The sequence below is a fragment of the Cnephaeus nilssonii genome (genome assembly GCF_951640355.1).
Source record: "Cnephaeus nilssonii genome assembly, chromosome: 7".
Classification (NCBI taxonomy): Eukaryota; Metazoa; Chordata; class Mammalia; order Chiroptera; family Vespertilionidae; genus Cnephaeus; species Cnephaeus nilssonii.
The window spans coordinates 93,544,016-93,791,295 of NC_137078.1; the positions used below are offsets into that span (position 1 = coordinate 93,544,016).

Below are 247,280 nucleotides of genomic sequence, written 5' to 3' on the forward strand. Positions count from 1 at the left end.
CTCGCTGACCGCCCCTCCAGCCCTGACGCTCCAGGGGCCAGAGTCCGGGCTCCCTGAAGGCTCCCAACTGCAGGAAGGAGCCGTTTCTTCCCCAGCCAGGAGTTCCCGCTGACGCGGTGGGAAGTCCTGCTCACAAAGATGAAAGCCCCTTTGCTGAGCGAAGCGGCTCTGCTGACCAAAGACAGGCTTCCTTTGGAGTCAGACCTCCAGGAACCGGGGGGAGGGGGGGGACCCGGGGGGGGGGGATGGGGGGGCGGCAGGTGGAAGCCAGGGAGGCGGAGGGAAGGCTGCAGCGTGCAGTTGGTCCCGGGTGTGCAGACGAGGGGTAGCCCACAAGCTTTGCCTGCATCAGGGGGGCCCAGGGCAGCTTGGCGTTCAGCTGACGGAGGCTGCTAAGGCACTAGAGATTATCCAGGTCAACGGTTTGTGGTACAGATGGGGATACTGAGGCCCAGAGAGGAGCAGAGACCTTAGCTCACACAACCAGATGGAGGCCGCTGGCATTCCACCTGGGCATTCGTCTCCCAGGAACCCAGCTTATTCCATGGGGAGTTGGAGGCCTCCCTATGGGCTCCCACTGAGAAGGGTCCCCGTAAACTTAGGGGTCTGCCAAGGCCTCGCATCGCCTGGTCCTCACATCTCCAGGGGGATCAAACCTGGGGCACTGGGGGCCCGCTGAGCTATTTCTGTGTCTTTTCTTCAAGGAGATTCAGCCGAACACAGTGCTGATCAGCGAGCATCATTTATTACGTCTCCGGCTCCTGGAGCTCCGGGCTCCGAGACAGATAATGCCCCTTATCTCGGGCTGGAGAGCAGGGGTGGGGAAGGCCGGGAGTGACAATCCCGCTGCCGAGATAAGGAATTGGAAGCACCTGTCTCCGCGCCGTGGCATTTGCATAGTGCGGCTCTGCCAGGCTCCATGGAGGCCCCGCAGTGCAGAGGACACAGGGGACACACGCCTCGGATGCCAGGCAGCCCAGGCCTTGACTCTGCCCCTGGCTCCCCCCGTGACCTTGAGCAAGCAGGGCAGCCCCTGCGGGCCTCCTTCTCCCCACCTGCTCAAGGCAGGGTCTGGACAAGGTGTTCAAAGTGTATTCCTTGGCACCGTGGGGTTCCCTGGAATGGCCTCTGGGAGGAAAGGAAGTGGAGCTCTGGCCCTGACCCCCAGCGGCCACCAGGCCAGACCCCCTTTTGTCTGCGTGAGGCGCTGAGAGTCATTTCAACAACGCGCCATTTCGACAGAGGGTGTACAGTTCTCCCGGAATCTGTTGAAAGCCTGGAAGAGATGAACCACGAAGACCATTCTGGGGGTCTAAGGGAGGCAGGACGGGAAGGGTGGGAGACGAGATTGAAGGCTATGTGATGGGGAGGGGGGTTAGGACTAAGAGGTATGCAGCCCCCATCCGGGAGAGCTTGTGCGACCCCAGAGCCCATCACCCAAAGGCCATGCCCCGTGCCTTCTCACCCACGCAGCTCCTTTAAGAGAACCCCCACAGGAAGTTATCCTGGATGCATCAGACAACAGCACTCAGCTTCTGTGTCCTGGAGCTCACAGGGCCACTGTCCCTTCCCGTCTTCCATGCCAGGCCCGGGCCCGCTCCCCAGAGGGCCCGGTCAGGTCTAGAATTTAAAGGTGGGGACCATGTCTCCTATTGCATCCCTGATGGAGTGGGATGCGTGTAAGCCAAGCTGCCCCCTCACTGGCTGTGTTACCTGGGGTAAGTGACTTCACCTCTCTGAGCCTCCTCAACAGTAAAAGGTGAATGGTAACACAGGGCGGATGTGAAGTGCAGTGAGAGAGCGGACAGAGAGAGCACCCGGTAGGTTCCTAGGCCTGCACCCGCAGCTCAGAGAGGAGGGTTGGGTGTGAGGGTGGGAGGAGACTTCATGCCCAGGTCACCATGAAAGGACCTGGCCTCCAAGGCTCCCCTGCGAATCCAGCCAGGACTAGAAGCCTTAAGAGGTGGCTCACATGCTGATTCAGCAAGCAGAGCTGAGGTCAAGAGCAGGAAGTCCAATGTTTAGCCACCACAGGAAGACACTGGCCCATGCACATCCCAGTGGGGGCTCAGCCCTTCCCAGGGGGTGGGGGTTCGTGGCAGCAGGGAGAGGGGAAGGGGGCCTGGTCTTGAACTTCTTTCTTGATTAGGCCTGAGGGCTCAATCCACCTCACCCCGCCCCCTCACCACCAACACCCCGCCCAGCCCCCCGCTGGCTGCAGGAGGAAGGGTTGGGAGCAGGGATTTTAGAATTGGACTGCCTGGGTTCAAAGCCCCAGCCTAACCATTCCCCACGGTGTGATTTTAGGTAAATGACTTGCCCTAGCTGAGCGTGTTTCCTCAACCATCAAAGTAGGCGTTAAGTCAAATAAATGAGCTAATACATGTAGATCAGTTACAATAGGGTCTGGCACAAAGTAAGTGCTCAATAAATATCAGCAGTTCTTTTTTATTTTTCGTTTCCACATGTTCTCTTTTATTTATTTACTAGAGGCCGGGTGCACGAAAATTTGTGCACTGGGGGGTGGGGGTCCCTCAGCCTGGCCTACCCCCTCTCACAGTCCAGGAGCCCTCAGGGTTATCCTCCTCTGTGGGAGGCAACCAGGCTGATGAGGGGAAGGTGCTGCCCCATCACCCCGCCGCTGCTGCCACTGTCGGCCCTCAGCCCTCAGCCCACTGGTGGGTGGGGGACGATCTGAGGCCAGGCCGGCTGGGGGAGGGGCTGTGGGAGGTGGAGGCACAGCACACGTTGCACCCCATTCAGCCTCTGCGGAGGCGTGGAGCCTGGACCGGGCCAGCGCTGCTGCCTCTGTGGCTGCCTCTGCGGAAGGGGGCACGGCGCCGCCTTCTCAGCCTCTGCAACAGGGGCCGCGGTGCTGGACCAGCGGTGCCGGACCCGGCCGCCCCTCCTGCACGGTGAGAGATGAGCGCCGGACCGGCCGGTCTCCCTAGGCCTCGCAGCAGCTGTGGCTTTGTCCGGATGGACGTCCAGAAGACGTCTGCCCTAATTAGCATATTTCCCTTTTATTAGTACAGATCTTTATTGTTGAAAGTGTTACCGGTGTCCCCTCCCCCCACCTCCTCCTCCCTGCTCCCAATATCAGCACTTATTTGGGGTTCTGAGCAAGGCTCCCCTCAGAGTCCTCCTTCCCACACCAGCCCCCACCCTCACCCTCACCCCTCAGCCCATCCAGGCAACTGTGTGGTCATGACTTCTGGCATAAGACAGAAGATGAAGGAGAACGCAGGAGGCTATAAAAGCAGGGTCCCCACCCCAGACCAGCTAAGGAATGCCCTGGCGAAGCACAGGGGTGTCAGGGAGGGCAAGAAGGCACTTGGACGGTGGTGGAACCTCCATAAAGTGTGGGGACCTCAGACAGAGAGGCAGGGGGACCCCCACGTGTCCTGCATCGACACAGAATAAGAGCAGGAGGACTGTCCGCCTGCAGGGTCCAGGCAGAGGGGGCCTGTGCTTGCTGTTCGCCAGGTGTCTGCTTCCAGCGGCAGAGTGCTCCCACACACAGAGCCGCGGGGCGGGGGAGCCTGTGGGGGCACAGGCAGTGACTAAACGGACCAAGAACGAACAGCCACACGAGACCAGCCATAAAGGCTGCCGCTGGTAGACTGAGATGCGTGCCAAAGACAAAGGCGGGTGAAAAATGGAGGTCACGGTGCTCCCAGGCGACCCTGCTGCAGGTAGCACAGCCGTGGACAACGTTCCGTGTCATCGTCGAAAGGGTCCCCAACTCCCAACATGTAAGAGGGATTCCGGGAAGTAACAGTGCTGGGAGGCCAAGGCTCCTGGCTGCTCCAAGCTCTTCGGGCAATCTAGGGGCGCTCTCCCCGCTCATACCCATCTCTACTCCAGCAGCCACGGATGAAGAGCCTCCACACGCCCCAGCGTTCTGGAACTGCCCAGCGTTGCCGATGTGATTGAAAAAAAATTAGTCTCCCAGTTCCCACTTGCATTCTCTGGTTAGTAGAACGAGGTGCTACGTTGAGCTTAGGGAAGGTCGGAAGAGTTGGGATTACAAGGACCTTGCTAAGCATGTGTGTGTGTGTGCGTGCACAGGATCTTTGATCTGAGACATCCAAATGGCTCTCCTCTCTGGAACACCTCCACCCCCATCAGAGAGCACCGTCCTGTCCTGTGGCTGCTCTGACCCTCAGTGGCCTCATCCAGGAAATGGGGAGAATAACATCTCTCCTGAAGGAGGGGAGTAGAGAATAGTTATTTGTAGTTTGCTTCCTTGGCATCCTCCTTTCATCTCTTCCTCCCTCCCTGCCCTAAGGTTCCTGGCCATGTGATTTGACCAGGGGAGGGCTTGCCTGGCTTAGACCAATCAGTGTCTTCCATTCTCCTGGCCACAGGGATTGGTTCAGGGATGGGCACATGGCCCAAGTCTGGCCAACCACAGGCCAAATTCTGGGACTCACTAGTAGACTGAGCTGTTGGGTGAAGTGGACCCTCCTTTACTCGTGGCCGTGAAGGAGAAGCTGCTAGTAGGAACCTGCAGGCAGGAGGGGCGGGCCTGCTGTGAATGGTGCCGCACTGAGGGAGGGGGGCCAAGCGGTGGAGAAAGGGAAAATGCATCTATCCATGCCAATCAGGGCCTGGAGCTGGATCAATCCTTGCCTGACGCAGGCCCGACCTCCTGTTCAGTTATGTAAACAGAATTCCCTTCATTACTTAAACTTGTTTGAGTTGGGTTTTCTGTCACTTGCAACCCTAACTGCAGCACTGAAGACCGTTATTATGGCAGGGACAGTGCCTGGTTTGGCACATAAAGGTCGCTCCGGAGGCCGCAGCCTTGTGCTCAGAGGCTCAGAACAGAACCACCTGCTGTGAATCACAGCCATCTCCCCTGGGCTCTGCTGCGGGACCCTGAGCGCTGTACCTCTCCGAGGAGGACAATATCTGCTTCCTCGAGGTTTCGCGAGAATTAAGATAAAATCCATGTAAAGCACTTTACAGTCCCCAGCCCATAACCAAGTGTCATTATTATTTATTAAGTGTGTTGTGTTACAGTTTTGTTATCACCTGTCTCCCCGGCTGCATAGCGAGCTCCTTGGGAGTAGGAGTTTGTGTTGCCTCATCTATCGTCTGTCGCAACCATCTGAATTACCACTCCGTCGCTGATTCCCTGTTGCATTTTGCCTCCTTGAACCTGGTTAGCAAGCTCCTGGGACACGTGGCTCACCCATCCACCCTCTGCAGAACACCGGCAAATCCCTCATCAAGGCATAAGCCGATCCATCATAAGAAGAGCCATGTCTAGCCCTATCTGGTTTGGCTCAGTGGATAGAGTGTCGGCCTGGGGACCAGGAGGTCCCAGGTTCAATTCCAGTCAAGGGCATATACCTTGGCTGCAGGCACATCCCCAGTGGGAGGTGTGCAGGAGGCAGGTGATCGATGTTTCTCTCTCATCGATGTTTCTAACTCTCTCTCCCTCTCCCTTCCTCTCTGTAAAAAGTCAGTAAAATATATATTTTTAAAAAGAACAGCCGTGTCTAAGAAACATAGCACCTACCAGGAAAGCCTCACCATTCTCCACTCTGGGCGAGTGAGGAAACTGAGGCCTGCCCCGCCGATGGGGAGGCTGAGGCCCCCGGGCCATGCTGGAGGTGTGGGGCCCACGTCGGATCTCAGATCTGACCCCGGGGCCCACGCTCCCTGCACAGGTCCAGAGTTGGCACTGGTGGTGGTGAGAGGCCCTCCTGAGCCTGGGACACACTCCAGGGGTAAAGGGATGGAGACGGGTCCCAGAGCTGACTGCGCTGCGCTTGGGAAGAGCAGATGGCCAAGAGGGTCAGTGGGGAGGGGGCTCAGGCAGATGGGAGACACTGAGGCGCAGAGCCGCCGGGTCAGGGTTCAGGGGCTCTGGGTCCTGGGGAGGTGAACAGGTAGGTGAGGAACTTGTGCCCACTGCCTCCCCTCAAGGCTGCTCATTCAGAGCCAGTGAGAGCCCCGACTCCCAGGCAGGCTGGGAGCACACAGAGAGGCAGCAGCTACGATCCTGAAAAGGCCTGGAAGGACATGGAAAGGACCTAAATGGGGGGCCGGGGAGGTTCCCGCCCCTCATACACCAGAAACAGGCATCACAACAGCTCTGGTGGCTGAGCAGAGCTGGATAAGGACACCGAGGCTCAGAGAGGACCACTGTATGGATAAGGACACCGAGGCTCAGAGAGGACCACTGTATGGATAAGGACACCGAGGCTCAGAGAGGACCACAGCATGCCCCGGCTGACAGGCGGCAGTTTCTCTGGACATTGGAGAAACTGAGGCGCAGGGAGGTGGAGCAGCTCGCCTGAGGCCCCGCCGCTGGGCTTTGAAAGCCCATTGGACCTGGAGCCTGTGCTGTTTCCAGCCCCAGGAGCAGTCCAGAGTCCCCAGTCAGAACCAGAGACCTGGACAGGCAGGTACCTTCTTCCTTCCCTCTCCCTCACAGGTGCCGCCCAGGCTGCTTGCACTAAAGCAGCCAGCGTCTGGTTCCCACCTCTGTCCCCAAGGCCTGAGACAGGAAATCCTGGCCCCTCTGCAAGGCTTCCGCAGGCCCGAGAGACTCGGGGCACCCGCTGTGTGGATAAGGACACCGAGGCTCAGAGAGGACCACTGTATGGATAAGGACACCGAGGCTCAGAGAGGACCACTGTATGGATAAGGACACCGAGGCTCAGAGAGGACCACTGTATGGATAAGGACACCAAGGCTCAGAGAGGACCACTGTATGGATAAGGACACCGAGGCTCAGAGAGGACCACTGTATGGATAAGGACACCGAGGCTCAGAGAGGACCACTGTATGGATAAGGACACCGAGGCTCAGAGAGGACCCCAGCATGCCCCGGCTGACTGGCGGCAGCGTAGATGTCAGAACCCGTCTGCCCCACCTCCCTGCTTCCTCCTGGGTGACTCCCAGAGTCTGACCCTCCACTGCAAAGAGGGGGGCAGGCACCTCCCCGCAGGGCCTGAGGGTCTGATGAGCTGAGCCAGGAAAGGCCCCGAGCAGCTGAGTTTCTCAAGATGTGGAAGCCGCGAGGGGTGAGGCCAGACACTCTCCTTCTCTGAGGCCGACAGAGGCAGAGGCGACAATTGACAAACATTTATGAGTTAAAGACTAAATCTTACTAGAGTGTTGGCTCAGAGAGGACAGGGAATTGATCTGTTTTGTTTGTGGTTTTATCCCCAATAACTAGAACCCAGGGCTTGGCATGTAGGTGAGCAATATGTGTACTAGTATGTGTGTGAGTGTGTGTGTATTGGATGAATGAATGAAGGAATGAATGAATGGTCAGGACTGACCACTATCAGTCCATTTGCCCAAACCAGAAACAAGGATGTCATCCATGAGGCTCCCTGGCCCCCAGCCATCACGCCTAAGGAGCAGCTCTCCCATCACTCCGCCCTGCTCCCCTGTAGACAGCCCCCAGCTCACGTGGAGCGCTGCCAGAGCCTCCTAGCTGGCTCCTTGCCTCCCCTCCCCTCCCATCTCAACAATCTCATTTACAGAAAGAAGAAAAGTTCATTAACCAAATTGAGGGCATTCTGCCGCAGGGCTGAGCCATTATCAGGCACAACAGAAAGTCTTATCTGTGTCACTTACAAAATTAACTACAGAAACTCAGGCGCTGCGGCCACAGCACACCGCCTCCCCAGGAAGGCCGGCTGGCCGAGCGGCCCCAGGGCAGGCAGATGGAGGAAGCGGCGGGCGCTGGTCACTCACAGCCCGGATCGCGGTGGAGCGGGACCCTGAGCAGTCAGGTCACGCTCTGACACTCCTCCCCTCCTCACCCCAGGGCACTCTGAACCTGAGTCCAGCCGCTCCTGCCTCATTAAGCAGCCAGCACAGGGCCCTGGGAAACATCTTAATTAGGTGGCCACACTGGCTTGCGTAAATTAATTTGATAAAGCTAATGAAGTTCAGCAGAGCAAAGCTGACCATGTTTTCGAGAGCAGCTGCCCCGAGGCCTGAGCTCTACAAATCAGGATCTGGTGAGGGGTGACGGGGCTTGTGGACAGTGCCTCTCAGACACACCGTCCCTCCCCTGCCCTCCCTGCCCCTCCATGCAGTTCACCCTCTGGAGGCCAAAGGACCCAGGGACCCATCTTGTTTCTAAAGGTCTCTGGAGCCCTGGCCAGTTTTTCTAAGTGGTTAGAGCATCAGCCCATGGACTGAAGGGTCGAGAGTTCGATTCCGGTCAAGGGCACATACGTACCTTGGTTGCAGGCCTAATCTCCGGCCCTGGTCAGGCACATGTGGGAGGCAACCAATCAATGTGTCTCTCTTACATAGATGTTCTCCCCATCCCCTCCACTCTCTCTAAAAATCAATGGGGGGGGGGGGGGGGAATATCCTCAGCTAAGGATTGATAAAGGTCTTTGGAGATTGGCTGGGTTTCTATCCTGGCCTTGCCATGTGCCATGGGAGTTAAGCCCTCTGATCTCTGAGAGCCTCAGTTTTCTCAGCTGTAAAATGGGTGTGGCAGTCCTGCCTCATGGCACTGATTAAATGAGATAATACATGTAAAGTATTGGACACATGCTGAAATATATAATGGGGCCTCAGTAAATAGCAGCTATTTTTATTACTAACATAAAATAATGGAAGTCACACACACACACACGCACACACACACTGACCTTGTGTGGCTTTTTGGAAAATGGATCTTTGAATAAACCATTAACTCCTGATTTCCATGAGCCCTCCCTCAGTCTGGGCCTTCTGCTCCCTTTGAGGCTCAGGGGGTTACAGAATGTGGTAAAGGTCACACCGCTGGTTCTTCCGACCCGAGAGCAAAGCCTTCCCACCACACCATTGCTGAGGAAGGGCAGCTGCCCAGGCGTGAGCCCGCAGATCAATGGGCTGCACCAGGGCCTGGACACCTTCCACCATTCTGTTTTTCTTCAGATCCTGATTTGCTTCCCAACCCCGTCAGTTGCACAGGAGACTTAAACAGCCCGAGTTCACACTGGCCGTAGGCGGTGGGTGGAAAGACTATTAAATCAGGAACCAGGAGACTTGGGGTTCAGGTTCAGCTCGGCCACACCCCCTTGTGGCACCTTAGCCAGGTCACGCCCTCACGGGGCCTCTTTCCCCATCTGCAAGGGGAAGAGAGGTTTCTGATTCAGAACACCTTTCAGCCCAATTCATTCCACCTGCTCTTGGGTTTGGGGGTGACTGACGTTCCTCACCAGGCATCCTGCAACCCGCACAGTGCCACCCCCACAGGGCCCAAGCACACCGGGGTCCCCTGCACTCTGTTACCGCCGAGAGCAGGAAGAAGGACCGAGGGCAGATGGCAGGGGTTCCAGTGGCATCCAGGGATGAAGGGTCCTGAAAACGGAAGTTCTCCTTGGGATGTAAAATCCCGAGCTGGGCACGTGACCATCAGCAAAGGAGAATAGCAATGACGGTGCGAAGCTTTCTCGTCCCTTGTTGTAAACACGGGAGATGCACTGGGTGTCTCATTAGCAAACAATTAGGTAATTGGTGTAATCGGGTACCCTTCCCTTTCTGACAGCCTCCGCTGTGCTGTCCCATTTCAAGCTTGAGCTGCCAGGAATATCGGCTGATAATTGTAATCCTGAAAATGAAAAATCAGATCAGAGTCATCGGAGGCTCCCACTTAATTGATTTAGGGCCGGAAAAAAAATTAATGGGATTCCCTTGCTTCTCCTTCTCTCCCCGACCCGGTCCCCTCCTCGCTCTGCCCAGAACTGAGCTGCCACATGGAGAGAGGAGAGAGGGTGGGTGGCCCCGCCACTGGGCCTCCGACCTGCTCCCACCCTGCAAATGACCAGGAGCCGCTCCCTCCTGTGAAGGCAGGGAAGGGGGTAAGGCATCCAGCAGGGCCTCAGACGGCGCGGGGACAGCTCTCCTCTCCCGGGAGAACCGAGCCTCTAGGACAGAAGAGCGCAGCTATTTCTAAGTAGGGTAAGACAAAGAAATGGAGTCAGTGTGATGTATGTTAACCAGCTTAAAGGGGACAAAACCAAGTATTTATTGGCTCATGAACCTGGGAAGTCCAGAGGGAGAGCTGGCCCAGAGACTCCAAGAACACAAAGGTGTCACCACATCACCTCTCCGTCCCTGCCGTAGCCCCTTCTCTGCCACTGCGGCTGGGAATGCTGCATCCTGAGCGGGTGTGGGGACAGGGTGGCAACGTGACCACAGGCAGCTTTCGGGTTTACCTGGTCCCAGTTTAGCAAACCCAGAAGAAACAGAGGTTCCCTCACCCAGCATCCATATAGAGAGCCCAGGTTCATTCATATAGAGAGCTCTGATTGGTTCATCTTGGGTCACATGCCCATCTCTGGGCTAATCACTTTTTTAAAATGTATTTTTTATTCATTTCAGAGAGGAAGGGAGAGGGAGAGAGAGATAGAAATATCAATGATGAGAGAAAATCATTGATCCACTGCCTCCTGCACGCCCCACACTAGGGATTGAGCCTGCAACCCAGGCCTGTGCCCTGACCAGGAATTGAACCATGACTTTCTGGTTCATAGGTCGATGTTCAACCACTGATTCACTTTTGCCAGGAGGTGGAACGTTATCCTGACCAGACCTGGGTCCCACACCCGCTCCTGCGACTAAAGGAACAAGGTATTATTACGATGGGCAACCCCACCGGGAAGCAGGCGAGGCGGCATCCCAGAGGCTGCTTTTACTACTGGGAGAGGAGGAGGCTTGGGGTTATAGGTCACAAACCGCCCCGAAGGAGCATCTTAAAACACAGCCTTTGTACGGTCTCTCATGATGCTGTGGGTTGACGGGGTTCCGTTGGGTGGTTCTTCTGCTGGATATGACGTCATCTGGATCTGGAGTCCTCTGGGGACTTGACCAGGCAGCAGCGTCCAAGACGATGCGTGCATGTGCGCCCAGGGCTGGGCTCTCTCCCAGGTCCTCCTTGTCACCATGCCTCTGTCCCTGCCCTCCCTCCATCAGGGTCGCTGGACTTCTCACATGCCAACACAGAGCTCCCACGAGCATGAAAGCAGAAGCTACCAGGCCCTGAACTGGCACAGTGTCACTTCCGACATACCTCATTGTCCAACTCGTTCAAGACCGGTTCTGATTCAAAAGCATGGAAGTGGACACCGCTTCCCAATACGGGGGAGGTGACTGAGAATCTTCACCCAGGGAGGACTGTGCCACCTGCTGTCCACTCATCTATGAGTGAACTCAAGAAGTCCTCACAGAGGCCCGCTCAGCGCCAGGCGTGTGCCGGGGGCTGGGGCTGAGGTTCCTTCCCTCAAGGAAGCCACCCCTCCAGCCCTCCCTGGGGTCGGCCTGCCACGGGGCAGGGTATCTGTTGTCATGGAGACCAGGCCATTCTGGAGGCATGGGTGCTGCTATGGTTCCTTCTTCGTGAGGTCGTCCAGCAAAACACAGGGAAAGGAGGAAGGGCCTTCTCTTTGGCTTTCTCCTCTCTCTAATCAGGGCCGAAAGGTCCGGAGCCAAATTGGCATGTGTTGAGTCCAGGGCCTCTAAAGACCAGTCGTGTGGCCTTGGATGGGTCACTTCAGCTCCTGTGCCTCAGTTTTCTCATCTCTAAAATGGAGTTAATAAGCTATCTCCTAAGACTCTGAAGTGAAATGGTTTATCATGTATAAAGAGCTTAGCTAGAACAGCGCCTGGGGACATTACTATGCACACCCCTCCCCCTGTCTATGCCTTTTCCGAAGTCTGTGATAGGCCATTGAGGACACCCCGCCCTGTGGTTTCACCTGTACCCAGTTCCCCAAGTTTCTCCCTCCCCCTCAGTCCTGAGCAGCACGAGGAGAGCTGGCCCCAGAGTCCTTCCCTGGTCTAACCATCCAGTGGAGACCACCAGCACCTCTGAGCTCCTTCATCCCTGCCTGTGGGGTTCAGGCCAGCGGAGAGGGGGTGAAATCAACACACTTATTTCATTTTACACAAATTAAATTTGGGCCTCTCAAACCTCACATCCAGCAAAACATGCAAATGGATGCAAATGAGTTTCCTGATTTATGCAAAACAGCATGAAAATGCACGTCCCTGGATTTGCCAAAGGAAAAGGCCTGGTCACCTAGTTCAGCAGAAATAACAGGGGGAAAGATCATGTCTGTCTGTCAGAGTTAGATTCAGGCTGACAAGAACTCAGACCTTCTGGAATGGAGCCGGCCTCCCCGGCCGCAGCGCCCCCTCTCCCCCCAGTCCCGGGAACCCAAGCCCTGGGTTTAGAGTCCAGCTTCACGGTGGATCTCCCTTCCCTCCAGGTGGGCCTGGAAAAGAATGGTCCCGAGGCCCCTCCCCCATGTAGCCCCGAGCAGGTCCCATATCTGTGAGACCCCCAGCCATTGTTCTCATCCCTACATGTTGGGCTTATGAAGCTTCTGTTTTCAAACCTGTTGCCCGTGAGGCCGGGGGCTCTGCTCCAGGAATGCAGAGGCAGTGTGTACTCATTGGCTGCCCTGGCTCCGCTGCCCCGCCCTGAGCTGGCACACAGCAACCAGCTAAGTAGACACTTACTGAACAGATGAATGCATGAAGGAATGAATGAGTGAATGCATGAAGGAATGAGTGAGAGAATGAATAACGAATGCATGGAAGAAGAGTGCATGAGTGAAGGAATGAATGATTAATGATTGAGTGAGTGAACAATGAATGAATGAATGAATGAATGAAACCTACTCCAGGATATGCTTGCTCAAACACTGTTTTCTGCAAATTTACACCATCTATTTCTGGATCCAACTAACAGCTCGCAATGAGATGTCTATTCTTCACGATGGTGTTTCCTGCACTTTGCCTTCATTTCCCAAAATCCTTGCTGAGTGACACCGGCGTGGGTGAGTCCTCAGCCAGCAGAACTGGTAGAGGTTCTGCACAAACCGCCGCGTTCGCACGCTGGGGGAGCCCAGCTATCCCTCTCTGAGAGGCGCCAGGGGCTTCGCGGCATGCCTGGGCGTTTAACGCTCTACCGAGGAGCATCCGGAGCGCAGACCCCGAGCAGGGCTCCTGCGCGAGATGATAATCAAGTTAATGAGGGCTCCCTACGGGCCAGGAACGGCTCTGACTATTTAACATAAATTAACTCATTTCATCCTCAAAATAGCCCAGGCAGTCAATGCTGTTAATATCCCCTAGTTCCAGAAGAGGAGACGGATGCTCACGGTTTGCAAACATTCTGTGGTTTGTTTGGGCACCTGTCCTCACACAGGGTCCTTGGGTGGCAGAGTGGAGGGGTCGGGTCCGGGAAATGGGCCAAGGAAGGGGGTGGCAGTGTTGAGACCCTGCCTAAGCCCTGGGTCTTCTGCGCTGTGTGACACTGAGCAAATGACTTCACCTCCCTGAGCCTCAATTTCCTCATCTGTAAAGTGGGGGTGATAATAGCACCTCCTCTGGGGATGGGTGTGTGACAGTTCATGCATGCATGGAAGAATGAGTACGTGAGTGAAGGAATGAATGATGAATGAGTGAACAATGAATGAATGAATGACATACTGCGGTCAGGGACATACTGCTCTAACCACATACAGTCTCCAGACCCAGCAAGACTTCAGCACGTTTGGACTAGAGGCTCAGGGACCTGTGGATCACCTACACGCTGGTGCCAAACCTCGAGCCACGTCTCCTGACTCAGGGCCCAGGCGCCCTCTCCACCACGAAGCCCGGCCCATCTGTCGGGCGGGCGGCTTCCAGAGCTCGCGGGGCGCACCCGTCGGAATCTGCTCCCTGCAGAGAAGGAGCCAGCTGTCTCATTGGGGACAGAGCCCATAACCAGCCGCTTCTCACCAGGAAAGGTTTGTGGCTTCTGTTGACATGAAAAGATGACAAGAAATAGCTCAGGTAATTATATTAATTTTCCTCAATTTACACATTCTTGCTATTTGCAGGTTCCAGGAAAGTGTAAATGAGGAGTTGGGAGTAGTTCGGCAGCGCTGGAAATAGGTCTGCATCATTTAAAAGTTTCTGTCGAGTGTCTCATTAGGAAGTCTCTTCGCGTTGAGGGTCCCATCTCCCCTGTTAGACGGGGAGCGCTCTGAGAGCAAAGGATTTATCCCCCACTTCACCCCGGGGGTCTCCCTCAGGCTAGGGTCTCCTCTCAGGCAGAAACTACATCCTCCCCATCAAACGGGCAGGTGAGCCTGAGAGTTAGGCTAGGTCTCCCCCATCAGAGTTAGGGTTCTGAGGGGCAGACCCATGTCTCCCCATCAGACTGGCAGCTTCCCCGTCCAACCAGGTGATAGGGGCTTGAGTCCTCCATCAGCCTGGGAGCTTCCTGAGAAGAGGGACCTCTCCCATCAGACTGGGAAAGTTCCCAGTGGGTGGCTCTGTCTCCCCCATCGGACCGGTTGGGTCAGTGCTGTTCGGCGGCTGAAGCTCACACTCCATCCCCATGTGACCACGCCCCTCATGGACACACATGTCCCCGAGAACGCAGGCCTCGGAGGCTCGGTCACCCCCACGGAACAACAGGCAGTGCCTGGGCTTCTATGTGTGTGCCCCGAGCTGTCACAGGGTCACACAAAACATGTTGGTGGCAGGAGGGCTGGTTCCCCTCTGCCAGGGCCAGAGGCCTGTGCCCAGGAGCCTGTCGTGGTTCGGGCTCCCGGGAGGGCCAGCTGGGGTCTCCTCCTAGGCTCAGGGTTTAAAAACAGACCAAGACAGCTCGGGCCAGAACACAATCCCAGCCCCCACCTTCAGCCCAGTCCCTTCCAGAACAAGAACTTCCCAGAACTGCAGACCCCCCCCCACCCTGTCCTCCTCCTCCTCCTGGGTTACTGCATCCTCTCAGCCTCCACATTCTGGTTAATTTCGAGAATTCACTGAGATGATGCTGATAGGCATAGCAGCAGGATGAGGGGTTGTAGTAGTCATAGTAACAGCAGACACCTAACACCTCCTGGGTGCTCACGGCCACCCCGCAAGGGAGGCGTCATGGACCATTTATTCAGCGGAGGCCATGGCAGCACAGATTATCACAGGTCTAAGGCCACACAGGAAATAGGTGATAGAGCCAAGATTCAATCCCAAATCTCCATCACTCCAAAGCCCACATTTGTGCACCACACCCCACTGCCTCCAGGAAGCCTGCCTTGGTTGCATCTCCTTGGCACCAGCATCCTGCTTGCTGGACTGGGGGGTCTCGCGAGGAGCACGGGGACAGTGTTGTCTCCCCAGTGACTTGAGCCTAGTGTCAGGCCAGCAAAGGTGTTCAACTGTCTAGTGGGATGATTTGCTCTTGGAGGGGGCGTCCCTTGGTGGCTAAACGTCTGGCTGTGTTGGCAGACAGACCTCGGTCTTGGCCCTGACGCTTCCCCGGGCATTTACTTACCCTCCCTGAGCCTCAGGTCCCTCGCCTGCAGAAGGAGGCAAGGGGAGGGGCCGAGTGGGTGACATGAGCTGGCACGCCCAAGTGCCATGGTTATTGTTACTCTGATCCGCATCTAAAGCGAGGGCCCCCTCCCGGGCGCAAGGCACAGCCGTGGCGCACGTCTCGGAGTCGTTTCCGACGCCCCCATCCTCCCTTGCTGTTGTCAGAGACTCGGAAATGAGTGTTGCCTGATCTGATAATTTCACTAAAGCAGCAAAGTCCTCGTTGTCTCGGTGATGGATGTCACGGGCCCATTAGATCCACAGATCCAGGATCTAACAGACCCACGGAGCTCTCAGACGCCAACTCCTGAGCAAAAGGGGAGACGTCTCAGCAAAAGCAGTCTGCCTCCGATAGCGCGCAGCAAGGCGGCTGTGATGACGTCGGGAATAATCACAAAGCCGCCGCTGGAGGACTGCTCCGGGCTCTTTCCGTGGGCTGGTCACCACTGGCCCACAGCCATCGTGCAAGGTGCCGGTCGTGGTCCCCGTTTTAGGGATGAGGAAACTGAGGCTGGGAGACACACGGCAGGTCTTCGGCGGGGCTGTCCTTGAACGCAGGCCTGCAGGATCCTAGGCTTCAGGCTTGCTCATCGTCCCAAGCGGCCTCTACTCACTAGTCACTCGGAGGGTCTAGGAAAAGTCTTGACCGGCATTTGACGAACGGGATAGAGGCACCCGTGGGAGCCCCACCCTGCAGGGCACTTGGTAACTGACCTGAGCACCGTGCCCTTTGTCCCACTCGTACTTAGATAGGACACTCCTCTCCCGTGAGAGGTGGGCAGGACAGTAGTGAGTCTCCCTTTCATACAAATTGGGAAACTGAGGCCTGAGAAGATGGGTTCAGCTGGAACGGAATGTCATTCATTGGTCAGTGCCCATGGCCATGGTTCCTGCATACACAGCTCCCCCAGCCCCTGCTTGCCTTCTGGCCATCGAGCCAACCATGACAGGCTACACACGCCGTCTTCCATAGGCCGCCCCTGCCAGAGGCCCTCCCCCTTTCTCGGCACACCCTCCCCGACCCCAAGCCTATACCTGCTGGCACCTCTGCCTGCCCTGCCCTCTAACCTTCCTAGGGGCAGGAATGCCACTGCCCTGCTCACCTCCAGAGCCCCAGCAGCCAACACGATGCCTGAATCTAGCAGAAGCTCGAGGGGTTTTTGAAAGATGTGGATGTGAGACTGGCTCCTCCAGGGAGTGCGGCCCCACCAGGTGGTTAGGACCCGGTGGAAACATCCTCTCTGCGCCGGCTCTTCTCGCTGGCTTCCCAGAGCTTCGAGCTTCTCGGAGGGTCCAGGTGAGAGGTGTGCCTCCCACCTCCACGGGGCCCTGCTTTCCTTCTCCCTTGTCCTGGGGCCGCTCTTGGTGAGTGTGGAAGAGAGAACAGACGGGCGGGTGGGTGGACAGACTCTCGGACAGATGACATTGATGGCTGGGTGGGAAGGTGGAGGAAACACTTCCCTTTTGGGCGGTGGGTTTGGGTTTTGTTTTTTTCCATGCAGGCAGCTCTAGGAATATAAGGATGGAGATCGAGCCAGAAGGAATTCAGGACCCCGGGCAGCCCCATCTGCCAATTCCCTCACAGCCCGGGCTCTGCTCCCACCACCAGCACTCACCCCATCTTTTGCCACCAGCACTCACCCCATCTTCCCTCAGACTCAGGGGCCTCAGCCCCATCCTTGCCTTGCTCTGTTGCCCATAGCAACAACCCAGACCCGACCTTCCATGTGGTGAAGCCCCAGGTTCCTTCCTTCCCAGGTTGGCAGAGCCAAGGCGTCCTGCCTCCGTACCCTCCAGAGCTGGGGCCCAGCCTTTTTATCAAATCACTAGAGGCCCGATGCACGAAATTTGTGCAAGGGCCTTGGCCCAGGCCCCCGCCCGCCGCCACTGTGGCCAGGGGCCTCTGCCGCCTCTGCCTCGGCTGCCTCTGCCTCGGCCCCCCGCCCACTGCGACTTTGTCCAGAAGGAAGGACGTCCAGAAGGACATCTGGTCTAATTAGCATATTGCCCTTTTATTATTATAGATATTCAGAAAAGAAGCTCCCAAGAGCCCCTTCTCGAGCAGAAGGGAACTTTCCAGGGTGGTGGAAAAGGATACTCGAGACCCATGCCTGTCCACCTCCTGTTGTCCGACAGCCGGCACTCAGCTGTGGGGCTCTGCAAGCTAATGGGATGAGAAACTGAATTTGTCATTTAAGTTAGTTGTAATTAATTTTAAAAATTAAGTAGCCATCGATGACCAATGGCGACCACAGGGAACGGCACAGTCCTGGGGCTGCTCTTGTGGCAGGTCTTCAGGGGCGGGGCCTCGGCCACTCCTGCCGAGGGCGGCGTCACTCCGGCTCCCGAACACTCCCCACCCAGAGGCAGCTGCTCTCCGTCTCTCCCCGTGTCCCATCTCAAAAAGAAAAACCCCTCAATCCAAGCACCGATGTTATTCTCGCCTTTTATTCCAGCATCTCCCAGAGCTCCAATATGTACAGACTTTATTTATACACAGATAATATACACCATATATACGTATTTATATATATTCACACACCAGCCCACACGCTCTCATACACGCACACACTCACGCCCTTCCAGGAGGGGCGCGTGGCCACCTCTGAGCCCCGCTCGGCCAGACAAGAGGCGCTGGGCTTGCCAGGCAGTTGTGAGGTTTTGTGTTTTGTTTTTTTTAAAAAGGCCATTTTCTCCAGAGGAGTCTTCCCTCTCCACAAACCCAAGCCCCTCCCCCAAACTCTAAATTTCATCTTGTTTTAAAAGGAAGAGGTTTTCCTCTGCTCAGCCAAGACAGTTACTAGAGATCGGGCCTGTCTACCTGGGTGGTTACTAGAAACCCAGCCTGTCCACATGGGTAGTAACTAGAGACCCAGCCTGTCCACCTGGGTAGTTACTAGAGATCGAGCCTGTCCACATGGTTAATAACTAGAGACCCAGCCTATCCACCTGGGTAGTTACTAGAGACCCAGCCTGTCCACCTGGGTAGTTACTGGAGACCCAGCCTGTCCACCTGGGTAGTTACTAGAGACCCAGCCTGTCCACCTGGGTAGTAACTAGAGACCCAGCCTGTCCACCTGGGTAGTAACTAGAGACCTAGCCTATGCACCTGGGTAGTTACTAGAGACCCAGCCTGTCCACCTGGGTAGTAACTAGAGACCCAGCCTGTCCACCTGCGTAGTTACTAGAGACCCAGACTGTCCACCTGGGTAGTAACTAGAGACCCAGCCTGTCCACCTGGGTAGTTACTGGAGACCCAGCCTGTCCACCTGGGTAGTTACTAGAGACCCAGCCTATCCACCTGGGTAGTTACTAGAGACCCAGCCTGTCCACCAGGGTAGTTACTGGAGACCCAGCCTGTCCACCTGGGTAGTAACTAGAGACCCAGCCTGTCCACCTGGGTAGTTACTAGAGACCCAGCCTGTGCACCTGGGTAGTTACTAGAGACCCAGCCTGTCCACCTGGGTAGTTACTAGAGACCCAGCCTGTCCACCTGGGTAGTTACTAGAGACCCAGGCCCATCGACTTGGAATAGTAACTAGAGACCCAGCCTGTGCACCTGGGTAGTTACTAGAGACCCAGGCCCCTCCACCTGGGGTAGTTACTAGAGACCCAGGCCCATCCACCTTGGGTAGTTACTAGAGACCCAGGCCCCTCCACCTGGGGTAGTTACTAGAGACCCAGGCCCCTCCACCTGGGGTAGTTACTAGAGACCCAGGCCCATCCACCTTGGGTAGTTACTAGAGACCCAGCCTGTCCACCTGGGTAGTTACTAGAGACCCAGCCTGTCCACCTGGGTAGTTACTAGAGACCCAGCCTGTCCACCTGGGGTAGTAAGTAGAGACCCAGCCTGTCCACCTGTGGTAGTAACTAGAGACCCATCCTGTCCACCTGGGTAGTTACCAGAGACCCAGCCTGTCCACCTGGGTAGTTACTAGAGACCCAGCCTGTCCACCTGGGTAATTACTAGAGACCCAGCCTGTCCACCTGGGTAGTTACTAGAGACCCAGGCCCATCCACACAGCCCTGTGCAGGTCCCTGGAAGGCGATTCCACCCACACTCCCGGGGGCCCTGGCCGGCCGAAGGTCCCACGCAGGCCGAGAGCGGGGCACGGCTGCAGCTCTGCTCCCTGGGTGGGGGCTATAGCGTCAACAGTGGCACCTGCCAAATGAGGAGGGTGCTGTCCGTCTCCCCGCAGGGGGCCGGCCTCCCGCCCACACCCGAGGCACTGCCGAAGTTCCGGTAGCCCTGCCCGCCAGAGATGATGGCCACGGAGCAGATCTCCTTGCGGTGGGCATCGCGGGCACACGGCCGACTGCGCACCCAGACATCAGGGTCGTCGGCCATCTCGTAGATGGAGCCGTCCTCCTCGCTGTGCTCCAGGGCGGAGCCATCGGTGGGCGCGGGTTCCCGCACGGAGAGCAGCGGGCCGGGGAGGTGGGCCGTGGAGCGCAGCCGGTACTGCAGGAGAATGCCCTTCTTGCGGGTCAGCTCCCGGCCCACGTGGCTAGAGGGTGCGGGCGCTGGCTCAGGAGCCTGCCCGTCCGGCTTGTCCTCCTCAGCCTTGGGGCCCTCGGCCTCCTCCTGGTCCGTCCGCAGGATGTCCAGGGCCAAGATGCTGGTAGCCACGGCCAGGAAGGTCACAGGCCCGCAGTGACCGTTGAGGGAGACCATGCCTTTCCCTGCAGACGTGGGGCAGAGAGAAGGGGCCAAGGGTCCAGAGCTTTAAGCAAGGCACCCACACGTCTCTGGGAGAACTTTCTGATTGTGGGGTTTGGGGGGTTGTAACTGCAATCTATATTGGAACCTTGTCAGGGGGCCATGGGTCTGGGGTAGGGCTCGCCCAAGCTCCAGGCTACTTTCTTGGGTGAAGCAGGACAAGAGTAATCTTAGAAAGCACCGGGGGACCCTCAGTGTGAAAGCGCCTGCAGCTCCCTGCCTGAGCCACCCGCACGGCTCAGGGCCTTTGCCCACGCCATTGCCTCCATCTACAGAGCCTTTCCCGCCCACCCGATTCTATAACATCCGTGGAAGCCCAGCTCGAGCTCCTCCACAGCACATCCTTCCGGAAATCACCACGAAGAGCTGATCATTCTGTCTCTGTGCCCAGAGTCTATGGGCCCCCACTTAGCACCTGCCACCCTGGACTACAGCCGCCCCACCAGACCATCACTCCTTGGGGGCAGGGTCTCTGCCCAGTACATCCCTGCAACCCCAGGACCCAGCCCAGGATGAATATGACCTATATGATGCAAGCAGGAAATCTCAGAATGTAGGGGTTTTCTTTAGCAGAGAGCTTGAGATCTGGTGGGGCTGGCCTCCCTTGGGGCTCCTCCCTCCCACTCACCCCTGCTCTCAGGGAGGAGGCAAAGAGCGGCCCAGGGCTCTGGGGTCCTCCCTGACCCACTTATCCTCCTGGGCCCTGCTGCCACACATCAGGGCAGACCTTCCTCTAATCTACGCACACACGTTTGTACAAAGCCCCCACCCCAAGGAGCCCTCAGTTATGTCTATCTCTGGAGCCTGGACGTTTTGAAGCTGCTGTGGGGAGGGAGCAGAATGGGCCCAGCAGAGCCTCGGCTGTCAGTCAGGTGTCTCAGCCAGTCTTCAATCCACCTGGCCGATATGCACTACTGTGCCCATTTGCCAGACTGGGAAACTGAGACTCAGAGAGAAAGTGGGAGGCTATGGGGCTGAGGTGATTTAATTGCATTGTACCACAGTGCTGCCTGAGATGACCGAGAAAACTGGAGAATAGACACCTCCGAACATCTGGGCATGATTCACCATGCCCCCAGGCCCCTCCATCTGCAGCTGACTCCTGGGCCCCGACAAGACTTTCCCAGAACCTCACCTGTGATCTTGGGGATGCCTTCCAGCCGAGGCACGGGCAACAGAACGATGACACCCTGGTCGGTGCCCACCCAGAGCAGACCCTGGCAGATCAGGAGGCTGGTCACGCACACGTGCTTCTGGCCTGCAGTGAGAGAGGTGAGCATGAGCAGAATGCTCCCTGGGGGCAGCAGTGGGTTCTGGGAGCCACCTCAAATTGAGGAAGTGGTACCCCCCGGGCTCCTCCGGTGAGACAAGCAAGAAGCTGGACGGGGTATGGTTAAGAGCTGGGGCTTGGGAGGCTGACCTGGCTGGGGCCTGGCCCCTGGACGGCAGATCCGAGTGCTCCCTCACCCAGCCTCAGTTTCCTCCCGTGTAACCTGGGGCTGCTGCAAGGATGCAACGAGGGAACGCCATAGAGCACGGTGCTGGCCCCTGTGAGCTTCCACATAGCGGGGCTGGGTGCTCTGGCACACGGGGCAGGCCCAGGGCCCACACCAGGGTCACCACCAGCCGCCTGGGAGTGAAGCCAGGGAGGCCTGGGAAGGTGCAGGTTTGAGGTGAAGAGGAGGTTGGTGCAGATGGGATGCATGGGAGGGGCCAGGGCGGATACAAGAAGCAAAGCAAACTGACAAACTGTTGCAGCCCTAACTCCCCAGCCCGGGCTGGACATGTTGCCCACGTGGGCCTTCCTCCCTGCAGTCCCTGGGCCCGACAGCGAAGAGGACAGCTCGGTGCCAGGAACGAGCATGTTTCCGATGTCGGCCCAGGTTAGCTCTTGTTGGCGATCCCCTGGGTGCTGGCTCTTCTTTTTAGCAAACACCGACGGCAAGGAGCGTCCCACTGCTCTGCACAGGGAGGAAGACAGTGTGGGCTGCACAGCCAGTGCCGAGAGCAGGGCAGGCAAGGACGACGTTTCCTAGCCTTGTCCTGAGGATGAAATGAGTCGAGGAATGTGAGTCACTTGAGCCAGCGCCGGCACGTGGTATGCACAGACGGTGCTGTCCGCCATTAGAGTGGCTGTTCCATTGCCAACAGTCGGGTCAGTGAGGATGGGCGTGAAGGAGAGGCCCAGAGCGGACGCCTGGCTGCCCAGAGGGCTGGCCCGCTTCTGGCCCAGATCCTTCGGCCCCGCTGAGAGGGGCTGATTCTCCCCGAAAGGAAATTCTAACCCCGGCCACGCATCTCGGCAATAACAATGCCACGTGATGTGTGAAATGATGCTGAGAGCGGTGGTCCTCAACCTGGGCCTGCAATTGGCACCACAGGAGGGCTCCCAGCTGGGGACCCACCCTCTAGAGGTGAGGCCCCAAACGGCGTTTCTAGCAAGGTCCTTGGTGGCACGGATGCTGCCAGTCCAGGGGCCGCATGTTGAGAAAACTGCTTTGGAGCGTCGGCTTTAGAGCACTCATGTTTGCTCTAGTCTGACGTAAGCCTTGCAGCCACTGAGAGGCATGCAAGGCACAGATGCTGTGCCCATTTCCCAGATGGGAATGCTAAGGCCCAGAGTTCTCCCAGCTGGTGAGTGCAGGGTGGGGAGCCACACTCAAGCCCCTGCCTATTACAGCCTGGTACTCCCAATGCCTCTCTGCTCTTGCGCAAATTGCCTCAGATCCGTACGAGGAGGGGTAGGGGCCTCCGCTGCAGAGCAAACCGTCTCGGAGGAGAATGATGGGGCTCCAGTCACCCCGGAAGAAGGGTTTCCATCACGGGCCCGCACAGCCTTGTCTAACCCAGCGTGCCCTATCGTCACCCATCCATTCACTCGGAACCCCGGGGCATTCCCAGCACCTGTTGTGCACAGGATTCCGCCCTCAGTGTGGGAGGCACAGCCGGAACCATACACAATGTTCTGCTCTTGAAGAGCAAACACTCTAGAACTTTCTGGCATGATGCTAACGTTCTCTACCAGAATGTCCAATTATATAGCCATTAACCACGTGACTATTGAGCACTTAAAATGTGGCTAGTGGGGCTGAGGGGTTGACTTTTTCATTCCATTTAATTTTAATAGTGGCTACTGTGTCCGTGCAGCCCTGGAAAGGGAGCATGGGAAGTGAAAACATAAACAAGGAACATAAACACTGGCAGAGGATTCCAATGGGGTGATGGAGCAGGGAGGGGGGTCCTGGGACTTCATGCCTCAGTCTGCTTCCAGGAAGGATGGGGAGGCAGGTGTGAGGATGCAAGATCAGAATGACAAGGAGAAGGCAGCCACGTCAAGACCTGAGCCAAAGCCTGGGAGACAGCACGTGCAAAGGCCCTGTGACAAGAACGAGCTTAGCAGGCCGGTGGAACAGACTGAAGCCAGTGCAGCTCGGAGCAGAAGGAGGTCAGGACGAGTTGGGGTAAGGACTGTGACTATTCGCTCTGAGTGTGATGAGAAGCTACCAGAAGGTCTACCAGGTGAGTGATTGACTTGATTTTAGAGGAGCGTTTGAGCAACGTGACGGAAGAAGGGGGCGTAAGATGATGACAGCGACGCAATGGTGGCAGGAAGAAAATGAGAAGCCAACAGGTTCGAGATCCGTTTTGAAGCAGAACAAAAGACCCGTTGACAGACCAGAGTGGGAGGAGAGAAAGGGGAGGAATCTAGGGCAACTCCGAGGGTTTGGTCTCGTGCAGCCGGGTACATGGCAGTGACACCGACGGAGATGGGGGAGGAGCGGGCTTGGGGTGGAAGTCCAAGTTCTCCGCCGGATGTGCTGCTTGAGATGCACGTTAGCCAGCCAAATGGAGCTGTCAGCAGGCAGGGAGATATATGAGTCTGGCGATACGATGCAAACTCAAAAAGTCATATTCATAGTATTGATTCGATGTGGAAATGCAAACCACACCGAAAAAAGCCAGTTCATCACTTGACGGCAGGCGCTATTTATTTCACACGCAGCATCTGCGTGTCCGTGGAGCCGGGACTCTGCCCCACACCTGCGTCAACTACTAGGACACCTCCGGTCCCGCTCCGGCCCTCGGGAAGTCCGAGCAACAGGCTCAGGCTACCAGCTCCCTCTCGTCACCAGCTGTCTTCCCTCCTGGCCCTGGCCAAGGCCTATAACTACCCTATTCTCCCTTCTCCTTACTTCCTGTTCGCTGTCCCAAATATAAGCTGCATGAGGGCAGAGGCCTATCCATGCTCAAGGTCCATTCCCAGTACCATGGCCCATGGCAGACACTCAAAAAGTATCCATGAGTAAATGGGTAGGTGAATGAATGAATGAATGAATGAATGAAAAATATAGGAAAGTGGAAAAGGAAACGGGTGCTGATGTCACTGACTAACTGTGTGAATTAACAAGTCACTTTCACTGATCAATGACTATTACAAAACTACCTTGCTCAATTTTATGATTATTAGAAATATACATGTACATACATATACAGCATATATAGAGATAATATATATACACGGTTGAGCACAGCTCTTAGCCCTAGTACACAATCAATAAAGGCAGGCTATTAGGAAAACAGCTATAATTATTAAAAGGACCTAGACTCTTCAGACCAGCTCCACCAGAGCCATAAACCCACAAAAACAATAAAGCCAAACGCGGAAACAGTGGCAAATTTTTCATCTCTAGCGCCTCACCTCCTTTTCCGGGGCCCCGGGATCCTGAAGACCAGAAGGAGACCATTTCCTGATGCCCCTGCATCCTCCCGCCCTCCCCCACCCCACCCCCCACCCCCGTTTCCATAGCCGAAACCCAGCGAGCGAAAGGAAGGCAGTGAGAAGCCAAAAGAGGTGCCGGAATTGAGAAATGACTTCATCATCAGACCTCATTCCGGGGCCCTTCCTCCTCCCCCTCCGCCTCGAGGGAAAGAGCAAGGCACCTCACAAACAGTCCGAGAGAAAAAAATTCTAATGGTGGATAAATATTTTATCACAGAGACTTAATGCAGCAGTGTGCAGCTCGCCCGAGCCATCTATCTGGAGATATGCAACTTTAAAAAGCTCGGGCTCTCGGAGAACATTTTATTAATGACCTGTCTAGTTAAGAGGAGGAGGGAATTTAGGCTCGAAAATGCATTAATACCAGTCGGGTGCCGAGGAGAAGACAGGGGTCGGGGGAAGGAAGCGTGATAAATATTTTACGTCCCCTTAAAGAAATCCACGCGTAAAGGAGGAACAAATTTATTACTAATTATGCAATTATTTCATTTGCTGGTGTGGGCAAAGAGAAAATACTTAAAAGCCTTTTCTAAATATTTCTAACAAAGAACGTACGAGTCCTGCTCTGTTGTTCCTTAGCTGAGGCACAAGGTGGGCGGATTTGAAGCCGCCCTCTGCCCCATGCTAGCTCCGGCCCAGCATCCCTCGGGTGTGGGGGCCCTCGGGTATGGGGGCTCTCGGTGTGGTGTAGGCACAGTCAGGCCTGGGGGAGAAGGCCAGGGCAGTAACCTTCGGGAAGCCCTGTATCCAGGAACCTCAGCCTCCATCCCGGACGTGCCCAGGGCCCAGCCCCAAAGAGGTCCGGCGAGCGTAGGGGTGGCTCTGTCTGCTCTGATGTAGCCGATGAGGTGGGAAGGGCATGGACTCGGAGGGTGGGGGTGAGCAAGGAGCCCCTTGGGAGATGCATGGCCCACAGTAGCCAGGGTGACCAGGGATGGGGATGGCCGAGGAGGCATGCTGGAGCCGATGACCGTGCACAGCACCATCGGGGACTGAGACTTACTCAAGCCAGAGGCTGCACCGTCTCAGGCCCACACCTCCCTGAGAGGCAGGGCCCAAGATCAGAGAGGTCCCCCACCGGCTCCCAGTCCCAGGGCTGCAAAGTGGCAGAGCCAGGATCCCAGCAGGGCCTGCCCGACTCCAGGTTCCGGGCCTTCCCTACACGGCATGGCCAAGCTCTGACTCAAATCTCGGCCCCTCACCGTACAGATGGGGAAACTGAGGCCCAGGAAGGGGGACGGCACAGTAAGGCTGTGAGAGAGCTGCGATTCGCGCCCTGGCTCCGGCCTCGTCAGCAGCGTGACCTTGGGCCAGTCGTTTAACCTCCCGGGCCTCGGTTTACCTGCCTCTGAAATAACCATCACCATGATGAACGCTCTCCCTTCTTTGAGGGGCAAGTGCAAAGAGCAGCCCAGCCAGGGGGCGTGGGCGCGTGTTTTGAACGTCCACCGTGAGTCAGGTGTGCCGTGGGAGCTGGAGTTTTTACTCCTGCAGCCGATCTGCCCACAAATCCACCTCCGGCCCCGGTAACCGTGACTCTTCCTCTCACTCTCCCCACTCCCACAGATGAGACTGACAAGATCAGAAAGGCCCAGAGATTGGGCGATTTCCTCCTTATCCCACTAACTTGAAATAATTTAGCTATCAGCATGAATGGGGGAATATTTTGTGATACAGAGACACATCTATCATAGCTAAATGGATTTACTTTGTAGAATGGCTAAATCCTATGAAATACAAAAAAAAAAAAAATAAAGCTGCAAAAGAAAAAGACCCATAATACGGGCCCCGCAAGCCCCTCCCGCACCCCAGGGAACATGTTAGGCGGCATTTCTTCTCCTGGTGTACCCACCACACCCCAGGCCTGGGCAAGGTGCCTTCCCACATCTGGTGGCATTTACCAGGAGCCCGGAACCACCTCCAGTCCCATAGAGGGACCAGAGGTTCCGGGAGGCAAAGAGACCCAACGTGATTGAGCCAGGACTCTGGGCTCCTCTAAAGTCATCCCTTCCCCCATTACACACAGTGGGACTCTGAAGTGCGTCTGACCTCTTGTGACCCCAGTCCTGCCTCTGGCAGGCGGCAAGACCACAGACCAGCCTCCTGACCTGCTGAACAAACCTCAGTTTCTGCATCTGTACAGCGGGGACAACCCCCACCTCGTGGAGTTAAGATGAAGTGAGACCCTGTAGGTAAAGCGCCCGGGACCTCGCTCACGGTAGGGCTCATGGCGGGGTGGTAGTTAATTACATACTATCGCTGTTTGTTGTTGATCTTGTTGTTAGGACAAGATCCCCTGTGGCCACAAGTCAAGGACAGTCTCAACTAGCTGGGCGGAAGCAGGGGCCAGGGTGATTTCCAGGTGCTCTATGTGGGGTCAGGAACCAGGCCTCTGGGGTAAGCAGGCTCCCGTGGCCCCAAAATGCTGACTAGCGTGCCTGCCCTCAGCCCAGCCTCACACAACAGGAGGTCAGTCTCCCGGCTCAGCTGCTTTTAGCGACGCCGTGGCCCATCTGCCGAGTCCTGGTAACAATTGGCGCCAGGCCCTCAGCCTGCCATGCCTGCTCTGTCCCTGGCCCCAGGGCCCTTCAGCTCCCCAGCTGCTAAGACCAGCTGAGCCTGCCGTGCTTGGGCAAGACGGAGCTTCTTCCTCCTCCCAGACCAACGCGGGTCAGTCGGCCTGTCTGGTGGGAGCTGGGCCAAGCAGGGAGGCAAGGCAGGCTGCTGCAGCTGGCTCTGTGGTCTGCTCTCAGGCCAGCTGTGGGCAGGAGTGGGCCCTGAGCAGGTGGCCATCCTGGCTCTCCAGCACAGCCTGTGGGGGTCTGGGCGGCAGCATGGGCAGCAGATGGTAAGGGAGCTGCTGCCTGGAGCCAATTCCACCAAAGCCTCAGACAGAAACGGGGCAGCGGTTAGGTGCGCTCCAACCTTAATCCTCCCCATCACCTCTCCCCAACAGCTCTGCAGGAGGAAGCACGGGCCCCCGGGGGTGCTGTCCAACCCCACCTCCCAGCCTGGCCAGGGAACTTAAAGGGACAGCTGCTTTTCTTAGAAAAACCTCTAAGAGAAGAGCCCCTTGCTCGGCCCTCACTCTCCCCCTCCACCTCACGCTGAAGGTGATTCGAGACAGAATTGGTTCTTTGTCCACCTGAGGAGTGGCAGGTGTAGACAGGCCTGCTTCCCACCCAGAGTGGCTTTTTAGCAGCTGCCTGGCTTGGGAAGAGTCCGCAGAGCTCGGAGCCTTACTTCCTGCGAGCCCGTGCCCTCTGTGCCGCAGGGTGAGGGGGCACGTGGTGACAGCGAGCAGGGCTTTCAAAGGACAGTCCTGGGCTTGAATTCTAAACCCACGACTTCCTCCCTCGGAGGCCCAGTTTCAAGGCTGACCCAAGGCTTCCGCAAGGTTAATGAGACGGGCTGGGCAGGATGCACCTCTGCCGGCTGCCAATGTCAGCGCCCTCCCTCCGCAGGCCCGGGACGAGGCCCCCGCAGCCTCACCTGGCAGGAGGAAGGTGGTCCTGGTGGCGATGTTGATCTCCTGCAGGTGCTCCAGCGTCTCCGTGTGGAAGAGGCGGATGGAGGAGCCGGAGGAGAAAGCCATCCAGACGCCGCTGCCTGCCTTCACCATGTGCGTCACGCTCACGGCCTCATCCTGGTGCGCCTCGAAGCTTTGCTGCGGACAGAGTCGGGGTGTTGGTGCTGGGCCAGCCAAACACCTGGGGGCCACGCTACTCTGGCCTCTGCCTGAACCAGCTGAGGCCGGAAGGAAACCCCAGAAGCCCAGCAGTGGCGTGTTGGTAATTGTTTAACAGGCAGAGGTACCCTGGTGTGTCCTGTCTGCCAATTCCCATGGTGTAAATACTTCCAACAGGGCCAATCTCAAGCTACCCACACGACATCACTAAACAAGGAGCAGGGAGAAATTCACACACACCAGGCTCTTAGGAGTTGACAGGACCCGGCTCCAGCATGCCACTGTGACAGGAGAGAAAGAACTAAAGGCAATGGAAGGAAGCAGCCGCTGACATATTGTCTAAAGTTACAAAGGCAACCAACACAACTACTGGGAAGAGAGGTGGGTGCTGTGAGCCAAATCCTCACCTTTTACAGCGGGGAGGCAACACAGAATGTCCAAAATTGATAAGCCAGGGACCAGCAGGGCAGACAAGTTACAGGTGAATCAAAAACAGAAACAGGTGACAAGTATTTCCTCCCAGGAAGGAGACTGGGGATGAACCATTCTATGCTATTTGATTTTTTTAATAGGTGTATGTATAATTTTGGTCTTTTAAAGAAAACCTCTTTTTTAAAGAGAGAGGACGGTCAGAATTCCCATCCACTGCAGGACAAAGTCCAAGTTCTTTAACTCGGCACTCTGCTCACCTCTGCTTCAGCTCTGCCCTGGCAGGCTCCCTCCACGCCAGGCCCACCCGAGCCTGTGTGGGAAGGACGCTCAGGAGGAACCACGCGGCCATGCCTCTGCCCTCACGGTGACCTATGTGCTGTGTGCATCACCCAGCGCCCTCCTAGCAACAGCCTTTCAGCACCTGAAGACTCCCCCTTGGATGATGCCCCTCTTCCATGAGGCACCCCCGACCGCCCTTGCACCGGACCACCTGCACGCGGTTCTCCACTGTCCAGCCCCGTGACACCTACGCCGCCCTGTGTCTGCTCAGCGCCGCCCACCCTGGACTGTGATCTCCAACAGCAGACACTGAACCTCAGGCCCGTCAGTACCCCCTGCTCAGCACAGGGACCAGCACACAGTAAAATCCAGTCACGGAGTGAACGGACGGACCCTTGAGCTTCATCTACAACATCCAGATGTTGCTCCAAGGCAGACAACTCCAGCACAGCAGACTGGAAACAACCTAAGTGCCCAGCCATTGGGGACAGTCAGGTAACTCCGACATGCCCACTCGGTGGACTGTTCCACATCCATTCAAAACCGTTTACAAAGACTGTGTAAGGAACATAGGAGAATGTGAATGGTAGAGCGGCACGTGCAAAAACAATGAGGGAGGAAGAAGTGCGGGGGAACCGGCTTGGCTCAGTGGATAGAGCGTCGGCCTGCGGACTGAAGGGTCCCAGGTTCGATTCCGGTCAAGGGCATGTACCTTGGTTGCGGGCACATCCCCAGTGGGAGGTGTGCAGGAGGCAGCTGATTGATGTTTCTCTCATCGATGTTTCTAGCTCTCTCTCCCTATCCCTTCCTCTCTGTAAAAAATCAATAAAATATATTTTAAAAAAAGAAGTGCAGGGTAGGAGAAACCTGACCCCGGAGGGCTAGTCCGGGGCAGTGCCTGGTGAGCTTCCTCCTTTCCACTTCCTCTGCAAAGAGCACAGAAACCTGAGACTGCAGGAAGATGTTGGACGGACCATTATTTGCTATCAGACCTGCTATTAGAGCTCCTTTCCTCAGTAACGTCACAGGCCTGGGCCTCAGTTTCCCATCTGTAAGTGGAAGTTGTCATGAGGATTACAGGGACCTGGGTGAGGGGGAGCTCGCTACAGGCCCAGTTCCTAATATGGCCTCATTCATTCATCAGATGTTCTTGAGCTCCTACTCTGTGCTTGACATGGGTCTAGGTGCTGGGAAGGTAACGATGAATGAGATGACCAAGGAGCTCTCAGGAAGTGTGTGTTCCCAGTGCAGAGACCAGTGAAACAAATAAACAGGTAAAGATGACTCCAAGTAATTAAAACCACTGCACAGGAAAAAAAGGTGGGGAGCCGTTAAGGTTGGGTGGCCAGGGAAGGTCTCTCTAGGAGGCATTTAATCAGAGACATTAAAAATGTGAAGGAATCAGCCCTGGGATAATAGGGTGAGGGCGGGGAGAGCATTCCAGGCAGAGGGCACAGGAGGTGCAAAGGCCCTGGGGCAGGAATGAGCTTGCCATGTTTGAGAAATAGGAAGGTGGCCAATGTGGGGAGCACAGTGCTAAGACAGAGGTGGGAGAGGTGGGCAGGGCCACCTTAAAATCCACAGTGAAGCCCTAACCGGTTTGGCTCAGTGGATAGAGCGTCGGCCTGCGGACTGAAGGGTCCCAGGTTCGATTCTGGTCAAGGGCATGTACCTTGGTTGCAGGCACATCCCCAGTAGGGAGTGTGCAGGAGGCAGCTGATCGATGTTTCTCTCTCATCGATGTTTCTAACTCTCTATCCCTCTCCCATCCTCTCTGTAAAAAATCAATAAAATATATATATTTTTTAAATCCACAGTGAAGAGGCTGATTGTAAGTGCTGGAGGGGGCTGAGCCGGTAAGTGGCATGACTGGGTTTACCTTGGAAAGGGGCTCAGTTCATCAGCTGTGTGTGGCAGGAGCCTGGAATTCCGGGCCTTATGTGAGCTTGGTGAACAGGAAGCGGCAGTAACACGACTCGGCTTGTTTTGCTGCAGAGTCACTCTAGCCAGAGCCTCAACCCAACTCCATCCCATCGCAAATCACCAAGAGGTTTCCCATGGAGACAAAGAAGCTGGTGGGGGCTCGGGGGTCCTCCACAGGGAACCAAGGCAATCAACTCAAAGCTCGTTCCTGATCTCATTCCTGATCCGAGTGCAGGGCCCAGAAGGGCAAGACTTTGAGACGGCCAACAAAATTGCTTTTTCTAAGCCAGTCCCTGATGGCTGAGCTCTGCGTCCCAGCTGGGGGAAATGGGGTGCTCTCAGGAGGCAGGGTTCTGCAGCTCACCCCTTACTGGGGGACCCTGAGAGCAGCAGCGGATAGCTCCCTCTCAGACAGGAAGTTCACCAAGGGCAGGGCGCATCTCCATCAAAGTGGGGGCTCCCCAGGAGCGGCGAGAGGGCAGGGAGCTATTTCCTCCCTTAGACCGGCAGCTCAGACTAGGGGCTCCCGGGGGGTGGGGGTTCTCTGTCCCTCTTTCCTCAGCTTCCCACCCCAGTGAAGGCCCAGGTGCTGGAGACTCAGCCAGGGAGCCTCTGGAATTTGGGGAGAGGCTGAACCCCTCACAGCCTCCACAAAGCCAAGTCCAGATCATGCAATGCCAGGGGAGTGCGGGTCGGGGGGGGGGGGTGAAATTTCCATTTCTCTGTCCTTTCACCCCAAACCTGCTGCCCATAGTCCTGGCAACCCTAGCTTCCAGTTCTCTTTTGCTTTCCTCTTTTTTAAAACCTTTCTATTGAATCTATTGGGGTGACATTGGTTAGTAAATTACACAGGTTTCAGGAGTACAATTCTATAATACGTCATCTGTACACTGCATTGTGTTCCCCACCCCAAGCCAAGTCTCCTCCCATCACCACTAATCCCCTTTACCCTCTTCCACCTCCTCCTACCCCCTCCCTCTGGTCCTCACCACACTGTTGTCTGTGGGTGAGGTGTTGGGTTTTGTTCTGTGTTGCTTAATCCCTTCACCTTTTCCTCCAGCCTGCACAGTTCTTGTTTCTTGAGAGGCAGCTCCTTCCAGGAAACCCTGGTGGAGGGGGTGTTATCCTCCAGAAGAGCCTGCCCCGGAGACAACTCTCCTGAAAGCCCACACGCAGGCCGAGCGCCTGCTCAGACAGGCACTCCCCGGGGCCTCGCTGGGAGAGGCCCAGCCAGGACCTCACCGATCAGACACTGAGGCCCAACCTGACTTCCCAGGGCGCCGCCCTCGATGAAGGGGCGGACGGGCGGATGGGGAGCAGGTGCTCCGCCCAGACTTTCCAAAGGCAGCTCGCACATGCTTGTACACAAAAACGCACGCACCATCAGGAAGGCGGATGCGTGCTCACACAGGTGCAGCGAGGCTCCTGCCCGGCTCCTGCAGAAACGTGAGCGTTCCTTGCCTCCGAAAAAGCCAGACGGTTGAGGGGCCTGGGACCACAGAAAGCTGCCCCCGAATCTGCAGCCGGCCGGCCCTGCTGGTTTCAGAACCGAATTAAAGGACAAGTCAGGGGTGGGAATCCAGACTCATTTCTCCAGAGGCCTCACAAGACTGTCTCCAGGCTCAAAGGGCTTTGCACGAGGCCTGCGCAACCCGCCAACCCAGTGGTAAGGTGGGTGGGAGCAGGGCAAAGGTGCATGTGGACCACAGCACAGCAGCCCCAGCCCTTCGCTCCTCGGTTTTCTCTGGGCTCCCCAGGACCCCTCCCTGTGCGGGGCACGCAGGGCAGGAGCAGTGGCACACCAGTATCATGTGCCCGAGGGGGGCTGAGGAAGCGGAGGGCAGCATCCCGTGGGCCTAGTTGGCAGTGAGGCCCAGCCCTCGATGCCCACTGGGCCGGGGCTGACAAGCCACACAGCTTATTTTGTTTTCGAAATGGGGTGCTCACTTGCCCGGAAAAGAGCTCAGAAATTGCAGGGGAGGCTGTCACCTCAACAAGGGCAGGGGTGCATCTCCATCAAAGTGGGGCCTCTCCTTTCCTCCCCACCAGGGCCAGGAGATGCACTGCCCAGCTGGCACGCCAACTCAGGTCATGGCTTCCCATTTCTCACCTCTAGATGCCTCCTCTAACCCCTAGCAGTATTGGGGGCCCAGGAGTGGGGGCTTTAAAACGACCCTACGAATTGGTAGCGGTAGCGGTAGTTGTCATTAAAGGGGAGGGGTTGCTGAGGAACAGTATATTCACAAATTCTCCAAGAATCACCTGCGGGTGACCTTACATTACAAAGGGAATCTGGTACCTTTAAGATGGGGAGACCTGGCGAACCCACCTGGACCCAGTGATCAAGAAGGGGGCCAGCCTGTATGTCCCGCCTCCTTGGGTGATGTGGCAGGAAGTCACATCTGGCCAAGCATCTGGCCACTCAAATCTCGTCACGAGGAAACAACTGGGCAATTCCAGATTATGGTACTTTTTAGAAGACACTGGCTTAGATCTCAAAAAAGTCCATATCATGGATACGCACACACACACACACACACACACGCACACACACACACACACAAACATGCGCGCGCGCACAGGGATTATTCCTGATCAAAGGGAGACTAAAGAGACATGACAACCGAATGCCACATGCGGCCCTCCTGGCTCCTGGTGGGGCTGGGAGGAGCTATGAAGGATACGCTGGTGAAAACGTGCCTATGGACAGCGCAGGCAGTCCTCGGGTTACATCGGACTCCAAGTACGTCGTTTCGTGGTTACGTCACCATCTTCCATTTATTTATTTAAAAAAAGTTCCGTCATTTTGATGTATGTACATATGTACTTTATGTTTTTTATTATTTATTTACCACAAGTAAAGGTGAGGAATTGTTACCTTTCTTTTAAATTTTTTTTTACTGTTTCACTTCATTACTGCTGTGTATGTGCTCCACGTGAGTGACGTAGGTGCTTATGTAGGTGGGTTCCGACTTATGGTGAAAATCGCGTTATGTCGCGCCGTAGGAGCGGATCTCCGATGTAACCCGAGGACCTACTGTACATCGATGTCAAGTTTCTGGGTATGTTAAATGCTGCTGAAGTCATAGGAGAGCCATGCTGAAGTATTTGCATGTGGTGGGTGATGATGCCTAAAACTCACTTTTAAATGGTTTACCCCAAAAAGGGGGGGGGGACTGTATATGCATAATTTGGGGGTGTAAGGAATTGTGACAAAATGTTAACTGGCTTACTAGGTGAAGAATACATGTGTGCTCATTGCACTATTCTTTCAACTTTCCAGTAGTCTTAATTTTTAAAAATAAAAAGTTGAGTGGCGAGAGGCAGTTATTTAAAAAAGATTAAAAGCTGGCCACTGGAGGGGAGGCCTGGGCCTGCCGCCGGCTCACAGGGCTCCCAGCTCATCCCTGGCCAGGGCGCGGGGTCCCCTCTCTCCGTCCATGGTGCTGGGAGGTGCTGTATGCACGCTGGCTGCAGTCAGGAGCCGGTCTGGGAGTCGGGAAGAAACCAGGTGTCCTGCACTCGCTCCCGGCGCCCTGTCCCCTTCGCCCTGTCCCTGCAGCCTCAGGGCAGCCCCCACAGGCACTGCACAGAGGGCTTCGGTGAGTGAAACGGCCCCAAAGAGTGCTGACACAGCCCGGCCTCCCGTCGTACAATATTTATGTGCCTCCAGGTGACGCTCTGTGCTTGGTTTCTAGAAATTCCCAGTGAGCAGCTCAGAATTCAAAGTCATTAGCACTAAGATGATGCCAAGGAGCCGGGAAGGAACGCTGGGGCTTTCGGGGGCCAGGAGCTGCTGGGGCAAAGGCCGGGGGCCGGCAGCTCTGCTTGCTGGGCTCCTACTATGCGCCAGGCTTTTCCCAGGCCGCTGTGTTCCATCCTCACAGAGACCCTTATGAGAGAAGAGGGACGTGCCCAGAAAGGGGACAGGATGAGCCGGGTGACCCGCAGGCAGGGGCGGAGCTGGGCATGGACCCAAGCTCAGTGATCTCCCCAGCCCCCTCAGGCCCAGCACCCTGGCGGGGTGTAGTGCGAAGGGGCTCTGGCCTCCCACTCCCGGCTCAGTCACCACCCCTGCTGGCCTAGGAGGCACCATCCTGGGCCCGGAGACCAGCCAGAAGCTCAGCAACTCTGCCTCCACCTAACACCCAGCACCACCAGTCCATCCTCCTCTAACGGGCGGGACACCGAAGCTTCCAGAACCAGCGGTGTGGAGTCACTCCGTCAGCCCGAGGTCACGCTCCAGCTGTGCACTGGGCAGACACCGTCCCTTTCTTTGTCTGCCTTGTTCTTACAAACTTCCCACAGCTGAGGGAACACACTGCGAGGCTGAGTGACGGTCACTGAGTCACAGGGCTTAGGAAACGGGGGCGGGGGGCCAGGCTTCCAGCGTAGGGTGAACGACTTGTCCAGTTTGCCCAGGGAGGTCCCCGTGGTAGCCCGAGGCATCCAGCTCCTCATCCTGGGCAAACCCGGCGGTTGGTCACCCTCCTGGGTCTCCAAAGCGCACACGCACACACACACACTTGCACGTGAGCCTCGGCCGAAGCCTAGACACTCTGCCGTCAGAACCCGACCCGGGCTAGGCCGAGTGGCCATGCGCTCGAAGCAGAGCTGCCCTTCCAGGTGCATTTCTTCTTCTTTTTAAATAGATTTTTATTGATTTCAGAGAGGAAAGGAGAGGGAGAGAGAGATAGAAACATCAACGATGAGAGAGAATCATTGATTGGCTGCCTCCTGCACGCCCCCTACTGAGGATCAAGTCCATAACCTGGCCATGGGCCCTTGATCAGAATCGAACCTGGTACCCTTCAGTCCACAGGCCGAAGCTCTATCCACTGAGCCAAACCAGCTAGGGCATTCCAGGCGCATTTCTGACTGCGGCACCCACCTCCACCTCTCACCAGCAGTCAGTTAACATCTCTGGGTCTCAGTGTACTCATCTGTAAAGTGGGGATGAGGCCATTCCTGACTAACAAGAGACTTCACCGGACACTGGGCTCTCCTAGCTCGGGGCCCCCACGGAAACCTAGAAGGGACAGAGGGACGGACATCCCCATCAGCTTCAGAACTGAGAGCCAGTCCAAAACTTTGGAACTGATGGTGCAAAGTTTGGTGTCTTTGGTGCGTTTTTCTCGAAAGATGGCCAACCGGCACCCAAAAGTTAAGCTTTCTTGCGCTAAGGCCGACTTGTCACAAAGCACATAAGAAGGTGGGCACAGGGTTTGGGGTGGACCCCCTGCCACCCCAACCACAGCCCAGGTTGAGGCACAGAGCGTGCACGGCTGGGAGGCTATCCCGCGGCAGCCGCACCAACATTTTGCTTTTAAAAACAAAACAAATTAAATCCTCCGGCGCATCTGGCTGTTCTGGAGGAAGCGGAAAATAAAAGAACGTGGACTCTTGATAGTCTGCTCATTAGTACCATTTCATTTCCTTTTGTTTTCTTCAATTATGCGAGCCGGCGCACGGTTCCTCTCCATGGACACCTGAGGGGAGACCTCTGCATGATCGTGTCCTGGCAGCCACTCCCGCCTTGCCCTGTACAAGCAAGTGGTGCCCGCCCCTGGCCCAGCCATCGCAGGGACCTTATGGAGGCCGAGCAGTAGAGACGGGACGTGCATCTCCAGCTGCTGTGCATGCCCGGGCTGCAGTCACGCAGCTCAGCTCAGCTCACGGTGTCCTGCGACCCCCACGAGGAGGTGGGACCCCTGAGCCTCTGATCGGGGGAGGAAGTGAGGCTCAGAGCTGAAAGAACTGTCGTGGACAGAGGGGGCGGAGCTCAGTGTGCCTGGCTCGCCCTCCAAACAACACTCACTGTGGCCTGAGATTATCTTTTCATCTGTTTCCTACTCAGGACAGGCAGTGAGGCCAGGGGCTCAGAGCCAGACCGTCAGGTTCAAGTCCAGCTCCACCACTTCCTGCCTCAGTTTCCTCAACTTACAAATGGGGGTGATAAGATAACTACTGCAAAGGGCTGCTGTAAGGATTACATGAGTTCCCAATTGCCAAGGGCTTGGAAAAGCCTGTGAGAGGAGTGAGTTTCAATAAGGGTTAACTCACTGGGGGTGGGGGTGGTCTCTGCCAAGCCGTGACCCCCACCACCACACCCACCCCAGAGGGGCAGGTCCATGAGGACAGAGGCCACTGCTGGAGCCCAGTTCCCGGTACAGGGACCGAAAGTGCTGGCAGTGCCTACCCCTGGGCCGGGGGCTGGAAGAGCCAGGCCCTGGAAGAGGCAGGGAGGAGGCAGCCTGGACAGCTCGGAAGCAGGGTTGGATATGATGGGAGCTTTGCTCTGGAAAGATCCCCAGCAGCCAGGCCTCAGAACTCAATTCCAGATGTCTGGCTATGGCTGCTCTGTGCTCTACTTGCTTCCCAGCTCCAAGAGCAGACCGAGTTGCATCTGTGGACCCTGCCTGGGCCCTTTGCCTCTGGTCATCAGAGAACTGTTTACAGTCTGTGCTCTACACATATCAAGCTTAGTCCGGGAGTAGGTGCTGTAATTATCCCATTTTACAGGTGGGGAAACTGAGGCAATCAGTGGTCAAGCCAGGGGCTGAAGCTAGCCAGCCCAGCTCCCGAGCCCACAATGACCACGATCCGAGCTGAGCTCGGACCAGGCAGCCGAGGAAGCCAGGAATGGGTCCCGCCAGGAGGGTCCCGCCAGGAATGGGTCCCTCCAGGCAGATCCTCCCCCAGCCCGGCTGCGGGGCCTGAGCTGGCAGCACCTAAGGGCTTGAGTGAGCACTAAGCACCGGAAGGCTAAACCTCTGCCTGTGTGGCCTCACTGGATGGTGACTACACCCACAGCCCGGCTCTGGCTCGCAATCTCAGCCTCCACGGTACGTATGAGGGCCCAGCACAGGCCCGGCACCCAGCGGGTCTGTCCCTGCCCTGTGTGTCCCCGCCCAGTTCCAGGGGGCTGGGCAGCTGCTCCCTTGGGGTCTGTCCTCTCCGACCCCTGCAGCAGCGCTCGGAGGGAGCGTGACCATGCAGAGGTGGGAGGACGTGGAGGAGCCACGTGGAGGATAGGACAGACAGACCCTGACAGCCAGGGGGCCAAGAAGGAAGAGGACTGACGCCTGCTGCCATCGTCTGCCCCGCACACACCTCCAGCCGCCGCCCCCCCCACCCCTACCCACCCCACCCCACCCCCGGCCATTCTCTGCACAATGTCCCCTCCTACCGGCCTCCCCCTGCTATCTCCCTTTTCTCCTCTGTGGCTTCACAGAACTTGTTCCTGAGCCAACAGCTTCAAACCATGTTTTTTTCCAACCACGAAATCCTTTCATCAACATAAATCTTCCGGGACTGGGGGCTGAGGGACCTAATATTGGATATAAGACCTGAGCTCTTCCGGACGAGGAGAGAAGGGGCCTGGGGCCTGCACTTAGCCATCCCCAGCCCCTCAGAGAGTGCCCTGAGACACCCAGGCCCAGGAGCAGAGTCGGCAACCACAGTCCTGAGCCCCCAGGACCCCCAAATCCAACCCCACACCCTGTCCTTCACAAGCACCCTGAAAGGAAGTTCTTCTGAACATCTAACCTCAATTCTTCATGCTGCTGGAAGCCACTCACCCTCCTGGAACTTGTTACTGTCGGAGCTTCCAGGGAAGTCTCCGCAACCTTTAGAAAAATCGATTTCACAAGTCTCACCTGCCAACTTGTAATTTGAAAAAAATTAAAAAATTAAAAAAAAGAACAAGATGACAGCAATAACAACGAGACACACACCAAAAAAGAAAGAAAATTAAGGCAGAACTGCTGAACTGGATGACTCCCTGGAGGGAGGTGACCCCGAGCCGCAGGCTCTGACGGCCCGAAGGCGGGGCCAGCACCAAGGACTTAGTGGATCTTTCCGCCCTCACGTCAATTTGCATACCATTACCCAAGAAGCCTTGCGCCTGGATTTCGCTTTTGCAAATTCCCACCCGTTTCGTGTCATAAATAAGATAGGAGACAGAAAACTAATACAGCCCAGTGATGCATTATTCATGCTGCACCTCACTGTTATGATAGATTTACAACAGCTAATACATGCAAACTAAGTTTGGGCACTAAACGTGAAAATTAAGGGTGGGGAAGGCGTGTACCTGGGGGTGGGCAGGGGGCAGGCGGAGGGCCATTAGTGCCCCGGAACCCAGAGGAGTTTCTCATCCGATGTGCTCAGTGACAGAGGCACCAGTGCCCGGGAGCCAATGGGAGGCATGAGTCCCGCCAGCCCGGGAACCTGGTTAAAATCAACTGCTCGGCCCACATCTCCCTTCCACACTCAGCGGACCTCCCCCTCCTACCCCCCACCCCGGCCCCAGACAGAGCCCATTTCCCTAAGGTAAAAGCCCTCTGTCCTTCACAGCCCCTCAGTGAGCACCTACTATGTGCTAGGCATGTCCTGCGGAGGGAGGGGGAGCCGGGGTACGTGGAGGAGGGGTGGTGGTCTGCACAGGCTTCTCCGAGGGTGGGGAACCAGGTCTTATGGGAGAGGGTTGCCCCCATTAACCCCACAACAACCCTGTGGGCGGGAGCCGGGCCTGGTCCCCAAACACGGGCACAACTTGCCTGTGTTCTGGCCCTTCCCAGGCAGGACCAGGAGCCCCGAGGAGGCTCTTGGGAAAGGGAGTGCCTCTCAAGGCTGGCAGGTCAGAGGAGAGACCTCTGGGTGACCCGGCTGTCCCACCCACAATGTCCCACCTGCCCCGAGCAGGCCCCACCCTCCTGGGCACAAGACCCTCTGACCAGCCCTTTACCAAATTCGTTCCGCCGTCTCCAGCTGTGGCTCTCTGTCCCGCTCCCGGGCAGGCACACTTCCTCCCAGGACACTTCTCCCACAGGCCGGCACCCTGAGCCTCCTCCCACCGATTATCCACCTTCCACCCAGAAAGAATGGTCATGGCGTCACGGCACACTCCCACCAGCCCCCCCCCCCCCCGCCCCCGGGCCTGCCCCACACAGGAGGGGCATCCCCACCTTCTCCCACCATCACAGGCTGAGAGGTGGGGGCGGGGCCCGGCCCTGGGACACAGCAAACCAGACAGGCCCGGCCCTGGGCTCTCCGTGTGCAGCCCGGCGAGGGCCGACGGACCCTGGTCAGGAGGTAATTTCAGACCATGGTCCATGCTCTGATGACAGTACAGGCAGGAACTGTGATGGGCAGAGGAGACTCGGATGGAGCCTTCGGGGCAGGTCCCACCCAGGAGGGGGCGGCTGAGCTGAGGCCAGCGTGAGGAGGAGGAGCTGCCCGAGGGAAGCTGTGGGAATGGGGTTCCAGGCAGGGGAATAGCAGACGCAAAGGCGTGGTGGTGGGAAGGAGCTTGATATGTTCAGAGACCAGCAAGGGGTCAGCGTGGCTGGGGAGCGGGGCCACCGACTACAGAGAAAGGCCTGCCTCTGGCCCACCTCCCCATCTGCAGCATGGGCCCCGCTGGTCTCTGCAGCGACGTGAGGCTCCAATCACATAGAACCCAGCCCCGTCCCCACCACCCATCCCTGCCGCCACTGCCACCTCCTCTGAGCAGGGGTGACGGAGACCCCAGCCTTGCCCGGTGCCCAGATCGCCCCCAGCCGCAGAGCACACCCCACACACCACAGGCCTCCTCTCCGCCTGTCCCCAGGAACTTTCTTTAAATTAAGATGCCACAATCATCCCACCGCTGGTTTTCCCCTCCAGCGATCGGTTACAATGAACTCCAGACAACTGGATTAGACTTTGAAGGTGGCCGCCGGTGGAGATAATGAACATGGAGGATGCGGTGTTGACACAGGCCCTGGCGAGCGGCATTACTATTTAACAGCCTCGCTGCTGCCTCCACTGGGATCCAGGAGCGGAACACGCGGCCAACGCAGAGACAGACGGCGGGCGCTGCTCCCCGGGAGACAGGCTCGGCAAGGTCAGGGGCAGCCAGCGGGGGCCTAAGGGAGCCGGGCGGCCCGTCTTGGAGGCCTCCCGGGGAGCCATCCACACCACCCGGGCCCACACACACCGGGTTGTCTCTGGCTTGGCCTTGGCTCCCGGTGCTCTCTCTGCCTAGAGCATCCTCCCGCCTCCTCTCTGCCTTCACCCCTCAGAGCCCAGCCTCCGCGGGGATCCTGCCCTCCAAGAACCTTCCCTGCTCCCGTCCCTCCTCTGGCTGCGTCTGGCATCCACCTCCCCTGGGTTCCCAATGGGCCTCCTGCTGGCTGACTCTGAGCTCCTGGGGAGCTGACACCGGGTGTTCCTCGTGTCCATCTGTCCGGCACCCTCCATGAGGCCCCGGAAGGCAGGACACCACCTGCCTGTCCTCCACGACCCTTCCCGGCGCACCTGCCATGTGAGCTATGGGGCCCCGAAGACGTGTTGGTGGAAAAAGCAGGTGTGTGAACAAATGAGAGTTCCCGAGAGGTCACGTCCGATGGGACAGAAACTGCAGGGGACAGTGCGGCCCAAAGGAGGCGGAGCCCGAGCCTCCCAGGGCGGCCGGCACCAAGGTTAAGAGCAGACTCAGGTGTGGGGGGCCTGCGCTCAGATCCCAACTCAGCCTCCCTCTAGCTGTGTGACCTTGGGCAAGCCACTTAACCTCTCTGTGCCTCTGTTTCCTCACCTGTAAAATGGGAGTAATAAGAGTACTAATCTCAGTGATTTGGTGATGAAATAAGTTAATTCATGCAAAGTACTGAAACCCATCAATGGTCCACATGAAGCACTCAGTACGTGTTGGTTGCTATTACCTCCTGGGGATGAGAGAAACCGGGAAGAACTCCTTAGAGTGAACATACTCCCTAGATGAACCCCTACGCTTTGGAATGTGGGCCAGAGCCACAGCCTTGGTCAACAATACACTCCTCCAGGCTTGGAGCCCCCAGCAGCATGAAGTATCTCTAATCCCCAGAGGGGGGGGGGGAGGGGGCGGGGGGTTGGCTGGTAAGCGGTGCCCTCCCTCTGAAGTGAGGCATTCGCTGCAAAGCTCACACAAGGGCCCTTTCCTTCCTGCAGGTGCTGAGCCCTCGGCACCTGTGCGAGACCACAGCAGCACCATCTCCAGCCCCCTCCTCCGAGCCTGGCTGGCCGTGCGAGGCACCAAGACGAGACGAGATGAACATGGAGGCCAACGTGGAGCAGCCATGCAGATGGGGAGGCCATTAGCAGCCCCAGACCAAGCTGTTTCCGAGCCCGGGCACGAGGGCGGGAGGCTCCCTCTCCATTGCAAGCAGCAGCAGAGCGCGGCTGTATTAAACATGCATGGCCATCACCTCGTTACTGTGCCTGAGGATCGTGTGTGCTGAAGGCGAGCTGCCCACACAAACTTTGCAATTTCCCTGGCTGCAGACCAGGTGCGTGCTCCCGCTGGCCCCGCCGGGAAGCCTCCCCCACCCAGCGCTTTCCGACACCCTCCGTGGTGTGCAAAGCAGGTGAAAGGCCATATTGATCCCTTTCTAAGAGTAGCTGACCCAGAGCTAATCTTAAATCGCCCCAGCCTCGAGCTGCAGCCTGGTGGCCGCCTGGCGACAGGGACGGCAGGGCCAGAGCTGAGGTGCAGGGCCCGGGCAGGACGGCACCGTGGCTGGTGAGGGGCAGAATCGGACGAGAGGTGGGCAGGGCCCGGCCCAGGCCCCTGTGCTTCCCTTGGTCCATCTGTCTCCGCGCCTAAGCAGCTGTCAGCAGGAGGAAGCGTTCCTGGCAGGGAAGGGAGAGGATGGCGGACCCGCAATGCAATAGGGACACACGCCCACCAGCACGAACTCTCAGGAAGCAGCGTGATTCTCCACAGAAGCCACGTAATGGGCGACGAGGATTTCAGTTAGGCAAACAAGCACAGTGATAACTAGTGTTCATCGGACACTTACTTTGTGTCAGGCTCTGGGTGAAACAGTCCTTCTCCACAAACATCCTCACTCACTCCTTAGGTAGCTCCACACCATCATCCCATTTTACAGATGAAGTGACTGAGGTTCAGGAAGGCTCGGTGCCTTGTCCAAGGGCAGAGCCAGGGTCCCATCTGAAGCAGTTGCTGGCAAACCACACCCCTCAATGGAGGGACGCCCAGCGGACCCGAGTGGGGCACAGCCAGGACAGGGATGGGGGCCTCCCACTTCCACCCCCTCCAAAAAGCCGTGTACCCCTGGGAGGGGCCAAGTGGCGCCCAGCTTTCCCCAGATCCTCAGGCCCTGCTGCCCATACCCCACCCCCCCAACAATCCACAGCCAAGTTCTCTGCTCCCTCAGGCCTGTGGCTTCCAGGTCCGCCGGACCCTCCCTTGGAAAATCCTTCCAGAAACACCTCTCAGCTCCCATTCTGCCTCCGGCCTCCCGATGGCCGTGCCCACACTGGCCGTCCCCTCGGCACAGCCGGGTCCCGGGCACCAGAGCGACAACAGGCACCTCCACTGGCAGCAAGAGCCACAACCCAGGATGCAGATCACGGCCCAGTGTCGTCGGGACCCTCCCCGTCACGGCAGCCATGGGGATGCGTGTGGGGGCAGAGGGCAGGGCCCAGCAGGGATTGTGGGTCCCCCTGCTTCCTGCCAAACTGATCCCTGAGACACAGATAGGAGCTGAGAGCCGTGCCCGCGAGAAGGTCAGAAGGGTCAGCAAGGGTGTGCCCAGCTGATGGCCCCGGGGGCAGGGGCCGCGAGCCATGAGGAAAGGCCAGTACCTGAGTCTGCAAGCTGGTGGCGTCCAGGACCGTGACCCGAGGCCCACAGCTGGCCCACACGGCGTCCTCCAGGCTCAGCAGCGTGCGGATGGGCCCGGGCCCCACTGTCAGGCACACGGGCGGGCTCTCCAGGTCCCAGGGCACATCGCCTGGGAGGAGAAGAAGACGCAGGTCAAGGCCCAGGGCTCCTCAGCCCGGGGGAGCCACAGCCTGCAGCGGGGGCCCGGCCTGCTCCACAAACCCTCTTTCCGTGGGGGATGGTGGCTGTTCCCATCTGCCTGCATTTATGGTCCACCAAATGGGGGCTGGACTCCCCCCTCCTCTTCCTCTCTTTCCCTCTCTCTCCTGGTCATTCGTCCCACACACACCTGCCTTCTCGCTGACCTGCTCGCCTACCATAAGGCGCTCTACCACCTTTGCCAAATCTCTGATGACCTTTCTCCTCCCGAGACGCCACGGCCCCAGGTGTGGAAGGAGGAAGTCCCGAGAAGAAATCAGTGCCCAGGCCGCCACCCCTGCAGACGGGACCAACCAAGGGAGCTGGCCTGGCCCTGAACAAGGCTCCCCCTGCCCACCCAGGGATGCGCGCTCACCCAGAACAGGCCAAGAAGTTTCCCTGGCCTGCAAGCCGTGCTGGCTAAGCTGGGTTTTTTCTTAAGTCACACAGACCCCCCAGTGGTTGTCCTGTCTTGTCAGGATGCAGGTGGGAAAGAGGGAGGAAGGGGGACACACCCCGGAAAGACAGACAGCAGTAGCTGGGCCTGGGAGGCAGGACGGAGCCTGCTGCTGGTGACAGGATGGGGCACAGCTGTCGGTAGAGCTGGAGGGGCCACCAGCGTACATGGTGAGAGCCACAGTCTGCAGTGCGGCAGCAAGAGCCCTTGAAGGACAGACCCCCCCCCCCCCCCCCAGGCTTTACACCCCTGGAAAGCAGGCTTGCCTCTCTCCCTTCTGTCCTACTTAAACCTGTCAGACTCCCAGTTCACCTGAGAGCTGGGGAATAGGGACCCCGCCCCCCCCCCCCCAACACACTACCAGGTCTTTCCAGCCCCTGCATATGAGCACATGGGAAGCAGGCAGGGCCAGAATCCTGGCTGTGGCCTCTGAACTTCTGCATGAACTGGGACAGGTGACTTCACCTCTCTGAGCCTCAGTTTCCTCATCTGCAAAATGGGCGTGATGACCATGCCTACACCTCGCCGATGCTGCAGGACTAAATAGAACGTGCAGAGCATTTAGCTCAGGGTTGGCACACAGCAAGGAGCGACGACAGCTGTTGCTCCATGCCGTTACATATCTGCACACCAGGCACTGTTTTCATGAATTGTTTCCCTAACTCCCAGCCTGCGCATTCTATTTTCATCCCCTGCTTCCACAACTGAGGAAGCGGAGACACGGAGTTTAAATAGCCAGCCCGGATCACACAGCTCGAGAGTACCGGGCGCTCATTAGCCCACACTGTTTGGTGTCATTTGCCACAACACAACAGTCTGTGGAAACAGGTGTTGACTCCATTTGACTAATGTGACAATGAGACCAGGCAGCTGAGAACTTGCCCGAAGCCACCCAAGGGGTGACAGGCCAAGCAGGATTGAAACTCAGCTGACTCTGACCTCCCCCTCTACCCCCCGCTGCCCTCTCAGGTTCCAAGGGCACTGGAGCACTGGGGCCGTACCTGGGGTCAAGGAGGAGCGAGTGACCACAGGCAGCCAGGCACACTGAGCCCCACCAGAACGCCAGAGCCACAAAATGCAAGGCTTTGAGCGCCCCCCAGTGGCCACAGGTAAGTAGTGCTTATAGCCAGAAGCTGGAGCGACCTCCTTCCCAGTAAGCAGTTGAGAATACTGGGACCACACCCCGAAAACTAGGAAATGGGGCTCTGCTCGGTGGGCACCAAACCCTTGCAACCTCTAGCCTGCAAGGGACAGCGTGGACGGGGCTGCCTGAGGTCGGAGCCAGGGCCTGCTACCCCTGAGGGTCACAGGGGCACTGACCATACCTCCACTTGCTGGGCGTCTGCAGGAACCTCTAAGATGTCCTGACTCGGGACAGAATGGTAAACTGTGACAGAGTTTAATACCTGTATTGTCATATCAAAAGGACCCTGGACGGGAGTCCCCACAGAGGGACCCTGAGCCAGAGGCCGCCCTTGCTGGGACTCAGCTCTCCCATCTGCACCCGAGGGACAGAACTCTGACCTTCCCAGCCCTCACGGCCACAGCTCTAAGATTTTAAATGCAATCGCTGTGAGCTCTGTGCAGGGCAAGCCCCTGGAGCCTGCAGTGGGGGGTAGGGGGTCCACTCTTACCTCCAGGCTTTAGGTGCACACATACATGTTACAGAACCCACATGCGCACTCATACACACATGCACACATCATCCCCTGCGTGACAGCCCATTCGTCTGGGCCCCTCACCAGCTCTCATGCTGCCAGGTGAAGGGGGGATGAAGGCCCTTCGGCTGGAGCCGAAGGCAGGACACTGAGTAAAAGTCACTGAGACTGAGGGGGGCCCAAGGGTAGCCCGCGCCTGGTCAGTACTGAGGGCGGTGACAACCATTTAGATGGAGGTAACAAGCACCAGGCTACCCTCCAGGCTCCAACCAGGGCACTTGTGTGGCTGATCCCACCTGGCCTTCACAGCCAGCCTGTGCGGTGGGGCAGTCTTCATCCCCATTTTACAGGTGAGGAAACTAAGGCCCCAAGAGGCCACGTAACAGGTCGTCTCACTGCTGGGTCTCAACCCCAGGCAGCCTAACTCCCCAGCCCAGCCCCTCGCCCCTCCTGCAGGAGGTGGCCCTGGCCCACATCCCCAGCATCTAACCAGGGACTTTCCCACACCTGCCCCCAGGCCTGGGCATGCTCCTGGGCCTGCTCAGTGCCTGGCACCTCAGAGCACTGAATACATATTTTCTGAGTGCGTGAATAAGTGAACAGATGAATGAATGACTTCCATGGCCACACTGCTCTGGACCTGTTTCCCATCTGTCAGCTGGAGGTTGAACTCTGAGGCCCCTCCGGCTCTGACAGTCCAGTCAGTGACCGGGTGGCCTTGGGTTCCTCAGTCCCTTCTCAGCTGCTGGCCCCACAGGTCCTCCAGGATTCAGCCAAATCCCAGGCTGATATTTCTGGTCCTGCCCTCTTGCAAGGAGACAAAGCGTGGGCCAGGAATGCCAGTTTTATCCAGTCGTAGTCTCAGCCAAACCCAGGCAGGACGGTAACCTCTCATCCTATACCAGCTCGAAGCTCAGGATAAGGGTGTGGATCATTCACAACCCTTGACCCTCCAGGCCACCAGGGGGCGCCAGCGGTGGGTTCTGCAGGCACAGGGCTCCAGCTCTGTGCTCAGGCTTGGGCTGGGATGGAGTAGAGGTGTCTGAGGGGTATCCAAGGCCTTGGTGAGTCTGGAGGAGGTCGCACAGCTCAGTCATGGATAAGATGGATGGTCCCAGTCCCAGCCACAGGCAGCCCAGGAAAGTGTAAGCTCTCTGCTTGTTCACGGAACTAATTCTGTCTCCCTCTATAAACCCTGCGAGGGCAGGGCCACATCTGCTTTGCTGGCCGCCGTGTCCATGGTGCATAGTAGGTGCTCAGTAAGTATCTGGTGCACAAATGTTTGCAAGGCGGAAAGGTACCTCAACCTTCTCCTCTAGGCCAGGACTCTGCTCCGAGAAGCCAGGGACCCCTGTGTCTGGGGAGGGCTCGAGGCCCGGACGGAGGACATTTGGGTTCAGGTCTCAGCTCACCCCTGAGACTCTGGGAAGTGAGGGGGTGGAGCTCAATGGTGCCTAATGGCCCTTCTGGCTCTGACCAACGACTAGTCCCAACCCCAGGCCGAGGCCAGTGGTTAGATCCAAAACCCCCTATGGGTTGAATTGTGTCCCCAAAAATTCATGGGAAGGTCTAACTCCCAGGACCTCAGCCTGTGACCTTATTTGGCGATGGGGCTGTTTGCAGATATAATCCGTTAAAATGCGGTCACCCTGGAGGAGGGTGGGCCCTGATCCAAGGTGGCGGGTGGTGTTACAAAAGAGCGAAACGTGGACACAGACACGCACTCAGGAGAGCATCGTGTGAAGAAGGGAGGCGAGCTGCCCGGCTGGGGTCGGGCCTGGGACAGCTCCTTCTTTGGCATCTTCCTAGGCAGCGCGGCCCTGACAACTCCCTGAGCCTGGACTTCCCAACTCCAGAGCCATGAGTCAGTGCGTTTACAGTGTTTAGACCCCTCCGTTTGTGGGGTATATGCGCAAACTCATACACCACCCCCTTCCCTCCTCCCAACCTGGGCGCCCAAACTGATGGGTCAGGAACCAGGAAGGGAAGAGCCAAAGGCAGCCCGAACTGGGACCAGGGGGCCAGGGCGGGACCAGCGTGGCTCACAGTATTCGGTGGGGCCGCAGGGCGGAGTCCCTCCAGAACCCCTAGTCTACTCCCCGAAGATCTGCGCCCATATTTGCATTCACAGGCACGCTCTGATGGTAAGAAGCATTTTTTCCCTCCCTCTTCCCCCTTTAATTAAAAACTATAAATGCCTTATCAAAAGCTAATTAAAAATACCAACACAGTGCCAAGTGGCAAAAAAAAAAAATAGCTCAGTACAAATATCCGTTTATAACCCTGCAACAGGCCGTGATGACGCAGCAATTAGAGGCTCACGGGAGGGAGCGGGAGGGAGGGCTGGGCGGCCAGGGGACCCATCAGCCTCTCGGGGGCACCGGGGGCAGCTACCCTCTCCCCACCCCCAACCCTCGGCTCTTGTCATCATCCAGGTAGGAGCTGAACAAGCCACAGGGGACCGGGGACCGCAGCACCGTGTGGCTGTGAACCAGCGTATCCCCACCCAGTCTCAGGACTGGGTCTGTGCAGAGGAGGCAATTCTCAAGGGCTGTAGAGACAATTAAGATAATGGCAAACATCAAGCACTTCGCCGTGTTTCTGGAACACAGCCGCTCACACAGTTAGGCCTGCCCGCCAACGTCATAATCGCTGCCGTCACAACGGCTCGATGGAATCACAGAGACTCAGATGCTGGCCTCCACTGGCATCCCTGTGCCAGGCCCTGTGCTTTGCCTTCCCTGGGTTGTTTGACCCACCAGTACCCATAAGTGGTGGGTTTTGCCATTATTGCCATTTTAGAGACGAGGAGACAGGCGTGAGGAGGAGGAGCGGCTCACCGATGGACGCAGGAAGCCAGGTCTGTGCGAGCCCAGAATCCCTGCTCTTAGCCACTAGAGTCTCCCTCCAATAGGCGGAGCTACCTGTGCAGTAGTGAGCACCCCGTTCCTGTGGGGACCCCGATGGGGATCAGGGATCTCCAATCCCCCCACCTCTGAGATGGCCTGGTTCGTTTCTGAGCTGCCACCTTGGCCTGCCTCCCACAACCATCTGGCACAGGGTCCGGTTCCCAGCCCCACTTCCTCACCGCTGGTCCGAGGGTAGGCGGCGAGGGTCCCGTCCTGCAGGCCGGCTAACAGGTGGAAGGGGCTGTGTCGCAGGCAGAGCACGGGCTGCAGGCCTGGGCTCCTGCAGGTCGCCAGGCACTGGGTGCCCGTGTCCACGCTGCTGTAGACCAGGATGCTGTGGGGAGAGGCCCGCGTGACTCACTCAGCCCCCCATATGCCCTCCAGGGCCCCCTCTGTGGGACCAGGCCTTCGTTCCACCAAAGGGGAGCTCAGACTTCCCACGGGTGGCCTTTTGAGGATGGTGTCCTCCCTGGCCTCTGTCTTGTGGAAGACTCGGGGGGAAGGGGGGCCCAGGGGCCTCCAGAAGCAGCACAATAAAGGTGCTGATCCCTGGCCGTTTTTGCTCAGTGGTTAGAACATCGGCCCTCAGACCGAAGGGTCCGGGTTTGATTCCCAGTCAAGGCCTGTACCTGGGTTGCAGGTCTGATCCTGGCCCAGGTGAGGGTGTGTGTAGGAGGCAACTGATCGATGTGTCTCCCTCACATCCATGTTTCTCTCTCTCCCTCCTCCCTCCCTTCCACTCTCTCTAAAAATCAATGGGAAGAAAGTATATTCATGTGAGGATTCACAAGGTGCCAACCTGAGTTTTCAGGGTCACCAGACCTGAGTGTGAATCCAGCCAAGCCACCTCTACCTGATGGACCCCAAAACAGCCTCCACGCACCGCCCAGTCCTGCCTGGCTGTTCCCAGTCCCTCCTCCCCGGGCCCCTCACCTGCCATCCTGGAGCCCCAGGCAGATGGTCGGATGCACGGCAGCGGAGGGGTCAGCAGCCGTGTGGCTCTCATCTTTGTCTCCATCTCCACTCTCCCCCTCCTCTGGCTCAGGAATGTACTCCATGCAGAGCACAGGGGCCGCCAGCGGGAAGGACTTGACCGTGCGGGGTGAGGGCCGGTTCAGGGAAAAGATCTCGACCTGGCCTCCTGCGCCCTCCTGACCACCCCCGACCTGGGGCAGAGACCCAAAGAAGCTGTCAGGAAGAACCATGAGAGCAGAGGCGGAGCTTAGCTCCTGCCCTCCGAGCCCTGTCCCACACTTCTACTTGCCACTAAGGAGTGAGAGGAGCGTCCCCCGCCTGCCCACATGCATCCTGCTGTCACTGAAGGCCACTTGTCCCCAGCCTCCAAGGCAGCAAGTTAGATTCGGGGCGCAAAGGAAACCAGCTAAGGAGCTAAGGTGGACTACATACCCAGTCAGCTTTCTCTCTCCTTGTCTTTAGGCTAAATTTCAACCAACAAAGAGTGAGCATACACTCTGCCCCTTTAAAATGTCCTATCTGCCTGTTCTCTGTTTTACTTTAGTTGTCTAGCACATGTATACCAGTATACTTGCTGAGTGGATGGAGGGATGGATGGATGGAAAGATGGATGAATGGGTGGATGGAAGGGTGGATGGATAATGGATGGATGGATACATCGATGCATGGATATATGGATGGATGTACGGATGTATGAATGGAGACATGGATGGATGGATGGATGGATGGATGGATGGATGGATGGATGGATGGATGGATACATGGATGCATGGATATATGGATGGATAGATGGATGGATGGATGGATGGATGGATGGATGGATGGATGGAGACATGGATGGATGAATGTATACATGGATGAATGGATGAATGGGTGGGTGGATGGATGGATAGATGGATAGATACATGGATGCATGGATATATGGATGGATGGATGGATGGATGGATGGATGGATGGATGGATGGGGGGGGTGGATGGATGGATGGACAGAAACACCATGTGCTAGAGAAGCAGTGAAGAACAAATTGCCCTCAGAGGAGTGTCTATGGGAGGCACAATCTGCACTGTAAGAAGCATGGGGAGGTCACCTATTTGAATCCAGGGAAGCTTTGCCAGGAGTCCCGAGAGCAGAAAACTGGGCTGGGGTCTGAGAGAGATGGGCAGTAAGCAGCCCTGCTGCCTGACCCCGGTGAAGACCTGCCACCCAGGCACACGGCACAGCTCCCGCTCATTTCCTGCACGGCCTGTGGCCTGTGCAAGAGTCATGCTCACTTATCTGTCCCCGGTTTTCTATTGTCCCTGGTATGGTGGCTGGCACCTGCCAACTCCAAGCACAGAGCCTGGGACGGGGTCCCAGGAAGACCTTGCTGGGCAAAGTGCACAAAATGGGCCAGCAGGCAGGTGGCTTTCCCCAGCACCCCCTCCCAGGTGCTCCTCTCCCTGTTCCTGTCCCAAGGCCAGAGCCCCTGGCTGCGGACAGGGGGTACTCACCCAGAGGTAGCCCTGTGGAAGGGAGGTGCTGACCGCCGAGAAGCCCAGCAGGGGAGAGCTGACAGGACTGTGGACCAGAGCCCCAAGCTGCGGAGACAGAGGTGACACGTGCAGGGTTAAGTGTTGAGGTGCCTGAGAGGCCAGCGTCTGGCTGTCGAACCTTCATGTGAACCACCTGCAGGGGTCAGGGGTCATTAAACCTGGAGATTCCCAAGTGAGAATCCCTGCAGATGGGCCAGGAGAGTGGGAGTTTCCAGGATCTCCAGGAAGTTCCGATGCACCCACATTTGACCATCACTCTCCTAGAACCTCTGGCTGGAAGGGGCCTGGATGATACTCTGGGACCCCCAAGGGTTTTTCAAACTGACCAGCTCCCATTTAAGGTTTGTTGAAAACCACTAACACCCACTCCACTTCCTTTACTTTACAGGTGGGGACAATGAGGTCTGCAGAGGACGCAGGATGGCCCTAGGCCACAGGGAAGGTGAGGGGCGGGGCCTGGCCTGTGCCCACCGCCCCCCTCCGCCTTCCTGCACGCCTCCAGAGAAACAGTGGAGGGACCCCCAGATCATCAGAACCACTCTGCAGGCGAGCCCGCAGGACACAGGGCTGGGTGGCTTGTGTGGGCTGCCGGCAGGGGCTGGGGGCTCTGTCTGTAACGGGCTGTCACCAAGAGCCACCAGCGACTTGTTCCTCCTGCAACTTCTTCCCTCAAATCCATGCCAGTGGGTCTCTGGGGCCTGTTTCCCGCGCTAGATCCTGCCAGTCTGGCCCTCTGGCCAGGACGGCAATGGCAGGAGGTGGCCTGGCCCTTTCAAGGGCTTGGCTTTGTCCCTCTGAGGAATGTGGCCACTGCTGGACCCTTTGCCGGGCAGGTGCTGCCCTCTGCTGGTGCTGAAGGCCCTGGCCAGCACCAGCCCTGCCGGAATATTCTAACAAAATACCTAATGGCCATAGGTGAGGGGACCAGAGGTCACCTCCCCCGGCCCCTCATTTAGGAGTCAGTAACCTTGAAGTTCGGGGAAGGGGAAGGGAGAGGGGGACATGACTGGCTCCAGGTCACACAGCATGTCACCAGGGCTGGATTTCAGTTTTGCTCCGATGCAGGGCCCCTCTGGGTTGAATTCTACCCAGAGACCAAGCCGGAGGCCTCGGCACGCCCACACTCCTGGCCCAGCCCCTCCTCCTGACTCCTGGGCTGCAGCCTCGCTGCCTTCCCTGGGGCACCTAGGGCGGGCCTCTGTGTGGCTTTGGCTATTTGGAATATTCTTCCCTGGGCCCTCACCGGGTTGCATCCTTCTTGCCATCCGGGTCACAGTTTAATGCCACCTCCTCCGAGAGGCCCTCTCGGTTGGCACCATCTCTGTATCTAGTATATCTGATTTATTTTCTTTAACACACACATCTCTTTTCTATTTCCTTTGTTTGCCAGGGTTTTTCCTCTCTCTCTCTCTCTCTCTCTCTCTCTCTCTCTCTCTCTCTCTCTCTCTCAATTGAACACTATATGCGGGTATGTTGCATGTTTTGATCACCACTATGATTCCCAGTGGCCAGGACAGGGCCTAGCACACAGTAGGTGCTCAACAATGATAGGTAGATTGGACAAATGAATGAATGGGTGGATGGATGAACTAATGAATAAACTGACATCTCAAGGCTGTGTTCTTTCTGCTTCTTAGCACCCCAATCTATAGTCCTAGCCACTTAGCTCTTGGGACTTGTTTTTCTGGGCCTGGGTCCCAAGCTTGCTCTCCCCTCCCCAGAGCTCCGATGGCCTCATCTCCCTGAGAGGATGATGGGTAGCAGGTGCTCCAGATAAAGGACAGATGATCAGAGGAGGTGAAGACCACAGGTGTTGGAATCAGATAGAACGAGGTTATCATTCCCGAACCCATCTGTACTGGCTGTGTCATTTTTAGAAAGTCATCTGTCTGAGCCCCAGGTGGGCCTTCCCTGTGAAACAGATCTAGAAGCATCTACTTACCGGGTTCTCATAAGTAGTAAAACAAGAGAGTGACGGTAGAGCAGTGGGGAGCACAGTAGGTGCTTGACAAGTGGAAGGCGTGATGGCTACGAAAGGTGTGTCATCGTCCCCTCAGGCCCCGCCCACATCAAAGCCGGCTCCTGCCTGGCTCCAGCCCACAAAGGGTCCAACCCACAAAGCCTGGCGCAGCCGCTCGGGCATATTCCGGCCTATCTGGGCTGGAGTCGGGCCATCGACGGATGAGATCACTGCTATTTGTTAGCTCAAAATAATGGAACTTTCCGTTCACTTGACCCACGGAGGGCATCTAGCCCCACGCTGTGGGTGGGACAGCTGACTCCCAGAGCAATAAAAAGGCTCCACCAACTCCATCGGGAAAAAGCCGAGGCGCTGGGTCTGGAGCCGGGCCTCTCCTGCTGTGGGCACAGCCTGGAAACGCTGGTGCTCCCAGGAGAAGGTGGGCTCAGCCAGAACTGCCACCTCACCTGCAGGCTGAGGCCCCGGGAGGAGAAGGCGGGGATGCAGCAGGCCAGCGTCGGGCACCAGAATGGGGCCTTGCTCTTCTTGTCCTCGTCCGGACATCGCCAGCCTGGCTGGTTCTCCTCTCCTGCAGCGAAAGGAAGGAGGGGGGTGAAGCAGGTCAGAGTGCGAGGACCAAGCAGGCTGTGAGCAGTCCTGGGAGCCCAGGGAGCCCCCGCAGGCCACAGAGGCCCGGCTTGCACGGCAGCCTAGACAGACCCCGCCACTCGCTCGCCCCCCTGACCTCGAGCCCCACTCCTGCCGATCTGAGATGAAATCTGGCCCCACTCTGTGGTCATGGCCCTGGGTCCCCAGCAAGGAGCCCAGACACCTAAGGTTTGAGTCCCCCACTTGACCCGCCTTTTGCTTAACCTTGTGCAAATCACCCCAACTCCCTGAGCCTCGATTTCTCCATCTATACAACAGGGACGATGAAAATGCCTTCATCCTGTGGCAGTTGTGAGCATCCAGTGGAATAACACAGGAAAAGGGGTTCAGGAAGTGCTAAGATGCTGGACTCAGTCCAGGCCCGGCTGCCTTGCCCTCAGCTTCTGAGAGGGGAGAGGGTCAAAGACCAGCACGCGGACAAGGAGATTTTCGATTGTGATGACGACGTAAGTTTGGCTGCTTTTACTCCTGACGGTGATGATGATGGTGCTGTGGAAGACTCTTACTCTGGCTTCCTTTGAAGCTACCCTGAAACTTCCAGGTCCCCCAGGCAAGCTGGGCATAGACGCCCCGGGGACCTGTTACAAGTACAGACACCCAGGCCCAAGCCCAGGCCCTCGACTCACATTTGGAGACCTCTGCGCTCAAGATCATCCACTGTATCAGTGGTTCCTTCACATGGGTCAGGGCTCCCTCACATGCTGCCGCCTCCAAGAAGTCCTCCATGACCACCCTGGCTACAGTGATGCCCTTTTCTCTGGGGGAAAGCCCCTGACTCTAAAGACCCTGTTAGACTTCTCGCATAGCCTTCACCACAATTTCAAATCTCTGTGTCTCCTTTCTTGTTGATAATCCGTCTCCATACATCTCTAGAATGTGCCAGATCCGGGTTATCTCATTCATCACTGTCTCCCTGGCACTCAGCACGCTGCCTGCACAATTAGTGCTCAGTAAACATGGGTTGAAAGAGTGAATGAAAGGAGTGAGCAAGTGAGTGGGTGAGCAAACCTCCATTTCTTCCAAAGAGTTCTCCCTGCTAAGGAGCCCATCCTTACACTCCACATGGCGACATTCCATATGACGACTGCCTTCCCAGGACCTGGACAGCAGGGGCACGGTACAGCTAGGGCACCCTACTGTGTGTCCATGCATCAGGCACACACTGAGTGCTATGCGCGTGTCCCCTGGCCTGGTTTTCACACGGACCGAGCACAGTCCGCTAATGATTTTCACTTCGTGCATGGTGAGATAGACACTCGGGGAGTATGCTGACCGGGCCACATGCATGCCTACGTGGCCGAGCCCAGATGGGGACCGTCTGACTCAAAGCCCAGGTTCTTTGCACTAAACCAGGCATTATTCTAGCACCTAGCCTCCTACCGACAGCCATGAGCATTACTGACCCTTGACGTGGTGACGCTGGACAATGAGGAGGAGGCTCAGCCCCAAAGCGCCAGAGGCGCTGGGACACCCTGAGTGAGAGGGGCCACCTAGCACAGTGACGTGGAGCTGAGGGGAGCCGAGAGCTCTGGAGTTGGGAGGGGGGCTCATCGCCCGAACTGGCGTGGCACAGCCTTCCCGCCCGGCCCAGAGCAAGCCCTAGAGAGGTGCCGTCGGGGAGGGGAAACGGGGCGTCAATGAAGGGACCACGTCTGGGTCACACAAGCAAAGTCCCAGGCCGTCGGTGCCGCATGGCGCCTACAGCGGGCAACTCCGCAGGACGTGCTTAGAGATCTGCTCAGAGGACCTCATCACAAAGAATAACAGCTAAGCGGGCAGGAGGGGCTTGGGGATGGATTTGTGATGTGGCACAGACTGTGGGGATGGGCTCACCGGCCCACACTAATCTCCAAACTCATCAAGTCGTGCGCATTAGACATGCACAGCCTGCTGTATGTCAATCATGCCCCATGAAGTGGCTTTTGAGAAAATGCCATTGCCCCAGAGGAAGGTGGCGCCTGAGCGTCAGTCACAGCGAGAGAACCGGGACACGGTGGCAGGTGCGGATGTTCTTGGAGACGGCAGAGACGCTTGCAAATGCCAGGCCTGATCAGCGCCCGCCCCACCCGCTCTCCCGCCCGGCGCACCCACTCCCCCAAGCAGCAGAGTCACCGGGCGGTGAGCTCACTCCCTACACGGGCCCTCTGCCCCACTGGGCCCCGGAGACAAAGTCCCATCAAGCCTGGTTCCTTCCACTGAGGAGGCGAGGCCACCAAGGAAAAGACAACTACGGCACGGGGAAGGGGGGCGGGGGGGGGAGCAGGCCTCAGCACAGCAGGACTGCATGCGCCACACTTCCCAGTTTACAAAGCGGTCCCCCACGCCCTCCTTTCATCCTCCTGGCCGCCAGGGGGTCAGTCTTTCCTTCCCCATTCTACCCCGAGCAACAGAGGCCGGTGAAGACACAGGCAGGGCCCAGAGCCCAGGAACTAAGCCGGGGGCCCTTCACACAGCACCAACCACGCGGGGTGTTCGCGGAGACACCCCCCTCCTCCGCCCCCGCTGCGAGGCAGCACCCACCTCATTGGCGGGAATGAGGACTGCGAGATCTGAGCGTGCCCCTGCTCTCAAGGAGCTTACAGTCACGCAGACCCTCCACCCTCCCCCATCAGACGGGAGCCCAGCAGCACCCCCAAACCCCACTCCTCGCAGGAGGCTTCCCAGAGCTCAGTCCGTGAACAGAACGCCCCAATCACGCCTCCCCCGAGCCCCGCTCCCCTCCCGCCGGCACAGCCCATCGAGTCCTGGCCGTTTGTTAGGATGTATATTTCTTAATGATCTGACCTTCTCCTTCCAGATGGTGCCGCCCGGCCTGCGCCTGGGAGCGTTAAAGGAGAATGGAGTTGCCGCTTCCCATCTGCCACTGCCATTGTCCCTGTCACAAACCCGGCGGCTGAGACCGAATTAGAAGCTGCTGCTGCTGCAAACAGAAGGCCCACCTGGGATAAGTGACATGAAGGACTGGCGCCGACGTCAAAGCTGTGGTTTCCAAGTGACGTTAAGTGGGGGCTTGTTAGCGCCCAGCTCTGCAGCACCCACGGAACCGAAGAGCGCCCGTGGGACGGCGGGAGCAGCTCAGGGCTGGGGGCCGTGCCCCTGCCGTGCCCCCACCTCCGAGCCCGCAGAACAGCGCCCCAGGCTGCGGGAGGCCGGCTCTCCTGGCCGATCCCGACTCGGCCTCACTCAGTGCCACGCGGAGCCGGACACTTAGCCCTCAGAGGCTGTTGCCTCATCTGGAAAATGGGAGAATCATTCCAACTGTCTGCAGCTGCTGTGAGCACTGGACAGAATGGCTCTAAGGCCTGGCACACCCCAGGCACTCCAGAAAGAGAGCCCGTTCTGGTCACTGTCCCTGAGGTTGAGAGTATTGTCTGTTACTACCCTTAAGGGCCCTGCCCACGGGGCTCCCCCACAGCACCACCGACTGCCTGGCAATCTCCTGCTCAGACCCAGCGCCATGCCTTCTGTCACTGCCCCGCGAACAGCCGACTGCCTTCCCTCCCTCCCTCCCTCTCACAGCTCCCGCCACAGACGTGGGGCTGGCAGGACGTCACCACGCGTCCTCTCCGAACACCCCTCCCCTGGGATCCAGGCGAGCGGCCATGGTCACCCAGCTGGGTAACACCCAAGTCATGCCCACGGCCACCTCGGCCCCCTCCTGGAGGGCAGACCCACTTCCAGTGAGGGCTCGGCCAGGTCCCGACCTCAGGTTGAGGGTTAAAGGACACGAGGGTCACAGCACTCCTGGCACACACCTGGGCCGTGCTCAGGCCTCCACAATGGACCCATCGCAAGGGGGAGCAGTGGTGTTACTGGGAGGGCAGAGGGCTGGAATACCAACCGCGTCAGAGGCAGCGAGGGAGGAGCCCCGGGCCGAGCCTGTGAGATAAGCCCCTGTGAGCTATGCCCCCGTAAGATATGCCCCTTGCAGTCAGGGTGAGAGGAAGATACGGGGGGAGAGGGGGGGAATTAAAGGAATAACATCCTTTGTGAATAAATTTTTTAAACATATTTTAATGGGCTCATGTTATTTTCCCCTCCCCACCAGGCACTGCAGATAAAAAAACAAACTGGCAAAATAAAACGCACAAATTATTCAGGCCCCGGGGGAACCCAGGCACTCAAATAAGATTTGAAATGACTCTCGTTCCAGTAAAACTTTTTGCTGCAGTGAAACTGCGCAGACCGGGCGGCTGAGCTGCTTCGCAGGCAGCGAGGCCTGCGCGGCTCCCGTCAGTCAGCTCCTCCCCGCCCACGCCAAGCCCCACTCAGCAAAGCAGCTGGGGTTCCAACAGAGTCACCTGCCTCTAGAGCAGGTGCACGAACAGGGCGTAGGCATCTGCCCAAGACGCAACTGCTGCACCGGCGGGGGCGTGGCCTGAGCGGGCGGCGGGGCCAGCTTAGCCTTTCCTTGGGCCTGAATTCCCACAGTCCTCTGCCAGGGCCAGGAACAGCCACTGCTTACAATCCTTCCTCCACCCTCCTGGTCACTAAGACACATCCAGCAGAGGCCTGTGCACATCAGCACCAGATCCTAGAAGGGACTGGGGAGCAGAAGCCTCTGATCCTGGCTCCCCCAAAGCCACAGCCTCCTCCCATACCCTCCGGACCTCCACGTGCCCTCTGCACAGCGCCAGAATGATTCGCTTAAATAGAACCCGGGCCAGGCCACTGTCCGGCTCTCAGTGCTACAACAAACAGCTCCCTGTCCAGTTCCATACACCTTGCCCTGGCTTTCTGAAAAACCTGCCCCCGCCTCCACCTGCCCAATCCCCCAGCTCTGGCTACCTCAGGACCTTTGCACATGCTATTTTCAAGCCTGGACCGTTTTTCCTGAAGCTTGGCTTCAGATGTCACCTCCTCAGATGCCCTCGGTGACAGCACTCCCAACCCCCAGGCTTGGTGCCAGCCAGGTCACCCAGCTCTGTACCCTCACAGCACAGCCCCTCCCTGATGGTTTGCTCCCCATGTAAAATCCGCCTGCCCCTCATAAATCGTGAGTTCCTTGAGGATAGGGATCTTTCTGTTTCTATCACTGCTCTTTTCCCCTCTGCCTAAAATTGCTGTAGAGACTCAACAGATCGTTGTTTAATTGACGAAAGCCATTGACGAAAGTCCTGGCCCCTTTCCGGAAATGTTGCAGAACCTATTGGAAATATATACTCATCTAGAAAAGATCACAGCAGAAACCAAGAAAGCAATCGCCGCGATTGGCTGGAATCAGCCAAAGAGACTTCCAGTACATCGCAAGGAATAATGGCTCTGATCGGCAAGGGCCGGGGCCATTGGTCAATTTACAAAAAACTCAAATAAAGTAATTATAACTTAATGAATGTGGTTTGGCGGTCAGAAACTCGCCACGTGGAGGAAGCGGGATGGACAGGAGCGGCTGCCCGGGCTGCCCCTCCTGCTGTGTGAGCTCGGGCAAGTCCCAGCACCGCCCGGGGCCTCCGGACCTCACCTGTGAAAAGGGACTCGAACAGCCCTGCCGTTTAGGGTCACTGCGGATGTGAAACGAAGGCAGTGAGGAAAGTGCTCACAGGAAGCGCTCTGTGAATACCGGTGCCCATTGTTAGCTGTATTTTAGCGGGGTGCACAGGAGAAAAGAATCCTAAAGAGGTCCTTGGTAGAAACTCCGTTTAGACTACCCTGCATCGTGTTTGCATAACAGCTTTGTTAAGATGTATTTCAGCTACCATAAAACCCACCCTTTGAAAGTGTACACTTCACTGGTTTCTAGTATATTAAGAGTTGGGCAACCATCACCCCAAAATTGAGAGTACCTTTATCACTCCCACGAAAACAACAACAACAAAAACCTTAGCAGTCCCTCTCCAATCCCCCTCCTCCCAGGTCCCTGGCAACCACTGATTTACCATGTCGATTGCCACTGTTTTATCGATGGGGAAACTGAGGCTTGGGGAGGGAGGGACTTGTTCAAGGTCACTGAGCAGCTTCACGACTCAGAACCCTTGATCCAGCTGCCCCATCTCCCCCCGCCCCCCAACTCAGGAGCCTCCTTCCCCCATGAGCCTGGACGCCCCCCACGCACACATACATACACACCCCAAACCTCCTCTCTCCCCCGCTGGCCCCTAAGGTGCTCTCTTTGGGGCTTTACTTACGGAGTCCAATCTTGGCCAGGTGCAACCTGTTGACCCAGGAGATCTTGCTCAGGGGGTTGGGGGTGATGAAGACCACCATGAAGCTGATGGGACGGCCGGACCTTCGGCGAGAAGGGCGAGGAGTGTGAGTGCTCCGAGCAAGGGCCTGGCTCCCCCTGGGGCCAGCGCCCAGCTCTTCCCTCAACCCCATGCCTGAGAGAAAAGTCTGCTCAGAGCAGCCAAGGGTGGCCAGGGAGGCCGGTGGCCTGCCCAGCAAAGCCTCGGCCCCCTGGGGGAGGGGTCCCTCCACCCACCATGGCCCCAGGAGCAAGGCACCTCCCCCAGAGGGCCAGGCCACACGGCAGCCCAGCCCCAGGTGCCTCGGCGTGGGCGCCTAGCAAAGCCAGAGGTGCCCGGCCCGCTGAAGGCTAAGAGGCGAGAGGCCCTGCCAGGGCTCCACCGGGTCAGCTTCCCGCGGACCTTTATCAGACACCTGCTCCGGGAGCCTCTGCCATGTTTCTTTCTGTATTTCTGGTGCCATATCCTCAGGGCAACAGGCCTTGGCAAAGGGCAGCTGCCTGGTAACTGTTTGCCAAATGGACACGTGAATGAATGAAGAGTGAATGAAGGGGGCCATGGCCAGGCCAGAGGCAGCGAAGGTCACTGTGGTCACCACACTGGCATCCCACCTTGGAGCATCAGGGGCCCCTCGGTGGTGGGCATGGCCACGGTGCATACACACCCCCCCCCATCACAGCAATACTAACAAGAGGAACAGCTCCAGTGCCCCCTCCGAGCGCCCCCTCCCAGTCCCCACTTCACCGCCGGCCCCTCCGCTCTCACTTGTCGGGTTTCCCGGGAAGCAGGAGCCGGAGGCGGCACTTGTTGGCCGAGTGGATCTCCTCCTCCTTCACCCGCATCAGCCTCTGCAGGGCCAGGCACCAGTCCTGAGCCACGGTCATGTTCAGGTTCTAGGGCGGAGGAGGCCAATGAAGTCCCCACACAGCCCACCAGCTCCCCAGAAGCCACACCAGATCCTCAGAACCCACCTGACACCCCTGTTTTGAGAGGGACACACCCTCCTAGCAGCTTCCTTCCCAGCCTAGGGCAACGCCAGGGGGGGGCTACAAGACTGACTGGCCGCCGTGCAGAAAACAACAACAAAAAAATACCAGGCAGCCAGGCCCCCCTCCACCTGAACCAGAGCTTCAACTTGAACCAGAGGCCACACACCAGACTTCTAGGTAAAGACCGGGGGCGTAGCCACTCCTGCTGGTTGGGGGAACTTGGAGCCACAGCCTCGTCAGGGGACTGGGCCAGGAGAAGAGCCCCCACTCTGCCTGCTGAGTCTGGGACTGCCCAGGGGGCGGAGCCGGAGCCCCGCAGGCCAGGCCGGCGCTGCGTACCTGGTAGGTGCCGTGCAGCGTGCTGATGAGGAGGGTGATCTGCTCCACCACGGCCAGGTCCTTCTGCAGGTCCTGCAGCTCCTGGAAGAGTCGCGGGGGACCGAAGTACACCTTACCTGGGCAGAGAGAGACCAAGTCAGCTCAGGAGGGGGAAGACGCCAATGGGAACCCAAGTGTCCACTCACTGCAGAAAAGAAGAGCTGTCGCCCTGGGGATGTGGCAGCAGAGAGACAGAAAGAAACATTACCAGGCTCTTGTCTACCGGGCAGCACAGGGCCAGCACAGGGCAAGTCCAGCACCTGTGAGGCAGGGCACACTCAATCTCTACAAAGGGTCACAGGCGTCAAAGGGTCAAAGGGACCTACTATGTGCCAGGTTCTATTCCAGGTGTGAGTGGGACAGGTGTGAACAAGACAGGGTCCCCACTTATGGAGTGTATGACCTGGGGGAAGGGGAAGACTGGGGACGCAGTAAGTTACAGCCACAGATGATGGGAGGTACTAAGGAGAATGCTATCAGAGCGATGAGACAGTGATGGGGGGGAGAGGGAAGGAGGCACAGATCTCTACTGATGACACAAATGGAGAGCCGGGGGCTTGGGAGATGGACAGCAAGAGATGGAGCAGGAGGGGCCCGCAGGACAGGATGGGGAAGACCTTCAATGCCATGCTAGGGAACTGGGGCTGTATTCTCTAGGCCGTGGCTTCTCGAGCTGAGACCCATGGAATCCCGCGAGGGGAGTTATTTTGGGTTGTCATTTAGATGATTATCTAAAAATCAGATGCACATCCTGAGTCACCTGGAGATGATGACTTCAAAGCCACATTCCGCTGCATGGAGTCCGGGCTCCCATGGGCCTTGGTACTGAGCAGGGCGAACTGAATGGTCACCATGGAGCAGGGAGAAGGTGGCCAGGGGAGGGAGTGATGGCTCATACCAAACCAAGGGCGGGATGGGCTCGGCAGGGACCCCGACAGGTACGCTGGCGGGAATGTGTGTCACCATAAGGCACCCTGTGTCGTGGGGGCAAAGAGCTCCAAAGAGCCTGCCCCGTAGGAGGCCACATCCATATTGTGAGCAATGTGGTGCCAGCAAAACAACATCCCCCATCCCATGGCATTAATGCTGTTCATTTGAATTTTATGGTTTTGTAGCTTCATTTTTATCCCATTTGTGATTTTTGTTTTGGTTTTATGGGTGTTCAAGGGGTCTGAGCATAAGGCGTCAATTATACCTAGTCTTATATTTGCACACATTTGAATAACAATATAATAAAAAATCATTCACGGCCAACTGGGGTTCAACGAGAATTTCTTTTTCCCCTTAAAGGGGGTCTGGCAGCATATGACTGTCATCTCAGGAACGAAGCACAGACAGACAGTGGTTGAAGGAGGTCCCAGAGTGAGGCGGGGGGTGGGGGGGGAGTAGAGCTGGGGCTGCAGGTGGCTCCCGAGCCCCTCCCAGGGGCTGCTGCACAGGCAGCCCTTCCGCCCCCCAGACCAGGGGGAAGAAACGCAGCATCCGGACGTGGGCGCAGCTGTCCGGCCAGCCCTCCAAGGGCGAGAGTAAATGATGCAATCACCCTGTTTCCAGAATCTGCAACAGCCCCATGAGGCAACCTCCAGGGTCAGGCGATGGACAGAGCCCAGAGCCTGAGCCGAGCCCGGCCGGTGAGGGGAGGGAGTGGAGCCAAGCGCCCTCTCAGCCGCGGAAGGTGCTTCCGGCTAAGTGCTCCTCTCTGCTGGCCCTGCGGTCAGCACCCTTCGTTCATTCAGCAAACAGCTGTTAACACCCCCTGGAACCAGCTCCGGGCAGGGCTACCGTCACACCAAGGGCAAACGGCCTTGAGAGCATGGGGAGGGTGGGGGGCGGGGGGCGGCACCTGGTCCAGGCCACAGGAATTTTAAAAGGCCCCCTGAGGAAGGACCAACTAAGCTCAGATGAGTAAAGGCAAGTAGACAAAACACGCCTGAGGGATGGTCAGGACAGGGGAAGGAGGACCCGGGCAGGGCCAGGAAGCCCTGACCTAGTTCCTGAGGGTGTAGGGGCAGGATTAGTGTCACCTGAGACCCTCCCTGACTGTCCAGAGGGGCAAACTGAGGCACAGGGAGGAGGTGACACCTGCCCGCATCACTCAGGGAGGCAGGCAATGCCCAGGCAAGGACTGGAAGTCAGCTTCCTGACTCCACGTCATTGCCTGTGCAGGCACGTGTGTGCACGCGTGTGTACGAGGGCACGTGGGGCTGGAGCGGGCAGGGCCGGGAGCACCTGTCCAGTGTGTGCAGGTGCGGCTGTGGGATGTCCGTGTGCTCACAGAGGTTGGGCTGTGGGTGTGGGTGTGTGAGGCTGTAAACCAGCAAGAGCTCTGGGCCCAGTGGCCCATGGGCCTGGGGGCCCCTGGATGGGCCCCGGAGCCTGAGCAGGTGCTCCCCGGGCGGCAGCGGGCGGTACTCACTCTGAGCCTGGCCCGAGGCAGAGGCCTTCTTGGCGCCGGCGTGCTGGATGAGCACGTTGTCCTTGTCGTAGGAGCCGCCCTCCTGGCCCACCTCCACCACCTGCACCTGGGGCAGTGCCGTGTTCCACTTCACCACGTACTTGGGCCCCAGGGGCACCAGGCTGCTGATCTCCAGCTGGCCCCTACGGGGACAGAGAGACGGAGGCCTAGAGAGCCAGCAGCACCCCAGCCCCGGGCCAGCCCAGATGCCCCTTCTCAGCACATCAGCTCAGCCAGGCACCTCACCGCCCAGCACAACACCTCAGGCCGAAACCAAGCCGGGCAGGGCAGGGAGCCGTCGCTGAGGCAAAAGCACCAGGCACCCAGTCCCCAGCCCCAGATCCAGAATCAGGTGCCCCCGAAGCCCCCAAGCCCCTACCTGTGGTTGGCAGGCCTGAGGAAAGAGACAAGAAGGAGGGAAAGATGGTTACTGTTACCGAGCGATTTCTACAGGGAATGAGACCGCTGAGGGCCGGCCAGGTGTGGGCAGGGGGACCACACGGAGGGCCTGCCGCCTGGGCCGGGCACTGGCCTCCGGTCACCTATTCCCACACAGCCCTGTGGGAAGCCTTCATTATTCTGGACGAGGACACTGATGCTCAGACAGGTCACAGGACTCACCCCAAATCACCCAGACTGATCCCCCCCCCCCAAAGTGGCCACTAGCATCCCCATCTCACTTTCACATCATGCTAGGTGGGCAGAGAGGGTGTTGGTCAGAATGGTACCTAAGACATCAATGGGACTTAAAAATTAGAGTGCGGGAGAGCGGGCGTGCGGGAGGCAGTCAGCCCAGCTGTAAGCTGGCTGCCGCTCTGCTCTGGGACACAGGCTCCCTTGCCCGAGTTCCCTACCCGTGGACTGGCACAAAGCAAGGGCTCAATAAATATCTGATGAGTTAATAGTGCCCAAGTCCCCAAACAACCCTGCTTGCTCCCCTTCTAGGCATGGAATCTGCAACCATGGACAACCCCCTACTCCGCACCATGACCCTGGCTAGGGTCACGGGCAGGTGCACAGCCGACCCTGGGTGTGACATCTAAGCCAGGCTCCGTGGGCATCCTGACCCCACGGGTGTTCCAGGCAGGGGCGGGAGAGTCAGGCTGGGATTCCACTACGGTGACTGCTTTCCCTCGGGGGTCTTGGCTATTGTGGCCACACTGTTGTGTCCGGGGTGTTTTTAAAGTGCATTCAACACTGGGAGCAGAGATTTTCTCCACAAGCGGAGAGGAGCCCGGCTGGGGAGGTCCAGCCGCAGTTCCTTTGGTAAAAGGTCATCATCCCTACCGCCTACAAGGCCAAGCAAGGGCTACAGGTGAGCGAACAGCTGCTGGGACAGCGAACAGCAGTAGAGGAGACACGTGTGCCCTGGGCAATGTGGGCCCAGAATGCGGGATCTTCACATTTTCAAGAAAAACAAATGTCTCCTCCATCTTTGGGTTGAATGGCTTATGTGAACGGAACAAAAGATTCCTGGAGGCCTAATGCAACCCATGGGCCACAAGTCTGCTGGCTCCGGTCTAGGTCTAAACAATCACCCTCACCCCGTCCAGGGCTCCAACCCCTCTGGGCACAGCCTGGCAGCCGGCTCTGGGCATTTCTACACCCTCTGATCCAGGAGCAGCGCCCCAGGCTCCTGCGGAAGAAGATGCTCTGGGCGGTGGGGGGACAGGCCCAGGCTCGTGTGAGAAACACTGAGGTCCAGCGGGAGGAAGAGCCATGGGAACTAGAGCAGCTGGACACAGGAAGGATCTCATGAATTTCAAAGTGGTCAGAACTCAGGAGGCTGTTCAGTGACCAGAACCAACCACACTGAGCAATGGACAGCCGTCTCCCAAAGGCCAGGGTCCCCTGTGACCTCTCCAGGTGCTTCCTGGCTCCGGGACCAGGAACAGAGCAGGCCAGGAGGGATGCGAGAGGAAGCCTTTGTATCAGAAACCTAAGCTGAGCTCCCCGGGACCCTGTCATAGAGGGGCCAGCGGAGGGACCCTGTCAAGGAGGGGATGGCCATGGGACCCCATTGCAGAGGGGCCAGCCGAGGAACCCTGTCATAGGGTGACCAGCCGAGGGACCCTGTCATAGGGTAGCCAGCCGAGGGACTCCGTCACAGAGGGGCCAAGGGACTCTGTCATAGGGTGGCCGGCCAAGGGACCCTGTCACAGAGGGGCCGAGGGACCCCATCACAGAGGGGCCGAGGGACCCTGTCATAGGGTGGCCAGCCGAGGGACCCCGTCACAGAGGGGCCGGCCAAGGGACCCTGTCACAGAGGGGCTGGCCGAGGGACCCCATCACAGAGGGGCCGGCCAAGGGACCCCGTCACAGAGGGGCCGGCCGAGGGACCCTGTCATAGGGTGACCAGCCAAGGGACCCTGTCATAGGGTAGCCAGCCGAGGGACCCCATCACAGAGGGGCCGGCCGAGGGACCCCATCACAGAGGGGCCGGCCGAGGGACTGGGACGGGACAGGAATAGGTCCCCAAGGGGGGCGATGGCCCGGCCGCTCACTTGAAGTTGATGTTGGCGCAGACCAGCATGTCGTTGAGCAGGAAGACCCTGCGCTCCTTGGACTTGATCAGCTGCCCGCGGTCACCGTACACGGTCTCCGTCAGCGTCTCACAGAGGAGCAGCTGCCTCTGGCCCGAGGTCAACAGCTGGTGGAGGGAGACAGAGCAAGGTCAACACCAACAAGCATGCAGGCGGTTACGCAGACATCACCGGGCCAAAGGCCCAGAACTCTCCGGCCAAAAGGACACCGAGGCTGGGAGAGGCAGAGAAGGCAGGGCCTCGCCCTCCACCTCCAGGTGACAGGAGGCGCTGGGGAGGGCCACAGGCTGGGTCCTCTGGCCACCCACCCTGCCCGGCAGCAGCCTCCCTCTCAGGTGAGCCAGCCATTGCAGCCGGTCCCTCTGGCAACCCCGCCCGCCCAGCACCACAGGGACCCCAGCTCCCGCTCCCCGAGCACCAGCTGGGAAGCCATCCGGGGCATCATTTCACCTGCCCACACCTCAGCTGTCAAGTGGGGCAACAAACTCCACCACTCAGGTCACCAAGGTAACACACAGCAGACGTGGCTACAAGATGGAAACGTGCCCCTCATTCAAGTTACTACGAATGACAAGACGGCGACAGCAGCGCATTAAAGCCAGCGCGGGCCCTTCTGCGCCCCGGCCCTGTGACAGTGCAGGGGGGACACCCCGAAGCTGACACTGCAACGTCGGCAGCTGCTCCCGCTGCTGCTGTCTGTGACCGAGCTCCCCGGGAAGAGGTGTGGCCTCACGCAGGGAGACCCCGGCCTGGAAGTCGGTCCGGTCCCTGCACCCTGACCTGTTGAACAGCCTCGGCCACTCTCACCCCTTGGAAGGGCTCCCAACGGGGCGGGGCAGGTCTGCTGGTCAACGAGGCGACCCTCTGAGGTGGCCAAGGACCTTCGAGCCCCAGGCCTCTCCGCAGCCTGGACACCCAGAACCCCCTCCAGCCCTGGGACCACCATCCCACCCGGGGCTCCCCTGGGAAAACATCTTTTTACTAATAGGAATATTTGGGGGTGGGAGGGGTTTAGCAAAATTCATTCCCCAAACCCATGACTCCAAGGGCAACAGTTATCCTCCCATCCTCCCCACCCTCACCAGGGAAAGGGCACAGCCCTCCCAAACCTCTCCTGGAAAGAATGCCTGTCGATCTCCAAAAAACCACGCGTCTCGTGTCAACAGAGAAGTGCAGACAGTACGAAACCCCACTGGGCGCCGGGCACGGTGCTCGGCACTAAGTATTCTGCTTCTCATTTCATTTGCTCAGCAGTCCTGGGGCCATGCCCATCCCCAGAGGAGGAAACGGAGATCCCAGAGGTGAGGAGACCTCCGAGACCCAGCTTGGATGGAGCCAGGCCACGGGCGCTGTCCCTCCAGCTCGTGGCTGGGCCATCAGAGTCAGGGGAGAACCCGCTGCTCCTAACACAAGAAAAAGATTCGAGGTCCCTCGGGTTCCCCCCCATTCCTGCTAAGGCCAACCACCTCCCACTACTTCTACCAGTAAGCTGACCCAGCTCAGGAGACAGGGCTGGGACCCTGAGGACAGCGGGCCCGTGGGAGACGGCCAAGTGTGCCGTGACCCAAAACCTGGAAGAGGAAAGTCCCCTGGGCCTCTGGCAACCACCCCCCTGCCCTTCGGCAGATTGAACAAGAAAAAGAAAACCCAGATATTGCACAACTGCCCCCCGGAGGGTCCCGAGCAGGCACATTATGAAATAGCCGGCACAGTTCCGTTTGGGGCCCACCCAGTTTCATTTCCACTTTCCCCTGGGTGATGGACCAGGGGAAAGCCACTGGCCTGGCTGAGATTGCCCAAGGGGGCCCTGGCAGGGGGAAGGCACGGGGGCAGCCGCCACCACACTCTTCACAGCATCCACACCTAGCAAGCACACCCCCTACATGACAGGCGGGGAAACAGACTCAGAGCCTGCAGTTCCTTGCCCAACACCAACAGGTTTTCCTGACCTCCAGCCAATGACCACCACTCCTTACTGCCCGGGTCCCCCTGGGGGACAGAGCAGAATAGAAGAGATGGCTCTTCCCAGAGTAACTGCTATGGCAAAGGGCTTCCTTTTCCCCATAATCTCTTCCCACGGCGGCTGCACAGGTGTGTGAGCAGAGGCAAGAAAAACCCTCCTGGTTACAGAAGAGGAGCTAAAGCAGAAGACAGAAGAAGATTCCCCAAAGTGCAAAGACCATTAAATACCAGCACGAGTGGCCACGGCTGGGCTGAATGAAGTCTTTTTCTCCAGAGACATTCCAAAATAGAAGGCTTGGGCGTTACTAGCTAAGGGTCTCCTGCCTAGAGGCAAGGAGTGGGCAGGGGATGACGCCCAGCCTTCATGCCCACCTTGACCAATCATGGATGGGGACGTCCCCCCAGGAGGAGGCTCTGTCTTCTACCCCATCTTTTTCCCCATCTCTTTCCTCCTGGAACAGGTGATGCAAACCCAGATGCCTATGGGGCCAGCAGGGAACCTCACTGGGAAGATGTGGGGAGGGGCTGAGTGGGAGGCCACGGCGCGGGTGACTGGTACCATGTAGGAAGTTCCTTGCCCAACACCTACAGGTTTCCCAGCTCTTCCGATCCTTCAGGAAAGCCCACAAGTCTGAATTTTATGGGATAGCTCTCCATTTTCAAATGTTGGCAACTAATTCCTTTTTAAAAAAATATATTTTATTGATTTTTTTACAGAGAGGAAGGGAGAGGGAGAGTTAGAAACATCGATGAGAGAGGAACATCGATCAGCTGCCTCCTGCACACCCCCTACTGGGTATGTGTCTGCAACCAAGGTACATGCCCTTGACCGGAACTGAACCTGGGACCCTTCAATCCGCAGGCCGACGCTCTATCCACTAAGCCAAACTGGTTAAGGCTCCATTTCTTTTTTTTTTAACTACTGTGTGGGCCCAAAAACATATGTGCAGCCTGAATTTGGCCTGAGGTGGGAGAGTCTCAAGATGTAGGACCCCTGCGGGTTGTCTCGTCCCAGCCTGGTTTCACAGGCTGTGGTAAAGATTTAAAAAAAAAAAAAAAAAAAGGCAATGTGGGTTAGAGAGCACTCTATACTGTAAGGCTGTGGTCCGCCTGGAAAGGGCTGTTTTTTCCTGACAACCCTTCCTGTACAAAACATTCCACCCATGTGGCTGAAATCTCACTGGCCTTAGTCACTGGCCTTAGTTCTGCTTTCGGCCCCACAGAGCCCGAAGGCTCCCAGTTTTCCCCAAAAAAAGATCTGAGCACCTCCGTATGACCCAGCACAAAGTCACTTCCCCAAAGAACGACCGACGTTCCCGCCAATGTGCCCTGGGGCGGGGTCGCCTCACCCTGACCATCTGGGCCGACTTCCGCCCTCCGGTAGGTGAAAGAAGGTGAAGCCCGGGGTGCAGATCTGGGTACGCAGGCAGCCGAGGTCACATGCCACTCGGACACAGAGGACTGACGTCTGCCAACAGGTGGCTCTCGGAGGTGACCTTTTTTGTACTGGCTTTGTACTTTTTATATGTTTTTATTGATTTCAGAGAGGGAGAGGGAGAGAGAGATAGAAACATCAATGATGAGAATCATCGATCAGCTACCTCCTGAATGGCCCCTCCTGGGGATGGAGCCCACAACCCGGGCATGTGCCCTGACCAGGAATCGAACCATGACCTCCTGACCCACACCAGTGGGGCTGGCTTTGTATTTTAAAAACAGGGTTCTCTACAGGCTTATTTGAAAGTTTTTCAAGATTTTTTTTAGGCGGGGGGGCACTAGAATATTCCTAAGTTGCAACCCCAAGACCTAGCATGGACTTTTCATCTTTCTTCTTCTTTAAAAAAATAACACTGATCATGACGATAGCCAACTTTGTATTAAGGACTCCGGGCCTGCTGTTTTGCCGACTCCCTCATTTGCTTCTGGGGGTCAGACACCTTTGAATTCTTTCGGTGGGAGCAAGTGAGGTTCAGAGAGGTTGTGTGATTCCCCTGAGGCCACACAGTGAACACCAGTAGCAAAATCAGGATTCAAACCCTGAACTCTGACTCCAGAGCCCACTTGCTCAAGCACAGCATTAGGTTATCATTTCCCATATCTTTATCGGCAATTACATGAATGAACAAAATGAGCTTTTATCCTAAAGTCACACAAACAGGAATGAATGTGGAGGGCCCAGTGAGACTAATCCTCTCTCTAGGTAAGGTCTGTGGGCACGGAGAGAAGCAAGGAAGCCCCTCCCTCAGAGAACACTGCCACCTGGTGGTGGCCACGCGGCAGGAGGCAGAGAGGTGATCGAGGCTGCAGAACAGGTGAGGGCATGCAAGCAGGTGGGGAGCCCCCCGACACTCACCTTGTTGAGGCTGCTGCGGTCGCTGACGCTCTTGGTCAGCTGCTGGATCTCGGCCACCTGGTCAGCGAGCCGCTTCTGCTCATTGAGCTTCTCGGCCAGCGTCTCCAGCTCCGTGAGGGCCAGCTGCAGTGAGAGTCTGTCCGGGTGGCCTCTGGGGGTATTCTTCAGCATGTCCTGCCAGGGCCGAGAGAGCCAGGGCTGAGGACCCCACCCTAGCAGACCCTCCCCTGGCTGGGGTCAAAGCCTCAGCCTCCACACCCCTACGGAGACCATGGAGACGGGGTCCGAAAGGCTCAGCTTGCCGCCAGGACAGGTGGGACTTGGCATAGAGCCGTGGTCGGCAAACTCGTTAGTCAACAGAGCCAAATAGCAACAGGACAACGATGGAAATTTCTTTTGAGAGCCACATTTTTTAAACTTAAACTTCTTCTAACGCCACTTCTTCAAAATAGACTCGCCCAGGCCGTGGTATTTTGTGGAAGAGCCACACTCAAGGGGCCAAAGAGCCGCATGTGGCTCGCGAGCCGCAGTTTGCCGACCACGGGCATAGAGCATGGTCTCAAGAAACAGCGAATGAATGAAAAAATAGTAAGCACGTGGACCCATCCCTGATGCACCGATGCTGACAGCCACTCCCGCAGCTGGCAGCTCTGAGGACAGAAAGGAGGACGCTGCCGGGCCCTCGGCTGGCAGCCTCCTTCCCAGCTGGGCCCAGGCTCACCCCTGACAGGGATGTCCCAAGGTCTCAGGCCCTGGGCATGGGGTGGGGCAGGAACACGAGGGGAGGGGGCCTATTGCTTCCTGTGAAGCCTGAAGTGGCCCAGGTCAGCTCATTCCCTGAGCATCTCCTCCCTGCCCAGAGCCCACAGGTCCTGGGTTCCCCATGCCTTCATTCCCTTCCAGAATCCTGGGCTCACCCACCACCAGCTCACCCACCACTCAGCATCCCACAGGGGGAGGTGGGAAATAGGCTCCACTCCAGGAGTGAAGTAGGAGGGGCCAGGCGGGAGGGGGCGGGGCCACACAGTCCACAGCAGATGCAGGGACTGCAGATGACGGATGAGAGCCCCCACCCACCAGGCGCGCCCGTGCGGGCAGGTGGCTGCAGAGTCCCGGGTGGTACCTGAAGCAGGAGGATGAACTGCGGGAACCTCTGGATGGGCTTCACCATCAGCCCGTAGAGCGTGACGCGGTCGGGGCTACACACCTGCCGCCGCTGTTGAAGACGAGGTGGAGTCATTCGCTGACCCTCTGCAGCGAGGCCCCCGCGCCCCCGGGTGCAGACGCCGCCCAGGATGGGCTCCTCTCCCCGGGCCCAGGACTCTGCTCAGCCTCGGGCCTGAGAGAAGAGCCAGGGGGTCTCTGGTCCCGCGGCCAGGGCTCCCGGCCACCACGGGGTCCCCACCCAGCCCCTCAGCCTGGAGAAACTAGAGCGGTCAGGTTAAGGTCTCTGGACTAACAGCATAACTGGGAAATTCAGCGATTTATTGCAGAGGTCGTATCTCTACAACAGCCGAGACAACCATTCCCTCCACTTAAACGAAAGCAGCCGGGCCTGGCCAGGATGAGGGGCGGGCGCGGGGGTCTTCCTGTCCTCTCTCTTGCATCTGTTCCCACCACTCCATCCACACACCTGTCACCTAGATCCTGGCCCTCGTCCCTGGTAACCCAGGCTGCTGCCACAGCCTCTCCACTGGCCTCCACGTCCCTCTGCCCCGGCCCAAACCTCCGCAGCAGCTCCCACTGCCTGAAACACACTGTCCCGCAGGTCCGGGGCCGCCCACTGAACGCAGCTGCCTCTGGGCCTCCTCTCCCGGGACTCCCCAGCAACAGTGCTCCCGGGATCCACCCAGACGCGCTCACCTGACCCCATCCTCCTGCCTCTGACCTTTGCCCCCACCCTGCACCTGTTACACCCCTCCTCCATCTCCACCTGTTATAATCCCAGCGTACCCCAGGCCCATGTCAGACGCCCTCCTGGACCAGGGCGTTGGGTTCCTCGGCTGAGGCCCGGCTCCGGGCTCACCTGCACCCTCCGCCGGGCGGCATGCTCCCTGCAGGCAGGGCCTCCGTCTGACTCGCCTGGCTGAGCACCCAAAGAAATCTGGGGGAGCCTGGCCACAGCTACATGAGCCTTTGGTCCTTTCACCTCTAATCTCCCACATGAACCCCAAGACACCCCTTTGAGAAATTCTCCTCGCCCTTTTACAAATAAGGAAGAGGTTGTGGTTCGATTCCTGGTCAGGGCACATGCCCAGATTGTGGGCTCCATCCCTAGTAAAGGGTATGTAGGGGGCACCCAATCAATGAGTCTCTCTCATCATTGATGTTTCTATCCTTCTCTCCCTCTCCCTTCCTCTCTGAAATAAATAAAAAATATATATTTTTTAATAAGAAAAGGGACATCCCAGCGACACCCTGAGCTATACCTGGAGACCCACCCTGTCCAGCCGGCCAGAGGTACAGGCCCCGGCACTGTGGGTCTCCCCACGGCAGACCCACCATCGTCTCACCCATCCCCAAGAGGTCACAGGCCTCCCCTTCTGCCTGGCAAAGCCAGGATCCCAAGAGGCTAACTGTCACTCATCATCCCCCTCCTGTTGGGGGGCAGGAGGAACCCCTGTCTTCCCATGGGACTGTGGGAGCCCCGAAGGAAAGAGGTGTCCCCCCCAAAGCGACATGCTACCTGAAGCTGGGCCCAAGTCCCCCCTCCTGAGAAGCCCTCCCGTCCCACCACCGCCAGCGCCCATTGAGGGGGCTGCAGCCCACGGCCAGCCCACCTTGAGGAACTCCAGGAAAGCGGGCTTGGTGAGACAGGCCTTCTTGATGATGGACATGGCGTTGGTGAAGTTGTTCACGTAGTCGCTGTACACGTCAAGCACCATGGACTTGGAGAACTGAAACAGGCACGGGAGGGGCACGGGAGGGTCACGCCCGCCCACCCTCACTGCCACCGCAGCTGCTCTGACGACACCTGAGCAGAGCCCCCACCTAGTCTGAAGTCGGGACACCTGTCACCCCAGGGAGGGAGGAGACCCCGAGGTCGCAGGGAGGAAGAGGCGGGACAAGGACAGCCTGATGCTCCTCCTGCCCTAGCACGACAGCCCCGCCCACAGGTGAAGGTGTGACGCCCCCAGAAAATAAAACCCCCCTGGCCCTTCACCCTCCGGGGTGCTGCTCCTGACTCCAAACTCCTGGGACACACTGACCAGGTGTTGGATCTGCTGAGCACTCAGGTTTTCAATCCTTTTTCTTTCAGCAGAACCCACCTATCTAAGATGGGTCAGAGTGGAGTTCCACTGACTTCACCCTCCTTAGCTCATGAGTCTCCCTGGGGCCCAGGGATTTCTAACACACCCCGCATTCCACAGAGGGGACCTGGGTCAGAGAGGGCCCTAGAGCTGCCGGACAGGGCAAAGCCGAGCGGAGACCAGGCCAGGTCTCCTGGAGTGTGATCCAGTGCTGAGGAGGCCCCGCCGCCCTGGGACATTCCCCGGGGGCCATGGCTGGTCTGTTTAAGCACCCCAAACAGTGTCACCCGGGAGTGCTCGGCAGGGGACTGTCAGACCCTGGTGGCTGCCCACAGTGGCCGGTCTCCTGGAGGCCCCCAGCACCACGCCTGCAGCCATCTCCAAGGCCACACTGGGCACTGGAAGGTGTCATGCCTACCCCCGCTTGGACCACAGGGCAGATTCAGGCCCTGCCACCCTGTGACCCACTGACTCGGACAAGGGGAGCAGCAGAGGCAGGAGGCTGGCCCCAATGACCACCAGGTCAGACAGGCTGTGGTTCTCCCTGGGTGGGTGGGCCAGGGAAAGAGTTTGGGGACACCTACCGAAGCCACGAAGAGGTCCCCGATCTTCTCAGTGGCGTCCCACTCGGCCACGCGGGAGGACAGGGCGATCTGGAACATGGAGTGGCAGTGCAGGATCTCCTTCACGCGGAAGAACACCACCTGGCACTTGCGGAGGCTCAGCGCCTTGGGCTCCATCTCCACCAGCGGGTTGCGGTAATCCTGCGGGGCAGGCGGGCGGGGGTGAGCTGGCCAAGGCCAACGAGAACTCAGCGGGCCAGGCGTGGGCCTTCCTGTGAGGGGAGCAGGTATCCCTCACTCCCCCCTCGCCTGTCTTCTAGAAGGATCTCCATGATGTAACCCTCCTGGCCCCTCTGTGCCCACCCACAGCCACCCCTCCCCCCATGACTTCTGTGTTAAGCTGGGTTGGGAGGAGCTCCCTGGTGTCAGGCCCCAAGGCCAGGCTGGCCCTGTTCAGCTCTCCCCGAGCCTGAGCCAGTCTGTCTGATGGACAGAGGTGATGATGTCCCGGGGAGCCCCCCTGACCCCCAGCTTTGTCAGACACACAGGAGTTTTCATCTCCGGGGACCGGGCTCCCCTGTGTGGCTCCCACCCCAACAACACCCTTCCCTGTTGGCCTCACTCCGAGAGCCCACAACATCCCAGCAGATTCACCATTTCAGGAATGCAAACAACAGACCAGGTGGATACACCTTGATCGAGTCACATGACCATCTAGCAATCCCTGGGCATCTGATGGCGAGAGAGGGTGCCTCCTACTCCCCAACGTGGGGGCTCCAGGACGATGGGAAGGCACGGCCCTGTCCCAGGGGCTCCCAGAGAGGCGGGCAAGGAAGACACGGTCCCTTTCAAGCACGAAAAGGACCCCGTGCCCTGGACTCTCCAGAACAGCCCTCATTCCACAGAACCCCAAGTTTGTTTCAGAAAACGCAGGCCTCCCGTGAACACCAAGGCATCAGGAATTCTTAATGTCTCCCATTTGGAGTCCCGCTGTCCCCATAAAAGTTCTGGCCTTTGGCGCCCTCCCCTTAAAACTGCCCACAGGCCCCAAACACTCCCTGCCAGGTGTCCCTGCGGGACCCCCGCCCCCTCTCCCAGGGGCCCCAGAGTCGTACCTGGAGGACCCGCTTCAAAGACTCCACGTAGCTGCCTTCGCTCTGCACGATGGAGCCCAGGATGTGCCTCCGGACCACCTGCTCAGGCCGAGAGCTCGGTCAGCGCCTGCACCCACCATGGCACAGAGCAGCACCTACTGTGCGCAGAACCCAGGTGACGGGAAAAGGAGCCCCAGTGCCTAGAGGAGCTGACAACTAAGGGACCCGTCCCTCCCTGGGACCAATGGGCCTGGAGGCCCAGCATTTCCTTCCAGGGCCCTGCCCACCCCAGAGAAACACCCATGCTCCCCAGTCTGCAGAATGGGGCAGGGGCCCTGGACGCCCCTCCCCCCCCCCAGGTGCCCCAGCTGCTCCCAGAGCAAAGTTCTCAACTGCAGTGACATTTAGGACCAGGTGACTATGTGGACCGTCCTGTGCACTGTAAGATGCTTAGCAGCATCCCTGGCCCTTACCCCTAGATTCCAGTAGCATCTCCCAGTTGTGACAAGCAGACCTTGCCCAATGGCCCCTGGGTCACAAAATCACCTTGGTCGAAAGCCACTGGCCTAGAGCAGTGGTCGGCAAACTGCGGCTCTGTTGACTAATGAGTTTGCTGACCACTGCCTTAGGGAAAAACACTTAAAAAACATTTTAATAATGTACTAATGTCTTTAACCTGAAGTCAAAACTTCTGGGTAAGGGTAATGCCTTATGCAGTGGTCGGCAAACTCATTAGTCAACAGAGCGGCAAACCGTGGCTCGCGAGCCACAGTTTGCCGACCACTGGCCTAGAGTAACTCGTCTTGCCTGACCCAGGAAATCACAGGCTCCTGGGCAGAGAGACCAGCCGACACCAGGAAGGGGAGCCCTGGGCTACGAGCTGAAGCCTGGGGTCTCGCCGGCTCCACCTGCTCGGACAGCGGCCCCCTGCATTGGGACAGGAGAGCGGGGTCACCATCCCAATGCGTTCAGGGGCCAGGATAACAGAAACGAAGGAAGCAGGCGGATGGCCTCCCAAGACGAGAGGTGCGGCCGCATCCCCCTGATTGTTAAGAGGCCGGACATCAGGGTTTTCTGCCCCCAAAAGAGGTGACAAATCCCTTCACTGAGCTTGGTGCCCCGTCCTCACAACCAGAGGGAAGCAGGTCTCTCACGCTGGCCTGTGGGTGAGAAAACCCAGATTGGGAGGGAACCGATGTGACAGCCCAGGTCCCCGAGCAAAGCCGCCCGGCTCGGCGCGACACTGGGAGAAGGAAGACACGAGGAGCCGGCGAGGAGAGGAAGCCCGTGTGACTCTGAGACCCCAGCCTGACGACAGGTGGACGGAGGGTGGGACGGGGCACCTCACTCAGTCCTCTCGGAGCCGGATGAGTTCAGTGTCTCAGCCCTTTTTAAATTTAGTCCCTTTCCTCCAACAGCACCTTCATTTGAAACAGGTAAGTCGGAGCCGCTCTGGTTGCCGTGGGCGTGGGAAGCAAGCCTCCAGATGGGTGGGGAGTCGGGGGACACACCGCCAGGGACCAGAGCGTGGGGCCCTCGGGGCCCAGTTTGGAAAGTCTGGGCAGCTGATTGGAAAGAGAACCCAAGAGGCCGCAGCTGGGGTTCAGCCAAGAGCCCCCGATCATCACTTCCCCTTCAAGATGCAGACCTTGTGGTCCCCAGGTAATAAGCTGGGACCCCAACTTTCCTTCCCCTGAAGACTCCCCCCCCACCCCCGCACCACCCCGCTCTTCCCACAGACCTGCTGAGGGCTCAGGCCGTCGGGCATGGGGCCCAGCTCCGGGGCTGGGGGCTTGATGTCCGTGACGCTGACCTCCAGGAGCCCCATGTCCTCGTCCTCCGAGTCACCTGGAAAGTCAGACAGGCTGGTGACACAGCAAGGCCAGGACAACACGCCCCGCTCAGGCTCCAGGAGCTGGGAACCACCCTGGCCCGGGGTCCCGGGGGCTGAGCGGCACCTGGGGCCACACAGGGTCAGAGCCCAGTGGCCGCATCCTCGGCCACACTCCCCTGCAATAGCCCGTCCCTAAATAACCGTGAGCGAGGGCAAAACACAGCAGCATCCACTCGCCAGAGTCCCTGTCCCGGCTCAGACCCGCCCGCTTCTGGCCTGGCGAGGCCCGGCCGCCTGGGAGCCCAGCACTTCGCACTAAAAATAGTTTTCTTCTGGACGCCCAAAAGGGAGAAGAAAGACCCCAAAGAATGAGCGGTTTGGCTTTGTGTTTTCATCTTCCAAAAAAATATGCAAAGACGCCAAAGGGGAAAAGTTCAGCTGGTGTCCGCAGGGCACCGTGGGCGTGCGTGGGCGTGGGTCTCAGACGGAGGGCAGGGGAGACAGGCTCAGGCAGAGAGAAGGGGAGGCTGGCGGAGGGCAAGTGTCTGGCCTTGGAGGTCTGGCCCCTACGAGAGAGATGTGGACACGGGAGACGGGACCCTGGCTGCTCAGGGCTCTGACACCCAATGGCAGCGGCCGTGGGCAGCAGGAAGTGGGCGCCGTGGGGAGGCTGGGAAGAAAGAAGTGACTCCCGGGGCCAAGGGAGCAGGGACACTCAGGTGGGCCCTTACCTGAGCAGGAGACAGAAGAGGAGGAGGAGGAGGGACAGCGAACCACAGCGTGGGGGTGGGGGTGGTGCAGGCCCTCCTTCCGGGCCCACATGGCACCCGGGCGATCGCTCCGCACCCACCCCAGCCTCCGGCCCTGCGGCTTCCTCTTCCCCCCTGCAGCACTGGGCAACATTCTTGGCCGGTGATTCGAGCTCTGCCACAGCTATTAATAACGCCTCTGGTGGGAGGGTCACTTTAGGAAAGGCTCCGGCCGGGTGGGGAGGGCCTGGGGAGAGCCCGCTGGCCGCCTGGCTGGCCTGGGGGTGGGGAGAGTGACCAGGAACTGCTCTCAGCCAGCGCGCCTGTGCACCCTGCTCTTTCTCCAGGCCGCTCCACTACGTGTGGGCCTGTCCCCTTCCAATCGGGGGCCAGGGCACCCTCATAGGTTTAGCGCTGCATCAGCCCATGCGCTGTTGGGATTAACTGTGCAGGGTCACATGGCCAGGAGGCAGCGGATCTGGGATCTGGACCCAGGACAGAGAGATTCGGTCCTGGCACCAAACACTCCACTTAGTGCATTCCCCCCCCCACACACACACACACACACACCCCACCCACACACATACACACTGACAATAACGCCTGACACACAGGAACTGGGGGCTGAGCCAGGCTCTTCCCATGCACTACCTTGGTCATCCTTACCACAGCCCCCGGAGACAGATGCCATCTTAGCCCATTGCCCGGATGAGCAAACTGAGACACAGAGAGGGTGAAATAAAAGAGGGCGCAGAGCCTCAGTTCTCCCTGGCCTACCCCCCTGACCTGGCCCCATCTCTCCCCCACCCTCACTCCAGCCAGAGGAAGGAGCCTCCTCCATCCCTTCCGTGCCTGTGTGTCCCCAGGCCAGTCGCTGAACCCCGCTGCGCCTGCTCCCTCCTCTCTGAACGGGAACGGGGCAGGCCTCTGTCGCTGTCTGGTGTTTATTAGGATTAAGTGAGGAGCTTAAAGCTCTTATGAGCGCCTGACAAGCAACGAATACTCGATACATGTGAACTATCACGAAAATCATTTCTGGGACATCTACGCCCCGCCTCCCGGCCTTTGCACAGGCTCCCTTCTGCGCCCAGAGCACCCGTTCCCTCCCCTACCCCCCTGCTGACTGACCTGGGTCTCCCTCTCCTGCTCTCAGCCCTTCCCGGACCCTTCAATCCCACATTCCATGCCCGTCTTCCCCACCTCGCGCCATGGCACCCCACCATGCCGCCATGCCGCCTGCCAGCTGTCTTGTCATTTCCTGTCTACAGGCCTGTCTCCCCGCTGCACCAGGAGCTCCTGGAGGGATGCTGTTCAATGCATCTTGGTGCCCCTGCACCCAGCAGGGGGCACGGCACTTAGTAGGTGTTCACTAAGTGCTGGCTGGTGTCGAGATAGGTGGCTGATAAAGGAAGGAATGAACAACAGAACTCAAAGGCGAGGCCAGGTGAGCTAGACAGCACGGGAGGCCGGAGGCCAAGGGCAAGGGCAAGGGCAGGGACGCTAAAGGGAGAGGCCCCACCTCCCCTGGAAGAGAAGGCCACGCCTCCAAGAGAAATAGGAAATAGGCTGGGGCAGCAGCCTGACACTTGGGGTTCAGTCCCCAAGACCCACCGCCAGAGAAGCCCAGACACCAGTGACCTCGCCCACCAGTCCTGCTGCCCCAGGGCTGGGCACCAGCCCTCCCCCAGGCCGGCCCAGGGCCTCACCGAGGACGTCTTTCCTGTGCAGGAAGGACACTTTGCGCAGGACGGCGATCCTCGTCTTCTCCAGCCCGTCCTTGGTCCCGCTCCTGGCGGCCTTCATGAACTGGGTCATCTGGGCAAAGGCAGAGACACTCATCAGAGAAGAGGAGGGAGGCCTGGGCCACCGGCCACCAAGGGCCACCAGCTCCTCCCAGGCCTCCAGGCCAGGACGACAAACATCAAGACCCCAGGGCCCGTTCCCTCCCAGGGAGGTGGCAGCAGAGGCTAAGAGGGACGGTGGGGCAGGGCGCCCCGAGACCGCGTGAGACCTCCTGGGACAGGATGAGAAGGAGGATCTCCCTAGGGGAACCCTCTTTATGGGCCAGGGGAGGTCCTAACTTGATTTTTCCCCTATGGGACAAACTGTACAGCACCTACTCCCATCAAATCGAGGGGAGGTGACGTGTGGGGGAAGGCTCGAGGCCTGGGGTCCTAGCCTGGCTCCAAGTCCCAACTCCACCACACCCAGCAACGTGACTCTGGACGCGTCTTAACCTCAGTGAGCCTCCGTCTCTCGCTGAGACTCACCAGGGCCGTGAGGACCAGGCGGACAGGTCTGGGGAAGCACGCTGGACAGAAAGGCAAGCTGCACGATATCGGGGTTACTTAAGGGGCCACCCAAAGGAGGTGAGTACACACCTCCATCCCATCTGCGGAACCCGAGGGAGGAACCCATCCCGCGCCCCCAAACAGCCAGGTTTCTTACTGAGCCACAGTCCAGGAAAGGGGAGAAGGCTGACGTTGCCACCGAGCAGGGCGCAGCTTCCCCTCGGCGGGGAGGGCCCGGGACAACAGCGTAGTAAGCTAAGCAGAACGCGGGCACAGGAGGAGGCGTGCCCAGGAGGGGAAGCGGGCACCCGGGGCGCTGGGGGAGCCCTGGCCTGCAAACAGAGCTGCTGTCCCCTAACTCATTCTTTCGTCCCCTCCGCACCCAGCCCAGCCCTGGCATCTTCCCCGACGCACAGCCAGCGCCACTGAGAGAAGCTTCCACAGGGACGGACACGCTTCCTCTCTGTGCTGCCAGCGCGGCAGCCACTAACCCCACGTAACTTTCGGACATTGGAAACGTGGACATTGGAAACGTGGCTGATGCCACTGAGGACCCAAACTCTATTTCATTCATTTGAATTTAAATAACCCCACGGCTAGCATCACGGACAGTCCCTGCCTAGGAGCACCCTCTCCTTCCTGAAGTCTCTGCTGCAGCTGGGAGCCCTCATGGGGCGAGGGGGACCTGGTCTCTGCTCTTCCGACCTCCTTCCTCCAAACACCCCGAGGCCCCAGCAGAAGGGGCGGGCGCTCCGTGGGGGTCTGGGAGAGGAAGGCTTGCTGTAAACCAGTGGGGGCTGAGGCTGGGGGCAGGGTGGCGCTTTTCAGGAACAAGGCCAGCTTTCTAGAAACAACCAGCAGAGGGTGGGGAAGGAACGTCCCGGCCCCTCCTCGCCTCCACGGGGACAATGCGAGGGTAGCAGTGCCTGGCCTTTTGGGCGGGAGGGTCATAAACGCCTGTGAGAACTAACAAGAGGGACAGATGTCGACCCCAAACTGCACGAAGACGCTCATCCTCTTCTGAGTGGGTCACACACCATCCCCCTCACCCCCCAGATGGGAAACCTCTGTCCTGGAGCCCAGTTCCCGGCCTGGCAGAGCGCCATCTGCAGGGCTGTCCTAGGAACTCCCCCGTGGTCTTTGGGGGAACCACCTGCAGCCTCCCTGTTGACATTTTCCTGGGCAGTAAAAGAGCAGGTGAGCACCCCAGAGGTGTCCCTGAGTCCGCCTGCCACCCCCACCCACCCTCACGGTGCAGAGGCCGCGCCAGGAAAAGCGCTGGTCTGGGCCTCTGGGCCTCCAGGTGCGCCCGGCTCCTCTCTGGCCTCGGCTTCCCGAGAAGTTCAACCTGCCCGACCCCAGGTGCCAGGCCTCTCGGGGCATCTGTAAAAGGGCCTGCACGCTGTAGGGCGCCTCTTCTCCTCTCGCTGGGGAAGCCTCGGGGTCTGATGGGGACAGGGCCACGGGCTGGAGAGTGCAGGCTTTAACCGCACGAAGCCAGGTGTGAAGCCCGGCTCTGCTGCTGACGCCGGTGTGACCCTCTCCGTCCTCACTCACGCTAAATGACAGCAGTGACACACCTGCCTGCAGGGGGCCCTGGGGACAGCACAGGCAGGCACAGTCACACTGCCACCATCCACTGAGCGCCCGGTTGTGCTGAGTGCAGCACCGAGCACCTAACACGCCTGAGCTCATCCTTACATCCGTCCCAGGGGCTGCTACTGCTAATGCCCCCATTTCTCAGGCAAGGACACCGAGGTCAGAGAGGTCAAGAGACCTGCCCAGGATCACACAGAGAGAAAGTGGTGGGACAGGGATTCAAACCCAGGCCTTCGGGCCTTCCAAGCCCATAGCACATGGTAGTTGCTCAATGAATGGAAGCTACTGCTGTCAGCAGCATCATGATCCAGCAGTCTGGGTCCCATCTGAGAAGCAGGTACCCTGAATCTCTCTGAACAGGACGGGGAGGATGTCTATGTAACCCAACCCCCTCCCCCACCACCACCATGGTTATTAAATACACAGACTGCAGGGCCTTGGTCCCAACCTGCAGACTCCGAGTCTTCCGAGGGCGGAGCTCAGAAATCTGCATGTTTCAAAGCTCCACGGGTGATTCCGAAGGCCCTAAGTTTGAAAACCCACCCAGGAAATCCTGTAGACCCGTAAGGCTTCGCTTGAGGGTGGGGAGAAAATGAGAGGTAAGAGCATGGAAAGAAACAGGCCTGCTATGGCGCCGACCAGCTCCTGCACAGGTGCGCCCCACGGCCAGTTCGGGTCTCGGGGGCAGCCCAGGGCTCGGCCCACCCTCTGCGGCCCAGGACGTGGGAGGGACAGACAAACAATACCTTACAATCGTACTTGTGCTTCAGCTCCTGCATGTCTCTCCCCCCAACTCTTAAAGCCAAGATGTCTCTCTTAGTCCTGGTGTATCTCTCCTTTAGCCTAGTCAGGTCTGGAGAAAGCTGGAGCCCCCAAGCGGCCAGGCAGAAGGAGAGCAGGTGAGAGGAGCAGGCAGGACAGGGAGGAGACAAAACAGGGACAACAGAGGAAAAAGGAGACTCAGGTAAGGTGGCGGATGGACAACTCGGAGCAGGCGGGATTTGGGGGCTGGGCTTGACCAGGGCCCAGGCAGCAGTCCAGCCAGCCTCCTGCCTGGACTGGTTCCAGCATCGCCCTACCCCCCAACATGTCAGGGAGCCAGGGCCGGTCTCTGCAGCAGGGAACCCCGCTGCTGGGGAGGAGAGGTGGCAGGGGAGTAGCCCAGGCACCTCTCAGGGAAGGGGAGCAATGCCGGGAGGACAAGGACTGTGTCTTTGTCATCTCCCTATCCCAGGGGGCTTGTGACATAAGAGGTTCTTGGCAACTTTGTGAGATGGATGGATGGCAGGTAGATGGATGGGCGGAACAGGTGGGCAAGGGGATACGTGGATGAGTAGGAAGATGCACAGAAAGATGGGTGAATGGATGGAGGGATGGTTGGACAGATGGATGCAAAACAGGCAGATGGGTAGATGGACAGGCTCATGGATGGATGGATGGATGGATGGATGGATGGATGAACGGATGGATGGAGAGATAAATGGATAGGTGAGCAAATGGATAAATTTAGTTAGGTGACTGTATAGCAGGGCAAATGGATGGAGGGATGAATAGACAGTAAGATGAATGGAAAAATAAAAGGATGAATGGACTGGTGGATGATACAGTGCTGTGCTGATAAACATCAACAACCAGTTCTCCAGGCAACAGAGCTCTGCTTTGTGGCATTCCCGTGGTGTAAATGCTCCCACCTAACCCATTTCAAACTACCAACCTGAGTCACTGAATGTAAACTTGGAAAGAGACGCACACGATTGGTTCTTGGGTTCTTGTGAGCAAGGCCAAGCTGGCTCTAGCACACCTCTGGAGGAAGGGGTGGATAAGTAGAGAGAGGAAGAGAGGGAGGGAGGAAGGGAGGGAGGGAGGGAGGGAGGGAGGGAAGGAGGGAGGGAGGGAGGGAGGACTGAATGTAAGGATGGATGGGTGACTGCTTACATACTGTCTGGGAAGATGGATGGATGGACAGATGATCAGATAGACATTCAAATGCATGATGTGTATAAGCAAGGGTGATATCTGGTCAAGTACACAGAAGACCGAGAGAGTGTCCTTTAGAGCAGCAGACACGCAGGGAGATCCGAGAGTCTGAGCTCCGGAGGCAGGCGAGCCTGCACTCAAATCACCAGCCCCGCTTACTCGCTGGAAGGTCTCCCCACCTGAGTTCCAGCTTCCCCACAGGCAAAGCAGCCATGGTAATAACCACTTCATAGAGTGGCTGAGGAGATTACATAGATGATACATTTACTATATCAAGAGCTTGGTGATTCCTCAAAAAGTGGAAGCGATCATCACACTCTCTTATTCGAATGAGGGCTCACCATCTGTTGAATAGCTGGATGGATAGATGGTGGGATGTACAGATGGATAGACGGATGGATGGATGAAGTATTTTCTGTCAAATGATATGTGTTGAGTGTGGCTCTACCCCTCACTGGCTGTGTGACCCTGACCACAACATCTAACCTCTCTGAGCTTCGGTCACTTAGGTTCTCTGATGAACAAAATGAGACTCTTAATGCCCATAATACCAACCACTCTAGGGTATTAGGAAAACTAAATGAAACTGCTTGGTAAGCTGTACCACGCCAGGCAAAGGTTCATGATGGTTATACAAAGAAGTAACTGGACAGGGATCCTTCTCTGCGTTACTCAGCCTCCCCAGAAACTGGGGAGCTTGGAGTATGTAATGCGTTCTGTTCCATCTGCAAATAAGATCGACACAATAAAACCATAAAGCCCACGTGGGCCTGATGCCCTGGGTCAGAAGACCCAGGATCGGAAGTCTCCTGCAGAACTGGCCAGATCCGAGCAGGGGAGCGAACAAGGCTGAAGTCAGAGCTGGCTTTTCTGCCCCGTCCCCTGACCCACTGGGTCACAGTGACCTTGATTACGAAGAGGTCACAATCAGAAAGTGAAAAAGTTCAAGCAGCCCACTCCACAACTGGAAAAAAATTAACACCTGCCACTGACCATGGGAGGCAGCCAGCAGGTACGATTAACGGAAGAGCACCCGGCTCCTGCTTACACCCGGGTCGGCTGCTTCCAAGGAGGTCCCTCTGCACACCCTGCGGTCACTTCCTTTGGCAAAAGTCCACCCGTCGAGAGCGGCCTCTCGAGACATGAGAAGGAGGAAGTCCACTCGCTCTCTGGCAGCAGGGCAGGGTGCCAGGCCCCTCTGGTCTCCAAGGACAGGACACAGCCCTTCCCCAGATCTCTGCTGCCCAGCGCCCCGCAGCCACACAACACGGCCAAGCAGCGGTGGCCCCGAAGCATCAGCCACTGCAGCGCCAGACACGGGAGCAGGTGCGTCGGAGAAGCTCCGGAGGGCAGAGCACCGCAGGCAGGGTCAGGGGGTCCCTGGCAGAGGTGGGTGCTGAAGGAAGGGCCCCTCGTCAATCCCCTGTCCTGGGAGCCTGCTGTTCAGGCAGCAGGAGGGCGTTGGCTCCACCTCCAGAGAAAAAGTCCCCGTGGTTAGAAATTCCAAGAACATTGTCTGCTAAGGAGAGCCCAAAGCCCCAGCCTCAGGGTATGAGGGACCTGAGGTCATGGCAGCAGCCAGAAACCCCGCCCCTGGGGCCAGACCCCGGCAGGGCCAGCCCAGCACTCTGAGTGCTCCCTGGCCCCTGGCATCCCCTGGGGGCAGAGCGCTGGTTAAAAGCCACTGCCACACCCAAACCCTGAGCCAGAGTCCCTGAGCAGGTGAGGCCCTGGCATCTGGGAATTCAACCAGCTACCACGTAATCCTGATGCCCATGCAGGTCTGAAGGCCACCACCAGAGAGCCCCAACTCAGCACCCCCATGCCTCCTGCCCTCTGAGAGGTGCCTACGGTGCCCTCCCAGGCCCCAGCAAGAAGGCAGGGCTGGGACATGGCTGTGGGATGAGGAGGGGCAGCCAGAGGCTGAGAACAAGGGCTGGCCTAGGCATCAAGGCCACTTGCTCCCACGACCAGGAGCCGGCTGAGATGTGCCCATCCCGCCCCCCTACAGAGAGGCTGCCCAGGGGACGTGGTGGCTTCATAACGGAAGCCCCCGCTCTCTCTCAAGTGGTGCACGCTGCCCCTTCTGAGGGCAGAAGCAGGAACGGCCTGTTCCTGGCTTTCGCCGGGCCACCCCTTTAGCCTAAGTCACCTTTCCATCTCCTCCAGCTGCTGCACCCCAGCTCCCAGCTCCTCTCTCCTGGGCGCCCCCTGACCAACCCCACCAGATCCCACCGTGTCAGGCAGGCACCATAGGTGCCAGGGCTCACGGTTACAGAATGGCATTTTGTCTTCTTTCTTGACAAATTATCCCATATTCGGTATCTCCTAGACCACAAAGGTTCCGGGAGCCTGGGTGGGTCTTCCTGTTCCCGTGTACCCCAGCCCACACCCTACGATGTGGCCTAAGCACACAGTAGGTGTCATAGATGCCTAACTGTTTTGCTAGCAGCATGTCAAGGCCACTTGCCATGGCCCAGCCCACGGAGGCCCAGCCACAAGACCAGGCGAGACCTGCTCGCTCCCAGGCTTCCTGAGGACTTGGGCCTTCTTGTCTGAGGGGATCCCCTCACTTAGAAAGAGGCAGGAGGCACTAGGGAAGACTTGGAGGCCCCCACAATCCCAGCCCAGGTCTGGGACCCCCTGCCTTGTCCCTGCCCCGCCTCCAGGCTGCACGTGCCTGCTGTGTGTGTCTTTTCCGAAGGAGCCTGAGAGGGACCCAGTCACCTCCGGTCCGTCAGTAAGAAGCTGCTCCCACTAAATCCCAAATCTCAGCAAGGCCTGAGTCTGCCTTCTGGGGGCGTCTATAGAATGAATGGGAGCAGTGGGACTGTCACAGGAGAGGAGGGGCCAGGCAAGCCCCCTCCTCTCGGCCTCCGGCTCGCTCCCTGAGATCAGCAGGATGCACCTGTTCCAGGCAGAATTCCAGAAGGAACCAATGCATGGATGGCGCTTTGAAAGGCCGCGGGAAGGAGCCTCCCAGGCAGCTCGGTCTCGGCCACAGCAGCCCCGCTGGCTCCCCGCCCCAGGCGGAGGACTGGGTGGGCCTGACTGGTCCGAGGACACAGACCCGCGCAGGGCAGGAAGAGCACGATGGTTCGCTCCAAGTGCGCACTCTGGTCAGCGGGTCGGGCTGCCTGGCGCACTGCGCTGGGGATTCTGAAGCCAGACCTGAGCCCAGGAGCATCATGATCAATGCCAGGATCTGCCACGGACGCGGGGCGGGAGAGCACCTGTGCCAGGGATGAGCCACGCCCACCCCCGGTTCAGGGCTCTCCACACCAAACAGCAAGGCCCGCAGGTCAGCTTCTGTTCCAGGGCACCTGGGCCACGCCCCCCCTCACACATTCCTGGGAATCACTGTTCAGCTATGAGTCTCGGGCCTGGCTCTCACCACCCGCATCGTCCCCTCCCCGAGGGGGTCCCAGTGCCCTGGCTGGGCTGAGAGTCGCCCCCGCCTGCTCACCTTGGGCTGGAAGGACACGCGGTGCCTGGCGGGCTCTGCCTCCGGCTTGGCCTCCTCCCCGGAGTCCTCGCTGTAGCTCTCAAACTCGCTGGAGCTCCAGCCTAGGTCCTCGGCCTCCCTGGGCGCCCCGTCCCGGCGCACATCCTCGTACAGCAGGCTCCTCTCTGCCCCTGCTGGCCCAGGGACAGGCTGGTGAGCAGAGCCCAAGGCCAAGCCCACCAGACCCCATTTCTGCGCCCAGGGGCATGGGTGGGGGGGGGTACGGGTACATGTCATTTGGCCCTGGAGCTCCGCCTTCACTTCCTTGTCCATACAACAGAGGTGAGGACAGCACAACAGCCACCCGGTCAAGTGAAGCGGACACGAGAAAGTGTAAAAAAGCGCAAGAAAAGTGTCCGGCACCCGACAGGCTCACTGATTTCCTGTCGTTGTCAGCATTACTTTTCTGGGGTCTGAGTGCTCATCCTGGGCCTCCGAGGCATTTTTTAGTAGAAAAGAGAAGACGGCCCTAACCGATTTGGCTCAGTGGACAAAGCGTCGGCCTGAGGACTGAAGGGTCCCGGGTTCGATTCCAGTCAAGGGCTCGTGCCTCAGTGGCAGGCTCCTCCCCAGCCCGGGCCCTGGTTGGGGCTCATGCAGGAGGCAACCAATTGATGTGTTTCTCTCACATCGATATTTCTCTCTGTCTTTCCCTCCCTCTTCCACTCTCCCTAAAATTCAATGGGAAAATATCCTCAGTTGAGGATTGAAAAAAGAAAGGAAAGCGAAGAGAAGATGGAGGACCAAGTTCTGACTCGGGCCCTCAGCTCTGGCCTCAGCATCCTGGAAGTAAACCGAGATGGTCCAGCATTCCATGAGCCAGGATCCTTCACGCCAAGCCTCTTTCCCACAACGGTCCAGCATGGTCCAGTAGGGGGCGCACCTGCACCAATGTCCAGGAGCGGTCCCTTTTCCTCCAGGCCCCACAGGAAATGCCTTGAACCGAAAACTTGGGGACAAAGACCCGAAAGTCCACTAGCCCAGAGAGACAGGTGCCACCAGGGCCTGGGCACTCTTGGGGTCTCTGTCAAGTGGGTGTGAGATGGGCTCACAGGCTGTCCTGGGACTGGAACACGGGTCCCCGCACAGCCCCAGCTCCGCCACTGGGAGGTCTTGGGCTTCACCTTCACCCCTCGGGGCTTCACTTCCGGGTCAGTTACCCGCAGAACTGAACTGCAAACCTCACAAAAGGGAGGCCAGGCTCCAAAAATGCCCGCAGATGAAAAGCCCGTTGTCAACACGGGGAAAATACGGCATTGGGAAGGAGTTTAATCTGCTCAGAAAGCACACGTGCTGGGAAGGAGGAGCTCAGGTCTTCGGAGGCCTCTCTGCAAAATGGGATGGTAATAAGCAGAAGGGGGAGTAAATAAAATATGTACCTAAAGCTCTAGCAAAGAGCAGCGGATCCTTCCCGGGGAGTGGGGGGGGGGGGGGGCGGACTGTAGGTGGGCTCGGTGTCATCGCACTGACCTTGAGCCCGCACCTGCACCCCTCGGGAAAGTGGGGGGCAGGGGTCTGGAAGGTTGGCAGCCAAAGAAAAAAACGGGCGCACTGAGGCTTAGCTGGAAACTTGGGCCCCAGGATCAGGCGGGAGCACGAGGGTATTTTTAAGCAAAAGATTAATAGTGACTAATGTTTTCAGGGAGTGGAGCAGCTGGTGACTAGGCGGTGACCTTTACGGTGACCTTTACCAGGCTGGGTTGATTGTCCTATTACTGCAGTGCGGGCCCCACCAATGCTTGGGGCTGCCCCTGAGGAAGGACCAGGGTGGCTGCCAGATGTCTCCCTCCCCACCTTCCAAGGGCCACCAGGTCCCCGCCCCGCCCACATCTATGTGTCAGTCTCGGTGGATTTTCCCAGCAGCCCTGCAGGTCAGCAGGTGGCAAGTCATCACCCCTCCGTTAGACAGATGACTTGCCCAAGGTCAGGCAGTGAACGGGAGGGGCTGCAGACTCCCGGGCCGGGCTCCATCCATTCGCCGCTTTGTATGGAAGCCCCACCATCCTGGGCTCATCTAAAAACGCTCCTCCAGGGGACACCGTGCCACCAGATTCCTGGGCCTGTGCCAAACCCTCAGCCTCAGGGGCCTCACAGCAGCTCTGGTCCTGGTCCCCGCCCTCCGCTTCCTGGGGCCTCAGGCTTCACTGGTGCTCAAGATCACAGCCCTTTCCACAGCATTCACCACCACCGCTCAGCGCTCCATGTCACTCTCTACTGGCATCCTCACCAAGCGCCCAGCTTTATTGCCCCAGCTTTACAGTTGCATCAACTGAGGCCCCGAGAGATGAAGCCGCAGTCCTCTGGTGTGACCCTCCCCAAAGTCCTGTGGGTCAGGATGACATTCTGATTTTATATGAAGAAACATATAAATAAAATACGTGTGGCCCAAAGGCACAGATCCCTGTGCCCTCATCAATGGCAGAGCCGAGACTGGAACCCAGGGCTGAGTGTCCACTAGCGTGCGTGGCCTGCACCTCGGCCGACAACCTCCTCTCCCAGGGCCCGCGGAGCCCACATGAGTCCACGCCGGCCTGTTACTAACACAGCAGCATCCCTGAGCAGCAGACCTGCCGAGGCGGCCACAGCCTTGTCTCCCTCAGGCCTCCCAAGCCCTGCAGGTGGGGGCCTGGGGGTGGGGGGTCCTCACTCTGCAGGCTCAGAGCTGGGATTCAAAGGCAGATTGTCTGACACATACTCTTAACCACCTCAGGGAAAACTAGGACAAGCCATTTTCCCCGTGCCCTCAGGACACGATAGTGCTTGGGGGGGGCGGGGGGCGGGGAGACTAGGAACTAAGTAGCTCATTGCTTGATGACATTCAGGTGGGAAAATAGCCCAAAGAGGTTCAACAAGGGCCTCAGGCCTCTCAGATCTCCTGGGTTGGGACCCACTGCCTCCCTACACAATGCACCCTGCCCCCACCCCTCCTGGATCCATTGAGCTACAAGCAGGGAGGGTAAGCACCTCCTGGGCTTGCAAAGGGATGCCTGTTGTCCCATTTGTCCCTGTGGCTGGAACAGGAGTCGGGAGGGTGGCTCTGGGGGCCCTCAGGTCTTGTCATGTCTGTGTCTCTCCCGTTGGACTGTGCCTAGCCCACGGATGGTGAGGACCACCCCTATCAGACTAGGAGCTCCTCTAAAGCAGGGGCTGTGTTTCCCCGACAGGGGGAGCCCCGAGAGCAGGCAGAATGGGGTAGCAGCAAAAGCAAGAGTCAGCCCAGCCAGAGAGGCTCAGTGGTTGAGAGTCGACCTATAACTTGGAGGTCACGGTTCGAATCCTGGTCAGGGCACATGCCCGGGTTGTGGGCTGGATCCCCAGTGGGGGATGTGCAGGAGGCAGCCAATCTATGATTCTCTCTCATCATTGATGTTTCTATCTCTCTCTCCCTCTCCCTTCTTCTCTGAAATCAATAAAAATATATTTTTAAAAAAGAAAAAAAAAAAGTAAAAGCAAGGGTCAGGCCCTGGCTGGGTAGCTCAGTTGGTTAGAGTGTCGTCCCAATATGCCAAGGTTGCGGGTTTGATTCCTGGTCAGGGCACATACAAGAATCAACCAATGAATGCATAAACAAGTGGAACAGCAAATCGATGTTTCCTTGTGTCTCTCCCTTTCTCTCTCTCTCCAAAAAGAAAAAAATAAATAAATAAATAAAAATTTAAAAAAGAAAAGGCAAGAGTCAGGCAGATGTCCATAAAATCTTGGCTGTGTGATCTGGGGCTGGTGGCTTAACCTCTCTGATGCAACTCAACTTGGAGCCATAGCCTGGCCCTTCTGACCTCGTGAGGTTGATTGAACAGTGAGAGTCATCTGGCATCAGACACTGCCCAAGTCCTCCTGGGGTAGGGGACAGAGCACTGGACTTGAAGTCAGAATGACCAAGGTTCAAATCCCAGCCCTGCCTCTGCAATTTCTTTGTAGGATGAGGACATAATATACCCAAATCAAAGTCTCAAAGCAGAGTCCCAGAGACAAACGTGAGAGTCGCTGGCCTCATGTGTTCAAGCAAAGATGGTGATAATAAATACCCCTCCCCCTGGGTGAGAAAGCTGGGCCCAGCTCCAGCAGGACTCACCCCACCCCCCACCTCCCCACCCCACCCCACCCTGCCCTCCAGGCCACCGAGGGCCTTACTGCAGAGCAGGGCACAGGCTCCCCAGCTTTCTCCGCTTCCCCATTCCCCATTCAGCTTAACAAGCTGTCACTCTCCCTGCAAGCCCCGACTATCACCCATTTCCCTGAGGGAGGAATCGAGGCTTGGAGAGGGGAAATAACTGGCCTGAGACCCTTCAGCCAGAGCGTCCCCAGCCACGAGGCCCTAACCCTGCCGCGCCCCAGCCTGGCCCCACCCTCAGCCATCTCCCACTCTCCCTGGATGACTCCAGTGTTTTTTAAAAGCAGGGAGGAGGGGCAATTGGCTGGGTGAGGAGGGAAGGAAATGAAAGAAGACAGACGGTCCCCAGTCCCCGCCCCTCCCACGCAGCCCCAGAGAAGCAAGGAAGCATGCAAGGGGCCCTACCGGGCTGGTGGGCATCCAGGTTCTCACACGGGACGTCGTCATAAATCACATCTTCATCCAGGGCGGGGAAGGTGAACCGGTCGACTGGGCGTGAAGGAAAGAGCAGGAGTCAGGCTGTGGCGGCCCAGGCAGAGGCGGCTGCCAGACTGACATCAGCTGTACCAGCTGGCAGCTCCCCCGCCAGCATCAGCGCCGGGCAGCCTGGGCCCTGGGGAGCCTGCCCGCCACTCTCAGAGGACACTGTTCTGCTCCTTCTCTCCATCCCCCCACCCCCACCTCTCCCAGACTCCACTGCCCCCCACAGACCTGCCCACCTGGCTGAGGGCACCTGCAGGGAGCAGACCCAGCACCCAGGGCACATTTTCAGTGGCCCAGGCCCCCAGCGCTACCCCAGAAGGAGCCACCTCTCACCCAGAGGCAGGGGTGGGCCAACCAGCCCCAGTGAGAAGTGGAAATAGGGGGAGGGGGATAGACTTGGAGAGTGGGATTAAGAAGAGTCCCCCAAAACCCAGCCAGCAGAGTCCTGATGGGTGAAGATTTCAGCAAATGAGCACAAATGAGACAGAGCTTAATCCCCAAACACGTCACTGGGAGGTCTATGAGCAGGGCAGGGCGTGCCCCCTGCCATGACAGTAGCCCAATAGATGCAAAATGTAATGAGGTCTTTCCCCAAAACTGTGCCCACTCTCTGCCCTCCTTAGGGGCACAGGGCCCTGCAGAGCAAGGGTTTTGAAAGCCAGTCGCCACGCCTGATGGGAGCCTGTCCTCGCCCCACTCCGGGAAGGCCTGGGACCTCTGAGGTCTCGCCATCCTAACTGCGATGCCTCCAGCTGCCCCGGGGCCCCAGAGCCTGTCAGAGCCTCGTCCTGACCTCCTTGCCTTCCCCCCACAGACTCTGCCTCCCGGTGGCTTCAGACCTGGCCTTCTCTGTCCAGGTCCCTAGCTCCGGCCTCCACCTCCCTCTCCACAGCCTCCTCACGGGACTCCAGCCCACCCCACCGTCTCCTGTCTCCTAGCTACACCCCCACCCCACAGGGTGGACTGAAATGCAAATGGGGCTGCATCACCAGCCTCTCCTGGCTCCTTGTTGCCTTCGAAAAAGTATGGCCCCTGAGGCCCAGGAGGAACCCTCCGATGTGGCACTCCATCCATCACCCCGAGGCTTACTGCTCCCTCGGGCTCCTGCACAAGCCGCCTGGACACTCTTTCCCTGACCCCACTCCCTGGCTCTCTGCCTCGGGGACACAGGGGTTGTCCCACTCTGCCACCTGCCCTCTTCGTGGGAGCCGCCTGCCTGTGTGTCTGGCTCTGCTCCCAGAGGAACCTCGTCTTGGTCACGGGGACACCCACCAACTGCTTCGGAAGTACGTGAGGAGCCAATGAGCGGCTGAATGTGTGGTCCGCTCCTGGACCATGGCTCTCGGGGCAAACGGAGGCAACTGTCCAGCGTGGACAGTGTCCAGTCCACCCCAGAACTGCCACCCAGCCCACGGCAGCCCAGCCAGGGAGGACGACCCCTCAGCTCACACAGCCCCCCCCCCAACCCCCCATCGCTCTCTGGGCTTAGAGGAGGGGACTCAGGTTATCCTGGCACCGCCCCCCGGGGGCTAAGACCTGACTTGGGGGGTGGGAGACTTACTTCGACGGGAACTCTTCCGCTTCCAGCTGGAGCGTCGGACCCCGGACAAAGCTGTGTCCGCGGCATCTCCATTGCTCACCACAGCCGGCACCCTGCGGGCCGAGACACAGTGCCAGTGAGCTACAGGGCAGGGGACAGAGCTGACGCCGGAGAGACAGAGAAAGGGGCTCTGGGAGCTCCAGCAGCCCCTCACCGGACAGCAGGGCACGCGAGGGGCAGGGCGGGCTGACAGGAGCCTCTGGCCGCCACAGCCATCAGTCTGGAGGCTTTGGAGGGCCGGGACAAGCCCCTTCCTCGTCTTTAGAAGGCAGCCTGCTGCTTTAAGAGCATGAAGATCACAGTGCTCCCCAGGCTGGGCGCCCGTCTTCCCTCCAGCGCAGGCTCAGGGGGACCCTCCTTCTCCCCAATGTTCTCCCACCTGGAGCTGGAGGCCAGACCTGGGGACCACCTCCTGGGAGAAAGGAGGACTTGCAATGGCTCACATACCAGGCCTGAGAGACAGAGCTGAGGACGGGCTGGACTCAGACACCCGCTTCCGGGGAGCAGGCACGCCAAGGAGAAGGGTGGGGAAGCGGCAGAGCCCACCCGAACCAAGTGAGCGCGTGACCGTCCCCGGGCCGTCACTCGGACATCGTGCACCCCTGACATGACGTGGCACACACGAGAAGGGCACCTGCCTCTGCAGTCTTCTTACCCAACTCCATAACCCCAGTCCCATCGGGAGAAAAATGCCAGGCGGACCCAGACCGGGGGACCTGCTACAGGATGCCTGCCCGTCACTCCTCAACGCTGCCAGGATCATAAAAACCAAGAGAAGACTGAGAAACTGTCACAGACCAGCGCAGGCCGGTGACAACTACACGCAACCTGGGACCTTGGATGGGACCCTGGAACAAAGAAAGGACACGGGCGGAAAAACGGGCAGAATTCGGATCAAGTCTGGAGTTGAGTGAATGGTTCCGTAGTTTGGACAAAGGTCCCGCAGTCACGTAGGACATTGGTTGGCAAACTGCGGCTCACGAGCCACATGCGGCTCTTTGGCCCCTTGAGTGTGGCTCTTGCACAAAATACCACGGCCTGGGCGAGTCTATTTTAAAGAAGTGGCGTTAGAAGAAGTTTAAGTTTAAAAAATTTGGCTCTCAAAAGAAATTTCAATCGTTGTACTGTTGATATTTGGCTCTGTTGACTAATGAGTTTGCCGACCACTGGCGTAGGAAGTTAACGACGAGAAAACAGGGTGAGGGGGTGTGCAACGAACTCCATGCGCTACCATCACAACTTTTCTGTAAGTCCGGAACCTTCCAAGTGAAAGTTGTTTGTGTTTTGTTTTGTTTTGTTTTTTCTCCAAAGACCAAGTCCACATCTGCCATTCCAGAAGGGAGAGGCCACCAACTGCCCGAGACAGCAGCCACTGTTGCCAAGAATTGACTCGAACTTCTTGGTACCTGAGCCCTTAGCGCTCAGTCGAGGACAGGTGGGAGATGAAGGCCAGGACAGTACAAGGAGGAGGAGGGAGAGAATGAGCATCACCTCCTGGGCGGGGCCCTCTGCCTTCTCCCTCCCAGCTCTGCAGGCTGCAGGCCGAGGAACCTGCCCAAGATCATGCTGCCCGTGAGGGGCAGAGCCAGACCGGGGAGCCCGCTTTGCCGGGCCCCAAAGCTGGGCTCTTAAGACCGCGTCTCAGATAACAGAGCCCGGACAGCTGTGAGAATGGAAACGCTCTAGTCCGTGCTGTCCCGTGAGCCTCACGTGGCTACCGAGCACTCGGAATGTGGCTGGTGGCACTAATGTGACCAAGGGGCTTAGTTTTATTGTCAGCAGCTATGTGTGGCTAGTGGCCACTATATAGTCCTGGGGTAAGACTTTCCCCCAACAGGAAGTCAATGCCAAGAGGGGAAGGGGCTGGTCGGCACCAGTAAGGGGTGCTGGAATGAAAGGAGCCGCCTGAGCCCACATCCCTGCCAGCTGCTTCCCTGAGCCACCACCTGCTCAAACAAGAGACGTCTTGAAGGTGCTGGATCCAGCCGCTCCAAAATGCCCAGACAGAACCAATCCGAGTCAACGTGAGAGATTGGCAGGATCCGCTTGAAAGTTTGCATGGATACACTAACGGTGACAATTCGTGCCCATGACGATGCACCTGTGAGGAGCCACTCATTTCGCGAGAGGGCATATGAGGTCAATATTATCATCCTTGGGCTACAGATGGGGAAACTGAGGCCCATGGAGACTGAATGACTTACCCAGCGTCACTGGGTGCATCACAGGGACCTGGGGTCTAATGCCCAGGCTGCCTGCCTGCGGAGTCTGTGCTCATCCAACCAGACCTCTCAGAGGTGGGGAACTTGCACTTAAATATTCACTGACATCACAGATTCGCTGGGACCTAAAGCCCCGGGCCTTGCTAGACCATTTAGCCATCATTTTTTCTTTTAGACTAGTTCCAGTCTTTGTCTAAAAGAAGTCGTCATGGTTTTTGGTACTTTCACGCTAGACATTTTGCCACGAACATTTTCACCACGTAACTACGGGGCCGGAAGGCAATGTTGCCATAAAAAGGGGGTACGTTTGGTTTGTTGTCGTTTTGTGTCATCAGCTTGTTGTCAGTCTGGCTTCATTTCTCCGTCGACAAACTGGTGGAGAAAACAGTTAAACAGGGTGATCTGAAAATAGTCAGCATTTCTTCCAGATGACGCTGTACCAGGGAGCTGGTTGTTTATTTCGAAACACACTACACTGGGAGGAGGAAGAGAGGCCGAGGGCTCTCCGTGAGGGGGCAAGGTGAACCCACATGCTTTCCTTGGAAGGCAGGCAAGTGCCTGGGTACAACCCACAAAATAAAGTCAGTTATTTGCACAGGATTGCCATAGATCTAAACACATTTTAAATGCATTCAACTATTTTACATTTCATAGTAACCTTTTTTTTATTTTGTTGTTTTTTTGACAGAGAGAGAGGAGGGGTGAGGAGGAGAGAGAGAGAGAGAGAGAGAGAGAGAGAGAGAGAGAGAGAGAGAGAAATCGATGTCAGAGCAGAACATCAATCAGCTGCCTCCTGCACACTCCCTACTGGAGATCAAGCCCACAACCTGGACATGTGTCCTAATCGAACCAGCAACCTTTTGGTGCATGGGATGACACCCACCAACTGAACCACACCAGCCAGGGCACACAGTGGCCTTTCTAATTATGTTACTCATTTTTAATGTCGCTCTTATTTGTCATGATTTTATCTCTTTTATGGCAACATTGCCTTAAGCCAATTAGCTATGTGCTTATGGCAAAGATGCTACAACAAAAATACTGGACATGAATCATACCACCCAGCTCCTAGGCCGCAGTGCAGTTCAACCACAGAATAGCTGAGAAGGCCGGGGGTAAACCCTACAGGTGGCATCAAGAGAGAGCAGGGTTGGTAGGTATTTTGGGGTGAGATCAGGCAGCTTTAGAAGGGCTTGGGAAATACTTTATGACACCCCAAAAGCCAGGTGGGGCTGAAAACATGAGCCTCTTGGTTGCACATTATCAAAAACATGGTGAACTTAATTTTTAATTTTTTAAAATATGTTTTCATTGCTTTTTAGAGAGAGAAGAAGGAGAGGGATAGAGAGATAGAAACATCGATGAGAGAGAACATCATCCTTTGGCTGCCTCCTGCCACCCCCTATTGGGGTTCGAACCCACAACCCAGGCATGTGCCCTGACCAGGAATCAAACCATGACCTGTTGGTTCCTAGGTCGACACTCAACCACTGAGCCGCAACAGCCAGGCTTAATTTTTAATTTTAACTAAATTAATTTGAAATAGCCACATGTGGCTTGTGGCCACCATACAACACAATGCAGATCTAAGCCACCTGCTCTATTGAAGAAGTTAATCTGGGCTCATTTCCATTGAGCAGACAGCCCAGGTCCTGGCTTTCTGGGCTGAGGAGAGGGGGGTCACACAGCACAGAGAAGTCACCCTCGTGCCCACTCATTAAATGAGCTAACGCCGGGAAAGCACTGAGCGCCCCCACACACAGCACTGCCTCCGTGGCTGAGGCAAGCAGAGACTGGGAGCCCCACTGGAGGGAAGAGGCCGGTGCCTGGGGGTGGGCAGGTCTCCCTAGGCTTGTGGGAGGTCACCCCCGCCCCCCGCCCTGTACTTTGTTGGTATCTACTCTGGGCCAGGGGATGTCAAATGCTTGAGGACAAGTGCATGTCTTATTATGACCATTTCACAGATGGGGAAAGTGAGGTTTGGAATTGGCAAGTACCTCACTCCAAGTCACCTGGCCAGCAAGCGACAGAGCTGTGGTGTGCCCACAAGCCTTGCTCTGACACCAGCTCTGCGTACATCCCCTAGGCAGATGCGGGGGAAGGGGCCTCCCGCGCAAGGGAAGAGGAGGCATGGCAAGAAATGGGGCTGGGGCCTCCTCCCTCCCTGCCCTTCCTGCCAAGGCCACTGACCCACCCTGCACCCACCCCGGGGCAGCCTCTCCCAGCTGCTGCCCGGCTGGAAGTCCACTTCTTCCTGTAAGCAAACACTCCTGGGGACTCCCCAGAGAGTAAAAGGGCCATAAAAAGCAATAAGAGGCCAATTAGCTCACCCTTATCTGAGCTTCCTGCACCTCTGACGCCTCTCTGCCTGCCTAGAGAGCAAGGCCGGCTGGGATGACAGCAGCCGTGCAAGGCGGGCCCCTGCCGCCGGATATGAAGGAAAGGAGCAGGTCCGTGGGGAGGATCTGAGAAGGAGAAGCTCAGGGAGGGGAGAGGAAGCAGGAGACAGATAAAAGGACCTCTCCCAGGTGCAAATTCACGGACCAGACTTTGGTCGAGAACACCAGAAGGCCACCACGGAGCTCAGGGCACGTTCTGAGCCCGCCCCCTCTCTCTCCAGGAGCAGGCCTGGGACAAGAGGGGGGTGAGTGCCCTGTGACACCAGGGACCTACTCTGTCCTGGTGGCCCCATTCCATCAGCACAGTGGACACTCATGGTGATCGATGTCCTCCCGGCCTATTTTACAATAAGAAGCCCCACTGCTACCCAGCCAGCGAGGCTCAGTGGTTGAGCATCGACCTATGAACCAGGAGGTCACGGTTCAATTCCCCGTCAGGGCATATGCCTGGGTTTCGGGCTCGATCCCCAGTGTGGGGTGTGCAGGAGGCAGCCGATAGATGATTCTCTCTCATCACTGATGTTTTTCTGTTTCCCCCTCCCTCTCTGAAATCAATAAAGAAAAACAATTATTTTTTAAAGCCCCACTGCTGAGAATGGCCCCTGCTGCTGCAGGCACAGGCCCCAGGTTCTCCGAGAACCTCAATGACAACAGATTCCATAGGTCCCTCCCCAGAGCCTGCAGAATGCGGGGGTCAAGGAGAAGACCCCTAAACCAAACGGTCTGAGTATTCCTAGCTGGGCCCCCACACACAAGGCATCTCCGGGGCCTTTTCCACAACAAGGTAGGACTAATAGGAAAGGGGAAGAATTCCACCTTTGGTGAATAGAAAGGACCAGAATAGCCTTTGCCTTATAAGGCCTCGAGCAAAACTGAATCTGCAGCACCCGGAGGGCTGTGAAGGAGGAGGGCTGTGAAGGAGGTGACGGAGGGCGGGCGGGGACAGTGCCTCCCAGAGCATCGCCACCCCCTCTAGGCATTCCGCACATCCCTCAATCCAAGACGCAAAAAAGAAAGGCAAAAAACGTTTGAGCCCAGACTAATCCCGCTGCCGGATTTCTTTTCAGCTCTGGCCGCTTTCTAGTTCCTGTAACATGTCAAAGCCAGAGGGGCCTGAAAGATCACCTGCTGGGATGATTCAAAGCAGCTGCCCCTGCAGTTACCCGGGCCCCTACCCCGGCGATTCTGGGTCCAGAGGGGCCCAGGCATCGCTGGGTCCAATGTGCAGCCAGAGCTGAAATCAGGGGTTCACAGGCTTGAGGTTGGAGAGAACACTCCGGAGCAAACAGACCGGTATAAAACCACAGCTCTGCCACTGGGCTCCGCGCACAGGGACAGTCACTGGGTGTCCGGGAGCTGCTGGAAAACAGAGCGAATAGTCCATTCTGCTTCCTACTGTGAGGATTAAATGAGATCAGGCAGGGAAAGTGCCTCGCTGTGCCTCAGTTTCCATCGCTGTGAAATGGGGCAACAATACCTCCCTCTTAGGGTTCGTCTAAGGAGTAAATAAACCAGGCATGTAAAACACTTAGCACAGGGTCTGGCACACGTGAAATCCTCCTGCTGTGCCACTACCCATCCCCCCTCTGCCCCGCCCCTCCTCCAGGGACAGGGTCCCTGTATGCATTCCCCTCCTCACGCTGCGGCCAGCCACCTCTCACATACAGAAGGCTGCAGGACCCCAGGCTGTTTGTCCTGTGCCACCTCACACACAGTCACACACCCACTGACTCAATAAGCAGGAGTGGTGGGAGCCCCCAGGGGAAATCTTAAAAAAAAAACGGCCCCTCGTGCGATATTCACCAATGGGGAATGAGCACCAAGGCCCCCGGGGAACCATCGCAACCCAGGAGCCTGCTCCACAGCCTGAGAGGCTGGCCCGGACCCACCCCGGCCTTCTGCTCTGTGTGCACACACCGTCCCCCCGACACAGCGAGGGCCCCGGACTCGGCGGTCAGAACTTGGACAGGCCCTGCGCCCCCAGCAATAACTTATCAAGGACCACGTGGGGTTTTAAAGATGAACACAGGTTCTCCTGGGAAAATGCTCGGGCTCTGTAATTAGCCCACAAAGAGAGCCATGAACCAGCATGTGTCATAAAACCACAGTTCTATAAATAAATGTACGCACACTGTATGTGCGCAGGGCAGAGCCGCTGGACGGAAACACACAGCGTAGAATTAAAGCTCGCTTTTAGTCTACCATTTTCTGTACTTTCCAACTTTTCTACAATAAACATGTATAACCATTAGTCAGAAGAGAAAAAAAAAAAGATGCCTAACCAGTTTGGCTCAGTGGATAGAGCGTCAGCCTACGGACTGAAAGGTCCCGGGTTCGATTCCGGTCAGGGGCACGTAACTTGGTTGCGGGCACATCCCAGTAGGAGGTGTGCAGGAGGCAGCTGATCGATGTTTCTCTCTCATCGATGTTTCTAACTCTCTATCCCTCTCCCTTCCTCTCTGTAAAAAATCAATAAAATATATTTAAAAAAAAAAAAAGAAGAGAAAAAAAAAAACACATCTAAGGTAATGCACTGGCCAACGTGGGTCCCTTGTACCTTGGTCTGCCCAAGACAGACCTGCACCCTTTGGGCACAGGGATAAACAGCCGCTCTCCCAGCCAGTGTGGCTCAGTGGTTGAGCATCAACCCAGGAACCAAGCAGTCACTGGTTCGATTCCTGGTCAGGGCACATGCCCGGGTTGCAGGCTCGATCCCCAGTAGGGAGCATGCAGGAGGCAGTTGATGGATGATGTTTCTCTCTTTCATCAATGTTTCTATCTCTCTATCCCTCTCCCTTCCTCTCTCTCTAAAAATCAATAAAGGAGAAAAAAAAAATTTTTTTTTTTAAAAGAGCAGCTCACTGACTGAGCATCTGCTCTCACATCTCATCTCATCCTCCCAAAGGCTCCGTCAGGTGGGCCTACTGCTCCACCTTACAGAGGCAACAGCGGAGCAGATGAGGCAACAGAAGGTCCTGGGTCACGGAGCTGAGATATAGGGCGGGTGGGGTCCGAACCAGATCTCTGTGGGAGACACAGGGCCGAGGGCTGGAATACTGGTTCTGGGAGCCGCCCGGGCTCTGCCTCATCTCAGCCCCGGGACCTGAGGGTGATGACAGTCCTCTCTGCGCCCGTGTCCACATATGTAAAACGGGGGTTGTGGCAGGGCCTGTGAGAGGGTGAGGGAGATAAGGCAGATAACGCTCTTAGAACAGGGCCTGGCGAATAGTAAGTGCTGATCACATGCAGCCACACACCCGGGCACAGGAAGATAACCCAGCCCTGCACAGAATGGCGGCCCCGCCCCCAGGGCAGGGACTGTCTGCCGGGTCGTTGCAGTGGCTGCCCCATCGTAGTGCTCAGTAAAGATGTGCACCATAAGAGGATGGAGGTTGGAGGTCAAGGGCAGGGAGGACACCAGCCAGCCAGCCAGCCAGCCAGCCAGCAGAATACTGGACCAGGACAGCCCAGCACAGTCCTGGGTGGACAGGAGGTCTGCAGACGAAGAGCAAACAGAGACCCTGACCTCGGGCTTTGGGCCCAGTGCTACCACCTGCCAGCCAGCCCCCTGGACCTCTCTGAGTCTGCACAATGGGCCCCCTAATAATCTCCTCTTTCCAGGGCCATTGTGTTCGTCTCCTATTGCTGCTGTGACAAATCACCACAAGCTCAGTGACTTAAAGGACACGAATGTATTATCCTACAGTTGTGGAGGTCCAAAGTCCAAAATGGGTTTCACCAGATGAAAAGCAAGGCATTGCCCATGCTGTGCTCCCTCTGGGGGCTCCAGGGCAGAATCTGTCCCTTGTCCTTTTCCAGCCCCTGGAACCCTTGGCTTGTGGCCTCCTCCACCCTCTTCGAAGCCAAGAGCAAGGCATCTCTCAATCTCTCTCTGACTCTGACCTCTGGCCTCCCTCTTACAAGGGCCCTGGGGATTCCATTGGGTTAACCAGGATAATCCAGGAAAGCCTCCCCATCACAGATCCTTAATGTAATCCCATCTGGAAAGCCCGGACAAGTCCCTTTGCCATGTAAGATACCATTTTACAGGCTCCGGAGATTAGAACATGGACCTCTTTGAAGAGGGATAGAGGCCCACTACTCCTCCTACCACCGTCATGAGAATCAAAAGGAGATGTGTGTGGAGCGGCTACTGAACTTCGAAGTCCATGTAGATGCAAGTCACTAGCATTGCACTGTGTTGTGCCGGGCACCGGGGATAAAAGCTGAAGAAGGCGGAGTCCTGCTGCGACAGGGACCCCAGGCATGGGCCTCACGGGATTCCTGAAAGAGCCCTCTGCCGAGAACCAATTCCAGCATGTAATAATTACAAGAGTTTCACCAAAAGGGTGGTGAAGCTTGGGGACCTCAACAGGGTTGAGTCACATGTAGTTTACCTGTTGGAAACGGCTAAGGGGCACTTCCCCCAAACCTGAATAGGATTGTTAGCTGCCAGACAGCTCAGGGCATTTTATTGCCTCCTGTTGGCCAAACACCTGAACTGGCTAGTCTCCAAACTGATAATGTTTCTGTATATCCTTTGATACCATACCCTTTGAAGTGTAATATCTCCGCCTTGCCTTGGGACAAACTGAATAAAAGCAGGGTCCTTGGTCAAGGTGGGAGTCTTCTAGCTCCTTCAGCTGAAGCTCCTCCGACCCCCAATGCTTTCAAAGCTATCTTTCGTCCATGGACTCCTTCTTGAATCTACGCGCAGCCCCTTTCTCCAGAATGCTGAACCCTTTGTAAGGCTGGGGAAAAAGAACCCCAGCAGCCCTCAATGTCACAAATGGTGTGCCCTGTTCAGGGGAGAGACAGTGCGGCTTTTATACTGGATCCTCAAATGGTCCGTGACCAAAGGCCATCGCTCCGATGCGGAAACCCATTTAACCAGGGTGGGAAACAGAAAAACACCCAAATACAGCTTCTCCAACTTAGGGGCGAGGGGCCAGAGAGGGTCTTCGATGGAAAAGGGGGCCCCATAACCCGCCCAGGAGGGACTCCCCTGCCCACATGGGCCCTGCAGGACAGGACGCAAAAGGCTGTGAATACTTGGGATTTGGGGAAATGGCAAGTTTAAGGCCAAGCCCAGGGTTCCAAACAGCCCCAGTTGGGTCTGCAGCGACTGGGGAAACCTGAGTGACACCTCCATGACTGACCTCCCCAGGGAGAATTTCCTCTGGGGCTGGGGGCCACTCCAGCCTTGTCTCACTGCTCCCCCTGCTCCCCACCCACAGGCCAGGCTGCAGGCGGGCACTCCGGCCTGATTCCATTCTGTTCAAACGCTGCTTCCCTGAGCCTGGCCTCCTCTTGGCCTGACCCTGTCAGCACTTGACACGCCAGGGGAGGATGGTCTCCGGGGCCCGTCCAGGAATCCAGCTGCCCAGCTGCCTCGCTCGGGGTCCAGGTCCACGTGAGAGGTGCTGGCCAGGGGGCAGCACGGCCCATCTTGTCTGGATAGGTCCAGGAAGGGGCAGGGGGGTACCTCCAGGGGGCCACGGTGAGTCCCTACTGCTGGCCAAGCCACAGGCCTGACCCCACAGGAAACGCTGAGGGTGCAGGGGCCCCTCTGGGATGGCAGTCACTGGGCGGGAAAAGCAAAGCGGCCGGAGTCCGCAGGCAGTCACTGAGTGAGTGAGGGGTAAGAGGCACAGCCTGCCGCCAGGAAAGCACGGGAAGCCGGCGACCACGGGGCGCCCAGGGCCGCTCTTTCAGCCACGGCTCCCCCCGCGGCTCCTCCAGCGAGAGCTCGGGCTGGTGTGAGCGCACTGGCTGGACAGTCCATCAGGAAAGGCCAACCCTGCCGGCTCCAAGGGATGGCTGCAGGTCGGGAAGATGGAGCTCCAGCCCTGCCAGCCACCAGCCCTCCCAGATCGTGGGGAAACTACCTCAACTCTCCAAGCCTTGGCTCCTGATCGACAAAAGGGAAGGGATCCGGGGTCCCTGTCTCCAGGGCTGCGGCGCCCAGGGGGTGACATAAATGCAGGAAGCACTCAGTAAGGGGCAGCCGACACCCTCAGCATCAGCAGGATCGGGGACCTGGCTGTGTGGCCTTGGGCCACTCAACGGCTCCGAGCCCCATCCCTGCTGGCCTCTGACCCCGTGCGCTGCCAGAGTCAGAACCCAGGTTCAGCGATTCCGTGTCCACGCTGCTCATGACCTGTTCGTTTTCATGGATGGAGACACTGAAAGTCACCTTTCGGACCCCACTCGCCCATCCTTCTATCCCTCTGTACCCACCATTCATTCGGCAGGAATGTCCTCGGCCCGCGGCTGTGCCTGGCACCATGCCACGCCATGAGGACGAGGACACAGCAGCCAGCTGTCCCCGTGGGGCTGGCCTGCAGGTGGGGGACACTTCCTCACCCCTCTACCATCATGAGACCTCAGTGCGGGCGAGAGGGGCGGGGCTGCTCTTACTCTGCTCCCCCCTTTCAGAGAAGGGGCCTCCCCCAGAATCTCTCCCTGGCAGTACTGAGCCCACTCTGCTTGGCTCCCCAGCTGGGGCCCCCGGAACATCCGACTGCTCAGAAACGACTCTCCCAAGAGCTAGAGAGCATCTGTTCACAGGCAAAGTTCTTACTCCAATAAACACACAATCGGGTCATTCATAGGGAGCCAGCCGCACCCCCCACCAGAAGCCAAAGTCTGAGGCTCTGGGCTCGGACCTGGAGTCCCCAGCGCATTCCTGGAGGGTAGTGTGGTGGCAAACACCGGGCCTCCGGTCCGAGAGGCCCCGGTTCTAGTCGCTGCTCTGAATGAGCACATACTATCTCTCTGTAACGTTGGCCACCTCGATTCCCTGAGCCTCAGTTTCCCCACCTGTGATGCAGGCAATGACAGTGTCCACTTTCTAGAGATGGGAGGAGTACATGGGCCTGGGTGTTTAGCTCAGTGCCTGGCACACAGTAAACAGGATCATTATTATCACTGTTATTATTTGCTATTTCTACTACTACTACTACTACTACTACCACCACCTGGTAATAGATGTGTCCTGTTAAGGGAAGAAAAAGTGCGACCAGCCCTGACCGGTTTGGCTCAATGGATAGAGCATCGGCTTATGGACTGAAGGATTATGGTCTCCGGGCCCGTCCAGGTTCGATTCCGGTCAAGGGCATGTACCTGGGTTACAGGCACATCCCCAGTGGGGGGTGTGCAGGAGGCAGCTGATTGATGTGTCTCTCTCATCGATGTTTCTAACTCTCTATCCCTCTCTCTTCCTCTCTGTAAAAAATCAATAATATATATATATATATATATATATATATATATATATATATATTTTTTTTTTTTTTTTTTTTAATGAAAAAGAAAAAGTGCAGCCAGTTAGCTGAGCACTTGGAAGGTTGCTTTAATTTAACACAGCAGCAAGACAGACGGAATCCCAGCCACCCTCACTCCTGGGGTTGTTGAGCAGGGTAGCCCAACCCTAAACCTCATCCCACTGACCTCGGCATAACACACACCCAGCAATGCCAGCAGCTCTGTTTACCCCATAGACGCCTCATTCCTCCTCTGGGCAAGCCAGCCAAGCAGGCAAAGGGACCAGGAAGTCCACGGGCCTCCAAGCCAGGGACAGACCCAACAGCCCTGGGCCTGGATTTCCAATCAGCCTCTACTGTCCTGCAACTGTCCGTCTGGCAGGTGTGTTCCCTCCCCTGTGCGGACTCCTAGAGGGGGGGTAGCTGAGGGAGGAGAGCCCGATCAAACCCAGGTCTGTCCGATTCCCAGGGGGCAGAGCCCAACCAGCTCCCTCTAAAACCAAATCTACTCCAGGACCCAGAATAACAACAGCAAATATGTTTGGAGCAGCCAATAAAAGCCGGCCAGACTAAGCGCCGGATAAATATTAACTTACGTTAGCCTCGCAGAGCCCTGCAAGAAAGTAGATTTGTTATCACCATTTTATTGATTAAGAAAGTGAGGCTCGGCACAGGAAGCCATTTGCCCGGTGACGCACGGCTAGTGACCAGACCAAGACTTGAAGCCAGCTCTGTGGCCCAGAGCCTGAGCTCCCAGGCCCCCACTTTACCCACCACGCTCCTGCCACCAGCTGGGAAGCGGGGAGAAGGATGGACCCTGTGTCCCTCCCTCGGGGGCCTGGTAGGAAGGAGGTCACTTTGAGGCTGCAGCTCTGTCTGGACCTGGGCCGTTACTCTGTACCGCCAGGAGCTTCTCTGGAGGCCACCTGGGCAGCCAGGCAAAGCCCAAGGCCATTTCCAAACCTGGGGCAGGGGCCACGGAGGAAATGCAGTAACAAGAGGTGAAACGTCCTCCACGCGAAGGTTTGTTTTGTCAAAGCAGTGTTTGCTTAGTGACTACCTTCAGGGAAGTATTTTTTTTAAAATCAAGATTTTTTTTGTCCTTTCTCTTGGGTAACACGGAGGAGGAACTGGGTCTGGATGGATTCACCTCCCAGAGGACTCCAAGTGGAAAATCACCGCGCAGGGAAGGAGCTGGAACAGAAGGAAAGGAAGGCCTGGAAGGGAGGAAATGAAGCTGGGAGAAGGGTGGAGAGCACTGAACAAGGAGTCAGGAGGCCGCCAGCATCTTGGGCAAGCACCCCGCCCCCTAGCCCAGCCTCCCCATTTGTAAAGTTAAGAGGCTGGATGGAGGCCTCTCGCGACGCCTACTGTGATCAGTGCTCGCAGGGTCTCATGTCCCATGAAGGTCAGTCCCAGAAGGACACCCAAGCTGATCTTTATTCGTGCCTGTTGTGGGTGAGACTCCAGCCCTGGCACTGCAGCCCAGCCCAGGAGTCCAAGGCCCTGAGCACACCTTCTCTGCCCCTCCAGCCCCCTGGCGCTGGGAACATCCAAACTGGACAGGAGGCGGGAACAGAAGCAAACACGCCATGTGTATTCCGTGCTTCCCACAATCGGTCTCACTTCGCCCTCAGGATGCTTTCAAGTGGGTACTGTTATTTCCACCTTATTCATGGGGAAACTGGGGCTCAGCGAGGTTCACCGGCAGCCCAAAGCCACCCAGCTAGTGAGGTCTGAACCTCCAGAGCCCTGGTGCCTCCTGGAGGTGGTGTGCGAGGGGGCGGGTTGCTCCAGGGCAAGGGGTGGGCTGCGGAGTGGCAGGTGGTCTGGGCCTCGCTCTCAGAAACGCCTGGCGCACCCCGAGCTGTCCTGACCAGTGGGCTGGTGAAAACAACGCACTAGGCAGCAGCTCTGAGAACCACCGGGTCAGCCCAGTGTGGCACCCAGCACCGGCCAGACACACGATCAGGTCTCCAGGGCACACGAAGAGAAGCCAGGCCGGGAGGGGCGGGGCTGCTGTGCTCCTGACCCCAAGGTCGGGGAGGGGCGTCTCTGGGAGGGTGGCCTGAGAGAACCAAGATTCTCACTGCTCACAGCCCTGCCTCTGCCCAGGAGCTTCCTCCATAAGGACCCTCCTCCCACCTTCCCCTCTCCCACCAGTGAAGTCCCGCTCACTTGCTCAGCCAAGACCCCCTCCCGGCCTGGGCACCCTCCTCTGTCCCACTGCGAAGTGTCTGCCTCCCCCACCGGAATGAGTTTCCAGGCAGCTTCGCTCCCAGCCCACCTGGGGCTGTCAGCCTGAGGTCACAGCCACCCCAGGACGCCCCAGTGGATGAAATGCTGATTCATTTCAGGTCCCTAATCAGGGAGGAGAAGCCAGCTCCCACTTGAGGCCTTAATTACCCAGGGCCCGCCCACGCCCCCTCTGACAAATGAGCACATACAAGAACTTGTGTTGACAGAGATTTGAATCCAGGACTGTCTTTTGCTCTAGGGGCCCAGGGACACAGCTGCATCTCTGAGACCTCCAGCGAGGCCACACCTGCCTGGGAACGAGTCATCCCCCCACTCCCAGCTGGAAGACAAAGGGAGTCTCCCCCATCCCTCCCCGCACCAGGGTGGCTGCCCCTGGCCAAAACCCAGGAACTCTTCCCTTAGAAGGGGACTCCCTAAACACCATGGCCCCAGCAGTAAGCAGCAGTGAGTCAAGCTCTGAGAGGCTGGGAGAGGCCTCAGTTTCCACAGCCCCCCCACCCCCAAATGCGCTGTGTAACTCAGAGCTGACTTGCCCAAGACCCCAGAGGGAAGGGTAGGAAAAGGAACCGCCGTGACCAGGCGCCTGCTGCGATGCGGGGCCTCCTGCGGAACAAGATGCTCTTCTAAGAGGGAAGCAGTGCCCATTTTACAGATGAGAAAACCAAAGGCCAGAGGACTGTGACTTACACAAGGGCTCGCAGCCAGTGCTGGGGCCTGAGTCAGACCCAGGCAGTCACCCCCAAATCCAGGCTTTTCACCATTTGGCTGCGCTGCCCCAGGCAGGCCCACAGCTAGAGACAGAGTCCCTGACAACAGTCACAGGAAGAAGACCAGGATTGGCAAAACAAAGAGCGATGGCAAAGACAACGGCCTGAATACCAGACAGTCGGCTCATTCTCAGCCACGACCCAAGGGGGAGAGGACTTGCTATTTCCATTTCGCATGTGAACAGACTTACACTTGGAGAATTCACGTGACTCCTTCAGGCCACACAGCTAGCTAGCGAGGGGCAGAACCAGGGCTTGGAGTAACAAGAGTTTTAGGGACTGACCTCTTCCCTGGGGCTCAGGGATCTGGAACTGCGTTTCTCCTCAGCAAAGACCTGCCCTGAGCCATTCTGGCTGCAGCCCCACCCTTCCCCACACCACCTGCCCAGTCTCCCTCTTTTTCCAGTCACACACACACACACACACACACACACACACACACACAAAAGGAAGGAGGCTCACTTACTGTGTCTGGGGTGGTGAGGCCGCTGGGTCTGGGTCTGCGGAGAAGAGCAGAAGGAGAGCCCCGTCAGGCCGGGGCCGGCCTGGTGGACACCCCGTGGTGCGGGAGCCAGGGCCTGGCCAGCCTGGGCGCCTGCAGTGCCCGCCTCCTTCTCCCAGTCTCTTCAGTCATCAAGCTCCCCTACCTGTCCTGCCTGCACCACCCCCACCTCCACCCCATGGCCCACATCCCAACTCCAACCAGAACCAGAGGCCCAGCCTACTCTGGGCCTGTCCCCCCACCCCCAGCTCCTCAAGGAGTCCCTTGTCCCCAAGGCTGCAGGAAGTTCCTGCTAGTCCAGTCCCCCGTCTCTCCCAGATGACAAAATCAAGAGCCAGCAGCTGCCATTTAACACCAGCCTTATCAGGGCCCTCCCGCCCCCAGGCCACCCGCTCTCTGGGAGGAGCAGCCTCTGGCTGGTGTGATTCCCTGGGAGAAGCTGCGGGGAGCGGAGCGGGGTGGCTTCAGAGACGGAGCTGGGCCAGCCACTTCCATTTACTAAGTGCCAAAGCGCACCAGATGCTGCAGGAATGCTAGGAATCCTCGTTCCCAGGGGAGGCCACGGAATGCAGCTTCTTCCCAGTGCCTTCTCCCTTCCTGCTTCCTGGGGACAGCAGAGGGACCAGAGGCATGACTGGGAGCCTGGAGCTCCACCCCAGCCCAGAGGCCCGGGGATGGGAGGACCCAAGGCTCCCAGAGCACCTTACCCGTGACAGGGGCCGAGTCCAAATGGATCAGTGGGGCGTCCGTGTCCTCTGGAGCAACGCCTGGCGCTCCCAGGCCAGCACTGGTGTCCTCGTCATCGTCACTGTCGTCAAACTCAAAGGGCTCTCCGGGGTCGTCCTCCGCCTCTGGGGAGGGGCCTAGGCCTCCTCCAGGAACCAGCTGATCTCCTGGAAGGGGGGAGGAGTTACGAGCTGGGCGGCAGGGTCTCAGGGTTTGGCCCAGGGAGAGGTGGCTGGAAATGGGTGAGCAGCTGCGCAGGTCGGAGGGAGGGAAGGAGCGCAGTTCCCAGAGACTAGAGCAAACCCACGCCGGGGCCAGACGGCCCTCCTGTGCCCCTGAGGTGGCCTGTGGTTGGGTTGGGCTCTAAGCAGATGGGAGAGGATGGAGGGGCAGAGAGCAAGCCTCCACGGTGAGCATGTGCGCATCTGTACTTGAAGGCATGTTAGTCATCATCTTGTTTCCTGTTCTCCTATTTTGTAAGTAAGGGGGCTGTTTATTTGTTTGTTTGTTTGTTTGTGTATTAACAGGCTCTGGCCAGTTTCATTAAAGGAAATTTTTGCACAATTTGCTTCTCACCGGTCTGTCTGTTCTGGCATGCCTGTAGTGATATTGGACCCCCCTGGGTCAGGGATAGCCCGTGTGCATGCTCTCGTATTTTCCACACGCTGAGCCCAATTCGGTGTCATTGCACTGCAGTGATGGACAGCGGTCGTGGGCGGCCAGGCTAGTGCTCTATCTCAGGCTTGCTCAAGGCGGGGCCGGTGCCGGCGAGGATGAGCAGGTTCGCTTTGCCTCGTCTGCTCAGCCTGGGACTCTGCTTGAGCCCCAGCGCCGACTTCCACTTTTCATAGCAGGTTGGAGCCTACACTTGATCGGCCAGTGACGCCTTTGTCTTCTTTCCTGCCTTGGCACAGTGCCTGGTATTTGTGTTACATCACAGCACCTGTTGTTGTAACCACTGCCCCGCCCACCTGAGATCCTTGAGGACAGGACGGTCTGGTCCACGGGTGCTCACAGCTGGAGGATGAGTGAACGGGCAGGGAGGTGGATGGAGCAGAGATGGGTGGATGGACCAGCAGACGGTTAGATGGACAGATCCGATTCCAGCAGTCTCTCTGACCAGAAAAATCCAACCCCTCCCCACAGCGCCCTGGGGCCTCCAGAGCAGAACACGTTAGGTGTGAATGTGTAAAATTCCAGAGCTCACCCTCCCTCCCCAACTTCCTCTGCGGGATGATGACCAGATGGAGGCCACTGAGCTGAGGACCCCGCCCCTCCTGGAGCTTTGGGGAACCCATGGCCCACAGCGGCAGGTGGACTCCTCTGGGCACGAGCTGCTTTGCAGATGTGGAGAAAAAACTCGGCTGAGAGCCTTAAATGTGCCCCACGGAGCCCCCTGCTGCAATCTCACAATCACCCCATCCCATGCCATGAAGCCACGGGATTTCCAGAGCAAAAGTGCCTGCAGCCACACAGCTAATAAGTGGGGAGCCGTGTCTGAACCAGATCTGGCTTCGCTCATGTCCCTCACTCTTCCCACTAAGCCCCGCTGCCTCCTGGAAGCTGCGTGCGCCCTGGGACCCCTGGCCCGGGTGATGCGCTAACAAAGGAAATGCGGGGCCCACGTGGGGAGCGGGTCACGGTTTTCAAGTGACAGGTCTCCACCCACTGGTGGGTCACAAACGCAGTCAGGAGCTTCCCAGGCAGCGCTCTGTTCTGAGTATGGACTGCTTGTTTGAGGTACTTTTAAATTTTGTAATAGTCATAACATCACCTTTAGTATTGCTTTTGATATTGTTTGTTACACTTCTGTTCAGTTAATGTGACATGTAAAAGTGTTTCAGTTTCAGGTAATGTGTGTATGCACCCCATTTCATGTGTGTGCATGCATGTGTATGTGTGCCTTTGTGCGTGTGTGTGCGTGTGTGTGTGTGTGTGTGTGTGTGTGTGTGTGTATAACCTTCCACTGCTCTCCACGCTCAGTCCACTGCAGCCACACTGGCCTGCTGCACCAGGAATGAGCCACACGTGCTGCTGCTCGGGACCTTTGTCCTCCAGCCCAGGGTCCAGATGCTCTTCCCCAGGTGTCTTCCCCTTCTCACCTCCGTCCGGTCTTCACTATACACACCTCCCAGCGAGGCTGCCCTGACCAGAGCTGCCCGCGGAAACACGGGGGCTCCCTCCCTCGTGGGGCCTCATTTTTCTCTGTGGCCCTGTGAGCACGTGACACGCTCCAAGTTGCATTCATTTTCCTGTCCATCTCCTCTGTGAGAGCAGGCATTCTTGCCTGTTTCACCCATTGTTGAATCCCCAGCATCTGGCCCAGTGCCAAGCACATGGTAGGCACATGGTAAGTATTTGTTGAATTCACACACGCACACATATACTCCTGTTGTCTTATCTATGGTTGTGGTTTTGAAAGTTTAAAAGATATTGAAACAAATGACTAACAATCCCTGCCCACCACTTCTGGGCAACGGGATGCAGACCCATCCTGACCGAGAGGGCTGCAGCGCCCAGGGTGCCTGCCCACTGGAGTCTGCTGGGCGGGCAATGGCGGGGAGGGACCCCCTTTACGCCCGGCACCCGACTGGTATCACTGTAGTGAATCCAGTCTCCATCCATCTGGGTCAGACTCCGGCTCTCCCACACACTGGCTGTGTGAGCGTCAAGTTAGTCTACCCGCCCAGCTGCAGTCTCCTGCTCTGAGGATAATAATAGTAACCACCTTATCATGTTGTTGGGAGGATGGATGAATGAACTAACACATATAAAGCACCTGGTGCCAGGTACGTGCTCACTGAACGTCAGTCATTCTTATGATGATGATTCTATTCATTATCACTGTTATTGCATCGTCATCATCATTACTATTGTTGTTGTTATTATTATTATTATTATTATTATTATTATTACTATTGCCCTGAGTCACAGCCCAGTCCTTGACCCTGGGTGAGATGGGCAGGCCTTCCCCACTCACAGGCCAGGCCCAGACCATGTCCAGGGACTCAGGCCATTTCTGCACCTTCTCCTTTTGAGAGTACAAATGGCCTCAGTTAGCCATCAATCCACACAGTCATTCCCACGTTCAGTGAACTGTTCCCGGCAGCCCCTGGGCCATGACCTGTGCACGCCAGCCCAGAAGATGGGACCTCTCAATGCCAAGGCGCTCACTGCGGGGAGAGGCAGGCAGAGGAGACAAGAGAGAAACATAAAACCCAGAGACTGAGCTGGCGCGGAAAGAGAGGAGAGGGACCCATGCCAGCCGGGGCCTCGGGCACAAGGCTGCCCCGCGTAGAGCACTGAAGGATGAGCAAAGGTCCGACAGGATCGGGTGGGCAGAGGCGTTCCAGGCTGAGCCCAGAGCAGGTGCAGAGAACATCGAGGGGCCCAGTGGAGCTGAACACGTGAGCAAGAAGGAAGAGCCGTAAGACGACAAGAGGTGCTTCGGGAATCTGGATTTTATTTGTAAGACAACAGGAAGCTCTCCAAGAGTCAGAAAATGGCCAAGAGCCTGGCTCAACCAGAAGACAGTCACCAGCAACATCAGACAGACCTGGGACAATGAACACCCATCCAATAGTTCTTGAATAGAACTGAAGAGATTTAATCATAAAATGATTTTGTTCTCACGCTCCATGCTGGGCCCCTTGGTAGGTAAGAGAAAGGAGCGAGGTGACCATGGCAGCAGGGGCGGGGGTGGGCGCATCCTGGGACCCAAAGTCACGGCCATGAATCAGGAGATGCCCTTGTCCCCAGTGCTGCTCCCGGGCTCCTGGGTCCCAGGCAATCAGACCTCACTCCCTTATCAGAAGGAAAAATCAGGAGGCCCATCCCTGGATAATTGACAGCTCAATGAAGCCCTTCCCACCCATCTGGACAGGTGGCATGGCCAGAGCTGGCCACACACACACACCTTTGATGCTCCTGGACACGCCCGTCCTCGGGAGAGCCAACCCCACTGAGGCCAGGAGGCCAGGCCCAGAAAGCCACTCCTGCTGTGGAGAAGGCAGGTCCACCTGCTGAGCCCCGCCCTCCAGAGAAGAACGCGGCTCAGTGCAGGGCACACGCAGCGCACGCAGCATCCCGCCAACGCCCCACAGTGGTAACACCTTCCATTCATTGAGCGATCGATTACCACCCGCCAAAGCCTTACCTATATGTAAGCCTCACCATAAGGGAGGGTGTCATTGTTATCCCCAGGTCAGTGGGTGATGAAAGGGAGCCACAGAGATACCCAGCCACCGAGGGGCAGTGGCAGGGTCAGGCTGAGAAAGAGCCCTCCTCGTTACCACTCCGCTGTCCGCCTCCCCTAGTGGGGGCAAGAGGACAGGACCCTGGGCCTAGTGGGCGAGCCGGCCTGGGCCCGGCCCCTCCCAGGCGGGGCCTGAATTCCACCTGCGGTGGCTGAGGCCACACTGCCTGGGTTGCCAGATAACATACAGGATGTCGAACTGAATTTCAGATGAACAACAAATAATTGTCTCTTTTGTTGGGAGGTGGGTTTTTCTGCTTTTGTTTTTGGAGCAAGTCTGAAAGCCCTACCACTGGATGGCCCGACCTTGGCACCTTCACAGATGGAGAGAGACAGCCCAGCCCCTCCCCTCCACCCTCGGTCCCCACCCTCAATTCATAAGCTTCACCCGCTGGCACACTTCAATCCCAGACGGGCTCTGCCCATCTCTCCAGGGGGGACCTTAGGGACACAGGGAAAGAATCAACCCTTGTCGGGAGCCCACTCTGAGGAGGGAATTATTCTCTCCCTGTTGCCAGACAAGGAAACCGTGGCAGAGAGGGGAAGTCACCTGCCCGAGCGCACACAGCTAAATGCCAGCGAAGCCAGATTCACACCCCACCCCAGGGTCAGCCTGCTCCCAAGCTGGTGGCCCTCTGCTAGCCCCCCAGCCCGGCTCAGAGGGAGCCCAGGGTACGGTACCTGTGGCAGCCTGTGGAGGAGGACTGGAGGAAGCCATCAGACAAAGTCCAGCTCAGACCAGCACCGTCCCAGCCGCTCGCCTGTGAAAAGAAGGCCAGAAGTCTAATTAGATGACGTTCAAGGCCAAAGCTTCAGCCACAGAGAGGGGTCACTGGCTCAGGACCTGTGCACTCCAGTCGCCAGCTCTCACCCTCCTTCCCCAGCAGCCCGGGAGCCCAGGACAGCCCAGGAGGGCCCAGCCCCCACCCATCATAAATCATTAACCCGGAAAAAACAGCAGCTGCAGGACCATAATTACCCTGTCTTCCCAGAAAGCCCCTGCCGCCACTGGCCTTCGCTCTGACCAATGCCCGGGACCCTCAGGAGCCTGGTGGGTCCAGCTACAATACCCTCCTGTGCCTTCCGACTTGCAGGTGAAGCTCCAGCCCCAGAGACCAGGCTCACGCTCAGCCCCCATGTTCCAGGGGTTTATCACACCTGAACTCTCAGGGAGGTGGCCGGACACTTCCCCCTCCTGGCTGTCCAATAACCACAGGCTCCCGAGCCCAGCCGCTCTCACCAGCCCCTGCCTAGAGCCCCGCTGAAGGCCATTCGCTCTCTGCCCCTCCCTGTCCTGCCCAGTGGGGTTGGCCGGCCATGGCACGTGGGTATAAAGAAAGGAAAGGGGTGCAGAGAGGCAGATGGTGCAAGACAGGGGCAGAATCCCACATGCTCGGAGCGGGAGGCAGAGTGCCTGCTGGCCTCGCAGTGGGGGCTCCCGCTACCCAGAAGCCAGTGCCTCTAGTGGCTCCCTGGGCCCTGGAGCAAACCTGCCAGATGTCCCTGCCCTGCAGTGAGGGAAAGAGTTCTCCCGCTACCACCTGGGCGGGTCCCACCACTCCGCAGCCGACACCTTGGATGCGTTACTTAACCCCCATCTCTGGGCTTCAGTTTACTCACCTGCAGAGTGGAGATTACAGAGTAGCCACCTCACAGGGTGACTGAGGAAGTTAGAAGTAAAAACGTGTAAAGCTCTGGGAAGGTCCTTGGGACCCACGGGCCTGTGCTGTCAGAAGCACGCAGGCACGGGCGGTGATGACCGCAGCTCTGCCTTGGGAGACGGGGGCTGGCAGGCGAGCCGAGCCTCAGTGTCCTCATCTGTAAATGGGACCACCTGCCCCCCGGGACTCCCAGCAGCATACTGAGGTCAATCGCAAAGCCCCAGGCAAACTCCGTCAAAGCCAAGATGCCTGTCCTTAAAGCTGTCACCACCAAAATGGGCGACAGCCAATGGGACTCTGTGCCTGGACTCCATACCCCAAGAGGGTAAGGGACCCTAGGTGGGCTCACAGAGGGACCCCGAGACCTCAGGGCTTCAAGCTGTGGGGATCTGGGACAGCGGCCCGGGGCAGCAGAATCCACCTGCAGGCTGGGCTCTGCCTCTTCCCCTCAGCGACCTTGACCTCTCCGAGGCCCCTCATGGCCCGGAGCTTTGTCTCTTTAAAGTGGAGACCGCACCTGCTCAGACCATCCCAGGGGCTGCTACATGCAAGGAGCCAGGTCATGGGTGGCAGAGACAAGGCCACAGGGGTTACAAAGATGAGATTTATTGCAGAGCTGAGTTCCAACCCCAGTCTGCACTTGCCGGCAGTACAGTGAGCACCTTTCTCACTGGTCCCTGCCACGCAGAGTTCCCACGGGGATGGGATGAGGGCTGTGTGGGTGTGCAAGGTATTCCACACAGAGTCAGCTCTCCGTGCACACTGGCCACTGTTATCATTACGATGGTAACAAGGTCATGCGTGGGTGATAGGGGAGAGTTCTTCTCTTGGGGGTTCATCTCTTTAAAGATGACTGTCATACTGGCTGGGCAGGCAGACCCCCAAAAGGTGCCCTTTCCTGCTACACGACGCAGAAGGGCCACATTCAGACAGGGTGAGATGCTGGGAGCCAGGCGGAAGCCCCAGATCGGGCTCCAGGGTGTGTCTCAGCCAATCATGCTCACTACCGGGACCACCCTCTTCCTCTTCCTCATCACTTTCAGAATAAAGTCGAAGCCCTAGATGACACACACCCCTCCCCATTGACTGCCCCCACTGGCCTCAACAGCTCCCACCTACTCTCCCCCAACTGGCCTCAACAGCTCCCACCCCGACCCCCGCCTTACAGGGAACTCTGCTCCAGCCCTCATGAAGAGCTGTCAGGCCTGCGACCATGCCAACTTGTCTCCCATCTCTGGGCCTTTTGCTCAGGCTATTTGCTCCCTCCAGGTAGAATTCTCTTTCACAATCAGCAAGCAAACTCCTACTCAACCTTCACAACCCAGACCCAGTTCTTCCTCTGTGAGTCCTCCCCAGATCCATCTCAGGCAGTGGCTCTCAAGCCTGGTGGTGGAGCTTTTTAAAAAACTAGATGTGACCCAGGCCTAAGATTCAGTAGCTCAGGGATGCGGCCAGGGAGGGGCTATTATCAAAGAGCTCAGGTGATCCTGGGTCACATACAGCCCCTATTATAACTGCCTCCCTCACTAGACTGTGACCTCTTTTTTCATCTCAGTGTCTGGAGCCCTGGCCCACGTGCGAGACAACAGCTGCTGAGCTGCACTGAACTGAGGCCAGAGGCCACGAACCGAAGAGCCTGGAAACCTCGCCCTGCTTGGGACCTACTCTGTGGAGCCGTGAGGCTGGGGCGTCCCTGGGCCTGGAGAAGCTGCAGGTGTGGGACTTCCTGCCCAATGGAAAGAGGATCACAGGTCCAGGTGAGAACTTCAGCCACCGCCCTCCCCCCACCCCACAGTGTCCTCTGCTCCGTCCAGGAAGACAAGAGGAAGAGGCAGGGTGCCAGCTGGACAGTGGGAAGAGGGACCCACAACAAGTGTCTACAGGGGGGCAGGACACCCATTCTCTGCCCTCGCAGGCTCAGCACAAGTGGCCATCGGCCACAAAGTCGGGGGCAGGTGGCTCCCGGGGCTCTGGAGAGATGAGGCGCCTGATCCAAGAAAACACCAGAGGAACTAGGGCAAGAGGAGCATGACCAGAACTCAGCACCCATGAAGAGAGGCGTGAAGGGCTCAGGCTGGGGCCGAGGACCCAACTTCAGACAATCTGCAGCTCTCCAGGGCGAGACCTCGGGAAGTTCTTGTTTTTGTTTTATGGATTTCAGAGAGGAAGGAAGAGGGAGAGATAGAAACATCAATTGCTGGAAACCAAGGTCAACAGTAATTAATATAAATGCGAGAAGTCCACCAGAAGGCTGACCTGGGCTCCTTAGATATTCACAGGGTGAATTTGCATTTTATTACCTACTGCTGACTCAATGGCCTAAAGCAGTGGTCAGCAAACTCATTAGTCAACAGAGCCAAATATCAACAGTACAACAATTGAAATTTCCTTTGAGAGCCAAAATTTTTTAACTTAAACTTCTTCTAACGCCACTTCTTCAAAATAGACTCACCCAGGCCGTGGTATTTTGTGGAAGAGCCACACTCAAGGGGCCAAAGAGCCGCATGTGGCTCACGAGCCACGGTTTGCCGACCACTGGCCTAAAGCAAACACCCCCCTAACCTGATAGTCTTATTGTTTACTAAACATTACCATTGATATGTCTGTTTGCATTCCTAAAAGGCAATTGTGTATTCTAGTAAATAAAAGCAGCTGGGAAAGAGACTCAGTGGAACTTAACTACTACAGTTAAGCTTTTCCCTGGCTTCCCCCGATCATTTCAAAATTAATTTTTCTTGTCTTGTGTGTCAATTTGCGCGTCAGCTCTTTCTCCAAGCCTTTGAACCCGAAAGCCATGCTGGCTTTTCACAATCAATGATGAGAGAGAATCACTGATTGGCTGCCTTCTACACACCCCCTACTGGGGACTGAGCTTGCAACCTGTGCATGTGCCCTTAACCCGAATTGAACCCAGGACTCTTCAGTCCACAGGCCAATGCTCTATCCACTGAGAAAAACCCTCTGTGTGTCCTGTCCCCATTGGTCAGAGGCAATTGTAAATGAAATGACGTCTAATAAAGCTGGTAGCTTCTTAATAAATGTTAGTTCCCTTCCCAGAGTCCCTGCCGTCCTTGAGGACACTCAGCGTTGTCCCATTCTGCAGACGGCTCAACTGAGTCCAGGCCGACCGCGGACCAGAATACGTACCCTGCCCTTCCTTACCCTCATCACCCCCGAGATCACAAAATGATCGTCTGTGAAATGATAGTGGCTGCCATCTGAGCACTGCCATGCACCAGGCCTCATGCCGAACATTTCTGTTTCTGTCTAACTTCATTCCCACAGCAGATGAGGAAAAGGAAGCTGAGAAGCTGAAGGGTGTTCTCAAGGCCATGCAGCCCCTGAGAGGGGTGTCACTGGGCTGTGGGCGGGGACTGCCGGGCAGGCCGGCCCCTTGGACAAAAGCGCTGGGGGAGTACATGGGTAAGGGGGTGAGCATCTTCCAGGCCCCCTCCCCATGGCAGGGGCCTCCGAATGCCAGAGGGACAAGAAGGCCAGCTCCTGCCCTCGCCCTCTAGGCGCCAGGCCACTCAACGGGCTTCCCGCGGTGGGAAGGGGGAGGGAGGCTCTGGGAGGAGCGCCCTGCGGGCTGTGGGCAGGGGTGAGGCTTGGTCAATGGCTGAAGCCTCAGACAATGGAGGCTCTGTTCCCGCCAGAGGAGAAGCCCCAACCCCACCCTCCTTCCTCCATTGACTTTCTTGGCTAGGCGAGCCCCTGGTCAGTGATCCCCGGGCAAGACAGGAGGGGGCGGCCCCAGGAGGAGGCCTCTGGGCAGAAGAGCCCACCCACACCCCACCCCACGCCCCTGCAGAGGGCATCTCTAAGGGCTGTTGCCTGGGAAGCCAGAACCAGCCAGAAGCTTCAAGACCCTGTGGTGGGGGACCAAGGGGGCTGCCACGAGACTGGTCCCAGCCCTTCCTCCTCCTCACAGTCCCAGGCACCTTAACCCCTTTGTCCCCAGCTAACCAGCCCAGACAGGAGGCCCCAGGCTGAAGGGCCAGGTGAAAAGTCTCCTAATATGGCTGAACTATCCTGACCTCATGCCCAGAGGGTCCCAGGTGATAGGGCCCCACCGCACACACACTCGGAGGCCAGAAGGGGACAGCATGGACTCTGCGCTACCCCTTCACCTTTCTGAGCCTCAGTTTCCCCATCAGAAGCCACCTCGCAGGCAACCCAGTGCCACGTGGCCCTAGGACACTCATCCTAGCAGTAGAGCATTTCCACGCGGGAACCAAACCCGAGAGGTGGGTTTCACTCCCTCCTTTCCCAACCGGGAAGCTGCGGCTCAGTGAGGCGGGACCAGGACACGAAGGTGCGTCTGACTCCACGCAATTCGACGGAGCAGGTGCTGGGGCAGGATGGACACTCCGGGCTGCAGAAATGGCCCAGACAAAGGCAGAGAGGCTCGAGGGAGCTGGGTTCCCAGCAAGGGCACCTTGTAGTTGGGTGCTCTCCCCACTGCTCTGCCAGCCGCCACCAACAGCCCCCACGATGCCCAACGCAGTGGACATGGCCCAGGCCCCTCAGCCTCCCCACCACTTGGCTGCGCCCTTCTCCATATGCTCCCTCCACTCTCCTTCCTGCCCAGCCCCGCTCTGCTCCCTTTCCTCCACCGCGTCCTCAGGACATCCAAACACTGGCCGCTCCCAGGCCCGCTCCCTCTCCGCCTGCGCCTCCCTGGGCGACCTCCCCTACCCCCGCCCCCATGGTTTTTAAGACCGTCTCCACGATGATGACTCAACTGAGTTTCCCTCGGACTCCAGACCTCTGCCTGGAAACAAGCCTGCTCAGCATGTCTGCCATGGTCGATGGGCATCTTGAACTTACCATCCATCCAAATTCCTGACCATCACCCGTTCCTTCGTCCTCCCAGCTCACCTGATGGCAGCTCCAGCGTGCCAGGCACTCAGACGAAGAGCCTCAGACTCACCCTGGCCTCCCTCTTCCTCTCACACCTCCATCCTACCCTGAGCATACCTGTTGGCTCTCCCTTCCAAACATGTCCCGAATCTGACCACTTCTCACCACCCCTCCCCCCTCCCCCACTTCCACCTGGTCCAAACTGGCATCCTCTCCTATGGGGACCATTAAAATTACCCCTTGATTGGTCTCTGGCTCCCACTTCGTTTTCAACACAGCAGCCAAGTTACTCCTCTGCTCAAACCCTCAAATGCTTTCCCACCTCATTCAGGGTGGAAGCCAGAGCCCTCACCTTGGCCTACACGGCCCTACATGGTGCACCCCCACACCCCACTACCTTCCTGACTTCAGATCCTACCTCTCCCCACCTCGCAGTTCCTCAAACACCCCACACAGGCTCCAGCCTCAGGGCCTTTGCACATGCTGCTCCCTCTGCCTGGTCCTACACATGGATGCTCCCTCATCTCCTCTGGGCTCCGATCAAAGGTCACCCTATCAGAGGCTTCCCCAGCACCCTCTTTAAAACAGCACACACAGCCCTAACTGGTTTGGCTCAGTGGATAGAGCGTCAGCCTGCGGACTGAAGGGTCCCAGGTTCGATTCCGGTTGAGGACACATCCCCAGTAGGGGGTGTGCAGGAGGCAGCTGATCGATGTTTCTCTCTCATCGATGTTTCTAACTCTCTGTCCCTCTCCCTTCCTCTCTGTAAAAAAATCAATAAAATATATTTTAAAAATAAAACAGCACACACACCTCCCCATCACACCCCTTCCCCTGACCCGGCTCCCCTGTCTTCATAGTATTTAATACCTCTGGGCACCTGCGCATTTTAGTTGTTTATAACAGCCTTCTTGTACGAGAATATGGACTCGACAGAGGCCAGGGCATCATTATTTCTGTTCGTTGCTCTATCCACAGCCCTGGATCAGTGCCTGGCAAACAGCAGGCCTCAGCACACACCTGCTAAGTGGATGAAGGAATCCCTTGGTCTGGGTCAGTCCTGCCACCTCCCTCAGGGGAGGGGATAAGGCAGCCAGGCCCGTTGGGCACCCCCGTCTGGGCCTGGGCCTCCTCCTGTCTGAAATCAGCCTGTGGCCAGGACGGCTCCTCCCAGGAGAGCTTAGTAAACAGACTCACTGCCAAGCTGTGCAAGGGGCGGTGCCCCAAAACCAGTATGGGAAGAGGTCTGAGCCAAAGGCGGGGCGCGATCAGAAGAAGAGGGGAGGGAGGGGCAGGGCGCGGGGAAGGACTTGGACCATAAGGAACTGGCTCCCAAAAAGACCTCATTCTTGCTCTGCTGAGTCAGAAGCATGCGGCCGGGAGAGGGAGCAGGACCCCAGAGCTCCAACGGCCGCCACCCGCTGCCGCAGACAGGTGAGGGCCCTGCCATACGCCCTGCTGCCCAGGGAGGAAGCACAGGGCCCCGGCTGGTGGGCTACGGAGAGGCGTTGGCCTCCTTTCATAGGTAGCCCACTGGGTGCAGTCTGGCCGGGGTCCCTTTCTTCAGAACCACCCTCTGCCTCTCTCAAGGAGGGGGCCACTTTGTCCCACAAGACAGCTCTGGGCAGGACGCAGCAGCCTTTGCAAAACTCAGAGCTAAAGATAACTCGGCCCACCCGACCACGGCCCTGCAAGCTGGCCAGGCAGCATCTGAGGTCTCGGGAAAGGCAAGCTCAGCTCGGAGCCCCAGGGGACCACAGGCCTCGGCCACAAGGCCCAGGGCAGCTCTGGCTGAACTCTCCAAGCAGCTAGCTCTCATATTCAAACCCCTCCCCAAGGAATCTGGTGTGTGAATCAGCTGCTCTGTCCTCCACACCTGGAGGGAGGCACAGAAATGGGTGTCTTCCCACCAGCCCCCAAGCAGGTGGACCATCCCACAAGAGGGCAGGGTCAACCCCATTAAGAGGAGGAAACTGAGGCTCAGAGAGGGAGAGAGATGATCCAAAGTCAAGTTCATCACAGGCAGATCCCTGATGAGATGGATGTCTGTCCCCCTCTTTCCCCTGTAGGGGAGCCTCTCCCTCCGCAATGAATCCAGGCCACTCCCCCCTGGCTATTAACATCACACCTCTGAGAAGACGCCGCCTGGGGCTGTGGGTCAGGAGTTGGAGCTTGGGCTGCAGGTGCTGGGGGCAGAGAGAGGAGGAGTGGTTGCAACCATGAAGGGATGTGTCCTGAATCCGGCTGTCCTGGGGTGGAGTCACACCCAGGACCAGGACCCCCACGGGGAACCAGTCCCAAACACAGGTCCTCTTTCATAATCAACTTTAACAAGAACCTCACTGGTGCTCACCAACCCTGGAACGGGACACATGAGGAACCGATAGCTCAGATGCTGCCCACTTGCTGGCGCTAGAAAAGAATTCCTGAACTCCCTCGTCTTCCTTGTGTCCGCGGCACTGAACCCGTGCTGGGTGCCGTGAGCTGGGAGCCCACCCCTGCCTACATCCCACCGCAGAAATGCGGCCACTGTTCAGTGGAAAATGGGGGGCCCACTACACTCAGGGTGGCTCCTGCTCTGCAGCAACCTCCAGGCCTGCCAGGGGGGTGTGGGGGGAGGGGGTACCTGGGTACCCTTTTTGCCGCCATCACGCCCTGGGGATGGTTTTTAGGAAAGTGAGCCCTGTGATCAAACCAGGTTGGGTCCCGGCTCCCCACTTCCTGTGACACTAAGATGTTACTTTGCTGTTCTGTTCCCTGGCTCCCCCTCGGTACAAGAACCGTAAGAATCCCCACCTCATAGGGTTGTTATGCGGGTTAGATGAGATGATTCCCAAAAAGTGCCTCCCTGAGAGCCTAGAACACAGCAGGTGCTCGGTAAGTGTTTGCTGAATGAGCGAGTGAATGAGCGGCCACCTCCTTCTAACTGAACAGCTGCCCTGGCCCACAAGGAGGCCGCTGTCCCAGGTGGTGCTGAGTGATCCTAGAGCCCGCCCCATCCCCGCCCTCCAAGGGGAGCAAGCCTGGAGAACGCAGCCTCTCGTGCAGCATCTGACCGCTTTGCCATCCCTCCGAGGGCAGGGGACCCACCGCTGTGCTCTGGGGCAGCCACCAGCTTGACCTGGTCCAGAGGCTAACACTCAGCTGTGTAAGTTCCCCACAGCCTCCACCCGCCTCCCACCCCTTTGAAAGTCAAGATTCCAGGGGAGGGGGAGGACCCAGAAAGAAAAGGTGAGTTCCTTTAACTGGTGCGAAACATAGCGACCTCGGTGCGTGGGGCCAGGGAGACCGTCCGAGCCCCCGAATCCGTTTAGTCAAGCAGAGGGGGGCCTCGGAGCTGGCTGCAGACGTACCCCTTTATGGAAAGCACGCTGGCTGGACAGCCAGCCCAGGAGAGTTGCAAAAACCACAGGCGTCTATTTCCTTGTGGAGTCCCAATATGTTTAGCTAAATTCAGGGACAAATCCCCTCCAGGCAGCAAGGTTACAGTGACCAACCACACACACGTGCGCGCTCTCTCTCTCTCTCTCTCTCTCTCTCTCTCTCTCACACACACACACACACACACAAACACACACACGCACGCACGCACGCATGCCCAGGGCTGTCACTCAACATCAGGAGCATCTGAGGGACCTGCAGAGACAGTGCAGGCCTAGGTGGGCGGGACTCAGTTCTCTTCCCTGTTTGCGGCCGCCGGCACACCTACCAGGTGCCCAGGGCTCAGTGCTGGACACCTGCGCTCCCTGCCAAGACTCAGCCTGTGCCAGGCTCATGCAAGGTCTGTCCTGTGCCCAGGCTTGGTCAGAAGATGGGGCACCATCTCCTTCCACATTGGGGTGCAAACCAGGACGCAAGTACCGGTGCTCACTTCTCCCAGACACGGACCATCTGTGTTAACACTGAGGTCTCCAGGCCCCACACCCTCATTCTGGGGACCTTTAAGCTCCCCAGCATTCAAGGGGAGGGCAGAAAAGCCAATCTTCATCTCTCTGGATCCTCCTGCCACCCAGCCCCACCCCTCAACCAGTCCACACACATTCACTGAGCGCTTCGGTATGCAAGGTCTAGGGATTTGCTCATAAGCAAGACAGCCTCGGTTTCCGCCCTCCTGGGTTCCACAGTCCCACAGGGAGGCAGATGCTAAACAATTACACAAACTCAACTTCGCTACAAACCAGATACCCACTACGAGGGGAGGGAGAAGGCCAGGGCTCCTCTGACATTGAGACGGACAGCCGAACACTGACTCAACTCTCCCAGGACCGGTGCTGGTCCTCTGGACTCCGCGCGGTCATCTGCATCGTAACCACACAAGGCGAGGGACACAAAGACCTGATGACCATCCAGTGAGTTCTGCCAGGAGCCCTGCCTCTGTGGGGCCTGGGCCAAGGCACACACTGCCCAGCCTCCAGGGCCCTCCCACCTCCCGATGGACGTTTGCATTTCATGCCAAACAAGGCCATGTACGCGCCCAGGGACTATGGTGAGGGCTCTGTCTCCCTCTTTTGCTTTTTTTGGCAGGAGGCAGGATTCGACTTCAAAATTTCCATCCCACTTGACTTGGGCAGAGTCTTGCTGATCCATCCACGGCCCTGGCTCTCCATCGGGGCCAATCTGGTCCCCCGCACCCCGGACACATTTGGCAATGTCGGGAGACATGTTGGCTGTCACGACTAGAAAGGCAGGGAATGCTAGTGGCACCCAGGGGGTAGAGGCCAAGGATGCTGCCCAACACCCTACGGTGCACAGGACGGCCCCACCACAGAGAATGACCCGGCTGAGTGTCCACGGTTCGAGGTGCAGAACCCTTACTCCGAGGGCAGCTGGCCAGGTCCTCTGAGATCCAGTGCAGATACCGGCTCGTTAACGAGGGTAGTGTTACCGTTATTAGTCACAGGGACACAAAGACCAAAGTCATGGTCATGACCACTGGTTTCCACAGCAGAGAAACACCAGGCTACGGGTCTCTAAAAAGACTGCATTACACCACGGTCTCTGAGGTTTGTGGGCCTCCGACCCACTTCTCTGTGCCTCTCCACCACCCGGCCCAGCATATGGAATCCTGACGGTGGGGAGAAGGGAGGGAAGGAGAAAGAGAGGGGGTGGGGAAGAGGGCAAACTGAGGCCTTTCAAGGCAGGGACCACGTGTTAAGCCTCGCCTGTCCCCAGCACCCAGCGCCATTCCTGGCACCAAGAGGCCGGTTTTTAATTCTGTGAGCTCTCTGAGGCCAGGTCCCTCTCTGTCCCCAAGCTGAGCCTAGCTTACGGCTCAATCCTCCACGCTCACTCATCGGTCCCTACCCCTCTGACCTCATAGTTCAGCAGGGGAAGGAGAACTGAGCAGGGAGCAGGGAGCAACAATAAACAGCAGGCAGTGCTTCTGTGGGGGGGGGGGGGCTGTGGGGGCTGCAAGCACTCCTGGGAGGGGCCCTGAACCTAGATGGGGGCAGGGCTATCCATCAGGTAATAGTTCTGGAAACAGCCCAGCCTGTGTGGCTCCATGGTTGAGCATCAACCTAGGAACCAGGAGGTCATGGTTCAATTCCTGGTCAGGGCACAGGGCCAGGTTGCAGGCTCCATCCACAGTAGGGGGCATGCCGGAGGCAGCCAATCAAGGATTCTCTCTCATCGTTGATGTTTCTCTCTCCCTCTCCCTTTCTCTCTGAGATCAATAAAAATATATATTTTTAATTGTCCCGGAAACAATGGACACAGCATGAATAGTTCCAGTGAGAACACGTGAGCAGGATAGAGACAAGGAGAAGGTAGACGGGGACTGCCGGGGGAGTCCGGGCCGCATGCTGCCCTGCTCCCCTCTCCCCAGACACCTGGCCCAGGTGCTCCTTCCCCGGGACAAACAGTGCTGTGGCTGGAAGCCAGAGCCCAGGCACTGGGCACACAGAAAGGCCCAGCTCCTTGGGTTGCCTAAGGCCACCAGGGAGTGAGTGCCAAAGACAGCCTCAATTTACTAATTGCCTTTAAGTGCCCGAAGCTATTCTAGGCCCTGTAATCTTATCATAGGCCCTGTAATCTTATCATTCTTTTAATCTTCGCAACAACCCTGTGAGAGAGGAGCTCTTGTCATCCCCATTTTACAGATGAGGAAACAAACAACAGAGGTTAAGGAAGTGGCTCAAGGTCACAGTGTCAATAGAGGGGGAGCTGGGATTTGAACCCAGGCCCTGAGGCTGCAGGGCTAAACCCCAAGAGGATTGGGGTTTTCAATCTTCAGCCACCAGCCAGCCACCAGTCCGCGGGGCTCCTGTGGTGTCCGGGAAATGCTCGGGTGAGCAGATGGGCCCACAAGGACCCCACTCGTGGCGAGCTGGAGGGTCAGGGCCCCAGTGGGGAGGCACCTCAGGGAGAGAACAATGGGGAAAGGACTAGCAAAGTACTCACTGGGCCCCGTGGGCCCCAGGCAGAGTTCTGGGTGCCCTGCCCCCAACAGAGCCTCGCCAAGCAGCCCCTGTGTCGGGGCCCAGCCCTGGGCTCCAGCAGCAGCCAAATGTTAAGTCTCACTGGGCATTCTGGTCTGGCAGGAACATGACCCTGTGAACCGGGATTCACCCGGGCCCTCCAGCCACCACCGTAGCGCAGGCACCTGGGCAGGGACAGCCGACCTGAGCGGGCATGGCTGCGTGCCAGCCACGGGCTGAGCCAGGGCCCTCCCCGTGCTGTGTCTGAGGATACCATGACGTCACACCAAAACCGGAAGGGCCCCCTTTACTGCTAGCAGCATCAAATCCCCTCCTAACCTGGCCCCTTAAAAGGGTGCCCCTGACCTGAGCAGGAACTAATGGCTCGAGTCTCACCTGTGATTCACAGCACTGACCCCGCTGCTGTACCTTCCCACAACCAGTCACTCTCCAAAGGAGGGATCTTAGCGAGGCGGAAACCCAACCTGTCAGCCAGAGCAAGAATTCCCTCTTAATCTTAGCAGATGGGTGGGTCAGAGCTTGAGCAAACACGTGATTTCACCTCTCTAAGCCTCAGCTTACTCATCTGCAGACTGGGCGCAATGACACTCCTGAAACCCAATTAAGTAATACACTCATTCATTTACTCAGCCCATAGTGATTAATTAAGCGCTCCCATGAGCCAAATACCGTTCCAGGTGTTTGGGATACATCAGCCAACAATGGGAAAAGGCTCCCTGCCCCAGCGACTTACTGAGCCTTACCCTGTGCCTGTCACAGTGAGTATTGTCATCCATGCCCCGCCTCACCCCGAGCCTGAGTCACTGTCCCACGTCAGGCTCTCGTATGAATTCCTCCTTTGGCAAAAGAGTCATAGGAAGGGTCTACCCCTGTCCTCGGTGCATCTTCTGGAGCCATGGTCGGCAAACTGCGGCTCGCGAGCCACATGCGGCCCTTTGGCCCCTTGAGTGTGGCTCTTCCACAAAATACCACGGCCTGGGCGAGTCTACTTTGAAGAAGTGGCGTTAGAAGAAGTTTAAGTTTAAAAAATTGGGCTCTCCAAAGAAATTTCAATCGTTGTACTGTTGATATTTGGCTCTGTTGACTAATGAGTTTGCCGACCACTATTCTGGAGCTTCTCAGGACCAGGCCCGCCTCCTGCACAGGACACCCATCCGCCATCCCTCCTTCACGGTGTCAATTGCACCCCCACGAGGGCCCATTCCAAGCTGCCATGGTCCCTCTCATGAGCTCAACCAACACCCCTTGGGTGTCCCCCACGTGCCCAGGGTGGACGACCCTAGGCCAGTGGTCGGCAAACTCATTAGTCAACAGAGTGGCAAACTGCCCTAGGCCATCACTGGGGTTGCACTTCCTCTTTGCCAAGGTCAGGGCACCCAGGGGGACGTGGCAGCCTCCACTCGCAACCAGGGCCCTGACTCACATCGCGATGCCCACGGAAATTCAACACCGTCCCCACGGACCCTCCAGAAGTAGCCCCTGCTCTTTCCTGCTAACAAGTGACATCAAAGCGACAGTAACTCGCAAGAAACCCCAGAGACTGCTCTCACCGGCTGGGAACAACACGAACGCTCACCATCATTTCTGAGTTTCCGTTAAAACCAGGAGCCGTGTGTGCTGTTCCACGGGTTAGTTCACAAGCTCCTCGACACTTCAAGGTGGAGATCCAGGTCCCCACTTGAGTCCCCACTCAATCTCGAGGCTCCCAGAGGACAGTGGCTGAGTCTACCCAAAATGTCTAGCACTGCCCTAGCCGGTTTGGCTCAGTGGATAGAGCGTCGACCTGTGGACCAAAGGGTCGCAGGTTCGATTCCGGTCAAGGGCATGTACCTTGGTTGCAGCCTCCTCCCCAGCCCGGGCCCTGGTCGGGGCTCATGCAGGAAGCAACCAATCAATGTGTTTCTCTCACATCAATGTTTCTCTCTGTCTTTCTCTCTCTCTTCCACTCTCCCTAAAAATCAATGGGAAAATATCCTCGGGTGAGGATTAACAACAACAACAATGTCTAGCACCTAACCTGGCATCTAACAGGTCTTCAATAAATGCTGGTTGGGTTTACTTGGGTAAGAAAACTGAGGCTCAGAGAAGTAAAGTGACTTGCCCAAGGCCACACAGCTAGAGTGGGCCGGCCCAGCTGTGGACCAGGTCTGTGCAACTCCAAGTGCTTGTGCTCAGCCTCTCTCTGACCTCCCCATGCTTGAGCGCCTGCAGTCCAGCAGCTGGCTAACAGGGCTCTCCCAGGACAGGCTTCTGGGCAAAAGGCACCGCCCCTCCGGGGCCTGAGAAAGGAGAGGTGAGCTCCACATGAGGCCTTTTAAGGAAAAGTAAATAAAGAAAAACAGAAAGTGTGTTGGTGGAGGAAAGACCAGCCTGTGTATCACGTGCCCCAGAATGTTGGGTTCACCGCTGGCCCCATGCAGGCCACAGCGGCCCGGAGCCTGACCGCCCCAGGGCCCTACCCCAGGCAGCTGGAGGTGCAAGGTCCGGTTGGCCTCGGGCTGGGGGTCAGCCTGGCTCTGCCACCAATGCTACCAGCATTGGGCAAGTCACTTCCGCCCCCAGAGTGCTCATGTCCCCTGCTATGACAATAGCGGGGAGGGCAAGACCAAGCGAAAGCCAGCATCTCCCTCTCTCTCCAGCCAAACTTAGCCCACATCTCATTTACACACACACACACACACACACACACACACACACACACACACACACACCTGCCCCTCCATGTGGAGTTGGCTCCCCCCTGTCCCATCTCCAGCTGCCAGCAGAGTCACCCCTTCTACCCTGGGCTGCCAGCATCACCGGGAAGCAGCTTTCACTCACCTTGCAGACCTTCTGGTCCAGCCTTTGAAGACTGTCGTCTGTGGGCCTGGGAAGGAAGTCAACGTACTGAGCGCCTACTATATCCGGGGAGCTCTGAGTGCCGTGTCACTTCACCCCGCACTGACCCTGTGAAGTACGGGTTTAACTCCTCTTTCCAAGGGAGCCGCCCAGGCTGAGCCAGACAAAGGCGCCTGCCCACAGCGAATGCGACGCGGGATTCAAACCCAGACCCTGAAGTGCCCAAACCTGTGTTCCCATTCCTGCTCGTGTGTCAGCTCCCAGAGGACAGAAACCGTGACTGGGCCCGCGGTATCTCCACGATGCCTCATGCGTGGTCTGCAAGCGCGGGCTTGCCTGGGTGGCCCGCTGGTTACTCCCAAACCCCAGCCCAGGCCCCGGGAGAGCCTCACACATCACAAGCAGGGCCTGCTCCCCATCTCCGGCCTCACTGCTCTCAGGTGTCCTGAGCCCAGTCCTGCCTGCCAGGGACCCCAAACCAGCCTGCACCCACTTTGCAAGAGGAATTTGAAACCAAGGCTCAGAGCCAGAAAGCAAACCTCAGCACTTGTGACACATGGTACATCCTGGTGTGGCCCTCACAGCAGCGAGGAGGCTGCTGGGAGTTAGCTGTGCAGACCTGAGCAGGCCTCCTGCCCTCTATGCGCCTCAGACTCCTCCTCCACTAAAAAGCAGACAGCAGCCCCTGACCACGGGACAGCGAAGGTGATTAAATGCCGCCCATCACCCGGCCTGAGGCAGGCACCCTTTCTTCCCTGGAGGGCACCCGCTTACCCTGGGCATCAGCTGGGCAGGGGGCTCAGAACCTGCAGTCCCCAGGCAGCCAGCCCAAACAGGTTTACATCCAGAGCTTGGTTTGTAGAGTTAATATTTACCTGCTTGTGACCCAAATCTTCTGGGGCATCAGGCATGCCTGAGCCATGCAGCCAAGACTTCCAACCCAGCAGGGACATGAGGTGGGAGGCGGTGCTGAATCCGGGACAAGTGTCAGAAACCCTGGTCCCCGAGGGCACCCAGACGGGGAGAGATCCGTCCCTTCCGCAAGTCCCTGCAGACTGTCACCCTCCACCCCACAGCACTTGCTCTGAAGACCCGGGCCCCACTCATCTGATGACCCATTTCCATAGGATCCCGGAAACCAGTGAGAACATGGGAGGGGGAGGGCTGAGGTCCCACAGACGTAGAGCTGAGCCCCAGCGTCTGTGGGTGGTGGAGGTGGCTGCCACGCCACGCTCATCAAATGGAGATTTCACTCGGGCTGTTTAGACCCGAGTTCCCTGATTTCAACAATAAGCCCCACGCAGGGGAACCACCTGACTCAGTGCCCCTCCCAGCAACTGTCTGGGGCGTCGGTCCCCATTTCACAGGTGAGAAGCCTCAGCTTCGAGCCTGAGACAGCCTGCCAAGGTCTCCACATAGTCAGAGGTACAGGGGGATTCACACCAGGCCCCTGGCTCCCAGGCTAATGTATAAACAGCCTGCCTCCAGCCCTCCACTTTCCTGCTACTGTTTATCGGATGTTTACCGGGTACCAGGCAGGGCTCTACGTGCTTACGCGTGACGACGGTCTTTATCAGTCCAAGAACGGGATGAGGAAGAGGCTGTTATCCAACAAGCTGAGAAACCGAACTGAAACACAGGGAGGTCGAGACACTTGCCCCAGGACACACAGCAGACAAGAGGCAGAGTGAGAATCAAAACCAGGCAGCCTGACTCCAGAGGCCACCACTGCATATACCCCACCCTCCAAATGACTCTGCCTCCTCACCTCCCCCAACACACACACATTCACACACACTCACACTCACACGCACACACAGGGCAGAAGAGACCTACCCCTGGGAAGGTTTCGTGAACACAATGGCTCTTACCCGCACAAGGAAAGAGCTGAAGGCCCAGGAGGCTGTGAAAGGTGAGAGCTGGGTAGGCCCCCTCGTCCGCCCTCCCTGTTCTCCCTGCTGAGCAGAGGGAGTCTGGATAATGGGCGTCCTGCCTGCAACTGTCCAGGGCCCACAGAGCCAGAAGCTCCTCGGTGTGGCCCACAGGCTGTTCTTTTTGACGGATCATCCCCAACTCCCTATTCACCAATGATGAATGTTTGCTGAGCACATGCTATGGATCAGGCCTCATGGGGAGACAAACATCCTCTCTAATAAAAGCCTAATATCAACCAAACAGAGGAACCACCAGTGGAATGACCAGTCGCTATGACGTGCACTGACCACCAGGGGACAGACGCTCAATGCAGGAGCTGCCCCCCGGCCCGCAGGCCCCAGGCCAGCCAAGGCAGGTGCCAGCAGGGCATCCTCCCCCGACCCCATCGCCCTGCCTGTCGCCTCCAGCAGAGGGAGGCAACTGCCCGCGGTGGGGTAATCGGGAGGCGGGGCTGGCCGGCAAGCAGGTGGCGCCAGGCCGGCCAAGGCGGGTGCCAGAGGGGGCCCTCCCGATCGCCCACCAGTTGCCCCACAGATTGGCTGGCCCTGATCACCTGCCAGGCCTAGGGACCCTACCTGTGCACAAATTTCATGCACCAGGCCTCTAGTGGAAAATAAAACACAGAGCCTGAGCTCTGGGAGCAGAAGAGGGGGCCCATCTGCCCCAGTCACATGATCTGCCTTCCTTGGCCTGGAAACCGTGTCCCACCTCGTCTGCTTGGGACACTCACACCTACATTTTGGACCTTAGCATAAGATGACCTCAGGGAAGTCTTCTGCGATGCCCACAGCTAGCCACTCGCCCCTCAGAGCACCTAACACTCTGGACTGGGATCATTTGCTTTGTTCTCTGACTCCCCCACTAGGCTGTGAGCTCCTTGAGGACAGGGACAATGCCTTTCATTCTGTCTCTCCAGTACCCGGTACAGTCCTCAGGACATGGTAGAGATTCAAGAGATGATGGATGGCTGGGTGGGTGGGTGGATAGATGGATGGATGGATGGATGGATGGATGGATGGATGGATGGATAGGTGGGTGGGTGGATAGATGGGTGGATGGGTGGATGGGTGGGTAGGTATGTGGGTGGGTGGGTGGGTGGATGGATGGATGGATGGATGGATGGATGGATGGATAGGTATGTGGATGGATGGATGGATGGATGGATGGATGGATGGATAGGTGGGTGGGTAGATAGGAGGATGAGGGGGTGGGTGGGTGGATAGGAGGATGAGGGGGTGGGTGGGTGGGTGGGTGGATGGATGGATGGATGGATGGATGGATGGATGGATGGATGGATAGGTGGGTAGGTGAATAGATGGGTAGATGGGTGGATGGGTGGATGGGTGGGTAGGTAAGTGGGTGGATGGATGGATGGATGGATAGGTGGGTGGGTGGATAGATGGGTGGATAGGAGGATGAGGGGTGGGTGGGTGGGAGGATGGGTGAACACATAAATGACTAAATGAATGAACCAATAATAGGATCCCATAAATAATACCAGAGGCCAGTGGGCTCCAGGCTCTACTTCAGTCTGGAATTTACTGGAGCTCAGCTACCAGGGAATCCCAGCTTTGCCCCAGATATTTAGTCTGACCCAACTCTTTTCTAGATACATTTCCCCAACTTGGCCGAGTATCCCCATGTGATCACTGTCTGTCTCCTTCGCAGGCTGTAGCGTGGATGACATACTACCCAGGACTGTGTCTGGCCTGACAATTATGTCCTCAATGCCTTCCCCTGGGCTGGGGCCACTGCAGGCCTCAATGAATACTTGTTGAATAAATGACAAATGAACAAAAGACCTCGGGAGCTTTTTAAACATGGAGATTTCTAGGTCCCGGTCGAGATCTGCTGGCTCAGAATCTCTCAGGGTGAAACTCAAGAATGCGTATTTTGTTCAAAAGCTTTCTGGCAATTCCAGTGATTGGCCAGGATTGGGAAACTAGCTTGTGGGGAAGAGGAGTCCCAGCTACTGAAGGCTGTGGCCACAGATGAAGGCATCACAGGACAGGGCCGTATGGAGCGGTCACCAACTCGGGCAGGTCACCACTCTCCTCATTCTTTTAGGTTAAAAGAGTCTAACAGCATTCTTTGGAGTGTGGTCCTTGAACTATTTCCTTCAGAACTACCTGAGTGAGAGGAAGCCTTGTTTAAAAAATATTTTTTTATTGATTTCAGAGAGGAAAAGAGAGGGAGAGAGGGAGAGAAACATCATTGACGAGAAAGAATCATTGATCGGCTGCATCCTGCACGCACAACCCCTCCCCCTCCCCCCTGAAGATCCAGCCTGCAACCCGAGCCTGTAGCCCTGACTGGGAATCAAACCATAACCTCCTGATTCATAGGTCGAGGCTCAACCACTGAGTCATGCCGGCTGGGCAGAGGAAGTCTTTTTTTAAAATCTAGATTCTAAGGTCCCACCCCAACCTATAAACTTAGAGTCTCTTTGGAGGAGGCCCCCAGAATCTGCACCCTTAACAGGCTGTCCGGGCCATCCTGGCACCCGGGGGGATGGGAGTGACTGGCTCATGGGTTCCCCGGGGTACTAAGACCACCTGATGTGTCCGGCACCTTCATGCACACCTCACCTTCTGAGAGAGAAAAGTTCCTGTTGGGGCAGCTTGGATGACTCCCAGAAACCCAGCACACTAGGTGAGAGGCCACAAAGCAGCAAATGTGCCCAGTCCTCAGCACCTGAGCCTTGAAGCAACCAGCGAGTCATGAAGCCCAGCCTCTCATCTCACAGATGAGGAAACCGAGGCCCAGGGAGGGCTGTGTCCTGCCCAAGGTCATAAAAGAGTGAGTGCCAGAGCCAAGCTCGAAGCCAGGTGGCCATGCCCCAGGCTCAACCCCGGTCCCACACTGCCCTGGCCTGAGTGGGAGGCTCTCCCCTACCTCCCACTCTCCGCACCTGCTCCCAGGTGAGTCAGGACGTCTCGGCCAGGCTTGCTGCCCCAGGAAGTCAGAGTGGCTCTGATCGTGGAGATTAACAATACCAGGCATGTTCAAGGCACTGTCAAGTCCTGCAAGTTCAGAATCTGCTTAAATCATGATGCAGATGAAAAGAGCTGGAGACTCAGAGGAGTCATGTCCCCAAAGCCATCGACCAGGAAGTGGGGACGGCGGGACACGAGTCTGTGCTGGAGACTGGCGCGCTTAGTATTCAGTGAGATGATCCCTTTCATTTATTTTTATTTTTTTAAAGATACTTGTGTGTCTTTTTAATTTATATTTTTTATTGATTTCAGAGAGGGAGAGGGAGAGAAAAACATCAATGATGACAGAGAATCATTGATTGGCTGCCTCCTGCACATCCCACACTGGGGATGGAGCCCACAACCCAGGCATGATTCCTAACCGGGAATTGAACCGTGACCTCCTGGCTCAGAGGTTGACATTCAACCGCTGAGCCACGCCGGCCGGGCCCTTTCATTTATTTTCATCGTTGTTGTTCTTGTTCTGATGGGAGGGAGCGAGGGCACGCAGCAGCAGGGCCTGGGCGGGAAGTCATGCCCACGAAAGTGGCCAAGAGGTGAAGCTGAGGACCCGGCTTCCCAGGTCTTCTGCGCCTGGTTCTGCTGCCATTGGCTGTGTGACCTGCGGCCAGTCACCGCCCGCCTCCAGACAAAGCTGTCCCCGTGCATAAAGTTAGGACTTTGGCCTCGATGATCCCGGAAGGCCCTTCCAGCTCTAAATGAGTCTCTGACTTCATGGCCGTGTCTGTCCTCAGCTTCTATTTCTCTCCCCACCAGCCACCACCTCTCCCTGGTCCCGAGTCCCCTTTCCTGTAAGCAGCTCAGGCCCGTACTGCTTGGCCAGGCTGCAGGCTGGGCTGAGCTCTGCCCAGTGATGGACTAAGCACTGCCTCTGCTCTCCCTGTCACTGTCCCTTTGCCTTCCTCACGGAACCCAGGTGCCTGCTTCCCAATGTAGTGCCCGAGGCCCCGGGGGCGGGGGGGGGGGGGGTGAAAAGAGCAGGGGCCAGGGGGCAGGGGGCTGGAATTCTCGTCCTGAGTCTGCCCCACGTGGCTGTGAGACGATCAGCAAAGGGCTTTAGGCCCCTTGGAGCACTGAGGCTCATGATAAAACTTAAGGGGTTGGACTAAACCCGTTGTCCCAAAGCAGGGTGGGCTGACTGCTGGAACCCCACAAGATCCTATCAGGTAGTTTGCCAAGGAAGGGCTCAGCTGAACAAAGGGTTTCAAGGCAAGTCTCCCGCCTCAGATGGGCCAGGGTTCCAGTTCCGCCATTTTACTAGCTGTGTGACTTTGGGCAAATTATCACCCTCTCTGTTCCTCAGCTGCCACGTCTGTTAAATAAAGATATTAACCATCCATCGCTCACAGATTGCCACAAAGAATGGAATGAAGATAATAATCCATGGTGCCTGGCACACTCTGAGCCCTCAGTAAACACGGGTTATCTTTTCAATCCTTCGGGATCACATTTCATCTCATCCATACTTCGCAGATGAGATAACCAAGACCGCAGAGAGGCAGGTCAGCTGCCCAAAGTGAAGGGGCTCTTACGGAGCAGGTCTCCGGGAACTGCTCCCCATCTCCCCTGGCCCCCCAAAATGAGGCCTCTGCCTGGCATGTGTACAATACAGCTGCCGTCCGCAGCGAAGACCGCGCCATCACTGGCCTCACATGACCCACGTCCAGGATCAAATCCTAGCCCCGCCCCCGGAAGTTTTCCAATCACTTACTGGGGAGGAAGCCAAGGCCCAGCAAAATGCTTCAACAGCCCATGGGGCCCCGGCTCCGGGGAGGGCCAACTCCCACTTTCCAGCAGCAGCCCAGCTCCTCCCGCCCAGAGGCACTGCCCAGTCTCTGAGAACGCAGAAGGGCGACAGTTAAAACCACAGGAGGACCCGCGGATGGTGGGACGGTGACGTTCACCTGAGCCTCCACTGAGTCTCTCCCTGGGGCTACTCTCCACCTGCTTCCGCCCTTGAGACTTTGGTTGTTTCATTCAAGGGACCAGTCCCAGCCTGGATGCCCTGTTATGCTGTGTGTCCTCAGGCAAGTTGCTTAACCTCTCTGAGTCTCAGGAATCTGTTTAGAAAAGAGAAATGAGCAGATTTTTGAAGTGCTAAGGAAGCAGCAGGGTTTGCAGGTTGATCTAAAGGTCTCCCTGATGTCTCCTGACCCTTCCAACCCGGTCTCGCCCGAGGACAAAAGGTTCTGATCTTGTCCCTCCATATCTGGAAACACTTGACCGGCTTCCTATGGTCCTCAAGATAAAGTGAGAGCTCCGAGTGAGACGTTCAGAGCCCTTCAACGGCATCCCCCCCGGCTCCGTCCCCAGCCTTAGCACCCAGGTCCAGTGCCTCCCTCTCCCTGAACTGACTGCCTCTTGGCTGCCTTGCTCAGACTCTCCCCTAGAAAGCTTCTCGTTTCTAAGCCTGGGTTACGCACTCTCCATCTTTGCACCGGGTACCGTCTGCCTCCCCCAGCAGAAAGAGGGCACACACATTTACTCATAGCTGGCTCCTAGCTGGTACCGGCTCCCTAAGAAATCCGTGCCAGATAAATGTGTGATGGGAAGAGAGGAATGCAAGGACAGACAAACAAAAACAAATCAGCTGCTCCCTGAGCATCGGTCTCCTCCTCTGGCAACAGGAATGCTGTGGGAGCAGTCGCTGGACCACCTGGGTGGGGCCCTCACCCCCTTTGGCAGCTGGCCGTGCTGGCTGGGTGGCCTCGCCCCGCTCTGGAAGGTGAGGACAGCAACGGCACCTAAACTTTTACGAGGACGCAATGAGCTAGTCCTCCCGGAGTGCTCAGGCCAGCGCCCGGCGCACGAAGGTGACTTCCCTGCACTTCACGCCTGAGAAGTGGGAGGTGGAGGTGACACAGGGCCCAGAGCCGCCCAGCCTGGCCCAGCTGAAGTGGCATCTGCTGCAGGGACCGAGTTCTCCCGACACCAAGCTCCCAACGGGCTCAGGTGCTCGTCGCATCCGCCAGCACTGGCCCCACACCCAGCAGCCCGGTGCCCTACTGCGCCATCTCGGACACACCACTGACCTCTCTGATCCCATTCCCTCCTCCCTAAAGAGGAGGGCTAAGGAGCGCCTGCTCCCATCATTTTGGGGACCCAGCAACCTCTGTTCGTTCTCATAGACTGCAAACGACCTCTCCCGGGGCGGGCCGTCTTGGTTGGGCTGTACCCCCCCCCTCCTTGGTCAAGGTGTCACTGAGAACCATGAGGCTACCAAATGGGACTGTCTCCCACCTCCACCCATGTACACTCCAAACCTACCCCATTCTCCCATTTCCAAAGAGGCACTCCTACCCCCATAACCCCCACCGGGCATCATCACACTGGTACCTCCGCCTCGCTCGTTCACCTGCAGACCCGGCTCCTGTAGCTGCCCCATGGGTCTTGACCATGAGCACAAACCCTTCTCCTGGGTCCCCCAGCCCCCCTCCCCCCACTTCACCTCCAACCGAGACACCTTTTCTCAACCCCTCTTCACTATCCAGCATCTCAGAAGCTGTCCCCACACGCTGTCTCCCCCTTCTCGCCTCCCATCCCCTCATCCTTTCCCACTTCGGAGCCCCATCAGTCCTCCAAAAGTGCTCTTACAGAAAGGCCCAAGCTGCCTCCATGTGGCCTGAATCAGGGGTCCTTTCCCGTCTCATCTTCCTTGGACTCTCGCCGGCCTGCAGCCCTGCTAACCACTAGCTCTTTTCTGAAGCAGAACCGCGTGTGGGCTTCCCAGGGGTCCCACTCTCCTTCCCCATCCCAACGCCACCCCCTGGCCTCCTCCTCCCAACGCCACCCCCTGGCCTCCTCCTCCCAACGCCCCCCTCTGGCCTCCTCCTCCCAACGCCACCCCCTGGCCTCCTCCTCCCAACGCCACCCCCTGGCCTCCTCCTCCCAATGCCACCCCCTGGCCTCCTCCTCCCAACGCCACCCCCTGGCCTCCTCCTCCCAACGACCCCCACTGGCCTCCTCCTCCCAACGCCACCCCCTGGCCTCCTCCTCCCAACAACCCCCACTGGCCTCCTCCTCTCAACGCCACCCCCTGGCCTCCTCCTCCCAACGCCAGCCCCTGGCCTCCTCCTCCCAACGCCACCCCCTGGCCTCCTCCTCCTTCACCTGACCTCTGGGTGGTCCCACCCGCTCCATCTACGTGCTAACAACGCCCAAGTTAGAACCTCAGCCCAGAGGCCCCCAGTCATTCCCACCACATAAGTCCTGTTTGCTTCACAGGACGTAGTACACGATACTGTGAACGAAAAGGGACGGCACAGCAGAGCCGACAAGCTCAGGGGGCCACAGGGCAGGCCTGGCAAGCGCAGTGGCCGAAAGTAACCACACAGGATGGGCTGATCGTAAATTCCTACCTGGGCAGGTCAGAGCGGGAAGTCATATGCCAGGCCTACAGCTTCCTCGGCAAAGGTCAACCTTGACCTGAAGTGAACGTGGCCCAACGTTCTTACGCATCTAGGATAACACGCATTTAAAATGTCAAAGTCATTTCCCCTCCCAGACCCCTGGGAGGCCCACGTGGGCACCAGAGCACAAGACCACCGAGCTCCTCCTGCTAGCTCGCTGCTGCACGCTGTCCGGGAGCTGTTGATGGTAAACGGATGCTGTCCCGCACCCACCAATGGAAAAGAAGTGTGTGTTTCTCCATTTTGCTTTTCATCCAATCCCAGAGATTTCCCCCCCCTCGCTTCCTCCCACCTCCCTCACCCCCCACCCATGGGTTCCACGTGACCTTCCCCACGCTCTCTCCTTTGATTCCAAATGCACAGAAAGAACTACCAAACTGCCACTCCCCTGAGCATTTCCTCAACCTGAGGAGATCCTACTCCTCAAAATTTTGGCTCAAATAAACTCTCACGCAACTTTCCTATAGGTTGGACAGCCTTTCATCAATGACATGCAGTTACTTTGTCATCTGAGCGATTTCTTTGGTTGTTGTCTCCTCTGCCATCACGTAAGAGCCTCAGGGCAAGGCTACTGAAGGTCGACCAGCTGACCGACCTCACACCAGCGGCAATGCTGCTCGCCCACGGGCCAGGCGCTGTCCGGAGCAGCCTGCTTGTACTTGCTCCTCAAATCCACACAACACAGGGCACAGCGACTAGTATTATCCCGGTTTACAGATGAGGAAACTGAGATACAGCGGGGCCGAGTGAGTTGCCAAAGGTCCAACACAGAACGAGGCCCAGCAAAGAGCAGGGCACCCATCCACCCGCCAAGCCCAACACAGGCCTGGCCCTTTGCAAACCCTAAACAGACACTTGCCAAATGAGCAAATCAATCACCAAAAACCAATGAATGAGATGCGCCACGATGCTGAGAGAGGAGGTCTTTGAGTGGTGGAACGCAGGGCAATTTTCATTTCCTTCTGTCTGTATTTCCCAAGTTTTCTTCAATGGTCGTGTAACGCATACATAACTTCAAGTACGATAACGCTTTATTTTTCAAAGAAATTCAAAGGTCCTGGGCAAAGTCTTGGTCCAGGAATATTTTTCTTCAATTTTCAGAGACTGTTATTCCTCTACTTAATTTAAACCATTGTGTTTCTAGTGAAATTGAATAATAAGCCCGCATTTTTAGAGCTCTCTCCAGGTCTGCCCACTTCAAACAATGAAGAGAGGGAAGTAATGAGAGCGGTCAGCCTCGAGCCCTGATGGCGGGAGGCAGGGAGCATACCAAGCAGGCAGCCTGGAAGCGGCTTTCTGTAGAGGCCAAGAGGCCAGGCTCTCAGAGAGGAGGAGGGGCCAGGCCCAGAATGCCGCCCGCCTGGGGCCCTATGCACCCCTGATGTGGGCAGGGGCCACCTCAAAATGCCTGCCCTGCCCTGGTCCAAGAGGGTCCCTGCAAAGAAGGTGGGGGCGGGGGGGTGGGGGGGTGCCTGGCCCAAGACCACCCTCAAGACAGACAGGTGAGTGGGAAGATGAACCCCTGAAGCCCTGGGCAGGAGGCTCAGCACCAGGCTCTAACCAAGAGGGAGACACAACCTGTGCTTCTGGCCACGTGGTCACCTGTCCTCCCGTTTCCCACCGCATGTGGCCACTGCTGCCAGGGGACGCCGAAGGCCCAGCCAGGCCAGGTCCTGGAAAGGGTGGGTGGCACTGGCCTAGGACGCAGGGCTGGGAGCTGGGCTCTGGGGCAGACAGAACGAGGTGGACCCGTGCCGCCTCCACCCCTCACAGGTGCGTGACCTGGACAAGCAAGATGACTGACCTGGGCCTCCGCCTCCTCGGGGGCAAAATGGAGATGACAAGCCCACGTCCCTGGTGGCTGATGACTGAGCAGCTCCCTCGAGCCCCGTGCCTGCCAACGTGCCTGCCACTCCCTAAATAAGACCTATTAGTTCAGCAATCTCCATAAATACGCGCCATTATTATTAGCGCTTTCCGGACTGCAGGCCTGGGGGCCCATTTGGGCACTGGGGTTCTATTCTAGGCCTTGACCCTAAACCACAGGGCAATGAACCCAGCTAAGTGGGTGAAAAAACACACCTCAGTTTCAGACAAAGAATGGCAGAGTGTGCTGAGATTATAGACCAGGGGGGCCTCTTCTCGCCCCCATTCCTCAAAGGGAAACGGAGAATAGAGTAAGGAGGGGAATCGGATTCTAGGAAGATCTCGCTACCTAGTTTGAATCCCGCCGCTGACAAACACTGTGACCTTGGGAAAGTCACTCAAGCTCTAAGACTCTGTTTCCTCATCTATAAGATGGGACAACAGTACCCACCTGCAGGCTCGGTAAGGGAATTAAAGGAACTGATGCATCAAAAGTGTCTGGCACGTATAGACATAAAGTGAACATGAGTTGTCTTTAAAGAAATAAGCTCTCAAACTTCATTATTAAGTGAAGGGCAGAAGTAACCAAAAACACTGGGTAACCTCAATTCCAGTTACTTTTATCTTTGGCTTTTCTGGTATTATTGGGGGTTGGGACGCGGGGGGGGGGGGGGGGAAGGGGGCAGGCAGCAGACCCACCTTCCCAATTCTCTTTTGTTTGGCCTGATATTAAAATGGAAATATTTTTTGAGAATCCACCAGCCACAGTGCCGGGGCTGGAACATTAGGCAGCTTGGGGAATAACCGATGTGCAGGGGAGGGGCTGACCCACACAACACGATGCCCCTAGCAGGCGAGGTGTGGCAGGACCCCTGGGCTGGTACCCAGATGATGCTGTACCCTCTGACTTGAGGAAGGTTCAGCCCTTGCTCTGACACCCGAGCCGGACTGAACTCCCAACAGCCCTTGCCTCTGAGCCTTCGCACGTGCTGTTCCTTTGATCCAGAACCTTTCCCTCTCCCCACCCCGTTCATCCTGCTCTCCCACCTCCACTGAATGTCACTGCACACATGTCCATCTCCCAACCAGAGCTCACACACGGGACAAGAGCTAACGCTCTTGTAAAGAGATGTCCGCTCAACAGTCCGGCTCCACTCTCTTGTGCTGTCCCTGAATCCAGAGGGAGAGGCCATGCCCGCTGTTGCCTAAGCCTCCCCCAGCCAGCTCCAGCCACCTGGGTCCTGGACATCACACCTCCACCAGCCCTGAGCTGGTTGGCTTGGTCACAGTGTCCTCAGACACCACCACCGCTTTGCCTCCCGGATGCCTGGGTCCCCTGAGTGTGGTTATTCAATCAATGGCAAAGCAGGCTCTCAATTAACAGAATCCTATCCTCAACCCATTTCCCCTCTTCTTGGCGCATGGCAATATAATAACAACTCAGTTCCCACAGGGAGAGGTCATTCGAGGGCCACTTACAACCCCAACCACCACAGCAGGCCCAGCCCAGCAGCTGCCCCTCTCGCTCTGCACTCTGAGGACCCTAAACCAGCCCTGGAGTGGTCAGCACCAGAATGCAAGCTCCAGGGAGGGGCTGTGCCTGGGCTGATCACTGCTGGCTCCCCGAGGTGAGCGGACAAATGTTTAACAACCAACGAGGGGGTGAGGGCTGATTTAAAGTGTTTGCCAATTTCTGTGGTGTAAATATTCTCACTACGGCCGATTTCACGCTACCAAGGTGACACCACCAAACACACAGCTGGGAAGAAATGTGCAGTAGCCACCAGCGTGCATATCATACAGTCATGTGTCATGTAACAACGGGGCTACATTCTGAAAAATGCATCAGTAGGCTATTTCATCCTTGTGCGAACATCAGAGTGCACTTACGGAAACCCAGATGGTATAACCAACTACACACCTAGGCCAGTGGTCGGCAAACTCATTAGTCAACGGAGCCAAATATCAACAGGACAACGATTGAAATTTCTTTTGAGAGCCAAATTTTTTAAACTTAAACTTCTAACGCCACTTCTTCAAAATAGACTCGCCCAGGCCGTGGTATTTTGTGGAAGAGCCACACTCAAGGGGCCAAAGAGCCGCATGTGGCTCACGAGCCACAGTTTGCTGACCACGGACCTAGGCTATATGGGATAGCCTATGGATCCTAGGCTACAAGCCTGTACACTCAGGCTACAAGCCTGAATACTGTAGGCCATATAGCAATGGTATTTGTGTATCTACACATAACTAAACACGAAAAGGTACAGTAAAAATACAGTGTACAAGATAAAACGGTGCACCTGTGCAGGGCACTGACCGTGACTGGAGCCTGCAGGACTGGAAGATACTTGGGGAGTCAGTGAGTGAGTGGGAAGGCATAGGGCACTATTGGACACGCTGCAGACTTTATCTCACTGTCCCCCAAGTCCTCCCCGGCTTCCTTCCGACAGGGTCAGAGAGAGAACACAGAGCTGTCAGCGCTGCCCCATGAACAGGGAAGTGGGCTGGGTGGAAATATCGAGGAGAAACAGGCTGGGTGGGACGCCGATCACCATAACAGTGACTGTCAGGAGGGAGTGGACGGTGGCCTGAGGGTCAGCAGGAATGAGAAGCCAGGAGGGAAGGGTAAGGAACATAGGACTGCCAGGGCCACGTGGTTTGGCTCTTGCCTGCTGGAGCAGTGGTCAGATCCAGGAACTGTGTGGTGGTTCAGGAAAAAGAGGGTGTTAACATGGAGAGAGTGTAGGACCCAGAACTCACTGTTTTGACTTTGGAAATTTGTTTTGGGTTCCACTGACCCTATCTGGCATAAAAGGCTCTCTCTGGTATTGAACTGGTGGAAGAAATAAAGCCATCTATGCTTTACACCATTACAACCTGACAATGTTTCCAGCGTCCAGGGACAGGCTGGCCCCACAGGGAAGGGAAAGCTTTTACTGGAGTGGTCGTGGCACTTCATATGGTTCAGGTGGCTCCCGTGGGCCTGCGTCCGTGGACAGGACCTTAGGTCCTCAACAGCGACCTACAGCCGGGTCCTCCGAAGCCCATCATCCGGGCCTGGGGGCTGCAGCGCCCTCTGAACATGCAGCGCTGGGGGACGGGCCCCTCTGGGAGGAAACAGGTCAGTGGCTGAGGGCCTGGGGTGCAATCTGTGTGCTCAGAACTGAGGTGCTGTGAGCGAGAGGGAGTCTACTGCCAAGCTCCAGACACTGCTCCCGTCAGAGAAAAAATCCCCCTGAACCACACAGCCTTCATTTCTTACCAGAAATTCAGTGATCCCGTGGGACCACCGTCATATATGCCAAAACATTATGTATATACACTGAGTGGCCAGATTATTATGATCTCTGAATGCATAATAATCTGGCTACTCAGTGTGTGTGTGTGTGTGTGTGTGTGTGTGTGTGTGTGTGTGTGTGTATTAGAGGCCCAATGCATGAATTCGTGCATGGGTGGGGTCCAGCCAGCCTGGCCAGGGGGAGGGGACATAGGCAGTTGGCCGGCCTGCCTGCTGGTCAAACTCGTGGTCGAGGGGACAATTTGCATATTAGCCTTTTATTATATAGGATATACACTGAGTAGCCAGATGATTATGCATTCAGAGATCATAATATCTGGCCACTTAGTGTATAATATAAATACAAACACATAAAAGACACAAATAACCACAAACACATAGGTAATAGTGAAGTGATTAGAAGTACTGTTGTTTTGAGTTATCCTTGCTTCTATTATAACTTTTAAAATATACTTTTATTGATTTCAGAGATAAGGGAGAGAGAGATAGAAACATCAATGATGAGAGAGAATCATTGATGGGATTCCTCCTGCACACACCTTTACTGGGGATCCAGCCTGCAACCTGGGCATGTGCCCTTGACTGGTAGGGAGCCCAGAACCCTTCAGTCCCAAGCCAATGCTCTATCCACTGAGCCAAACCAGCAGGGCTAGTCTAACCTTTTTAACTGTAAATGTATAGGCGTACAATTTTTTTATAAAGGCTTTGTCTAACAGCCAGCTCACAAAATTCCTCAAATATAGTGATCAGCTCTCATGCTTTGGTGCAAACTGGCCCCAGCACACCACTGCCCAGGGCCCAGCACAGCCTTGTAAGGACAGTCACTCCTGGGAGCTCTCTCGGCCCCAAAGGAAGGTGACTCTGATGGCCTCCAGCAAGACAGAGACCAAGGAACTCTCCAGGGACACATGGCCAGGCCGGGGCTGAGCTGGGGCCCAGGTGGCACAGTGGGGTGGACAGAGAACTTGGGCCCACTCTGCTGCTTATGAATCCGGTTCTCTCTCCTGGACTTCAAACTCCTTGAGGGCAAGGACAGTGGCCCATTCACCACTGTCCAGCCAGGTGATGCGAACACAAATGCAGTGAAGACAAGCCTTCACAAAACAGCAAGCACTGGGCGGTCGGGGAGACCCAGGCTTGAGTCCTCCACCGACTAACTATGACCTTAGGCTGTGGTTCATTTTTCTCATCTGTAAAATGGGTATGAACCCATCTTCCCTGCCCAATTATCAGGGCTGTTGCAGAAACAAAGAGATTTCGACCTGAAAGGGTGATATGAATCTAAGTTACTATTATCATATATACACATCACCCACTTTATCTTTTCTAAACTTACCTGATTAAGATTATATGCTTTCCACTCTGCTCCTTGCCCCATTTAAGAGATCACACAGGTGAAGCAGCTAGCCCAGCATCTGGCACTTTACCAGATACTACCAATATCTGCTAATTCATTTACTACTTACCTAGTTAACAGTAGGCTCTCCACCTACACGAACCTGGTACTGGTACCGAGGAGCCCACCAGCTACACCCCCTCCCCAGACTCCTCCCAAGATAAAACTTGAAAGAGCAGAATTTAGGAACTGTTAATTACTGGACATTCACTTAATCAGCAACTATTTATCGAGCACCTACTACGTGTCAGGCCCTGTTCCAGGACAGACATGGTCCCTGCTCTCGAAGGCTTACAGTCCTCTGAGGGTACAAAGCCACCCGCCCCTCAATGAGGCTGGAGCAGCATCGTGAACAAGGACCTGGGAGCCTGCCTGGCTGGCTGAGAGGAACAGATCCTGGGTGAGAAGTGAAGAGGCGAAGGATGGGACCAGCTTTCCATGGAGGGACCAGCAGGGGCGAAGGGTCTCTGGTGGAAGAGGAGGGGCAGGGACCTCAGGAAGGCGAGCATGAGGGAGCAGAGTGAGAATCAGACCCGGCACAACCTCAGGCCTCCCAAGGACGGGGAGGGTTCTGAGAGTCACCCTGGAGCCTGAGGGAGGGGTGGGACAGCCCCCACCCACAGTCTCAGGGAGCCTGGAGATTTCCAGACGGGGCCCTCCTTTCTAGTCTGTGTGTCGGAGGACTGGACACCGTGGGGTACAGCGCTGGACGGATAGACAGATGGATGCTGCAGCTGACGGCCATGCAGGCAGGGCTGCAGGGAAGGGCTGAGCACTTTAATGAGTGCGCACAACCTGTCCCCTCTCCCCAGCATCCGAGGAGGAGCAGATGGTGCTTGGGGCGGGCAGGGCGGGGCTTTCCCTGGATGAACCCCTCAGGACGGCCAAGGACTTTGAGGCAAGGTCTCAGCTCTAAAGTGGGGGGAAGCCGCCCACCCACTACCACCTCCCTGTTGTGGCCTGAGCCAGGGTCCTCCAGGCTAAAAGAGATTCCTGACCTCTGCCTGGGCCCCCCACCCTGGGACAGGGAGGAGGAAGTCTCCCACATTCTCCTACTCCAGGCCTGGGCTCCCCTCTCAGAGACCACCCCTGGCGGCCAGGGCGCTGACCTTCAATCTCAGCAAGGCCCACCCCGACACCCTTCCCTGCCTCAGGATGTCCAGGCCTCACCCAGTTCTGTGGCCATGGCCTTCCCGCTGACCCGGGCACCTCTCCTCCACGCCCTCCTCCATGCAGCCGCCCCTGCTCCATCCCTGGGCCAGCGTCCAGGCTAAGAGAGGCTAGCCCAGCACAGAGGCGCCAGGAGCATTCTCTGGCTTCATGCAACCCCAGAGACCCCCAAGGTCAGCAGGGGGAGGTGAAGCCCAGTGACAGCAGAACCTGAAGTGTCCGTCCATGGACGGAAAGTGAGGCACAGAGTCACACACACACACACACACACACACACACACACACACTCAAAAGCAGGTCAGAAGTCATGCAGAGGGATGGGACAGAGACTCCCGTGCGGAGTGGGGTGCACACTTACACTCGAAAGGTACCCATTCACACTCAACCGACCCAAGTAGTGACCCCCACACAGAGCAGACCCAGGCTCTGGGACACTCACCCAGAGATGCGTCCACACACAGGCTCCCGGGACACAGACAGAGATCGCGGGCTCCAGGACACACACACACACACACACACACACACACACACACGCCAGGGACTCGGGGAAGATGCCGGCGTGGACCTCACACCGGAGGCACGGAGATACACACACTCACAGACACCCCAGGACCCCTGGGGAGACACCAGACTCGCACTGGGAGAGTCAGGGACACACAAAGATCCCGCAGAAGCAAAGACGCGCAGGGGGCCGGGATGCCCGGCAACGGGGCCCTGGACTCTCCGCGACCCTGGCACAGGGGCGCCCCGGTCCTGGGGTCACCCGGGACCACACCCCCCTTCGTGGAGCCCCTCCCGGGCCGGGGGCGCCCGCGGCCCCCGCCCGGTCCCCGCCCGCGGGCCGCACTCACCCGCTCCGGCCGCGGCCGCGCCTTTGTTGTCCGCGCCGCTCACAAAGGCGCCGGCGGCCGGCTCCGCGCCTCTGCCCTCCGGCCGCCGCGGGCGCCCATGGCCGGGCCGGCCCAGCCCCGCGCCCCCGCCCGGCCCAACGCCGCCACCGAGCCGATGGCCCCGCCGGGAGCGCGCCGCCTCGGAGCGGCCTGGCCCAGCCACCGCGCTCGGCACCGCCCCGCCGCCCGGCCGCGGCCGCTGAAGTCACCGCTTAACCCCTGGTGGCCGCCGCCGCCGCGCCCCTGCCTGCGCGGGCGCCCCCGGAGGACAGGACGGGGAAGCGGGGAGCCCCCAACCCCCTGTGGCAGGACGGCTTCCGCCCTCCCGCTGGCCCTGCTCCGATCAACCTGACCCAGCCTCTCACAATGCAGTTGGGGAAACTGAGGCCTGCCCCAGGCCACACAGGGACCCCCTCACTCCTCCACTCCCAGGGTCCCCTCCCACTTCCCTGCTTCTCCCACCAGAAGCCCCCATACGCCATCCCATTCCCGGTAAGTCCCGCACACGCACACGGGGCTGCAGCTTCTCCTTCCTCACTCTCAGGAGTTTGCCAGGTGTTCCCAGGAGGGTATAAAGCCACCCTCACCACAATGAGAGATGCCTGGGCTGGCCCCGGGGGGAAACCCAGGCCTGTGACGCCCCGGCCAGTCTCTGCTGGCTGAGAGCCTTGCACCCTGGCCTCTGACAACAACCTCAGTGCCCATGACCCTAGCGGCTGCAGGCATGAAGGGTTTGCTAAGCTGAGTGAGAGAACATCTCACTGAACTGGCAACAGCCCTGCATGTGGCCCCATCTTCCTGATGCGGAAACCGAGGCTCAGCTGTAACTGGCCCAGACTCACCCAGCAAGGACGTGGTGGAAGGCAGATCCCAGCACCTCCTTCCTTCCAGCCTCTCAAGCTGCCAAAAACACTAGCTGCTCCCTCCCAGAATTCCAACGAGGGCCTGCGGATATGATGCAATTAATTAGACTTTATCAGGTCATTAATTAAGATTATCCCTGGAGTTATTAAACACTGCCCTGCTACCTCTCAATTTACAATGAAATTCACACTCGGGCTTATCAGCAATTACTCCTGGGTTGATAATAACGGAGTTCTATGGACTCCAGAGGGCACAGGTGCTTGCGGGCTGGAATCTTGGTCAGCCTGTGTTCGTCCATTCAGTGCAGCCAGCAAAAAACACTATTTTTTAAACTTCTCCCTACGTGTCAGGCACCAGCCTTAGGGGCCAGGCGTGAAACAAGGAACCAGACAGACCCCAGCCCTGCCCCCTCGGTTCCCAGAGGCCAGGAGGAGACACAGAAACAGGCCACTGCAGTGTGCTGAGACAAGCCACACTCGGGCCACCCTCTCTGAAGCCGTCTTATTCATGGGTTGGTTTGTTCATTGTCCAGTGCCACACTGGAACATAAGCCCCATAGAGCCTGTCATAAGACTTACTCACAGGCGCTGTGGGAAGCCCCAGGCCTACAGCAACCCTGGGCTCATAGTCATTGGCCAGTAAATATTAGTTGAGCACTTACTACGTCCCAGACCTCATTCTAGGCACGCAGGAGACATCAGTGAACAAAACAGGCTTGGTCCTTGCCCTGCTAGAGCGAGCTCCCATTCCAGGGGTGAATGAACGGTGGCCGTGACCGCAGAGAGGGACGTTTCTGGAATGCTAGCAAAGCAGCAAGAGCATCTCCAGATGTCCATCGGGTGACCCGGGGCTCGGGATTTAGATCATCTGAACCTGCATTCGCCGCAGCCTTGCAGGCCTTCTCCAAACCCCCTCCCTGGCCTTCTAGCTTTCCTCCTGGGACTCAGCCCTCCTGAGCCCTCCAGGCTGAACGCCCGCCCCTCTTTGGTTGCACTAGGCTCACCCTCCCTCCCAGAAACATCAGAAGCCCTAGCATGCCCGGGAGGCCTCCCATGGCCTTCGCTCCCTGACCACCTCTGCTCTGAGCTCCACAGCACTCTGAGCTTTGGTTGGTTGCTTTCGTTTTGTTAAGTTGGCTCCCGGGCGTGTACTGATTTGAAATCTCCCCAGTTTGAGGGCAGCTATGACCCAGGCTTGAGGGCAGGAGCCATCCCCCAGGCCCCCATCGTGCCCCAGAGCCCAGCCCAGGTTGGGATCATGAGAGGATCAAAATAGATTCCAGTGGACACCCTCAAACCCTTAGCAGAGATCCAGGGTTGCAACCCACCAGCTCAAAGAACAGTGGAGCCGCAGAAGCATTTTGCTTTTCCCATAGTGGTGTTGTTGTTGTTGTTAATTAGTTACCAACATTTAACAATTGGGAGAGTTCCCATAGAAAGCCAGATTGCTGGCTTCTCTTAACAAATCTGAAGATCTGGTGATGCCAGGCCCCCGTTCCCGCGTGGCCACCCTCTGCAGGCCCCAGGGAGCCTGGCTCCTTACCAGAGCTATGCCCTCCGCTTGCCTCTCTCCCTCCAGGCCTATATAACCCATCTGACTTGGAGGCCTCTCCTCTGAGAATGTGTGTTTTTACTTCACTTTCCACTCTACATTGTACTTTTAGGAGAAAGAAATACATACTTGAGAATAAATAAGCCTGCAGCCCCAACCTACCAGGGTGGCCCTTGCCCCAGGCCAGGCCAAATTCTCCCACATTCTTTTCTTTTCTTTAATCTTTTTTTTTTTTTTCCCAGAGAGGAAAGGAGAGGGAGAGAGAGATAGAAACATCAATGATGAGAGAGAATCATCTATCAGCTGCCTCCTGCACGCCCTACACTGGGGATCGAGCCTACAACCCCGGAATGTGCCCTGGCCAGGAATCAAACCGTGACCTCCTGGTTCATAGGTTGACACTCAACCACTAAGCTACACTGGCCATGGCCTCCTACATTCTTGATCCCCTCGCCATCGCCCTCTCCTGACACACACACACCCCTTCTCTCTCGCCTCCCCGGCTTCACATTTCATGCTCCATAGCACAAATGAATGTGCAAGGGGTTTGGCTGGGCCTTTGCCCATACTGTTCCCTCGGCCGCCATCCCCCAGGCACTGTGGCTAACTGCTCTTTGATGCTCTCAATGTAAATGATGCCTTCTCAAGGATCTCTTTTCTAGTGCCCCCGGATTCGACCCTGGGGCTCCCCCGTGTCCTGTGCTCCCCGCCTCAGTGTGCCCATCCTATCGTGTTGTGCGGTGCATTCGCCCCACGTCTTCCCCCAGCCTGTGCGTCCCGGGAGCTGGGACTCGGCTGTCGTTCTCACTGGAATCCCCAACACTGGGGACAGAGCCCAGTCGAGCATAGGCAGGAGACGAATATTTGCTAAATAGATGAGTTAATGGGTTTCAATAGCCACAAAAGGAACAAAAAGAATTTCTGGGAACATTTCCATGGCCCAGAACATTCCATTAAGCAGTAGGTCCCACGCCCTGAGCGTTCTGGGGAGGACGGGATTCCCTGTGCACGCGTAATCATGAATGACACCGCTGAGCGGGACGGGGGCTCTGCTCCCCCTTGGCCCCTCCGCCGACCTGAGAAAGAGGGAGGGAGTGCAGGTGGTACCTCCCACGGGCCAGAGAGGCCAAGTGACTTGCCCACAGTTGCCCAGCAAGCTGGTGGCAAAGTCAAGATGGAAACCCAGGCCCGGCTGGCGTGGCTCAGTGGTTGAGCATCCACCTATGAACCAGGAGGCCATGGGTTGATTCCCGGTCAGGGCTCCATCCCCAGCGTGGGGCGTGCAGGAGGCAGCCGGTCAATGGTTCTCTCTCGTTGATGTTTCTATCTCCTTCTCCCTTCCAAAAAGTAAAAAAGAAAAAGAAAAGAAAAAGATGGAAACCCAAGGCTCCTTCCTCTGCTTCCCAGCCTGGCCCCCTCCCACTGGCCTGGGTCCATAGAGGTCAAAAAGGAAGTGGCCCTGGCCGGTTTGGCTCAGTGGATAGAGCACCGGCCTGCGGACTCAAGGGTCCCAGGTTCGATTCCGGTCAAGGGCATGTACCTTGGTTGCGGGCACATCCCCAGTGGGGGGTGTGCAGGAGGCAGCTGATCGATGTTTCTCTCTCATCCATGTTTCTAGCTCTCTATTCCTCTCCTTTCCTCTCTGTAAAAAAATCAATAAAAAAAAAAAAAAGGAAGTGGATAGAACAGTGGACTTCCCAAGCCCAGATACCACCCTCACGCGGGCTACAAATGGAGAGCGTGCAGGAAACAGTCAGTCCTCAGTATTTACTGTATCATCAAGGCCACCCTGAGCAGGCTCTCCTCTGAGAGGGGCGGTATCACATTTTGATTATACAGAGTCTGTCTAACCAAGATGAAGCCCTCTTCCCTTGCACTCCTGGCCCTGGTAAGTAGGATGGGCACTTTGAAGGCGGCTGGGATGCCACTGAGCAACCCTCCAAGCCTCTCGGATTCCTCACAACCCAAGACCTGCATTTGCAGGAAGCAAGCCAACGTCAAGGCACAGGTCACAGCTGGAGGTGATTCCAGGGGCTCATGTGGGAGAGAAACATGATTTCTCTGAGCTACTATTTTATGGGCCTTGGTGTCGGGGAGAGGCCAGTCTGAGCATTCATTCTCTTGGGGATGTAGTGTCAGCATTTTCCAAGACAACCATGGGACGGGTGGACAGCACATGCCAGTGGGTTGGACATGGACACAGGACAGGGCTCTGGGCCTGACTGCACATGAGCTCTCTGTAGGAGCTTGAGAACAGCCCTCAACCTCTTTCATTTGGTCCCACTGCCTGTAAAGTGGGAACAATACTCTTTTGCTCTCTTCGAACTCACAAATTTTGAAGGATCAGTTCAGTATAGTTGAATAGAGATTTTTTCAACTTCTCACTGACAAAATTAAATAAATATGCTTTTTGATACTATATTATCATAAACAGTCATAATTATCCTATGTAATAAATAGGTAATATGCAAATTGACCATCATACCTGCACAAGATGGCTGCCTACGACTAGGCCAGCAGGGGGGTTAGTGAGGGATGACCAAACGACTGAACAAGCAGGCTGCATGGGGTGACCAGGCCAGCAGGGGATGGGGAGTTGGGGGTGACCAGGCCAGCATGGGGGCAGTTGGGGGCAACCAGGCTGGCAGGGGGGCAGTTAGGGGCAACCAGGCTGGCAGAGGGGGGCAGTAAGATGCGACCAAGCCAGCGGGGGGGGGGGGGCAGTTAGGGGCGACAAGGCCAGCAGGGGGGGCAGTTGGGGGCAATTAGGCTGGCGGGGAGGGGGTAGTTAGGGGCGATCAGGCCGGCACACAGAGGCAGTGAGGGGCGATCAGGCTAGCAGGGGCGGGCAGTTAGGGGCAACCAGGCAGGCAGGCAGGTGAGCGATTAGGAGCCAGCAGTCCAGGATTGTGAAAGGGATGTCCGACTGCTGGTTTAGGCCCGATCCCCAGTGTTATAATAATGTTATGGTCATAAGGAAACCCCTCTAATGTATGAAATAATTATTGTGTGAAATGTTTGCTGTGTGGAAACCCCAATACTCTATAACTTCCAAATTGATGAACACCCCACTATCTTGATGTAAAACCCCTGAGCCCTTAAAGTGTAAACGCCCTGCTCCTAGCATAAGGCACACCGTCTGGCCCACACTGATAAGGACCTAAGTTGTTTACTACTGGCTATATAAGCATCGGACCTTTCTTTAGTCGACGTCTCCTGCCTGATAGAGGAGGACTCCATGAGCCCCTGACTGACTGCTCTGCTGTGTGAGCCTGAACCAACTGCGGCTGCCTGTCTGTCTCTGTCTTCGTCGTCTGTCTTTCGGTGTGCATCGCCGGGTGGCCTTTGCCGGAGCCTAGGACCCACTAGGAATAGGTAAATAAACCCTGTGTGATTGCACACTCATTCTGTCTTGTGTGTCATGTGTTCTGGTTCGGCTCAGCTGTCTAGACATTGAAGCACCAGGGGATAGGCCGTTATTGCTGACTCCTGGTCACCTGCGTTTGTCCCACTAAGTCTAGACAGATAATTAATTAATTGAGGCATAATTGGACACCCAGGATCGGGCCTAACACGGCAGTCAGACATCCCCCAAGGGGTCCTGGATTGGAGAGGGTGCAGGCTGGGCTGAGGGGACCCCCACCACCACCACATGCACGAATTTCGTGCACTGGGCCTCTAGTTATTTATGAGAGGCAACCTAGTACAGTCATGGTCAAGAGTTCAAACTCTTGGGATTCTCACTGTTAGGAAGGGAGTTATTAATATGGAAAGGGAGGAGGACAGAATAAACCCTGTGGTGTTGAAAGTATGGTGTGAGTTCATAGCTCTGTCCACCAAGAGGACCTGGGAGCAGGAATATCCCGATAGCAATGAGCACACTTAGCAGCTAGATCACTGTTTCAAAATATCATTCTCCACTAACAGGAACCAGAGCTCCTTGGAGAAATGGCTGATTCCGGGGGAAACAGGTTGAGCCTGAAACACATTGTGCCAGAAATTAATAAATTGCTCAAGCCTGGCCAGCATAGCTCAATGGTTGAGCGTCAACCTATGAACCAGGAGGTCACGGTTCGATTCCCAGTCAGGGCATATGCCTGGGTTGCGGGCTCGATCCCCAGTCTGGGGCATGTGGGAGGCAGGCAATCAATGATTCTCTTTCATCATTGATGTTCCCCTCTCCCTTCCTCTCTGAAAACAATACAAATATATTTAAAATAATAATAATAATAATAAATTGCTCAAGAAGTGATGAGAACATAGCCAAAGGACACAGAGACCAGCTCAAAGAGGCTCTGAATAAGCCAAACTGTGGGCAACTTGAGCATCCAAATAAATAATAATTGTACAAATTTATATTCCATTGAATACAATAGAAAACCAAGAGTCCATACGATGGAAATAAATAAATGCATAAATGGAAAGTTGGGAATGGCTATTTACATAGCCTCAAAGCACTTACCCACAAAATGCTTTCAAATCATAAGGGGAAAAGAGCAGCTCTACAGTAGACACCTCCTCACCCAAGTGATCAAACCAGGTTGGACCAGTTGCGGGATATTTGACAGCACAAAGCTCCTCATGTGATGGGCTGAGAAACACAACCACCTCACTTCATGATACTCCTGCCAAAGACGCACAACTCACACAGTTGTGAGCAAACATCCAACACACCCAACCGGAGGGACATTCCTCTAATTGTCTTCTGAAATGCCAAGGTCACAGAAGTCAAGGAAAGACTGAGGAACTTTTCCAGATTGAAGGAAACTGAACTGACGCAACAGCTACATGCCACAGGTGGTTCTGAACGCCACCCTTTCCTATAGAGGGCTTTTATTGGGACAATGATTTCCTGGTGTTGACGGCGGCATCACGGTTGTGCAGGACCATGTCCTTGTGTGAAGGACATGCACACTAAAGTGTCCAGAGTTAAGAAACATCATCAGTGGTTTCCTCGCCTCAGAAGGAAAACGCCCTACTGGTAACTTTTCTGTGAGTTTGAAGCTATTTCTAAAGCCAGGTGCCTGTGCTGATCTAGAACAAGTTGTTTAATGCTCTGAGCCTCAGTTGATCACCTGTATAGCAGTAGTGGGTGAAAGTAACAATACCCACTTCATACGGGTTGTTTAGAGAATTAAATGAGATAATATTTGATAGTATTTGGAACAGTACTGGGTTCCTACACATATTTCAACATTTTGAAGAGCTATATAATTTTTCTTTTTCTTCACGCAGTTCCCATCCCCAGGGAAAGGGAAAGGGTATAGAATAAGGTGACACATTCCAGTGCCAAAGGGACCAGGTAGGGGGTAAAAATGGGAGAAGCAGGATGAATGTGTGTGACAACTGACACAGGTTTCAAGATTGGGGACACCACAGGGAGAGGGGACCCCCCCCACACCCGGAGACCTGGAAAGCTCAAGCCCCTAGAAAAGAGGCAGTCACCACCCAATCCTAATAAATGCGGCTCTATGCCCAGTGTCTCCAGAGCTTTCCTTTTCCCCCAAACCAGAAACCCATATTTCTAAGTGAAATCCCCCATTTTTTTTTAAGTCTTGCCTTTTTTTAAACTATCTTTTTATTGATTTCAGAGAGGGAGAGATAGAAACATCAATGATAAGAGAGAACTATAATCCATCGGCTGCCTCCTGCACGCCCCCTACTGGGAAATGAGCCTGCAACCCAGGCATGTGCCCTGACTGGGAATCGAACCATGACCTCCTGGTTCATAGGCCGACGCTCAACCACTGAGCCACACCAGCTGGCCCCCCGATTTTTAATATTGATAACTATTTCCAATTTTAAGTGGGCTAGTAATTTGCGAGCCAAACAGGCCCCAAGTGCCAGCACCAGGCAGAGTTCTGAAAGCTTGTCCCAAACATTTAGAAACGTGGGAACGCCCCTGTGGGTTGCCGGGAAAAGCCCCAAACCACAATTCACGGTTCTTCTGATGGAGCGTCCCACCAAGATGTGTACAACCCCATGGGCCACGGCAGCCCACTCCTCCCCAGCACAGCTGATTGGACAACAGGGTGAACATCTGACTGAAACTGAGCCAATCAGCTTGCTTCTTCCAGGAACTTGGGATTGCAGAGCTGAGAGGCTGAGTGGGTCAAATGCCCACGGACGCTGAGCCGGAAGGATCACGCAGAGCTGGGGCCAGCATCCATGCTGCCACAAACCACAGCCAAGTTCAAGCTGAGGTCCTGGGGGATCAGACATGCCAGAGGAAAGACAAAAGAACGAAAGAAAGCAGGAGTAGAGAGTAAAGTGGGAGAGAAAGACAGGGAGGCCGAGACCGTGTAGCCCTGGGAGGCATTCACAGCAGTGACGGCAAACTCTCCCAAAGACTCTCTCCACACGTGCTCTGTTTAACCTCTGTGCATCTGTTAACTCATTGAATCCTCACAGCACCCCCATACAGTAGGTTCATGTACTTCCATCAGGTTTTACAGGAGGAAACTGAGGCACAACGGCATCCTGGCCTAGCCTTGAGCGTCCATCAGCGTGTCCTGTTATGTCCTTACAGAGGGCCCCCACCCTTTACTTGTACTCACCTGCGTGGATTTTATTCCTGTGAGGAGAGAAGCGGGTAATTAACATTCAGGTAGTGCCCACTGCCCGTGGCTACCGCTCTGTGCAGGGTGGGGAGGGATTCTGGGACCAATTAAGGCATCCCCAAACATCCTGCTCCAGCCTTCCCGTATCTCCCCAAATGGAAAATACGAGAAAAGGGGAAGTCTCACAGCCTGGGGCACCAAAGGCAGCTGCAAACACAGACTCCACAAGCCCCGTAGGCCAGCCCAATCCACAGGAGGAAGCCAGCCTCCTCCTCGGAGTCTGCAGCCTCCATGGGACATGCAGGCAGAGAGGGTTTGCAGCTGTCTGAGCCGAGGGAGGCTGGGTTTCTCTGCTTGGGGCCTGGCCAAGGAGCCAGAAAGGACAAGGAGGCAAGGTCTCCGCTTCCTGGCATCAGGTTACTGCCCGTATCCAGGCTCGGGCTGCTAGGAGAAGCTCCGGGCATGAGCGTTGCTGGTCAGCTGACAGCAGACTTGTTCTGGCAGCTGCCATCAGGATGGAGAGAGTGTGGCACTGGCTGCTGAGGGTGGGGAGCAGGGAGGGAGCCTGGGGGGCCAGAGAAAGCCTCCAGCCCTGCCAAGCAGACCGGCTGGGGACTGGGGTCGAACAGAAGGCCTCCAGGAGGGAAGGCCCGGGCCCGGGCATGGGAGGTGCTGCGCTGCCAGCCTGGGACTGCAGTGGTCATAGCAGGAGGGCCTGGCTACGCCTGCAGCCTGGCACCAGCCCCAGAAACCTTCAGCGTCCCCCAGTTTCACCGCCCAGGGCTGGAAGGTTCCATCAGCTCCCTGATCTCTCAGATGAAAGACGCTTTCTAAGAGTCGTAAAACCGTCCCCACTCAAAACAATGGGCCCTTATCCCGCTGCGTCCTTCACATAAACTCCCATTAGCAATGCACCAGAAGCTGCAGGCAGGAGCTTTATAGACTGGATTTCTGGACCAGCCCCAGCGTTCATTAACATCCACTCCCTCACCCTCCATGGAGCCTGCAAAATCACTCCAGATTACAGAGTTCCACAGTGTGCTCGGCCTACAGGCAACCCCGCGAGGAAGCGGCCTTTGTCCCGGTTTATGAATAAAGAAGCAGACCCAGAGAGGTTAGGTGCTTGCCCAGGGTCACACAGCAGGAGAGTGGAGGAGGTGGGGTTGAAATCCAGAGTCCCAGCTCCTGCCCCCATACCACGTGGCCTCTGGTTATGATCACTCAGTCCTGCCGCACGGAATTCAGGAGGTTAAGGCCAGTGATTTTCTTGGGTTTTCTCCTGGAACTAAGCACCTTCTGAGACCTCAAAACCTTCACCAGATGGCCCTGTTGACCTACCCAAGGAGTCAGCAGAGGTAGAGTGGGGCGGGCCACACCGCATCTCACATTCACACTCCCAAGCCGGTTCACCCCCTTCCTCCTCTGAAGGCCACTGTTGACGACAGCCCCCCTTTACTGAGCATTTACAGCACGCTGGCCCGTGCTCTTCATGCATGAATGCATGTATTCGTGCAAGAATCTATAGAATGGCTGCTTTCAAGATCCCCTTTTGCATAGAGAGGTCGGTAGCCTACCTAAGGTCCCACAGCAAGTAAGCAACAGATTCCAGGTGTATCTGAGTCTACCTCACTGTGTCTCCCCAAACCTTCACAATGTGGGGTTCAGCAGGCACTCCATTCCCCCAGCACAGGGGCTTTTCCCCACCTCTGCCTCCCTTGGTACCCTGCCTCCCCTCAGCTTCTGGGAGCTTTCCAGATGGCCTGCACCAGCCCCCACAAAGGCAACCCATAGTCTTTGGATGGATGGATGGATGGATGGATGGATGGATGGATGGATGGATGGATGGATGGATATGTGGATGGATGGATGGATGGATGATGGATGGATATGTGGATGGATGGATGGATGGATGGATGGATGGATGGATGGATGGATATGTGAATGAACAGACAAATGGTTGGACAGATGGATTATACATAAATGGATGGATGAATGGATGAATGAATGGATGATGGATGGATGGATGGATAATGGAAGGATGATGGATGGATGGATGGATGGATGGATGGATGGATGGATGGATGGATGATGGATGGATAATGGATGATGACGGATGGATGATGGATGGATGGATGGATAATAGATGGATGATGGATGGATAAATACAATAGAAAAATAAGAGGAAAAGAACTAGAAAACAATACATACCTCCTATACTCCCAGCCACCCACCCCCTCAGTGAAGCAGGAGGAAGCTGGGAGCAGTGTCTCTGCTAATTGGGAAATCCCCTGGCCAAGATTCCAGGGAAAGCAGAGAAGAGTGTGCTGACTATTAGGGGAGGGGAAAAGAAGCGCCATGTGGGAGATGGCTTTGAGACAGCTGAAAGTAAGCAGAGGAGTCCCATCAAGCGTTCCCCCTTCCAGAAACTACCCCTCTGCAGTGAATTTCATCTGCTCCATCCCAAACCACATCTCTGAACTGGGGGCAGCCACAAAATGTGCCCAAGTAAATTCCCTGCCCTGTGCTGCCAGGACTGGGCCTAAGAACAGAGCTGTGCCAGGCCCTGGGGACCAGGCCCAGCCCATCCCCTGGGCACCATCTGCGAATTCTGGAGCACCCACCAGGAGCCATGAGCTTCAGGGGGCTTGTGCTCTAGTTAATTTAAAAGATCTCATGCTTGACCTTGACCAGATAGCTGAGTGGGTTAGAGCATCGTCCCAATACGCCAAGGTTACAGGTTCCATCCCCAGTCAGGGCACATGCAAGAATCAACAATGAATGCATAAGTAAGTGGAACAACAAATCCATGTTTCTCCCTCTCTCCTGACCTTTCCTTTTTCTCTCTAAAATCCATCAATAAATTAAAACAAATTTTTAATTTAAAAAAATAAAAGATCTCACGCTGACCCTCAAAGTCCCATACCTCGGGAATTCTGATCATCGGCTTGAGCCCGCCAGCCAGATCTGAGGTCAGATCAGTGTGAAGCAAGCTGTCCTCCTCCCCATTCACCCCTGCAGAGCCCTGGGCTCCGCAAGACACAGCGCCAAAGAAACCCAGCGGTCCCAGGAGAGCGGGCGTGGCAACATGGGGCCAGTTTCGCAGTGTTAAGAAAGAGGAAGAGGAAAGACTATAAAGCCCAGTATCCCTCCTACCACCTGGAGACCTCCGCTCCTCTGCAGGGATGTGGCATTGAGGTCCTGGACAGCGGGTGAGGCGTCCTGACATCCAAGGGCCTTACCTATTTGCCAGAAGCAAGAGATTGGGATGGCCCCGGGACCATTTTCTGAGCACTTACTATGCTCCAGGCCAGGTGCTCTGCCTAGGTTAATGCATAACCTTCATCACATCTCAGTGAGCTTGGTATTAATATCTTCCTTTCCAGTTACGTAACCAAGACCAAGTTAACTCCCCCCAAGTTCACACCGTCAGAAGGGTCAGAGCTGAGGTTTGACGCCAAGTCTGACCCCGAAGGCCATGCTTTCTCCACTGACAGCAAGGTGAAAAGGCCTCAGGAGGGCTCTCCCCCGCAGTTGGGCAAACACGGGCATCCTGGGTTTATCCCAAAATTGGCCAGGCAGAATGGGAGCAGTTTTTATGGAGACCAATCCAGCCTTCGCCAGTTCCCCTGTAGCAGAAGCAAACGCAGCCTCCCCCACATTCCTCAGCTTAGCGGGAAGGAGGGGGAGGTGGCGGGGAGCCCAGAGGGCAATTCAGAGACTTTCAGAGCTGGACAGGGCCTTAGCAATGACCCAAGCCACCCCTTCTCCTCTCACAGAGCGGGAAACTGAGGCCTGGAGAAGGCAAAGGATTTGCTCAGGGCCACACAGGGTGAGGGATGGAATGAGAGTCGAGGCAGCCTCCTGGCTCGAAGCCCAGGGTCTCCTCCTCCACCCCAGCCTGTCTCAGACAAGCCAGGACATTGGAGCCCCTTCTATCAGATCAAATGAACAGTTATCAGATGTAATTATGCCTTTGCTCAGCAGGAGAGCCAGGGCGAAGGGTGACCCGCTGCCTCCCTGCCTCTGCGGGGTGGGTTGGCTGGAGCAGGGGCAGGGCCCTGTGGCCAGGAGAGCGCCCCCTAGCTCCTGGCCCCTTGAAACAAGGACTGCCTTCTCCCCCAGACAAGGAAGGAGTGGGGAGGGCCAAGTGGGAAGAGGCCTGAGTGGGGAACTAGGGGCTCACTTGGTGGCAGCGCCCCACCTGCCTTGGACCTACCTGCTGAGCTGCTGGGAACTTGCTCCATGAGTCTGCCCTTGAATCCAAAGAGTGGGTGTCCCCAAACCCACTCACGGAGAGACCCCCATCCCAGGGAGCTGTCTTGTCACGGTGGGAGGGTACTCACTTCTGGGGTCACACAGACCGGGTTCAAGTCCCTGCCTCCCCACCTACCAGCCCTGGGACCTCGCCTCTCTGAGTCTCAGCTCCCCGCTCCAGAGCCAGCGGGTGCTCCCGCCTCCCAAGGCGGCTGTGGGGATTAAGTGCCAAGACTGTCCCAGGCACCGAGGGGACGGAGACGCTGCTTGGGGAGTTAACTCTCTTCATACTAAACTCGGGGTGTAAAGGCATTCCGGCCGTGACGATAATTCACAGCCCTCGGGGAGAACAGCCCCGTCCCCAGAAAGGGTAACTTGGGCCCTAGGAGGCTGAGTGGCCTACCCACACCTTAGAACGCAACCAGAGGCCCAGCCCCGCCCGGCCCGAGGCACTGCATGGGAAGAGCCTAAAACCCAGAGCCCACCACGCTGGGTCCTGGCCTGGGCTGCACCATGAACTCCGCATGTGGCTTCGGATGGTGACTTTGGTGATGTGAGCTTTCAACTTCCTTTTTTTTTTCTTTTTAATACATTTTTTATTGATTTCAGAGAGGAAGGGAGGGAGAGAGAGAGAGAGAGAGAGAGAGAGAGAGAGAGAGAGATCAATGATAAGAGAGAATCATTGATTGGCTGCCTCCTGTATGCCCCACACTGGGGATCGAGCCCGCAACCTGGGCCTGGGCCCTGACCGGTAATCGAACCGTGACCTCCTGGCTCATAGATCGACGCTCAGCCACTGAGCCGCGCCGGCTGGGCAGCTTTCAATGTTCGGACTGATTATTTCAGTGCCACCGACCAGCTGTGTGACCCTGGACACGTGATCTCACCTCTCTGAGCCTCAGCCTCCTCACCTGTGAAGTGGGGGTTGTCAGGAGGACTAGAGGAGCGATGGCATGCAGGATGCCTGGCTCAGAGCTTCATGGAGCGAGTGCCCAGTAAACGGCAATGGATGATGGTGGCAGTGCTACTAGGCGACATTGCCCTGTCGTTATTATTAGGAGAGGGAGAGGACAGGACACAATCGGGCCCCCGAAGGAGACACCAGGGACTCTTCCCACCTTCTAGGGGGCAGGGATGGGAATGGGGTCACCCCTGTGAAGACCCCAAAGTCTCACTAACTGAGGAGACCCAGCCAGGAGGACTGCTCAGAGGACCTCGGCTCTTGGGGGCAGAAGATGGGTGGGGCCCCCAGCTGTGCCTCAGGAGACCCTGCTGATTCGGGGGCCGAAAGCTGGGAAGGCACCCTCACCTCAGACACTTCATCCCAGAGGTGCCAGAACCCTCCAGAGCAGTGGTTCTCAACCTTTCTAATGCTGCGACCTTTTAATACAGTTCCTCATGTTGTGGTGACCCCCAACCATAAAATTATTTTGGTTGCTACTTCATAACTGTAATTTTTGCTACTGTTAATGAATCGTAATGTAAATATCTGTGTTTTCCGATGGTCTTAGGTGACCCTGCTAGCGGTTCTCAACCTGTGGGTCACTGCTCCACAGGAAAAGCCACCAAAAAGATGGGCCAGAGTGTGGGGCGCACTCTTAGGAACTGGGAGGGAAGGCCTGACTCCTGACTCTCTGCCATCTCTAAGCTGTGTGACCTCAAGCAGGTCGCCTCACCTCTCTGAGCCTCCTTCCCTTAATTACGAGGATCATTACTATGGAATCACAACTCCTGCCCTGCCGGCTCCCCAGCCGGCCAGGGTGAGACCCATCAGGACCACAGACACGCTCTGTCAACACTCAAGCACCTTGGGCTGAGGCACTGCCCTTGCTAATCACCAAGGGCCCCTTCCCAGCCCGGCCAGGCCAGGTGCGAGGTGTAGCGAAGCAGAGGCAACTCCGGGAGGTGAGGATGGGAGAAGAGCCTCAGGGCCAGCCCGTCCTGCTCCCTCGGCCGCGCCCACCCACCCCTCCTGCCGCCTTTGCCGGGTTGGAGCCCTGGAAACTCCTGAAGCCAGTGTTTGGGGTGGACATTCTGGGCTACTTGCTTTTCACCCTCCTCCTGTCACTCACCACAGGTCACCCTGCACGTCATCGATCACCCTGCACGTCCTGCACCTGCCACTGGGGGCGAGTCAGGCAGGCAGTGGTCTGCCACGGAGCTGAAGCAGGTGAGAGGGGAAAGCTTCAAAGGTGACATTTGTGCCCCCAGCACCCTGGGAGGCCAGCCAGAGGTTACACACAGTCATCTAAACGTCTCCCTTACACCCGGCCGCGTGGCTCAGTGGTTGAGCATCGACCTATGAACAGGAGATCACGGTTCGATGCCCGGGTTGTGGGCTTGATCCCCAGTGTGGGGCCTGCAGGAGGCAGACAGACAATCAATGAGTCGCTCTCATCATTGATGTTTCTCTCTCTCTCTCCCTCTCCCTTCCTCTCTGAAATCAACAAAAATATATTTAAAAAAATAGAAATAGAAATAGAAATTAAAAAAATAAATGTTCTCCTTTGCCACCTCGGCCTTGCCACGCCCAGCCAGACCCCTGCCCTGGTAAGCCTCCTTGTCTCCCGGCAGCAGTCACGGAGGGGGCTGAGGATGTGGTCAGAGTCCAGAACCAGACTCAAATCTCAGCCCTCCTTTTCGAGCTGTGAATTCCTGAGTAAGTTGCTTACCCTCCCTGTGCCTGTTTCCTCAGCTAGAAAGAATGCTCCTAACAATACCTCCCAGGGCGCCGGGAGAAGTACATGAGTTAACACGGGTCACCTGCTCCGTTAGCAAAGTTGCCTGGCACAAAGCAAGCGTCCGGCAAGCATGCTATTCCCCAGACATCGGCCGCACAGACGAGAGACACTGCCTCCAACAGCCATGAGTGAGCTCGCCATCCCCGCAGACACGCGAGACACCGCTGACCAGCCACGTGGGGGAGTCACAGGCAGGACTGCCTGGTGCAGGGGTCCTCAAACTTTTTAAACAGGGGGCCAGTTCACTGTCCCTCAGACCGTTGGAGGGCCGGACTATAGTTTAAAAAAAACTATGAACAAACTCCTATGCACACTGCACATACCTTATTTTGAAGTAAAAAAACAAAACGGCAAAAACACCCGCATGTGGCCCGCGGGCCGTAGTTTGAGGACGCCTGTCCTGGTGCCTTTAAAAGGGTTCCGAGTGTGAGCCCATAAAGTCGCACCAGTGGAAGTGTGGGCATTGCTTCCCTCCTTCCCAACATGGGAAGAGGGCTACCAGGGCGGTGGGGGCGGGAACAGAGGAGCAGGCTCGGAGGAGGCAGGAGCCCTGGGAGGGGAGGCCACAGCCCCCTCTGGCTCCTCCTCCCCCCACACCCGCCCCGCTCTGTCACCCATTCACAGTGTGACCTTGAGTTACCCCCCATACTCCGAGCCTCACTATTCCCAGCTGCACAATGATGCCGTTGAACTAGGTGTTCTTGAGCCCATATCAAGTGCAATCATCAAACTCTGTGACCCTAAGAAGGGGGTGGGGGAAGCTCTCACCACGCACACCCCTGAGAGGCTCCCTCTGCATCCTTCACCCCCACTTTGCTTTGACCTGCCCCACAGGTGGCCACAAGGGTCAGGGTCACATCTACTGAGGCTCCCAGCAGAGTTCCCTCTGACAAACCCCAGCACAAGGCGCCCCTAAGCCCCATCGCCGCCCGGGAAGGGGAAGGTTGTCCCTGTGCCCAGGGTGTCAACAACGGAGAGACCCTCCCACACACCCAGTGAGTGCCCGAGGGTCCTCCTCCAGCTCAGGGAGAAACAGGGATGTTTAAAAACCCGAAACCTGACCTGGAGTCTGTGTGGTCCAGTTCCAGCCCTCAGGGTCCCCACCGGCAGGGAAGATCCCAGCTGTCGCAGCCGCTGGCAAGGCAGGAAGGCGCCGCGCACTGGCTCTCCCTGTGGCGCTGTGTGTACAGGTGTGTGAGTCACTCACCTGCTCGACCAGCTGAGCTAGGAGGCGTGTGAATAAAGATGGGGACCTGCAAAGGGGGGTGCAGGCAGAAAGGCTGAGCACTGACAGCGGCCCGCCGGGCCTGGGCACAGGGGAGTGTTGGCCGTTCACCCATGTCCCGGGACCATGAGAGGGTGGAAAAGCACACCCTTCGACGGTGGAAAGTTCCGGGTTTGAATCCCTGCCCGTTCCAGCTGCACGGCCTCGTCTCTCCGAGCCTGTTTCCCTCGTGTTCCGCTGCAGTAGACCCAAGTTGACAAGGTTCTGGTGCGGGGAAAGGGCCTGGAGTCCCCGCTCCGCGGGATAGACACGAATCGTGGCTCTGAGTCTCCTATTCAGGAAGGCAGAGTGGCACACTCGGGACAGGCCTGTGTGCCTTCCTAGTGTCGGTGTTAGTGGCCCCCCGATGTTAGCCAAGCATCTGCTGTGCTGATTGAGCGCGCAGGTATGTCCATCAAGAGCACAGGAATCTCACTCAGGCAGCTGCGGCTCAGCTGGTTGGGCATCGCCCTGTGTGCCGAAAAGGTTGCCAGTTCTTTTCTGGGTCAGGGCACGTGCCCGTAGGGCGTGTGCAGGAGGCACCTGATGGATGTTTCTCTCTCACATTGATGTTTTTCTCTCTCTCTTCCTCTCCCTTCCTCTCTCTCTAAAAAAATCAATAAAACATAAAATAAAAATAAAAAAAGAACTGAACTTATTTTTAAAAACTAAGAGCACGAGTATCTGGACCTCAGGATCAAGTCATTTAACCTCAAACACTTACTCTGCCCTGACCGTGCGCCCCTGAGAACCCAGGATGGGGGTCTCAGTGGTAGATCCCCTGCCCTCAGACACCCACACACAGATGCCTGCATCTCCCACCAGGCCTGGCCTGGCCGGGGTCCCGCTCGCTTTCTGCTACAGGAAACCGACCAACGGGCCAAGGTCTTGGATCAGGGGCTGGCATGCTACGAACCTCGGGCCACATCCAACCCATCGCCTGTTTTTGTAAATAAAGTTTTATTAAAACACGACCACATCCATTTGCTTCGCAGAGACAAGGGCAGAATAGAGGAATGGCAGAGGCTGTAGGGTCTGCAAAGCCAAAAGTACTTGCTGCCCGGCCTTCCAGAGTAAGTTGGCTGGTCCCTGGCGATGACAATCTGATGCCGAGGGTGGCAGCGATGGTGACGGCCTCGGTCTCTGTTTCTCTCACATCTCTTACCCTCTTATGCATTGCTTCGTATAAGCCTCGCCTCCAGGTCTCCCCCTTTTTGCAGAGAGGGAAACTGAGGCTCTGAGAGAGAAGGAAGTTACCCGAGGTCACACGGAGAGTCGTAGCGGTGGACATTTTGAATTAAGGGCTGATGGAAACCCAAGCCTCTGGCTCCACGAGGTACCAAGGGCTCAGGGAGCCCCGGTGGGACTGACAGCTCCGCAGCACGGGGCCGTCACCACGCACCTGACGCCCATCCCCCCGGGGAGGCTCCTGGCGGGGTCCTGGCCCCCCTGGGAACAGGTGGAGGAGAAGGACGTGAGTTGGTGCCTGGAAAGCCCAGAAAGCTCCGTCACGCGACAGCTTCCTTGTCCTCCTGTGAGAGCCTGAAGGCTGAGCCACGAGGAAGGGAGGAGAAGCGGCCCCTCCACCTGCAGGGGTAGCAGCGGGGCGAGCTCTCCCTTTAAGAGGGCCTGGCCCATTGGGAGGGACACTTCCTGGTTCCGGTCCGGGAGCCATGAAAGGGGAGATGCTTCCACTCCCGCCTCCCGGCCTCCCGCTCGGCCCTTGACCTGGCCGGGGAGAGGCTGCCCCTCCTCCCAGGGCCCCGCCCCGGGGGGCCGCTGCGGCCTGGGCCTCCACCCCCAAAAGCAGCAGCACCAAGGGTCCCGGTGGGGGCGCAGGAGGAGCCAGAGGCAGCCCCCCTCTTCCCGAGGGGTGTAGAGGCCTCTGGCCCTGCCTCTCCTGCTCGCTGGGGGCCTTCTCTTGCCCCTTCTCTCCCCGCCCCGCCCTCAGGGCCAGGTGGCAGGGAGGGGCTGAGTGCTGGTTGAGAAGGAGCCAAGAGTCCAGAAAGAAATGAATAAACCCAGCTCCATTTCTTTCCCCCAGACCCGTGGTCGGCAAACTGCGGCTCGCGAGCCACATGCGGCTCTTTGGCCCCTTGGGTGTGGCTCTTCCACAAAATACCACGGCCTGGGCGAGTCTATTTTGAAGAAGTGGCGTTAGAAGAAGTTTCAGTTTAAAAAATGTGGCTCTCCAAAGAAATTTCAATCGTCGTACTGTTGATAGTTGGCTCTGTGGACTAATGAGTTTGCCGACCACTGGCCCAGACTGTTGGTCACTCTTGGGAGCACGTGGGCCTTGTCCTCCCCCTCCACTGCCCCCAAAGCCCCTTGTCCTTGCCTTTCCCCTCTCCCGAGCGCCAACAGCCCTTCTTTTGCTTCTGTAACTCGCTTCCTGAGCCTACGCAGCCCAACCCGCTCACTTCTACTGCCTCTGCGACTTTCGAACGCAACGTTCTCTTACCACTTACGGTAAGTTCTTGGCTCTGAGTTCTTTCTTTGCCGACCTCAAGAACTGAGGTCCAATGTTGCCACCAACACCACCAGAAACACACGCTACAGCACGGAAGAACTTTGAAAACGTGCTAAGTGACATAAGCCCGTCACAAAGGTCCATGGGATCCATTTCTAGGAGGTACCGAGAGGCAAATTCTAGAGGCGGAGGGTGGGACGGTTGTCACCAGGGCTTAGCGGGGAGCTGGAGGGGGAGTTCCTGTTTAATAGGGGCAGAGTTTCTGTCTGGGATGATAGAAAGATTCTGAAAATGGATAGTGGCGATGGCTGCACAACGTTGGGAATGTGCTTAATGCCGCGGAACGGTACACCCAAAGATGGTTTCAATAATAGATTTTATGTTACGTATATTTTACCACAATTTGAAAGAGAGACTGTGGGAATTGAGACCGGGTTTCCCAGTCCTTGCCCAGCTCCTGGCATCAGACCCTCAGGAGGCCAGTCAGCTCCGTGGGTGTCTGAGGCACCCCAAATCCCCAGACTATGTCCCCAGGACTCTGTATTTGCAATAAAAGGATCCCGAGGAGATATCAGGGGACTATCCTTTCTGGGAGGGAGGGCATGCCCCTCTGCCCAAGGTCAGCCCCTAGAAAGGCCCAGGGCCCCCGTACCCCCTGTTCTTCATTCTGATCCATGATAGCACCACCCTGCACATTTATTTTAATAAAACTGCCTCCATCAGACCCACGGCCCTCCTGGTGGGAAACCTCTTCCACCCTGCTTGCTGCCCTTTTTAACATGTGTTTTTATTGATTTCAGAGAGGAAGGGAGAGGGGGAGAGAGAGAGAAACATCAGTGATGAGAGAGAATCATTGACTGGCTGCCTCCTGCATACCCGCACTGGGAATTGAGCCCACAACCTGGGCATGTGCCCTGACCGGGAATTGAACCTGTGACCTCCTGATTCATAGGTCAATGCTCAAGAATGTTTCCACTGAGCTCATTCGAGGCTGTGCCCCTGGCTCTGCAGATGTTTCCAGAGCCATGTTCCTGGAAGAGCCTCCCTTGAAGAAAGAACAGCCTCTCACACAGAAAAGCACGTATTCGGTTGGAAGCAAATCGGGGAAGGCACCTAAGGGGGTCACGCCCTGTTACGCGGCCTCCTCATTGGCCGGAGAGAAGCTGCCGAGAGCCCAAGTTCCTGGAAGGGAAAGATTTGACTTTCTGTTTATCAACCAAGATTATACGACCATCCAGGAACTGGATGACGTGCTTTATGTAAATGATCTCACTGAACCTCCAGAACAGAGAGGCACATCTTAATACGCCCATTTGAAAGATGAGGAAACTGAGACCCAGAGAACTTAGGTAACTTGGAGAAAATCACACAACAAGAAAGTGGGAGGACTGGCATTTGAATTGAGGTCTTGTCTAAGTAAGAAACAGCCAATCCTATAAAAAAATTTTTATGAGTTTAGTGGAGTCAGATGACAATTGCCAGACAATTGCGGGAAGCAAAATCTCAAGGGATTGAGGAAATGCTCTGAGAAGGGCGGTTTTACAGTTTACTTTATACAAAACAATCAAAGGACCTGTGAGGAGGGTGGCATGAAATTCACTAGTGGTAGGTAGATAAGGGAGGTGGGAGACAGCAAAGCGGGGGAAACCCCTGGGATTGGAGAAAGAGTAAAATGGAGACATTACATGCTTCTTTTACATTGGTGGGTGCAGGGTAGTTAATAACGTTTACAGCACATGGAGATGGTATTTGCTAGCCTGATCGATGCCTAACTGCTCCCCTGCTGGCCTGATTGCCCCTAACAGACCTCCCCTGCAGGCCTGGTCCTCTGCAACTGCCCTCCCCTGTTGACCTCGTCGCCCCCAACTGCCCTCCCCTGCTGGCCTGGTTCCCTCAACTGTCCTCCCCTGCAGGCCTGGTTCCCCCCAACTGCCCTCCCCTGCAGGCCTGGTTGCCCCTAACTGCCCTACCCTGCAGGCCTGGTTCCCCGAAACTGCCCTCCCTGCAGGCCTGATCACCTCCATCTGCCCTCACTTTCAGGCCTGGTCCCTCCCAACTGCCCCCCCTGATGGCCTGATCACCCACAACTGCCCCCCACCCCTGTTGGCCATCTTGTGGTGGTCATCTTGTGTCCACATGGGGGTGGCCATCTTGTGTGTTGGAGTGATGGTCAATTTGCATATTACCTCTTTATTAGATAGGTAGCTGAGTGCTTGCTTGGATTTCATCTGTGCCCTCAACTGTGTAATAAACTCCAGGAAGGCAGGAGCCTTTCTGCCTGTGTCAGCAGCATTCTCAGTGCTTAACCCAGTGCCCAGCACATAGTAGGGGTTTAATTTTAGTGAGAAAATGTTAAATTTAAGAAAGCAAAAGTGAGTACCAGGGAAGCCCCATTGACATTAATGACGGCCAGGCTACTGGCAAATGATTCTCATCTGTCGTTTAAACAGACCCACTAAAATCTCTACCAGGCCAAGTCCATTCGTGAAAAATTGCATAGAAGAGATTAAACTTTCCCCTCATGGTTCAGGATTTCAGCTGCCCTGGTTACACCAACTGTCCTGAGTTGAGGGTGTTAACCTAAGAATAAAAGGCCAAAGTGAGTTGTAACTACACATTTACTTGAGATCCACAATAACAGCTATCAAGGGGAAGAGAAAAACAAATCGTGTCCTGATTAGGAAGGGAAGGCAGGCATATTTATGAGAAAAGGAAGGCAAATAATGACGTAAATGGGAGGAAAAAAAATTCTAAGGGTGCAGTTAAGCTAACACGGGGATGATGCTACTTCTAAAGTCTTTCATTTTCAGTCCCGTGCTCATAACAAGCGACTGTTTGGATACAATGCTGCTGGAGGCTCAGTCCAAGAGTTACCGTGCCCAGTTCTAACCCTCCTAAGGCCTCAGGAGTAACACGTGCAAGGCTGTTCCTCTGGGACGGCAGCTCCGACTCCATTGTGACGGGGCTCGGGTTCTGTTATTTTTACGAGGGGGAGGGGGAACGCGGGTCTAGGTGCCAGAGATGGGGAAACTGTACCTTACCGGATAGTGCCCCGTGGGAAAGAGAACCTGACTGGCACCTGCTGGTGGCCTGCTCCACCCTGCCACGGTGCCACCAAGATTCACCTCCACAGATTCATTCTAAGAAAACAAGGTGAAGTCAGTATAGCTAAGCTGACTGGCAAGGGAGTCTGCAGGGTCAAGCTGACAACACTGGCTCAGACCAAATGGGACGCAGCAAGAGGAATAGATTTCATTTACTCTAACAAGTCTGAGTTTAAACTTCTGAATTTTTCAGTTCTGCATCAATGCCTGAAGATATACATCTATATCTATATCTATATCTATACCTATATCTATATCTATATATCTACACTGAGTGGCCAGATTATTATGATCTCTGAACGCATAATAATCTGGCCACTCAGTGTATATCCTATATAATAAAAGGCTAATATGCAAATTGTCCCCTCAACCAGGAGTTCGACCAGCAGGCAGGCCGGCCAACCGCCCATGTCCCCTCCCCCTGGCCAGGCCGGCCGGACCCCACCATGCATGAATTCATGCACCGGGCCTCTAATATATACTGAGTGGCTAGATTATTATGCATTCAGAGATCATAATAATCTGGCCACTCAGTGTATATCTATATCTAATCTATACCTATTCCTATACCTATATCTATATCTATCTATATATCATCTTATCTATACTCATACCTATACTTCTATCTCTATGTCTATGTCTATACCCATACCCACATCTATACCTATACCTATATCTATATCTATACCTATATCTCTATCTCTATATCTATGTCTATGTCTATACCTATTCCTATACCTATATCTATATCTACTAGTATATCTATACCTATATCTCTATCTCTGTATCTATGTCTATACCTATCCTATACCTATACCTATACCTATATGTCTGTCTATACCTATACCTATACCTATACCTATACTTATATTTATATCTATTTCTATATCACCTATATCTATACCTATATCTCCTATAGATAACCCTCTGAAGAACTCAGAAAAGAATGTTCACGTGAAGAACTTAGAATAGAATGTTTATGTCCAGAGAAGCCACGAGTGTCACCCTCCCTTGCACAGTCCTAACCTGTGGACCCAAAGGGGTATTGGGCGCCCCCTGCTGGCCACCAGGAGCACGTCCTCCAGGATGAGGACAGGAACAATAGGGCCTGTTCCCAGTGATCCTCTCCGCATCAGGCACCGTGCTAAATACTTTACATGCGTTTCATTTCCTCGTGTCACTCCTCTGGGACGTAGACTGGTATCATGTCCATCTCACAGATCAAGAAATGGAGGGTCACAGAGGGCAAGCAGTTTGACCATGATCAGTTAACTCTAAGTGGCTGTATCGATAAATGATTTCTGCATATTAAGCAACCCCAAACGTAATGGCTTAAAACAATAAGCATCTAATATAGTTCATGGTCATCTGTCCTGGCTGGGACTTGGCTTACTCATCAGTCAGCTGGTCTAGGATGGCCTTGCTTGGGACCCTTTCCTCCACGTGGTTTCTCAGCCCCCGGCCCTTGAGCACAAACTCATGTCACATGACGGTTACAATGGTCCAGGAGAGAGACTGTGTAAGTGGGCAAGGCCTCTGGGACCCTGGCTTGGAGGTCACAAATCCTCACTTGCACCACATTCCATGGGTCAAAGCAAGGAGTGAAAAAAGACTCCACAGCCCAGCCTGTGTGGCTCAATAGTTGAGCGTCAACCCATGAACCAAGAGGTCACAGTTCGATTCCCAGTCAGGGCACATGCCTAGGTTGTGGGCTCGATCCCCAGGAGGAACCATTCAGGAGGTAGCTGATCGATGATTCTCTCTCATCATTGATGTTTCTATCCCTCTCTCCCTCTCCCTTCCTCAATCTGAAACCAATAAAAACTGTTTTTAAAAAAAGCTTTATATCAAACGCTATAAAAAAAAATAGACTCCGCAATGGGAGAAACAAAGTGTGGTGGCCATTTCTGTCACTTATACAGTGGTTGGGCCGGGACTTGAACACAGACCCATCACTCACTATTATGGCATCCGGTCTCCAGTCACAGCGTGAGTCACCAGTGCTCTCCGTGTTTGGTATTGAATGTGAGCCTCTTCCCTCTCCAGCTCAGGCCCTTAAACAGTATTCTACGGCTGTTACCCCACTGAGCAGTTCAGAGGCACAACTTATTTACATCTCCTCGCCTGGCAGCCCACGCATTTATTCCATTCCTGTTGTGTCTATCTTCCGCCAAGCTCAGGGCCATCGTGGGAATTAAAGTGACAGCACAAACAGCTGGGGCACACTCAAGACACTGCAGCAAGCAGGTTGGAGGGGGCACTGAAGCCAATGGCTTGGAGGGGCCCAGCTCCCAAGAGGCCAGTGATGGGCATAATCGGTCATTACCAGCTACAATGCTGTCCTCACTGAAATCAGGAGTCAGCCTCAGCTGCCGCTCAGAGGGACGGACAGCCCTGGGCGGGGATCTCCAGGAGGGGTCTGCATTGTGCATGGCGCCCCCTGGCGTGTACATTGAGCAAAGACTATCAGCTCTGCAGAGGTTTCAAGGGCGGGACTGTGCAGGTTCTCACACCCCTTCCTCCCCGCCAGAGGCAGCCTCAGAGCCTCCATTTTCTTACCCGTAAATTAGGATGACGACCTCTCCCCTTTGCTCTGAGGATTCAATGAAATCACATAGGTAAAGACCAGTGCCTAGTGGCTGTTCCGAGGAGCAGCACCCCTCCCTCCCCAGCAGCACCCCTCCCTCCCGAGGACAGCAGCTCCACTTCTCCACTCAGAAACCGGAGCCAGAACATCAAGCGACAGGAAGCTCAAGGTCAAGCCCATGGCTGATGTCAAGGAACTGGCCGGGAGAATATAATCTTGCATTATTGCACTGAAGATTACACAGAAACCCACTTGGTTTCCAGCATTAATAACAACAGTAAAGCAGCAACAACACACACCATGTATGCAACATGTTCAGTCCTCCCAGGATCACCCTGAGGAAATTGAGGTTCAGAGAGGTTCAGTCACTTGCCCAATGTCACACAGCTGGTAGAAAGTAGACTCGGGGTTCAAAGCCAGATCATCAGGCTCCAAACTGTGGGCTTCTCCCATGTCTAACTCCACTGGATGGAGGTGCTCTAGCAGCCTGCCCTGAGAGGGAGCGGGGAGACAGGTCATTTTGTCCCCGTTATGTAGATGAAGAAACTGGTGGCCCAAGCTCCAACCCTTGACCCCGGACCCTGAGTTTGGCTATAATGCTGACATGGCCACAAGCCCTGGTGAGGCCTGCTGCCTCTCCTCCCCCTCAGAGAGCAGGGCCTACTCTGGGGCCCAGGGCAGTCTTGGTTTCTGCGGGGGAGCCCGGGAACGCAGGGTGGAGCAGCCTTGACTCTGGACCCGTGGTCAGCCAGGTGGACATCGAAGCCGGGTCACTGTCATCATCCTCAGTAATAACAACAAAGGGAAATGACAACATAGCACAGCCCATGCGCCCGCCACAGTTCTCGGTGTTTTATATACACTGAGTGGCCAGATTATTATGATCCCTGAACGCATAATAATCTGGCCACTCAGTGTATATCCTATATAATAAAAGGCTAATATGCAAATTGTCCCCTCGACCCGGAGTTTGATCAGCAGGCAGGTTGGCCAATCGCCCATGTCCCCTCCCCCTGGCCAGGCTGGCTGGACCCCACCCATGCACGAATTCATGCACCAGGCTTCTAATATATATATATCACATACATATACTGAGTGGCCAGATTATTATGCGTTCAGAGATCATAATAATCTGGCCAGTCAGTGTATACTAACTCAATTTTCACAACAGCTGGTGGGGAGGTAACGTTATCTCCCCTTTACAGATGAGGAAACTGAGGCCTGGCGGGGGTGGGGGAGGTGAAATCTCCAGTCCCTGGTCACCCAGCCAGTGGTGGACGTGTTTCTCCGAGCCTGGCTGGCTGAGCACTTCACTTGAACATTTTATTACCTACTTACAAACTCCCCAGAGGCGTTATTATAGCCGATTTACAGAAGAGAACATTGAGGTTCCGATGGGCGAGTCACAAAGCCAAGATCGGGCAGTTAGGAACGTCTGGGCCCAAATCCTGAGCTCTGAACCACAGGTGACCTGGTGCCCACAGAACAAGGGAAGCCTCACCTTTGTCTGAGGCCTCCTGAGAACAGGAAGTTCTGAAAGAACCCAGTTGGGCAGAATTGTGGTGCTGAGGCGCCCTCTGCTGGCTGCAGTAAAAATAACACCAAAAGGACTGGGGCTGCTGAGATGCCTTGATGCACACACTGTCAGTCGCCTCACAGGAAATGGCCCATTCATGAGCTGGGTAAGCGCAGGGCTCAGAAGAAACACCTGATCAAGCCTAGGGAGTCCAGGAAGGCTTCCTAAAGGAGGCGATCTGCAGTGAGCAAAAGGTATTCTGGCCCTACCCGGTTTGGCTCAATGGATAGAGCATCGGCCTGCGGACTAAAGGGTCCCGGGTTCAATCCCGGTCAAGGGCATGTTCCTTGGTTGCGGGCACATCCCCAGTGGGGGGGGGGGGGGGGGGGGTTGCAGGAGACAGCTAATTGATGTCTCTCTCTCATCAATGTTTCTAACTCTCTATCCCTCTCCCTTCCTCTCTCTAAAATATCAATAAAATATATATATATTTTAAAAAATAGATATTCTGATTCAGGAGTTCAATTCACTGAGGTTAAAACAATTTAGATTGAGTTGGCCAGGGCAATTGGCATGGGCCACCCTGCCTGTGGTGAGACAAGCCAAGAATGTTGTCTGAGCTGGGCCTCAAAGAGTGAGAGGGCGCTCGTGGGGGCCGGGCAGGGTGAGAAGAACCACCTGTGCACAGGTGCATGCAGGCAGAAGAGGAAATCCCGGGTCAGGTGGAGGAGGGTGGAGGAAGGGCAGGGAGCCGGACTGATCAGGTAGGAACTGCAGCCACAGCTTCCAGTAGACAGCGAAGGTGGAGGAGAAAGCGTGCTGGGCTGAGGGCCAGGAGAGAGGGTGGCATCTTGTCACCTGGGAACGCGTTAGAGATGCAGATTATCTATCGAACAAGCCCCGGCGCAGGTGAGGCTAAAATCTGAGCATCACTGTCTAAGCAAGTCCTGAGGGTCCTGCTCTCGGATTCAGACTTCAAAACATCAGTTCCCGGCCGCACCTCTAATTCCCTTCAAAACCCAGGTGAGCTCCGGAGAGCTGGCTGGTCCGAGCACTGAGACGCCACGTGGCTTATTTCACGGTTCTGTGGGTTCCCGGGAACATGCTGACGACGTGCTGTGCAGTGTGTGGGGCTCAGAAGTTCGCCCCTACATCCTTTCAAGTTCAGGCAGCGCCTCCCTTCTCCAGGTGAGGAACTGAGATTCGGCAGGGTAAAGCGATTTGGCCCCGAGATCCCTTAATGAGAACTGAGCCCAGCAGCAGGTTCTGGGAACACAGGCCTCACCCTGCACCCCACTGCCTGGGCCCTCGCTCTTCCCTCTCCTGCCCCTGGTTTCCTTGCCCTTAAAATACCAGGGTGTCACAAATATCTGGAGCCCACTGCCAGTCGGTCAGATAATGTAACTCCCAGCCTGGGCCCTCCCCCCGCAGGGGACCGGTGGGAGTGGCTGTTTTGTCTGGGCCTCCCTGAAGGTGACCTCTGAGCAGAGGCCTGACCAAGACGAGGGCTCTAAAGAGCCGGGATACCTGGGGACAGCGCCTTCCAGGCACAGGGACAGCAGGGGCAGGGCTAGGAGCACAGGAGGTTAGCGCTCAAGGGGCAGCAAGGAGTCCTTGTGGCTGGAGCCACCTGCAGGGAAGGGAGGCAGAGGAGAGGGGAGTGCAGGGGGCATTGTGAAAGGCTTTGGGATGTGGCGGGAGTCCTGACTAGCTTGCCTGCTTCACTTCTCATGGTCTCAAAACTCACTCACACTCTGTACATTGTGGGAGACTGAGAGTAACGTAGGTAGTTCTTACCTTGAAATGTAAGTTGTGCTCGGCCGGGTGGCTCAGCGGTTGAGCATCAACCCAGGAACCAAAAGGTCGCCAGTTCAATTCCCATTCCTGGTCAGGGCACATGCCCAGGTTGCACGCTCGATCCCCATCAATGTGTCTATCTCTCTAGCCCTCTCCCTTTCTCTCTCTAAAAATCAATAAAAAACAACAAATAACATATATTTTAAAATAACAAAAATAAAAAAAACATACTTTTTTTTAATGTAAGTTGTGTCCTGGGAGTGAAATTGATTTAAAAGTTCCTCTGCATAGAGACTGACCGGGTGAGAGCAACTTCATTTAGGGCTTCACTTAACTAGAGAGGGATTTGCAGATCAGTACCATTGGATGGGGTGGGATGGGCTGGAATGGAATGGAATGGAATGGAACGGGACGGGACGGGACGGGACGGGACGGGAAGGGAAGGGAAGAGAAGGGAAGGGAAGGGAAGGGAAGGACCTGGCTCATTGAGATCTTCAAATCCAGGACTTTCCAGAACAAACAAAACGTTGGACCAGCAATCAGAACCCAAAGAAGAAAAGGGTTCAAATAGATCGGCCCTGGACAGCTGATTGTTCGGTGGGTCAGGCTCACTCTCTCAATATTAGTCAAGTTCACAGAGATCTAATTTGTGATTTTCTCCTTAGTGCTTGTTCAAAGCTACTTCCACTCTTTCTATGGTCCTTGCACCAGCCGCTCATCTGTGTGACTCCCCCACCCCCGCCCCATGCTGACCTTATTATACAGACTTCTTAGGGTTTGCAGAGGGGGGGTGGGTGTGTTTGCTGGCACTAAAAATAAAAGTACATGGAATTTAGTAGTCAAGACTCCTTTCTTTGAAAGCCATCGTATGTGTGCGCGTGTGCGTGTGTGTGTGTGTGTGTGTGTGTGTGTGTGTGTCCTCTCACCCAGACACCTTTAAGAGAACATCGAACTTTCTAAGAACCCTGGAGCTGGTTCAGCAGGAAACAAGAAGTCATTAAGTGTAAGTGACACCCCCCCCCCCCGGGCTTCCTTCTACCCCTCTGAGTCGTCCTTCTAGGCACAGGCCCACCCTGGCTCCCAGCGCTGCCTGCACAGCAGAGTGAGCGGACGGTAAGGTGCCCGCACACCCACCCCGGTGGACGATCTTTACACTTGGTTTTGTTTCTCCGGAGTTCCACATCAGAGGCCGCTAGGAGACGTGTGCCGCCATCCTGCCCAGCGTCCCCATTCGGAGTGAAAATGGAGAACTCGCTTTTATGGGGCAGGCCCTGGGCGCCTCCCGGCCCTGGGTGCCTCGGATCCTCGCCACCCAGAGAGGTTCAGGGACGAGGCTGACGTCACACAGCCATCGGGAGCTGGGCCAGCACCAAATCCCAATCTGGCCCTCCTTCCCCTTGCCTTCGCAGAATGGGGGATTCCATTAGCGAAGCCATCGCTTGCATGTCATCACCTCTCACTGTACGGAGGGAGGCTGGAGGTTCTCATAGCCCTCCCCCCCACACACACAGTTTATAACGCGAAGAGAGCAGTCTCTGAGGCCCCTCCAGATACGAAACACGTGGCGGTAAAGTGAGCCCCAGTGTAATGATCAAAGCCATGCATCTGGTTCTGGCCACTTGGCCCTGTAGGGGCCCCCCTCCCACCCCCCCTTTCCTGCTGCCACAGCTGAAAACAATCTTTCCAATAACTCAGTGGTTTTCAACTTCGGGGAGGGGGGCAGGGGTCGGGCAATTCTGCTCCCAGGGAACATCTGGCCATGTCTGCAGAGCATTTTGGTTGTCCTGCCTGGGAGGGGGCTGCTACTGGCATCTAGTGGGCGGAGGCCCGGATGGTCTGAGCCTCCGTCCTCCAGGCCCAGGCGGCCACGGCCGGCACACCTGGCCCCCACCGTGCCTGAAACCCCTGCATCGGCACAAGCCGGTGACTAAGGGCTGTTTGCAGATCCGCGGAAGACGGCAGGGTGGGGAGGAAAGTTCTTTGGCAAAGAGAACGGTCCTGAGGGGAAGGAAGGAACCTTATCCACAACAAAAGGCAAAAATCCCTGCCCTCTCTCCCAAGCCCGGGCCTTCGGGTGGGAGCCCGCCGGACACGTCCTCCTCAGCACTGGCTACAGGGGTGTCATCTCCAAGGCACGTTAACGTAAGAAACGTTCAAACCTGTAAAGAATTTCTGTGAGTTTATTGGAGCCAAACTGTGGGCAATTGCCAGGAAGCAGAATCTCAAAGTATTGATATAATGCTCCGGAGAATGGCGTGTGTGTGTGTGTGTGTGTGTGTGTGTGTGTGTGTGTGTGTGTTTTAATCAGAGAGGGAGAGGGAGAGAGAGATGGAAACATCAATGATGAGAGAATCATTGATCGGCGGCCTCCTGCATGCCCCCCATTGGGGACTGAGCCCACAACCTGGGCATGTGCCCTTGACCAGAATCGAACCTGGGACCTTTCAGTCCGCAGGCCAGTGCTCTATCCACTGAGCCAAAACGGCTAGGACTACACCTTGTTGTATACATGACCATCAAAGGAGGAGACATACGTGGGTTCCATGAACTCCACTGGTGACAGATTAGGGCGGTGGGTGCAGGGTTTGATTGTCAACAATTAACTCGATAGCCATGAGGGGCCTGTGGTCTCCGCAGAGCCCGGGGAAGGGAAAATTGCTGGGACGTTCCAAAGATATGTTATCGCGGATGCAACAAGACAATAGGCTCCGTTAAGGTGCAGACTGGCCTTTGTCAGGGAAGATGCCGGCCTAGGTATGACTACCCACCATACACTGCGTTTTGATTTAAAAGCTTTCACTTCAGACCGTCCTTTCTGGTTACTTTGGGTCTCGGCGTTTGAAAGGCCGCCACACAGGCCTTGCCTGAGCTAGTCAGGTTAGCATGGGGCCCCTTTGCACCCACAGGCATGAGGTGGGGCCATCCACCATCACCTCCCACATCTTCTCTGGGTCACTCACATGTCCCTGGTGCCCACGCAGCACAGCACCAGCTCCCACCCCATGGAGGTTACTCCTACTTCATGCTCACGGTCGCAGACACCCTCCTGCCATGTGGCTTCAGCTGTGGAAGACTGATGGACGGCCCTCGTTAAAGAACAAGAAGGCCATTCAAGGGGACGATTCCATACATGTGAGGACCGCTGTAGTGGGGTATGGCCGTGAGAGAGAGCTCAGGCTCCACCCTGAATATGATAGGAAAAAGTGGGAATTTATAGCCAAGGATCAGTGGTTGTAACATTATACGAGGAACTGTCAGGGATAAGGCAGGATTCTGGCTAATCCACCCTACCTACCAGGATTCCTGCTGAAGGCAGGCCAGGGTGACCAGACATCCCGGGTGGGGGTAGAGATGAGAGTGGGGATGGGGGTGGGGATAGGGAACCCATCAGATGTCCAGGGTGATCTGATATCGAGGTCTTATTTCTAACCTTGCCATCAGCTGGCTCCGTGACCTTGGACCAGTATCCGCTCTTCTCTGGACCTCATTCTGAAATGTGAAGCTGTGAGGGGCTTCCCGGTGCTATTACCAAGATCCTGGTCCTTTAAGAGCCGAGGTAGTTTCAAGGTTTTGAATAGTGTGTTTAACACCAAAGCAGATGACTGGCTTCTCCGGCCAGACCCCTCCCTGACTCCAGACTCTGAGAACCAACTGCCTGCTCACCGTCCCCACTGGGATATGTTAAACGAACAAACAAACAAAAAAAACACAGGCCAAAATGCTCCAGTCCAGCCTGACCTACCCTGCGCCCCTCACCACGCTCCTCCCTCTGCTCCCCCGACACCGGCCTCCTTGCCTGTGGGACCCTCCACACCCTAGTGTCGCTCAGGACAAGTGCCCCAAAATGTGCCACCCTGGCCTAGAAAGCAGATTCTCTCCTGCAGAAAACAATCAGGGTCCAGAAGGCTCCGGAAGGACCTCTGGCCTTCCCCTTTGGTTAGACCGAGAACTTGCTCCAGGAAAGGAGCTAGCATCATAGCCCACTACATTTTCATATGAACGAGGCAAGGTGTGATGGACAGGGAGGAACCTAGCAAGGTTTGACCCCAGTTCTCTCTTTGTTCCATTGTTTCACGATGGCCCATCGATATACATTTGTTTGCTAAACAATAACTCCTCCCCTCCCTGGGAACCCTTACTTCTCCCTCCTTAGGTCTGAACACCTACGCCCCTCATTGTACCTTGCTGTCTTTGGAATTTCCATGCTTCTGTGAACTCCCCATGAGCAGGTATTACAACTCGATTTTCTCCTGTTAATATGACCTATGTTATCTGAATTTTTCAGCCAGCCAGAAGAACTAGGAGTTGGAAAAGGGAAGTTCCCCATCCCTGACAGAAGGCAGGAGCCTGCCTCAGGGCCTTGGCACCTGCTTCTCCCTCTGCCCAGTGTCCCCCCCGCCCCCCCCCCCGGGTCCTCCTGTCTCCCAGCTAGCTCCCCAGCCAGATGCCTCCTTCCCAGGGAGACCTCCCAAGCCCACGCCGTGTGCTCATGGAAAGCTGCCAAGGTGGTATTCATTCTCGCTCCCCTCCCCCAGCAGGATCACAATTCACTTCTTTATCCTGCTTAAGGTCGGTCTCCCCTCTGCCCCCTCGGTAGCATGGAAGCCCGGGGAGGGCAGGATCTTTGTCCTGATTGGTCCTGGCGGTACCCAGTGCCAGGGGCAGTGTCTGATTCAGTCAGGAAATATTTGTGAAAGGAGCCCTTCCGAAGGCGGCTCTTTGGTAGAATGGAACCGAGGGCGGCATCGAAAGGAAAGCGAGGTCAGACGAGCACTCAGACAGTCAGCTACCTCTCACAGTGCTTCCTGTCCATGCTGCCCTTCCACTTTCCCCTCCCCCCTCCCCACCTCCCAGCTGCCCCCCAAAATGAAATCTATACATGGGGCCACCCCTATCCCACTTGTGCATGTGAGGTCTGTCTCCCTGATCTGGGCCTTGGGCAAAACAAACGTCATCAATAAATCAAGGGAGTCTTCCCCCCCCCACCCCCACTCCCATGAAGAAAGGTTCTTTACCCCTCACGCTGCTCCTCGGCTGTAAATCCCAGGTGTCCCAGGGTAGGGTATGAACGCACACACACGCCGCACTCCCTCTAGCACCCGTCTCCCCACAGCTGGGAAGGCCCTCTGCTGGGCTTTGTCTGCACCTCACACCAGCCTCTCATTACCTGCGCCCCAACCCAGGGCAACCACCTGTTCCCTCTCCTGCTCCGCCCTCAGTGGAGCCGCTCTGTGAGGGCCAAGCCTGGGTGTCCCTGGCTCTGGGCCCTGGACGGCCATTGCTCAGCCCTGGGCCGGGCTCTGAGCGGGCATCTGGTAGGTGCCCTCGCCCAGGTAGTGTAAGGGAAGGAAGGGGCTGGGGGCTTTCTGGAGCGACCGGAATGCTCAGCATCCTGAGGGAGTGGCCCGCACCATTGCACACGACAAAGTGCTGGTAAGTGAACTGCACGTGGAAATGGGTGTTTCCCTTTATGCAAATTACACCTCACTGAAAAGAGTCTGAACAAAGAGGAGGAAGAGGGAGTGGAAGAGCCTTTTAAAATGGGGACAGGAGAACAAAGGGGTTAGCCCGAGGGCCTGGGAGGTCGGAAAAAGCTGTTTCCAAAAAAGAGCTGGAACTTCTCTTAATGAGAGAGCAGACTTCAAATTCACCTGTGCGCCTGGTTCCCCCTCCCAACCTGAGCCGAGAGTGTCCCAAACCTGCAAATCCCCGTGAAGGAGTGAGAACACACAACGTCTCAGACTTTGCCACAGAGAACAGCTCAGCCCGGGGCAGGGGAGAGGGCCAGGCCCTGGTAGAATGTTCAGGTGTGTGCCCTTTGAACGGGAGAGGGGATGGTCTGTAGGCATAGAGGATGAATCCCAAAGCGCCCCGTCCCAGCCCCTGCCTGGGGTCAGAGGGGATCATTTCAAACCCCAGACCCCAAGTCTGCACATGGAGAAGTTGTTGGTTTTATCCCCGTACGGGGTGGCTGCGAAGAGGAGGGCTTTGGAACCAGGAGGCGGGTGGGGGGCAGGGTGAGCTAAAGGTGACCCCTGTGCTGAGGAGGCCTGGGTCAAGCCTAGCTCCCCACGGACCAGCTGGGCTGCTTTGAGAGACACTGTTTCTCATTTTCATCAGCTGTAAGATGGGGCCCGATGATGAAAATAGCACCCACCTGATAGAATTATCATGAGAATTCTATAAAATTATGTATATTCAGTAAGCCAAGTTTTACCAGCACCTAGTAAGTGCTCTATACCTGCTAGCTGCAATAATAATAATAATAATAATAATAATAATAATAATAATGTAACTGGATAAACAATGGGTCCATGCTGCGTGTCACTACTCGAGCCAAATAAGCAGAGTCAGGGTTGACTCGTATATGAGCGTTTATTCCAGAAGAGTGGCAGCACGGGAGAGCAGCGGGTCAGCCACAGAAATCTGCTCTGCAGCCCCCCATAAGCCAGCCGCTTATATGGCAAAAGCACGAAGGAAAAGTAGGCAAATGGCAGTTTACAGACATGCAGAAGGACTCGGGGTCTTCAAAGGGCTAGTGATGTGCAAGGGCTGGGGCTCCAGGGAGAGAGCCAGAGGGAGTGCCAGGTGGGCAGTTCACAGGTGAGCAGGCTGGAGTCTGCAAGGCCTGCAGGTGTGCCAAAGGGCTGGGGGCCTTCAAAGGGCTGGCGACTCTGGTTTCTGCACAAAGTTGTTCACCTTTGCATGATAACAGGCAGCTCCAACTGGGAGGAAGGGCTGCATCTCCAGGTGAGCTCCAGCCAGGGGAGCAAGTGCCTTCTTTAATCAGAATAAAACAGACACGGTTAACAGAGCATGACTAATATTTCTTTGTTATTGATTTTTTTACAGAGAGGAAGGGAGAGGGACAGAGAGTTAGAAACATCGATGAGAGAGAAACATCGATCAGCTGCCTCCTGCATACTCCCGACTGGGGATGTGCCCACAACCAAGGTACATGCCCTTGACCGGAATCGAACCCGGGACCCTTCAGTCCGCAGGCCGATGCTCTATCCACTGAGCCAAACCGGTCAGGGCTGACTAATATTTCTTATAATACTAGCTGGTTCCCCAAATTCTATTGCTGCCCCCTTTCAATAATCCTATCTAATAATAGAGTAACATGTAAATTACCATCACTCCACTACGCCCACGATTGGGCGGCGGGAGGCTGGGGGGCGGGACACGGGGTGGCCTATCCAGCCATTGAGAGGCATGGATCCGCTGCCACTGAGGGAGGCTACCCTGCTGTTGAGAGGCGCAGGGGGCCCTGTGCCTCTCAACGGCCAGATCCGTGCTGCTGAGGGGGCCTGCCGCAGACACCCAGCTGCGCCTCTCAACAGCAGGGTAGCCCCCCTCAGCAACCGCGGACCATCAAAAGTGGGGGAGCTGGGTGCCTGTCCGGCTCGGCGGAGGCTTCTGAAAGGCCTGGTGCACCAGCGCACAGGCACCCAGCTCCACCTCGAAAAGCGAAAGCGTGTAGGGGACCCTACACGTGCATGATTCAATCATGCACTGGGCCTCTAGTTAATAATAATAATAATAATAATAATAATAAATCATTACACATGCCCACTGTGTAAGCTGAAGCTATTCTCTGACCTTCCCTCTGCTGAAAATAATGCCAAATCCCAGGAAGGAATAAAATAATGTGTCTTAAGTACCCAACTGTCCCTAGAAAAAGCATAAGAAATGGCAGCTCTAATTATGATGATTTCTCAAAACAGCACACTTTGTTTGCTAACTTTCTTTCTGGCCCAAAAGGCCTGTGTTTAGCATACAATCCGCCTTGGGCAGGAACTCAATTGTTTTCCAAGGGCTCAGACCCAGTGCCAGGGGGGCAGGAGGTTTAGTAACTACTCCCCAATCTGTACCTAAAAGGTCACACACCAAAACAAAAACAGCCAAAAGGGCGCTGGTTGTGTTAAGGTTCTAAAACGTAAAGGAAGACCTTACCGTGGCGGAGGACAAGGGTGCGTGGTAAGGACAAAGCCTGGGAAAGCAGCATTCTGGAGAGGACTCTGTGGGTCCCTAGGCCTGGACATGGTTGTCATTGTTTGTCTGTCTGTTCAGCTAGGTCCAGTAAGAGTCTGGGTCCTGGCCACCCCGAGTTCATGGTTTTTTTAAAGTATTTTTTTATATATTTTATTGATTTTTTACAGAGAGGAAGGGAGAGGGATAGAGAGAGAAACATCAATCAGCTGCCTCCTGCACACCTCCCACTGGGGATATGCCAGCAACCAAGGTACATGCCCTTAACTGGAATCAAACTGGGACTCTTGAGTCCACAGGCCGATGCTCTATCCACCGAGCCAAACCGGCCAGGGCTAAAAGTATTTTTTAAATGTTTTATTTATTGATTTGAAAGAGAGAAACATCGATTTGCCATTCTACCCACTTATGCATTCATTGGTGGCTTCTTGTATGTACCCTGACCAGAGGTCAAACGGGCAACCTTGGCATATCCAGACGATGTTCTAACCAACTGAGCTACCCAGCCAGCGCCCCAAGTTCACGATTTTCATCAGCTTCAGCTCGCTGGAGTCTTGCCGTGAAACGTACAGCTCACCTTGAGGGCTCCCAGAAAGTGGGGTCACGCCCTGGACGGTCCTTCTTCCCCTTCCTTGTATCTTGCTACTTTTCCTTCCGTGGGCCTCCGTATTGTTCTCAGAGTTAAAAAAGACTTTCCAGAAACATCATCACACCCACTTAGGTGAGGTCCTTAGAGCCCCAAGTCCAGAGACAGAAAACAGAGTGCAGAGTGTGTGAGTCAGGGTACTCCAGAAAAACAGAACCCATCAGACATTGAGCTGTAGAGCAAGAGGCTCGTTGGGAGGGATTGGCCCTCACGGTGATGGAGGCTAAGTCCCTGAGCTGCCGTCTGCAAGCTGAGGGCCCAGGAAGGAGGATGGTACCGTTCCAGTCCAAACCCCAAGGCCTGAGAACCAGGAGTGCCCACGACCGATGAGCACGGGTGGGAGGAGATGACCTCCCAGCTCCGGCAGAGAGAGCCGGTCACCCTCCCTCCGCCCTTTTGTTCTATTCGGGCCTCAAGGGTTTGGATGTTGCCCACGCACATGGGTGAAGGCAGATCTCTCTACTCCGTCTATCGACTCAAATGCCAATCTCTTCCCGGAAACATGTTCACAAATACACTCAGAAGCAATGTTTTGCCAGGTAGCCAGGCAGCCTTTACTTAGCCCAGTCAAGTTGACACTTCAAACGAACCATCACAGAATCCCACCTCTGTCAGTTTCCTCGCGGGGAAGCAGGATGCTAACAACAATTCCTTCCTTGCCTGTCAGGGGTCCACGGAAAGCTGAATTTGGTCTCTCTCGGTGCCTCTCTTTCTCCTGAGATTCTTGGGCCATTGGTCACAACCTCCTTCCTGTCGTTTGTTGTCTTTTGGTTCCGAAGAGAGAAGTGCTAGGACCATTATCAAAACTCTGCTTTATCATCTTGGGCGCTTTCGCCTAGCGGAGGGATGCAGAAAAGCAAAAAGGTGAGCCACTTGACCTTCTGAGCCTCAGTTTCCCCTGCTATAAAATGGGCATGCTAACCTGTGTGACCCATGCCCTCACCAGGCAATTGTGAGGCCCAAGAGAGAAGACACAGGTGCTTGGCAAACCTTAAAGCATCATAATGGTGTGAGCAGAGACCTTCCCCAAGTGTTATTTTTAGCTGCCTTTTCTGGTCTAAAACAAGAGATTTTGACAAGCGGCCATCGGGCCTCATTGCAGTTGACAGGGGTGGCAGAGAATGGAGAGAGACATCCCTAATGGAGGACTCTGCGAGGTTACTGACATGAGATTAATCCTGGTACATCTACATGTGTTTGGGGGCGCGGAAGCTGTTCTCTGCAATTTCTTTCCCATGAATGGGGCGGGGCGGGGGTTGGTGTCTGAGAGACTAAAATTCTCTCCCATCATCAAAGAGCCAGGGTGAAGGCAATATTTAAATATGTGTGTTTTTCTAACTGACTTTTTAGAGAGAGAGAAATGGAAACATCAATTGGCTGTCTCCTGCACGCCCACCACCAGGATTGAGCCGGCAACCCAGGCATGTGCCCCAACTAGGAATCAAACTGGTGACCTTTTGGTGCATGGGTTGACGATCAACCACTGAGCCACCCCAGCCGGACGTGAAGGCAATATTCACATTGTGGCATTGTAAAGCACCCTTCCAAGTCCTAGCCGGTTCTTCCTCTTGATTCCACCCCCTCTTCCAAGTTGCTGCCTCCCTGCAGGACAGTGTCCCTGGCCAGGGATATTATAAGTCCATGCCCGACAGAGTTAGGACAGTCTTTTCAAACAGGGGTGTTGGGGCCACTGGATACCCACAGGCCAGAAAATAACCTTGACCGAAACCTCACCCCTCATATAAAAATTAACTCGGAATGGATCTCAGACTGAAAAAGGAAAACTCAGTTGGTTAGGGCATTGTCCCCTACACCAGTGGTCGGCAAACTCATTAGTCTACAGAGCCAAATATCAACAGGACAACGATTGAAATTTCTTTTGAGAGCCAAATTTTTTAAACTTAAACTATATAGGTAGGTACATTGTTATTAACTTAATTAGGGTACTCCTAAGCTGGCCTTTGCTAAAAAGTCAAGGGGCCAAAGAGCTGCATGTGGCTCAAGAGCCGCAGTTTGCCGACCACTGCCCTACACCAAGGTTGTGGATTTAATCCCTGGTCAGGGCATATACAAGAAGCAACCAATGAAGGCATAAATAAGTGGAACTACAAACTGATGTTTCTCTCTCTCTCTCTCTCTCTCTCTCTCTCTCTCTCTCTCTCTCTCCCCCTTCCTCCCTTCCTCTAAAATTAAAAAAATATATATATTTTTTTAAAGTAAAACTCTAAAACTTTTGGAAGAAAATAATAGAATGTCTTTGGAATCTAAGGCTAGGTCCTAGGAGGCCAAAGCAGAATCCATAAAAGGGAAAATAATAGATAAATTGGACTTCATCAAAATTAGAAGATTTTGCTCTACGAAAAGTCCACTAAGAGAATGAAAAGACAAGCTACAGATTGGGAGAAAATATTTGTAAACCACAGATCTTACAAAGGACTCCTATCGAAACTACATAAAGAACTCTCACAACTCAACAGTAAAAAAAAAAAAATCCAGTTAGAAAATGGGCCAAAGACATGACGAGACTTGACTGATGAGGAATGAGAGGAATTGCAGATGGCGAATAAGCACATGAAAAGACGTTCACATCACTGGGGCAACGCAGATCAAGACCCGAGGAGACTCGCTGCATCCCCGTTAGAACAGCTCCAAGCAAGGACAGGGACACACAGATGCGGGTGAGGATGTGGAGAAACTGACCTCACGCCCGCTGGCGGGGGTATCGAGTGGGACCGCCACTCGAGAGAACAGTTTGGTAGTTACTCTTAAGAAACTAAATATACACTTACCTTATGACGCAGCAATTACACACCTGGGCGTTTATCCAAGAGACACAAAAACATGTCCGCACAAAAACCTGTGCACAAATGTCCGTAGCGGCTCTATTTGTCCTAGCCACACACTGGAAAGGGCCAAAATGTCCTTGAACTGGGTGAATGGTCGAAGAAGCGATGGCACATCCTTACCAAGGAATACAATTCAGGAAAAAGGAACAAAGTGCTGGTCGACGCGCATGGATGTCAAGGACCTGGCCCGTGGTCAGCACCCAGCAGATGTTTGCTATTATTCTTTTTTTAATCTGCTTTGGTTGAAGTGGGGGCGGGGAGCTGAGGCCCAGCACCTCCAAGGAAACCTCTCACGAGATGACCCCTGATGAGATTCCACTCCTCTTTGTACCTTTGGTGAAGCTGAGGCCCCAGAAGCAGCGGGGGGGGGGGGGGGGGGGGGGGGGCGGGCATCCTGCCCAGGGTCATCCAGAGACTCACAGACCATGAGCTTAATCCTGGCTCCTCACCCTGGGTCTTTTTCACCTACTCACCTGTCACCCCCTCCCCATCCATGTGATCGGAGACATTCAGTGGTTCGCTCTGTCCTGAGTACTCCCAACAAGATTCCAACAATACGAGGGCAAGAGTCTTAATTAATGCAAGTTCTTCTTTCTCAGGGGCTCCTTCTGTGCCCCCTGAGGCTCTGGGTTCAAGTTCATGACTCCTCATAAGACTCCTACTGAGACAGGCCAGTAAGCCAGGACAAGTGGGATAGGGAAACGGAAACACATAGCTGGACACACTGACAGAGCCATTTACAGCAGATGCAGAAGGTCAGCCTTAGAAATAACATCGAGGCCTCAGTTGTATTTCAGCTCCAGGCCCAGAAAAGCAGCAAAACCAGGTGGCTGACACCAGGACCAGCTGCAATGACTAACGACCCCCTGCCCTGGCACTGACCAATCAGGGAGACCACAACCCTGGAGGAGCCCACCCAGAAAACTGATCAATATTCTGCTGAGACCCTCCCCTGAGAACTCCCCGAAGATTCCCGCCTGTAAGAAAGAGATAAAAACCTCAAGACAAAGGACCCAGCTCATGCCTCCCTCTGAGAGCAGCCCCCGCCATTCCCCTTCCCCTTCTTCTTCCCTCTCCCCTTCCCCCGCAGGCATGCACCTCCGAAACCCTAAAGGACCCCACGAGGCGTGCAACCAAGGGAGCAGTGGGCAGCGGCAGCTCGTCCCAGGCTAACCCCTGAACCTGTTCCCAAGGCCCCTTTTCTCTGACCTCCCAGAGAGCTAGGGCAGCCCGGCCTCGGCTCTCCTGTTGCTTCCTCTATGCTAAGGCCTTTCTTGTTTCACTGTCCCAGCTTTGATAAATGTTCCCTCTTCGTCACCTGGGTTCACATTGTGACATTTTTCCTGCACGAAGTCAAGAACCCACACACTGTTGGCGGCTCTAGGCCAACCTGCCAGGGCCAGGTCCCCCTTCCGGTAACACTGTGAGGTGAGCTCCATCATGCCCTGATTTTACACGTGAGATAACTGAGGTCCAGAGAAGTGCAGTAACTGGGCCAAGGTCCTGGTGCGAGTCCGGTCGGAGCTGTGGCTCTGGCCGGGTCTATGGTTCCATGGGCTGTCCTCCTAAGGTCTAGGATGATAGCCGCCCAATGGCATGTACTACATGCTAGGCGCCATTCTGAGCCTAGCTCACATAGGCCACAGAATGAGGCTCCATGGTAGGTTCTGTTGCCATTGCTACTTAGAGGTGGGAAGTGAGGCTCAGAGAAGCTGTGTAACTTGTCCAAGACCACACAGCAAGGGGCAGAGCTGGGACTTGAACCCAGGCGGGCCAGTTCCGGAGTCTGTGCGCTCCACCTCCCTCCCATACTGCCTTTCACTCCAGTCTACTCCTGTCAGCCTCCTCGGCAGGGCCCTGCCTGGGTTCCTGGAGCCACCGGTGCTTCCCGCTGCCCTGTGAGTCACCGGGAACCCTCTCCCGGTCAGACTGGTTGCCCAGAGGTCCCTCGCACCCTGTTAGTAATGATGGTGTGGGAGAAGGCTGTGTCCAGGCAAATTCCTTCCTTCCCCCCAGGCAAGGAAGGGGAACCAGCCCAAGACGCAGGCAATTCAATAAAATTTGGTAATAAACGCACTCTTTTGAAAACTGTGTGCATGATAATTATGATGGAAACTACCCAGAAGATGAAAGTAACGAGTGGCTACGTTATCTGGGTGGCTCCTGGCAGCGTGGGGAGGGCGGGGGGGTGGCGTCAGCACATGGTCCTCCTCCATTTGGCTCCACTCGGAGACACCTTCTCTGAGTCTTACTGTTCTCATTCCTCAAAGGGGGGGGGGGGGGGGGGCTGGATTCCAGGTAGAAAATGGTACTTTCCAGAGCAACCTAATGCTCACAGAAAGGACTAGATTTCTCACATACCCAGAGGACAGGATAGGCAGCGGTCAGGTTCCCACCGCACGGCCCAGCCTCCTCTGCGGCCAGCCTCCTGCTCCCGACGGCCCATCAGCACGCTGGTGTCTGATGACAGGTTGCAAACCTGGTCACATATTCAAAGCCAAGAAGGTTTCTTGGATCGGGTCCAGTCCTGCAGCGTGCACTTTTTTAAACAGGCTTGCTTTCTTATGCACTTACCTGACGCCTCAGTAGATTTTTCTAGATTGTCAGAGTACGTGGTCCATCATAGACCCAAGAACGTCGGGGCTGGCCGAGGTGACAGAGAGCAGCACACCCTGGTCTCTCCACCAAGGTTGTTTGAGAATCACCTTCCTCGTTTTTGCAAGATCTGCAAACACCTGATTGAGTATCTTACTTTAAATAAACTATTTTAAACTGAAATGAATCATTTTAAAAAGGAAATCTTTATCATTCTTTTATCATTATTATTTTGTTGTTGTTAATCCTCACCTGAGTATATTTTTCCAATGAACATTTTTAGGAGTGGAAGAGAGACAGAGAGAGAGAAAAACATCAATGTGAGAGAGACACACCGATTGGTACCCCCTACCCCCACCGCCCACACATGTCCTGACCAGAGCTGGGGATCAAGCCTGCAACCGAGGTACATGCCCTTGACTAGAATCGAACCCAGGACCTTTCAGTCTGTGGCCCGACACCCTATTCACTGAGCCAAACTGGCTAGGGCTATCATTCATTATTAAAAGCATGGATTTGATTGCTACTTATACAAACATACATGCACTTCTAACGTGCACTGAAATAAATATGTAGCCATTGAAAACTTTTTAAACGTTCATCTGTGTAGCAGCCAAACCTCCTTCCAGGTGCACGTCCATGGGGCAGGCCCATGAAGCATGACCTCCAAGCATGACATAGTGTATGGCTGGAGTGTGACTACAGAACACACCAGGGGACATGGCCACGGTGCCTGTCCACGGAGCACCCCCACAGTGCATGTCACGGAGCACATTCGTGCAGCATGTGTCTGATGCCACAGTGCACAGCCATGGTGCCTGTCTCCGGTGTGCATGCACTGAGCATGCCCAAGGGCACGTGCATAACATCCATTCACAAAGCACAGCCACAGGCCACGTCCAGGGCGGGTGTCCGAGGGGCACGTCCATGAAGCGCAGGCCCATCCCCGTCATTTTGCAGGGAGGGGGCCCGAGGTCCAGGAGGGTTGTCCACAGCCTAAGCCTAACCGCACGGAAGCCTGTTCAGAGAAGAGGCCCGGGTCTTGGAACTGAGGGGCCCCGTGGGGGCTCACATTGGCTTGGTTTGTTCGTTGTCCAAAGGGGGGGTCAGAGTTTTGCAAGACGTGATCTGTGGCCTGAAATGCAAGGGTTTCCTCTGATAACGTTAAACAGCTCACCCTCCTTCTTGTCCTGTCATTAACCTTCCAGACAAATGACCCACTTCGACAGCTGAGCCCACAGCCTTTTCCTCTTGTCCATTCAAGCTCTGATTCTTAACCCTGCGCAGAACCATCACCCGGCCTCCGGGCTCTGTTACATAATCAATGCTGGGCGGACAGCTGTAAGGCCTACAACTCGTTTGTCCTCCAGGCTCCTTCTCTAGTCTCAAAACCATAGAGCCACACTGCCGACGGCCAGAGAAAAATGGAATCGCGGCAGTATATGGCTTTTCTGTGCACGCTCGGAGGAGGGATTGTCTTTAAAAAATGACCAGAGAGCGATCGATTAGAGGCCAATTCTACAAACCGTGGTTCTGTCATAGGCCAGGGACACAACACGAATGCAAACACCCGTGCAGAATTGGAGGGACCGGTGGTTACACACTAACACGCAGACGTTGATGAAATCGATTTCGATGCTGATTTTCTGGGTCTGAAAAATTAGATTTCACTCCGAAGGCGTGCCTGTTTTCATGTCAAGTTTCTCCTGGACTCTCTAGTGTTCAAGTAGGAATAAAGAGACCAGCAGGGCTGGGAGGGGAGGGGAGGGGAGGGGGCGGGGCGGGGCTGTGACAGGGCTGCTAGTTTCTTAGGGTGCAGGTGGCCGGGGCTGCAAACAAGCCCCTCAAGCTCCCAGGAAGGGAAGCGGTGCATTAGCTCCAGGCACTGGGCAGAGTAGAGGCTCAGAAAATACTTGTTGAACTTTCTTAAATCTTTTTTTCTATTTATTTCCCAAGATTCCTTTTCCACCAACCTTCTACAATGTCCTTTGTCCTTCTTAGGTTGTCTTTTTTCACACACTCAGAAATAACCAACTTATTAGGATAAACTACTTCCTTTTAACTTCTCTCAAAAACACACTCATCCCTTTTTCTTCTGTAATAATATTCCTTCTAAATTTCAAAGGAGAAACCATAAAGAGTATTATTATTATTGCCCTACCCGGTTTGGCTCAGTGGACTGAGTGCCGGCTTGCGGACTAAAAGGTCCTGGGTTCAATTCTGGTAAAGGGTACATGCCTCGGTTGCAAGCTCAATCCCCAGTGTGGGGCATGCAGGAGGTAGCCAATTAATGATTCTTTCTCATCATTGATGTTTCTATCTCCCTCTCCCTCCCTCTCTCTGAAATCAATAAAATACATATATTTTTTTTAAAAGAGTGTTATTATTAATACAAAAGTTATCTTATATACCTTTAGCTTAGCAATTGTTAATAGTTGGGCTATATAAGCACAAGCCCAAAGAACGAGTACAGCTATTGTAATGACTAATATTATTAGCAGGCAGGTAAAGACAATCAAACAAGAACGTTCCTAAATCTTACTCTTCGTTAGCCAGCACGTGAGTCCTGGTGTCTGGCATCCTATACCTCCTCACCCTGGAACCAGGCTATGAAGAGCTTCCCCAGGGTGCAGACAATGACACTTTCCTTGAGAAAAGGGGCATGGCTTCAGAGTGGCACTTCTCACACTTGGCGATCTTGATAAAAATGCAGCTTCGGGGTTAGTCCATCTGGGCCAGCCTGAGATTCTGTTTCTAACAACCACCCAAATGATGTTGCTTGGACAACAAGAGTTTCCTGAACCGGCCGGTACTATCCTTCCTGGCTTTCCTACCAGGCAGCTGTGTGGCCTTGAGTGGTCTCAGGGCTTCTCTGGGCTTCAGTTCTTTATTGAAGGAATAGTCAATCCAGAAGTAACCCCAAGAGAAATTTAGCCCAAACGCGATTTTGCCATTTAACAGATAGGGAAACTAGAGAACAGAGACAGAAAGTATTGGGTTGAGGGCAAATGACTGGTTTTCCAGCTATGCCTTCAAAAGTAGTGCTGTCCGGCCCAGGTGGTATGGCTCAGTGGTTGAGCATCTGCCCATGAACCGGGAGATCATGGTTCAATTTCCGGTCAGGGCACACACCAGGGTTGAGGGCTTGATCCCTGGTAGGGGGCGGCCGATCGATAACTCTCTCTCACCATTGATGTTTCTATCTCTCCCTCTCCCTTTCTCTCTCTGAAATCAATAAAAACATTTTTTTAAAGTAGTGCTGTCTGATAGAAATAACCACAAAATTTGAAATATGTCCTTTCAAATTTTGTGGTAGCCACACTGAACAGAGTAAAAAGAAACAGCTGATATTCATTTTAATACTACATTCAACTCATAAGTCAAATATTATTTTGACATGTGATCCAGATAGTAAGTTATGCGTGAGATCATTCCCGTCCTTTTTTACTGTGCTAAGATTTTGAAATTCGGTGTCAGTACACTCCCAGTGAACATCTCGAGTGGCACTGGCCACATTTCCAGGGTGTCCAGAGCCACGCTGGACGGTGAAGATCGAAGTTGCCTCATCCTACCCAATTGTACCAACACAGACGCATGAGGACCAATTTCCCTTTGGTCAGTAGCATCATTCCCAGGAGAAGTGATCACTCTTTTACAGACTCTGGACCAGAAAATTCATCTTCCAACAGGAGGTGGAGCTTCCTTTGGCCAAGTTGAATAGCATTCCATTTCTGGGAGGGACCTTAAACGCAGCCTAATCTACCTAGATGCATGACTTTGAACACCAGAAAAAGCCAAGTAGCCTGCTGCGGGGTCCAGTGATGGCTGGCTGGCAGTTGGAACCCACATTTCCACAGTTCTGCATGGGACCTGCTTATGATACCGAGCCAGCCACCTCGGAGGTGCCCGAGAAGTCTCCCCCACCTTCTTCCCCTCCTCCTCGTCCGGTTTTGCACCAAACTGGTCTGTCCCCCGAGAAGTTGCTCCATTAAGCAGTTGCTCCCAGAGCACATTTGGGAGGAGGAAGTGTGACTTCCAGCTTGCCTGGGAGGTGCGCCTCCCCAGGTAACATTTGTTACGTAAGCGGCAGCGTGACAGGCCTAACTGATGAGTGTCTGCAGCACCCGTCTCAGCCGGGCAGGCCGCTGGGCTGTCCGGAGAACGGTGTTGTGGAACCGAGGCCTGGGGTAGGCACCCGACGAGTAGGGCCAGTTCTCGGGTGTTAGCCCCAAAGTGCTCTTCCACTGCTGCACAACCTCCAGAAAAACCAGTTTTTGGAGCACCACGCCTAGGATCATATGATGCAATCCGATATTGGCGTCTCATTGCATCAGCGTTTCTGACGCGTGTGTCTTTTGCTCTGGCGAAGAGGTTCCTAATGGGAAAGGAGAAAAAAAAAGAAAGAATGAAAGACTCGCTGGCTAAAAGCTTAAAGGTACTGTCAGTACTGTTCCTAATTGGCCACACAGGGTGTTTGGAGAATAAACACTCAACCAACTACTGTGGCCTGACAAGCAGCGGCGTGCCATTTCCTGAAGGGGCCTTCTTGGCATATTTAGGCGAAATTCCTCTCCGGTTGGTGCTATTTGTGTTTTATATCAAAGCATCAAGGTTTAATCTCCTACATCTCTTTTACTGCTATTAAGAAGAGGCTTTCAAAGGGTGCTTCGACTCCCAAAGGGTGCTTCGACTCCCTGTCTCGACCTTTCTGAACATCTCATTTCCAGAGTTCTTTTACGTAAGTGCTCTTGGCTCCCTGGACACAGACTTTCGACTCCCATCAAGTACAGTACCTTAGATTTGCACCTGGAGGTTTGTCTGTCTTTCTTTAGACATTATTTTGCCTCTCAGTCTTGCTTCTTGCTCTGATGATTGAGCAATGAATGAACTGCTAACATCCTAGAACTCGATGCATCCTCAGGATGTTGCCTGAAGAAGGAACTTCCTCGTACAGAATAGCCAAGGAAAAAAGGAAGCAGGTAAAAATCTTTGGTAGGAGACCATGTGATCCTGAGATCATAACACAGACCCCTCCCAGGAGGCACCAGGATCTTCTGGCAAAAAAAAAAAAAAAAAAAAATCAATCCTTACTGTGGCTCACTAGGCTCTCCATGAGTTAGCCCTGGCCTGCTTCTTCAGGTCTAGCCTCGTGGCTCTTCTCACTCAGCCCCAAAGGACGCTTTCCCTGCCAAGGGGCACGTCTCTCAAGATCCCTAGACTCTGTGTCTGTGTGTACGGCTCCCTCCAGCCGCCCTGGAATCATCTTCCCATCCCTGTTCAGCTGGTGGGTTGTGTGTGTGTGTGTGTGTGTGTGTGTGTGTGTGTGTGTGTGTGTTGTTGTTGTTGTTGTTTTTAAGGGAGAGAGAAGAAGGGAGAGGGAGAGAGAGAAAGAAACATCCATCAGTTGCCTCCCGTAAGGGCCCGAAGTGGGGTACAGGACGACGCTTCCATCAGCGGAGCCAGGCGGCCAGGGCTGGTGAGTCCTATCCATCCTGAAAGTCAGCTGAACTTCCCACCGGGATGCCGTCCCTGACCCAGCATAGGGTGAATTCCCTTGCCGCGATGGTCCAACGAAGGTGTCACTTTGCAGCGCTTGTGTGGGGGAGGAAAAGGCTGTCCTTAACCCTCCCAGTCTCCAGCTGGGACTGGAAATGACACTGGCAAAGACAGAGAAACAGGAGAAGAGGACACACGTCTATTTTAATGTAAGTGCTGTGTGAAATATAAGGAAATGGGGACCCAAAGAACAGCTTCTGTTTTTCTGCTGAAGAGTGGACAGCCGCGGACTACGGTAGGTTGAGGAGTAGGAGGCAAGTGTCTAGATGAGGGAAACTTATCAAGGCCTGTTGACTAGGACTTCCTGGTGGCCCTAGATCACAGATAAGGATGCTCCTTTCCTCCGGTACCCGCAGGGCACCGCTCCCCTGAGGACTTTATGGCTTATTTCAGAGAAGAAGATCGGAGGGTGGGGGCGAGGGTCAGAGTGACCTTCCTGCTCCCGCCATTTTCTCAAAACGCCTTCAGCTTAAAATATTCAATATGCCAGCCCGTGTGGCTCAGTGGTTGAGCGTGGACCTATGAACCAGGAGGTCACGATTGGATTCCCTGTCAGGGCACATGCCAGGGTTGAGGGCTTGATCCCCAGTAGAAGGTGTGCAGGAGGCAGCCAATCAATGATTCTCTCTCATCACTGATGTTTCTCTCTATCCCTTCCTCTCTGAAATCAATACAAATATATTTTAAAAAATATATTCAAGCCCTAACCGGTTTGGCTCAGTAGTTAGAGCGCCGGTCTGCGGACTGAAGGGTCCCAGGTTCAATTCCAGTCAAGGGCATGTACCTTGGTTGCAGGCACATCCCCAGTGGGGGGTGTGCGGGAGGCAGCTGATTGATGTTTCTAACTCTCTATCCCTCTCCCTTCCTCTCTGTAAAAATCAATAAAATGTATTTTTTAAAATATATATTTAATATGCTAAGGTGCCACATTTTGGGGTAGCAAGTCCTGAACCCAACCCTTAACACACCGTGTATTGACATAAGTGTTTCTGTTAGACCTTGCATTCCTGCAGGGCAGAAATCTTGTATCCCCAGCACCCAGTACTGTGCGTCTTGCATGTACCAGGTGCTCACTAAATATGTGTCAAAAGATGAAAAATTTCCATCAAAACCAGCTTTCAGTACATCCTTGGCCTCCAAGTTAACTACTAATTAATTAGCAAACCTTTATGTAACCCTACCATGTAACAGCATCCTACCGCATCCTGGGGACACATCCATAGGCGGGGGGGGGGGGGGGGCGGAAATACAGCTTCTTTCTGTACAGGGGGAAATTATTCAAATTGTATTCGTGCTTCATTCCAATCACTCAATTAGGGCACGTCCCTCGCTGGCGGAGGCGTGAGCAAAGTATTTTCCAGCGAGTGTCCTCAGGTGACCTGTCTAGACATGCCGGGGAGAAAGAGACGAACATTCTCCTAAACCCCCGCCGGAACCTCTGGCGCTCCGGACGCTCTGCGTAGCAGGCCCTGGGCGTGCTGCGCGGCCTGTGAGACGCGCGGGGCCGGGGAGGGAAGTCCGGCGGTGCGGCGCCCCGCGCAGGTTCGGGTGGGCCCAGCTGTCCCGCGAGTGCGGGCGCGGGCCGGGCCGGGCCGCCGCGGGGTCCGCCGGCCGGCAGGGGGCGCGCGCGCGCCGGGCCCCCGCGCCGCCCGCCCCGCCGTGCGCTCGCTGGCCACCCCGGGCCGCACAAGTGTTTCTGTTTTGTGTGTAGCGTTTGTTCTGGAAGCCTGTATTTACATTTTAAGTCTATCTGGTGAGTGGGCTGGAGCCCTCGTCTGGGCGGGGGTGGGGGAGGAGGAGGGGGGCGGGGGGAGAGCCCTCGGGTTCGTCTTTTAGTTGCTCCTCTTCCTTTTTCTCTCCGGGTTCTCATCACTCCAACCAGGTAGGGGCTGAAAATCAAAATCGACAAAGATCAGTTTGCGGGATCTGGGAAAGTTTTTTGTTTGTTTTTTTTTTTAGAGGAGAAAAGGAAAAAAAAAAACTGAAGAAGGGGGGTTGGGGGACTGAATGAATAAAAAGGGGAAGGAAGGCGGATCCACGTGGTTTAATCCGAGACAGACAGAGATCCCATTGTTCAAAATCAATAAAAAAAAAAAAAAAGGCAGACAGGGCCAAAGCGCAGGGACGCCCAGGGAAAGTAGCTGCGGAGCAGGGCACTTTGTAGCCGGGATCGGAGGCATCGGCTCAGTCACACCTTCGGGGAAGGACCGGGAGAGTTGGGCACCATTAAAGTTTTTATTTTTCGTGTCTGTGCGAGCAGGTGTTTGGGGTTGGGGGCCTGCTTTAGTCGCCCCCCTTCCCTCGTCGGGGGCAGACCACCCAGAGGGATTCGGAAAATTAGAGCCTGAGGTCGGAACCCCCAGGCTGGGGCGGAATTGGGGACTCGGGCGGGGGCGACGGCGGAGAGAATTGCCTTTAATTGCGCGGGCTTGGGGCGGGGGGCACGGAGACAAAAGCAGCAGGTGGGGTGGCCGGGGCGGGGGGAGCCCTTTCCCCACCGGAGGTGCCGAGAAGGCTCTTCCCAGTGCCCTGACGCCTCCTCTAATCGGAACGCAGGGGCCGGAGGCTTGTGCTCCTCTCCCTTTACTTTTTTGGGAACCAGGCTGCAATTGTGCTGCGATGTAGACAAGCCTAACTTGAGGATGGGTCGGGGTCTCCATTTTTTTTTTTTCTCTTTCTCTCGCCGGATGGCAGTCGGGGACCCTGGCTCCCGTGTGGGATTCCCCGGAGGAGGCGCGCCGGGCCCGGGAGGGGCGCGATTTCCTCCCGGCTCACCCCCTCTCCGCCCACCCCGCGGCCGCCACTTTGGGGAGGGCAGGGGAGGAAGTGGAGGCCGGTGGCTCCGCGGCGTTCCCCTCCCCCCGCGCAGTTTATAACCCGTCCATTGTGCGCCGCTGCCCGTGTCTCTCCAGCGCGACCATGCCCAGGAAGAAGGCGGCGGCGGCCTGGGAGGAGCCCAGCTCGGGCAACGGCACGGCCCGCGCCGGGCCCAGGAAGCGCGGCGGCCCGGCCGGCAGGAAGCGCGAGCGGCCCGAGCGCTGCAGCAGCAGCAGCGGCGGCGGCAGCAGCGGCGACGAGGATGGCCTGGAGCTCGACGGGGCACCTGGCGGGGGCAAGCGCGCGGCGCGGCCGGCGGCGACCAAGGCGGGCGGCGCGGCGGTGGTCATCACCGAGCCCGAGCACACCAAGGAGCGCGTCGTGAGTGCGGGGTCGGAGGGCGGGGGGGGGGGGGTGAGGCCCGCAGCGCGCCACGCGCGTTCCGGCCGGGGCGGCGGGGCCGGCGCAGGCCACGGGCTGAATCATCATCGTCGCCGCCGCCGCACAACAAAAGGGCGCGGGGTGGGTGCGGGCCAGAGGCGGGCGCGGTCGGTGGCCTCTCCAACCCCGCGCTGCCCGTCCGCGCGGCGGTTGGTCCTGGGGGCGCGCGCCCCGGGCCCCCCGGCGGGGGAGGGGCGTCTGCAGCCCGCGCCCGCCCGCCCGCGCGAGGGGGTCATGGCCCCGCCCCCGGCGCCGCTCGAGCCGACCGCCTCCGCCTCCCCTCCCCCTCCCGCCCCGGGAAGGGAGACTTTTGCAAGTTGTCTCGGACCGGAGTAGGGGATGCGCGCGCGGGGCCCGACGCCCTGTGCCCCCGGCTGCCCCCGGCCTCCTGCGGCCGCCGGTCAGCCCGGGCGCCGCGGAGAAGGGGTCTCCTGCGCGCCGCGGGGAGCGGCGGTTTGCGCCTCGGCTTTGAGGTTCCCGCCGCCTCGGCTCCGGCTCTCCGGGGGGGCGGGGCCTGGTGGCCGCCGCGCATGCCCCTTACGGCCCTGCACTGGCTCTCGCGCCGCCGGGGAGACGGGGGCGGCCGGCGCTGGGGCGGGTGCGAGGGCGCATGCTCCGGAGAGTCCTCCCCCTGGAGGTGGGAAGCCCCGGCTGAGAGGTATTGGGGCTTTGTTCATCGCTTGGGGTCCAGAGGCGCGGGTGCTAGTTGAGAGCTCTGTAGCGCTCCGCCCCTCCACTCTGCAAGAGGCATCTCCGTGCTCTGAGTGGGCTTGACTTTGCTCCTTCGAGTGGCCTTAACATCGTGTCACCGTGACCATCTCAGCTGAGGTGCCTGCAAAACCCTGCAGGGCCCGAGCTCTTAGCCTGGGTTCTGCGATCCTGGGAACCTACAAGTTTGGTGCGAGATGAATGTTTAGGAGAGGGTCAGAGCTCCCCAGATTCTCAGGCAATGCTGAGAGAGGAAGAACTTCCACGTAGGTCCTTGAATTTGACCTCTGGAGAGGGCCCATGCTCTCCCCCAAAGGGTGTGTAAGGGTTAACGGCACCAGAGTGCTTTCCTCCCAAGGAGCGCTGGCAATGCTGAAATGGTTAAAAATAATCCGCTTTATCGAGGAGAAAACTGGGGCACAGAGTGTCAGGGCCCAGCCCAGAATCACAGGCAGCTGGGTTTCCACACGGGCCCAGGTGTTTTCTGACATCATCCTCACGCCCCTGCACATCGTTCCTGTGAAAATGCTTGGTAACTGCCCTCGCCGTCTGGTCCCTAAAATGGCTTATCTGGGGTGGGACCGTGCCCGGGAAATGGCCACAGTCTTAAGAAACTGAACACGGCTGTTTTCCTCTGACCAGTCGCATCCTCTGTGTGAGGCCCCAGACATTCGCCCTCAGTCTCTGGATGGTAGGAGAGCTGAAGAGAGAGCAGGTGGGCTCTACCTCTGCTCTAGTCTCTCTCCTGTGAGTTGACAGTCAACCTATTAGAGCAGTGAGTTTTGTTGTGAGGAGGTAAGATTCTTACCCAACGCAGGGACTCGGCCCAGGAGCGAGCCAGGGGGAGAGAGTGGGAGGGCCTCCAGGCTCCCACCAGCTGCCTGTCTGGTGGCAGTGGCACTGGAGAGTCTGACTGGGAGACAGGGCTGTCCCTTGCTGTTGAAGGTGGTTTAACACTTCTATCTTTTGGGATCCTGAGAGAGACATCCTTATGTCCATGTCCATGTGTGTGCATCCCTTCTCCTGTCTTCTTCGAAAGCAAAGGGTCTCTTAAGCAGTTTCCTTTGCACTGGTCAGCACACCATCCTAGGCTCAGGAGACTGAGGGTCAACAAATGCTTTTTTATGCCTCCTGGAAAGTGCATACCCCAAGTTTTTAAAGTTTTTATTAGCATCCAGGAGGCCCGTGCTGCCCCATTGCCCTCCCACAGGTCTGGGTCGGCACTGCCCAATCCTGTGTGGACCTCCTGCCCAGTATCCCCAGTATCCCAGGTTCCTGGGCAGCAAAGGAAAAAAACGCGAGGTCTCTGCCTGTTAAGCAGTCCCAGGCCCACAAGTCCCCAGCTCGTCTCAGAAAGAGGCTTTTACTGAGAATTCTGCTAGCCTCGCCACCGTTCAGGGCCGCTCGAAGGAGGTTTGTGTGAGAGCAGCCGCCAGGAGTTTGTCTGAAATGGTGTTGCCTTCAGTTAACGCAAAGCTGCAGACTTTGGGCTTGTGAAAGAGGAACCCCAGGTACTTGTGTGGTTGAGGGGAGCTGCCTTAAGTGAAGGGTGTGCATTTTTATAAAATGTCCTTATTTCAGCCTCAGGAAATGGTCTCTCCTTGGGTTTATATGTCGCTGTGTCAGATGTGAGCTTGTTGTGATGGTCTGGAGTTGATGCAGCCTGAATTCCCTACGAACTTCATGATCCTGTAGACAAAGCAAGCAGCCTGGGCTCAACCTAGAAAACCTAGTCTTTACAGTGTTGGGTTGCTGAGGTTTTGTGGACCCTGAGAAATCTCCCCTCTGAAAGGGCCAAATAAATACAACTGGAAGCTGAGCTTAAAGTCCGAGTGGAAAGCCCTTAGGGAATTGGTTGTTGCTGGCATTTCTCTGTACGGTCTTCCCTCCACCGAGAGAGAGCGCAGCAGCCTTCTAAATGGATATATGTTAAAGGTTGACTCTCGCTCTCATAAACATGCTCCTTGCACTTGGGCAATAATTCAAAACTTGCTTTGGACCAGAAACCCCATTTTGTTGATTGAAGAAGCTCAGTGCATTTTCCCGCCGGGGTCGTTTATCTCTGCCCAGCTCACATGACCGGGTTGTCAGGAGGCAGCAAGGTGGAGTGAGATTCATTCATCCAGTTGAGAGTCTTCTCTCACCTTTAGGCACATGCAGTGTCGCAGACACTGAGTCCGTCCAAAAAAGAATGTCTTGCCCTTCAGTGAAGGTGGCTTCTACCTGGGAGGGTCCCCCAGCCCTGACAGCCAACCCTGGAGGGTCTCTGGACGGAGCCCCCAGGCATTCGGGGTCTCCCAGCTGGGTCATGCAGCTCTCTGACAAAGTGGGGACATGGGCTGTGATTTAAGGGGTGATAGGAATTCTCCTTATTTTAGTTTTTTATTTCAAAGAAGATAGAGGGGAGAATTAAATTATAGGGAAATAAAGGTAATAGTCTACAGCAAACAGTTGTATAGGTAATAGCTCTGAAAGAGACTACTCCGTCCATCTGTCGCGTGAGGAATTAAGGCCCGCGACAAAAACCCGAATAAGAAAACAGCCCACACCGCAGGCTCTGCAGCAGACTCCTTTCACCAAGGAGTTTTAGAAATACCACCTGTGTCAGAACGGGTGGATTTTTGTGTAAATGCTTAGCTGGCTTGATGGGACCAGTGTCCACAGCCTCTTGACCTCTGATGCAGGTGCTGGCATCTCCGGTCACAGAGGAGACCCTGCTCCTGCCCGGGGCGCCGGCAGCTCTTTCAGGCCGTGATGGAGCTGCTGGTCCTGCACATGGCACCCAGGGCCTCTGCCCGCCGGGGGAGGGAGAAATGGGGGGGCGGAGGGGACCTGCCAGGCCTGAGCTGCCCTCATTCCATAGCCCCTTTCCCACCAGCCATTCTCTGGCCTGGCAGCTCATCCCATGGCGCCTTAGTTCCTTCCGGTGTCTGCCGCCCTCCACGCCGACCTGAGGAATAGTGGAGAACAAGGCTGACATGGCCGAGGCCCAGGGCTGCTCCTTCCTCGGGGAACCTGACAGACCCCACTGGCTGCCATTCATCTGCGTAGACCTGTAGAATGTTCCAGCCGGGCCCGCCAGTTCAACAAAGAAGGGGAGAGATAACCAGGGGAAACTAGGCTCCCGTTCAAGTAATTTGAGTCTGGGTTCTGCAGGGATGGACTACCCTCCGATTAAGGCCGTTCTCTAAATTATTTAAGTGCAGCCACGTTGGTCTCCATCCCTGGCTGTCTGTTCCCCCTTCGCATGCTCGCTGCCAGGGGTGTCCTGTAGGTGGACCAGCTTCCAGCCAGGGAAACATGGCCAAGCGGGCGCGTGTGCCGGGACCTGCACCGTGGGGTCACACGGAGGTCCTAAGAGACCGTCACTGATGGTGAAGACACGTTCGTCTTTACAAATGACGCACCATGTTGCCAAAACGTCCCACCGGGGCAGTCACGGCATAGAGGTTAGAATGACCGGGTCCAGAGCGGATTGGCCCGTTCTTCTTGAAGCTCCCAAGAACAATTCTATAGACACAAGGAAACTGATCCTTCTGTACCGGGGAGGGGGGTGGGGGATGGGATGCAAGGTCACTGCTTCCTTTGCCTGGTGGGACCGAGTGGATAGTTCAGAAGTGAATCTTTGACAGCAGTCTACTTTAAAAAGTGAATTTGGGATTCAGAAGTACAGCAAAGTGCTGGAAATATAACGAGTGCCACCCAGAATCGGGCAGTGGCTTCAAAGGTGGCACCTCCTCCTAATGACTGTGCTTGGAGGGTGAGGACTGGCTCACAGCCTTCCCGCCTACGGCCCGGCCCTGGGTGGCCCCTTGTTCCGCTCCACTGATCCCGCTAATGGGCCAGCAGCGAGGGGCAGCGAGGATGAGCCCCGCCAGGGCACCGGGGCGGGACCCGCCAGCCCCACCAGGTGGAGAAGCTGCGCACATCGCCTTCCCCAGGAGATGCTCCCGGCACAGCGGGCAGCGCGGAGGAAGGATGGGGAATCAGTGGCCAAATTACCGCGCAGAGATGACGCGGGCTCCCAAGGCTGAAGTCCATGTGCGGAATGTCATCCTTGTGAGAAAACGTAGACTTTGCCCCAAGGACAGCTGGTTCAGATTCCCTTGGTGACACGGGCCTCTTGCAGAGTGGAAGGCAGGGATGTCATTTGTTTTGCAAAAAACATTTTAAAGAGAAATCAAAGGATGAAAATGGGCCCATGCACAGCTGGGGCCGCGTTGGGATTAGCTCACTGAAGGGGGCCCACAAGGTGGTGCCGCCTTGGGCCTCGATCGCCGGGCGAAAGTGTTGATATTGTATTAGTTTTGTTTCCTGCTGCTGCTGGACGGACTAAGAAAGCTGGAAGCAGCATTGCAAGCTAATTCTTTTTTCCTCTGTGTCTCTGCAGAAAATTGAAGGGTCTAAGTGCAAAGGGCAGCTTTTGATTTTTGGGGCAACCAACTGGGACTTGATTGGTCGAAAAGAAGTGCCTAAGCAGCAAGGTATGAGAAACAGTTCTAAAAATATAAGAAGCTACTCTTTCTCACGTGCTTCCTATGTGCTAGGTGTTCGATGGAATTTGGTGACCATCCGCCAGGTAGGTATTCTCTTCATGTACAAGATTGCTCAGAGAGGCCAAGTAACTTTCCTGAGGCCACACAGCCATTCTAGGGATGGAGCTGGATTTGAACCCTAGTCATGTGCGTGTCTCTCACCTCACAATTCTCCTTTTAAAAAATGAATTCCCTTAAGGTTCAACAGAAAAATGTAAATGGCAGCCTCAAATAAACATGGACACTTTCCCCCCATCTTCCTTCTCATGTCACTTATTTTTATTAAAATGTAAAAGCTGGCCCTGTGGGATGTCAAGATGTCTTAGACATCTGTCACATGTCAAACTTAGATATTTCAGAAGAGTCCACGTTGCTTTGCAAGCTGCCAAATGTTGTTGAGTACCAGTCCGGAGTAGGGAGACAGAGAAGTTGGAGAAGGAACTTCAGCCCCCAGATGCTTTTAGAAAACCGGTGTCTTTTCTCGGGAGAGTACTGGCCCATTGTGGCGAAGGGAGGCTGGCACCGTGCCACAGTTTATGGCTCCTTGATGTCATTTGGAGAGTTCCCAAAGACCTTACAGCATTGCCCACTGAGCAAATATTTGCACCCTGACACTCCCTGGTGCCTCAGACCTGGAAATTGTCTCATTTCATGAAAACACAGGGATCTCCAGGCTTGCTCGGGGTCCAGCTGAATTAGAAGTGGGTCCCAGCCATTTTCTCCTGCTATGGGAAGTGCCCACACTTAGGGCCCGTGTCCGTCCCCTGTGTCCGCCCCCCCCCCCCCCCCCCCCCCCGCCCACTGTTGGTGTCACCAGACAATCCCTCCTGGTGTGTGACGACCTAAGTCTGCCAGCCTCGGGCCTGGGTGGCCTCTTTTCTCAAAGCTGCTCTTTATGTGGCGGCCCACCGCAGTGATAACACGCGGGCCCACGGAGGTGGGACGTGGGCAGCAGAGCCTGGCTGTCTCCTGCGGGCGTGGGAGGGGCTCCGGAGGCAGGGGAGCCTTCTTGTGGGTTAGGAACCGGCCCCCACACTAGATGAAGGAATTTGGCCCTCGTTGGGCTCATTGAAGAGACCTTTTGTCTTCTCTCATTCTCAATTTTGCTTTCTTGGTTTTTCTCCCTCTGAATGAAGTTTTATACTATTTTAAAAAACATTTAAAAGTATTTTTGAATCTCTCTCGGCCCTCCCCGATCTTGCCAGCAGACAGAAAGGGAAGGGAGACGGTGCCGAACGTGAAGGGGAGAGGATCCCCCCCGCACCCCACTGTTTCCCGTGTCCGGCCGTCCTTGAAGCGGCCTTCCCTCAGCGCGGACGGGAGAGCCCTTGGACACACAGAGCCCGAGGATCTTGTGAAACGAGTGATTCATGCTCCCGCTCTGCTGAGGACCGGGCCCCGGGCGCTCATGCCCGCCAGCCTGGCCAAAGGGCCAGCACGCTGCCGGCCATTCCAGGGTGGCGTGGGCCACGGCGGCCAGGGTTCCTCTGCCCCCAGTCCTATGGCACTTTACCTCCAGGGGCCCTGCTGCCATGTTCTTCACAGAGATGACACACGTCACCTTAGCGTTGGTTTGGTACCGTGCTATCATTGGTTTGGCCTTCTTGATAAATAGGCCTTGGGTTCTTTGTTTAGTTTAGTTTATATTTTTATTGATTTCAGAGAGGAAGGGAAAGGGAGAGAGAGAGAAAAACATCAATGATGAGAATCATTGATTGGCTGCCTCCTGCACGCCCTGAGAATCAAACCTTGACCTCCTGGTTCATAGGTCGACGCTCAATCACTGAGCCACACTAGCCTGGCGACCTTGGGTTTCTCTTAACCAGTCAGCTGCCACAGTATTTTGAATTTAATTTTAAGAGGTCCGCCGCTTGCTCTGTACGCTTATGGCGCACAAATGGTTGAAGAGTTTTACTGTAACCTGGGAAGGCCGTCGTTTGGGGTTAGCCCTTTCCCGGGAAGTTGCTGTTTGTTTTCCACCTTTTAGTAGTCGAGGGGTGACTTCAGGTGAAGCTCAGGGCTGTCACTGTGTGACATTGTGACTTGGCCTGGATCCAGACTGCCCTCCATTGCCTGACTGGCCCCTTGTCACCAAACGAGAGGACACGGGCGGCGCCCTCTGCTGGTGGGGCGCCTGCAGGGTGGGGCCTGACGCTGAACCATCTCCCTGACACTATTCCCGGGAGCCGGGAATGGGGTGGAGAAATGAGCCTCTCAGTCAGTCCCCGTGTCTGGATCAGCCTGACAGTGGATTTGGCAGGGGCTGGCATTTCGTCATAGTCACCAGAGGCCTAGAGACGCGGTCACGTTTCTGGCCTCGAGAGTCCCAAATTGAAACTATTCAGCAAACAATAGTGCCCCATCCGCTAACAGGGCGAGGGCGGGACTCTGGAGGAGGCAGCTATTTCTTCTTCCTCCCACACGCCCGCTAGCGTTGCTGGGTGCTCACCGTGTGCCTGGCGCTGGTGAGGCCCGGTGGCCAGTGCCGAGCGGGAGGTGCCCGAGTTCAGTAGGGCAAGTGCTGTGACAGGATGCCCCAGGCGCTGGTGTACAGGGAGTGACAGGTTGAAGGGGGTGTGGCAGGGAGGGCTTCCCAGGAGGGGGTGCTTGACCTGAGGTTTGAAGAACAAGCAGGGGCAGCAAGGGGTTCTCTGGGGAAGTGAATACATGAGCAAACGCCAGGGGTCATGACCTGGCCAACACAAGGGGACCCCTGGGAAAGGAGCAAACTAATCGGGGGGAGGTTGGTTGGTGGGCAGAGGTGTCAGCTGGGGCCCCTGCAAAGGGCCCAATAGACTTGCAGGGAGGGCAGGTGGAGCCGGGGAGGCCCAGAGTCGATCCAGAAAGCGCCTCCTGGCTGCAGACAGCTGATGGGGAAGGGAAGAGCCCTCTGGCAGTGAGGAGGGCAAGGGAGACCCCAGGTCCACTGCCAGCTTTCCTGGGTTACCAATTCCCCCCCCCCCCCACCCCCAGTGGGGAGCAGGAAGTGAGCACCCAGCTTTTGGCTACTTGGTGAAGTAGTAGTTTCCATAGGTCACGGCCACACATGGAGGTGGAACGTCAGGGTCCACGTGGAGGTGGAACGACTAGGCCCGCACCAGCTCGGGGGGCGGGGTGTGTGTGTGTGCTGGAGGTGCTGAGGTCTCAGGCGGCACCCCAGGACCCCTGCAGCTGTACCATGAGAGAGCGGACCCCGGGTGGCCAGTGACCTTTTGGGGGGTGCTCTTCACCGGCTCGTCACTGCAGGCGTCAGGTTTGCATTCTTCTCTTTGCAGCTGCCTACCGCAATCTGGGTCAGAATTTGTGGGGGCCCCACAGATATGGGTGCCTGTCGGGGGTCCGGGTGCGGACGGTGGTTTCGGGGTCGTGCGCTGCCCACAGCCTCCTCATCACCACAGAAGGGAAGCTGTGGAGCTGGGGTAAGTACGCCGGGCTGAGTGCCGGGTGACTCATGCGGCCGGTCCCCCGCGGGCCGGCTTCCTCCTGCACCGCCTCTGAGGCACAGCTCCGCTGGCTTCAGCCCCGTTTCCCCTTCCTGGTTCCCGACGAGTCTCGTCTGCACCCTGTGATGCATCACCTCCCTCCACTTCTCTGCGTTTCTTTTTTTTTCAATCTTTACACAGCCCCCTAATTCTTCGAATCCTCCTTTTTAGGCAACCTTTTCCTGAACATTCTCATTGACTCTGGGACTTTCTGACACCAAGGTGCCTAGAACTGAATTTCTATTTCGGGCCTGCGGTCCCCCCACCCCCAGCACACGGTCCCCCCTCTCGCTTTGCAGCGGTGACGTAAGACCTCTGTTCTCGCACTTTAAATGCCACCGGCTTTTCTAGCGGCCACATGGTGACATCAGCCCTGCGTCCTCTCTGCAGCCCTGTTCCTCTTCCCGGGGTCACACGGGCCTGCAGGTGGGGCAGCTCATTGCGTATCGCGTCCATGTCTTACTGTGCTTCCCCAGAGACTTCCCTTTTCCAAGTTGATTGGCCTCCCCTGCTGCTGGGTTTCCTTGCCTGGGTGTTTGGGGGGACGAGGGGGGGGTGCGTTTCCCACTTCTCGGGTTCTGCCCCATTTCAGCGTCCCCTACAGGGGGCTGCGTGCATTGCGGCCATCTCCCCTCTAGGCCGTGATCCAGGTGTTGCCGAGGCTCAGCTGGCCCCCCCGCCCCTCTGGTGGCTGGGACTCCGCCTCTGCCCGTGTCCTGCCACGGCTCCCTGCCCTTTGCTTGCGGCCCTTCGGCCAGCTTTTAGTCCATGTGACTGCATCTTTATTTGGGTCTGTTTGAACCATTTTTTGCAATTTCATGAGCTGCCGAACCAAAGTTCAAATATATTAACATCTGTTCTCCCTGCACTCTGCTAATTTTGTCATTCAGTGGAAAAAAGCTAACAAGTGTGTCTGGCCCAAATTTATCCCCTCAGTCTCTTGACGCCATGCTGACATCGCCTTGATTTTCGCTTTCTCACGGCTGGCACAGAGGTGTGTCCCGCCCCCTCGTGTTCCAGCCCCGAGCACAGCAGTCTGTCAGGCCCACTGTACATCTCATTCCCGATCTCCACTGGATCTCACTTCTGTGGTGCTTCTAAAAACGTCCCCTCCGCCAGCCCCGTGGGGAGGGGATGACTCTGTAGACTGTCCGTCTGACCTGGCCCTGGGGCGGAGACGTGTCCCATGAGGAGACTTGGTGATGGGCCAGTGGGGATGTCACGAGCAAACCCCACCAGCACTTGTTCAGTGTTCAAGTGCCTTTCACAGTGAACTTGGGTGGCCCCATTGGAAGCTGGTGTCTGCCTCCTGCCCTCATCCCCTGCGCTACACGCTGTAGCTGAAATCAGGTTCATGTGCAGACAATGGTTTTCTCGGTAACTCCTCCTCAAGCTCTCTCCAGGGTGGGTGCTTGTCTTGTGGCCCTGCTCTCACTTCCCATGACCCAAAGGTCAAGTTCATTGCTCCGAGGGGTGTGAACCACCTTCCCCGAAGTGCCCTGACCTTTTGGCCCTGTAAAACCTCCCCAGATCTCCCAAATTGTTGAGTATCGAGTGTGGTTTTTCTCCACTCCAGGGACCTGCTGTTGGCCTGTTGGGTGGTTTTGTTTTGCAGCGATTGTAGCCTCTGTTGAAAATGGGGAGGTTTAGGGGTGTCCAGACTCCTTGGGGCCCACACAACTCTCCACGTCTGCTTTGGAGCTGAAGGGCTTTGCCAGAGGCCTGGGCATTGCAGGGACGAGGCACCAGGGTCGCCTCCTGACCTCCCTCCGCCTGACCAGAGGCAGGGCTGTGCTCAGAGCGGGTTCATCGCTGGGGTTCCCGCGGCTGGGCGTCCTGTGAAGGGTGGGCCGTGGGGGGTGGGCTGGCACTGTTCGGGAGCTTCGTTTATGGGGCAGATAAAAGGCAGAGAAGTGACAGGCAGAAACCAGATGGGCCGCGGTAGCTGCCCAGAGCACCGAGGTCCTTAAACTGCGGCAGGTGTCGGAATGGTCGCCGACTTCAAACACACCGTGTGGCACGGGGTGAGGGAATTGTCTGGCGGGGACCGGGAGAAGCGAGGTTCCTTGAGCTCCTTCGCTGGGGCGTGACATCAGGCCTCAGGGAGGAGCTCAGGGCGGGCCTGCTGCCGCCCCAGAAAGGGGGTCAGAGACCTTGACGGAGGCCCTGGTGGCTGCCGCGGAGCCGTCCCTGGGGACCCAGTGCCGCCGGGCAGGCCTCGGAAGCCGGCCCTGGACTGGGAAGCTGGCGCTTCCTTTCACCCCCTTGGCTGCCGCCCTGGAGGGGGGGCACGTCTGGGAGCCAGATTGCCCCGGAAGCCGCTCCGCTGCCCTCTCCTGCCCTCCATCCTGCCCTCCATCCTGCCCTCCATCCGCAGGCCGAAACGAGAAGGGCCAGCTGGGACATGGCGACACCAAGAGGGTGGAAGCCCCTAGGCTCATCGAGGGTCTCAGCCACGAAGCCATCGTGTCGGCGGCCTGCGGGCGGAACCACACCCTGGCCTTGACCGGTAAGAGGCTGGTTCCTTGGTACTGTGGCAAGAGGCCAAGTGGTCCTCTTTGGGCGCTGGGGTAGCGTTGCCATGGCGACCTTGGTCACCATCAGAAAGACGCCCCAGAGAGCCTGGTGGGCGCTTCCTGAGGGGAAGGCGTGGAGAGCCTCACCCACAGGCCGGGCGGTCGCCAGGAGGCAGGCTGTGAAATAAATGGCTTTGCTCTGAGCGTCCGCGCCACCACCTTTTGGAATAAGACCATCAACTGCGTTCTTCCCGGCAAGGAGCTGCTTTTGTCTGGGAGCCTTTGATTCCAAATCCAGTTCCACCCGCAGCTGATTTTCCCTCCTGGGGTGTCGTTCTTTCCTTCCAGAGACGGGCTCCGTGTTCGCCTTTGGAGAGAACAAGATGGGGCAGCTGGGCCTGGGCAACCAGACGGACGCGGTCCCGAGCCCCGCACAGGTACGCGCCCCCTCCCTCCTGAGCTGACTGTCCAGGGTGGGTCCCGAGCCCCGCACAGGTACGTGCCCCCTCCCTCCTGAGCTGACTGTCCAGGGTGGGTCCCGAGCCCCGCACAGGTACGCGCCCCCTCGCCCTCCTGAGCTGACTGTCCAGGGTGGGTCCCGAGCCCCGCACAGGTACGCGCCCCCTCCCTCCTGAGCTGACTGTCCAGGGTGGGTCCCGAGCCCCGCACAGGTACGTGCCCCCTCCCTCCTGAGCTGACTGTCCAGGGTGGGTCCCGAGCCCCGCACAGGTACGCGCCCCCTCGCCCTCCTGAGCTGACTGTCCAGGGTGGGTCCCGAGCCCCGCACAGGTACGCGCCCCCTCCCTCCTGAGCTGACTGTCCAGGGTGGGTCCCGAGCCCCGCACAGGTACGCGCCCCCTCCCTCCTGAGCTGACTGTCCAGGGTGGGTCCCGAGCCCCGCACAGGTACGCGCCCCCTCGCCCTCCTGAGCTGACTGTCCAGGGTGGGTCCCGAGCCCCGCACAGGTACGCGCCCCCTCGCCCTCCTGAGCTGACTGTCCAGGGTGGGTCCCGAGCCCCGCACAGGTACACGCCCCCTCGCCCTCCTGAGCTGACTGTCCAGGGTGGGTCCCGAGCCCCGCACAGGTACGCGCCCCCTCTCCCTCCTGAGCTGACTGTCCAGGGTGGGTCCCGAGCCCCGCACAGGTACGCGCCTCCTCGCCCTCCTGAGCTGACTGTCCAGGGTGGGTCCCGAGCCCCGCACAGGTACGCGCCCCCTCGCCCTCCTGAGCTGACTGTCCAGGGTGGGTCCCGAGCCCCGCACAGGTACGCGCCCCCTCGCCCTCCTGAGCTGACTGTCCAGGGTGGGTCCCGAGCCCCGCACAGGTACACGCCCCCTCGCCCTCCTGAGCTGACTGTCCAGGGTGGGTCCCGAGCCCCGCACAGGTACACGCCCCCTCTCCCTCCTGAGCTGACTGTCCAGGGTGGGTCCCGAGCCCCGCACAGGTACGCGCCCCCTCGCCCTCCTGAGCTGACTGTCCAGGGTGGGTCCCGAGCCCCGCACAGGTACGCACCCCCTCTCCCCTCTCTCCTCCTGAGCTGACTGTCCAGGGTGGGTCCCGAGCCCCGCACAGGTACGCGCCCCCTCGCCCTCCTGAGCTGACTGTCTAGAGCCGTGGTCGGCAAACTGCAGCTCTCGAGCCACATGAAGCTCTTTGGCCCCTTGAGTGTGGCTCTTTCACAAAAGACCACGGCCTGGGCGAGTCTATTTTGAAGAAGTGGCGTTAGAAGAAGTTTAAGTTTAAAAAATTTGGCTCTCAAAAGAAATTTCAATCATACTGTTGATATTTGGCTCTGTTGACTAATGAGTTTGCCGACCACTGGTCTAGAGCGTGGGTTTCTCTTGATCCCTGGGACAGAGTCTGGGCGCTCTGAGTGGAATCACACGCTGTCGTCTTTAAAACTGGTGTGATGTACGTCCACAGTTAAAAATGCCCTGAAAGCATTTTCTTTGGGAATGAAGTAGTTTGTTAGAGGCCTCGTTTTAAGCTCGTTCTATCCCAAAGAAAGGAAGAAATCTTACGTGTGTGATGCGTTTATCTGCCAGTAGTCTCCGACCAGATGCTTAGAACACAAATAGGAGTTAGTGGAGGGGATTTATACCTAAAAACTGAACTTAATACAAGGCAGCGGGATGCTAATGGGTGTCTGATGAGTGTGTTTAAGGATGGACTCAGGTCTCTTGGTCTTAGCCTGTGGTTTGAAGGATTTTTGAAGGGACCCCGTTTTGTCAGCCACGTGCCCTGCAGCAGTGTGAGGGTTTCTAGAGAAACGGGGGGCGGGCAGGGCCCCGATTCCCACCCCATCCCGACTCCATCGCTGACCCCTCGGCGCTGTGCCTGCCTCCGCTCCCCCTCGGGCTCTCCCAGGCCCAGCAGGGCGCAGGAAATAGCAGGTTTCCTAAGTGCTTCCTTAGATATGTTCCCAAACCCCATGTTCAGTTACTCAGGGCCTTCGCTGTCTTCTAACTTCTAATTTTGAACCAATGTTTCTTTTCTTGTTCACACCTTCAGTTAAGACCATTGGTCAGGTATCTCTGGAGAGGAGAGGAGAGGAGAGCGTCAGATAGTTCATTTTACTGGTTGGCAATAACACTTCCAAAAGCTTTTCTTTGAGAAGTTGGGGCTGTCCTGTTCAGAGTGTCCCTGGGAGAGTTGAGGGTTCAGTGTTGGTGAGTTCCCGCTTGCTTTTGCCCCCGTGCCCACGCTGGTCAGCGGAATTCCCCGGTCACTGGGCACCAGGATGTGGGAGCCACAGTGCTGGGTGTTTTGAGGGTTAAAGACCTGGGACACAACTGACCTGTCTTTGAACCTGACTCTGGTGGAAGGTGGGGGTCATGAGAGTGTTTCTTTACGAATATATATATTCTAAGCTTTTGCCTTCAGAATTGTTGAGCCCATTAAATCTCTTGTAACTGGCCCTGACCGGTTTGGCTCAGTGGATGGAGCATCGGCCTGCGGACTCAAGGGTTCCAGGTTTGATTCCGGTCAAGGGTATGTGCCTTGGTTGCGGGCACATCCCCGGTGGGGGGTGTGCAAGAGGCAGCTGATTGATGTTACTCTCTCATCGATGTTTCTAACTCTCCCTCTCCCTTCCTCTCTGTAAAAAATCAATAAAATATATATATATTTTAAAATAAATCTCTTGTAACTGTTTCAGCACCAACCAGAGATAGAGACTTAATCAATCTTTAAAAAAAAATGTCTGAAAGTCTGCTGTCTTTTCTTTTCAGATAATGTACAATGGCCAGCCAATTACCAAAATGGCCTGTGGGGCCGAATTCAGCATGATAATGGATTGCAAGGGAAACCTCTATTCCTTTGGGTGCCCTGAATACGGTCAGCTGGGTATGGAAGTGTTATTTTTTTTGAAAGCTCTGTAATCTCACTGTATCTTTAGAGCTGAAGTCTGCGGGGCTGCACGCGTGCTGGAAATGTGCGTAATTGATCGCAGAGAATAGCCTTGGTCCACTAAGTGGGTCTCATGTTTAGTGGGTGGGGCTTGCGTGACTCACAGGGGTGCTGAGTGTTCGAGTGACTTGCCTTAAAGAAAAGGCCAGGGCTCTGGTCTGACAAAAGATTCCTTTTTCTGATTTGGGAGTTCATTTATATACAGAAGGGTTTCACAGGGGAAGGGGGATCAAAGGACCTCTGATCAGTTTCATATTTTGAGAGATCTGCTTTTATTGGAAACGCGGGCCTTACCAAGGTTAAGGTTGTTCTGGAAACCCTGGCCTGGGCGATCATTTCCAGTACATACCTGGGAACCGCATGCTAAAAAAAGCCCCAGGAGAAGCGGCTGCATCCCTTCCCGTTCTCATCCCCAAACAGAATGTACTCTCCAAAAACATACCTACTTCAAGTTCATTGAGTGGAAAAGAAAAACTTGGAAAGCTGCTCTCAGCAGTTCTCAATAAGCGGCAAATGTCTCTGCGCGTGATTTTACCAGGTCTCCATTTTCTTTTCCCATCTGACACCAAAGTGTTTTTCCCTTCCTGGCGCCTTCCCACCACCCCAGCCCCTTCCGAGTGGGAGGTGAGGCGTGGGCGCCCTCTGCTGGCGCCTTGCTGCATGCCACTCCAGATCCTCGCCCCCGGATCTGGGTTGCTGGGCTCCACGTCATGAAAAGCAGGCAGATGGGAGGCTGTATAAATAGAAGGAGGAGCATCGCGCTGGCCTTAGACTTCAGGGAACAGTGACTTTGTGAAACTAAATATAACTCCAGTCAGAAAGGAATAAGCAAGAACAGCCCCTTATGCACTTTGAGGGCTGGTTGCCGGGGAGTTGCCGGAGACGGCTGGAGGATCCGTTTCCATAGCCACAGGCCCTCCGGCTGTCCCCAGTCCCGAGCAAAACACCAGAAGTGCGTTTCTGTCTACTTCCGGGAACGCGTGTGGCTCCCCTGCCGCCCATGGCTGCCCCGGATCTGCAGACAAGCGGCCCGTCAGCGGTGGGATTTTCCTTCAGGGAGAAGCGAGTGATGCTGGTGATAAAGTGGCTAACACTCACTGACTGTGTGCCAGTCACCTTTTCAGCACGTCATACAGAATCTCACCTGCGCAGTTTATACTCATTTAAAGGGATTGAGAAATTGACTCGATTTATAGCTATAGAGTCAGTTATTCTTTACTTGCCAGCTTGCAAACCTGTTTTCAGTCTCATTGTCTAAATCCAGAGAGATCTCTCCTGGAATTGGGACATAAGTGTGACCTTGGAGAGGCGGATCACCAGCACACACACTTCTCAGAACACAGTTACTGGGTCAGGCAAGGCAAAGGCGAGAACGTGCCAGCTTACTGTTTTACCAACCATTGTGATACATTTAGGTTATAATAATGCATAAAAATGCAAGTCTGGGGCTGTGTGTTGAACTTTTCTGTCCATCCTTGGCCTTGTCCAGGGGTTCCTTGAGGCCCCCAAGTGGGGTACAGCCCATTCCTTTGGACCTGTACCTTCCAACTTCGTCACTTGCAGCCCACAGTATGAAGTACATTCTGCATTTGCAACCGAATCTGAATGTAGAAATGCAAATACAAAGAATAATGTCCTGATTGGTATTTATTCATTTAAAAAAGTAATTGATTAACTGATTTCAACCCACAAAATTGATTTCATGCCACTCACCAGCTGTGCCTCAGATTGGAGATGGCTGCCTTCGTTGGCAAAGGTGTCCTGCTAGCCCCCAGCCGGCCAGGTGGGGGCAGGTGCTCAGCCCCCTGCTGTGGGGACCGTGCCCTGTGCCACGGCTGCCGCTGACCGCTGGCTCTGCTCGCTGCAGGACACAACTCGGACGGGAAGTTCATCGCCCGTGCGCAGCGGATAGAGTACGACTGCGAGCTGGTGCCCCGGCGAGTGGCCATCTTCATTGAGAAGACGAAAGACGGGCAGATCCTGCCAGTCCCCAACGTGGTTGTACGAGATGTGGCGTGTGGCGCCAACCACACGGTGAGTCCTGAGCGTCCCCTCCGTGGCTCTGCAGCTTCCTTCCTGCTTCCGTAGACGAGGCTGAGCAGCCATTTGGCGTTGGGATCATACAGTGTTTTCCTGCTTTGCTTCTGTCTAACACAGTGGTCGGCAAACTGCGGCTCGCGAGCCACACGCGGCTCTTTGGCCCCTTGAGTGTGGCTCTTCCACAAAATACTACGGCCTGGGCGAGTCTATTCTGAAGAAGTGGCGATAGAAGTTTAAGTTTAAAAAATTTGGCTCTCAAAAGAAATGTCAATCGTCGTACTGTTGATATTTGGCTCTGTTGACGAATGAGTTTGCCGACCACTGCCTTAAGGTCACTGTAGATAAATGGCAATCCACTTCGTAAATACCTCCTCGTCTTAGTTGCCTCCTTGCAGCCGTTTTGCTGCGAATGCCTATAAGTTGCACATCGTTTTTTTCTCTATTGAAAGAGCGAGGGGTGGCCCTAGCTGGGTTGGCTCAGTGGATAGAGCGTTGGCCTGCGGACTGAGGGTTCCTGGTTTGATTCCAGCTAAGGGCACATGCCTGGTTGTGGGCTCGATCCCCAGTAGGGGGCGTGCAGGAGGCAGCCAGTCAATGATTCTCTCTCATCATTGATGTTTCTCGCTCTGTCTCTCTCTCGCTCTCCCCCTTCCTCTCTGAAATCAATAAAAATGTATTTTTTTTTTTAAAGAAAAGAAAGAGCGAGGGGCTGGGAGTCCAGAGACTCAGCTGGTCTCCTGGTGGCGGCTGACTGGCGGGGTGGCCTTGGGCTCAGCTCCTCACCTGGAGTCTTCCCTGCCGGGTGCTCCGGGACTTGGATTAGGAGACTGCAGTCGCTTGAGGTCTAAAAGCAGTCTAGTCGGGATGTAAAGCCAGATCTTGTTTAGGCCTCTTTCGTCAGATTGTTCTACTAGGTCGTACTTCACATGGTCCAAACTTTAAACATCAGAGATACTGGGAAGAAAAGACGTGGGTCACCTGTGCGCCCAGGTGGGGAGTCAGGCCCCCTCGGTTCCCTCTGGGGTCCAGTTCGTATTGTCAGGAAGTGGATCCGTCGGCCTGCTCTGGAGATGAACCCTCTTCTCACCAGGGAAGGGGAAGAACTGCCCAGCCAGCTTGGTTCAGTGGCTGAACGTCAGCCTGTGAACCAGGAGGTCACGGTTCGATTTCCTAGTCGGGGCGCATGCCCCGTTTGTGGGCTCCATCCCTAGTAGGGGGTGTTGCAGGATCAATGATTCTCTTATGTCATTGGTATTTCTTTCTCCCTCTCCCTCTTCCTTCCTCTATGAAATCAATAAAAATACATTTTTAAAAAGCCAACCAAACAACAGTAATGAAGAACGGAAAACAGCGTCCCTGGCAGAGCAGCCAGCGTAGCCCTGGCACTGCTGCTCCTGCCACCTGCCCCACCCTGGGAGGCGGGTGAGGGGCGGAGTCTCTTCTGTGGTGCGCTTCCTTTGCCGTCAGCCATTGCAGTTACCCCGTCGGCAGGCCTGTCCCCACCCCGTGCTCTCTCTCCACAGCTGGTCCTTGACTCCCAGAAGCGCGTCTTCTCCTGGGGCTTCGGCGGCTACGGCCGGCTGGGCCACGCGGAGCAGAAGGACGAGATGGTGCCCCGCCTGGTGAAGCTGTTCGACTTCCCCGGGCGCGGGGCGTCCCAGATCTACGCCGGCTACACCTGCTCCTTCGCCGTCAGCGAAGTGGGTGAGTGTCGCCCGTCTGGGCCTGGGGAGGAAGGTGCCAGGCGTTCGTGGGCTTCCCTCCGTGGCACAGCTCCGTGGGAGCAGAGCTCTGGGCCTGTTCGTGGCCGGGCGTCTTGATCTCCTCGGCTTCATCCTGGTGTTCTTCCTGATACAACTCCTTTGTCCTTGGTGCCGCACGCCCTGTGCCTCTGTCCTTGGTATTGCTGACGGTAAGAATTCACAGAGGGTCGTCTTTGCCTCTCCAGGTGGCCTGTTTTTCTGGGGGGCCACCAACACTTCGCGGGAATCCACCATGTACCCGAAGACCGTGCAGGACCTCTGTGGCTGGAGAATCCGGAGCCTGGCTTGTGGGTACGTGGCCGTGTCTGGGGGTGAGCAGGACTGTCCCCCTCCTGGGGGTGTTGCACCCCAGAGATGCCTCTTCCCTGGAGGGTCTGCTGTCCGTCAGGGATCAATGGAGGGGAGGGGCTGTGCTTGTCCAGGGTGGCAGGTCCGAGAAGGGGACTCCATTCGCTGTCATTTGGAGGCTTGGTGTGCGCTGCTCGTATTACAGATTCAAAGTTATATTTAGTTGGAAATGGTGGGGTTTCCGTTGCTCTGATACACTGGCTAGAAAAATTTAGGCCCGTGATTTTCACCTTATTTGGAGGAGCCCGTTGAGCTGTCCAGCAGTTCTGGTGGGGAGTCTGTTAATCAGCAGCCAGGTTGTGGAGGGAGCCGGGGGCGGGGGGAGGGTGTCATCTGTTGGAAGCTTTGGCTCCGCCCAGGTGACTGTATAGGTCCAGCCGTTGGGAAAGAGCTCCCACTTCATCCTGATTCGGTCTCCTTTCCCCAGTGTGTTCACTTAGTGACTACCCACGCCCGCCCCTGAGAGCCCAGACCCCGGGGTGGTGGGGAGGCGGGAGGTCGGGCCCTGTGTGAGGCTCTGCAGGGGGTTTCTCCGCTGCCAGCACCCCTTGCTTCTCGTGGGCAGCGGCGGCCCGCGCCCACCGGCTCGCCCTCCCTGTGCCGAGTTCCTAGGATGTGAGTGCATGGTGGAGTTTCAGGGTGACACACTGATTTTAAAGCGAGTAGGTGGCACCCGTCTTGAGCCGGACGCACCGCCGTGGCTGGGTCGGGCACAGCTCGGCTGCCGGCCGCGGTGGTGACCGCCTCTGCCTGTTGCAGGAAGAGCAGCATCATCGTGGCTGCGGACGAGAGCACCATCAGCTGGGGCCCGTCACCGACCTTCGGGGAACTGGTAAGCTGGCCCCTCCGGCGGGAGGTGGAGCCCAGTCCGGCTCGCTGACACTGATGCCTAAAACACGTGGAACAGAGAAATGTCTTTTCCTTGCTGCGTCAAGGCTGTAACAGTCTGGTCTTTGAGTACATCAGTCTGCAAAGACGGTTCTGTGCCGTCGGGTACAGCTGACCCTGGACAGCACAGATGTTTCAGTCGACTGCAGGTCAGGTGACACGCACAGCGCAAACCTGTGTCCCAGGGTCACCCCCACAGCTGGGAATCCGTGTGTGCAGCGGGCTGACTGTAGTTACACATGGGTTTTCAACTTCGGGGTGCATTAGTCCCTAGTCCCCCGCTCCCGAGCTGTTCGAGGGTCAGCCGTACTCGTGAAAGCCCTTTCTGTCCACGTCAGCTGGGGCCCGTCACGGGGACGGGGAAGCACCAGCCCTCGTTTCCCGTGTTTTGTGCACCTTGGTATGGTCCGAGGGTGACAGCAAAGGCGATGGCTGCTCTTCCCTCCGGAGGGTCTGTCTGGAGGATCAAACAGCGTCCTTTTAAAGCGGGGTGAGCCCTTGTAAAGCGGGGTGAGCCCTTGTAAAGCGGGGTGAGCCCTTTTAAAGTGGGGTGAGCCCTTGTAAAGCGGGGTGAGCGAGCATCCACTCTCCTCTCCCCTGGACGCTCGGAGCCCTTTTAACTCCACACGCAGCCCCGCGGGTTCACAGAGCAGTGCGCCATCGGGCAGCCTCGTAGGTCATCGGGACATTGTTCTCTCCTTTTTTCTGAGGAGCTGTAAGTCTGTGCTCCCCGTTTTATCTCAGTTGCTTGAGTGATTAGAACCGATGGCTCTCACTGTCTCCCACATTCTTGGCCTTCCCCAGCTTCTGGTGCTCAGTGAGTCCCTAACTTCTCATTTCCTCGTCAAGAAGAACAGCTTGGCTGTGGCTTGTCCTCACGGTCGCCTGTTCTGCTTGTGGTTTGATCCTCAGCGTGGCTCTTGTATTTCCTGCCGGGAACGCTGTCTGCCTCTCTTACCTGCTGTTTCCTGTCGCAGGCGGGGGTGATGGGTGATGGGTGATGGAGCTGATGGGGTGATGGAGCTGATGGGCGATGGAGCTGATGGGCGATGGAGCTGATGGGCGATGGAGATGATGGGGTGATGGAGCTGATGGGGTGATGGAGCTGATGGGTGATGGGGGTGATGGAGCTGATGGGGGTGATGGAGCTGATGGGTGATGGAGCTGATGGGGTCGGGGAAGAAGGCTGCGCCACTTCCAGGACTGCTGAGCTACGTGCCTCCTTGGCGCTGTGCACCCGTGTTCAGTGGGCGGCTTCTGAGGGGCCCCATGTGGAGCCTTGAACTAAGACCTGGCCCCGTTTTGACGGCCTGTTCCTAGAGAGGGGCCTCAGAAATAGACTCTGAACGTCAGTTTAAAACTAGAGGGAGCCCAGCCAGTGGCTCAGTGGATGAGCATCGACCTATGAACCAGGAGGTCACGGTTCCATTCTGGTCAGGGCACAGGCCCGGGTTGCAGGCTCGATCCCCAGCAGATCACCCATCCCGAGCCTCTGCACATGGCACCCCCATCCCCACCCCAGTAGTCCTTGACCAGCCCCTTTGGTCCCTGGTAGGGACCGTGTGTCATTCCTGATAACACCGGCGATTGGGTCTCGCCCCGCAGGGTGGCAGGTAGGTGGGCGGCGGTCCCTGTGACCTTAGCCCCGAAGGGCTGCAGTGCCGTTTCTCCCGGGCTCATGCTGGTATTGTCTCACCAGTGAGGCGCCCGAAAGGCACCTGTTGCCACACACATCTCCAGAGGTGACCGTTTAGGGTCCATCTTCAAGAACCAGTCCGTGTTGGCGGCAGCGTTTGCGGTACATTCTGCCACCTCGGCCTGGCCCCGTCGGAGCAGCGGGGTGCGGTCACAGCCCGCCCGCTCTGGCCCCGGTTGGTGGCTGCCTGCCTTCCCGTTTCGGGCCTTGCCACAGTGACACGGTTCTGTGAGCGTCTCCTCTGCTTCCTCGCCAGGGCTACGGGGACCACAAGCCCAAGTCTTCCACCGCCGCGCAGGAGGTGAAGACGCTGGACGGCATTTTCACGGAGCAGGTGAGCGCGCCCCGCCGCCTGTGGGAGCAGGAGGTGCTGGTAGCAGAGGGATGTGCGAGCTCACATCTCCCTATTCCCCTTGGTGGTCTCTGCGTGCGCTTGTGCAGCGTCCTCTGATGGTGACAGCCATCCGCAGACACACAGGCACGGCAGCCAGGCTCCAGGGCTGTTCTCCTGAGTGACACTCACCTCCACTGGCCACCAAGTGGATTTGCTCCTGGGGGAGTCCATCTCTCCTAGCTGCCTGTGGCTGTCCCCAAGACTGCACCCCCTTGGGATGGGGCTGGTGGTGGGGTGAGGCCCCTTCTCTCTGTTTGCCGAGACACAGATGGTGGGGGCACCTCACACAGACAGGGTTGTGGTCCAGAGAGGCGGGCAGAACTGGGAGCGTGATCCGAGTGTCCCCACCAGTTCCTGCTCAGTGGGTCTCCCTCTCGTCTCCTCGGGCAGCCTGGTTGGCAAGGTGTTGGTGACAGGCCACACTGAGACTAGTGACCTTGAGTAAAGGGTTTTAAAGCACTTCTAGGCACCTTGCATCTCTAACTCCACTTTCCTTCATTGATCCGTTATCCCACCTTTACCCTTCCAGCTGGCTAGTGTCCTGTTGTCCGTGTGTCTGTCTGCTCCAGACTCAGTGACACGCCTGTGTGCCAGAGTGCCCCGGCACACCCAACACTGATTTGTCCCCCCAGGTTGCCATGGGCTACTCGCACTCCCTGGTGATAGCGAGAGACGAGAGCGAGACTGAGAAAGAGAAGATCAAGAAGCTGCCAGAGTATAACCCACGCACCCTCTGACCGCCCGGGGCCCCCGCGCCCCCTCTCGCGGCAGCTGTCATTCCCACGTGCACTGGGACGGAAGTCAGACGAGGAATTCAAACGAGAAGTTGACCGGAGGTGCATTTTTGTTAGACTCCCTGAGGTTCCGTTTAGAAGTGATTCAACATCAACTACCTTTTCTGTATGCTTTCCAAAGTGTTTTTTTTCTCCATGTTTGATTAAAATATTTGCTCATAGTTGACTTACCATTCCTACAAGAGGCAGAAACTTTGAGCAACCAGGTTTTTTTTAAAAGTTTTTCTCTCCCCCACCCCCTCAAATATACTTCTCAAAACTCTCTCCTTTCCATTGTAATTAGCATTGTGATCGGAGTGGGTGCCACCTGGGTGAGGATCGCCATTTGCTCAGAAAACAATGTCCCTCACGGGCAGCATTGTTGGCAAAGAGGGTCCCTGGTGGTCCACCTCCATCGGAAACCAGACCCGCGTGCTTAGGAAGCATCCGGGTCACTTCCTTCCCACTTCCAGAGCGGCTCCGGCCGCCTGGGTTCCGTGTCCTCCCCGCGGCTGCTTGTAAGCCCCGCCTCTTGGCTGCAACATTAATAGAACCTGCCGTTTCCCCCCTGGTGGGGGCTCTGGGGTATGTGTTTAGCCATTTATATCTACTTTATCTGTACATGAAGTCCAAGTGACAAATCAGGTGACCATGGAACCATGCGGCTCCGGGGGGTCCGCCGTGGGGACATTGTATCTGGTTCAAGAACCAGCTTTAAGGTTCCTCTGAGGGGCCAGGGCCGCCTCGCAGCGCTCGCCATTAGAGATTGATCTGCCAGCTGAGAAAAGTGCATTCTGAGTCCTTGCAAAGGACCCGCCCTATGTACCAGCCTTTAGCGCCTTTGTGCTTGTTTTTATCACCCCCCGCCCTGCCCCCGCCGCTGGATTCAGCTGCCACAGCCCGGGCTGTGCCTGAGACTCGGGTTCCAGTTCTGCTAACCCAGCCCTAGTCACGTCGGCTTGGCTGTGGAACCAAATAGATGGGATTGTGCAGAAGTCCCGTCCCCGCGTGTCAGCGCAGACGCTAAGACTGCCAGCTGCCTCCCGCCAGGCGCCCTGTGCCCAGCTCGTCCCGCGGTGGCTGCTCTGCGTGAGCTACGAGGTGCCTTTCCCGGAACCCTCCTCTCACTGGGACCCAAGAGAGGCGACGGCGCTGCCTGGGGCTCCTGGCTTCGAGAGGGTCTGGACTGGTTTGGGTGCTTTAAATAGACTTTTTAGTTCAGTGGTGCTTCTGGGGGAGATGGGGATAGAACTTCAGCCTGAGACTCGGGTGGATGGGAAAGTTCAATATGGTCTTTAATTTTGTTTTGCTATTGTTACCACTTGTCATTGTCTTGATGTTAAAATGCCAAAAATGATCCGGTTGTTGCTTTTCCCCTGCTCGTCCTCCGCTTCTCGCCGTGGCGCCTGCCCTCCCGGGGCCTGTGTCTGTCTGGCCCGGCGTGAGGAGCCGGCCTGTGGCCCAGACTCCGTCTCACTTCCTGCTCATCTCCCCTGTCCTGGGTTCAGCGGGGAGAAGCTTCTGCTAAACTAACCCGATTTGTCCAAATCACCCCGAAACCACCATCTCTAACTCAAGCTTCCTCATGTGGAACCCGTTTCCCTGACAAGTCTCTTTGGAGCGGGTTCGGTGGCCGTGTTCCTCAGACCCGCACAGCTCCCCTCGGGCCCTGTAGGCACTGAGAGCGGGAGCGGAGCCTGGGTCCGGGCTGCGGGAGCCGCCCTTGGCCACGCAGGGCTTCCACCGTCCCGCGGACTGAGCCGAGGCCGCCGGCCCGTTCTGGAGCCCTCGCAGGGACTGAGCAGGGAAGGGACTACCTTCCGAGTGAAGGCTGCCCTCTGCTCTCCCACAATCACTCCTTTTGGCTGAGTTTAAGATGAACTTCCCGACGGGGGACCCCCGTAGAGCAGGAGGAGGGCGGCCCCGCGCTCCAGGAGGAAGGGACGCGGCTTGGTGCGTGCTTGGCGCTGGCCCTGGGGCGTTGCCATGTCTTCCAGCCCAGGAAGGGGAATTGGGAAGAAGAGGCTTAGCGTGTAGGGGAGCCTGAGGAGGGTGATTTGGTCGAAGGTGCCTGGTTCAGTGCTGTAATTGTCTTATTTTTTTTATATATATTTCTTGGAGTAAACATTTTAAATAAACGACATCATTGTTTACTCTGTTTTGGCTTTTGGCTTATTTGTCAGTAGAACAAAGGTAAGAGCGAGATCACCTCTGTTTTCCCTGCACACGCACCTCCCGTCAGCTGCCCACGCCGAGGCTCCCGGGAAGGGGGCAAGCCCAGGGCAGCGGGCCCTTCCAGCTTCTGGGCTTAGACCACGGGGGGGTGGGAGGTGTGTGGCACTCCCAGCTCTGTCCCTTGGGGAGGCTCAGCACCTCACTTGCCCAGACTCAGAAGTGTTTTTGTGTCTACTGCGTTGGGGCTGTGAGGATGACAGGCGCGGAAAGTACCAGAACATTGGTATGTTTTGTGTGCCCGAAATGCCTAGTCACTTCTCACCCTTCCCACCAACGCTTCAAAAGGGGAGCCTGGTCACAAATGTGCCCCTTCGCCCAGCATTGGCCCCTTGCTTGCAGTGTGGCAAGCTGCCCACCAGGGGGCACCAGGAGGCCAGGTGTGTGCGCAGAAGCCCCACGTGGTTCCTATTCTGCCCAGGCTGCTCCTCCAGGCCTACGCGGCTGAGCCACCCCGCACCATCCACCAGACCCCTGCAACCACCACTGTCTGTCTCATCACCGCTCACCCGTGCACGGAGCCTGCGATCCTGGCTGTTCTGTGATGAGACTCGCCCTTTCCAGGAGGTGCTGCCCCCATTCCATGTGCCTAGACTGCGTGCAGCTTCCCATCAGCCAGGGGAGGAGCAGGGTGGGAACAGCCATGGATGTAAGTTCTCAGAACCATTTGCTTTAATAGCATCTGTGCCATTAACACAGGCGGCAGACGGGAACAGGCGGCTCCGTGTCCCAGGGTGGACACTTCCTCTCCTGGACACAGGCGCAGTGGGAGTTGACCAGGGCTGCCCTTGCTGTACCTTGTCCCTCAGGCTACCCCAAGGAGACGAGAGCCACTTTGTGGCGAAGCTGCTGCTTCTGAGACAGGTATCGCCCTCCTGGGCTGGGCCTCCCCCAGCCTGGACGGGCCCATCAAGCTGAAGCTCCCAAACCTGGCTGGTCTCATGCTTTCACTAGAGAATTCAAACCATCTGATTCCTAACACTTCCCACTACAGACATGGGGTCCACACAGCCACGTGCTTACCCAGGCAAGTGGGGCAGCCTGACCCCAGGTGTCCCAGCTGCTCAGCTCCATCCTGAGCTGTTAACCCTTCCCCAGAACAAGGCAGCCACTGCCAGGATGCATTCAGAACTAGAGCTTTAATGCGTAGCTAGTAACTACTCAGCTGAAGAGTTTCCATCTCTACCCAAAGGGGAGCAGCTGTGGCCGCCTTGGCCACCCCACTGGATTCTGAGGGGTGGGGGAACAGGATAAGGGGGCTCCTCATCTCCAGCCTCACCCCCAGCATAGAGGGGCAGGCAGGGCTGGCAGCACTAGGCTGGGTCTAAGGCACTATCTTCCACCACTTATAGGCAAAGGGCACGCGGCGGACGTTGGCGCAGGCGCAGAAGTCTCCGACCTCAGTCATGTAGCAGGCAAAGTCTTTGATGAAGGTGCATTTGAAGCCCAGGGGCTCCAGCAACTGGCAGATCCTCTCTTCCAGGCAGCAGATGCCCTTGATCTGGGGCCCAAAAGGCTTGGGGATGCCCAGGTTCTTGCCCATCACAATCAGCTGCAGCTGTCAGAGAGAGAGGATGGGCAAGGCCTGGGCGGGCTGGTGCCATGGAAGAAGGTGCCACTGGGTTAAATGCAAGGGAACACCCGGCTGCCGTGGGCTGACCAGACCAGCAATAGCAAGCACATAGCCGGCCCTTCTCCAGGCCTGCGTGCATGCGGACATCGCCAGTCAATCTTGGCAGGTCCAGCTCACTTCTGCCTGAGCCTCCAACGGCCCCGCCCCTGTGTGATTCTCAGTAGCAAAACCAAAACCCTGCCTGGCCAAAGTCTGGCTTTGCCAACATCCCTGGGTCCCGTCCCTAATCTGGCCTTCAGTCCTGTCCACATCACAACCTTGCCTCCCTCTCCTGGAATGTCCATTTGTTGCATCTCAGCGCTAGCATCTTCCCCTTAGAGCCGTGGTCGGCAAACTCAGTCAACAGAGCCAAATATCAACAGTACAACGGTTGAAATTTCTTTTGAGAGCCACATTTTTTTAACTTAAACTATATAGGTAGGTACATTGTTATTAACTTAATTAAGGTACTCCTAAGCTGGCCTTGGCTAAAAACTCAAGGGGCCAAAGAGCTGCATGTGGCTCGCGAGCCGCAGTTTGCCGACCACTGCCTTAGAGCAACTCCCCCGGCCCGCACCTCCTCCCAAGGCCTATGATGGCTCCTGTGTCGTGCCCAGGGGGCCACATGGGTCTTGTCACATTAACAGGTCCCCGTGTGTCCCTGGGCCCCAGAGAGAGGCCTGCACGTGCTGAAGGAATTACTGAGCCCAGACGTCTCAGGAAGCATGCCAAGCGCCCACGTGGCGGGTGGCCGTTGTGTGAGAAAGGCCCGGTATAGGCCAGAGGTGGCCTAGGCTTGGCCCCGCAGGGGACTCATGTACACGCTCACCCCCAACTTCAACTCCTAGTCTACATAGGAGCAGTGCTCCTGGGAGTCACAGGCTATGTTGGCAGGAAGACCCTGTCCCGGGAGCTTGCCTGCACCCCCAACCTCCGTCTCAGCCAGCAGCTGCCCGGCCCCTTTGAGTCTGGTGATAGCACAGCATCCTGGGAAGGTGGCTGCATAGTGACTACCCTAAGGCTGGGGATGAGCCCAGAGCCAAGCCCATGGTCACTCACTGTTTAGCAAGTCATCCAGCCAGCCTGGGCCCCACTCACTGCTCCCATGGGGGGCGGAGGGGGGGCGGGTCTTCCCTCCACCTTCTCTCAGCACCATGTATGTCAGGGGACCAGGCAGTTGGCTGAACAGCCCCCCACCCAGGGGGCAGGCAGCCCACCCCGGGCCTCACCAGGTTGGGGAAGTAGGGCCTGGCGTAGCGTTTCTCGGTCTGCTCCGTGGAGGGCACGTTGCTCAGCTGCTCCAAGCAGAAGAGCTGCGGGATGTCGATGATGTCCCTCTCCAGCAGGCCCAGCTCTCGCTTCAGGACGGCTCGGTTCAGGTTGATGCACTTCTGCGGGCGGGCCGGGTGGGGAGTGAGCTCACCGAGTGGAGGGAGTGGCCTGGAGTGGCTCCCCCCTTTCCATCACTCGCTGCCTGCCGTGTGGGGGCATCAAGGCCCGATCTTGGGAGGCCAGGATCTCGCCAGTCAGCCCCACGGCAGTGAGTCATCCTGATTCTGCGGCATGGTCCCCTTTGGCCCTCAGGCCTGGCCAGGGCGGGGGACCTGGGCAAGGGCAGGAAGCTGAGGGGCCTTAGGAAGGACGGGAGCAGTGGTCCCCACCAGGGGCGCTCCCTGCTCAGACCTGGTGCTGCCCAACACCTGAGCATCTCCCTGGTCTGACACAGGGCTCATGACCACTATACCCAGGACACTGTCAAGGGCTGTTCTGACCTCATACCCGGCCGGTACCCACCCTGCTGTGCCAGGAGGCCGTCCCTTCCTTTTTGGCAAAGGTCACCAGTGCACTGTGGCTCTGAACCCGCCTTTTCCAGGAGCCATAAAGTCCCAGTGGGCAAAGCAGTTTTGTGCTGACCATGTGACCCCGGGCAACTCTGCCCTTCTTCCAGAAGCTAGGTAATCTCTCCTGGGGACCCCCCGCCCCCCCGCAATGCTTCTCACAGCCCACCGTCCTCATTTTCAGAGATCCGAGGTGCTGGGTGATTCTGAACAGCGAGCCGATGGGCCTGAGCATTGAGAAGGTCCTGGTCCATCGCTAAGCCTCTGGTACTCAGCCTCTTAGGGAAGTGCTGAGCTACAGCACCGTTTTTTGGTCAGACACAGAGTAACAGTGGATGAAGCATGAACTGGGCAGTCCCGTGGGTTCAAACCCAGTACCCAGCTCATCGGCCTAGGCCCATGACCTTACGCTGAGCCTGTCACAAACAAGATGGGTTTGACTTCGCAGGGCAGTTTCGAGGATTACAGAAACGTGTCTTGCATGATGCTTGGGCTATAGTAGTTGCTCAGTTAGGAGCCTGTCTAGATTCGCTAGTGCCTCCCCCACTTTCTGGAGGAGGTCCCTCCCTCACATCCTTGGCTCCCGGCTCCTACCTCCACGTAGTCGTTCTGCTTCCTCAGGGTGTCATCATCCAGAAGTTGGTTGATGGTAGTGACCTCCCTCCCTGGAGGAAGGAGAAGGCGGGCGGGCCTGTAGGCCAGGGAGCAGGCAACGCTGTGCAGGGCTGGGGAGACTCCAGCCCTGGGCATGGCCGAGAAGGTGTATTCCTGGGCCAGTGACTAGTGTGGGTGGCCTGGCTAGTCTCCAGGGACCCACCTGGGTCAAAGGTCACACCTGGGTCCATGAAAACCCAGGCAGGATTTTTACTGCCACCAGCCACTCTGTCCCTGGTAGGATGGGGAGGCAGCCTAAAACAGGTTAGCAGGTGACTTCAGCCCCACGCGCCTCCGTGCCTTCTGTGACCTGTACAACCGGGCTACCTTCTACCTGCGACCTTGACCCTTGACCAAGTTATTCTGTTGCCTCATCTTCAGGAACTTCAGTTGGGGTACCAGAGTTGAGCATGTGGTGTGTGATATGTGGCTCATGCTCTGCAAGCGTCACCTTCTAGGATGGTGCAATTCTTGGGCCCCTCCCCAAAGTTGAGGAGGTGGAGAGCGGGGCCAAAATTCTGAATTTCTAACAAGCACCCAGGGGGCCCTCAGACCTTACATGGCATCGCAAGGGTCTAGAGCAGTGGTCGGCAAACTGTGGCTCGCGAGCCACATGCGGCTCTTTGGCCCCTTGAGTTTTTAGCAAAGGCCAGCTTAGGAGTACCCTAATTAAGTTAATAACAATGTACCTAACTATATAGTTTAAGTTTAAGAAATTTGGCTCTCAAAAGAAATTTCAATCGTTGTCCTGTTGATATTTGGCTCTGTTGACTAAAGCGTTTGCCGACCACTGGTCTAGAGCAGCGGTCGCCAACCTTTCGGACCGCGTGGGCCACCAGGGTCCACGGACCACCGGTTGGCAACCGCTGGTCTAGAGAACTCCCAGCACCCCAACCCATCCCAGACCCTCACACGTTTAGAACAGGCCTGCCACGGCCCAGCCACACCATCCGTGCTGGTCTGCTTACGTCTTCCTTAGGGTTGGCCAGGAGACCCCTGAAGTCCCAGTGCCCAGGTACTTAACCTAACACTCCCCGAATAGTTCCGGAGACTACACAGTCAGCATCTGATCCATCTCCTCCCACCCCCAGCCCACCCTGCGCCAGCCGCCTGCTGACCGAGTCCCCTCCACATGCATCCTAGCAGCTTCAGCCATCCCAGAACTTCCGGATCTGCCTGTCCATCCCTGTACCACCCGCCAGAATAGCCCTGCCCTGGAGTAGGGTGCTCCAACACAGCCCACGCGATGCTTTCAAGCTTCCTGGGGACTTCTCTGCCAGGAAAGACAAAGTAAAGTGACTGTGCAGAAAGGACAGGCGTCTGGGGGAGAAGGGCCGGCCTCCACGCCATGGCCGGGGGTCGCCTCACCGTTAGAAAGGAGCTGGTCCTCCCGCACTTCCTCAAACAGGGCCATGTCTCCGTAGCCCTCCTTCTGTTTCTCCTGGAAGAGCTGGTAGCAGGAGTGGGGGCTGGCCAGGAGCAGCCGGAAGCCCTGAGAGACAGAACGAGGGTCAGATGCTAGCGTCCCCTCCAGAAGCTTCCAAGGGTCTCCAAAAGCAGGTGGGAGACACCCCCCCCCCCCCCCCCCCCCCGTGCAGTCCCCAGCACAGACCTTGTCGCTCTCACCCTTGACCTGTGTGGGGATGAAGCACATGAACTCGTCCGCGTGGCCGACCATCAGCCAGTCTGTGTAGAGCTCCACCGGGGCCTGGACTTGCTGGGCGTAGAGGAAGTCCCGGAGGTGCTGTCTCATGTCCCGGCGCTCCTTGCTAAGAGGAGGAGAAGGCACAGCCTCTGAGCCCACTTGGCCCGCGTGGGCCGCCCACACTCGCCCCCGAGCGCCAGGCTACCTTCAGGCAAACGGCTATTCTAACCCTGGGGCCGGAGCGACTGGCCCGTAGGGGAAGGGTGGTGATTAAGAATCCCTCACTCTGGCCCAACTTGGGACGGAGCCAAGAGAGTCTAGAATAAAGACTAGACCCTGGGACGCAGCGTCTCCTGGCTTCAGGAGTGGCCACCCAGAAGTCTAGCTTGGAGGGCGGCCACCTGGAGGCCCATCTTGTGGCGGGGCATCCTGTGGGGTCAGGGTCAGTAGGCCAGCCAAGCTTAGCAGGCTGCAGTTTGAACCCGGGACCCCCACTCAAAGAATGAGTCCTTTGCTTTTCCTCCTTTTAGTCTCCGATGTGATTGGCAGACTCAAAATCCTCACGAGAGAGGATAAGGAACGGGCCTGGGCAGGTGACCTGAGTCACGTGGGGGTCAGACAGAGCCAGGTGAGCAACCAGGGTCCCTTCCTCTAGTCTGAAGGCATCTAGCCACCACCTGACCTCTTCCCTCACCTGGGGTAAAAGCTGCCGCCAATGAGGATCCTGCCTAGAGGATACTCTCTCCCTTTGGCCTTGACGGGTGGGGACACCATCAGGTTCCCAATGGAATCCATAGTGATCACCTTACCGTCCTCGGTGAGCTGGGTCACGTAGCCAATCCCTGGGCTCTGGAAGGAGACCCAGCCGGGGCAGGGTGTTAGCAGGGGTGGGCTTTAAGCCGCAGTCTTACCCCCAATCCAGTCTCTCGGGTAGACCCCCACACCCCCTGCCCCCAGAGGCCACCCCTCTCCCCTGGCACCCCATTGTTTCCGGGCAGGCAGCAGGCCTGAGAGGTAGGACCAAGTTCAGATCAGCCAAACCAAGCCCCGCACCAGTGAGTATTTCATGGGGAAATCTTCGAGGTTGGAGACCCGGGGGGTGTCCAAGACCAAGGAGATCGTCTTGTGGGGCGCCTGGGTATAGCAGAAGGCCATCTCGTCCTGGAGGGACAGGAAAACAAGTGTGATATCTTCTTGCTCCATCAGTGCTCCCTGTACCGGGCCATCTCGGGGGGCGGGGGGCAATTAAGAACCCCTTCTTCCTGCCAACTCCTGCTCAGCCCTCAAAACTCAGCTCAGGCCTGGCTGGCATGGCTCAGTGGTTGAGCCTTGTCCTCTGAACCAGGAGGAGTCCTGGGTTTGATTCTGGTCAAGGCACATGCCAGCTCGATCCCCAGTGTGAAGAGGCAGCTGATCAATGATTCTCTCTCATTGATGTTTCTATCTCTTCCTCTCTGAAATCAATAAAAATATATTGGGAGAAAAAAACAACTCAGCTCAGCAATAGCCCCTGCTTGGGGTTTTTCCTGACCCATTCTTGCATCCATCAAGTTTAAGATGGGAGTCACCTAGTCTTACCGTCTGCACCCAATCTAGGAACAAGCCTCGGCTTTATTTCTAAAATCCATTCAGCGTGGACGCATCCCCGAGGCCATATGGGGAAGCCACCGTGACCTCTCCCCGAAGCTTCTCTTCCATTCTGGCCCCTCCCCAAGACCTGCTCTCTTTCTCAGCTGGAGGGCTCTTTTCACACTTGACCAGAACATTCACATCCTGATGCGTACCCTCCAATGTCATCCCACCTTGCTCTGGATTCGTTTCTCTTCCTACCCTTGGCTGAAGAGGTCCCTGACGTACTACCCAGCACTTACCTGCCTGTGACCTCTGCACTCTGACCTGGCCCGCCCAGCCCCTTTTCATAGTGCGGCCCACATTACGACCTGCAGGCAGCTGTCCTCTGCTCAGAGGGATCTTGCTTCTAACCTGCCCCCAAACCCAATCTTTGCATGGCCAGCTCTGGGTTTCCCCGAGTTTGAAGGTTTTCCTGACCACCTAGTTTGGTCTAGTAACTCATGATACCTAATTTCTTGCATTTACCGCACTTGAGTTCAGTGTCTTTGCTAGAGCAGGGGCAGGGTGGGCCCTTCTAGTTTATTCTCACACTTAGAACGGTGCCCAGCAGCTATTTGAGGCAATCCCTCAGCTATTGGTGGAGGTTGGAGCACCAGGGCACGCCCTGCTCTCAGATCAGCTGGACCCCGGAGCAATGAGCCAGCTCTGCCGACCTGTAGCTGAGGGCACTGGACCCTTCAGCTGCCTTGGGTGTTCCATGGTCCTGACCACGCGCACTCTGAAATAGGAGGAAGGCAGACTCTAAGCTCCGTGCTTTCGGGGCTACGGCGTGGGCAAGTCATGTCACCTGAGCCTCCATCCACTGAAGCCCTACGAACAAAGGTGCCTCCAGTTAGGCTGAGCTTCGCTGGGAAGGTTGACCGGAAGCCTGAGATGCCCATTGTGTGGGCTCCAGTCCCATCTCCCCGGCCCTTCCCCCACCGACAGGTCTCCCCAGGTGTGGGGCGTTACCTGGAGCCACCTGCCCAGGCGGTTGGGGTCCTCGTAGACAGACGCCACCTGGCTGTTACTCTTCTCGCTGAGCTCGGTCACCGTGTTCACAAAGCCATGCACCTGCAGCTCTCTGCCGGGGGAGAGAAGCAGGCGCTGGGAAGGCGTCGGGGCTCCCCCGGGGGCATCGCCTTGCTGTTCCAGGGAAGGGGCACCTCCTTGCGGTCAGGAGAGATTATGTCCCTGCCCGAGAGAGATGCAGAGTGGCTGTCCCCAGCCTTAGGGACACAGGCTGGTAGCTCAGAGCACGTCTTGCCCAGCATCACAGGGCCCAGCTCATGGCAGGGTCTGGTCCAGAACTGTTAGCATCTGTTCCCGCTCTGGTGGCCTAGGCTCTGTCCTTATCCTGTAGCCACATCCACGGTACCTTCCACCCCTGCCCCAGGCAGCTGGGGAGCCGCCCCAGGCCCTCCTGCCCGAGTCTACCCAGAGGGCCGACTCCTTCGACCCAGGGGGCTGCATTTCCCCTGAGAAGTCAAGAAGCAAAGTGTCCCCTTGAGATGGCCAATGAGGTTGTCATGTTTGTACGGGGAGCAGGGGGTGGGCCTGAAATCCTAGGATCTTAGCACAGTCCTCCTGTCCACAATGTACGTTGGTTCCTTGTTGGAGATAAACCATGATGTTTGAGATTAAGAAGATCACCCATTTTATAAACAGATCTTCACGAGTGGAATGCCAGCAAGTTCACACTATCACTATCGGGAAGTATCAACACTGGGATTCTAGCCTGGTTCTACATATAAAACTAGCATTCCCATTCTACGTTGTTGTTCCAAAAATAACATAGGGGTCTACAAGGCTGCAGGGAGCTTATCAGCCTGACGAGGTCTAGGGCGGCCTTGAGGATGTGTGCTGGGTAAGGACGGGTAGCCCCAGTGTCACAGCCATCTGTGGCTAAGCTGGATCAAGCCGTGCCTGAATACCACCACTATGGGGCTCCCAGAAGACCAGGGTTTCAGCAGATGCCTCCTGTGAGTGAACAACATGTCTTTTTTGTTTTCTTTGGTTAATCCTCACGTGAGGATTTTTTCTCCATTTTTTTTTTAGAGAAAAGTGAAAGGGAGAGAGGTAAGGAGGGAGGGAAGGAGAGAGGGGGAGAGGGGAGAAAGAGAGAGAGAGAGAGAGAGAGAGAGAGAGAGAGAGAGAGAGAAACATTGATGTGAGAGAGGCACACTGATTGGTTGGTGACCTGGTTCTACATCTGGGGCCAGGAATAGAACCCATGACGCTCTAACCACTGAGCTCACTGGCCAGGGCTGAACAATGTGTCTTCAGGTACAAAAGACAAAGGTGGGAGAGCTGGAGTCTGTGCGTGTGTTATCAGCAACACTCCTGAGCTCCCGTCTTTTCTGTTCTCCTTCTGAAACCTGCCGCTCCTCCGAGGACCCTGCTCCCCAGCAGCCCCCTCGGAAGAGCTATTTTCCTTTTACGCCCCGCGGGCCTGGCGGAGGTAGTGGTCCTCCTTGCCGCGTGTTGCTGCCGCCGTGCCATCGTGGCCTCTTTGGGTCCTTGACTTGACAGGTCTCATTACGACCCTACCTCAGCCTTCTAGCCCGAGACCTTGATCTAATGTCCAGTCCCATCCACGCCATCTCCCCGGCTCGCCCCGTCCAGTCGCTGGGCCAGAGGCTTGACCTCCTGGGGACCTCTGGCCCTGGACCGCTCTCATTCCCATCCCTCTGTCCCTTCACCTTCCTTCCTCCCCGCTCTGAGTCTAGGACGTGTCACAATTATACCCTTGCCCACCGCCCGCCTCGGCTGATCTGCCTGGCAAACCTCCAACCCTGGGAGACCTGGTTCTGTATTCCTGCTTCCCCACCACGGGAGCCCCCGAAACAGCCCAGTCACCTGGGTGCTTCTCCAGGTGTGAACCTGGAAAGGCCCGCAGCACCGGCGGGCTGGAAACCATTGTACGTGGGGTCTGTTCCAGCCCAAGGCCATGCCCCGATGCACAGGGGCCGCGCGGCCCGGCTGGCCTTGACCCTGTCCTCCTCCTCCGTCTGTCCTCCGTCCTCCTGTCGCCTGCCTTCGTCCGGCCCTGCAGGCCTCCTCGCTGTCCCCAGAACACACCCTCGTCCTTGCCATTGCTTCCCCTTACCTTGCGGTAGGGCACTTAGTGCTCCCTGAAGTCACACCGTTTCCTTGCCAGCCTTCCCTAACACCTGGGAGGCTCCATCCCGCGCACTGTCAGTGCTCAGACCCGCATTGAGGACCATCTCGGGGACCAGGCAGCTCAAGGGGAAGGACTTCACTTTCCCGGGGAGAAGTCTAGTCCTCTACGCAACCGCCCGCAGCCGACGAAAGGGGGCGCTGGGGAGGAAGCGGCCTGGCACAGGCAGCCCGAGGGGCTCTCACCTGCACAGGTAGATCTCTAGAGGCATCTGGGTGCTCGGGATGAAGATGCAAGGAGCCACCCTGAACACGACCGTGTCCTTGTACGCCAGGGTCTCTGGAATTGGCTGCAATGGAAGACACGGTCCTATTGGTGACCGGGATCCACATCTCCCTCCCCCGGCCTCCAGCTGCTCAGGGCAGCCACCTGCAGGCGCTCAGCTGCGCTCTCTCCTCCAAAGAGGCCATGAGACGCCAGCCCCACCCACCACGCCTTCTCCCCTCTCCTCCCAGCGGAGACCGCCCCTCCCCGCACAGTCCCTGCTGCAAAGGGGGGGCCTGCTCGGGGACTGACCGCGTTCTCAGACTTTTCCACCAGGCAGACCGAGTAGGAGATCAGGCCGGAGAAGTTGGCAGACGGGAACTCCGTGGCTTCCACGTAGAAGGTCTCCTTCAGGGGGCCCTCCAGGGGGGCGAAGTTGTAGGTGTGCCAGCCAGGCCCCAGCACCAAGTCGAAGGCGCCCGAGTTGTCGGCTAGGAGGGAGAGGGTGGACCGACCAGCTGTCACCTCACCTGCTGGCCCAGGGTCCCGGCTCCTCCCTCACAGCTCCCTGCTGCTGCCGCTGGCCGTGCAGAAGCTGGGCCAGCCGCGCATGCTCCTGGGGCCTCCTGCTTCTAGTCTTCCAGAGGCTTCTCCGCTGGCCTTGAGGGGTCAGACTGTACAAGGAGAGCCTTCCACCAGGACCCCCACAGCTCGCCAGCCCAGAGGCACAGCCCTTTCGATTCCCTGCAGGGGTTCCAGTGTGACTGGTGCACAGTGGGTTCCCAGCTCCACAGACTGGGTCATGGCTGGCCGCCCCTCGAGCGGCCGCAGACCCAGCACCTTCAACCACTCCAGGGCCCTGGGCTCCCACAGCTGCTCCACCCCAACATGCTTCGCTATGTAGTTGGGGGGGGGGCGAGGGGTCCCAAGTTCACCTGCTACAAGCCCCTTACCAGCCCTCTCAGTTGGTCTGCACTTGACCGCCTCTCTGACCTCGTTGCTGGTTTTAAAACAAAGCTAAGCTTTCATTGTGGACTTACTATGTGCCAGGAACTGTGGGGAAGGCTCGCTGGCTCATTGGCCTCCTCACCCCCAAGAGAGACAGGTGCTATGATTATCATACCCATTATCTGGATAAGGAGGGAGAAGAAGTGGCGAGAAGCCTTACGACCCAGGCACGACAGGGTCATCTTACCTGGAAGGCCCTTCCGGCCCTCGCCTCACAAGCTGGCCCTGCTCCCACACTGGACGCAGGCTGGTCCGTTATATTTTTATTTTTTTTAAAAATATATATTTTTTTTATTGATTTCAGAGAGGAAGGGAGAGAGAAACATCAATGATGAGAGAGAAATCACTGATCGGCTGCCTCCTGCACGCCCCCCTACTGGGGATCAAACCTGCAACCTGGGCATGTGCCCTTGACCGGAATCGAACCCAGGACCTTTCAGTCTGCAGGCTGACGCTCTATCCACTGAGCCAAACCAGCTGGGGCAGGCTGGTCCATTATAAACCATGGGTTCAACAAAGGCCTGGCTGAAGCTAAACATGGCTCCGCTTTCTAGAACAGGGGCAGGCCACCTGCCTGCCAGGTTGATAAGGGCTGAAGGTGGCAATGTGTGACGTGGTGCCCGAGATGGACATGCTAGCATCGCTGCACCCGGCTTCCTGGCCTCTGCATTCTGGAAACCTAGTCTAGTGGGGTCCTGGTTCAGAAATGTCAGCAATGGAGCCCGTTCTTCTGGCGGGAGAAACGGGGAGAAGCCATTCCCTATCTGCATAGGCAATCGCTATCGTTCTAGCTATTGTGCAGGTCGCCCCCTCCAGATGCGAAAATCCTGCAGGACAGGCACCCACACTGGGGAAGGAGGCCCTGAAGGGTGCAAGGCCTCACCTACGGGTGTAGACAGAGTTCGGTGGCTGTGGCAGACAGACAATCCTAGGCATAAGGTCTGGTCCCGTGGCGGGGGCGGAGGTGGGGGGCGGGAGGAGTTGTAGCCACAGCTCACCTGGAGGAGAGAGAGGAGGCGGAGCTGGTGCAAAGCGCTCACCTTGGGGCCGGTAGACTCTGCCCTTCTTGGCCTCTTCCTCGGAGGTGTAGAGAACCAGCCGGTAGTTCTTTAACACGCAGCTGGGCCCCTGGACGCTCAGCACCATCTGGGACAGAGTCTTTATTTCTGGGCAAGAGACAAGGCCAAGGTTCGGGGCGTCTGGAGGCCAGCACTCCGGGGACGGGGGCTTGTGTATTGGAGCGCCGGGGACCTCTGACCCCTGTGCTGGCCCAGGCTGCCCAGGCCTGCGTTACGTTTCGCTCCCTGAGAGGCCGTAGGAAGCTTGCGATCCGTGGGCCCGCTTTGAGGGAGGGTGGCATTGACCCCACAGGGCAGGCCACAAGCACCTAGAACAAGGCCCGGCATGGCCAGTTCAGCGAGGGGTTCCTTCCAGCCTTGGTGTGAACCAGGACCACCCGTTCTACGGCTAAGACCTGGAACCTAGGTCCCAACCCCACCTCAGGACCAGACCAAGACTGCTGTTGCCCGAGACTGTCAGCGTTCCTGCCCCGGACTCGGAGGGTTTTTAGAAGAGTCTTACATGTCCCTTGGTGCCTTCCTTTAGTCTTCTCGTCCACATTGCAAGGCAATGGTGTCATGCCCATTTTACAGATGGCAAAACAAGGCCAGGGACGTCAACATGCTCAAGTTCATAGCCAGGAAGTAACTGTTATAGGACACCCGATCCCATGCTCTCCCTGTGGGGCCGTGGGGCCTCGTCCTTCCTACTTACAAGCTTCAAGCGATTGGTCAGAGACTTGACTGGGCGGATCGGGGACATGGGCCTGGAGTCTGGTGTGCCGAGGGGCGGGGCTGTGAAGCCGGGGCAAGGCGGAGCCCCAGGAGGGAAGGTGGCGGTGTCCCAGGCCAGGGCCAGTCCTTTCTTACCCTCCGACAAGAACACCTTGGTCTTGTCTACGTCCTGGACCTTGCCATCCGGGGTGCAGTTCACGAGCAGGATGGCTCCCCAACCACTGGGGCCCCAGACCCAGTTTTTCTGCAAAGACGACAGGAACGTGGGGTTCAGGAAGATGCCGGGTACTAATACACCCTCTGCTTCCCAGGTGCTGACCCCCTCCGTCCCCATCGGGGACAGACCCAAGTTCTTCTTCAGGGGGCTGGGACCCCTAGGTCAGCATCTGCCAGCTCAAGTGTCTTACAGCCTGAGGTACGTGGAGCAGGAGAGAACGCTGTCTAGGGATGGGCCACCAGCTTTCTGCCGAGGGCCCGGGGAAGAGGGGACCGAGAACCAGTGGAGGAGACGCGTCCCCTCTGACGGGGGCAGCTGACCCCACCACCAGGCGTGGATGTCAACCCAGTGTTGCCAGGCATTCTCGTTTTTTGGAAAAGCTAGAAACGGACTTCATCAGCTCCGACCTATGCTGCAGCACTTTAACGGACGTGAGGAAGGCCACAGGGAAGGCTGTTGCTGGATCTGGCTCCGGGGCCCCCGTCTGCACCCCCCCCCCCCCCCCCCCCCGCTGCCTCACCTTAGCCCATTTGTCACTCGGCACCTCCACTTGCCCTCTGCGGTGGATGTCCACGTCCAGGGAGACCTCTGCAACAGGAGGGATGGGTCAGCCCCTGGACTGCTGGGCGGAGCCTCGAGGCCGTGGCTAACCCCCCGGGGCTGCCCAAGGCCGGCAGCAGGGCCTCCAGCCTTTCAGGGCGCTCGGCTTAGCAGAGACAGTTCCTCCGAGACAGACCGCTTCCCGTGAAGAAGCCTGGAGAGGCTCTGTCTCCGTGTCTCCCCCAGCCTCTTGGGAGCTCAAAACAAGTCCACTGTGGTCACGATGCCACTGCGTGCCTGGTGGCCGCTCCCCAGGGGACCCCTCCCCGGAAGGCTCGCCTCCCCAGCCTTCTGGAAGGCTCCTGGCGCTCTAAGACATAGGAAGGGCTCAATAGCCGGCCACCGCAAGCCCCGTTAGAGCCGAAGGACCAGGCTCCGCCCAGGCGTCACCCTTCCTACCATCTACGTGTCCCGTTCTCCCCTCCCCACCACACAAGTGACCACCGTACGGCTTTTCCAGTCGCAGCTTTTGGCATCCGACATGCCGTTTCTCAACCGGATGTCAGCGCCGCAGAAACGGGCCTCGGCGGCCACCGTGCACCTTGCACCGGCAGATGCTTAGGCCCCGATGCCGGCCACGGAGCGGGGACCTTTCTCGTCCCAGGGGAACAGCTGCATGCAAGACGGGCCCTTTCTCCTCCCCCAAGTGTAAAGGCGTGCGCACTCACAAGCGGCAGGGGGAGGAGACATAGCAAAGCACATACATGTCCGATGGCAAAAGCGCCATGGGGAGGAGGAAGGGGATGGAGCGGGTTGTCCGTTTTCAACGATCAGAGGAATCTTCCAAGCGGAAATGCGACCAGAGACCCGAAGGAGGCCAGAAAGCGATCCGTGTTAACATCGGGAGGAAAAGCAAATCGAATAGGAAGTGCACGGTGGCAAGTTCAAGGGTCAAAGACACCCACGTGCCCAGGGCAGAGTGAGCAAGAGGAAGAGAAATAGGGCACAGGTTAGAGGTCCTGTGGGTTCTGTGGGTAACGGTAATGGGCGGGGGGTGGGGGGGGGGTGGGGAGGAGGGGGAGGGAGACATTGGCTTTCATCCAAGGCCATGGAAGCAGTGGGAGGCTCGGATCCCGGGAGACAGGAGCTGATATCCTGCCACAGGTGAGCCGCTCGGGGGGCTGAGCTAAGACTGGACCTGTCGAAGGGCAGGGACGGAGCAGGGAACCCCACTGGGGGGCCTGCGCAGGGACACAGGCAAGAGTGGATTCCAGCTAAACTTAAGGTTTAGCCCAAGATTCGCAGATCAACACAGGCCACAAGGAGAATGAGGGTGGCACGAAGGTGCTTGGCCGGATCGGCTCGAAGGATCGACTACCATCTACGGTGATGAGGAAAGGAATTAAAAATAGGTGCTTGGGGTAGAGAGATCTGTCCAGTTTGGGATCGATCACATTTACGGTGTTGTTTAGACACTCAAGACGTTGTGTTGGGTCAGCAGATAGCCAAGCCAAGTTTATGGGAGGCGCCCGACTGGAGTTTGGGGAGTCATCCGACTGTAGAGCCACGTGATGAGCTGCCCGATCCCAAGGCACTGCAGGGCTCCAGGAGGGATCCAGCAAAGCATCAGAGAAGGACCAGCCAGCTAGTAGCGGGGAAACTGAGGGCAGGGTCCCTGGAGTGTTTGTTTGAAAGGGAACATCCAAAGATAACAGGTTGTATTCAACACTGATGGAGGTCAAGGGAGAGGAAGATCGAGTCGGCCACTGGCCTCAGTGGAGAAGTTGTTAGGATCCTCTATAAGGAGAGGGAGAGAGGGAGAGAGGGAGGGAGGGAGGGAGGGAGGGAGAGAGGGAGAGAGGGAGAGAGGGAGAGAGGGAGAGAGGGAGAGAGGGAGAGAGGGAGAGAGGGAGAGAGGGAGAGAGGGAGAGAGGGAGAGAGGGAGAGAGGGAGAGAGGGAGAGAGGGAGGGAGGGAGAGAGGGAGGGAGGGAGGGAGGGAGGGAGGGAGGGAGAGAGGGAGGGAGGGAGGGAGGGAGGGAGGGAGGGAGGGAGGGAGGGAGGGAGAGAGGGAGAGAGGGAGGGAGGGAGAGAGGGAGAGAGGCAGGAGGGAGAGAGACAGGAGGGAGAGATAGGAGAGACAGGAGAGAGAGACAGGGGAGAGAGACAGGGGAGAGAGACAGGGGAGAGAGACAGGGGAGAGAGACAGGGGAGAGAGACAGGGGAGAGAGACAGGGGAGAGAGACAGGGGAGAGAGACAGGGGAGAGAGACAGGGGAGAGAGACAGGAGAGAGAGACAGGAGAGAGAGACAGGAGAGAGAGACAGGAGAGAGAGACAGGAGAGAGAGACAGGAGAGAGAGACAGGAGAGAGAGACAGGAGAGAGAGACAGGAGAGAGAGACAGGAGAGAGAGACAGGAGAGAGAGACAGGAGAGAAAAGGGGGGTTCTACATTGAACAGGTTTGGGAGGGAGAAGTTGAGGATGCAGAGATGGCTGCAAAGGAGCAGAGAGGTGGGGAGTGAATTTGAAGATATATAGAGGGTGTCCCGCCCAAATATATATACACTTTACTAGCTGATAGCTCAATTTTGAGAATGAAATGTATTTTTAATAAACATTGCCTTTATAATTACTCAAAGTGTGTGTATCTATGTATTTTTTTGGGGGGGACACCCTATAGAATCAGATTTAAGAGAATAAATGGTACAGCTTATCTTTAAGAGAATAGCCATTAGAGCCTGTGCTGGACCGACCCAGAAGAGGGGAGAGGTAGGGGCAGCCTACACCAGTAGGAATTAGGAAGGAATGTTCTTAGGTATGAGCAAGCGGGGAAAGGGTCTGGTGTGATCAGGTTAACTTTGAACCAGACACTTCGTCCATTGTCCCAGAGGCGGTGCATGTTGGCACCAGACACGGGAACACCTGGACAGACTGCGTCCGTCCTGAGACGTAGGTCACAGTGAGGGAGGCGGAGAGAAGTGGCTGGGCTCTGAGGAGGGAGTGCGCGTGCGCATGTCCTGCGAACCCTTCGAGGGCCCGTGGAAGGCGTCTCATTCCCGGGACAGCCCCTTCCCTGGCTTCCGCCACGCCCACCCCTCCTCTCCGGGGGTGGGAACCCCACTCACCGAGGCCAGTGAGGAAGAGCTCAGCGGTGGCCACGGGGACCTTCTCATCGGGCAGATAGTACGCCACCGAAACCTGTGGAGACAGCATCCGGGACCCATGGGAATTGAAGGCAGGAGCAGGGCCTGGGCCACGCCCCCCCATCCCAGCCCCTTGACCTCGGTCTCACATCTGATGTCTGGCTGTGAGCTGGGACAGGCCTACTATGTTGGAACTCAGTAGGCGAAGAGCAACCGGTTCAACATGCTGTGACCACTCCAAAGACTTCCACGCCCAGGCCTCCTCACCACCCCTCCAGGTGGGCTCCACGCCCAGGGCAGAGGGACCAAGGGACTTGCCCTTGACATTCACCCAGGAAGGGGTCACACAGGACTGAAGATCCAGGCCACTGGCTCTGGAGGTCACACTTTAAACGACATCCTCCTCCTCACTATACCTCCCTCCTGGGGTTCACCTGTCACCCCATGAGGCGGGCAGTGGGGCCTCCTGTAGGTTAAGCCACTCACTCAAAAGGACATGGGACACCTGGGACGGGAACTGGAGTTGGAACTCAGTCTTTCCTGCGTCCCAAGCCGGCTCTGCCTGCCCTTCAACCACTGGCCTTGACCACAAGGCCTTCATCACGAACCTGAGAACCAGACATTAGCTCAGGCCACACCTACATGCCTGTGACCTCCTCAGTGGAAGCTCGTGTCCTCCACGGTCAAGCACCTCACTCCGGACGCCACTCCTGACCGTGCTGGAGGCCGAGCCCTGGGCAGAGAATGCTTCCCAGGTCGCCTGGGCTCAGCGGGGACACATCACAGCCTCCGCTCTCACCTGGGAGACTCGAATGCTGTCTACGTGTACCACCTGCCCCTAGGGAATCGCCTGCCCAGGGCACAGTGTCGCATGGGTATGAACCACCCACCGGCCACCCCAGCCGAACCCTCCCAGCGGGCCACTCCAGCAGGCTCTGCTGGTAGGCAGCCCAGCCCTGAACGTGCCTCACGTGACTCTCACCCTCATCTCAGTGGCGTCACCTGGAGACTGGTGAGCTACCCCGAGGTTGGCTTAATTGGTGGGGCTGTGGCTCAGGTGTTGAGTGTTAGCGTCCCTGGTGCTCCTAATGACTCTGCAGAGGGACCCGCTCCCTCCAGAAACCACCACCAGAGCCTCACCCAGATGAGCCTCACGGCCTGTCCTACTAGGTGGACCCCAACCCCCCTGCCACAGGTGCCCCGTGAGAGAGACACTTGCCCAGGAGAGAGGGCACAGACTTGGCTCGAATCCAGGATCACCCCCCTCCCCTGCTCTAGTTACGCCATTTAAATTCAGATAGGCCATTCTGTGCCTCAGTTTCCTCGCCTGTAAAATGGGGTAACGATGCCTAGCACACGGCATTGCATTCGCACTTAGTTTTCATTAGAACCTCTGCCTCCAGAGGACCAGCCTCAGCCAAAAGGCGCATTGGCGCTCTGCTGCCGACACCTTTAAGGCAGGTTTTTCAAAGCCGCCGGTTTGGAAGCCGGCCCAGCGCCGTGGTCAGAAGCACGCACGGAAGCAGGCACGTCCGAGCTTGAATCCCGGTTCTGCTGGTTTCCGGCTTAGGCAGGGCACGTCCTCTCAGTGCCTCGGTCTCTTTATCTGTACAATGGGGTCGTGGGGTGCCCAGCTCACAGGTTTGTTGCAAGACTTAAAGGAGATCAGGCATGCAAAACACTTGGCACCCAACTTTTCACAGACTCAGGAAACGCCAGCTGTCAGCAGGGAGACCCCGGTGGTATTAGCTGCCCCCTCCCCCGACCCCTGCCTCGCTCCCCGGCCCACCTTGTCCTCCCCGATGTCAGGGCTCGGGGCCGTCATCTTCACCAGCACATCCATAAATTCACACGGAAGCAACTGGATGTTGGCCCCCTCCTTGTCGGCGGTCAACGGGACTATTTTGGGGATGTTCACCACGACCCTCGGGGAGCCGTTGATGGTGAAGAACGTGCACTTGTGCGGGGCACACCTGGTTTGCCCAAGAGACAGACTTTAGGGCCCAAGAGCCCCCACCTTCTCAGCCTGGATCCCAGCCCCTCTCCCCTTAGAGGGCTGAGGCGCCCTAATTTACGCTCGGCAGTGGGTGGGTGGGGGTCCTAGAACAACTTCAGCCTTCCTCTAAGGACCCCCGAGTCCTCTCTCTCACAAGCTCCTGCTCAGACCCCCACCTTCTCACCAATGCCCTGGAAATGACCAAAGCGACATCTTCTTTATAAACCCCAACTCCCAGGGAGGAAGGAGCCACAAGGGACCCCTGTAGCAGAGAAGACGTGGCCTGGGACCCGGAGGGTCGGACTATGACCCCGGGGAAGACCTGGCCTCTTCCCCCCTGAGGCTCCCGTTTACAAGGGAGCTTGAGAGCCAGCCCCTCCCCCATCTCAGAGGAAGGGGACAGATGGAAGGGGCATCCGCTTCTAAGGCGCCACAGCCCACAAGGGGCAGATATAGGATCTGGGTCAGCACCCTGCGGCATCTGGGCTTAACCCTTAGGGACCCAAACTCGGCCCCTTGAGCTAAGGCAGGAGGACGAGGGAAGATACAGAGACAGGAGAAAACCCCCAACCTCCACATAACCCAGGGGCAGACCCCGGGGGGGGGGGAGCCAGGCACCAGCCTCCCTGCCCTGACCCACCCCCAGCAGCCTGGCAGAACCCCAGCTCCTCACCCAATGAGATCCAAGGTGATCTCCTCGCCCACCACACAAACCGCACGGGCAGGCTTGTCCAGGGACAGGTGGACGATGCTCTGGGAGGACATGGCACGGCCCTGTACGCTCAGCGCCCTCACCAACACAACAACCGCAGCTGACCCCAGGCGCGCCGCTGCCCTCCCCTCTTATAGGCTGGGGCCTCTCCAGGCCGCCCCTGTTAAGGAGGCGTCAGCAGCTGCCCAGGTGGGACTGCTGTTCTCCATTGAGGCTGCAGAGGAGCAGGTGGGGCCAGAGCCACGCATCACAACTTCTTGGGCAGCTTGTGCCTGCAGACACGAGGCCCGCGTGGGGCCGGCTGCTCAGGTCTCTGGCCTTCAGCTGGGAGCAGGAGGGACTCTGGGTGGGACTGGCCAACCTGGCCCCAGCGCTGGGGGACCCACTCAGCGGGAAGCTGTCGGGAGCAAGTATCTGCAGGGGTGCTGGGGCGCTGGTCGGGGTGGCCGCGAGTGGTAGCCACGCCAGGCTCTGGGGCCTCAGCTCTAGGGGTGTGTTTCCTGGAAATCGACGAGGTGAGCCCTGCAAAGCGCTGGGTCAGTGGTTCTGGACGCTCTAGTCGTTGCAAAAATGCCAAGGGAGGCTGGTTCAAGTCGTCGCCGATCCGGGACCTGGCAGGTCTGGGGTGTGGCCCGGGAGGCCATGTCCCACCCCAGGCCATGACGGGGAGCTCCTTGTCCCCTCGGGGTCGCCAGGGCCCTGCAGGGCCCGGCAAGTGTTGGGAGGATGAACACAGGAGCCCGTGTGGAACAGCGTTCACCAGCTGCGCCTCATCTCTGCTGAGCTCACTGAGCAGAGCAGCGGGAACTCCTGCTCCAGCCCCGGGCTGTGGGGACTCTTGAAAAGTTCCATGTTCACCTGGTTCCAAGTTCAAAAGGGGCCGCTACCAAGTCTCCCTCCTCCGGTCTCTCACCCGCTCAGTTCCCTTCCTCGGGGGCAGAGCCTGTGGCATCCGTTTCTTCTCTGTCTTCCCAGATAAATGTGTGTGTGACCCTTGAGAGCCAGTCCCGCCCCCATCTCAGAGGAAGGGGACAGAGGGAAGGGACACCCTTCTGCCAGGCTGCTGAGGGTGGGTCTGGGCAGGGAGGCAGGTGCCTGGCTCCCCGCCCCCCCCGGGTCTGCCCCTGGGTTATGTGGAGGTTGGGGGTTTTCTCCTGTCTCTGTATCTTCCCTTGTCCTCCTGCCTTAGCTCAAGGGGCCGAGTTTGGGTCCCTAACTGCAAACATGTGTGTTTATCCTCCCTCCTTATCTTACATAAATGGCAGGCTATGCTACACAGTGTTCCTTACCTGACTTTGTTCACTTCATAATCCAGTTCACACAGCAGGTCTTCATATCAGTGTGTAAAAATCCTCCTCCTCCTTTTTAATGGCTGTATAGTATTCCCAGGTGTGGATCCTGAGAGCCCCCTCCCCACCCCAAACCTCCTGCGAGCCAGTCTTCCTCTCAGAATCAGGGATAAGACAGTCGCCAAACAATCTCCGTTCAGAAGTTCAAAAGTCCAGGCCCACGCAAAAGTAAACCTCCCAACTCGGGTTTACGAAGGGAAGCCTTTCCCATGAGGGTTTAGTGGAGGAATAGGCGTGGGGCTGTGGAAAGGGGGCGCCGGCTTCCTTCTGTCCTTTCTGCCTGCCCAGCTGGCCGGGGCTGGTTCCTGACCTGCAGCAGATTGAATACTAGGCCCCAAAGCTACCAGGTCCCAATCCCTGGAACCTGCGGGTCTCATCTGGCAAGAGCCTTTGCAGGTGTGACTGAACCTGCAGGTGTGACCGAGTCTTTGCGATGGGGACCTTATCCTGAATCACCTGGGTGGGCCCTGAATGCCGTCACAAGTCTCCTTAGGAGAGAGGAACCCCCTCAGAGGAGATTGGACGCCCTCAGAGGAGAAGGCGCCGTGACCACACAGGCAGAGATTGGAGTGATGCGGCCACCAGCCAAGGCCAGCTGGCAGCCACCAGAGGGAGGAAGAGCCGAGGAACCTACTTCCCTGGAGCCCTCGGAGGGGACCGGCCCTGCTGATGCCTCCATTTCAGGCCGGTGAGGCGGAATTCGGACCTCTGGCCTCCAGAACCACGAGAGAATGAATTTCTGTTGTTCTCAGCCACCCAGTTTGTGGTCATTTGTTACCGCAGCTGCAGGAAGCTAACTGTGGCCCCTGGGGGAGGGCGAGGGCAGCAGGCAAGTGCCTGCTGAGGCACCTGCACAGGATGGCCCGTGCTCTGTGGGCTGGAAGGACTTACACCTGGTGCTTTCTCCACCGGCTTCCCTGGCTCCTTGACAGACCCCCCCCCCACCCCCAATGAATGGCTGGGGGTGCTCACTGCATTGACCTGGGTGCAAGGGATGCTTTGGCCACCAGCTCCTCTCTCCGTTCTTTGCGGCCTCGGGAGGCCTTCGGCTCCTGGCAGCCCTATCAGTCAGGTTTGGGCATGGCCTCACACCAACATCCTCTTTACAGGCACTTTTTTTTTTTGCTTCGTTAAGA

General features: G+C 56.6%; 3 protein-coding genes across 16 annotated transcripts; 1 reads left to right on the forward strand and 2 right to left on the reverse strand.

The window, feature by feature from the left end:
- Positions 1-17,336: 17,336 nt before the first annotated feature.
- On the reverse strand, positions 17,337-155,297 carry ARHGEF10L (Rho guanine nucleotide exchange factor 10 like). 13 transcript variants are annotated; one of them, XR_013813741.1, is made up of 29 exons: positions 155,135-155,297; positions 149,100-149,202; positions 115,174-115,253; positions 110,219-110,404; positions 109,476-109,509; positions 94,059-94,150; positions 92,420-92,503; positions 87,865-88,037; positions 80,238-80,346; positions 77,690-77,796; positions 75,970-76,047; positions 74,876-75,055; positions 73,821-73,937; positions 72,164-72,256; positions 71,041-71,214; positions 66,687-66,832; positions 64,144-64,325; positions 61,689-61,804; positions 61,126-61,253; positions 60,304-60,404; positions 53,977-54,098; positions 51,508-51,594; positions 49,975-50,207; positions 49,221-49,375; positions 43,801-43,949; positions 28,341-28,515; positions 21,204-21,326; positions 19,369-20,031; positions 17,339-19,303 (listed from the first exon to the last, which is right to left on the reverse strand). XR_013813741.1 is itself a non-coding variant. In XM_079776223.1 (28 exons), the coding sequence occupies exons 2-28, from the start codon at positions 115,208-115,210 to the stop codon at positions 19,490-19,492; spliced, it is 3,837 nt and encodes a 1,278-aa protein (XP_079632349.1). In that variant the 5' UTR covers positions 115,211-115,253; positions 148,219-148,391; the 3' UTR covers positions 17,337-19,489. The 13 variants fall into 13 exon arrangements, 10 of the variants coding, with proteins under 10 accessions (XP_079632349.1, XP_079632348.1, XP_079632347.1 ...); XR_013813742.1 differs by having other exon boundaries at positions 17,340-19,173; positions 19,240-20,031; XR_013813743.1 differs by having other exon boundaries at positions 17,341-18,940; positions 19,077-20,031.
- Positions 155,298-198,244: 42,947 nt separating this feature from the next.
- On the forward strand, positions 198,245-224,551 carry RCC2 (regulator of chromosome condensation 2). Of its 2 annotated transcripts, none has more exons than XM_079776218.1 (13): positions 198,245-198,353; positions 199,513-199,798; positions 204,957-205,050; positions 208,377-208,520; positions 210,961-211,092; positions 211,448-211,536; positions 214,331-214,445; positions 216,376-216,542; positions 218,072-218,252; positions 218,497-218,602; positions 219,419-219,491; positions 221,500-221,577; positions 222,270-224,551. In XM_079776218.1, exons 2-13 carry the CDS (start codon positions 199,520-199,522, stop codon positions 222,372-222,374), a joined length of 1,563 nt encoding a protein of 520 aa, XP_079632344.1. In that variant the 5' UTR covers positions 198,245-198,353; positions 199,513-199,519; the 3' UTR covers positions 222,375-224,551. The 2 variants fall into 2 exon arrangements, with proteins under 2 accessions (XP_079632344.1, XP_079632345.1); XM_079776219.1 differs by lacking the exon at positions 198,245-198,353 and adding an exon at positions 198,464-198,482.
- A 137-nt stretch (positions 224,552-224,688) lies between these two features.
- Positions 224,689-244,848, reverse strand: PADI6 (peptidyl arginine deiminase 6; the record flags this gene model as incomplete). Its single annotated transcript, XM_079777878.1, has 16 exons — positions 224,689-226,200; positions 227,484-227,645; positions 228,687-228,757; positions 230,115-230,238; positions 230,359-230,515; positions 231,086-231,240; positions 231,445-231,552; positions 232,975-233,086; positions 235,369-235,472; positions 235,700-235,878; positions 237,436-237,561; positions 238,324-238,432; positions 238,926-238,993; positions 242,070-242,142; positions 243,877-244,060; positions 244,757-244,848. The coding sequence occupies 16 exons, from the start codon at positions 244,846-244,848 to the stop codon at positions 225,967-225,969; spliced, it is 2,058 nt and encodes a 685-aa protein (XP_079634004.1). The 3' UTR covers positions 224,689-225,966.
- Positions 244,849-247,280: the final 2,432 nt, after the last annotated feature.

Bases quoted from the DNA above. Each gene is read 5' to 3' on its own strand.
- ARHGEF10L (XM_079776223.1), bottom strand. From the start codon at position 115,210: ATGGCTTCCTCCAGTCCTCCTCCACAGGCTGCCACAG. The intron at 54,099-60,303 runs GTAAGTAAAGCC...CTTTCGCTGCAG, and splicing joins CCTGGCCAAGATTGGACTCC to GAGAGGAGAACCAGCCAGGC. The intron at 21,327-28,340 runs GTGAGGCTGCGG...CTCTCACTGCAG, and splicing joins GACCACCTTCCTCCTGCCAG to GCCAGAAGCACGTGTGCGTG.
- RCC2 (XM_079776218.1), top strand. From the start codon at position 199,520: ATGCCCAGGAAGAAGGCGGCGGCGGCCTGGGAGGAGCCCAGCTCGGGC. The intron at 214,446-216,375 runs GTATGGAAGTGT...TGCTCGCTGCAG, and splicing joins CCCTGAATACGGTCAGCTGG to GACACAACTCGGACGGGAAG. The intron at 216,543-218,071 runs GTGAGTCCTGAG...CTCTCTCCACAG, and splicing joins CGTGTGGCGCCAACCACACG to CTGGTCCTTGACTCCCAGAA.